This window comes from Coregonus lavaretus, assembly GCF_964263955.1.
Source record: "Coregonus lavaretus genome assembly, chromosome: 34".
NCBI classification, from domain to species: Eukaryota; Metazoa; Chordata; class Actinopteri; order Salmoniformes; family Salmonidae; genus Coregonus; species Coregonus lavaretus.
The window spans coordinates 16,269,090-16,541,786 of record NC_140021.1 but is presented as its reverse complement, the minus strand read 5'-3'; the positions used below and the strand labels follow the sequence as shown (position 1 = coordinate 16,541,786).

Here is a 272,697-nt window from a genome sequence, read left to right as displayed (position 1 = left end):
GAGACTATGTGTTCAGGCCAGGGTCACTGTTAAGCTATCTCCTCTGCCCTCTCCTGTCCCTCTCTCTCTCTCTCTGCCGCTATTTCGGAGGCTTGGCATAGTGGCATACCCCCACTGGGCGGCCAGATGATCAAAGCCCTAAAGCTCAGTCCTCCTGAGCACCCAGGCCCTGTCACATAACCCACATTCCCACAATCCTCTTCTCTCCCTAGCCGGTTATTATGTCTGTAATAAATGCAAACCCTCTCCTCGGCCCTCTCTCACACTGACATTTCATCTGGTGACAATGGATAATATCTTTACACCACATGGCTCCTTTCACTCCACATCCTGAGATGCTGTCGCCGGATTCGTCGGGTGGGCAGGCGGTTTTATTTAAGCTACATCCAGAATGTAACATTAGCCTCTTGCAGGAACAAACACTTCTCATGTTAGAGTTGACCTAGGCCTTGTCCCATAGTATAATCTTATGGTATAACATGATTTAAATGTGTATATACACTGTAGATAAAGTTATTATATGTGTATTATGGTAAGTATATAAATATAGTATTACTGAGCTGAGGTGTATTGTCAAAACACTGTTGGACAGAGAAGATACGGTCTAAATGGATCTGAGAGCTTGTATTATAGCCCCTAAGTGATAGAAGAGGCACCATGGGTTTTGTTCATTGTTTTTGCTCCTTTATTGATCGTCTGAATGATATAACCCTAACACTCTCAGTATGTGGCTGGTCTGAAAGGGCCAGGAGAGACCTGAAGAATCAATGGGCTGGGTGACCCAGGAGAGGGTTAGGATGAGGGGGATCAGATCAGACGGCCAGAGGGCATCAGCTGTGTACAACTGAGGGGCAAAGCAGTGGAATGGAAAGCATACAAACATGGAAATAGAGGGGGGAGGGGGGGGGAGTATCCCACATGAGTATCCCACATGAGTATCCCACATGAGTATCCCACATGAGTATCCTGGGAGCAAACACCATATTAAAAAAAGGTTACCATGGTTTCACTGAGTAACATATTTTATTAAACAGTCCTATCTTAAACCTAATGGCATCCATTCATAAGGTCACTGCCCTGAGCCATGCAATAACTGATCAGACTATATGCCCCCTACCGGTCTCTCTCAGACCTTTAACTCTGGCCTTTTTCATGAGTCATGGTTGCAGTGTTATAACCGTCTCAGTATTTCTGGGCAGTCCTCCAGCGTCAGAAGACAGACAGCGTCAGTCAAGTTTTCAAAACAACATGAGTGTGATGCTGGGGGAGAATAAGAAAACCACGGTAAGGAAATGGTTCATCTTGTGTGCTAATGAACTCATATTGTTTGGAATGTATGACGTACAGTACAGAGGCCGGTATGGTCAACTGTCTGTTACATTTCTTAGTTGATTCATATATTTTGTATTACAGCCATGTTAAATATTGTTATTTTTCTTGCCAGTATAGTACGTAGTACTAATGTTTTCAATTTCAATTATTCAAAATGCAAATTTTGTCATCCAGTACAAGAGAAACTGAGAAAAACTGAAAATATTTCAAGAGAAAAGCATGATAAGCCATTTTAACCGCTAATTCTGTTTCTATTGGACTAAATGACACAGATGGCTTCGACTGTGGCAGAGAGAGCCATTGGGGCTATCATTGGAGCAGCTGTGGCAGACGCAGCAGGTAATTTCATGGGACTGATATATTTTCATTAACAGCAATATCCCAATAAGATACTGCAGCACTGGCTCAAACATAGCTCTGATGTAATGTCTTGGTGTCAATCAGTATGAGACATCTGCACAGCTGCACATCTGCCACTGATGATATGGAGAGTATAAAAGGGTGTTACCCTACACTGACTTCTCAACAAAGTTAAACAACAGTGTTATAAAATCAATAATGTTCTATTAGAATGAAAGTACATATAACCAATGTCATATGGATTGATTAACATTGCACTCTTGCTATATGTAATATTACAAGCCATATACATACAGTATGGCAATTAATGATCTGGACAGTCCACTGGCCGTAAAAACGTTCGAGAATTGGAAAGTGTCCAATATCATTATCTCTAATAACCACAATACATAACGCATACTGAAGACTGAATATTATGACAGGGAAGTGGAGTGGAACCAAGCTGATGAAACACCTATTTATGGTTGTAGATACTTTATAATACATCCACAGGAAATAAGGGTTAAAGACTATAACAATGACTCAATACATACAACTAAGGCTACACTATCAGTCCAGTAACTTTCTATTTTCTATGTACCCCACCCTAACAGCCCAGCCCATGCATTGGATTTACAACCCAGAGCGACTGAAGGAGGTTCTGTCAGATCTGGAACCGTGTCCAGAGTTCCGCCCTCAGTCTGCTAACCCGTTCTACCGCAGAGAGACCGGAGAGCAGAGTTGCTATGGAGACCAGGCCTACGTACTGCTAGAGTCGCTCAGCCAATGTGGAGGTAGCATACTGACCCCCAATAGGACAAATATCCAATGGCCTAATGTCTTGCTAAATAAAGAACATGTCGACTTTGTTTTATCGTGTTCACTCCATGAATGATATAGTATATATTAATATGCTCTATGTGTTTGTTGGTATTCACTAGATGTGAACGTGGAGGACTTGACCAAGCGCATCTACAAGTTCTTTGGCCCAGACACTGTGTATGATCTTCCTCTCAATAACCCATACAGACAAAAGAACGGTAGGCAACCAATCAGCAGTCATTTCCTGTGTGTGTATAAACTGTTGCTTTTCTGTGCCCCATCATCTGACCAAAGACAAGAGAAACAGTATAAAAAAATGATAATAATTTTATAGACATCTGGTCCCATAGAGGGGTAGAGGGGTAGAGTGGTACTGTGTTCTGTCAGTTTTTGATAACACCGAGTTCTGTTTTCCCCTTTGGTAACTTATCCCCTTCTGAAAAAACTGTTCCGGACAATGACACTTTCCTATCATGAAGCCAGGGTTTTTAAACTATTCTCCACAGTATGGTTATTCAGCTGTTTATGAACATGTATATTTTTTTCAGTCAGCTAAAGCTGTTCACTCTCAATTGAAATGTTAAGGTCCTAAAGCTGTCCTCCCCATCGATGGCCCTTGGAGACACGCAAGCCTCAAAGCCTTCATGAGGAACGTGGATGCAGGCAAAGAAGAGACAGGTACAGTAACATACAGATCACCAGCTGAAAGGAAGCACGTCTGTCCTGGGTTAATTTATTATGAGTTACATTTAGACAAAACCTGTTTGAAAAAAGTACAAGCCGTCAAATCGTTGATTCCTTCTGTCCTTGATTCCTCAACTCCTCACCTCCCTCTCAAGGCGCATTGGAGGATGGGCTCTAAGGTCCCTCCCCTTAGACCTCCTCCTCCAATGAGCTTTGAGAGGAAGGTGAGGAATTGAGGGAAGCAAAGATTTTACTTTTTCGCTCTCCATTTCAGGATGTGATGTGGACTGTCAGATGGACGGGGTCACCAAGATGGCTCCCGTTGTGGCGATGTTCGCTGGGAAGCCGGAGATGTTGGAGAAGGTGGAGACGGCCATACGTGTCACCCAGAACAACGATATGTGTGTGGCAATGACACTGGCTGCAGCAAGGTACTGTAGACCTATAGAGCAGAAAATGGCTCTTAATGCATAAAGGCCTCATAAATTGTGTAATTTATCTCATTACTCACACCCATTAACATGCTTCATAACACAATCAATGCTATATTGACTATGGTTATGGTAGGTACAATTTATGAAATTATGCCATATCTACACTGAGCAAAAAATATAAACACAACATGTAAAGAGTTGGTCCCATGTTTCTTGAGCCGAAATAAAATATCCAAGAAATGTTCCATTCGCACAAAAAAGCTTATATCTCTCAAATTTTGAGTACAAATGTGTTTACATCCCTGTTAGTGAGCATTTATCCTTTGCCAAGATAATCCATCCACCTGACAGGTGTGGTATATCAAGAAGCTGATTAAACAGCATGATCATTACACAGGTGCACCTTGTGCAGTAAAAGGCCACTCTAAAATTTGCAGTTTTGTCACACAACACAATGCCACAGATGTCTCAAGTTTTGAGGGAGTGTGCAATTGGCATGCTGACTGCAGGAATGTCCACCAGAGCTGTTGCCAAATAATTTAATGTTAATTTATCTTCCATAAACCGCCTCCAACATCGTTTTAGACAATTTGGCAGTACGTCCAACTGGCCTCACAACCACAGACCACGTGTATGGCGTCGTGTGGGTGAGCGGTTTGCTGATGTCAGCATTGTGAACAGAGTGCCGCATGGTGGCGGTGGGGTTATGGTGTGGGCAGGCATAAGCTATGGACAATGAACACAATTGCATTTTATCAATGTCAATTTGAAAGCACAGAGATACTCTGACGAGATCCTGAGGCCCATTGTCGTGCCATTCATCTGCCATCACCTCATTTTCCGCATGATAATGCATGGCACCATGTCGCAAGGATCTGTACACAATTCCTGGAAGCTGAAATTGTCCCAGTTCTTCCATGGCCTGCATACTCACCAGACATGTCACCCATTGAGCACATTTGGGATGCTCTGGATCGATGTGTACGACAGCGTGTTCCAGTTCCCGCCAATATCCAGCAACTTCGCACAGCCATTTAAGAGGAGTGGGACAGCATTTCACAGGCCACAATCAACAGCCTCATCAACTCTATGCGAACGAGATGTGTCGAGCTGCATGAGGCAAATGGTGGTCACACCAGAGACTGACTGGTTTTCTGATCCACGCCCCTACCTTCTTTTTTTAAGGTATCTGTGACCAACAGATGCATATCTGTATTCCCAGTCATAGATTAGGGCCTAATCAATTTATTTCAATTGTCTGATTTGCTTATATGAACTGTAACTCAGTAAAATCTTTGAAATTGTTGCATGTTGCGTTTATATTTTTGTTCAGTATACATTTCTTGACAGGTTCCTGGAGCATTTCATCCTGAATGGTTCTGACCCCAATGCTCTGGACTCAGTGTTGGCCCAGCTCAACGACCCAAACAGAAACAACCCTCAGGATCTGGACAGGGCTGTTATTGGTACGACTCTAATGCCACTCCCGCTTGTAAACATTCACCATCTTTCTGCTCATGCATTATTAGGGCTTCATCCCAAAAGGCACCCTATTCCATATGTACTGCCCCCCTTTGGACCAGGGCTCATAGAGCTCTGGTCAAAAGTAGTGCACTATTTTGGGAATAGGGTGCCATTTGATGTGCAGCCTTGGTGATAAGGATAGAGATAGGATGTACATCTCAACTGATTTATTTTAATAATTTCCTATGAGCGCAAGATCATACATATTGTATATTATCTATTAATACAATGGTGGGAACAGCCGAATCTCAGCAAGTCAAAACCTAAAAGGTAACACAAGACTGTAAAATGTAAATGTAAATAAAATCTTGAGTGGCAGGTTAATGAAGGAAATATAATTTCCCCCAAGGTATGGTAATAAATAATGCATATTGGAATTGTTAAATGTTGCATTTCACTCTGCCTTTCATCATTGCAGCACATATTTATCAGGTGAAGGACAACTTAGCCAAGCATTCCCCAGAGCTGATACCTGCTGTGTTCACTAACACATGAGGTAGGTCCCACACACACACACTAGGTAGGTGGTGTCGCCAGCACGGCTGTGGCAGCAGCAGGGTCCAGTCTGTCGACTTGGCACCGTAACCACACCATCCCAGTCAGCACATCCGTTAGCTAGTTAGTTAGTTAGCCCTGGTCTAAGAAGGTGCTTTCTTTCTCTGTAGTCTTTGATCATTAATGAACCTGTCCTTTTATTTCCCTCCCGTCTGAAGTGGGAGACGGGACCTCCTGCACCTTTGAAGCTAAAACACATGTTAGGATGTGTGTAACTAATGTTGGTGTATTCCCCCCTTCCCTTCTCAATTCAAAAGGATTTATTGACATGGAAAATATAACCACATACATCGCCCAAGAAAACTTAAGAAATATATTGAATCATTGATGACATGAATAAATAGTATGAAGACAATTACTTCTCTGTATCTCCCTCTTGGTCCTTATCTGTGTCTGTGGTTCCTATCCCCAGCCTTGCCAGGTGCATTCCAGGGAGCGCTACACGGGGTCCTGACACTGAGCCAGCTGGAGGAGGCAGTCAGGGGAACCATGCGCTGCGGGGGATGCACCGCCAGTAGGGCCTCATTCATAGGGGCCTGTTTTGGAGCACAGGTTGGAGCGAAACCCTACATTTACATTTTGGTCATTTAGCAGGCGTTCTTATCCAGAGCAACTTACAGTCAGTTATACTGTATGGCCCATGCAAATATTATCAAAATATAGAACTTTTATTAATCAGAAGTAGCTAGCTAGTATTTCAAGTAGCTCGTATTTACATAGTTGTTACATGGCCATTCGATTGTAAGACATTCCACACAGTCGGATATTCAAATCTAATCATTCAAGTTATTTGTTCTATAAGTAAACCTTCATCCAATTTATAAACGTCGACTATAGGTTGTAGCCTATATAATGAGTAAGCAATAAAAACACTTTTATTGAAATTTGTATTGGTCTATCTGGATCCCCTGTCCATAGTTTCAGCCTGGGTAATGAGTTTGACCTCGGATGGATTGCTTTGTGTCTGCTCTGAAGGCTCAGCATTTTATATACTGTAGTCTTTATCTGTTCCTCCTGCCTTGTCTTTCCAGACTGGTCTTCAGGGAATCCCAGAGTCTTGGAAGAACAGGACCCTCAGATATCCTATGCTGCTGGGACTGGCTAAGAGAGTTGTAGACTCACAGCAAGCCTAAATTTGGCACATCGCTTTAAAGGCAGTTATGCAAATGTATATTACTAAATTAGTGTCTTCCTAAGGCTGATTTAACATAACCAGTCCAACATATTATTAGGGAATATGAATTATGTATTGGTGATGTAATTTATTTTACAACTGCTTTGTAAGGCCATTTTATAAAACAGTTGTACTTTGACAAAGCAGTTTATGAAAGTTACATTCTAAAGCAACATTTGATGGAAGTAACTTGAGCCTTGTTGCTCTGTCAAAGCTGCAGTATGTTGCAAAAGGATGAGTATATGAAATATGGAATATTCTTGTCATGTATACATTAGGATTAAAAGAGGAAGGATAATTGTGAACCATTTTTGAAGTAACTGAGTATGTAAAATGAATAAACACATCATATAAACTAAATGAGGAAAATTGCAAATAGCATTTGTGTGTTGCAGTGTTTGCATGTATAGGAAATTATTAACTTATCACATAATGCAGTTGTTTACTTCACCTTAGCTACAGCTCTGAAATACTGTCTCAACGGTTTTGGGTGGTGTTTGAGTTTAAATAACCTCTGCTCCGGTTAGAGAAACTGAGGGCTTGCAATAATTTGAAGAACAGAAACGTATTTTGCGAAAGAGGAAATGAATTTCAGCAGGTTTCAATACTCTCTCTATCTCTCTCTCTCTCTCTCTGGCACGGGTTCTGTTGAAGTGAAATAACAGAGACACAAAGATTTACCGTGCTGAAACAACTGAAGGGACTGCAACTTATCCCTCCCTCAAAGGAGTTAGTCTGTTTTCTTAAAACTGCTGACTTCCATATTACCATGTTCTCAATTTCTCCTCTGACGATTTTGAATATACTCTATGCAAAAATGAAGCCAATATCTTAATATCTTTGACATGGAGTGCGGTTATGAAAACAGGAATATAAGATGTAATGCAGTGTAAATCCTTTCATTGGTTTCATAGCCTGGCTATAAGATGTGGTGAAAGTTGACTACTAGACGTTATAATTTAGGGCAGTGTGACTGAATTACATTATATGCACTTGTAAAATCATAGATAGTGACTTTGCTAACATCGACTATTACTTATTTATATGGCTGGCATAATTTAAAACAGCAGCATTGCTCTCTCTAACCGGAGGCCATGGTTAGTCAGATCAGCATTCAAAACTACAACCTGTTAATGGCTTATTAAGTTTGCTTAAACTGCGTAGGCCTACATTACAAGAGTTCAGCCTTTAACAATGTTTAAATTGAAATCTGTATAAGAGTTGGATAACCATAGGAGACTCAATACCTATGTGTAATGACAAAATAGTGACAGCACATTCTATTTTTAGGCTACTTCTTCTTTATATTTTTCTCTGGTATTGTTTTGTATGTTCACTAGGTGTGTTATGGTAAACTCACTGCTAGTCATCAGTAAACTGAGGCAACACAACACAGCCCTTCCAACAGGAGGAACATCAGTGTATCAATGTGTGTCTATGAGTAATGAGGGGAAGTAATTTGATCCCTCTCACCTACTTCCCCTTACACAGCAGGCACCACAGCAGGTAACCGGCTGTATCGGAGATAATTGTATCCAGACCTTCAAGGTGTCTTATTTTTTATTTTTATTTTATCTGGTCCGTGCACTGTTTTGCAGCATTTCTACAATGACGTGAGAGAATACAGAAATACACTACGGAAAAAGAAGGAACAGCATGTCAGAAATCAGCTCAATGTAATTGAAGAATCCATAGACTCTAACCACTTCTGGGAAAATTGGAAAACACTAAACAAACAACAACACGAAGAGCTATCTATCCAAAACGGAGATGTATGGGTAAATCACTTCTCCAATCTTTTTGGCCCTATAACAGAGAACAAACAGCAAAAAATATATACATGATCAAATGCAAATCTTCGAATCAACTATTAAAGACTACCAGAACCCACTGGATTCTCCAATTACATTGAATGAACTAAAGGACAAAATACAAACCCTCCAACCCAAAAAGTCCTGTGGTGTTGATGGTATCCTCAATGAAATGATAAAATATACAGACCACAAATTTCAATTAGCTATACTTAAACTCTTTAACATCATCCTTAGCTCTGTCATCTTCCCCAATATTTGGAACCAAGGACTGATCACCCCAATCCACAAAAGTGGAGACAAATTTGACCCCAATAACTACCGTGGGATATGCGTCAACAGCAACCTTGGGAAAATCCTCTGCATTATCATTGACAGCAGACTAGTTCATTTCCTCAGTGAAAACAATGTACTGAGCAAATGTCAAATTGGCTTTTTACCAAATTACCGTACGACAGACCACGTATTCACCCTGCACACCCTAATTGACAAACAAACAAAACAAAACAAAGGCAAAGTCTTCTCATGCTTTGTTGATTTCAAAAAAGTTTTTGACTCAATTTGGCATGAGGGTCTGCTATACAAATTGATGGAAAGTGGGGTTGGGGGAAAAACATACGACATTATAAAATCCATGTACACAAACAACAAGTGTGCGGTTAAAATTGGCAAAAAACACACACATTTCTTTCCACAGGGCCGTGGGGTGAGACAGGGATGCAGTTTAAGCCCCACCCTCTTCAACATATATATCAACGAATTGGCGAGGGCACTAGAACAGTCTGCAGCACCCGGCCTCACCCTACTAGAATCTGAAGTCAAATGTCTTCTGTTTGCTGATGATCTGGTGCTTCTGTCACCAACCAAGGAGGGCCTACAGCAGCACCTAGATCTTCTGCACAGATTCTGTCAGACCTGGGCCCTGACAGTAAATCTCAGTAAGACAAAAATAATGGTGTTCCAAAAAAGGTCCAGTTGCCAGGACCACAAATACAAATTCCATCTAGACACCGTTGCCCTAGAGCACACAAAAAACTATACATACCTCGGCCTAAACATCATCGCATCAGGTAACTTCCACAAAGCTGTGAACGATCTGAGAGACAAGGCAAGAAGGGCCTTCTATGCCATCAAAAGGAACATAAAATTTGACATACCAATTAGGATCTGGCTAAAAATACTTGAATCAGTTATAGAACCCATTGCCCTTTATGGTTCTGAGGTCTGGGGTCCGCTTACCAACCAAGAATTCACAAAATGGGACAAACACCAAATTGAGACTCTGCATGCAGAATTCTGCAAAAACATCCTCCGTGTACAACATAAAACACCAAATAATGCATGCAGAGCAGAATTAGGCCAATACCCGCTAATTATCAAAATCCAGAAAAGAGCCGTTAAATTCTATAACCACTTAAAAGGAAGCGATTCCCAAACCTTCCATAACAAAGCCATCACCTACAGAGAGATGAACTTGGAGAAGAGTCCCCTAAGTAAGCTTGTCCTGGGGCTCTGTTCACAAACACAAACAGACCCCACACAGCCCCAGGACAACAACAACAACAACAACACAATTAGACCCAACCAAATCATGAGAAAACAAAAAGAGAATTACTTGACACATTGGAAAGAACAAACAAAAAAACAGAGCAAACTAGAATGCTTTTTGGCCCTAAACAGAGAGTACACAGTGGCAGAATACCTGACCACTGTGACTGACCCAAACTTAAGGAAAGCTTTGACTATGTACAGACTCAGTGAGCATAGCCTTGCTATTGAGAAAGGCCGCCATAGGCAGACCTGGCTCTCAAGAGAAGACAGGCTATGTGCACACTTCCCACAAAATGAGGTGGAAACTGAGCTGCACTTCCTAACCTCCTGCCAAATGTATGACCATATTAGAGACACATATTTCCCTCAGATTACAGCGATCCACAAAGAATTTGAAAACAAACCCAATTTTGATAAACTCCCTTATCTACTGGGTGAAAAACCACAGTGTGCCATCACAGCTGCAAGATTTGTGACCTGTTGCCACAAGAAAAGGGCAACCAGTGAAGAACAAACACCATTGTAAATACAACCCATATTTATGTTTATTTATTTTCCCATTTGTACTTTAACTATTTGCACATTGTTACAACACTGTATATATACATAATATGACATTTGAAATGTCTTTATTCTTTTGAAACTTCTGAGTGTAATGTTTACTGTTAATATTTATTGTTTATTTCACTTTTGTTTACTATCTACTTCACTTGCTTTGGCAATGTTAACACACGTTTCCCATGCCAATAAAGCCCTTAAATTGAATGAGAGAGAGAGAGATGAGAGAGAGAGAGAGAGATGAGAGAGAGAGAGAGAGAGAGAGAGAGAGAGAAATATATCGTTCATCTGATGCATTGTGTTCAGTCAGTCTACACAAAGTGTTCAGATTACATTTCAAGCTCTGAGTTCCCTACAAAGTCAACTGATCTCAAGTTGTAACATCTGACATGGGGGAGTTTCCCTTTCCTGTCTCCCTGGCGACAGACATACTGTAGTGATGGTCTCCAGGCTTTATCAGCTGTGTGGCAGAAGGCCTCTGCTGTGCCAGCGTGTCAGAGAGAGGAGACCCCGCCCATATATAGAAGAGACTCTGCCCAGAGGTATGTGTGTAGGCTAGGCTTCAGATTCCACCACCAAACACTGTAAAAGATGAAAGGGGAAACAAAACAGCCGACTACAGCCCAGACCAGACTCACACTAATGAGAAACAGATCACACTCTGCATTGCATGGCCACTCTCTGCTTCACAGTGCAGGAGATTGTAGACTGATATCCTATCTACAGTATGTGTCATTTTGAACACTATGACTGAAAGTGACCACTGCAATGGTCTTGAGCAGTAGTTGAAGTAGTGAGCTGGTGCCGACCAACCGGCCTGCCCCCCTAATTGTTTGGTAATGAAGTAGCCTACCATCCAGCAGCTGTAAAATATGAACTAGTAAACAAACCACTGGCACCTTCTACATTTCACTTCAAGCGCTAGTCGTGACAGCACCAGAGAAATAATCTCTGACTGCTCAAATTAGAATGGCTAGGCTATAGCACAATGCATGTCACTGACTGTATATGAAAAAGTATGAAAATATATGCACTCACTACTGTAAGTCGCGCAGGATAAGAGCGTCTCCTAAATGACTAAAATGTAAATGTATACCCCATGCATTGAAAAGTGCCTCCACAACATCAAGACCCTCAGAACAATATTAAGAAGTAAAATCAGTGCAAAAGCTTAGCCCTGAACACATAGCGCTGGTTTCCAAGCGCAAGAATAAGGCTAGTCCTGGACTAAAAAGCGCTTTCAATGGATATGTTCCAATTAAGCATGTTTTTTAGGTTCACATTTAATATGGCCGAAGAGTGAAGGCAACAGCTGAAATCTGAGGCAAGTCTGACCCCTAGTGGTGACAAAAGGTTTTTAATAAACTCTGACAACACTGCCAGCTAGGCAGCCCCGCCTACTCTGTCAACGAACGCCACACATCGACAGTCGGAAAACTCCCTAAAACGAAACAGTCTCAGCTGCTTCTTGACTAAATCAAACCACGGGAAAGAGCTAGCTAGGAAAATATTAATTTGTTTACCATTCCGCTGTATGGATAAGTAATTTGCTAGCTTTTTGAGCACAAAGTGTAATCTACAACTAAACATGGATTTCAACGTCAAAAGGTTAGCAGCTGACGCCGGTACTTTATTCAGTCGTGCGGTTCAAGTAAGTTTACACATTTGTTGTTATTTTCTGACTTCAGATCTGTTGCGATCTTCACATTGTAGCTAGCTAACAATGTTGAGAGCGACGCATCAACTTTGGAAACTCTGCTGCTGTTTCAGGCCTGCTGCTATGGTTATATGCTATTGTTAGCTAGTTTGGAATGTTTCTCATATTTGGCTAAAGAAAGCAAATGATGTGTTTCATGTTAAAGTCTCTACTTCTACATTACTTACTTTATTTGATACACTTTAACAGCCAACTAACAAATACATGTTTTGTTTGACCAAAAGTTTAGAATAGTAAACTCAGCACATCCGGTCTAGCTTGGAATGGAGTAAACTATGCTGTGATTGGGTAAACTCTGGTCCAGGGCGTTACGTGCGGGTTGAGCCCTGCATCTTTCCATTTTGTTCAGTATACTTAGCACATAAAGAGAAAGGCGTATCACTCTAGCAACATTTTTACTTTGGTGACTAACGAAAGTATATTGAAGCCAGTCACTAAACAAAATCGGGGATTCTCGATTATTTTAAACATTAAATGTACTATGCGGGGATGAATGCTTTAGCAACACAGAATAAAACAATTAATACATTGCCCATGATGGTAGTGACTGCCCATTACTGCTTATCACTTAACATAACTTTAATAAAATATTTCAGTTGTTGTGTATATTACATTTGTTTTCTTTGATGACTTTACTATTTCATTCCAAGTCATCATCTCATCTCTATAGAGCCCCACAGTGGAGGTGTCATAATACCCATAAAACCTAGCGGTCAAACAGGGAAATGCTTCCAATTGATTTTCTACCATTCATTTTTCCCATAGGGAATTTTAGAAACACTTAGAATAAGGGCTGTGTTTCGTGTAGGCTTACCCTGGCGTGACGTTTTGATAACCATGTAAATCAATATATTAGGGTCTATTTACTCTCTGATTTGAAAAAGTAGACATCATGCAGGACTACAAATCCCTGCAAGCTCCTGCACATCATCTCTAGCTGACACCTTTGCTAACAGGTATTGTGTCAATTTAAAACTTGCACAAGACAGTTAACAGAATTGTCAATTTAAAGAAATGTAGGCAATTTATTCATTACTGAATTTTGCTAACATTAGATAGTTAATCCAGAGATTTTTACCTTTGCCTCGATTCGGCAGTCTCGTCCAGATCATCATGGCATTTGTAGTTCTTTATAATAGCCACATTAGCAGCTAATTAGCATTTAATTTTGGGTGGGTAAATATATATATATACCTTGTCCTAGAGAGATTTACACGGTTATCAAAACGTCACGCCAGGGTAAGCCTACACGAAAACACAGCCCTTATTTTAAGTGTTTCTAAAATCCCAGATGAATGGTGGGGAAATGATTGGAACCATTTCCTTTTTTGACCGCTAGGTTTTATGGGTATTATGACTCCTACTGTGGTACTCTATAGAGCTACTGCCTATCCTGTCTGACAAAATCACTGTTTTAGTAGTTCATCAAAGTGAATAAGGCATACTTTTATGACAGCATACCAACTTGAATACCAACTATCAATCAGTTAGATCATGTTCTTTCAGGTAGGCTACCTCACAAAGCAACTGCTCTCCTCTCTTCTTGGTTGCGCATTCTTCTGCCTCTTTTATGTAGCAGGCTAAATTAAACACAGATGGACAAGTAGGCGGTCAATGTATTTTGGTCATTCTAGTTAATTACCAGGTTTTCTGCGCTAAACTATGGAGAATATTAGCCTGTTGGAAACTACAACTCCCTACTATATCGCACAGTTCGGGCTTGATCTGATTTATCTCTAGAGAAACTGCAATGTGTGCATTTACATAAGTATTCATACTCTTTACTCAGTACTTTGTTGAAGCACCTTTGGCAGCGATTACAGCCTCAAGTCTTTGGTATGACGCTACAAGCTTGGCACACCTGTATTTGGGGAGTGTCTCCCATTCTTCTCTGCAGATCCTCTCAAGCTCTGTCAAGTTGGATGGGGAGCGTCGCTACACAGCTATTTTCAGGTCTCTCCAGAGATGTTCAAGTCTGGCCTTAGCTGCCACCACCATGCTTCACCGTAGGGATGGTGTCAGGTTTCATTCAGATGTGACGCTTGGCATTCAGGCCAAAGAGTTCAGTCTTGGTTTCATCAGACCAGAGAATCTTGTTTCTCATGGTCTGAGAGTCCTTTAGGTGCCTTTTGGCAAACTCCAAGCGGGCTGTCATGTGCCTTTTATTGAGGAGTGGCTTCTGTCTGGCCACTACCATAAAGGCCTGATTGGTGGAGTGCTGCAGAGATGGTTGTCCTTCTGGAAGGTTCTCCCATCTCCACAGAGGGACTCTGAAGCTCTGTCAGTGACCATTGGGTTCTTGGTCACCTCCCTGACCAAGGCCCTTCTCCCCCGATTGCTCAGTTTGGCCGGGAAGCCAGCTCTAGGAAGAGTCTTGTTGGTTCCAAGCTTCTTCCATTTAAGAGTGATTGAGGCCACTGTGTTCTTGGACCTTTAATGCTGCAGACATTTTTTAGTACCCTTCCCCAGATCTGTGCTTCGACACAATCCTGTCTCGGAGCTCTACGGACAATTCCTTCAACCTCATGGCTTGGTTTTTGTTCTGACATACACTGTCAACTGTGGGACCTGATAGACAGGTGTGTGATTTTCCAAATAAATGTCCAATCAATTGAATTTACCACAGGTGGACTACAATCAAGTTGTAGAAACATGTCAAGGATGATCAATGGAAACAGGATGCTCCTGAGCTCAATTTCGAGTCTCATAGCAAAGGGTCTGAATACTTATGAAAAAAGTTTTTATATTTTATATACATTTGTAAAAATTTCTAAAAACCTGTTTTCGCTTTGTCACTATAGGGTATTGTGTGTAGATTGATGAGGGACATAAACAAATAAAAACATCCATTTTAGAATAAGGCTGTAACATATCAAAATGTGGAAAAAGCGAAGGGGTTTGAATACTTTCCGAATGCACTGTATGTGATGAGTTTAAAAACCGGGTAGCTGTTTGGGTAACTATTTAGCAGTCTTATGGCTTGGGGGTAGAAGCTGTTCAGGGTCCTGTTGGTTCCAGACTTGGTTCATCAGTACCGCAAGAAGGCTTCAGCCTCACATAATGTCCTGGATTAGAGCTATGATTGGGTTAGCTAGTCAGGCAAGCTAAGTCAACTTGGAAGAGGTAAATAGACAGTGCCAAGTACTTATGTCAAATAAAAGCTTCACTTTCATTGAGCTACAGGTAGCCTAGTTTAACAACTGACTTTTGTCAGTTTGTAGCCACTAGAGATTCACCCTTTCATTTCATATTCAGTTTACAGAAGAAAAACTTGGGCAAGCTGAGAAGACTGAGTTGGATGCTCACCTGGAGAACCTTCTGTGCAGAGCAGAATGCACCAAGCAAAACACAGAGAGAATCATGAAGCAGACAGAGGTTCTACTACAACCAAACCCAAGTAAGACTGCACTCACTGATTTGTCACATGCGCCAAATACAACAGGTGCAGACTTTACTGTGAAACCTTTTCCCAACAATTCAAAGTTAAAAAGTACGAAAAAAAAGAAATTGTAACACAATAAAATAACAATAGTCTATATACAAGGAGTACCGGTACCGAGTCAATGTGCAGGGTTACGAGGTAATTGAGGTAATATGTGCATGTAGGTAGGGGTAAAAGTGACTAGGCAATCAGGATAGATAATAAATAGAGTAGCAGCAGCGTATGTGAAAATGTGTGTGTGAGCGTACGTAGTGTGTGTTAGTGTCAGTGTAGTATGTGTGAGTGTGTGGTTAGATTCCAGTGTGCATAGAGCAAGTGCAAGAATGTCAGTGCAAAAAAATAAAAAAGGGGTCTATGCAAATAGTCCAGGTAGCCATTTGATTAACTTCAGCAGTCTTACGGCTTTCCGTGCGGTTCAGGAGCCTTTTGGTCCCAGACTTGGCGCTCCGGTACCGCTTGCTGTGCAGTAAGCAGAGAGAACAGTCAATGACTTGGGTGCCAATTTTTAGGGCCTTCCTCTGACACCACCTGGTATAGATCTCCTGGATGGCAGGGAACTCGGCTCTAGTGATGTACTGGGCAGTACGCACTACCCTCTGTAGCGCCTTGCGGTCAGATGCCAAGCAGTTGCCATACCAAGAGGTGATGCAGCCAGTCAAGATGCTCTCAATGGTGCAGTTGTAGAACTTTTTGAGGATATGAGGGCCCATGCCAAATCTTTTCAGCCTCCTGAAGAGGCATTGCTGTGCCCTCTTCATGACCATGATTGGTCCTTAGTGATGTGGACACAGAGGAACTTGAAACTCTCAACCCGCTCCAATACAGCCGCGTTGATGTGAATGGGGGCGTGCTCAGCCTTCCGTTTCCTGTAGTCCACGATCAGCTCCTTTGTCCTGCTGACGTTGAGGGAGAGGTTGTTGTCTCCCTGTAGACTGTCTCGTTGTTGGCGATCAAGCCTACCACCGTGTTGTCGCAAACTCAATGATGGTGTTGGAGTCCTGCGCGGCCACACAGTCATAAGTGAACAGGGCGTACAGGAGGGTACTAAGCACGCACCCCTAAGGGGCCCCCGTGTTGATTGTCAGCGTTGTGGATGTGTTGTTGCCTACCCTCACCACCTGGGGGCAGCCGTCCGGAAGTCCAGGTTCCAGTTGCAGAGGGAGGTGTTTAATCCCAGGGTCCTTAGTTTAGTGATGAGCTTGGAGGGCACTATGGTGTTGAACGCTGAGCTGTAGTCAATGAACAGCATTCTCACATACGTGTTCCTTTTGTCCAGGTAAAAAAAATTATAATAATGTAATTAACAGCCAATGTTTGCTTTTTTAATTGGGGCTATGGCAGTCAATTGCAAATTAGTCTGACATAATTTCTTATTTCACCACCACTAATGAGATGGGTGTGCTTGATGCATGTCGCATCCGTGCTTCTCAAATTCAGGGGGCGTGTTAGACAGTGCGCACCTCATCTCTCCTGTCACATCCAACCTGGATCGATATTTGTTATTAATGCAGACGAGAGCACTGAATCAGCGTAACATGAGTTTTAATGCTCGGAGGGAGATGGCACAGTATTCCCTTTGTGTCAGGAACCAAAACTCCTCCATAGTGACCTGTGAATGCGTTGTTTGCATGTTCGATTTCACTTACCGGCATGTCAACTGAGCCAGGATCCCAGTCAAACGGATTTCACTAATTCGGTCACTCATCTGAATAATGTTTTTTATTTCCCCTGCATGCTTGTGTTCAGTTTGTTGAGTTTCCTAAATATGTCTGTTACATAGGCAAGGAGTCACATTTTTATTTTCAGTACACAGAAAGTCAACAAAGTCTGTTTTTTACATCCATTGCGAATGACAACCGTTCCTCTCTCAATTCGAAAAATCTTTCCAACACTCCCCCTCGATAACCACCAAGCCTCTGTGTGAAATAGAACATTGTCATGCTCTGATCACGTATCACATAGTTTTGCAAACAGGTGTGCGCGATGTAGTTTACAATCTAAGTTACCTGCTGCGTATCTCCGAGTTCTGCGCTCAGCTCTTTTGTCACCAATGCTCTCAGGTTTCCATTATAGCTCAGTGGGTGTATCATAAATTAAATGGCGCTGACAGAGAGGGCTGCCTTGCTTCTAGGTCTAAGGAAACTTTGCAGCATTTTGTTTTTTTATGTATTATTTCATATGTTATTAGCCCAGGAAATTGTTTGTTATTACATACAGCCGGGAAGAACTATTGGATATCAGAGCGGCGGTAACTCACCAGCACTACCAGCATTACGACCAGGAATACGACTTTCCCGAAGCGGATCCTTTGTTCGCACCCCCCCAGGGCAATTGAACTGATTCCAGAGGCCTACCCAAAACAACGACAGAGGAGAGGTACTCGGAGCTGCCTTCTAGTCCGACTTAGTAAATTACTTGCTAATGTTCAGTCTCTGGATAATAAAGTTGACGAGCTCAGGGAGAGGGTTTCTTTCCAGAGAGACATCAGGGATTGTAACATACTCTGTTTCACGGAAACATGGCTCTCTCGGGATATACTGTCCAAGTCGGTCCAGCTAGTTGGGTTCTCAGTTCATTGCGCAGACAGGAATAAATATCTCTCCGGGAAGCAGAAGGGCAGAGGTGTATGTTTTATGATTAACGACTCATGGTGTAATTGTGATAACATACAGGAACTCAAGTCGTTTTGTTCACCCGACCTAGAATACCTCACAATAAAATACCAACCGTATTATCTCCCAAGATAATTTTCTTCGGTTATAGTCACGGCCGTGTTTATCCCCCCCTCAAGCCGATACCATGACGGCCCTCAAAGAACTTCACTCGATTCTATGCAAACTGGAAACCACATATCCTGAGGCTGCATTTATTGTAGCTGGGGATTTTAACAAAGCAAATTTGAGGAAAAGGTTGCCGAAGTTCTATCAACACATCGAATGTAGTACTTGCGCTGCTAAAACACTCGACCACTGCTACTCCAACTTCCGGGATGCATACAAGGCCCTCCCCCGCCCTTCTTTCTACAAATCTGACCGACTCAATTTTTCTCCTCCCTTCCTATAGGCAAAAACTCAGCACGGGTACTTCCTGTTTTAAGGACTATTCAACACTGGTCTGAACAATCGAAATCCACGCTTCAAGATTGTTTTGATCACGCGGACTGGGATATGTTCCGGGTAGCTTCAGAGAATAATATCAAAGTATATACTGATACGGTGACTGAGTTTATCAGGAAGTGTATAGGAGATGTTGTACCCACTGTGACTATTAAAACCTACCCTAACCAGAAACCGTGGATAGGTGGCAGCATTCGTGCAAAACTGAAAGCGCAAACCACCGCATTTAACCATGGCAAGGTGACTGGGAATATGGCAGAATACAAACAGTGTAGTTATTCCCTCCGCAAGGCAATCAAACAGGCAAAATGTCAGTATGGGGACAAAGTGGAGTCTCAATTCAACGGCTCAGACACAAGACATACAGTGGGGAGAACAAGTATTTGATACACTGCCGATTTTGCATGTTTTCCTACTTACAAAGCATGTAGAGGTCTGTAATTTTTATCATAGGTACACTTCAACTGTGAGAGACGGAATCTAAAACAAAAATCCAGAAAATCCCATTGTATGATTTTTAAGTAATTCATTTGCATTTTATTGCATGACATAAGTATTTGATACATCAGAAAAGAAGAACTTAATATTTGGTACAGAAACCTTTGTTTGCAATTACAGAGATCATACGTTTCCTGTAGGATCATACGTTTCCTGTAGGTCTTGACCAGGTTTGCACACACTGCAGCAGGGATTTTGGCCCACTCCTCCATACAGACCTTCTCCAGATCCTTCAGGTTTCGGGGCTGTCGCTGGAGACTGGCTAGGCCACTCCAGGACCTTGAGATGCTTCTTACGGAGCCACTCCTTAGTTGCCCTGGCTGTGTGTTTCGGGTCTTTGTCATGCTGGAAGACCCAGCCACGACCCATCTTCAATGCTCTTACTGAGGGAAGGAGGTTGTTGGCCAAGATCTCGCGATACATGGCCCCATCCATCCTCCCCTCAATACGGTGCAGTCGTCCTGTCCCCTTTTCAGAAAAGCATCCCCAAAGAATGATGTTTCCACCTCCATGCTTCACGGTTGGGATGGTGTTCTTGGGGTTGTACTCATCCTTCTTCTTCCTCCAAACACGGCGAGTGGAGTTTAGACCAAAAAGCTCTATTTTTGTCTCATCAGACCACATGACCTTCTCCCATTCCTCCTCTGGATCATCCAGATGGTCATTGGCAAACTTCAGACGGGCCTGGACATGCGCTGGCTTGAGCAGGGGGACCTTGCGTGCGCTGCAGGATTTTAATCCATGACGGCATAGTGTGTTACTAATGGTTTTCTTTGAGACTGTGGTCCCAGCTCTCTTCAGGTCATTGAACAGGTCCTGCCGTGTAGTTCTGGGCTGATCCCCCACGAGGTGAGATTGATGCCCCACGAGGTGAGATCTTGCATGGAGCCCCAGACCGAGGGTGATTGACCGTCATCTTGATCTTCTTCCATTTTCTAATAATGGCGCCAACAGTTGTTGCCTTCTCACCAAGCTGCTTGCCTATTGTCCTGTAGCCCATCCCAGCCTTGTGCAGGTCTACAATTTTATCCCTGATGTCCTTACACAGCTCTCTTGTCTTGGCCATTATGGAGAGGTTGGAGTTTTTTGATTGAGTGTGTGGACCGGTGCAGTTAATACAGGTAATGAGTGGAGAACAGGAGGGCTTCTTAAAGAAAAACTAACAGGTCTGTGAGAGCCGGAATTCTTACTGGTTGGTAGGTGATCAAATACTTATGTCATGCAATAAAATGCAAATTAATTACTTAAAAATCATACAATGTGATTTTCTGGATTTTTGTTTTAGATTCCGTCTCTCACAGTTGAAGTGTACCTATGATAAAAATGACAGACATCTACATGCTTTGTAAGTAGGAAAACCTGCAAAATCGGCAGTGTATCAAATACTTGTTCTCCCCACTGTATGTGGCAGGGTCTACAGACAATCACGGACTAGAAAAGGAAAACCAGTCACGTCGCGGACACCGACGTCTTGCTTCCGGACACGCTAAACGCCGCCTTCGCCCGCTTTGAGGATAATACAGTGCCACCGACGCGGCCCGTTACCAAGGACTGTGGGCTCTCCTTCTCTGTGGCCGACATGAGTAAGACATTTAAGGCTGCCGGCCCAGATGGCATCCCTAGCCGCGTCCTCAGAGCATGCGCAGACCAGCTGGCTGGTGTGTTTACGGACGTTTTTTTCCCTTTCCCAGTCTGCTGTCCCCACATGCTTCAAGATGGCCACCATTGTCCCTGTACCCAAGAAAAAAAAAGGTACCTGAACTAAATGACTATCGCCGCGTAGCACTCACTTCTGTCATCATGAAGTGCTTTAAGAGACGAGTCAAGGATCATATCACCTCTACCTTACCTGCCACCCTAGACCCACTTCAATTTTCTTACCGCCCCAATAGATCCACAGACGATGCAATCGCCATCACACTGTACACTGCCCTATCCCATCTGGACAAGAGGTATACCTATGTAAGAATGCTGTTCATTGACTATAGCTCAGCATTCAACACCATAGTACCTTCCAAGCTCATCATTAAGCTCGAGGCCCTGGGTCTGAACCCCGCCCTGAGCAACTTGGTCCTGGACTTCCTGACGGGCCGCCCCCAGGTGGTGTAGGTAGGAAACAACACCTCCACTTCGCTGATCCTCAACACTGGGGCCCCACAAGGGTGCGTACTCAGCCACCTCCTGTACTTCCTTTTCACCCATGACTGCGTGGCCAAGCACGCCTCCAACTCAATCATCAGGTTTGCAGACGACACAACAGTACTAGGCTTGATTACCAACAATGACGAGACAGCCTACAGGGAGGAGGTGAGGGCTCTGGGAGTGTGGTGTCAGGAAAATAACCTCTCACTCAATGTCAACAAAACAAAGGAGATGATCGTGGACTTCAGGAGACAGCAGAGGGAACAACCCCCCTATCCACATCAACAGGACCTCAGTGGAGAAGGTGGAAAGCTTCAAGTGCCTCGGTGTACACATCACTGACGAACTGAAATGGTCCACCCACACTGACAGTGTGGTGAAGAAGGCGCAACAGAGCCTCTTCAACCTCAGGAGGCTGAAGAAATTTGGCTTGGTACCTGAAACCCTCACAAACTTTTACCGATGTACAATTGAGAGCATCCTGTCGGGCTGTCTCACCGCCTGGTACGGCAACTGCACCGCCCGCAACCGCAGGGCTCTCCAGAGGGTGGTGCTGTCTGCCCAACGCATCACCGGGGGCAAACTACCAGCCCTCCAGGACACCTACAGCACCCGATGTCACAGGAAGGCCAAAAAAATTATCAAGGACAACAACCACCCGAGCCACTGCCTGTTCGCCCCGCTATCATCCAGAAGACGAGGTCAGTACAGGTGCATCAAAGCTGGGACCGAGAGACTGAAAAACAGCTTCTATTCTATTAAATAGCCTTCACTAGCACATTAGAGGCTGCTGCCTATATACAGTGAGGGAAAATCCCTTGCTGATTTTGTACGTTTGCCCACTGACAAAGAAATTATCAGTCTATAATTTTAATGGTAGGTTTATTTGAACAGTGAGAGACAGAATAACAACAAAAAAATCCAGAAAAACGCATGTCAAACATTTTATAAATTGATTTGCATTTTAATGAGGGAAATAAGTATTTGTCCCCCTCTCAATCAGAAAGATTTCTGGCTCCCAGGTGTCTTTTTATACAGGTAACGAGCTGAGATTAGGAGCACACTCTTAAAGGGAGTGCTCCTAATCTCAGCTTGTTACCTGTAAAAAAGACACCTGTCCACAGAAGCAATCAATCAATCAGATTCCAAACTCTCCACCATGGCCAAAACCAAAGAGCTCTCCAAGGATGTCAGGGACAAGATTGTAGACCTACACAAGGCTGGAATGGGCCACAAGACCATCGCCAAGTAACTTGGTGAGAAGGTGACAACAGTTGGTGCGATTATTCTCAAATGGAAGAAACGCAAAAGAACTGTCAATCTCCCTCGGCCTGGGGCTCCATGCAAGATCTCACCTCGTGGAGTTGCAATGATCATGAGAACAGTGAGGAATCAGCCCAGAACTACACGGGAGGATCTTGTCAATAATCTCAAGGCAGCTAGGACCATAGTCATCAAGAAAACAATTGGTAACACACTACGCCGTGAAGGACTGAAACCCTGCAGCGCCCGCAAGGTCCCCCTGCTCAAGAAAGCGCATATACACGGCCGTCTGAAGTTTGCCAATGAACATCTGAATGATTCAGAGGAGAACTGGGTGAAAGTGTTGTGGTCAGATGAGACCAAAATCGAGCTCTTTGGCATCAACTCAACTCGCTGTGTATGGAGGAGGAGGAATGCTGCCTATGACCCCAAGAACACCATCCGCACTGTCAAACATGGAGGTGGAAACATTATGCTTTGGGGGTGTTTTTCTGCTAAGGGGACAGGACAACTTCACCGCATCAACGGGACGATGGACGGGGCCATGTACCGTCAAATCTTGGGTGAGAACCTCCTTCCCTCAGCCAGGGCATTGAAAATGGGTCGTGGATGGGTATTCCAGCATGACAATGACCCAAAACAGACGGCCAAGGCAACAAAGGAGTTGCTCAAGAAGAGGTACATTAAGGTCCTGGAGTGGCCTAGCCAGTCTCCAGACCTTAATCCCATAGAATATTTGTGGAGGGAGCTGAAGGTTTGAGTTTCCAAACGTCAGCCTCAACCTTAATGACTTGGAGAAGATCTGCAGAGAGGAGTGGAACAAAATCCCTCCTGAGATGTGTGCAAACCTGGTGGCCAACTACAAGAAACGTCTGACCTCTGTGATTGCCAACAAGGGTTTTGCCACCAAGTACTAAGTCATGTTTTGCAGAGGGGTCAAATACTTATTTCCCTCATTAAAATGCAAATCAATTCATCACATTTTTGACATGCGTTTTTCTGGATTTTTTTTGTCTCTCACTGTTCAAAAAAACCTACCATTAAAATTATAGACTGATCATTTCTTTGTCAGAGGGCAAACGTACAAAATCAGCAGGGGATCAAATACTTTTTTCCCTCACTGTACATAGATTAGAAACCACTGGCCACTTTAAATAATTTTAAATATCTTTCATTACTCTTCTCATATGTATATACTGCAGCCAACCCCAATAAGCGGCCCGCGGGCCAGATCCGGCCCGCAAGAGCCAAATGTCTGGCCCACACTGACAGCATTGGCATTCACTTGTTATAATAAACATGAATTTAATATCCACGGCTCTGCTTTATTTTGAAATTATCCCACACCTTGACCTGTGGCCTTTACCGCGTGCATACGTAAGACGTGCTTCGCGCGCTTTGCGTACTCGTCTCCACTCGACTAGCTACCTAGTGTAGTGTCACACACACACAGTAGCCGCAGCCGCTCGCCAGTTAACCCTCTTTCATCAAAAGGACTGACCACTTCCTCACAAAAAATTATTAAATCCAGTCAAACCATCATGGCATTCGCCAAGATACGCAAGGTAGACCAGGAGAACCGTCAGTTCAAAACTGACTGGACTGAGAGGTATTGCTTTTTTTTACCGGACCACAACAGTGCTAAGCCCACATGCTTAATATGCATGCAGACTGTAGCTGTAATCAAAGCGGACAATCTGAAGCGGCATTTTAACTCTATTCATGCTGCCAGTTTTAATGCAAACTACCTAGAAAAATCTGACCAGCGCAAACAAAAAATTGCAAGCATGTTAACGTCATACAAGCACTCGGTTTTAACTATGTGTAAAACATCGGCACAAGAGAGCGCAACAGCTGCCTCATTACACGTTTCTTGGAAGCTTGCAAGAGCTAAGAAGCCATTCGCCGATGCAGAGTTAATTAAACAATGTGCAATCGACATGGCTAACTAAGTTTTAAACCAAGAGGAACCAATAAAAAAAAAGAAGTTGTTGAGCTGTTGAAGCAAGTGCCGCTGTCGGCTAACACGGCAACCAGAAGAGTCGGAAGTTTTAGCGGAGGAGTGTTTTTCCAGTCTACTCACAGATTTTAGGAAAACCGAAGCATTCTCACTGGCAATAGACTCGTCTTGTGACCGAACCGACATGGAACAGCTGTCTGTGTTCGCAAAATATTTTGATGGGAAGACATTCCGGGAGGAGCTGCTGTGTTTGATTTCTCTACCCGGGCGTACAACCGGGGAAATAATATTCACCGAGCTGACACAGTTCTTCGAAAGGAATGGCTTAGATGTGAGTAAAATTGTCTCTGTTGTTACCGACGGGGCTCTGTCAATGGTGGGACACCGCCAGGGCTTGGTAAGCAGGCTTTCTGCCGTTAACCCAGCACTCCTGGCATTTCACTGCATTATTCACAAGTCAGTTTTGTGCGCAAAAATGTGTGGAAAAATGAAAGAGACCATGGATACTGTGACTCGACTAGTTAACTTTGTCCATGAGAGCTCTAGTCTGCAGCATCGCCTTTTTAGAGCATTACTCGAGGAAATGTCAGCTGAACACAAGGATCTTTTGCTCCACAATGACGTTCGCTGGCTGAGCAAAGGCCGTGTGTTGGAGAGGTGTGTGACCTGCGTGATGAACTTGTGTCATTTTTATCCAGCCGGCAGAGCCAAAAAGCCAGCAACTTTTTGAGCTTTTTAACTGACAACAAGGTGATATCAGATGTTACTTTTTTGTGTGACATCATGTCTCATCTAAATCACCTTAACCTGCGACTACAAGGCAAGAACCACACTGTTGCTGACATGTATGAGGCAATTGAAGCTTTCCGGTCAAAGCTGCACCTCCTGGAGAGAGACATTCACTTTCCACGTCTGCATGAGCATTATGAGAAGAATAAAATGCAGGAAGATCCAGCAATGAAGGATTTTGTGTCCAGGCTGGCAGAAAACTTCAAGGAAAGATTTGAAAGCTCCCCTAAACTCTCAGCTGACATCCTTCTCTTCGTAAGACAGCCATTTTCTGTGTCAGCTGACGGCCAGTGGACTGCAGAGGCCAAAAAGCTGGTGCCTTCCATAGATCTTGGAGATGAGCTTTGAGCAAATCAGATGTTCCCAACACAAGGATGCACTGGTGAGTGACTTTTGGATCAACGTGGTTCCCCAAGCTCGTTTTAAAAACACCAGAGATATTGCAATGCTCTTACTCACGATGTTCCCCTCAACATACATCTGTGAATCAGCATTTTCTTCAATGAATGCTATCAAGAGCCAGGACAGAAACAGACTCTCAGATTCACATCTTGGACAGTGCCTCAGGATTGCCACAACAGAATACAAGCCTGACATCAGAAAGGTTGCCTCATCCCGTCGCTCTCACTGATTGGTGAGTGAACCAGATCCAATTATTTTTTTGCTAATCTTCTTGTGGTATAATAATTATTACAATGAAATAACCATTTCATATTTAATAGCATGTTTCCTACTAAATCTGCTACACAGCTTAAATAAAAGTAAATGGCATCCAACTAGTTAGTAAAATTTAAAACTTAATACACAGCAATAAAAAAAAAAATACACAAATAAAAGCTAATTAATTATATTGTCACATTAATATCAAACACTTTTGGTTGTTAACAGCTTGATATTATTTGGTTCACATATTTTAAAAGTTTAAAAACTAATGTGGCATATTCTGATAACACATTTGAAAAGTACCTAACAAAAAATCTGTCTGTCTGTGTTTGTCCTTCTGTCTCTTCTCTTAGAAAGACCGCCTGAACGCAAATATCCAAAGCATGGGTGTTCCAGACAGAAGTGGGCGCTGTGTGTGTGTGTGTGTGTGTGTGTGTGTGTGAATGTGTTTGCTGACTGTTTGCACAGAATATGCTCCAGGGGCATTTCATAATTAAATAGTTGGTTTTGGACTAATTTAGTATTTTTCATTTTTCTCTTATGTGACTCCTAACACCACTACTAATAATTATAAAATCACAATAGAAGTGAAAACTGATAAAACATAAAACAAACATGTTGGCCCTCGGCTTGGCATGCCTGACCAAATGTGGCCCTTTTGGAAATCTAATTGGGGAACCCTGATATACTGTATTCTATACTATTCTACTGTATCTTAGTCTATGCCGCTCTGACATTGCTCGTCCATATATTTATATATATATATTCTTAATTCCATTGCTTTACTTAAATTTGTATGTATTGGGTATATGTTGTGAAATTGTTAGATATTACTGCACTGTCGGAGCTAGAAACACAAGCATTTCGCTACACCCACAATAATATCTGCTAAACACGTGTATGTGACCAATAACATTTGATTTGATACAGTGCGTCCATATGACAGAGGGAGACACATTCATAACTAGAGTGCAGAGGCCTACCCGCCATCCCGGGATAGATGGAGCCCCATCTGTGCAAAAGCCCACCATTCAGTCCCATGGAATCTGTTTTTCGTCAGTTTAGCCACACAGCACACTGAACATCCCATGTGCTGTTTCATGCTCAGGAATCGTGAAACAGAACATTATGTCCTCGTGAATAGCATCCCCCGACATGTAGCGAACAAAAGTCAACACATGGTCATCTCGGCCCGCACAGCTAATGTCCATTTGGAGAGCATAAGGTGGGGAATTTTTGAGTCATTCAGTCAGTTTCCTCTTGATTGCTAGCAATAGCATAAATCCTTAGTTTCACAGTGTTATCTGACAAAGGTATTGATGTGAGTTTCTGTGCCTTTGCCTCCCCACACATTGTTTTCACCATATCAATTGCGTCCGGTAATATCAGTCTCTGTAATAGTGTGTGGTTTCATAGCATAGCGGGCCTAGCCATTCACCGAATGATTCAAGTGCAACGGTCAAGTGCAGCCTTTTCCCACGATCTAAGGGCGCTCTCTGGTTTAATTCTAACTTTTAGATTAGAATAGTTTTCATTTAGATTAAGGTTAACCACATTACAATGATTTTGAGAGACAAAGACGATATTCTAACATTTAAAAAAACTTTTCCCGCGACCCCATTTTCATATCCCTAGTTTGGGAACCGCTGCTGGAACTGCTGAATCTATGACAGTGTTTCCCATATTCAGCCCAGGGGAGAACGACTGACCCCTTTCATTGACGCCACGGAAGTTCAAGGCCGACCGCGGTACTGCATTGTTAGCAGAAAACAGGATACCCCATTATAGTGAATAGAAAAATGGTAATCTTTGTATTATAATTTAAGACAATCATGGTACCAATAATCCTAATTGCTTCTAATACACCAGATGTATGTCCTTGAACCAATTTATTTTAAAATCTCATACAGAGGATATAATGTATACTAATTATATAATATAAGGATCATTTAGCGCTTCAATGCACTATTGATTCTTCACATAGGAATGAATGGTGTCACGTGGTCGATGGCTTTGTCCATTCATATACAGTCGTTGATTCAGCCCCATTTAAAAAGTAACTGTTAAATGGCCTGAAATAGTATTTAAAAAATGAAGAAGCATTACATGTGGATGCTGTCATGGTCTAGTAAGGTGTCTAATACTGTAGGCTCTGTGGATTATGTGTTGTCTTGGCTTCAGTCAGCTGTAGAAACAGGCTTGCCCTAGATGTTACACAAATCTATTAGGTATGACTGTGCCATAGACACAATGAGAGCCAAGGTATTCATGAAACTTGACCAGCAGCTGCTGCAGTACAAATTCAACTCTTAAAGGGATTCAACTGATGCACAATTAGCCTACTCTGGATGTTAACAAAGCAGAAAAGAGTAGACAGTGCTGTTGTTTACTTTAACATGATAATTTCTCTTTGAATACCAAAACATAAGCTAAATTTTTTCCTACATGGAAGTAAAAATCTAGGCTAATGTAGCCTTTGACAGATTCCCATGAAACCGGTTGTAAGAATAACGGTTGGTTTTTGAGCCTAGTTCCTCCTCAGTAAAGAAGCAGTAACTGGTTAGCCACTTTCCCTTCATAGCCTATAGGCTACATTTTATCCAGATTTTGTGCCACAATTGGACGGTCATAATCCTTTACATTCTAAGCCTAGGCTACATAGGCTACATAGGCTGCATTTACACAGGCAGCCCAATTCCGATCATTTAAAAAAACGAATTGTTATTTTAAAAGATCTGATGTGTGATTGGTCAATAGGCCAATTATTAGAAAGAATATCTGAATTGGGCTGCCTGTGTAAACGCAGCCATATTCTTCAAAGAACCACACCATGTGTACTTATGAGTATTGACTGTTAAACAACAGTTGGGTGTCTATGCGACTGTAAACTCAGCTGTGGACCCTCCTCTGAGTTTACACCATGGTGCTGCATAGCTCAGTCTGCTGCTAGGGCCAGACGCATGCATGCGCACACACACACACACACACACCTTATCTCCAGGCACACTCACAACCAAAGCACACCTGCTTCTGCTTGCTGTTAGGCCTAGTTTATTATGATTGTACTCAACAGCTAGTCCTATAGTTGCTGGTTTAGTAGATAAAGCAGTTGGCTCCATCAAAGGTGGTTGGTTAGCCTAGTGTCAGAATTTACTTGTGTATAGTGTAGTCAGTGTAATGTCTTATGTAGGTCTGTGCTAGCTCAGTTAGCCTACTATAAGGCTCTTTTGAACCCCAGAAATGTTGTTGAAGATTTACTAGACTAGATCGCAAACTGGATATGCCTGTGTGATATCCCTGTTATCTGGCAGTCTGGTTATGCAGCACAAGGTTACTCCTTAGTCCTGCTTCCTCGTGACTCTCCTTTCTCTCTAATTTAATTTATCGTATAATTTTCAGATGTCAGAATAGAGGAATTTCTGTACGAGAAACTGGAGAAGAAAGTCCCCACGCGGATGAACAACCACGAGATGCTTGGCCAGTCCATGATCGAGTCGGGGAGTGAGTTTGGCCCTGGAACGGCCTATGGTGAGTGAGTTGTACCTGGGGTGCATTAATAAGTGCAACGGAAAATCAAAACAAGCATTTCTTATTGGACAAATGCAGGTAGTCCCTCTGTTTTTTTTGTCCCGTTTGGTTCCTAGTGAATACTACCCTTAGGCTGCGTTTCATTCCAGAAATGTGTTCACCTCCCCTGTCAGATCTGTCAAGGGGAGTGAACAAAGGCAGATGGGAGAGAACATCTTCCTGGAATGAAACACTGTCCTAGGATGAAATTTGTAAAAAGTGTTTAAAAAAATATTGTAATAATGCTATTTTTATTTATAGTCTATATAATTGATTTTAAAAATATATGGATTCCCACAGCTGTCCGTTTATGTCGATTATTTATCACATGTGCACTGCACACATACAGTGGGGGAAAAAAGTATTTAGTCAGCCACCAATTGTGCAATTTCTCCCACTTAAAAAGATGAGAGAGGCCTGTAATTTTCATCATAGGTACACGTCAACTATGACAGACAAATTGAGGGAAAAAAATCCAGAAAATCACATTGTAGGATTTTTAATGAATTTATTTGCAAATTATGGTGGAAAATAAGTATTTGGTCACCTACAAACAGGCAAGATTTCTGGCTCTCACAGACCTGTAACTTCTTCTTTAAGAGGCTCCTCTGTCCTCCACTCGTTACCTGTATTAATGGCACCTGTTTGAACTTGTTATCAGTATAAAAGACACCTGTCCACAACCTCAAACAGTCACACTCCAAACTCCACTATAGCCAAGACCAAAGAGCTGTCAAAGGACACCAGAAACAAAATTGTAGACCTGCACCAGGCTGGGAAGACTGAATCTGCAATAGGCAAGCAGCTTGGTTTGAAGAAATCAACTGTGGGAGCAATTATTAGGAAATGGAAGATATACAAGACCACTGATAATCTCCCTCGATCTGGGGCTCCACGCAAGATCTCACCCCGTGGGGTCAAAATGATCACAAGAACGGTGAGCAAAAATCCCAGAACCACACGGGGGGACCTAGTGAATGACCTGCAGAGAGCTGGGACCAAAGTAACAAAGCCTACCATCAGTAACACACTACGCAGCCAGGGACTCAAATCCTGCAGTGCCAGACGTGTCCCCCTGCTTAAGCCAGTACATGTCCAGGCCCGTCTGAAGTTTGCTAGAGTGCATTTGTATGATCCAGAAGAGGATTGGGAGAATGTCATATGGTCAGATGAAACCAAAATATAACTTTTTGGTAAAAACTCAACTCGTCATGTTTGGAGGACAAAGAATGCTGAGTTGCATCCAAAGAACACCATACCTACTGTGAAGCATGGGGGTGGAAACATCATGCTTTGGGGCTGTTTTTCTGCAAAGGGACCAGGACAACTGATCTGTGTAAAGGAAAGAATGAATGGGGCCATGTATCGTGAGATTTTGAGTGAAAACCTCCTTCCATCAGCAAGGGCATTGAAGATGAAACGTGGCTGGGTCTTTCAGCATGACAATGATCCCAAACACACCGCCCAGGCAACGAAGGAGTGGCTTCGTAAGAAGCATTTCAAGGTCCTGGAGTGGCCTAGCCAGTCTCCAGATCTCAAACCCATAGAAAATCTTTGGAGGGAGTTGAAAGTCTGTGTTGCCCAGCGACAGCCCCAAAACATCAATGCTCTAGAGGAGATCTGCATGGAGGAATGGGCCAAAATACCAGCAACAGTGTGTGAAAATCTTGTGAAGACTTACAGAAAACGTTTGACCTGTGTCATTGCCAACAAAGGGTATATAACAAAGTATCGAGAAACTTTTGTTATTGACCAAATACTTAATTTCCACCATAATTTGCAAATAAATTCATTAAAAATCCTACAATGTGATTTTCTGGATTTTTTTTTCTCATTTTGTCTGTCATAGTTGACGTGTACCTATGATGAAAATTACAGGCCTCTCTCATCTTTTTAAGTGGGAGAACTTTTGTCAGCACAATTGGTGGCTGACTAAATACTTTTTTCCCCCACTGTATAACCTAATGGGCTACTTGCTCAGCCCGCAAATGAAAGATAAGATCACCTGCTATTGAAATGATGCACACATCATTCACTTTCCTGTCAGATCTTGACCCGGGACAGTATTTATTTCATTCGGGCCAGTAGCTTTCAGTTTGCCACTGGCAAATTTACTTGACTATTGAGCCCTGTGTGTGCGATGCTAATGGTAGCCTAACCATCTTTGGGTAACTACAAAGTAGCCTATGCCTACCTGGCAGAATCATGATTATTTGCATCAATCCAGTGGCCATTTGTTTTGAAAACCCCATTACAGGTGCGCTACAGAAACACCACTAGCCAAACACAACCTGGCTGGTGCACACCTGAAATAAAGGTAACTACACAAAAAAAAAGAAAATCTCAGATTTTTCCCAGACCTCAAAAGTGATCCACTGATATGGTTTAAGCATTGTTGTAGACTTGGAACATCTCATTTTTTTCTATTGAAAAAGTGTTTTGAGAGCCTGATAATTAATATTGATGTAGCCTGTGAATGAATCAATTTTATTGGACATATTTAAAATACAGCTGAACACAACATTCACATTGGCCAGGTGCCAAGGAATTCCTATGCGTTATCTTTAAAAAAGCAGCTCAAATGTCCAGCATCTGAACAGCATCTGTGTCCTCCTGGACGTCGCTGTAGTCAAACTTTTAATTTCTACTTTCTGGTTAAACCTTATCTACTTCCTGTCCCTACAGGAAACGCACTTATTAAATGTGGCGAGACGGAGAAGCAGATTGGAGGAGCGGAGAGAGAGTTCATCCAGAGCTCAGCCATCAACTTCCTCACGCCGTTCAGGAACTTTCTAGAAGGAGACTTCAAAACCATCCTGGTGAGTATCAACGGGATGATCCGTTCAGCATCCCAAATGTCACCCTATTCCTTAAATAGTGCAGCACTACTTTTGACCAGGGCCCATTCATTCCCCTGAGGGTCATGACCTTTTGGATTGAAACTAGGTGGTTGGAAGTAATTTAATCTAAAAGAGTCAAGGTCCCTTTTCTCTGCCATTGCCCACCATGTGAAAGCTAATTGGTCATATTTATGACATGACGTTATCTTCCTGTTTCTCTGCAAGCCCTCGTACAGTACACTCTAGTCTGGTTTTATTGGCATTACTATATGTAATGACGAGCAGCAGGCAGTCCTATCAAGATCAACTGTTTTGATTCCAAATGTCATAATGCAGCTGATTTGATAGTAATCTGTCATTTTTTGTTTTGTTGTCCATGTTTTTTGTGCAGAAAGAACGGAAGCTTTTGCAGGTGAAGCGTTTGGATCTGGACGCGGCAAAAACCAGGCTAAAGAAAGCCAGAGTCGCCGACGCTAGAGCAGTGGTGAGTGGACTATATACTGTCCCTTTTGTTTCAACACACACATATACACAGACACACACACACACACACACACACACACACACACACACACTCAAGTCTGAAATGGGTGGTAATATAGCACAGTGTTCATTTGTATATAATAAATTACTAATAAGAACAACATCAACAAAGAAACCTTGTCAAGAGAGACCATGTTGGACGGGTGAAAGGTATTTGGGCGTAGTCTGCTAAGTCTCCTGACACACACGTCACTAGACTGATGCACAACGCTGTGGCCTTGGTTACACAACATTGGCTGAACCTTCCCCCCCTCCATGACACACTGTCACATGGCTCGCTATGAGAAGGGCCAGTTCCTAATTTCTATTTCTCTGGAGCTCCTCGCTCTCTCGTCCACCATCCTGTTTTCCTGTAGCTCTCCTCCTCCTGTCCTACTATCTAGCCCTGTAAGTCCTCTCCTCTGTGTACGTCTTCTCTTTCTTGCTACATGTTCAGTCTCCTGCATGTCACATGGGTGGCTGAAGGCTGGTTGCCTTTTCATTAATGTGAATGCATGGCCTGTATCATTGAAACTGTAGTGGAATAGTTTCTAGGCTAATGCTAACTAGTCTCTACCAGGCCAGGTACATGCATACTCTAATTCAGGGATCATCAACTAGATTCAGCCGAGGCCCCATTGAGGGGATGGTCCGTGGGCCGGAACATAATTACAAATCATTTGTCTACTGCAAATGAACCGCTAGAAGCCCAAACAGATATATTAGACTAAAACATAATCATTTCAAACGTTGCTTACATTTCTATACGATCACATATCTCTATTATGCGTGGGAATACTTTGGAACAGATTTCCAAAATTAAAATCACTTGGCACTGATTTGCTGGTGTTTTGTCTTTTGTGTCCAACATTTATTTTCTCAGAAAACAAGTACTTTACTGACAACACTTAGCCTATTATACAATAGAACTGGATGTCAAATACTGTACTACATAACAGCTTGAAACAGGCTTATTACACTACAGTATCTAAGGTAAAAGGCCCATGTAAAGTGGTGTGACCTCATCACATGGTGACTGTGTAGGTCTGCCTTCTCTTGTGATCCACCCTTCATTATCTAGTTAGCACTATACCTTAGCTGTGGCCTTGGTTTCCCTGCAAGCTTTGTTGTTACCAGTCTAACTGATATGATCTGATGTCATCATGACTGACTGAGTGACCATGTCCTTCAGAGGATTGAGCTGTTGACTGTTACAACAGACGCAGCACATTACCAAACTACGAAGTGTGACGTTGTGAAACAACAAGTAGCAGTGATGGTTAAAAAACATATCCTCGTGATCCGCATTAACAGGGCAATCTGGGATTCAAACATCAGCAAAGTGGTCAGTCACCCCGCCAATTTTTTGTAAAAAGATGGGCCTGGAGAAATGTTGTACCAATCCCAGATTGGCTCTTTTTTTTAAGGTAACCAGCTAAACTAAAGCTGCATTTAGCCTAGCATACTGTGTGTATCTAAGTTATGTACTGTAGGAGGCCTGAGTCAATTTGTTGGGACAGCTGTCTGCTGTTTCCCTAAAGGATGTCGACAACAGCAAGAGAAGGCCGCTTGGCGTTTGTTGTGAAACTGTGTCATGTGGTTGTAGTACAGCTTGTGTATCAGTCTGTGGATCTGTGAATGCTAGTGAACTGACATGCACTATTGTGTGGTGTAGTCAGACTATTGTGTGTGGTAGTCAGACTATTGTGCTGTGATGGGATAGTAGGCTATGTTGTGTTGGCTGTTGACAGGCTAGAGATAGTAGGCTATGTTGTGTTGGCTGTTGACAGGCTAGAGATAGTAGGCTATGTTGTGTTGGCTATTGACAGGCTAGAGATAGTAGGCTATGTTGTGTTGGCTGTTGACAGGCTAGAGATAGTAGGCTATGTTGTGTTGGCTGTTGACAGGCTAGAGATAGTAGGCTATGTTGTGTTGGCTGTTGACAGGCTAGAGATAGTAGGCTATGTTGTGTTGGCTGTTGACAGGCTAGAGATAGTAGGCTATGTTGTGTTGGCTGTGGTGTCGCAGCAGCTGTAGCTCTAATAGAATGACTCTGTCACTGTTTCACAACGCGCTAACGAACAGATGTGGCCATAGGAAGTGACCGAGGTGAGTGGAATGTTCAGCAGCCATGTTGGAACTGAGGACCAGAACGCCTCCTGCTGGCGTCATGGTCAGCAGCTGTTTGTGTCAATCAGTCTCTCTCTCTCTCTCTCTCTCTCTCTCTCTCTCTCTCTCTCTCTTTCTCCTCTTCTCTTCTCTTCTCTTCTCTTCTCTTCTCTTCTCTTCTCTTCTCTTCTCTTCTCTTCTCTTCTCTTCTCTTCTCTTCTCTTCTCTTCTCTTCTCTTCTCTTCTCTTCTCTTCTCTTCTCTTCTCTTCTCTTCTCTTCTCTTCTCTTCTCTTCTCTTCTCTTCTCTTCTCTTCTCTTCTCTTCTCTTCTCTTCTCTTCTCTTCTCTTCTCTTCTCTTCTCTTCTCTTCTCTTCTCTTCTCTTCTCTTCTCTTCTCTTCTCTCTCTGCCATCTCTCTCGCTCTCGAATAATAATGTAAAGCTGGAAGGAACAGAGAGGTCCAACACCATTGTCAATGTCCCAGTGGCCATCAGTCAATGTTTATGGGGCTTTTCCTCTGCATGCAACTGCTAGAGTGAAATGAGCCAGAAGAATATGCCAATTGTCCTCTCTCTGCCTGATAACTCCTGTTCCTGAACTACACAGAGGCACCACACAGCATAATGAAAAACAAAGGTTGTCCTGGTTTCACTTGGGGTTGAAATAAATGGCCTAAACTTCCTTTCGCGGTCTTCTTCACAAACGGGTTCATGATGCACAATCAGTTGCTCCAAAACATACTTATATTAAGCTGGTTTACCTTTTTTCATCCCTGAAAGGTGTGTTGTTTTCCTGTGGCAGACAAGTGTTTCTGTGCGTCTGTGATGACAGTGTGTGTTGTTTTCCCCCAGGCAGAGCAGGACCTGAGGATGACCCAGAGTGAGTTTGACAGACAGGCGGAGATCACCAGGCTGCTCCTGGAGGGGGTCAGCAGCACCCATGTACGTACCCTGACCTCTGACACCACGACAACCCCACGACCCTGTGACCCCGCATGACCTCAATCTGAGTTTGTCTGAAATGGCATCCTATTCCCTTTTATTGTGCGCTTCCTAGCGGAATAGGGTACCCTAAAAGGAATAGGGTGCTATTTCAGACAGCCTCTGCCTGTCCCTGCACACAACCCTCCATGACCCTATGACGCCAGCATGACCTAGATTCTGTCTAACCCAAAGGTTCAACTACTGTACCAGCATGCATCTTTGGTTACATTCATAAATACCTGTTTGTAGAGGAGAGTTTTCCTGTTGGAAGACATGCCTCTCTTTCTCCCCTTTCTCTCTGTCTCCTTCTCTATCACGCTTTTTCTCTCTTTACAATAGGCACACCACCTCCGCTGTCTGACTGACTTTGTAGAGGCCCAGACTACATACTATGCCCAGTCTTACCAGTACATGGTAGACCTCCAGAAGCAACTGGGGAGGTATGTTTACCTACTCTTGACAAATCATCTCCATCTAAGTGTGTGTAGTTTATTCTACTACAGTTTTGTTGGCACAGCATTACATATATTTCTAAAGTGTGGTTAGGTTTTTTTTTTTTACCAGTGCTACTCCTCTTCTTTCCCCAGCTTCCCGTCTACGTTCTCCTCCAACAACAACCAGTCGTCTAGTAGTTCTGGTGGGGCAAGTATCTCAGTACCCACCATCCCCTTGTCTGCCTCCATGCCCAGCCCCTCTCCTGGCCGGGGCTTGTCAGGCTTCAGTGAGCTCCGGAGCTCCAGCGGCAGCCGCAAAGCCCGCGTTCTCTACGACTACGATGCTGCCGGCAGCAGTGAACTCTCCCTGCTCGCTGATGAGGTGGGTAACATGGGACTGGGGTTGAGCACTTCTCAAAGCTTTAATGGGCTCTGGTTTTGGGCATGCCTTTCCATCTCTCTGGTTTTTCTTGCTCGCTCTTTGCCTTTTAGCTTTCTCTTCCTCCATCTCTCCTTCTTTCTTTCCGTCCCACCTTATCTCATGCAATTGTTTGTTCCGACTTCAACATCTGAGGTTCTTGCTGATGAGATGTGTTTATTGCATTGCTACTATTGGACTGCCTGACTGAGAGGGAGCGTGTTCTGTCTTGTATACGTCCTGGTCCAGGTCATCATGGTGAGCAGTGTCCCAGGCATGGACTCTGATTGGCTGATGGGTGAGCGGGGTGCCCAGAAGGGTAAAGTGCCCATCACCTATCTGGAGCTGTTGAACTGATCAGAGCGGAGTGCTGTCTGTATGTGGGAGAGACTCCAGAGAGTCCAGACTGCGGGGCCAATATTCATAATGCATCTCAGAGTAGGTCCTAGGATCATTTTTACAGTTTAGATTATAACTATATGGACAGGTGGGATATGATTACCTGATCCTAGATCAGCAGTCATACTCTGAGACGCTTTGTTAATACAGGCACCAGGATCCAGAGGAAAGCAACAAGCAAGCCCAGAGTAGTAGAGCTGGGAGCTCCTATTTATACTGTCGACCACGGGATGGGGTCTGCTCCATGCTCATTCTGTCAATTCAATTAATCAGGAGAATTGTAAGTCAGTTAAAAACATTGTGAATTTAATTTCAGTTCGTCAAAGGAATTGGATGGATTGAATTGGAACTGACCCTATCCCTGCCGTGCCATGTACAGTATGCAACTAACTATGTTTATACAAGCCGCTTCGATGCCTGTTTTTCTCTCAATGCAATCTTAATTCAATATGTGCCAGACTTTCTCCACAACCTTCCATATGTACAACCAAACCTTTTGTTTACAATACAATTCAGATGGTGATCTTAAAGTGCTTTTTGATGTGATTTCTTTCTACTCACTGCCAATTATAGTCCAGTTTGTAATATGGGTGAAATGCTAGGCATGTCTTTTTTAATATTTTTAACAAGACAGAAAAGCACTTAATTTGCATAGGACGACTGAAAGTTAAGATTCTTTTATTTTTAAGTATTATTTTGTAGATCATAATCATATGATCATCTTGAATTGTAGCTACTGGTTGCCTTTTGACAGTTACACAGTGCCTTATGTGAAACTGACAGACTTCCTCAGTGGAACCTTAACCATGACAGAATCAGGGCTATAAAGTTCCAGGAAAATTCCATTAGATTACAGTGTGCAGTTAGAATGGGGAAGGTCTTAAATTTCATTAAGGATTGTCTGGCACGGCTAGGAGAGGCATGTGCCTCTGATACTGTCTCAATCTGACTGAGGTATCTGGAGAGATGTATCGCTCTCTGATGTAGGGGTGGGTTAAACAGTACAGTTAACCCTGTAAGACCCTGTTATAAATGCCATAACTGTAGCTACCCAGTAAAGTATTTGTTAATAAGAAACCATTTCAAACAATCCTATTTCTTAATATTGACCCCTAATCTATATTTTATTTACATTATCTGAGAATTAGGGACCAACATTTTCACTGTCAGCAACATTATTTTAGGAAAGCACATCGACTTTAGGTAAGCCTTTTTATTTCATTCATTCAGTAGTAGCAACTCTCAAGGAGCCTCAGGTATTCTCTTACTGCTTCTGATTTGATTATACAATATGGTTAATTAGTCAGTTTAATATGGGCTGTCCTCAGTGCTCTGCGGCATGTGGCTAGGCTTTATGTTTACTTTGATGGGCAACAGTGCCTTAATGGAAAGCAAGAGGTGGTCTTCATTTTTTCAGTACTTACATGTAGTGTGTAACCAACCAGATGCCCCCCCCACAACTCCTATGCACGCACGCACACACACACCAATGGAGGCTGCTGAGGGGAGAACGGCTCATAATGAGGGACGGAAGGTAGCAAATGGAATGGCCTCAAACACATAGAAACCATGTGTTTGATGTATTTGATACCATTCCACTGATACCGCTCCAGTCATTACCACAAGCCTGTTCTTCCCAATTAAGGTGCCACCAACCTTCTGTGACACACAAACACAAACAAACTAGTTCATTGGGGAGGTTAAATTTTATAATGGCTTATTGCTGCTTATTGTTTTTTGTTTTTTTACTGTAATCATAGAATTGTAAAGAATATATGCAGTATGGTATTAAAGTAATAACATTTTGCTTGACCGTCTCTTGTTTTTATTCATATTAACATGTCACATTAAGGGAGTTAGTCCTTTTTGTAACCACTACAGGACAAGCTTGTTGTGACTGCTCTGTGATGACCCTATGGTGAGGACCAAGGGTCAATCTCAATTATACCCCATGTCCTCTCCTCGCCTCCTCAAAACGCACTAGAGGGGAAGGTTAGAGGTTCCTCCCCTTGGGCCTTCTGCTCCAATGCGTTTGGAGAAGGAAGTGAGGAAAGAGGACATGAGGAGTCAAGGAAATTCAAATGAGACCATAACAAAGCTGCCAAGAACTTGTTCTCCATGGATATTCATTAGCGTTCTGCACAACTTATTACAACACATCCAACTGGGCACAAAATAAATAGGGCCAAATGATCTTTTGTCCCAGCGGCAGTAAGGCTTTCTCAATGTTTAAATCCACATGTAGGACTACAGCTAACATTGTAGTTTATATAGTGTTATGTTGTGTACAGATGAAACATTGATTGCTCACGAATTGCACTTTTTCTACCTGTATTTATTGTCTGTATATGTCCTTAGTCTATCTTCGATTGTGTTATGTATGCACAGAGCTGCAACCTACATTTCCCCATGGGGATAATGAAGTTATCTTAATTTAAGATTATATGCATCTTTAGGCACTATATAAAGGTCAGTACATAATCAAGGTTCATCCTGCTTGGCCTTGGCACATGATTAATTATGAACAAAAAATATAGATACCGGTATATTGTCAGGATTCATTTAATTTGTTTAACTTTAAGGTCCACTTACACCAATACAATGCTTGCGTCTCAAATGGTACCCTACCCCATATAGAGTGCACTACTTTTGACCAGAGCCCTTAGGGCCCTGGACAAAAGTAGTTCACCTAATATGGAATTGGGTTCCATTTGGGATGCAGCCTATTAAACCCCATGGTTGAAGCAAACACTATTGTACACTAGTAGAACTGTTCTCTTTGGTTGCAATCCACCAGCCTGTGATTGAGTTCAGAGAGGAGAAGGTTAAGAGGAAGTGGAGCTCAGAAACCTTTCCACTTCCAGTGTTGCTGCCCATTACTCATGCTCACATGCAGAGGCCCAGAGCAGTGCAGTTCCTTCCCAAAACTATGAATGTGTAACCATGTACGCAAACCAGGGCCCCACGCACACAGTTTCCGCCAGATAGAAACCCACAAAGCAACCCTCCTGGGCTGGGTTTCCCAAAAGCATCACAGCTTTAAGATCAGGGATCATCAACTACACTGAACAAAAAAAAAACGCATCATGTAAAGTGTTGGTCCCATATTTCATGAGCTGAAATAAAAGATCCCATACATTTTCCATATGCACAAAAAGCTTATTTCTCTCAAATGTTGTGCACAAATTTGTTTACATCCCTGTTAGTGAGCATTTCTCATTTGTCAAGATAATCTATCCACCTGACAGATGTGGCATATCAATAAGATGAATAAACAGCATGATCATTACACAGGTGCACCTTGTGCTGGGGACAATAAAAGGCCACTCTAAAATTTGCAGTTTTTGTCCAACTGGTATCACAACTGCAGACCACGTGTAACATTGCCCACCCAGGACCTCCACATCCGGCTTCTTCACCTGCGGGATCGTCTGAGACCAGCCACCTGGACAGCTGATGAAACTGTGGGTTTGCACAACCGAATAATTTCTGCACAAACTCAGGAACCGTCTCAGGGAAGCTCATCTGCATGCTCGTCGTCCTCATCAGGGTCTTGACCTGGCTGCAATTCGGTGTTGTAACCGACTTCAGTGGGCAGATGCTCACCTTCGATGGCCACTGACACGCTGGAGAATCCCGGTTTCAACTGTACCGGGCAGATGGCAGACAGTGTGTATAGTGCTGTGTGGGCGAGCGGTTTGCTGATGTCAATGTTGTGAACAGAGTGTCCCATGGTGGCAGTGGGGTTATGGTATGGGCAGGCATAAGGTACGGACAACGAACACAGTTGCATTTTATCGATGGCAATTTGAATGCACAGAGATACCATGATGAGATCCTGAGGCCCATTGTCGTGCCATTCATCCGCTGCCATCACCTCACGTTTCAAATTGATAATGCACAGCCCCATGTTGCAAGGCTCTGTACACAATTCCTGGAAGCTGAAAATGTCCCAGTTCTTCCATGGCCTGCATACTCACCAGACGTCACCCATTGAGCATGTTTGGGATGCTCTGGATCGACGTGTACGTCACGTTCACGTGTCTCTCTATTCTGCTTGGGAATACTTGGGAACATATTTCCAAAATTAAAGATGGTACACTACATTACCAAATGTATGTGGACACCTGCTCGTCAAACATCTCATTCCAAAATCATTTGCATTAATATGGAGTTGGTCCCCCCTTTGCTGCTATAACAGCCACTAGATGTTGGAACATTGCCGCTGGGACTTGCTTCCATTCAGCCACAAGAGCATTAGCGAGGTTGGGCACTGATGTTGGGCGATTAGGCCTGGCTCGCAGTCGGCGTTCCAATTCATCCCAAAGGTGTTCGATGGGGTTGAGGTCAGGGCTCTGTGCAGGCCAGTCAAGTTCTTCCACACCGATCTCGACAAACCATTTCTGTATGGACCTCGCTTTGTGCACAGGGGCATTGTAATGCTGAAACAGGAAAGGGCCTTCCCCAAACAGTTGCCACAAAGTTGGAAGAACAGAATCGTCCAGAATGTCAGTGTATGCTGTAGCGTTAAGATTTCCCTTCACTGGAACTAAGGGGCCTAGCCCGAACCATGAAAAACAGCCCCAGACAATTATTCCTCCTCCACCAAACTATACAGTTGGCACTATGCATTGGGGCAGGTAGCGTTCTCCTGGCATCCGCCAAACCCAGATCCGTCCGTCGGACTGCCAGATGGTGAAGCGTGATTCATCACTCCAGAGAACTAATTTCAACTGCTCCAGAGTCCAATGGCGGCGAGCTTTACCCCACTCCAGCCGACGCTTGGCATTGTACCCAAGATGGCGTAGCAGTGCGGTCGCTTTTATTCATTGTCCCTGTGTAAATATCCCGTTTCTTGTTTTTTTGTCTATTTTGTATATATTTCTAAATTTTTACTTTTCATTCTTTAACTAAATATACTTTCCTGCAACCCGCCTCACCCAACGTGGAAAGGATTCTATTATTTCTTTATAACTTTCATCAAGAACCGTAAGCTGAAAATAGTGTAGCTGCAACTGAATGGCTACTTACTATTAGTCACCGTTAGCGTCTTCACCACTGTCCGTGGCCTACACTATCCACCAGCCAGCTCTAGCTCTAGCCTGGACAATTCGTCGGCCAGTCTGCACAGCGTGCTATCGACCCAGCGTGCTATCGACCCAGAGCTTATTGGACTTTCTGCCGGAATCACTGGACCCTAGCGCCGGATCATCGCAACCAGCTAGCTAGCTGCAACCTGTTGTTGGCTGATTACCATTGCCCTATAGCAAGCACCAGTTAGCCTTGAGCTAGCCTCAGGCCCATCTCCCGGCTATCTACCTCTCTGTCAACCGGACGGGACCTCCTAGTGTTGACACTGAGCCCCGCCGATCCAACACGACTGGTCTGCCGACGAAATAGTCTGATGTGGTTTCAACAGGCTTCCCGTTGCGACGACCACGAAGATCCATCTGCCAGCCCCGGCCCGCTAGCACACGCAAACTACAACTGTGCTCCCTGCTAGCTGTGCTGAAGCACCAATTTGAACTGCTCTCGGACTCACATATTGCTGTTCACTGGACCTTATGATCACTCAGCTGCACAGCTGATGCCTGCTGGACTGTTCCTTTACACGGTACCCTGTCCTGTTTATTCTGTTTAGCCTTAGCCCAAACGTTATCGCTATTTCCAGTTGTTGTCTTAGCTCTCTCTATTAACACCTGTGACTGCTTTATGCCTCTCTCCCATGTCAATTATGCCTTGCCTATTGCTGTTTGGGTTAGTTCTTATTATACAATTTCACTGTAGAACCCCTAGTCCCTCTCAAACTGCCTCAAATAGTTCCTTTGTTCCACCCCCCATACACGCCGAGACCGGCTCAATCGGTGCCTCCAGTGACGCTATCTCTTTCATTGTTACCCAACGCTTAGGGTTACCTGAACTGTACTCATATCCTTCCATATCATTTTCTGTACATAATGCCCTGAATCTTTTCTACAACGCCCGGAGAACTGCCTCCTTTATTCTATGTACCCAACGCACTAGAAGACCAGTTCTTAAAACCTTTAGTCGTATCCTTATTCTAGTCCTCCTCTGGTGATGTAGAGGCTAACCCAGGCCCTGCAGCCCCCAGTATCACTCCTACTCCCCAGGAGCTATCATTTGTTGACTTCTGTAACCGTAAAAGTCTTGGTTTTCTGCACGTAAATATCAGAAGCCTCCTTCCTAAGTTTGAGTTATTCACTGCGTTAGCACACTCCGCCAACCCTGATGTTCTAGCAGTGTCTGAATCCTGGCTTAGGAAGGCCACCAAAAATTCAGAAATGTCCATCCCCAACTATAACATTTTCCGTCTAGATAGAACTGCCAAAGGGGGTGGAGTTGCAATCTACTGTAGAGATAGCCTGCAGAGCTCTATCATACTATCCAGGTCTGTGCCCAAACAGTTTGAGCTTCTACTTCTAAAAATTCACCTTTCCAGAAATAAATCTCTCACTGTTGCCGCTTGCTACAGACCCCCCTCAGCCCCCAGCTGTGCCCTGGACACCATATGTGAATTAATTGCCCCCCATCTATCCTCAGAGTTCGTACTGCTTGGTGACCTAAACTGGGATATGCTTAACACCCCGGCCATCCTACAATCTAAACTAGATGCCCTCAATCTCACACAAATTATCAACGAACCTACCAGGTACAACCCTAAATCCGTAAACATGGGTACCCTCATAGATATCATCCTGACTAACTTACCCTCTAAATACACCTCCGCTGTCTTCAACCAGGATCTCAGCGATCACTGCCTTATTGCCTGCGTCCGTAACGGGTCCGCGGTCAAACGACCACCCCTCATCACTGTCAAACGCTCCCAAAAACACTTCAGCGAGCAGGCCTTCCCTAATTGACCTGGCCCAGGTATCCTGGATGGATATAGATCTCATTCCGTCAGTAGAGGATGCCTGGTTGTTCTTTAAAAGTAATTTCCTCTCAATCTTAAATAAACATGCCCCATTCAAAAAATACAGAACTAAGAACATATATAGCCCCTGGTTCTCCTCAGACTTGACTGCCCTTGACCAGCACAAAAACATCCTGTGGCGTACTGCATTAGCATCAAATAGCCCCCGCGATATGCAACTTTTCAGGGAAGTTAGGAACCAATATACACAAGCAGTTAGGAAAGCAAAGGCTAACTTTTTCAAACAGAAATTTGCTTCCTGTAGCACTAACTCCAAAAAGTTTTGGGACACTGTAAAGTCCATGGAAAATAAGAGCACTTCCTCCCAGCTGCCCACTGCACTGAGGCTAGGAAACACTATCACCACCGATAAATCTACAATAATCGAGAATTTCAACAAGCATTTTGCTACGGCTGGCCATGCGTTCCACCTGGCTACCACTACCCTGGCCACCAGCTCTGCACCCTCCGCTGCAACTTGCCCATGCCCCCCCCCCGCTTCTCCTTCACACAAATCCAGACAGCTGATGTTCTGAAAGAGCTGCAAAATCTGGACCCCTACAAATCTTCTGGGCTAGACAATCTGGACCCTTTCTTTCTAAAACTAGCCGCCGAAATTGTCGCAACCCCTATTACTAGCCTGTTCAACCTCTCTTTCGTAATGTCTGAGATCCCCAGAGATTGGAAAGCTGCCGCGGTCATCCCCCTCTTCAAAGGGGGTGACACTCTAGATCCAAACTGTTACAGACCCATATCCATCCTGCCCTGCCTTTCAAAAGTTTTTGAAAGCCAAGTCAACAAACAGATCACCGACCATTTCGAATCCCACCGTACCTTCTCCGCTATGCAATCCGGTTTCCGAGCTGGTCATGGGTGCACTTCAGCCATGCTCAAGGTCCTAAACGATATTATAACCGCGATCGATAATAGACAGTACTGTGCAGCCGTTTTCATTGACCTGGCCAAGGCTTTCGACTCTGTCAACCACCGCATTCTTATTGGCAGACTAAATAGCCTTGGTTTCTCAAATGACTGCCTCGCCTGGTTCACCAACTACTTCTCAGATAGAGTTCAATGTGTCAAATCGGAGGGCCTGTTGTCTGGACCTATGGCAGTCTCTATGGGGGTGCCACAGGGTTCAATTCTTGGGCCGACTCTTTTCTCTGTGTATATCAATGACGTCACTCTTGCTGCTGGTGACTCTCAGATCCACCTCTACGCAGACAACACCATTTTGTATACATCTGGCCCTTCATTGGACACTGTGTTAACAAACCTCCAAACGAGCTTCAATGCCATACAACACTCCTTCAATAGCCTCCTACTGCTCTTAAACACTAGTAAAACTAAATGCATGCTCTTCAACCGAACGCTGCTTGCACCCGCCCACCCGACAAGAATCACTACTCTCGACGGGTCTGACCTAGAGTATGTGGACAACTACAAATATCTAGGTGTCTGGTTAGACTGTAAACTCTCCTTCCAGACTCACATTAAGAATCTCCAATCCAAAGTTAAATCTAGAATCGGTTTCCTATTTCACAACAAAGCCTCCTTCACTCATGCTGCCAAACATGCCCTCGTAAAACTGACTATCCTACCGATCCTTGACTTCGGCGATGTCATTTACAAAATAGCCTCCAACACTCTACTCAGCAAATTGGATGTAGTCTATCACAGTGCCATCCGTTTTGTCTCCAAAGCCCCATATAATACCCACCACTGTGACCTGTACGCTCTTGTTGGCTGGTCCTCACTACATATTCGTCGCCAAACCCACTGGCTCCAGGCCATCTATAAATCACTGCTAGGCAAATCCCCGCCTTATCTTAGCTCATTGGTCACCATAGCAACACCCACCCGTAGTCTGCGCTCCAGCAGGTATATCTCACTGGTCATCCCCAAAGCCAACACCTCCTTTGGCCGCAATTCCTTCCAGTTCTCTGCTGCCAATGACTGGAACAATTTGCAAAAATCTCTGAAGCTGGAGACACTTATCTCCCTCACTAACTTTAAGCATCAGTTGTCAGAGCACCTTACCGATCACTGCACCTGTACACAGCCCATCTGAAATTAGCCCGCCCAACTACCTCATCCCTATATTGTTATTTATTTTGCTCATTTGTACCCCAGTATCTCTATTTGCACATCATCTCTTGCACATCTATCATTCCAGTGTTAATACTAATTGTAATTATTTTGCACTATAGCCTATTTATTGCCTTACCTCCATAACTTGCTACATTTGCACACACTGTATATATATATATTTCTGTTGGATTTTTGACTTTGTTTTGTTTTACCCCATATGTAACTCTGTGTTGTTGTTTTTTTTAAAGCTTTGCTTTATCTTGGCCAGGTCGCAGTTGTAAATGAGAACTTGTTCTCAACTGGTTTACCTGGTTAAATAAAGGTGAAATAAAATAAAATAAATAAAATTGTGCATGGTGATCTTAGGCTTATTGTTGGCTGCTCGGCCATGGAAACCCATTTTATGAAGCTCCCGACAAACAGTTATTGCGCTGACATTGCTTCCAGAGGAAGTTTGGAACTCGGTAGTGAGTGTTGAAACCGAGGACAGACAAGTTTTAAGCGCTACGCGCTTCTGCACTCGGCAGTCCCGTTCTGAGAGCATGTGTGGACTACCACTTCACGGATGAGCCGTTGTTGTTCCTAGATGTTTCCACTTCACAATAACAGCACTTACAGTTAACCAGGGAAGCTCTAGCAGGGCAGAAATGTGAGGAACTGACTTGTTGGAAAGGTGGCATCCTATGACGGTGCCACATTGAAAGTCACTGAGCTCTTCAGTAAGGCCATTCTACTACCAATGTTTGTCAATGGAGATTGCATGGCTGTGTGCTCGATTTTATACACCTGAAATAGCCGAATCCACTCATTTGAAGGGTTGTTCACATACTTCTGTATATATAGTGTACTTGTACTGTAGCTTTGTTGGTCTAAGGCAGGGGTGTCAAACTCATTTTAGCTCAGGGGCCACATGGAGGAAAATCTATTCCCAAGTGGGCCGGACCGGAAAAATCATGGTATATATATAACTTAAAAACAACAACTTCAGATTGTTTTCTTTGTTTTAATACGATCAACATACAACATAAAGCTGGAGCCTGAGGACAGTGTGTCCAAAATAGTACAAGCACAACATTACTATTAATCATAAAACACGTCAAGTTTATTTGAAAATTCTAAAGAAAAAGAACACACAAACACACAATGCCTCAGTGATTAACAGAACTGTTTCACAGATCACAGAACTATATCAGGGTGTCATTTCTCAGGCAGAAATGTAGATAAAAATAATGAAATCCTGTTCCCCAAACAAGTGCAAGAACCACAGAGTCAAGAATATGTTAAATATACAAATAAAATAAAAACAATTAAAAACAATAGCACATCAACATAAAAACATATAAACATAAAGCTGGAGCCTGAGGACAGTGTCCAAAAGCACAACATCACTATTAATCATAAAACACCTCAAGTTATTTGAAAGTTCTGAGGACAAAGAACACACAAACACACAATGCCTCAGTGATTAACAGAACTGTTTCACAGATCACAGAACTATATCAGGGTGTCATTTCTCAGGCAGAAATGTAGATACAAATAATGAAATCCTGTTCCCCAAACAAGTGCAAGAACCACAGAGTCAAGAATAGGTTAAATATACAAATAAAATAAAATCAATTAAAAACAATAGCACATCAACATAAAAACATATAAACATAAAGCTGGAGCCTGAGGACAGTGTCCAAAAGCACAACATCACTATTAATCATAAAACACCTCAAGTTATTTGAAAGTTCTGAGGACAAAGAACACACAAACACACAATGCCTCAGTGATTCACATAAGTATGTGATTCACACATGTCTCCTGAGTGGCGCAGTGGTCTAAGGCACTGCATCGCAGTGTAAACTGTGCCACTAGAGATCCTGGTTCGAATCCAGGCTCTGTCGCAGCCGGCCGTGACCGGGAGACTCATGGGCGGCGCACAATTGGCCCAGCGTCGTCCAGGGTAGGGGAGGGAATGGCCGGCAGGGATGTAGCTCAGTTGATAGAGCATGGCATTTGCAATGCCAGGGTTGTGGGTTCGATTCCCACGGGGGGCCAGTATAAAAAAATATGTATTCACTGACTGTAAGTCGCTCTGGATAAGAGCGTCTGCTAAATGACTAAAATGTAAATGTAAGTATATCACAGATCACAGAACTATATCAGGGTGTCATTTCTCAGGCAGAAATGTAATGTCCGTGCTTTCATCAATTGCAACCGAAAACGCAATAAATGACTTTACTTTTTGCTTCAACTGGCTGTCCAAATCCACTGAAAGATCGGAAATCCTGTCTGCAACTGTGTTTCTTGTCAGGCTGATATTTGCAAAAGCCTGCCGCTTTTCAGGGCACACAATCTCCGCTGCCTTCATCATGCATGTTTTTACAAATTCACCCTCACTAAATGGTTTTGAAGCCACTGCGATTTCATTAGCAATGAGGTAGCTAGCTTTCACTGCAGCGTCACTGATGTCTCGGCTGTGAGTAAACACAGACTGCTGTTTCTTCAGACCCGCCAACAGTTCATTCACCTTCTCTCATCTCCGCTGTCCTTGAAAGTTGTCATATTTGTCGGCATGAAGACTCACATAGTGGCGACGAAGGTTATATTCTTTCAGCACTGCAACATGCTCTGAACACACCAAACATACAGCTTTCCCATTCAATTCCGTGAATAAATAGGATGACCATTTTTCTTGGAACACTCTGCACTCTGCGTCCACTTTTCTCTTTTTTGACAGAGACATATTGGGGCAAAGAGGGTGCCAAAGCACATAATGTTAAAAGTAGAAGCCGTAATAAATATCGCGGGCAAAACAAAGTATCTCATTGGCTGCACGTGCTTGACCTACTTGCTCTGCCCCGGTATAAACAGTTTGCTTGCTTAACACAATTGCTATTGCGCCATCCAGTGGACGCAATTGGAACAGCAGTTTATTTTATTGAAAAATTGCAGCGCATTTTTATGCTTTACCAAAACATTTTTATATATATTTTTAATATTATTATTTTTTAATCATCTCGCGGGCCGGATTAAACCCGTTTGCGGGCCTGATCCGGCCCGCGGGCCGGACGTTTGACACCCCTGGTCTAAGGGCAAGGGCCCCTTGTGGCTGGGCTGTTACCCAGTATCTGTATTAGGCCTGCTACTTTTCACAATTTGATTGAATAAAGTGGCATTGAGGAATGTCTAAGCTTCCACATAGGCCTTCTGTTGTTTTGAGTTTGATTTCCGTGGCATTGCATCATTTACATTTACATTTACGTCATTTAGCAGACGCTCTTATCCAGAGCGACTTACATCAATACTTGTTTACAATGAGACTGAGTGCAGTAGAGTATACGTAGAGACTACATCATAGATTACTTTGGAATTCACCCTGTGAGTTGTGAAAGCACACTTCCTCTTTCATCAGGAGATGGCCATTTTATATTTCTTTTTAATGAACAAACCTATGCTCAGTCAGCTCAGTAGATAACCCCCCGGAGTGGAGAGCAGCCCAAAGTGTGCAGAGAGAGTGTGCTCCAGGCTTCTCAAAGGCCTTCCCTCCCTGCCAGCTGGGTTTCTCTTACTCTCTCTGTTCCAACCATAGACTTAGATAGACATTGCATTATTGTATCTGTCCCATTATTGTGTCTGTGTGAGCAGGGGCAGCACACTGAGGTATATATGAACTACAGACAGCATCCAATATGGACGCCCGTTGTTTTCAACATAATCTACTCATGTTCACATACGCCGTTTCATGGTTGCTGACATCTTTCTATATCTGCTTTTACTGGGATTAATACGCCGCAACACTAGCAGGACAGAACTGGACAGCAGTATCGCACGAACATGCTCCATGAACTCTGCCAGAGCGTGCCAAGCACATGGACAGTTAAACAAACAAACCAGCACTTGGCCCCTGGCCAGCTGAGCTCATGACGTCACAGCATGAATACAACATTTTAATATCTTCGGCTGTAAGTGATGGAAAAGAAATCGGCCTCAGCGCCATTATTTGAATAATTCAATGGATGTTTTATAAACAAAGGTCTAATTAGGAATTTTCAAATTTGACTTCTTTATGAGGTTGTCTATGGGAATTGTCTTTCTGGGCCGTACTGCAATACCGATGCTGTCCTCTGGGCACAGTGGAAAGCATGTTTCCAGACCAGAACCCTGGGGCCTTGAGGCAGCGCCATTGAGGCCATCTCCATTTTGAAGTAGTCCATTTTCTTTTTTTACTACTTCTATGAGTTGGCAAACAAACTGAAAGGGTGCATACCGCCACATAGAGTGTGTTTTTTTAACAGGTATAAAGTCCAGGTTGGAGATTTACTACCACCTGCATTTGTGGAATATTTGCTCACAAATATAATTAATTGGCTAATCCCTCTTGGTGACCTGAATGGAATTATGTGATCCTTCCCTAACCCATAAGAAGTACCACACAGTTGACTAAATGGTGAAAGTTCTCAATGGCACTGCCCATGCTAAAATATGATTTTGGGCACTAGAGTCCTCTATCTATCTCTATGGTTCCAACCACCATGACCTACAGCCACAGCATAACCACAGTGGTAATCTGGTTACGCTCTGGTTAAGCCTGTACTCCACATCACGGTTGCTCTGCACTCTACAGCTCCAAACAGCCATCCTGACCGGCACCCAGTACTGCCTGCCTGCCAGTAACCCTGAGGGTCCTGCATTGATACACACACACACAAACACTCTTTAAATACCAGAGCTAAGGTAGCTGACTAAACTCAACTCCATGGTGAAGGGAGTTTCTGATTAACTCCACCAACGGAGTTGAGCAGAGACCAGGCTTTGTGGAATTCAGATCCACCTACATCGATTCGCCCAAGGTCAATACTTTAAAAAATGTAATTTATGAAACACCTGCCTTGTACCTATGTTTGTCCTCTGTAGTTGTGTGCCTTACTTTGTTTGCTGAAATTCATACTTTTTAATGAAATGTTAATCAAATACAACCACTGACACAAAAAGATCCCATCATGTCAAACGAACAAATTGTCTGTCTACATTTATAAAATTGTACCGTCATTTCCTGTTTCCATCAGCCCGGTCGTGTCTTTTTTCATGCGTAGCCAAAATTAAGACATTTTATATAAGATACTTTTAGCTCCCTCAGCACCCCTACTTCCCGCGACTATGGAAATGTTTGCCATTTTTTATATGATATCTGAGTGAGACTGACAAAATCAATGGGGTCCCCCTGGCCAGTAATTGACCATGATAACAAGTTTAGATAGCTGGCCTCTAAACTAATTTAGCAATCTAAACAATTTTAGCTGACATGGGCTAATTGACTGATTATCAGTGACTGACATAACAAAATAAAAACTGCTGATGCACAACCAAATTTCAAAATTGCACCTTGTATATTCTACTATTCTAACTCGCAACAGTAAGTTGAGACCTCGACTTCCTTTTTGGGAAATTGATCCGAGGGCCTCCCTGTTTTATTACATTTTTTTACATTTTAGTCATTTAGCAGACGCTCTTATCCAGAGCGACTTACAGGAGCAATTAGGGTTAAGTGCCTTGCTCAAGGGCACATTTACGTCATTTAGCAGACGCTCTTATCCAGAGCGACTCACCAATTGGTGCGTTCACCCTATAGCCAGTGGGATAATCACTTTACAAATTTTTTTTTTGGGGGGGGGGCGGTAGAAGGATTACTTTATCCTATCCCAGGTATTCCTTAAAGAGGTGGGGTTTCAAATGTCTCCGGAAGGTGGTGAGTGACTCCGCTGTCCTGGCGTCGTGAGGGAGCTTGTTCCACCATTGGGGTGCCAGAGCAGCGAACAGTTTTGACTGGGCTGAGCGGGAACTATGCTTCCGCAGAGGAAGGGGAGCCAGCAGGCCAGAGGTGGATGAACGCAATGCCATCGTTTGGGTGTAGGGACTGATCAGAGCCCGAAGGTACAGAGGTGCCGTTCCCCTCACTGCTCCATAGGCAAGCACCATGGTCTTGTAGCGGATGCGAGCTTCAACTGGAAGCCAGTGGAGTGTGCGGAGGAGGGGGGTGACGTGAGAGAACTTGGGAAGGTTGAACACCAGACGGGCTACGGCATTCTGGATGAGTTGTAGGGGTTTAATGGCACAGGCAGGGAGGCCAGCCAACAGCGAGTTGCAGTAGTCCAGACGGGAGATGACAAGTGCCTGGATTAGGACCTGTGCCGCTTCCTGTGTAAGGCAGGGTCGTACTCTCCGAATGTTGTAGAGCATGAACCTGCAGGAGCGGGTCACCGCCTTGATGTTGGCGGAGAACGACAGGGTGTTGTCCAGGGTCACGCCTAGGCTCTTCGCACTCTTGGAGGAGGACACAGCGGAGTTGTCAACCGTGATGGCGAGATCATGGAACGGGCAGTCCTTCCCCGGGAGGAAGAGCAGCTCCGTCTTGCCAGGGTTCAGCTTGAGGTGGTGATCCGTCATCCATACTGATATGTCTGCCAGACATGCAGAGATGCGATTCGCCACCTGGTTATCAGAAGGGGGAAAGGAGAAGATTAGTTGTGTATCGTCAGCGTAGCAATGATAGGAGAGGCCATGTGAGGATATGACAGAGCCAAGTGACTTGGTGTATAGGGAGAAAAGGAGAGGGCCTAGAACTGAGCCCTGGGGGACACCAGTGGTGAGAGCACGTGGTGCGGAGACAGCTTCTCGCCACGCCACTTGGTAGGAGCGACCGGTCAGGTAGGACGCAATCCAGGAGTGAGCCGCGCCGGAGATGCCCAGCTCGGAGAGGGTGGAGAGGAGGATCTGATGGTTCACAGTATCAAAGGCAGCAGACAGGTCTAGAAGGACAAGAGCAGAGGAGAGAGAGTTAGCTTTAGCAGTGCGGAGAGCCTCCGTGACACAGAGAAGAGCAGTCTCAGTTGAAGGACAAGAGCAGAGGAGAGAGAGTTAGCTTTAGCAGTGCGGAGAGCCTCCGTGACACAGAGAAGAGCATTAAGATTCCCCAAAGACAAAGACAAAACAGCAAATGAAGGGAACTCTTAAGAACTTGAGAAGGATTTTATTGTTTCAAAATGCCATCATTGCAGAGTTAAAGCAAAAGTACCACAGAAGAAAAAATCACTAGATTCTATGAACATGATGACAACAGTAGAGCAACAACAGGGAAAAAGGACACTAACGAGGAACAAGAAGAAAAAGCAGAAGCGCTTCTTAAAAGGAACAATTCAGAACCTTTATCTAAAGTTTAAGAGGGAATATTCAGATATTCAAATGTCCTACTATGAATTCTGCAAAAGACGTCCTTTTTGGGTTGTCAAGCCAACAGTCCAGGATAGGGACACATGCCTCTGCAAAACCCACGCCAACCTCCAGTTCATGGTGGACAAACTACATTGAGAACCTTATTGAGTCTTTGTGCTGTGAGAACATTTTACATTTTAGCCATTTAGCAGACGCTCTTATCCATAGCGACTTACAGTTAGTGAGTGCATACATTTTTCAAAACCTGAAGAAAGAGTGCATGTACAGAGAGTGCTCCCTTTGCCAGGCAAAAGAGCTTAAACATCTGACTTTGATGCTGGTGAGCAGACATGGTGGTTTGAGTGGAAAAACAAAGCTGAAGAGAGAGAGAAACATGGAGAAGTTCACTGTACATTTGACAGTAAAAGAAAAGGTGGGTGGCACACTGCAGATTCTACTGGAGGACTTCTCCAAAGGATTGAAAGAGAAGTTGGGGAAACACGTGTACAACATTCGACACCAATACTCCAAACTGAGAGAATTAAAAGAGAGTCTGCGGAAAGAGGAGATCATCGTGCATTTTGACTTTGCAGAGAACTACCTGTGTAAATACACCAGTGAAATCCAGGCAGTTCACTTTGGTGATTCTCACAAGCAGGTGACCCTCCACACCGGTGTTGGATATACCACAAATGATACAGTTTGACTTTGCTCACTGAGCTCTTCTATGTGGCTTGACCCCTCTGCTATTTGGGCCCATCTCTCATGGCTTGACCCCTCTGCTATTTGGGCCCATCTCTCATGGCATGACCCCTCTGCTATCTGGGCCCATCTCTCATGGCATGACCCCTCTGCTATCTGGGCCCATCTCTCATGGCATGACCCCTCTGCTATCTGGGCCCATCTCTCATGGCATGACCCCTCTGCTATCTGGGCCCATCTCTCATGGCATGACCCCTCTGCTATCTGGGCCCATCTCTCATGGCATGACCCCTCTGCTATCTGGGCCCATCTCTCATGGCATGACCCCTCTGCTATCTGGGCCCATCTCTCATGGCATGACCCCTCTGCTATCTGGGCCCATCTCTCATGGCTTGACCCCTCTGCTATTTGGGCCCATCTCTCATGGCATGACCCCTCTGCTATCTGGGCCCATCTCTCATGGCATGACCCCTCTGCTATCTGGGCCCATCTCTCATGGCTTGACCCCTCTGCTATTTGGGCCCATCTCTCATGGCTTGACCCCTCTGCTATCTGGGCCCATCTCTCATGGCTTGACCCCTCTGCTATCTGGGCCCATCTCTCAAAAACACTGGCCTACTTCCTTGAGCTCTGCCCATCGGCTACTTTTGGAATCTTACTTTGTCTTATATTAATTAAATGTTGAACAATGGTTGTTGTTCAAAAATGTTTGCAATAAAATATTGTTTTCATACGTTTTTTATTTTATTTCCACCACACCTTGTCTTTTCCATCACACCCATATTTTTGAGGTAAATGAGTATACTATGTATAATTTACATTGATTGATTTGTTGTAGACAGGGAAATCATATGGTTGTTATCATAATCTCACAAAACGGTTGGGTGGACATTTTTATTTTTCATGATAAATAAATGTTTTCAGCTGTCACAAAGGCAAGTTTATACATTCAGGGGTCGTGTTGAATTATTAATATTAGGAAAACCTTAAAAATCAATACAAGTTCATGTACAAATGTATAAGAAATGTGTTATAAATAAATTGTATGATATTTCATTTTCAAATAAAATTGATGTTTAATGACATGATGGAAATGACATTTGTCTATGGCTGTCTTGGAAAAATGACAAAAATATATACATTCTTGAATAGCACGATCGCAGCCATTATCAGATATTGTTTCTAGACAAATCAAAGACAATTATAATACTGGTAAAAGTGTGTTTCAATATGCTTTAATTTCTGAAATCTTGCAGGGCCAAAGTGCCCGAAGTTGCAGAATCACCCAGATACACTATTTAGTTGTTACTTTGTGCCCGTGTTACTTTGTGCCCCAGTCTCCCCTAGATCTATAGGTTTCAGGTTTTTTGCCAAGGTTTTCATTCTGTAACTTTGTTTTAAGTAGCTAGGCCTAAGGTCTGTGTGGTGCAGTGATTAAGAAACATAATAATAGGACATTTTCTGTTTTAACTACTTTAGAGGGTTTTTTGGTGAAGTAAAGCATTTTCAGAAAACGTGTGTTGATTCAGCTGTCTAAAGGATGAATTCGCTATTTGACTGTAATTCACTGTTCTGATTTCTGTTTAATTTTATTTGGTCTTTGGTCTCAAGCTATTTAAGCCATTTAATAGTTGTTGCCATTTAAACCACTCTTAGTAGACCTAGGCCTAATTTGGTCCCATTGAGCTGGTTGGTGGCCATTTTGAAAAACTGCTGCCTGTACAGTAGGCCTAATGGGTAAAATCTGCTATGTTTATTTAGACTTTTGCTGGCTTTCTGTAAAGGTTAAGTGGTCTCATCATAAAAGTATTTTGTGAAAATTAGTTTCCCCTCTGCTGGATTCTGCATTTATATATCATTATATGGGTGTCTACTGTCTACATGGCAGGTAGTAAAAATAAGAATAAAAAATACTATTTTTGTACCCCCTTTTTCATGATATCCAATTGCGATCTTGTCTTATCGCTGCAACTCCCAAACGGGCTTGGGAGAGGTGAAGGTCAAGTCATCCGAAACATGACTCGCCAAACCATCTGTAGGCCCCCGGCCCGCCACAAGGAGTTGCTGGAGTGCGATGAGCCAAGTAAATTGTGCCAATGATGGGCCAATTGTGCGCCGCCCTATGGGACTCCCGGTCATAGCCTAGGAACGAACCCGGGTCTGTAGTGACGCCTCAAGCACTGTGATGCAGTGCCTTAGACCGCTGCGCCACTCGGGAGGCCTCAGGTTGTTAATTGTTTTATAAACAAAAAGTCTATGTACTTTTCAATGTAGGCTAGGAGCATGAGGATGATTTTTTTATATTCACTGAAATCAACCGGTTGCAGCTATCACTTCCATTGATTGTTAGCTAGCTGTGGCTAAAGTTTGTAGTGGCTGTGGATTACAGTTTCACCTGGCTCATAGAATACTGAACTTTGGCTTTAAATTTGGACTGAATTAATCAAACTGGTTCATTTAACCAAACCATAATTTAATTCAATTTACATTTAATTCAATCCATTTGTAATCTGTTATTTCCACACTCATAGATTCACTTATGAGGACCAGCACAGGAGGGACACTGGACTGGAGGAGTAGATTCCATCTGCAACTGAGGACAGGCAGCAGCTAAATCGATTTAACATACAGGTTAAATCAACGTCGTCACAAATCTGGGACCAGCGCCATTGCTAACTACTAACCATTGCTAACTGTTGCTAACTAGCATAGCTGGTCCCATTGTTGCAAAGAGCTATGGGATATTAGTATCCCGTTGTCTTAACCTTTGTCATTTTCAACCTAGAGCTATGGAAGACCCACTTTGCATCACATCATGCCCAGATGAGGTTAAAGGTACTGTAAGTGGTGTTACATAGATGCTGTGTTCACGATGCATGATTAATACATAATTCATGGTTTATTTGATGTAGTAAAAAATTAAAAAATTAAATGATTTATTGATGTATAGGTAAGAATTTAAATGTGATGTAACAGGTAAAATTAACGTTAGGCCATTGTTTGTGTGTTTATGTTCCATCCTGCTACGGAATTTTTTAATTGACTGTGTGCAATCTAATTTAAGCAGATCTTAGTCTGAGTTATAATTGTTGATGGCAGAGGCCAAGAAAGACAGTAAAGGGACTTTAAGGATTCAAGAACCTCTTTTCAGGACAAGCAGCCAACGAGGTATTTTGTTCAACCTGTAGAACTTTGTTTATATTGGCGCCAAGTGTCTCCTGGGTGGCACAGTGGTCTAAGGCACTGCATCGCAGTGCTAACTGTGCCACTAGAGATCCTGGTTCGAATCCAGGCTCTGTCGCAGCCGGCCGCGACCGGGAGACTCATGGGCGACGCACAATTGGCCCAGCGTCGTCCAGGGTAGGGGAGGGAATGGCCGGCAGGGATGTAGCTCAGTTGATATCGCATGGCGTTTGCAACGCCAGGGTTGTGGGTTCATTTCCCACGGGGGGGCAGTATGAAAAAAAAAATATATGTATTCACTAACTGTAAGTCGCTCTGGATAAGAGCGTCTGCTAAATGACTAAAATGTAAGTGCCATTTGTATTGTCGCGCCAAGCGCCATTTGTATTGTCGCGCCGAGCGCCATTTGTATTATTTTGTTTCAGTACTGTATAATTTATCAACGTTACTGTGTTCATCAAATATATAGTTCTCACGGTGTGACGTGGATGCATCGAAGAAAAAGACGTGCAAGGCAATAAACGCCCGTTTCAAGGAACCAACCTGTGTCTGTTGTCGTGAAGAGAGCTACAGGTACACTAGCACACAGTAGACTAGAGCTGAAGTGAAGAACATGAAGATAAAGGTGCTGTTTCTTACTTAGAAGTGTTTTTTATTATTATTTTGGCCCGTGTTCCAATCGTGAAATGTGGCCCGTCAGGTGTTGTATGTTGATTGGTGCTTCACTTTAGGCAGAGTTGATTTGTATGGAAAATAGTGATTGTCATTTTTAAACACGGTGAAAGCACAATACTTTTTGGAAATCTATAACCTTTAGCTGCTAATAGTTCAGTACATAGGACTGACCTGACAACATAGAAAATGTGAAGGATAAAGTTGTGCCGTAGTCCAACACACTTTCATACTAACATTTTACCTTTCAAAGCCATATTGGTGGAATACTGGAAATCAACTTAAATGCGGTCCCCGTGGCCAAAGTTGTAGCTGTGCCTCACAAATCCGACTCGAGGCCAACTCCTTTCTGAGACACAACTGGGCAGTTGCTGCACATCTCAACAAAACAGGAAATGTCATGTTTCCTCAGCTGCTTTTAGCAACAGTTTGCATCACAAGACAGTTTGCATCTGCACACACATACAAACACAATAAGCGCACACAACAGGCCCCTAGAGGCAGGGATGGTGTAAACCAAGTACACATAGCACCATCAGATTATAATGATGCAAAAAGGTCCAGCACATTTATGGGAAATCTTGACTCACTCCCGAAAAATGTATAGCACGCAGTTATCAAATAAAATAAAATTGTATTTGTCACATGCGCCAAATACAACAGATGTAGACCTTACAGTGAAATGCTTACTTACAAGCCCTTAACCAACAATGCAGTTTTAAGAAAAATATGTGTTAATTAAAAAATAAAAGAAATAAAAAGAAATAACAAATAATTAAAGAGCAGCAGCAAAATAACAGTAGTGAGGCTATATACAGGGGGTAGCGGTATAGAGTCGTTGTGCGGGGGCACAGGTTAGTTGAGGTAATTGAGGTAATATGTACATGTAGGTAGAGTTAAAGTGACTATGCATAGATAATAAACAGAGTTATTTATCACATCTGGTTTATTTTAACAGGATACAGTATGTTTGTTTTATGTTTTGTCAATGTGAGAAATCACCACATGTAGGGGAGAGAGGGGTAACTTAATCAGAACTCATGTTAACATCACAGCTTTGAAAACATAGCTTGTCCAAAAAAATGTGGGTAAGTTGAGCCGCTGGACAGGGTAAGTTAAGCCACCTACAAATGTCTGTACCTGTCACGTCTCCTCCCATTGCTCCCCTCCGGCGCTCTGATTCGCCGGTCTACTGAGCCACCGGTCTGAGCGCATCACTTCGGCAAACACAGGAATGGAAACCCAACGCACCCTAATCACCTCCAGCGCACCTGCACCTCATCATCTCATCACCACCCCTATTTAGCCCTGGACTGTTTGTTCATTGTTGTGTGTAATTGTTAGAGTCGTGTCGTTTATGTACGTGTTGGTATGCTCGTTGTCATTGTTAAGTAAACCTTTACCTTGTTAATTCCTGCTTCTGCATCCTGCCTTTCGTATCCTCAGTACTCGTCACAGTACCGAACGAAATATTACCACTACCTTTTTAAAACATGTCTATCTTTATTTCCCAAACACAATTCAACACAATCACAATTGCTTTTTTGTCTTTTAATCATTTTAAGCATCTTTTAACACAGGCTTAACATCTAACAAACATTTTGTACTTTTTTTTACACTATAACATAGGCCCTGTTGTTACCTCATAGCCCAGCGATAATGCCTTGCATTATGCCTGGGCAGTGGCGATTTTAGCATGTTTTTTTTAATGCATGCCAGCAAAGCCACTACACAAAAGAACACAACACTAAACAATACATTAATTGCACTATAATGGTGACAAACGGTGCCCACAAACTGTTAGGGCCTACATAAAGCTGTCCCAACAGCAGAGCTTTCTTTTCAGCACCATGGAGTGAATCCTTACCACTGCTACACCTGGCTATCAGCGGAGCCTTGTCTGGCAGCGAAACAGTTAATTCAGCCTCATTTACTGCCTTTAAAAAACATGGCTGATATGACTGACTTGCTTAAACAAATGTGCTTTCTACTGACAATTGAGATGTACAAACTATGGCATAAGGGAACGATGAGCGGATAAGAGGCAATCCGTAATTTCGATTAAGACATTAATGAGCGAGCTAAGACAGACGTAGTCAATATAACTATTTGTTCAGCACTTTGGAAATTTACAGCGACAGAATTCAGAACGTGGGCCGTTCTTACAGTATTCTCCCTGTACATCAAGTCAGAACTGTAGGATAAATAAGGGGGCATATAAGCAGACAATGAAAGCTCTTACAATATTTGTTGATGACATTTCTCTAAAACAGGCTATAGACTACATGTGTCCACCAAGTCAGAACAGTAGGCTAAGTTATGAGGGGGAAAGGGACCAACTTATTTGGGTGAGGCACATGGGCTACTAACAGTTTACTACACAACATACACTTAGTATTACTTTCTTAGCTACAGTATACATATCTCCCTGGCATATTACATAATTTATGCAGCAGCATACAAGACATTTTTGGACTCACCGTTGTGCTGTGCTCACTTGGACCGCCGCGCCACCTTCCTGTTCTTCTTGTGGGCAAATGTTTTCATTAAACTTTGTCATCAAGATATGGGAACTCTGAAAAAAAAAGGTTGAATCATGACTTCAGTGATCTTCAGGTCGGAGCTCTAGAAAGAGGCTTGAGTTCCTGACTTGGAATTCCGAGTTGGATGACCGTTCAAAACGTGTTTTCCCAGTCTGAGCTAGTTTTTTTCAGAGTTTCCAGTTGTCTTGAACTCACTGAAGTCTGCGATTTCCCAGTTCTGAGTTTCCAGTTGTTTTGAACGCGGCAGAAGTCATGCTGGATTGACAGCATGGCCAATATATTCAACCTTTTCTGGCCCATGGTGTTGCGTGTGAATGTTTATCCTTTTAAGCTTGGAAAAGAGACCCTTAAACCCAGACTTGGACCACACACCCTCTCCACCAAATAGCAGGGGAAGCAAAATAGTGATTGCTTTGCAACGCTTGCAGTTAGCCACTGATTCCTTCCAAACCACTCATTGTTGAATTTGCGATTTCCAACTTGTTGTCTAATGTGTATGTCCAATGGCTGATGAGCACCGATACGTTTTATCTATAATTTCTCTTCATATGACAAGGATTGAAAATGATTTGCCAGTAGATTGTTGATGTGATTCATGATGATGACTGCTTGTCTAGCTTGCTAGCTACAATTTTTTAAGTATGATGTTGACATGATCAGTCCAATCAAAGCTACGGTAGATATAACGTGATTTGACGTCCTTTTATCTGTGGCCAATGACCTTGAGCCTTCTTGGATGTGCACTTCTAATGTAAATCTATGGCAGCACCTGTCACGGTTTCGGCCGAGGCTGCCTCTCTCCCTTGTTCGGGCAGGCTTCGGCGTTCGTTGTCTCCGGAATACTAGCTGCCACCGTTGTATGTTTCATGTTCGTTTGCTTTTGTCTGTTTGTTGTCACACCTGTTCTCGTTTAGCGTAATTAGTGTCCTATAAGTTTCTCGTTGTGTTTGTCTAGTGTTGTGTGTTATTGATTTTGGTCTGTCGTGTGTAGGGCTTAATTAGTATTTTCGCTCGGTTGAGCTTCCCTCCACTGCGTTGGAGTGTTACGCACCTGTTTAGTGCGCTTTTGTTTTTGTTCGCCTTCGTGCGTAATTTCGCCTTCGGGCAAGAGTTGTCGTATTTCCTTGTTGGAGATTTACTAAAGTCTGTTGGACTATACTTCGGTGTCCTGCGTTTGATTCCACCACTGCACCCACCTACAGCACGCGTGACAGCACCCAAGGGGGCTTGAACTTTCTAGCTCTCCCTGTAGATTTTGCGGTGACGTAGTGTCCCCGTGAGTGACAGAACACTGAGCCAATCATGGCGCAACTACAGAAGATTACCAACCCCTACGCTCTGTATTTTCAGCTGGCTGCCCCTCCACCACAGAAAGCACTGAGCTAGGCTAAAACACCTGCATTTTGGAAAGCAAAAAGGAGACCATGTTTGTATGCAGCTTTATATGTGACACGCAAACTGATATGTGACACGTATTAATGCCAAAATGACATGCAAAACAGGCAGCAACAAAGAAAATATATTTCTTTATTAAAAAAAAAAAAAATTTGAAAACAGATGGGGCTCAAAACTGGTGGGGCTCTGCCCTGAATGACGGATCACCACTGCGCCTGGGAAGAAAACACTTTTAATTTGGTCAACTTGCCATTGGCTCAACCATTTACTCAACTTACCCCATGGCCATTGGCTCAACTTACCCCAAGGCAAACATTTTGACTATATTATCCCACACAGCTACAGGGATGCACTTTCATGCTAGGTTTTGGACCTAATAATTTTGAAGCTTATAGAGACCAAAACTGATATATAGAACAATCTTAAAATTATCTACTTTGGTTTAGATACAAGCATCATGAAACCTCTAACACAATAAATTCAAAATCTCAGGTTGTTCTGAAATTGTTTCTGTTGTTAGAAACAGATAACATTAGCATTCCTGCAACTTTATGTTGTTTAAATATTATTTGATCTCTGCAAAATTAACTTCATTGACTAATTTATCTGAACAGGAAAACAAAAAACATCACCAAATTACATAGGATGAAGAAACAATACTCGGCGCCGCAGCTCCATACTACCTGTCAAACATTGAGAACTGATACTATATACTCATTGTTGGGGTGGGATTGATGTGAGGATTTCTCATGTCTTACTCATTGTTAGAAAATACTTTGGTACTATAATTATTGAATATTATAATGAATCCTATAAATTAAAGTGGCCAATTTGGGTGCCAACAATTAGCTCAATTTCTCAGAGATCAAATTATATTTCAACAAAATAATGTTTCCGGAATGCTTATCTTATCTGTTTCTAGCTACAGAAACGATTTCAGAACAATCTGAGATGGTGGGTGTCATGGCTTGCTGAAATGACATGGAACGACCCATGTGCAAAACATCACACTTGGACAGAATGTACCACATTGTCTTAATTATTTGACCTTTCTTCCACAACACAGGGAAGGTGACTGAAATGTCAGTATGACGTGGGCCTCCAGCATTTCTTTTTAATGGCCTTGGGAAGCAGTCTGGGCCTGAAAGTGAGCAGGAAGATGACAGAAATCCCAACCAGGCAGAGGACAGGTACGATAAACAACAGGATGTACCAGTACACAGACTCCTCCTCACTCCCACCACATATTACAGGGTCTAAAAGCACCACTCTGTGTGTCCTTTTTGTCAGATCCTGACATGAAATGTCTGAGAGGTCAATGATATTGACTGTTTTCGCCCTCTCAAATGTCCTGTACCAGTCCAACTGGCAGCAGTTGAAAGTGTTTCCATTGAGAAAAACAGTGTGTAGTTTCAAGGCTAATGTGTTAGCCTGATCTAAGGGGAGAGTGTTCAGTTTGTTGTCCCTCAGGTCCAGCAGCCTCAGCTCCAGGTGTAGCAGTGAAGCAGGGAGCTGAGTAAGAGAGTTTCTGGAAATGTTCAAAGACTTCAAGTAGTGGAAAGGAGAGAAGTCAAAGTCTCTCAGGCCTGTGTTTCCCAATCCTAGATGGTGTAAAGTTCTGCTGAGGCCTACTATCGAGCTGTGCCCGATGATGAGTTCTGGGTTATTAGACAGCTCCAGGTGTGTTAGAGGTGTCCCTGCGAACGCTGACGACGGCAGCCTCCCCAGGTTGCACCCTGATAGGTGGAGCTGTCTCAGAGAGATGATGTTTCTCCAAACGACACAGTCTGATTGGTTACCCCCACCCATGTTCCCGCCCCCTTTCTCAAGGGAGCATATGCCAACTCTGTTAAAGCTGATATCCACAGAGCTGATGCTGGTGAGTGAGGAGAACAGTCTAGGAGGTAGACTCTGCAGGCCATTCTGGCTCAGGTTGAGATAGCTCAGGTTGCCTAACTCACTTAAACTACCTTGGTCAGCATGGAGCTCCGTTAATCTATTGTTGCTCAAATCCAACTCGTACAACGTCCCCGGAAGTTTTTCCAGTGTTAGATTTAAAACCTTGAGACAGTTTGTCTGCATCCTGAGTCTGGCCAGGCTAGGCATTTTGCTGATAAACCCTTGGGGGAAGTAGCCCACCTGATTTCCACTGAGATCCAGCAGGTCTAGAGAGGAGATGTCGCCGTGCAGGCTCTCGTCCCACAGCTGGGCCGTGACATTGCTCACGTTGCCCCTCAGGTTGTAGAACTGGACACTGGTGGTCCAGTTTAGGTAGCCAGCTGTGTCTGCCAGGTGTTCGTAGAAGCTCAACATGTTCTGGGACAGATAGAGGTTCCTCAGGCGGCTCTGGGTGGGCAGGAAGGGGAAGAAAAGGAGGTTGTTGTCGGTGAGATCCAGGGTCTCCAGCTGGAAGGTTTCCTGGAGGTCCTGGTTGGCTATGAACCACTCAATGACGTTGTGACTGGCGTTGAGCACAACCAGCTGGGTCATGTTGAAGTCCACAAGGCAGGGCAGGTAGTTGAAGGCCAGGTTTAGTTTCTGGAGCTTGTGCAGGTGATCGAAGGCCCCAACGATCTCAAACAGCATGTTCCTCTGCAGGTCCAGCTCTCTGAGCTGGTGGAGGTCGCTGAAGGAGCTTTCGTCCAGCCTTTGCAGGAGGTTCCTGGAAAGGTTGAGGTACTCCAGGGACGTCATATTCTGGAGGAGGACGGAGGCCATGTCATCCGTAAGCTGGTTTTCTGACAGATCCAGAACTCTGAGTCCAGACAGGGTGAGCAGCGCCATGCTAGTTTGCTGGTATCCAACGTGAAGTTTATTGGCAGCTAGATTGAGGCTCTCTAGATGAGGTGAGTTGTGAAAGAACTTTGACCCCACTGTCTCCAAGCGGTTTTCTGCACAGCTCAGAGTGCGAAGGAAGATGTAGCGGGAGAGGGAGTCATCTTGTAGCGTCTGAATGTGGTTATGTGTCAGGTGGAGTTCCTCTATGTTGTCCGGTAGGTCCCTCGGCACAGATGAGATCTCACTTTTACTACAGAGAGCAGTCTTTTGGGTCTGTAAAAAGAAAGGGAGAGAAATTAAGTGTATGCGAGATCAATACAATTTCAAATACTTCATTTTATATGTTAAAATACTTTAAACAGCAAAGAAAAAAGGTATTATACCACAAATCAGACCAGAGAGTATACGACGGATAAAAGTATTTAATGTATGCATGAACGGAAACCCTGAGAACCAGCAGTAGTAGCTGTTTCCATGATAGAATTACCTTTTCTTATATCTATTGTGGTAACTTATGCTCTCTCTTCCCTTCAGAAACCAGAGTGTATGCTGCATTTCTTATGAAGATGTCATCAGGCACTTTTTCACAGCTTTCAGTGAGAACCACAAGCTCTGAAGTTCATAATTCAAAGGAACTTTTTTACATGGTATTTTATTGTATGTTTTTTGTATTTTTGTATTGAGAGTTACTGTGGGGCCTGAAATTATTGACACCCTTGATAAAGATTAGCAAAAATGTATAAAATAAATATTTCAAATACTGAGCTATGTTGTATGCCCTGAAAAAGTAGAAATTATATTATTTTATACTAATACAATTGCTCAGAGAAAGAGATTTTGTTTAACAAGTAATCATTTGTTTAGTACCTTTCAATAGCTTACCTTGCAAGGATAACGGCACTGAGCCTTTTTCTGAAATGTTTTATGAGTTGGAGAACACATTGTGAGAGAGCATAAAAAAAAGGAATATCGCTAGCATAACAGAATAAACTAATTTTGAATTACATACAGTACCTACAGTAGAAAAGAGGAGAATATCTTATTTCTAATTATGTCAACTTATTTCTTAAAGTACCAATGCAGCCATTTTTATCTCAATATCAAATCACTTGAGAAGGATTTTATTGTTTCAAAATGCCATCATTGCAGAGTTAAAGCAAAAGTATCAAAACATGCGCAGTGCCAAGGACAAACAAGTGGCTTCAAAAATGCTCAGAGGCAACATCCTGAGAAAGTATGGCCTAGTCAAAGCCGCAAACAGAGAATTTTGATTTTCAGCAAAAGCAATGAGGGCAAATGAAAACAGGCCAACAAGTCTTCAATACTCCAGGAAAAAGCAGTGTAACAGAATTAGCACAGCCACAGAAGAGAAAATCACTAGATTCTATGAACATGATGACAACAGTAGAGCAACAACAGGGAAAAGGGACACTAACGAGGAACAAGAAGAAAAAGCAGAAGCGCTTCTTGAATGGAACAATTCATTTTACATTTACATTTTAGTCATTTAGCAGACGCTCTTATCCAGAACTACTTACAGTTAGTGAGTGCATTCATTTTTCATACTCCTTTATCTGAAGTTTAAGATGGAATATTCAGATATTCAAATTTCCTACTATGAATTCTGCAAAAGACATCCTTTTTGGGTTGTCAAGCCAACAGTCCAGGATAGGGACACATGCCTCTGCAAAACCCACGCCAACCTCCAGTTCATGGTGGAAAAACTACATTGAGAACCTTATTGAGTCTTTGTGCTGTGAGAACATTTTACATTTTAGTCATTTAGCAGACGCTCTTATCCATAGCGACTTACAGTTAGTGAGTGCATACATTTTTCAAAACCTGAAGAAAGAGTGCATGTACAGAGAGTGCTCCCTTTGCCAAGCAAAAGAGCTTAAACATCTGACTTTGATGCTGGTGAGCAGACATGGTGGTTTGAGTGGAAAAACAAAGCTGAAGAGAGAGAGAAACATGGAGAAGTTCACTGTACATTTGACAGTAAAAGAAAAGGTGTGTGGCACACTGCAGATTCTACTGGAGGACTTCTCCAAAGGATTGAAAGAGAAGTTGGGAAAACACGTGTACAACATTCAACACCAATACTCCAAACTGAGAGAATTAAAAGAGAATCTGCGGAAAGAGGAGATCATCGTGCATATTGACTTTGCAGAGAACTACCTGTGTAAATACACCAGAGAAATCCAGGCAGTTCACTTTGGTGATTCTCACAAGCAGGTGACCCTCCACACCTGTTTTGGATATACCACAAATGCTTGAGCTCTGCCCATCGGCTACTTTTGGAATCTTACTTTGTCTTATATTAATTATATGTTGAACAATGGTTTTAGTTCAAAATGTTTGCAATAAAATATTGTTTTCATACGTTTTTTATTTTATTTCCACCACACCTTGTCTTTTCCACCACACCCATATTTTTGAGGTAAATGAGTATACTATGTATAATTTACATTGATTGATTTGTTGTAGATAGGGAAATCATATGGTTGTTATCATAATCTCACAAAACGGTTGGGTGGACATTTTAATTTTTCATGATAAATAAATGTTTTCAGCTGTCACAAAGGCAAGTTTATACATTCAGGGGTCGTGTTGAATTATTAATATTAGGAAAACCTTAAAAATCAATACAAGTTAATGTACAAATGTATAAGAAACGTGTTATAAATAAATTGTATGATATTTCATTTTCAAATAAAATTGATGTTTAATGACATGATGGAAATGACATTTGTCTATGGCTGTCTTGGAAAAATGACAAAAATATATACATTCTTGAATAGCACGATCGCAGCCATTATCAGATATTGTTTCTAGACAAATCAAAGACAATTATAATACTGGTAAAAGTGTGTTTCAATATGCTTTAATTTCTGAAATCTTGCAGGGCCAAAGTGCCCGAAGTTGCAGAATCACCCAGATACACTATTTAGTTGTTACTTTGTGCCCGTGTTACTTTGTGCCCCAGTCTCCCCTAGATCTATAGGTTTCAGGTTTTTTGCCAAGGTTTTCATTCTGTAACTTTGTTTTAAGTAGCTAGGCCTAAGGTCTGTGTGGTGCAGTGATTAAGAAACATAATAATAGGACATTTTCTGTTTTAACTACTTTAGAGGCTTTTTTGGTGAAGTAAAACATTTTCAGAAAACGTGTGTTGATTCAGCTGTCTAATGGATGAATTCGCTATTTGACTGTAATTCACTGTTCTGATTTCTGTTTAATTTTATTTGGTCTTTGGTCTCAAGCTATTTAAGCCATTTAATAGTTGTTGCCATTTAAACCACTCTTAGTAGACCTAGGCCTAATTTGGTCCCATTGAGCTGGTTGGTGGCCATTTTGAAAAACTGCTGCCTGTACAGTAGGCCTAATGGGTAAAATCTGCTATGTTTATTTAGACTTTTGCTGGCTTTCTGTAAAGGTTAAGTGGTCTCATCATAAAAGTATTTTGTGAAAATGGGTTTCCCCTCTGCTGGATTCTGCATTTCTATTTCATTATATGTGTGTCTACTGTCTACATGGCAGGTAGTAAAAACAAGAATAAAAAATACTATTTTTTTACCCCCTTTTTCGTGATATCCAATTGCGATCTTGTTTTATCGCTGCAACTCCCCAACGGGCTCGGGAGAGGCGAAGGTCGAGTCATGCGTCCTCCGAAACATGACCCGCCAAACTGCGCTCCTTAACACCCGCCAGCATAACCCGGAAGCCAGCTGCACCAATGTGTCGGAGGAAACACCGTTCAACTGATGACCGAAGTCAGCCTGCAGGCACCCGGCCCACCATAAAGAGTCGCTGGAGCGCAATGAGCCAAGTAAAGCCCCCACGGCCAAACCCTCCCCTAACCCGGATGACGCTGGGCCAATTGTGCACCGCCCTATGGGACTCCCGGTCACGGCCGGTTGTGACATAGCCTAGGAACGAACCCGGGTCTGTAGTGACACCTCAAGCACTGTGATGCAGTGCCTTAGACCGCTGCACCACTCGGGAGGCCCCAGGTTTTTTTTTTTTTTATAAACAAAAAGTCTATGTACTTTCCAATGTAGGCTAGGAGCATGAGGAGGATTTTTTTATATTCACTGAAATCAACCGGTTGCAGCTATCACTTCCATTGATTGTTAGCTAGCTGTGGCTAAAGTTAGCTGAAGTTTGTAGTGGCTGTGGATTACAGTTTCACCTGGCTCATAGAATACTGAACTTTGGCTTTAAATATGGACTGAATTAATCAAACTGGTTCATTTAACCAAACCATAATTTAATTAAATTTAAATTTAATTCAATCCATATCAATATCAAATCATTTCTGGGTCACAATTAAGTACCTTGCTGTGATTGTTTGAAATTAAAATGGTAAAAAATAAACAAACATTTCTTCTTAGCAAGAGCAATTTCTAAAGCAATAATTTTGCTAGGAATGTCTGGGAGTGGTTTGAGTGGGGAGGGGAAAACTGAAAATGTGCTGTTATTGGCAGAGAGGTTTGGAACTCTTTCTTAATAGTCTATGAACTAATTCACCGCATTCACTCCCATCAAAACAGGCAGAAATTTCAGGCGGTCTTTTCAAACAGCTCTTACACTGAAAGCGCATTATCATAATTTTCACAATTTCACAGTATTATTCCAACCTCATAGTGTGGAAATATACACTGAATGTACAAAACATTAGGAACAGCTGCTCTTTCCATAACTAGACTGACCAGGTGAATCCAGGTGAAAGCTATGATCCCTTATTGATGTCACCTGTTAAATCCACTTCAATCAGTGTAGATGAAGGAGAGGAGACAGGTTAAAAAATTATTTTTAAGCCTTGAGACATTTGAGACTTGGATTGTGATATTTTTGCTAACGTATGATGGGGGGTCCCAGGGTCGCCGGTGTTCCTGTGTAGGTACCTACATGTTTTATTGTTGTGGGATTTTTTCCGGATGTATTCTCATTTCGACGTCAAACCCACGACTGATGTGCTTGGCCAAAGAGCTCTATTTTCATGTCATCTGACCAAAGCATCACTTCCAATCCAAGTGCCAACGCTGTTTAGCAAACTCCAGGAGTTTACATTTGTTGGATGACATGAAAATAGAACTCTTTGGCCACTCACAGCAGTTGTGGGTTTGGTGTCGAGATGAGCATGCATGAGCAGAAAATAACCCCATACCTACTGTAAAATATGGTGGTGGTATTTTTGCTTCCACTGGTCCTTGGGCCCTTGTTAAGGTCAACGACATCATGAACTATACCCAGTACCAGGATATTTTAGCCAAAAACCTGGTTGCCTCTGCCAGGAGTGGCTCTTCCAGCAAGACAATAACCCCAAGCACACAAAAAAATGTAATTGGCCACAACATTTACATTTTTGCAAAGACCTGAAACCCATTGAAAACCTGTGGTTTGAATTGAAGAAGGCAGTCCATAAGCGCAGATCGAATTATATCAAGGATCTAGAAAGATTCTGTATGGAGGAATTGTTACGACTTCCGCCGAGGCTGCCTCCCCTCCTTGTTCAGGCAGGCTTCGGCGTTCGTCGTCACCGGCTTACTAGCCACTGCCGCTCCATATATCATCATTCCATTTGTCTTGTCTTGTCAATTACACACACCTGGTTCTTATCCCCTCATTAGTCCGTGTATAAGTGTTCCCTCTGCCCCCTTGTCCTTGTGGGTGATTGTTTATTGTGAGAGTAGTGTAGCTCGGTGGAGCTACTCGCACCTTGTATTGCCGGGGTAGATATTTCCCCTGTGCCTGTATATTGTTGGAGTATCCCGTACCGTGTATTGCCAGGGTAGATATTTCCCCTGTGCCTGTATATTGTTGGAGTATCCCGTACCGTGTATTGCCAGGGTAGATAGTTTCCCCTGTGCCTGTTTTCGTTTGTCGCTATCCAGCGCAATTGTGTACGACAGAATAAACTCTGTATTTGGTGATTTACCCTCCTGCGCCTGACTCCTTCTATCACACTCTTTACAGGAATGGTCTAAGATCCCTCCCAATGTGTTCTCCAACTCATAAAACATTTTAGAAAAAGGCTCAGTGCCCTTATCCTCGCAAGGTGAAGTATTGAAAGGTATTGAAAACAGGGGTGTCAATCATTTTAAACAATCTCTTTCTCTGAGCAATTGTATTAGTATAAAATAATATATAATTTCCCCTTTTTTTGAGCATACAATGTAGCTTAGTATTTGAATTATTTATTTTATAGTCATTTTTGCACATCTTTATCAAGGGTGCCAATAATTTCAGACCCCCACTGTATACAATTTAGAAACCACTTAGAAAAGCTGTTATTCAATGTGCTAATGCTTGGTTAGTGTCTCTACATGCCTATCAGTTTTATTATTGACCTGTGAAATATTCTCCATGTGTCTAAACATATCATTTCTATCAGTAAAATTAGGTATTTTGATTTGTATAGTTGATGACAATAATTATTGTATTTTCTCACAAGATTCAGATTAGTATAGGCTCCTATCTTGCTGTAGATCACATTAAATATGAATGTTTGTCAACGTTTGGCATTGTACTTTATTGATTGCATATTTGGATTTATGTGAATTTCAAGGTCAATCAAATTAATTTGTGACTTTACAAGTGTGCCACTCAATGTTATTTGTATTATTACTATTGTTAATAGTATTATTATTTATATTATTCATAATAGAATGCCGGGACATAAACGGTTCCTACAGTATCCTTAAAACCCTAAAAGGTTCCTCAGGGAAAAGGTTCCTGGAGGCACCTTTATGGGTTTCGCTGGTGTTGCAATCTGAGGAACCCCTGCAGGTGCCTCCAGGAACATTTTCTTTTTAGAGTGTATATTTGCTTCCTCTACACTCTAATAACTTGTTCAAGAAGTTTAGCTCTTACCAGTCTGCAGGGGCTGTGGTGAGGGTGGCAGAGGGCGGGCATCAGCAGGCTCCACAGGGGCCAGAGGGTGAGACAGATCAGGGTAGGGAGGAGGCCGTGGATGGGCATCTTAACATCCTCACTGTGGAGGAGAGAAGGGAGCAGGAGAGGACTGAGACTCAGAAAAGGAGAGGTAGTCTATGGTTTCCCAAACTCGTTGATGAGAAGTCGAAGGAGAATGGCAAGAATTGTGCAAGTTGTCCAGGCAGCCCACAAACAGGCAAATAACGGCGCAGTACAACTTGTCGATCCTTGCCACAGATGGGCTATTGCAGCAGATGACCACACCGGGTTCCACTCCTATCAGCTAAAAACAAGAAGAAGTGGTTCCAGTGGGCACGCGATCACCAACACTGGACAATTGAGGAGTGGAAAAACATTGCCTGGTCCGACGAATCCCGGTTTCTGTTGCGTCATGATGATGGCAGAGTCAGGATTTGGCGTAAACAGCATGAGCTCATGGCCCCATCCTGCCTGGTGTCAACGGTACAGGCTGGTGGCGGTGGTGTAATGGTATGGGGAATGTTTTCCTGGCACACCAATTGATACCAATTGAGCAACGTTTTCAAGCCGCAAAAAATTCAGGCTGTTCTGGAGGCAAAGGGGGGTCCGACCTGATACTAGATGGATGTACCTAATAAACTGGCCACTGAGTGTATGCCAGACAATACAACACCAACGCAGTCTCTCACCCATACGAATAGAATAACAGCTGTATATCTCCGTTATCTTTTAACCTTGATAAGCATTCAATTAATGCTTTTCATACTGTAACCATCAAATCTGAAAAATTCTATCAAATCTATGTGGCACATAGGTCAATTCCACTATTCTCTGTTGGAAATATATGTTACATAATAAGTTGTGTTATCCTATGTGCACTACTGTAGTAATAAGACAGTATGAGGGTTTGCGCTCAGGCTAAAAACAAAGGTGACCGGTGCGTATGAGAAATAATACTGTACAGTGAGGGAAAAAAGTATTTGATCCCCTGCTGATTTTGTACGTTCGCCCACTGACAAAGAAATGATCAGTCTATAATTTTAATGGTAGGTTTATTTGAACAGTGAGAGACAGAATAACAACAAACAAATCCAGAAAAACGCATGTCAAAAATGTTATAAATTGATTTGCATTTTAATGAGGGAAATAAACATTTGACCCCCTCTCAATCAGAAAGATTTCTGGCTCCCATGTGTCTTTTATACAGGTAACGAGCTGAGATCAGGAGCACACTCTTAAAGGAAGTACTCCTAATCTCAGCTTGTTACCTGTATAAAAGACACCTGTCCACAGAAGCAATCAATCAATCAGATTCCAAACTCTCCACCATGGCCAAGACCAAAGAGCTCTCCAAGGATGTCAGGGACAAGATTGTAGACCTACACAAGGCTGGAATGGGCTACAAGACCATCGCCAAGCAGCTTGGTGAGAAGGTGACAACAGTTGGTGCAATTATTCGCAAATGGAAGAAACACTAAATAACTGTCAATCTCCCTCGGCCTGGGGCTCCATGCAAGATCTCACCTCGTGGAGTTGCAATGATCATGAGAACGGTGAGGAATCAGCCCAGAACTACACGGGAGGATCTTGTCAATGATCTCAAGGCAGCTGGGACCATAGTCACCAAGAAAACAATTGGTAACACACTACGCCGTGAAGGACTGAAATCCTGCAGCGCCTGCAAGGTCCCCCTGCTCAAGAAAGCACATATACAGGCCCGTCTGAAGTTTGCCAATGAACATCTGAATGATTCAGAGGAGAACTGGGTGAAAGTGTTGTGGTCAGATGAGACCAAAATTGAGCTCTTTGGCATCAACTCAACTCGCCGTGTTTGGAGGAGGAGGAATGCTGCCTATGACCCCAAGAACACCATCCCCACATCAAACATGGAGGTGGAAACATTATGCTTTGGGGGTGTTTTTCTGCTAAGGGGACAGGACAACTTCGCCGCATCAAAGGGACGATGGACGGGGCCATGTACCGTCAAATCTTGGGTGAGAACCTCCTTCCCTCAGCCAGGGCATTGAAAATGGGTCGTGGATGGGTATTCCAGCATGACAATGACCCAAAACACACGGCCAAGGCAACAAAGGAGTGGCTCAAGAAGAAGCACATTAAGGTCCTGGAGTGGCCTAGCCAGTCTCCAGACCTTAATCCCATAGAAAATCTGTGGAGGGAGCTGAAGGTTCGAGTTGCCAAACGTCAGCCTCGAAACCTTAATGACTTGGAGAATATCTGCAAAGAGAAGGGGGACAAAATCCCTCCTGAGATGTGTGCAAACCTGGTGGCCAACTACAAGAAACGTCTGACCTCTGTGATTGCCAACAAGGGTTTTGCCACCAAGTACTAAATCATGTTTTGCAGAGGGGTCAAATACTTATTTCCCTCATTAAAATGCAAATCAATTTATAACATTTTTGACATGCGTTTTTCTGTTTTTTGTTGTTGTTATTCTGTCTCTCACTGTTCAAATAAACCTATCATTACAATTATAGACTGATAATTTCTTTGTCAGTGGGCAAAATCAGCAGGGGATCAAATACTTTTTTTCCCTCACTGTATATACAGAGAGTTCAAAAGGTACTCGCACTCAAACCATGAAAATGAATAACCCAAGGAGGCTGAGATGCAAAAATAATATACTTAATTGAATACATGCTTGTCTGAAACGTAAATTATTTTATGTTTTATTTTTAACACATTTCACTGTCACCCTTTGTATTCTTTCGAGCATGGATTAAATGAAGTAGGCCTATATCATTTTTGCATCTCGGCCTCCTTGGGTTACTCCTTATTATGGTTTGAGTGCGAGTACCTTTTGAACTCTCCACTACTGTAGTAATCAAATACATTAATTATGAATAATCTATAATCTATTTATAAATCCAAAGTATTGAATTGACATATTAAATATCTGAACAAATAATGCACAGTATAATGCTTTACAAGACGTTTACTAATAGTGAAATAAACAAATAAATAATAGTTTATTAGAAATTTATAAGCAGATTGACAAATACAATGAATTAGCATAGACTAGAAATAAGGATATTAAGCTACAAAGTAACATTCTTTGACCTAAGAGCATGAATGAAAATAAATTCAAAGTTACACTTTCTGTTCTGATATTACAAGTATGTACTGAGAAAAGTGTCATTTGCGCGGATGTTATTCATTCATTACTTTGTTACACGCTGTTGAGTGTAAATAGCTCACACACAGATAGAGCAAGTGCACAGTGCACCATGCATCCACTACTTACGCTGGTGGTTAGGTGTGTGTTCTTCTAGCAACTTGACGGTTGAGCTCCTGACCATATCTCTGGTTTGTGCGACGCAGCGTCCGTCGGTAGATCGGTTCTCATCTATGTGGAGCCGTGTGTGTTCTCAATATAGCGGAGCCGTGCTTTTGTATTTGCGGAAGCAGGCAAGCAACGGAAACCAAAGTCACATGGACAAGCAAGATCATACATATAGGTTCGCATGCCTTGGTCAGAGACATGCATGTCCTGTACTGCATTACACATAATGCATTGGAACTAGAAGATGCAATATATTTTTATGTGATGCATTTCATGCATGCCCATAGTACATCAGTGTCAACTTATGATATTTGCAGATACTTAAGGCTTACATCAAATGCAACTTTCTCACGTATCTGTTTCTATTTGGGAATTCTGGGTTAAAATACCTTTTTCAAAGTATTTTAAAAATACTGTAGTAATGTGAAGCACCTGCCATCCACACCATGATTTGTCTGTGCATGTGTTTGTGTAGGATTCTCTTGTCTACTACGAAAACCTACCGACAAAAACCCTATTCTCACCTCTCACTCCTGTTTCTGAACATCAGATACTACAGAGGAAACCACTCAACACTCACACCCTTCCTGCCTAGCTGACACTTTTGCAACAGCGAAGAGAAAGATTTGATTCTTGGCAATTAGTTCAGCTACTTTGACACATCATACTCAACCATCCCTCTCATTTACCATGAACCATTGGAAGAGAAACAGCTTTTTTTCCGTAGCCTAGTATCTGGTTGTGGTCTTACTGACCATGACATACGTGTTTCCCTCAAAACAAATTAAAATTGGTGCAGCCCATGCGCTCTCTCTATCTCCACTACACACATTGAGAAAGTACAGGTAATCACGTTTCATTCTGTGGCCTACAGCGTAGTTTGTGTCATGTATTTTCCCATAGTTCTGGAATTAGAATCAGGAAGTGATGGAGCTACCATTGCAGTGGTGATTTGTTGGGGCTTCCTTCCTGTTTTCATGCTATGAGTTCTCTCCTCTCACTCTCATTTCTGACTTGATTAAGTGATTGGCAGCTGAAACCAGCTTTACGCTCAGTTGAATTCATGAATTCAGTTGCCATTAATTTTTCATAGGCTTAGCCTCACTTCAAATATTAGGCCTAGATCTCTTTTCTTCCAATATCCCTTTTAATAAGACACATTTATGCCTTGTTTTAAAAACTGTACACAGTACTAACTACACACACAGACATCCCTCATGTTCCCTGTGTGTATGTTGTGTGTGTGTGTAGCATTGAGGTAGAACACCACTGACATGCTAAGCTTTCATGTGGTTAAAACACACACACCCAGGAAGCTTGACAAACTGATATATTGTGGCAAACTACACTGAACAAAAATATAAACGCAACATGCAACAATTACAGTTTGTATAAGGAAATCAGTCAACTGAAATAAATTGACTAGGCCCTAATCGATGGATTTCACATGACTGGGAATACAGATATGCATCTGTTGGTCACAGATACCTTAAAAAAGAAGGTAGGGGTGTGGATAAGAACCAGTCAGTATCTGAGGTGACCACCATTTGCCTCATGCAGCGTGACACATCTCCTTCGTATAGAGTTCATCAGGCTGTTGATTGTGGACTGTTGAATGTTGGCTGTGGAACACGCTGTCGTACACGTCGATCCAGAGCATCCCAAACATGCTCAATGGGTGACATGTCTGGTGAGTATGCAGGCCATGGAAGAACTGGGACATTTTTAGCTTCTATGAATTGTGTACAGATCCTTGCGACATGGGGCCGTGCATTATCATGCTGAAACATGAGGGGATGGTGGTGGATGTATGGCACGACAATGGGCCTCAGGATCTCGTCACGGTGTCTCTGTGCATTCAAATTGCCATCGATAAAATGCAATTGTGTTTGTTGTCCGTAGCTTATGCCTGTCCATACTATAACCCCACCGCCACCATGGGGCACTCTGTTCACAACGCTGACATCAGCAAACCGGTCGCCCACATGATGCCACACACAGTCTGCCATCTGCCCGGTACAGTTGAAATCAAGATTCATCCATGAAGAGCACACTTCTCCAGCGTGTCAGTGGCCATCGAAGGTGAGCATTTGCCCACTGAAGTCGGTTATGACGCAGAACTGCAGTCAGGTCAAGACCCTGGTGAGGACAACGATCACGCAGCTGAGCTTCCCTGAGACGGTTTCTGACAGTTTGTGCAGAAATTCTTCAGTTGTGCAAACCCACAGTTTCATCAGCTGTCCGGGTGACTGGTCTCAGACGATCCAGCAGGGGAAGAAGCCGGATGTGGAGGTCCTGGCCTAGAATGGTTACATGTTGTCTGCGGTTGTGAGGCCAGTTGGACACACTGCCAAATTCTCTAAAACAACGTTGGAGGCTGCCTATGGTAGAGAAAATAACATTCAATTCTCTGGCAACAGTTCTGGTGGATATTCCTGCAGTCAGTTTGCCAATTGCACGCTCCCTGAAAACTTGAGACATCTGTGGCATTGTATTGTGTGACAAAACTGCACATTTTAGAGTGGCCTTTTATTGTCCCCAGCGCAAGGTGCACCTGTGTAATGATCATGCTGTTTAATTAGCTTCTTGATATGCCACATCTGTCAGGTGGATGGATTATCTTGGCAAAGGAGAAATGCTCACTAACAGGGATGTAAACAAATGTGCACAACATTTGAGAAAATTAAGCTTTTTGTGAGTATGGAACATTCATGGGATCTTTTATTTCAGCTCATGAAACATGGGACCAACACTAACATGTTGCATTTATATTGTTGGTCAGTATATATCAGAAACCTGGCACCACTTTTCACCTGCTTTACTTAAGATAACCTGGGGCATCGGAAATGACCTAGAGACCTACACTATGCTGCAGTTAATTCAGCCCACAAACACCAACTGTATGAGAAAGTCAGACAAAACAGAAATCATTTGACTGTAGATAAAAGGAGAGTACAATATGACTAAAGACAATTTGGGAAGTAAGTAAAATAAAGGCATATTAAAATGTCAGTGGGTGGTTCTTATTTTATATAGAAGTCAATGATTGCCCTCTTGTGGAAGCATTATGAAACATCATTCAATCAATTACAGACTGGCACCAGGTAGACTTTATTTTTAAGGTTCCATGACCTCTTCAATAGTACCATGGATTAAAACCTAGAAATAAATATAATGAAATACTATGATGAATACCACCACAATTAAAATGGATTCACAGTAGCATTGAACAGAAAATAGCGTAGTCTCCTCACTTCTGCTCTCCTATACAATGTATCTGGAGAGGAGACGTTTCAGTTATACTGCAATGACTAGCTTTTCTACTGAAGCAGTCTTTTCCAAGTGTCCCATACGGTATATTCCTCTGAAGTGTCCCCCTTGCTGTTCCATCCATGGCAGTTACACGTGTGCTCTAGAAATGTTACAGCTTGCATTGTCACATATACATTATTATCATTATGATGATTTGTGATTTCTGTCTTTATTTGCCACAGTTCATATTTGGTTTTGCCTCATAGGAACAGACATAATAAAACAGGACTCAGTGTTGTTACTTCATAAAATAACATAAAAAAGAAGTCAAGTCCTCCTGTACTGTAAATAAAATGGTCCAGCAGCTGAAGTGGATAGGATCCATGTTGAGACAGAAACACTTTTGAAACAACCCCTGGTCCCCCACCCTCCTCCCCTCTTGTCCATCAATGATCACTTCCCCCACCCTGGTCAAACCCTCTTCCATTCCTGTGGTTGTGGAATGTTCGTTTAGAGTCCTCTCAGTGCCAACCATCAGTCATTATCCTTGGCACACCTGATGTGACATGGCACCGGCTGGTCTTGTGGCGGTGCTACCCATCCAGAGGCTTGCCCAGGTAGACCATGGTCACCTCAGTGTTGCCATAGACAGCTGAGACGGCCGGGAAGAGGCAGGCTTTGGGCAGCCCTCGGAAGGCCACTCCCAGAAACTCAAAGCCTCTCTCGAAGGCCAGGGTCTTGTCATCCATGTCAAGAATCACTCGTATCCTCTCCCCGATCTGTGGACGGACACCATTACACTAGAAAGTAATATAACAATAAGTAACAGCTACAATACAGCAAATGGCTTCACTTTAACCCTACAATTAATACATGATTACTGTTAAGAGAACTTCTAATTTAAGGTAGCGTTCTTCTTGTCATGCGTTCTACTGCACAGGCCTAACATCCCACAAATGTTTATCTAATATTTCAACTAGAATCACTTCATTGGGATGGGTCATCGGCCTAAAACAATGGCTTAGAGCTTCAATAGGACATTTTAGTTCATGCATACAGATATGTTGTCTATTCCTCTGTCTGCAGCCAACCCCATGGTGACGAAGTCCCTGAACTCCGGCACTAAACTAGCTGTTGTTTTCTGTTGCAAAACGTTTTGCTACGATGTGCACTTATGAATACGACCCAGGAGAAACACGTTGTTAACCTACCTGGTATTTGGGTGCATTGTTGCACTGAGGGAAGTTCCCGTTGACCTCCCCGTTGTGGAGCAGGTTGTTATCCACCAGATTCCAGCCCCAGCTCTGGTCGTCACTGCCCAGGAGGGCCACGTAGCCCTGGCATTGCATGGCAGCACGCTTGGTGGCAATGCCAATCACCGCCACGGTCCCCAGGGGCCCCTCCCACCAGATCTCCCAGGCATGGCGGCCCTTAGAGAAGCCGATCTTGCCGCGGGCTCCGTCTGTGCTCTGGGCGATGGGGTTGCGGTGAAGGGTGAAGCCGTTCTTCTTCACGTAGACGTTGCGTGAGCAGTCATGGGAACTCAGAGCGTGCTGGTAGGACTTGAGCTGCAGGACAGGAGAAGCAAACAAAGATGTGTTATGGTTTTGAAGAGGATCAAGACATCAATCCAAGTGATTAAGAGCAGAATCAACATGCATACCAGCAACTAAAAATCATTGCTATTCCATTTTACTTAAAATATCATCTAATTCAAGAAATTATTGCACCATGCTTATGGCTCTTATTTAATGCTGGCGTTGCTGCATAAATAAACAACTGGGCGTGTGTGTATAGACGGCTAGCCACTAGTCTGTGCATGACAGACATGGTAACTCATACCATTGATGAGTATCCTAGGCTATGATTGAATGGCAAGTTAATGTGTGCTGAAAGTGGGTTTGTGAGCTTTTCACAATGTGGTATCTTCTGGATTGAAATCAAAGTCTGTAACAACAGCTATAGGCCTTCACTTTGGTCTTCAAATGGTAAACAAACGTTAGCTACCTTTCCCTTGTATGTTGTCAGATTGCAGAGAATGTCGGAGCGCAGTGCCTCTTCACTAAGAGAGCGAGCGCACAGACTCCGCCACACCTCGCTGTTCTCATCCGCGAGGCAGTTGTTCCAGTGCCAGCACACCAACGAGCACCGCATCAAATCATACAAGTCCAGATAGGAGAACACATGCTCCAGAACCCGACTAGGAAGCCTGCCTGCTATTCCCACTCCTCCGCCCGCTGCAACATAGGACAACCCAGCTGAGTTACAACTGGCAGCGGCTGCGCCAATGCAAGAGGACGCCCCTTCAGCGGCTGCTCCCGACATATCTGCTCAATTGAGTTCACCGATTGATGAACGGTGTTTTTACAGCATAAATTATTAACTAAAATGAATTAAAATGGACCATTTCTAACAACACGATACTAGCTAAATCACGGCGGTGATATTGTTATGCATTTAATTCGATGGACCCAGACCGGGTTGGTAAAGTAGGAAGACAAACGCGAAATCCAGTCAGGTCCCAAAAATATTTGAATGGCAATGATAAATCATGCATTTCTAAATTAATCTAAATTAAATATTTATTCTTATCTGCAATCTTCAATTATAAAGAAGGAGACAGAGATAATCCCATAAACAACGTTTTGTCTTGAAAATTACAACAGGTGTATTTTACTTTGTGTTCCTGTTAGGACCTTTTTCGGACATCCAGCGCCCCTCGCAGCTGATCTACAGTCAGTTTAGATTTTAACCCACTAGAGTCCAAACTCAAATTTGTAGTGTGGTTTACTGATTGATCCTAGATCTGTGCACAGGATCAATTTCCATTCTGTGGATTGCCCTAATAGTGTAATACACATGGTTGGAATTGTCATTAGATGGATGCAAGAATGCTTCTTTCAGATTTGATAGCAGTTTTGTAGGAACAATTTATTGCTGAGCAATGCCAGCACCTAAACAGGTCCAATATGATAACTTGTACAATTTCCTAATGATTTGGTTCCAAACAGACGATGCCTATGCATCAGTGTTTTCTTTACTCTACTTGGGTTATATAAAGGTGTATAAAATGTTTTACATAAATGCTGTCCCAGACCCAGAGAGAAAGCAAAGCGAAAGTCACCTTTTTATACAGTACCACATCATTTTACATGGGCACGATGAGCTTCAAGCAGCGTTCAAAACAACTGGGAATTCGGAACTCGAAATCGCTGAATTCCGATTTCAATGCGTTCAAGACAACTGGGAACTCGGGAAAAAACGAGCTCCGACTGAGGAAATGTGTTTTGAACAGTCATCCAACTCGGAATTCCATGTCGGAAACTTGGGCATCTTTCTAGAGCTCCGACTTTCCAACCTAAAGATCACTGACCAGATCCCAGTTGTCTTGAGAAATGGGAAAGCCTCGTAAATGGCGTCCCTTGAGAAAGCAAGAAACAGATGTATGTCAGGAGAAGTGCAGTATTATCATAAGGAGACGTATACTTGGATGGCGGAGGAGGAATGGAGGGAAAAAGAGAGGCAGAGGAGGTCTAAGAGAGAGAGGGAGGAAGATTGTGAGCTTGAGTCTGTAAAAAATGGTGGGAAAAAGGGAGAAGGTTTGTTAAATAAGAATGGTAGGAAATGTAAGCAAAGTGAGCTGAAGACAGGAGGAGAAATGGAAGTGAATGAGGGTGAAGTACTCAGAGCCCGAGGCTTGCACAGAGGGTCAGGATAAAGATGAGTCTGTGACAGTAAAAGTGAAGTTTTTGGAAAAAGTGGACCCTTGCCTCTTGGCTGATCCATTTGTGGTTTCAGGATGGGTGAAAAAAGCGTTGGGTATAGTGGAATCGGTGAGGGTAACCAGAAGTGGTCTAGTGATAATTGTTTGTGTTTCTGTCAGAGGTAGAAGGCGCTCAGAGTTAAACAAATGGGGGAAAGAATTGTGAATTGTTTCGCTCTCAAGAAAAATGCACCATTGAAAGGAGTGATTTCTTAGGTAGCAGTAAATGTAAAAGTTGCCCAACTGAAGGGGAAGATTCCCGGAGTTTGTGATGCTCTTCGTTTGGTACGACGCAAACAGGGTGGCGTGAGTGGGGAAACAGAATAGTCATTGTCTGTTCTTTTGAGTTTTGAAGTTGAGTCTTTGCCTGACAAAGTTAAGTTAGGATATATACGTTATCCTGTACGAGCTTATGTGCCGAATATATTACGATGTTCAGGTGTCAAACTTATGGGCATGTGGCAGCAGTGTGTTTGAGAGAGGTTCCAAGGTGTGAGAAGTGTGCAGAAGGGCATGAGACAAAGGAATGTGTAGCATTGGGGAAAGTAGTGGTATGTGCTAATTGTAGGAGTGCCCATGGGCCTTGGGATCAGAAATGTCCCGTGCGAGAGAGGCAGGTTGAGGTTTCCAGGGTAAGAAAGAGTAGTGAAGAAGTTGTCATATGCTGAGGCAGTGAAGAAAGTAGAGGAAGATGGGTCAAGGGGGAGGAGTGGTGAGAGTAGTTGATATGTACCAGTACAGAGGGATAGGCCAACAAGTGATACAGTGGGGAAAAAAAGTATTTAGTCAGCCACCAATTGTGCAAGTTCTCCCACTTAAAAAGATGAGAGAGGCCTGTAATTTTCATCATAGGTACACGTCAACTATGACAGACAAATTGAGAGAAAAAAATCCAGAATATCACATTGTAGGATTTTTTATGATTTTATTTGCAAATTGTGGTGGAAAATAAGTATTTGGTCACCTACAAACAAGCAAGATTTCTGGCTCTCACAGACCTGTAACTTCTTCTTTAAGAGGCTCCTCTGTCCTCCACTCGTTACCTGTATTAATGGCACCTGTTTGAACTTGTTATCAGTATAAAAGACACCTGTCCACAACCTCAAACAGTCACACTCCAAACTCCACTATGGCCAAGACCAAAGAGCTGTCAAAGGACACCAGAAACAAAATTGTAGACCTGCACCAGGCTGGGAAGACTGAATCTGCAATAGGTAAGCAGCTTGGTTTGAATAAATCAACTGTGGGAGCAATTATTAGGAAATGGAAGACATACAAGACCACTGATAATCTCCCTCGATCTGGGGCTCCACGCAAGATCTCACCCCATGGGGTCAAAATGATCACAAGAACGGTGAGCAAAAATCCCAGAACCACACGGGGGGACCTAGTGAATGACCTGCAGAGAGCTGGGACCAAAGTAACAAAGCCTACCATCAGTAACACACTACGCCGCCAGGGACTAAAACCCTGCAGTGCCAGACGTGTCCCCCTGCTTAAGCCAGTACATGTCCAGGCCCGTCTGAAGTTTGCTAGAGTGCATTTGGATGATCCAGAAGAGGATTGGGAGAATGTCATATGGTCAGATGAAACCAAAATATAACTTTTTGGTAAAAACTCAACTCGTCGTGTTTGGAGGACAAAGAATGCTGAGTTGCATCCAAAGAACACCATACCTACTGTGAAGCATGGGGGTGGAAACATCATGCTTTGGGGCTGTTTTTCTGCAAAGGGACCAGGACGACTGATCCGTGTAAAGGAAAGAATGAATGGGGCCATGTATCGTGAGATTTTGAGTGAAAACCTCCTTCCATCAGCAAGGGCATTGAAGATGAAACGTGGCTGGGTCTTTCAGCATGACAATGATCCCAAACACACCGCCCGGGCAACGGAGTGGCTTCGTAAGAAGCATTTCAAGGTCCTGGAGTGGCCTAGCCAGTCTCCAGATCTCAACCCCATAGAAAATCTTTGGAGGGAGTTGAAAGTCCGTGTTGCCCAGCGACAGCCCCAAAACATCACTGCTCTAGAGGAGATCTGCATGGAGGAATGGGCCAAAATACCAGCAACAGTGTGTGAAAACCTTGTGAAGACTTACAGAAAACGTTTGACCTGTGTCATTGCCAACAAAGGGTATATAACAAAGTATTGAGAAACTTTTGTTATTGACCAAATACTTATTTTCCACCATAATTTGCAAATAAATTCATTAAAAATCCTACAATGTGATTTTCTGGATTTCTTTTTCTCATTTTGTCTGTCATAGTTGACGTGTACCTATGATGAAAATTACAGGCCTCTCTCATCTTTTTAAGTGGGAGAACTTGCACAATTGGTGGCTGACTAAATACTTTTTTCCCCCACTGTATGTGTTTCAGTGAGATTGGATTTTTAGCATTTATAGTAATGGTTATTAATTGTACTGCAGGGATGGAACGTAAGTCGAAGAAAATTGAGGTTGTGGTGGCAGCTGCAGAGAGGTATTTGGGTGTGCGAGACTTGACATCAGAAGAGTTACAGGGAGTATTAAGTGGTGATGTCCCATCATTTCAGGTTGAGGGAATGAGGTAGGAATGAATATATTTAAATAGTGGAGTAGGGTGGTGTAAATTATTAATAATTTGAATTTGTGAGTGTAGTGTTAGATGGTAGGGTATTTTTTTATTTAATTTTTTCAAGCAAAATATAAGGGAGTACTCCAGTCTAGTAGGTGGGGGTAATGCAACAAATTGGATGCCAACCGCCGTTAAACCTCATCGAAGAAGAAGAAGAAGAAGAAGCAGAAGAAGAAGAAGATGAAGAAGAAGACAGTTGTCTTGAAAGCGCCACAAGCTGTACTCGGAAGTGACGCTGGTTGTTGGATCATTTTTGTGTGTAGTGAGCCAATCAGAAAATAAGTATCAGTGAGAACCAAAATACAATACCCAAAAGTAAAGAGTACAGCCAAAGAACAGCAGTCGTGGGAATTCAGAGCGTGCTGGTAGGACTTGAGCTGCAGGACAGCAGAGGCAGACAAAGATGTGTTATGGTTTTGAAGAGGATCAAGACCAATCCAAGTGATTGAGAGCAGAATCAACATGCATACCAGCAACTAAAAATCATTGCTATTCCATTTTACTTAAAATATCATCCCATTCAGGAAATTATTGCACCATGCTAATGGTTCTTATTTAATGCTGGCGTTGCTGCATAAATAAACAACTGGGCGTGTGTGTATAGACGGCTAGCCACTAGTCTGTGCATGACAGACAGGGTGACTCATACCATTGATGAGTATCCTAGGCTATGATTGAATGGCAAGTTAATGTGTGCTGAAAGTGGGTTTGCGAGCTTTTCACAATGTGGTATCTTCTGGATTGAAATCAAAGTCGGGCATCTTTCTAGTGCTCCGACTTTTCAACCTAAAGATCACTGACGAGATCCCAGTTGTCTTGAAAGCGCCACAAGCTGTACTCGGAAGTGACGCCACTGCATTTTGTGTGCAGTGAGCCAAGCAGAAAATAAGTGTCAATTCAACCAGAACCAGTGAGAACCAAAATACAATACCCAAAAGTAAAGAGTCTAGCCAAAGAACAGCAGTCGGAAACGGAGAAATTACAACTGTGAGTATCATTGATAACTAAAGCTAACATCACAGTTGACATCTATTGTTAAACCTGTTGCCAATATTGGCAAAGACGAAGAGGTAGTTGAAGGGTGACTGGGAGAGCAAGTACAAGAATAGAGATAGATGCTAAAAGCCCGGCCCTTGTGTTTTTGTGGAGTTACTGCAGCGCCTATTGATAAACGCATGTTTGTTAGCTAGCTAAGTTAGTATAGCTACCTGATGGAATTTATCAGCACAGACGGACAATACATTTTTTAAAATCTAGTTTGTTTAAATCTAGCTTGCTAGCTACGCTAGGCATTTTATCTTTCAATAACCAACATACATTTAGCTAGCTAGCCACTGCTGCGATCAAGGCAAGGGTCCCATTACGTGTACCTCCAGGCATCAAGCGAAAGGGCGCAACAGGATAGCTAATTATGAATGACTAAAAATCCTTGATCAGTGTAACGTTAGCTAGTTAGCCAATGAATAAAAGACAAGGCTTTTTACAATCTGCATCAATCTTCTCAACAATGTGTCTTGTCTTTGCAGTATCTGAAAGGAGTGCATTATGAACCCAGTGTACAACCCTGCACCAACAGGGGTCCCGTATGTCAACCCTAAGGGACATTTAGTAGGATACCCAGGTAAGCAGTGTAACCAGTGTGTAATGGATTGGAAATGTAAACCACCCAAACAGACCAGTGGGTAATTAACACACACTGTTTCTCAATGTATGTCTGACTCTTCTGATTTTCCTGACACTTATATGACCTTTGACCCTGCAGCTGGATTTCCTGGGGGGTATTCGGCCGCCCCTGTTTACACTCCCAACATGTACCACCCTGGAGCCAACAACCCATCCTTCCCCACAGGTAAGTTATCAGTCCCTCTCAGAGAGCTGCATGTAGCCTACTCTTGTGCAGTGAGTGCATATATTTTTTGTGATCCCTTAGGAATTGAACCCACAACCTTAGTGTTGCTTACCAACTGAGCTGCACAGAGTCGCATCAGTTTGGACGGGGGGGTAGGAACGTGCTGCCGATCATGGGATCGTTCCAATAGATTACTCAAGGCTAAATCCTGACCTGAATTGAGTCAGTCTAACAAAAATCACAGTCTTAAGCATAGTAAGTAGTGCATCAGAAGCTTTAAGGAGTTCCTGGCACCATGGGGTCATCAACTTTGCTTTAGCTAAACATGGAGAAACAGACAGCTCTCAGGAGAGATGATTATGTTATTCAGGGCTGTAAAAAAGCCAAAAGTTTCTGCCTCAAGTCTTGTTTGCCAGCTGCACATACAGTATTTTACTGTTCACTGAAACTCCCTTCTTTTGTGTTGTTGTCCAGATTCAGAGAGGTGTCGGACAATAGTCAGTCCCGTTACAAGCCCTTAGGACAGGGATCATCAACTAGATTCATCCGCAGGCAGATTTCTGTTCTTGAGCGGATGGTCGGTGGGCGGAACATAATTAAGCCCGAGGGGGTGTGGTATATGGCCAATATACCACGGCTAAGGGCTGTTCTTATGCATGACGCAACTCGGAGTGCCTGGTTACAGCCCTTAGCTGTGGTATATTGGCCATATACCACAAACCCCAGAGGTGCCTTATTGCTATTATAAACTGGTTACCAACGTAATTAGAGCAGTAAAAATTAATGTTTTATCATACCTGTGGTATACTGATATACCACGGCTGTCAGCCAATCAGCATTCAGGGCTTGAACCACCCAGTTTTTAATTACAAATAATTTGTAGACTGCACATTGACTAAAACATAATGATTTAAAACATTGCTTGCATGTATATGATCACATTTTACATTTTAGTCATTTAGCAGATGCTCTTATCCAGAGCGACTTACAGTTAATGAGTGCATAAAACACATTTTTTATACTGGCCCCCCGTGGGAATCGAACCCACAACCCTGGCGTTGCAAGCGCCATGCTCTACCAACTGAGAAACACGGGGCCCATTATTGTATATGTCTCTATTATTCGTGGGGATACTTGGGAACAGATTTCTTAAATGAAAATCACATGGAGCTTATTTCCTGGTGTTTTTACAACCTTTTATGTCCAACAATGGAGGAAAAAAAGTAATAATATTTTATGTGTAGTAAGTGTGAATTGTTTGGTTTTCCCTGTTAAAATGTGTAATACCCTAGACGGTGTGTTAACAACGCCACTCCTCACTGTGTGTTTATATCTCTGAAACCCTCTCTTATAGGTTACGCTCCGGGCACTCCTTTTAAAATGTACTGCTCACCCACCACGGGGGCTGGCCCACCCTACTCCTCGTCACCCAACCACTATCCTGCAGCAGTCTACCCTGTGAGGAGCACCTACCCCCAACAGAACCCCTACACACGGGTCAGTTAGTCAGTCAGTTAGCCAACTGACATCATCTACCTCTACCATCTGAAGTAGTACAATGTAACTGAACCTGTTTATCTTATTTTCTGTACTGCAGAATTGGTATTTATAGCTGCATTGTTACAAGGTCATAACAGTTACATAGGTCAGACGGAATATAATAATATCTGTCTGCCAAAGCCAATTCGGATACACATTAGCTTGCTGCTTATTGCTGCTGTAGTTGTACTTGTCTCACTGTGGCACTGACATTTGTATTTGTATTGGTATTTATTAAGGATCCACTCTTCCTGGGGTCCAGCAACATTAAGGCAGTTATATACAGTTAAAAATATTACATGACATAACACTTTCATAACTCTTTGCCCTCTCTCTCTCTCCTCTCTCTCTCTCTCAGCAGCAAGGCACTTACTACACACAGCCTCTGTATGCAGCCCCACCCCATGTCATTCATCACACTACAGTGGTCCAGTCCAATGGGATGCCAGCAGCCATGTATGCCCCGCCCATGCACCACCAGTCCCGCCCCCACAACGGCATTGCCATGGGGATGATAGCAGGGACCACTATGGCCATGTCAGCTGGTGAGTTCCATTTAGACATTATTTTATGCGTTGACCATTAAAAAAAAGTAATAAATGTAATACATACAATCCGGTCGCAACAGTGTTAAATAAATGGTTTTTGCTTTGTCTAATTTCCTGACTTCACCCACCTCCTTCCTTTCTCCAGGAACTTTGTTAACGCAATCCCCGACCCCCCTCGCCCCCCACCAAGTTACAATGCCCACATACCGACACCCAGGCGTGCCCACCTACAGCTATGTGCCCCCCCAGTGGTAAAGTGATGGCACTGTGAGTACTGAGTACATCCTCCATATCATATCCTTCTTGTTCTCTCTGGTCAATATGGATGGGAGAGAACACTGGGAAACAGCACTGACACTAGAATACATAATGGTTACAATTTATAGTCATGAAATAGATAGTCATTTATTTAAATGAAGGTAGGGTATTTATTAAAACATTTTGGGAAAGGTTAGCAGTAGGCAATAGCTTAATGTCAATTAGGATAATACCCTCTGTTAGTATAAATACATTTATGTGTAGAAAGACCAACAGTTACTGTGTATTAAATCAACTGTTTCTCTGCTTCTCTTCAGGTCAGAAGATGGTAGATATGCATTCACACTCCAGTCCAGTATTCTACAGCTGGTGATGATGCACGCTCTCCGGTGTCTCGTATCAGCTGTTTTTTCCTTCCTTCCTTCCTTCCTTCCTTCCTTCCTTCCTTCCTTCCTTCCTTCCTTCCTTCCTTCCTTCCTTCCTTCCTTCCTTCCTTCCTTCCTTCCTTCCTTCCTTCCTTCCTTCCTTCCTTCCTTCCTTCCTTCCTTCCTTCCTTCCTTCCAAGCATACTGTGAATCTGAAGCCCAACTACACAACAACAATAGGTCTGTTCAGAACAGGATGAAGAGAATATTCCCACTCCTGACTATTCCTGTTTTGAATAACACTGTCCCAGAATCCTTCACTCACTCTGCTGCATATCTTGCGTCTGACAGCTAAGTGTCCATGCAAACTTGTGTTTTGTGTACTGCCCTGTGATTTTTATAGCTAACTTTGTTAAGTGGTGAAAAGGGAGTTTGAATTTGTTTTGATTTTGGCATCCATATCGAGTTGAATGCATGTGTGTATATACACTGAGTGTATAAAACATTAGGAACACCTTTGCCCTCAGAACAGCTTTAATTCATCGGGGCATGGACTCTACAAGGTGTCAAAAGCATTCCACAGGGATGTTGGCCCATGTTGACTCCAATGCTTCCCACAGGTGTGTCAAGTTGGCTGGATGTCCTTTGGGTGGTGGACCATTCTTGATACACACGGGAAACCAATGAGTGTGAAAAACCCAGCAGTGTTGCAGTTCTTGACACAAACCGGTGCACCTGGCACCTACCACCAGACCCCGTTCAAAGGCACTTAAATATTTTGTCTTGCCCATTCACCATCTGAATGGCACACATACACAATCCATGTCTCAAGGCTTGAAAATCCTTCTTTAACCTGTCTCCTCCCTTTCATCTACACTGATTTGAAGTGGATTTAACAGGTGACATCAACAAGGGATCATAGCTTTCACCTGGTCAGTGTCATGGAAAGAGCAGGTGTTCTTAATGTTTTGTACACTCAGTGTATAAGAAGAAATAACGCTAGCTCAATCTACCTTCCGTGACTAATGCAAAATCATCAAAAAGGAAATATCCGAAGGAGCTACAAAAGAAAAACTGCAAATTTGAATCACTGATGCCATTTCTTAATGTGAAACGCTAAAAGAAAGGAAAACGTTTTATTTCATACAAACAGGTAACTTAAGTTTACCCACAAAGCTGTGCAGAACAATTATTTTCATTACTTGTTTTTGGTAATGTTGCTAGGATGCTATTATTTCTCTGGGGGATGCTATGTCAACATTTGTCTTTCGGCCATTTTAGTATTTTGGGAAGGTGGGGCTTTTTGAGTTTTGAGCCTCTGTCTCAGATGTCTGATATCCATTCCAACACTAAATCATTATTCACTCTCTTTGCCCATGGACGATGTGAACACAGACTTGAGTCCCAAAGATAGTTTCCTTTCCCTTGGACCATTAGCCTAAGAGGCCCTAAATAGTGCTTGACTTGGGCAGGAGCGCACCGGACCTGAGTACCGGCACCTCAAATGTTTTACTGCTTGAGCTCCTGTTCCTCTTATAGAATATTAGCTAAAAAGTATTGCAGAGCTCCGGCACCCAAAATGAGTACCGGAACCTATTTAAGTTCAAGTCAAGCACTGGCCCTAAAGAAAGCTAGCAGAATGACACAGACCTGTCATGACATTTGATCTATTACTGGTCGCAAATGAAAGGATTTGAGAAAAGGAAGCTATTTAGAACTATTTGGACTCCATCCTACAGACAGTGAGTGATTGAGCGAGAGCATTTGTATGCATGTGAGCGTGTTTGTGTATAATTCTATTTGTTGAAAGAGGATTAAATACTAAAGCCATTGTACATACAGATGTAATGTATGTATCATACCTGAACATTTCTACAGATTCCTTTCTGTCATTGGTTTGGGTTTAACCACACCAAGAGCTACAGACTTTAGAATCACTGCAAACCGGAGACAATTTAACAGGTTTTAAACTTTTATTTGAATCGATCAAATCGATTATAAGTTGCTTAGCACTACTGGAAGAAAATACACATTTGAAATGCTCTGTTTTAAGGAAGCCAGAACTTGACATTGTTTCATAGTTACCTCAAGGCTCCACCAGAACTCACCGATATATCATTGTCTTTGATTTACTCGTCTATATTGCCTATCCAAGACGTCACCTCAGTTACTGAAGCTGTTTTGCAATGTTTTATGTGTTTTGGTTTTTTATTTTCAAGAAAGACCAACAAATTCAATTATGAGAATTGTCAGTGGTTTTTATTTAATAATTTAATTGAATCATGTCACCTTCACATTTCTGGGGGCCCAGGTGATATGGTGTTTAAGCTGACCACTATAACACATGCTCCAAGCTATGTCCTCTGATGCCTGCATCTAGCTAGCCCATGGTTATGCCTTTGTTTTGAGGTTCACTGCAGTAATCTGGTCAGATAATGCAAGTCATTGTTTAAATGTCCACTAGGTGGACCCTATGTCTCATATCTGCCTTCAGCGTCTACACATTGCATTTAGTCAAAGTGTGTATTGGATGATAATGTTAGTATTTTGTTGGAATATGTGCTAGTCTCTTTAAGATTTCTAGTTATGTAGAATGTGTGTATATACAGTTGAAGTCGAAAGTTTACATACACTTAGGTCGGAGTCATTAAAACTCGTTTTTCAACCACTCCACAAATGTCTTGTTAACAAACTATAGTTTTGGCAAGTCGGTTAGGACATCTACTTTGTGCATGACACAAGTAATATTTCCAACAATTGTTTACAGACAGATTATTTCACTTATAATTCACTGTATCACAATTCCAGTGTGTCAGAAGTTTACATACACTAAGTTGACTGTGCCTTTAAACAGCTTGGAAAATTCCAGAAAATTATGTCATGGCTTTAGAAGCTTCTGATAGGCTAATTGACATAATTTAAGTCAATTGGAGGTGTACCTGTGGATGTATTTCAAGGCCTACCTTCAAACTCAGTGCCTCTTTGCTTGACATCATGGAAAAATCAAAATAAATCAGCGAAGACCTCAGAAAAAGAATTGTAGACCTCCACAAGTCTGGTTCATCCTTGGGACCAATTTCCAAACGCCTGAAGGTACCACGTTCATCTGTACAAACAATAGTACGCAAGTATAAACACCATGGGACCACGCAGCCGTCATACCGCTCAGGAAGGAGACGCGTTCTGTCTCCTAGAGATTAATGTACTTTGATGCGAAATGTGCAAATAAATCCCAGAACAACAGCAAAGGACTTTGTGAAGATGCTGGAGGAAACGGGTACAAAAGTATCTATATCCACAGTAAAACGAGTCCTATATCGACATAACCTGAAAGGCAGCTCAGCAAGGAAGAAGCCACTGCTCCAAAACCGGCATAAAAAAAGCCAGACTACGGTTTGCAACTGCACATGGGGACAAAAATCATACTTTTTGGAGAAATGTCCTCGGGTCTGATGAAACAAAAATAGAACTGTTTGGCCATATTGACTATTGTTACGTTTGGAGGAAAAAGGGGGACCTTGCAAGCAGAAGAACACCATCCCAACCGTGAAGCACGGGGGTGGCAGCATCATGCTGTGGTGTGCTTTGCTGCAGGAGGGACTGGTGCACTTCACAAAATAGATGGTATCATGAGGAAGGAAAATTATGTGGATATATTGAAGCAACATCTCAAGACATCCGTCAGGAAGTTAAAGCTTGGTCGCAAATTGGTCTTCCAAATGGACAACGACCCCAAGCATACTTCCAAAGTTGTGGCAAAATGGTCAAGGTAAATCAAGGTATTGGAGTGGCCATCACAAAGCCCTGACCTCAATCCTATAGGAAATTTGTGGGCAGAACTGAAAAAGCGTGTGTGAGCAAGGAGGCCTACAAACCTGACTCAGTTACACCAGCTCTGTCAGGAGGAATGGGCCAAAATTCACCCAACTTATTGTGGGAAGCTTGTGGAAGGCTACCCGAAACGTTTGACCCAAGTTAAACAATTTAAAGGCAATGCTACCAAATACTAATTGAGTGTATGTAAACTTCTGACCCACTGGGAATGTGATGAAATAAATAAAATATTAAATAAATCATTCTCTCTACTATTATTATACATTTCATATTCTTAAAATAAAGTGGTGATCCTAACTGACCTAAGAAAGGGAATTTTTACTAGGATTAAATGTCAGGAATTGTGAAAAACAGAGTTTAAATGTATTTGGCTAAGGTGTATGTGAACTTCCGACTTCAACTGTACATACACAAAAGTATGTGGACACCCCTTAAATTAGTGGATTCGGCTATTTCAGCGACACCCATTGCTGACAGGTGTATAAAATCGAGCACACAGCCATGCAATCTCAATAGACAAACATTGGCAGTAGAATGGCCTTAACGTGGGACTGTCATATGATGCCACCTTTCCAACAAGTCAGTTCGTAAAATTTCTGTCCTGCTAGAGCTGCCCCGGTCAACTGTGTTGTTATTGTGAACTGGAAATGTCTAGAAGCAACAATTGCTCAGCCGCGAAGTGGTAGGCCACACAAGCTCACAGAACGGGACCACCGAGTGCTGAAGCGTGTAGTGCTTAAAAATCGCCTGTCCTCGGTTGCAACACTCACTACCGAATTCCAAACTGCCTCTGGAAGCAACGTCAGCACAATAACTGTTTGTCTGGAGCTTCATGAAATGGGTTTCCATGGCCGAGCAGCCAACCATAAGCCTAAGATCACCATGCGCAATGCCAAGCGTCAACTGGAGTGGTGTAAAGCTCGCCACCATTGGACTGGAGCAGTGGAAACGCATTCTCTGGAGTGATGAATCACGCTTCACCATCTGGCAGTCTGACGGACAAATCTGGGTTTGGCGGATGCCAGGAGAATGCTACCTGCCCGAATGTATAGTGCCAACTATAAAGTTTTGTGGAGGAGGAATAATGGTCTGAGGATGTTTTTCATGGTTCAGGCTAGGCACCTTAGTTCCAGTGAAGGGAAATCTTGACGCTACAGCATACCATGACATTCCAGACGATTCTGTGCTTCCAAGTTTGTGGCAACAGTTTGGGGAAGGCCCTTTCCTGTTTCAGCATGACAATGCCCTCGTGCACAAAGCAAGGTCCATACAGAAATGGTTTGTCAAGATCGGTGTGGAAGAACTTGACTGGCCTGCACAGAGCCCTGACCTCAACCCCATCAAACACCTTTAGGATGAACTGGAACGCCGACTGCGAGCCAGGCCTAATCGCCCAACATCAGTGCCTGACCTCACTAAAGCTCTTGTGGCTGGATAGAAGCAAGTCCCCGCAGCAATGTTCCAACATCTAATGGAAAGCTTTCCCAGAAGAGTGGAGGCTGTTATAGCAGCAAAGGGGGACCAACTCCATATTAATGTCCATGATTTTGGAATGAGATGTTCGCAAAGCAGTTGTCCACATACTTTTGGTCATGTAGTGTGTGTGTGTGTGTATACAGTGGCTTGCGAAAGTATACACCCCCCTTTGCATTTTTCCTATTTTGTTGCCTTACAACCAGGAATTAAAATGGATTTTTTGGGGGGTTGTATCATTTGATTTACACAACATGCCTACCACTTTGAAGATGCAAAATATTTTTTATTGTGAAACAAACAAGAAATAAGACAAAAAAACATAACATAATACTTTGTAGAGCCACCTTTTGCAGCAATTACAGCTGCAAGTCTCTTGGGGTATGTCTCTATAAGCTTGGCACATCTAGCCACTGGGATGTATGCCCATTCTTCAAGGCAAAACTGCTCCAGCACCTTCAAGTTGGATGGGTTCCGCTGGTGTACAGCAATCTTTAAATCATACCACAGATTCTCAATTGTATTGAGGTCTGGGCTTTGACTAGGCCATTACAAGACATTTAAATGCTTCCCCTTAAACCACTCAAGTGTTGCTTTAGCAGTATGCTTAGGATCATTGTCCTGCTGGAAGGTGAACCTCCGTCCCAGTCTCAAATCTCTGGAAGACTGAAACAGGTTTCCCTCGAGAATTTCCCTGTATTTACCACCATCCATCATTCCTTCAATTCTGACCAGTTTCCCAGTCCCTGCCAATTAAAAACATGTTGTTCTCGGGGTGATGAGAGGTGTTGGGTTTGCGCCAGACATAGCGTTTTCCTTGATGGCCAAAAAGCTACATTTTAGTCTCATCTGACCAGAGTACCTTCTTCCATATCTTTGGGGAGTCTCCCACATGCCTTTTGGCAAACACCAAACGTGTTTGCTTATTTTTTTCTTTAAGCAATGCCTTTTTTTCTGGCCACTCTTCCGTAAAGGCCAGCACTGTGGAGTGTACGGCTTAAAGTGGTCCGATGGACATATACTCCAATCTCCGCTGTGGAGTTTTGCAGCTCCTTCAGGGTTATCTTTGGTCTCTTTGTTGCCTTTCTGATTAATGCCCTCCTTGCCTGGTCCGTGAGTTTTGGTGGGCGGCCCTCTCTTAGCAGGTTTGTTGTGGTTTCATATTCTTTCCATTTTTTAAATAATGGATTTAATGGTGCTCCGTGGGATGTTCAAAGTTTCTGATATTTTTGTATAACCCAACCCTGATCTGTACTTCTCCACAACTTTGTCCCTGACCTGTTTGGAGAGCTCCTTGGTCTTCATGGTGCCGCTTGCTTGGTGGTGCCCCTTGCTTAGTGGTGTTGCAGACTCTGGGGCCTTTCAGAACAGGTGTATATATACTGAGATCATGTGACAGATCATGTGACACTTAGTTTGCACACAGGTGGACTTTATTTAACTAATTATGTGACTTCTGAAGGTAATTGGTTGCACCAGATCTTATTTAGGGGCTTCTTAGCAAAGGGGGTGAATACATATGCACACACCACTTTTCTGTTATTTATTTTTTCGAATGTTTTGAAACAAGTTATTACTTTCATTTTGTGTATGTCCATTACATGAAATCCAAATAAAAATCCATTTAAATTACAGGTTGTAATGCAACAAAATAGGAAAAACGCCAAGGGGGATGAATACTTTTGCAAGGCATTGTACAGTGGGGGAAAAAAAGTATTTAGTCAGCCACCAATTGTGCAAGTTCTCCCACTTAAAAAGATGAGAGAGGCCTGTCATTTTCATAATAGGTGCACGTCAACTATGACAGACAAATTGAGAAAAAAATATCCAGAAAATCACATTGTAGGATTTTTAATGAATTTATTTGCAAATTATGGTGGAAAATAAGTATTTGGTCACCTACAAACAAGCAAGATTTCTGGCTCTCACAGACCTGTAACTAAAAGGTAAGCAGCTTGGTTTGAAGAAATCAACTGTGGGAGCAATTATTAGGGAATGGAAGACATACAAGACCACTGATAATCTCCCTCGATCTGGGGCTCCACGCAAGATCTCACCCCGTGGGGTCAAAATGATCACAAGAACGGTGAGCAAAAATCCCAGAACCACACGGGGGGACCTAGTGAATGACCTGCAGAGAGCTGGGACCAAAGTAACAAAGCCTACCATCAGTAACACACTACGCCGCCAGGGACTCAAATCCTGCAGTGCCAGACGTGTCCCCCTGCTTAAGCCAGTACATGTCCAGGCCCGTCTGAAGTTTGCTAGAGTGCATTTGGATGATCCAGAAGAGGATTGGGAGAATGTCATATGGTCAGATGAAACCAAAATATAACTTTTTGGTAAAAACTCAACTCGTCGTGTTTGGAGGACAAAGAATGCTGAGTTGCATCCAAAGAACACCATACCTACTGTGATGCATGGGGGTGGAAACATCATGCTTTGGGGCTGTTTTTCTGCAAAGGGACCAGGACGATTGATCCGTGTAAAGGAAAGAATGAATGGGGCCATGTATCGTGAGATTTTGAGTGAAAACCTCCTTCCATCAGCAAGGGCATTGAAGATGAAACGTGGCTGGGTCTTTCAGCATGACAATGATCCCAAACACACCGCCCGGGCAACGAAGGAGTGGCTTCGTAAGAAGCATTTCAAGGTCCTGGAGTGGCCTAGCCAGTCTCCAGATCTCAACCCCATAGAAAATCTTTGGAGGGAGTTGAAAGTCCGTGTTGCCCAGTGACAGCCCCAAAACATCACTGCTCTAGAGGAGATCTGCATGGAGGAATGGGCCAAAATACCAGCAACAGTGTGTGAAAACCTTGTGAAGACTTACAGAAAACGTTTGACCTGTGTCATTGCCAACAAAGGGTATATAACAAAGTATTGAGAAACTTTTGTTATTGACCAAATACTTATTTTCCACCATAATTTGCAAATAAATTCATTAAAAATCCTACAATGTGATTTTCTGGATTTCTTTTCCTCATTTTGTCTGTCATAGTTGACGTGTACCTATGATGAAAATTACAGGCCTCTCTCATCTTTTTAAGTGGGAGAACTTGCACAATTGGTGGCTGACTAAATGCTTTTTTCCCCCACTGTATATACAGTCGTGGTCAAAAGTTTTGAGAATGACACAAATATTCATTTTCACAAAGTCTGCTGCCTCAGTTTTTATGATGGCAATTTGCATATACTCCAGAATGTTATGAAGAGTGATCAGATGAATTGCAATTAATTGCAAAGTCCCTCTTTGCCATGAAAATGAATTTAATCCCCCAAAACATTTCCACTGCATTTCAGCCCTGCCACAAAAGGACCAGCTGACATGTCAGTGATTCTCTCGTTAACACAGGTAAGAGTGTTGACGAGGCTGGAGATCACTCTGTCATGCTGATTGAGTTAGAATAACAGACTGGAAGCTTTAAAAGGAGGGTGGTGCTTGAAATCATTGTTCTTCCTCTGTTAACCATGGTTACCTGCAAGGAAACACGTGCCGTCATCATTGCTTTGCAGAAAAAGGGCTTCACAGGCAAGGATATTGCTGCTAGTAAGATTGCACCCAAATCAACCATTTATCGGATCATCAAGAACTTCAAGGAGAGAGGTTAAATTGTTGTGAAGAAGGCTTCAGGGCGCCCAAGAAAGTCCAGCAAGCGCCAGGACCGTCTCCTAAAGTTGATTCAGCTGCGGGATTGGGGCCCCACCAGTGCAGAGCTAGCTCAGGAATGGCAGCAGGCAGGTGTGAGTGCATCTGCACGCACAGTGAGGCAAATACTTTTGGAGGATGGCCTGGTGTCAAGAAGGGCACAGAGGAAGCCACTTCTCTCCAGGAAAAACATCAGGGACAGACTGATATTCTGCAAAAGGTACAGGGATTGGACTGCTGAGGACTGGGGTAAAGTCATTTTCTCTGATGAATCCCTTCCGATTGTTTGGGGCATCCGGAAAAAAGCTTGTCTGGAAAAGACAAGGTGAGCGCTACCATCAGTCCTGTGTCATGCCAACAGTAAACAGCCAACATCAAGAGACCATTCATGTGTGGGGTAGCTCCTCAGCCAGTGGCTCGGGGAACAAAACATCGACATTTTCGGTCCTTGGCCAGGAAACTCCCCAGACCTTAATCCCATTGAGAACTTGTGGTCAATCCTCAAGAAGCGGGTGGACAAACAAAAACCCACAAATTCTGACAAACTCCAAGCATTGATTATGCAAGAATCAGCTGCCATCAGTCCAAATGTATGCACGCATGACTGTAAGTCGCTTTGGATAAAAGCGTCTGCTAAATGGCATATTATTATTATTATTATTATAGGATGAGGCCCAGAAGTTAATTGACAGCATGCCAGGGCGGATTGCAGAGGTCTTGAAAAAGAAGGGTCAACATTGCAAATATTGACTCTTTGCATAAACTTAATGTAATTGTCAATAAAAGCCTTTGACACTTATGGAATGCTTGTAATTATACTTCAGTATACCATAGTAACATCTGACAAAAATATCTAAAGACACTGAAACAGCAAACTTTGTGAAGACCAATACTTGGGTCATTCTCAAAACTTTTGACCACTTTTTTTGGTTACTACATGATTCCATATGTGTTTTTTCATAGTTTTGATGTCTTCACTATTATTCTATAATGTAAAAAATAGTAAAAATAAAGAAAAACCCTTGAATGAGTAGGTGTGTCCAAACCTTTGACTGGTAGTGTATAGATCCTGAAATGGACAATTCAGTCAGTGACACATTTTGAATAGTTTTATTTTCCCATAATTGAGTGCATATGTAAACAACCATACAAACACTGCCTTTTTCATTTCGTAATTTAAACAAACTATAGTTCAACTTTTTTTTTACAAGCACGTAGATATAAATCAACCCATATGGAAGTTTAAACATTGGAACTCTCCCTGGTTCAGTGTTTTAATGTGGTTCTGAAAATAATGAGACTGAAAGCAAGAACTCACTCAAATTAGGAAAATCGAAATGTGTACAGCAATTTATAAGTTAACAATGACTCGTTGGCAAAACCGTTCTCTTGCAGAGGACATTTCATTCTCATTGGACCAGCCCACTTCAAAGGTCAAATAAAAAGTGCTCAGAAATGTTTGGGGTTGTTTTTATAACGCTGAAAGACTGAAGTAGTCTACTGTATCTCTTCCTTCTCACCAGAGGGACATATGAGTTTAAAGATGTCTATTCAGATCCAGGTCATCAACAATCAATCACATTAGTTCAGGTCTAATTACTCTGTCACTACAATGAACTAATGATTGGGGGGGATGGGAATGGTAATCGTTTGCTAATTAGTTTACAGTGGGAAAGTATTGATTGTATGGCGTCTCAATAGATCGAAAATGAGTGTACAAATTGTGGTGAGGCAAACTTTACTACAGTAGCATTGATGTATTCAGTATAATTTTCTGTTGTATACCATCCTGTGCCTTTTGCAGGGGGAGTATATAGTATATTCAACAGCCAATCGTAGCGCTCATAACAGAGTCAGTAAACTCCAGACTGACAGACCTTTTGAAAATGTATTTTTAGGCGTGTTTGGCATGCAGTTCAGTCATGGGCAAAATCGTCTTTGACATTTGAACGACTTTTTGATTGATATTGATATATCAAAGCAGAGAAACTGCCATGTTCTGCAGAGGTTGTAAAAACACTGACTGCATTTTAAAGGCAAAACACAACATTAGCTACAAAACATATGTTTAGGTCTATGCATGCAGTATTCAATTTAGTCAAAACATCATGATTTGAGAAATCTAATGCCAATTTGCCAAACCTTTTCAAATGTCAAAAATAAACAATTTGGGAAGATGTTAGACGAATGCTGCTTTTAAGCCAAGGTTATTCTAGCAATTCATGCTAGGCCATCTCTTCCTAAAGACAGTTGTAAGAGGGATATAGATGCCTGAATGTCCAGCTTCAAGGTCCATTTGGTCTCTGCCTGTTTGAGAATGCTTGTGTGGATCCAAAAGAAGCCCTATCAAAACCCTGGTCACAGGTGAGTTATAGGGATCCATAACCCTCTTGACAGGTGAGTTATAGGGATCCATAACCCTGTTGACAGGTGAGTTATAGGGATCCATAACCCTCTTGACAGGTGAGTTATAGGGATCCATAACCCTCTTGACAGGTGAGTTATAGGGATCCATAACCCTCTTGACAGGTGAGTTATAGGGATCCATAACCCTGGTGACAGGTGAGTTATAGGGATCCATAACCCTCTTGACAGGTGAGTTATAGGGATCCATAACCCTCTTGACAGGTGAGTTATAGGGATCCATAACCCTCTTGACAGGTGAGTTATAGGGATCCATAACCCTGGTGACAGGTGAGTTATAGGGATCCATAACCCTCTTGACAGGTGAGTTATAGGGATCCATAACCCTCTTGACAGGTGAGTTATAGGGATCCATAACCCTGGTGACAGGTGAGTTATAGGGATCCATAACCCTCTTGACAGGTGAGTTATAGGGATCCATAACCCTCTTGACAGGTGAGTTATAGGGATCCATAACCCTCTTGACAGGTGAGTTATAGGGATCCATAACCCTGGTGACAGGTGAGTTATAGGGATCCATAACCCTGGTGACAGGTGAGTTATAGGGATCCATAACCCTCTTGACAGGTGAGTTATAGGGATCCATAACCCTCTTGACAGGTGAGTTATAGGGATCCATAACCCTGGTGACAGGTGAGTTATAGGGCTGCATACTGAATTCTGAGAGGCCATGTTCCATATCTCTACCCCGAGGTGACAAGACACACACTTTGTTTTAGCAGTCATACATACACACACATCCCTCCCTGTTCTCCCTCCCTCTCTCCAGACATCACAGTCGATCCCAGGGGAGAGCAATCCATCACCGAGCTACTTTCTTTTGAAAGAGGAAAACATCTCCAATTGAATGCTGGATTCAGACTTATTTGTGTCAACCCCATCATATTGTAGGCCTCTTGAAACTGATCACAGTCAATATACAGTATCCATGGTCAATTGATTGATTATAAATGTGTTTTATATGTATTGAGCCGCAGATGATCAGTTTGTCTTTTTTGGAAATGGAAAGGCCAAATCAGAATCATAAATAAAAGCCTATGCCAATGGTCTGGCATCATGTTAAGAAGAAGGCATACAAGGTATGGTTCATGACTCGTCTTTAGCATCTTTAAGGGATAATAATACCAAACAATATACCTTTAGTAGATTGAAACCCACAACGTCTGCAGCGCACTAGAAACTCCGTGCTACAGAGCGTCTAAAAAAATAGGTCACCTTTACAAATGTGAATGTGTAGTTGTTTTGGACAGTGTAGCTAGATGAACAGCATCAGTACATCAGTAGTAGGTGTTGTTTCGCTGTCATCTCGCCCAGCTAACCTACTTCCTGGGACTCCAAGCTCCCTGGAATCTCTTCATCAGCAGGAACACAAAGATACATTTTTGTCACAACAGACAACTTTGTCTTGCCAGAAACTCATGAATATTCATCTATAAATGAAGACTTCTGAAAGGTGTCGCAGACAAACAGACAACGTCCTGATGAAGCCTCTGGGGACATGGAGGAAATGGGTAGAACTCTCAGGAGGTGATCCACCCTGTCACTGGGTTTTAACTTGTATGGAAAAGAAGTAGCCCGGATACCAGTCTGTTTCTGTTTCCTTGTGGAACTGTCATGCGAAAGATGTTTGGCTTGACAATGACAGCAATGGAGTTGGCAAAAGCACCAACAGACTTGGGACCAGGCTAGAAAAATAAGACATTATAGTTTCAATATTCAATATTTAAATTCTGTTAAATGTCCAGATTATATGAAATAATGTGGTATTGTGGCATTGCACTTACCAGGGGGACAAAAGTGCAGTTGTACCATTTCAATCTAGCCTCATTTTGCCACAGTAGGAGAATACATCTTGAATTTGAAAATGTTGCTAAATGAATGTAAATGCAGGGGTTGATAAAGGTAAAACATACTATTTCAAAGCATCCAGGACACACTTCAGATGGCACTTCCATAAAGAGGTTAATTACTCATACGCACAGGGTAAGGCTAATGTCAAAGGTCAGGTGTGTGTGTGTGTGTGTGATAGATTTGTGAAGAATTGAGTATCGAATTTGGGTACCATTTGTTTTTCTCAGATTGTTTGTTTCCACAAACATTAAGACCCCACCACACCCAAACCCTTAAGTATCAACTGTTATGAAATGCTCAAAATAAACCAGGAAAACATCTTTGCACAAAGAGAAGTACAATAAACTTTATCCCCCTTTTTCACCTTTTTTTTCAATAACATACACAGCACAAACTTAAATACAAAAGCAAAATTGATCTGGCACTGTGAACAGTTGGCATTTGTCGAAACAAAACAAAAACACTGGGAAAAAATCATTTAGTTGCGTCAGTCAACGTCTTTCAAAAAAGAGGAGCCTCATTGGCAGTCACATGATCACACAGCAGTAGTAATATTAGTACCAATCGGTGCTTGGTTGAAGTTGTAGTAGCAGTAGCAGGTATAATAGTCCTAGTAACATTCTCCCAACGTATACACAATGTCCGGGAGAACCATTCCCAAGTCTGATTGTAACCAACCTATAAAGTGCTTTCTCAAAGAAAAAATATCATCATCGTCATAATCATGTTCATCTTTCACAATAATCAGAATATGAATTAGGATAACATTATGTATAACAAAGAAAAATAGAGGATAAAAAAGTCAGTTCAGGCATTAGCCTTCTCCTCTAAACCGCCTCTCCTCGCCGGCGTTTCACTTCTTGAAAGGTGTCAGTCTGCCGATGTTTTGCCAGAAGGTGGTTGCCTTGCGTTTGGGCTCAGCCAGCATGAAGACCTGCTGCTGGGGTACGGTGCTGGGCAGAGACGGGTGCTTCTGACGCAGCAGGAAGTCATAGTAGGGCCGGGTCACTGCTGGAGGAGAGGAGAACAGAGAGGGGTTAGTAATCATGGCACCCAGAATCAAATCAGCTACTAAATGTTTGACATGTTAATGTTAAGGCTGTGAGAAGAGACTAGGGGTTATAAATGTAGATAGGCAGAATGGGGGGGTGATTACGAGTGCATTTTAATCTAAAGTGTTTTTTATGAATATTAAGCACACATGATAAACAACATTTGTATAAATATTGCCAAACATGTAATCTTAAAAAAAATATATAAAAAAATAAACACGCACAACAATTAATTCATTACCCATCCACACAGCCAAGGAAATTGAGTTTTCTTGCCATGTACCCATATTCAGTCTAACCCCCTAAGGACTACACTACCCAGACATACCTTTGGGCTTCCCAGCTGGATGGCTTTTGCAGGCGTTCAGCATGGCCTGTTTCTTCTGGACCTCAGTGATGGAGAATCCTGGAGGAGGAAACCACATAGGTCACAGGTCAATGTGGATATCACAGATTCATTCTGCCAGTGCCACCCATCAATACCCAGCTTTTCAGAGGGAACAGAATAACAGAAGGCCAGATTGTTGGATGAAGTTTCGGTAATATCCGCATGCTCTGTTACAGCCCAGATAAAACCCAGAGACTATGGCAGAGAAGCGAAGGGGGCAGCTAAAATTGATTTATGGGTCCTTTTATCTGAGGGATTAATGACATTCTGATCCATTAGCTGCTACCTATTACACATACCCTTCTCTTTCCTGATTCTCTGACCGGAGCCACTGTCAGAAACGTTTATCGCAAACTATTAATGCAGCAGTAGTCTGGGGCAGAGAGAGACAGGAGGACACAGCTCATGTTTTACTAATAGGAAAAGAAACACACCCAGTGGCTTCATACAGCTGACTAGTAATACTACAGGTCAGCAGTTCATTATAGTATCCTAGTATCCTATCAGTGTTTCTACTCATTCTGCATGGCTGAGTTGCTTTAGCTAAGTAAGAATGGGTCCTTTTTCAAACTGTGGCGCACAATGATGACATGTCAGATAGAGAGACGGATAACTGTTTCACCTGTTTCGAGGTCATGCTGCACCTGCGTCCTCTCGTCCTGGAAGGCTCGGAGCCAGCGTTGTTTCTGCTCAGGCTTCTTGGCACACAGCAGGTGGACCTCATCCCCCGCCAGCGAGCGCAGCTTCAGAGCGTTCTTCACTGACACGTTGAAGTCCTTCTCCTTACCGTCCTCCACATCCACCACCTCCATCAGGTCCATGTCCATGCGACCCTTATAGTAAAGCATGTCCCTGCGCAGGAGGTCCTGAAAGAACCATAGGGATACGTGATAATACTGTTATATACTACTGTTACTAACCCTAACCCTTATAGTACATCATGGTCCTATAGGGGGGGAGAGAACTGGTACTAACCCACTTCCTAACCTTAACCCTACACTCTATCTAGAACCTAAAAGGGTTATTCAGCTGTCCCCATAGGAGAACCCTTTGAAGAACCCTTTTTGGTTCCGGGTATAACTTTTTGAGGTTCCATGTAAAATCTTTAACACAGAGGGTTCTACATGGAACCCAAAAGCGTTCTACCTGGAAACTAACCGTAACCCTAGCTTAATGTCCACATTCCGATTCAATCACAACCGTAGCCTCAACCCTAACCCTAACTAGCTTCATGACCACATTACAATCGTTTTTAACAGTGCTGCTCACCTTTTTGCAGTAGACCATCTGGTGGTCGAAGAGGAAGAACATGCGCTGCTGGCTCTTGGCCTGAGGCTGGGAGATCTTCGTCAGCTCTCCAGAAAAGATCAGATCTGAACTCATACTGAGGATGTCTTCTCCCTGAGGATGTTCAAACACACAATAAACATTTGTTAGAGCCTGCAGACATATGACAGACAGAGATTGTTCAGCCAACAAAGTTGTATTGTATATCTAGAGCCATGTGTTTGTCCTGGCAACATGACATCAGGCGTTTCTTTTAGATCAAGTCACTTGGTCAGGAAAACCTCCTGGCCTTAGTCATGGATTCTGTTCCATGACCCATGATGCACTGTTACTCACCTCCCAGTCCTCTATGGAGCTCTGCCATTGGGCGATCTTGTCTATGTTCTCCAAGCGCCGCTTCCTCTCATTGATCAGCCTGGCCACGTTCTTCATGGCGTTCAAGGCAGCCTCCACGTCCTTATAGTCCCTGGGTGGCCCAGAACAGACCAACACATCAGGCCCTCTCTGCCTTACATGATTGTTATTGGCTAATGATAGACTTATAATAGCTTTTGAACTAAATACAACTAATATGCTATCAGTGTCAGATTTTTAAAAGACATTTCAGCAATTTCAGAGAGAGTTACATTTGCAGATAAGAAGGAATACGTGCAGCTCCTTGTGTGTGTGCATAGTACACGTGTGTGTGTTTACCTATGCTGGGGGTTGGTGTATTTCAGTAGCTCGGCCAGCTGCAGAGGGTACTTGCAGATCTTCTGGACGGGCGTGAGCAGGAACCCATCCAGCGAGATGTCAATCATCTTCTGGAGCAGACGACAGGCCTCGAAGAAGAACACATACTTGTTGGTCTTCATCAGTCTGGACAACTGCACACAGGCGTTTGGGTGATTGTTACAGTACTCCGAGTAGATCTGGAAGTCTGTTTGCTGAGGAGGAGACAGGAAATGTTAACATGGCAGTTTGAAATGGCGGTTTGAAATAGTGGTTTAAAATGGTGGTTTAAAATGGCGAAATTGATGGTTGCTGGAATGTTACATGAATGTTTGGGCTCTAGAGAGGTTGCTTGACTTGAATCCCCAACAAAAAGTGTGTATAATAATACAGTAATTATCTATTAAGCAGACTTCATTTCCCCTATTACGTCATGTTATGTCATGTTTATGATAGCATTATGTAGCATTATGCAGGCCATATGACAGAAGTCAGGTGAAGAGTCACAGTGGGTTGTGTGCTGTACAATACTCACGTGTTCGAGGAAGCAGGATCCGATCTCGCTGAGGTGCGGCTGCTCCTTGTTGAACTTCTTCTCCAGACCTTTCAGTAACTTCTTCTGGAAGCGGTAGATGTCTTCGATGTTGCCGAAGATACACCGCAGCTGCTCCTCTGTGAACATGTCTATCCTCTTACGGCACTGCTTGATGTAACCCTGAGAGAGGAACAGTAGACTCATGTTACCACATGTAGAACAGACTTATATCTGATTTTACATGTTAAGAATTCCCAGAAATAACCAAGTTAAAACTTAAGAATATGTTTTGTCTTATTGGACAAGTGGTATTGTTCAGAAATACAATGTATTGTGTGCTGGTCTGAATAACTGTGCTCCTAACAAGTTATGATGGCACAAAGGCTGGTGTGATGCATTTTGATGTTATTTAGAGACAAGAGGCGGATTCTTCTGGGTGTTTTTGATGCAAATGGGTTATAAGTCCTATAATGGCCTGTATCAAAGGAAAGGGTCTACAGACAGACAGTGTTGTTGTCTGAACAGAACTTTACTGACCTCACAGATGTCTTTGAGGTGTTTGATGTAGTCTCTCTCTGTACTCATGATTTCATTGATAACGTTAGTCCTCATCTGGTCCTTACATGGCAGGCCTGGTCCCAGGATCAGACCCACCCCTGGCCGGTCCTCTTCCCCAGCACCAGCCTCTTCCAGCTGGGCTAGGTACTCCTCCATGGGCTCATCCTGGTTCACACGCAACTACAGGGACCAAGGAGAAAGGGTCATTGTTATAGAATACCCTCACTAACAGATCACTAAAGTTTAGATGCTACAAACATTTCTTATACTGTCTTATTTTTCAGTTAGGCTACCTATGTGGATCAACTGAGAAAATGTACAAACATTCATTTAGCAAGTAAGGAAATATGTCAGCATTAAAAAAAGAAAAACATCTTTGTATTTTAAAATGAGCTAATGCTTCACAGTTGCCCCAAATAGCTGACAACAGCTCTAGCACCCCTTCCAACCCTATAGCAGCAAAAATAGATATCAAAGATAGGCAAGAGAAAGAGTAGTTCATTTCTGTTGTCTTCAGTTTCCCAGAGAGATGGAGAGAGAAAAAGAGAGAGAGAAAGAGACAGAAGAAGAGAGAGAGGAGATATGGAGAGTTAGTTTCTTACCCGAACAAAGCTAGCTGGGAACCAGCCCTCACTGTCCAGGATGCGTCCCCACCACCACTCCTTGTTGGTGGCATCCACTACCTCGATGACGTCCCCCGCCTTGAAGCCCAGCTCCTGGTCGTCCATGGTGACATGGTCCCACAGGGCCTCGGCGTACACACAGCTGCCATCACTGATCAGCTGGGGAGGGGAAATGGAGAGGGGACAGACAGGGGTCAACACAGGTCAGTATGGGAGGATTTCACAGTGACATAATCAAAAATGGACAACATTTGTAATACAAGGTGAACAAGCTTGAAATACTTCACTAAGGCCCACATTTTTATTCCTGACCAGGGAAAACTCTAGTTATGGGCTAACTAGGGGCCCTGGAGGTTTTTCTGGTAAGGTGGTCCAGAAAAACTGTGGCCGTTCTTCATTCAACATGGATGACTTTGTAAAACAAGGTGAGGCCAGTTTATAAATAACATTACTGGAAGACAGAGTGGCTGATAGAGAGAGTAGAGACATGCATGATTTATAAGGTAGTAGGGCTGTACAGTATCACTCAACTAGAACACGTGACTTTAAGACATGACACAAACAAGCTATAGAATACAATTCATCATACAATGGATGACTTTACATTTACAACACAAGGTGTACACAATGTTGTTTCAACCCAGAAATGATGACAACAACAATGTTTCTACTCTGTAAGCTACATTTTAGGACAGACACAACATACTAATATTGCTGCTACAGCCCTAGATAAGCTAAGTGAGTCAGGTCCTAAAGAATTGATTGCTCTGCTGAGCCAAGTCACTGTGTCTGAGAGGGGATTGACAGAGATCAATGTGGAGATAAGAGAGAGAGGTAGAGAGAGAGAGAGGTATAGAGAGAGAGAGAGAGAGAGAGAGAGAGAGAGAGAGAGAGAGAGAGATAGATAGAGAGAGGGAGAGATAGAGAGGGAGAGAGAGAGAAAGAGAGAGGGAGAGATAGAGAGAGAGAGGGAGAGAGAGATAGAGAGAGATCGAGAAAGCGAGAGAGAGAGAGAGAGAGAGAGAGAGAGAGATAGAGAGGGAGAGAGAGAAAGAGAGAGGTAGGGAGAGATAGAGAGAGAAAGAGAGAGAGAGAGAGAGAGGGAGAGATAGAGAGAGAAAGAGAGAGAGAGAGAGGGAGAGAGATAGAGAGAGAGATCGAGAAAGCGAGAGAGAGAGAGAGAGAGAGAGAGAGAGAGAGAGAGAGGGAGAGATAGAGAGGGAGAGAGAGAAAGAGAGAGAGAGGGAGAGATAGAGAGAGAAAGAGAGAGAGAGAGAGGGAGAGAGAGAGAGAGAGAGAGAAAGCGAGAGAGAGAGAGAGAGATCGAGAAAGCGAGAGAGAGAGAGAGAGAGAGAGAGAGAGAGAGAGAGAGAGAGAGAGATAGAGATCGAGAAAGAGAGAGATCGAGAAAGCGAGAGAGCTAAAAAGCCTGCGTTACTTATAAATGTACTGCAGTGCTCGTATTTCACACTGCCACATACACACATTACTGCGTCAACATCATGCTGGCGTCAGAGGGGCATTTGTGTTGTTCATTCTTTCATAGTAGTAGTAAGCCTTATCCAAGCCAGAATGGCCCATAGGGCAGCAGCCTATCTCCTGTTTCTATTGCATGAGCAAGTACAACACTCTGGACAGGATGCTGGCCATAATTGTATTATTGCTAAAAAAGCCACAAATATCTAACTAACTGTAATGTAACTCCTCAAGTGCAGGCTCCTATATTTATGTTAGGCCTTCATAATGTCAAGCATAGGCTAAATGATACCAGAATACGATCTATGTGTCTATTTCTATGTCGGTTCTATGGGGCTAGGGTAATCTATGTTTCTATTTCTATGTCTATTCTGTTGGTTAGGGTGATCTACTAAGTGTCTATTTCTATGTCTGTCCTGCCATCGATCCATCGTCATGGCGAGGAGGTCTTTGGGCCTGTTGCTAGGCAACACACCCACTCCATCTCGCCTCTTCTCTCCTCTGCTTTTTTCTTCTCTTCTGATCCTGCCATCATTATACAACAAAACACCAGAATATCTCATTTCACAGAGAGTAGAAACCAGGTTGAAGACATAAATAGTGTAGTATTAGCTGTACTGGGACATCAATATGAGTTTGTATAGAGGGGGAACATAGAGGGAGAATCCAAACATAAAAACACACTGTAATGTGAGTGTATCTCTGCCAGGCGGTGGATGTAAACAGTGCACTTCTCCAGCCTCAGTTTCAAAACAGCCTCTCTGTGTCCTGAGCTGCTTCGTCACCCCTCATGGCAACGCTCCAAGCCCCTAATGCTCCACACACACACACACACACCTAACCAGGGCACACATGATCCCCTTCCCTATGAAACACACACACACACAGCTGATCCCCCTCGCTCTGTGCAGCTGAACCCTAGTGAGAGCAGCCGAGCGGTAAACACCCACCTGACCCAACCTCATGGATCATCAACATGCTTACTTCCACTATATGACGATGATATATGGGTTAAACATTGGAACCTACATATATCTCATAGAGCCCTGATGTTGCAACACAGCTGGTGCTAAACAGTAGCCTGTACACAACACATTCTGTAAATTCACACATTACCAATTATCATTCAAGCAATAACTCACATATTCTTAACATACAACACCATATTGTTAAGAATAGACCCAACAACATATAGAAATGGATTATGTTCATACACATAAACAACACAAACAAGTAACAAACACAACCTGTTCCTCTTCTCCCACATTCACAACACAGGCATAGAAAAACACCTAACTACGGACCAAAAATGTACAAAATGTACAACACAGAATATTTGCTGCCGTCCATGGTTTGTCAACATCCCCCATGGTGCAAGCTAGCTAACCCGTCCCACACACTCTGGGGAAAGCAGCAGCATAGTGGTCCTATCCTCTACCCAGCACATCCATCGCTCGGCTTTACCTGTGGTCTCTTCCTCTTATCCTGGACTCCCATCCACAGCTGTACCCCCAACGCTCCACCAGGAAATCCTCCCTCTCTCCTCCTCCTCTCTTCCTCCTTCCTCCTCTCCGTTTTCCTTGATCGACGATATGCGGCGTGCGTGTGTGTGTGTGTGTGTGTGTATGACGTCGGTGTGTGTGTGTGTGTCTCTCAACTAGAAGGCCAGGAGGAACATGAGCACTACGTTGATGATGACGAGCAGCATCATGATCATGAAGACCACCACCTTTTGAGTCTCTGGGTGCAGGTTGCAGCGCAGCAAGGTGTTGAGGTAGCCCAAACGCTGCCGGGCGCGGTGAGCGCCACCGCCGCGAGCCATCACGTAGGCCCCGGCAGGGCCCTCACCCCTCCCCCCCTGTCCGTCTCGCTCCCCCTCTTCTTCTCCTCCTTCACTACCCAGCCGGCCGGTCCTCCGCCTCTCTCTTCCTCTTCTCTCCGCCAGGCTCCCCTCGTTCTGCTTCACCGCGCCGCCTTGCCGCCTGTGTCTGAGCACTCCCCTCTTCTCTCTCCCTCCCTGTTTTCCACGTCCTCGCTCTTTCTCTCTCTCTCTCTTCCTCTCTCCGTCTTCACTATTTCTTCGTCTTGTCAGGATGTGAGGTAGAGATGATGCTGCATCTTTCTTAATACATTCCTCATTTTCCCTCCACCTCCTTTAGTTTTTCTTGTCCTCCGTCCTCTTCTGTCGTTCCTCGTCCCGTATCTGGGTTACGTCCACACAGCTATTTGTGCTCCTCTAACATGGCAGCTCTTTTCCCTTTATCTCCCTCTCTCTTTCTCTCTCTCCCTCCCTCTCTTGCGCTCCCTTTTAAGTGTACTCTGAAGCTAAAATGGTGCTGGGGTCTGCCTGAAGCTGCACTAACACGGCCATCCATCCAACTCCCTGGATCGCAGTTTTTTTTTCCTTTCTTTCCTTTTTTTAACCTTCCTACCGTGAGCAGCCAATCAGGCGGCTGAGTGTGTCTCCGTATCCTGGATACCAGAGTGGATGAGGAGGGCCTTAGCAACCCCAGGGAGGGTGGGGGATGGGGAGAGGGAGGAGGGAAAGGAGGGAGCAGGAGGATGCAGAATAATAGACTGTGTGTGAGGGAAGGGAGGGGGTATGTTGGCTGTGTGTGTGCGCGCGCGCCTAGAATTTATTAGCCTCATCAGCTGACGGCTGGCCCCCGTCACTCACAGACTTAATCAGTCTGATTAAAACAGGAGAGAACGGGATTAAAGGATCAGATTATTATACAGGATTATCATACTGCTATTTTGGCCAATTAATGAACACACAATCACTGACCTGATGAAATTATTGGATTCTCCACCTCTCTCTCTCTCTCTCCCCTCCCCCTTTCTCTTTATTCTCTCTCTCTCTCGCTCTCTCTCTCTCTCTCTCTCTAGCTCTCTCTGACCTGGATACCCAGGTGTAGCCAAACAGACCTACAGTATTTACTGCAGCCACCCGTATCCACTCAACCAAACAGAATATGATGAGCAAGGCCACCTCACTCCGACTCTAATTTAGACAATCTACTACAGGGAAGGCCTTTTATTTTTATTTATTTTTGGAACTCAGTCAGGGTCTCAATTTACTGTTGGAAATTAGAATAGTAGAATACACAAGATGCAATTTTGAAATTTGGTTGTGCATCAGCAGTTTTTCTCTTGTTATGTCAGTCAATAAGCCCATGTCAGCTAACATTTTTTAGATTGCTAAATTAGTGCTGAGCGATTAGTGCTTTTTGAGGTCGGTTTGGTTTCGGTTCGATTATAAAAACTATAATCATGTTTTTTGATTTCGGTTTTGATTATTATATATTTTTTAACATTAAATGCAATATGTGGGTTGAATGCTGTAACAACACAGAATAAAACAATTAATAAAAGTCCCATGATGGTAGTGACTGCCCATTACTGCTTATCACTTATTAACCATCATTTATTCACATTACTTTAATAAAATATTTTAGTTGCTGTGTATATTCTATTTGTTTTATATGATGACTTTATTATTTCATTTCAAGTCATCATCTCATCTTTATAGAGCTGCTGCTTATGCTATCTGAGAAATCACTCTTTTGTAGTTCTTCAAAGTAAATAAGGCATACTTTTATGACTGCTGAATACCAACTATCAATCACTTTGATTATGTATTTTCAGGTAGAGATACCTCACGAAGCAACAGCTGCTCTCTATATCCCCTCAAGATAGCGCAATCTTCTCTCTCTTCCATAGCAGGCGTAAAAGAAACACAGACCGGACAAGTAGATGAGCAATGGATTATGGTCATTGTAGTTAATTACCACGTTTTATGCGTTTATGTAGAATATTGACCCTGTTGGAAACTGCAAATGCAACAATTAATGTGTGATCTCGCTCTCCATGGCCAATGTGAGCAAAACGTTTACAGGTTAACAATCACAAAGCGATCAGGCCAGACGGAATACCAGGGCACGTTCATAAAGAATGCGCAGACCTGCTGGCAGGTGTCTTCACAGACAATTTCAATCTATCCTTGTCCCAGTCTGTAATCCCAACATGTTTCAAACTGACCAAATGACTATCGCCCTGTAGCACTCACATCTGTAATTATAAAGTGTTTTGAAAGGCTGGTCATGACACACATCAACACAATCATCCCAGACACCCTAGACCCACTCTAATTCGGATACCGCCCCAACAGATCCATTTCGGAACTGGTCCAACATTTTGGACCCGTGAAGACCTGTAATACAGTGGCTTGCGAAAGTATTCACCCCCCTTGGCATTTTTCCTATTTTGTTGCCTTACAACCTGGAATTAAAATAGAATAGTTTGTATCATTTGATTTACACAACATGCCTACCACTTTGAAGATGCAAAATATATTTTGTGAAACAAACATGAAATAAGACAAAAGAACAGAAAACTTGAGCGTGCATAACTATTCACCCCCCCAAAGTCAATACTTTGTAGAGCCAGCTTTTGCAGCAATTACAGCTGCAAGTCTCTTGGGGTATGTCTCTATAAACTTGGCACATCTAGCCACTGGGATTATTGCCCATTCTTTAAGGCAAAACTGCTCCAGCTCCTTCAAGTTGGATGGGTTCTGCTGGTGTACAGCAATCTTTAAGTCATACCACAGATTCTCAATTAGATTAAGGTCTGGGCTTTGACTAGGCCATTCAAAGACATTTAAATGCTTCCCCTTAAACCACTCGAGTGTTGCTTTAGCAGTATGCTTAGGGTCATTGTCCTACTGAAAGGTGAACCTCCGTCCCAGTCTCAAATCTCTGGAAGACTGAAACAGGTTTCCCTCAAGAAACCCTGCATTTAGCGCCATCCATCATTCCTTCAATACTGACTAGTTTCCCAGTCCCTGCTGATGAAAAACATCCCCACAGCATGATGCTGCCACCACCATGCTTCACCGTGGGGATGGTGTTCTCGGGGTGATGAGAGGTGTTGGGTTTGCACCAGACATAGCGTTTCCCTTGATGGCCAAAAAGCTAAATTTTAGTCTCATCTGTCTCAAGAGTGCCTTTCTTTAAGCAATGCCTTTTTTTTCTGGCCACTCTTCTGTAAAGCCCAGCTCTGTGGAGTGTACGGCTTAAAGTGGTCCTATGGACAGATACTCCAATCTCCGCTGTGGAGCTTTGCAGCTCCTTCAGGGTTATCTTTGGTCTCTTTGTTGCCTCTCTGATTAATGCCCTCCTTGCCTGGTCCTTGAGTTTTGGTGGGCGGCCCTCTCATGGCAGGTTTGTTGTGGTGTCATATTCTTTCCATTTTTTAATAATGGATTTAATGGTGCTCCGTGGGATGTTCAAAGTTTCTGATATTTTTTTTATAACCCAAATCTGTATTTCTCCACAACTTTGTCCCTGACCTGTTTGGAGAGCTCCTTGGTCTTCATGGTGCTGCTTGCTTGGTGGTGCCCCTTGCTTAGTGGTGTTGCAGACTCTGGGGCCTTTCAGAACAGGTGTATATATACTGAGATCATGTGACAGATCATGTGACACAGATTGCACACAGGTGGACTTTATTTAACTAATTATGCACCAGATCTTATTTAGGGGCTTCATAGCAAAGGGGGTGAATACATACGCACGCACCACTTTTCCGTTATACATTTTTTTCAAACAAGTAATTTTTTTCATTTCACTTCACCAATTTGGACTATTTTGTGTATGTCCATTACATGAAATCCGAATAAAAATCAATTTAAATGACAGGTTGTAATGCAACAAAATAGGAAAAACGCCAAGGGGGATGAATACTTTTGCAAGGCACTGTACATACAGTGCCTTCAGAAAGTAGTCATTCCGTTTGACTTATTCCACATTTTGTTGTGTTACAGCCTGAATTCAAAATGGATTAAATATTTTTTTCTCTTACCCATCTACACACACTATACCCCATAATATCAAAGTGAAAACATGTTTTTAGAAATCTTTGCAAATGTATTGAACATGAAATACAGAAATATCTCATTTACATAAGTATTCACACCCCTGAGTCAATACTTTGTAGAAGCACCTTTGGCAGCGATTACAGCTGTGAGTCTTTCTGGGTAAGTCTCAAAGGGCTTTCCACACCTGGATTGTTCAACATTTACCCATTATTCTTTTCAAAATTCTACAAGCTCTGACAAATTGGTTGTTGATCATTGCTAAACAACCATTTTTATGTCTTGCCATAGATATTCAAGTAGATTTAAGTCAAAACTGTAACTAAGCCACTCAGGAACATTCACCGTCTTCTTGGTAAGCAACTCCAGTGAAGATTTGGCCTTGTGTTTTAGATTATTGTCCTGCTGAAAGGTGAATTCATCTCCCAGTGTCTGGTGGAAAGCAGACTGAACCAGGTTTTCTTCAAGGATTTTGCCTGTGCTTAGCTCCATTCTGTTTCTTTTTTATCCTGAAAAACTCCCCCGTCCTTAACGATTACAAGCACACCCATGACATGATGCAGCTACCACTCAGTAATGTGTTGTATTGGATTTGCCCCAAACATAACACTTTGTATTCAGGACATAAAGTAAATTGCTTTGCCAAATTTTTTGCAGTATTACTTTAGCGCCTTGTTGCAAACAGGATGCATGTTTTGGAATATTTTTTATTCTGTACAGGCTTCCTTCTTTTCACTCTGTCAATTAGGTTAGTATCGTGGAGTAACTACAATGTTATTGATCCATCCTCAGTTTTCTCACAGCCATTAAACTCTAACTGTTTTAAGGTCACCATTGGCATGGTGAAATCCCTGAGTGGTTTCCTTCCTCTCCGGCAACTGAGTTAGGAAGGACACCTGTATCTTTGAAGTGACTGGGTGTATTGATACACCATCCAAAGCGTAATTAATAACTTCACTATGCTCAAAGGGATATTCAATGTCTGCTTTTATCTACCAATAGGTGCCCTTCTTTGCGAGGCATTGGAAAACCTCTCTGGTCTTTGTGGTTTAATCTGTGTTTGAAATTCACTGCTAGGCTTACAGATAATTGTGTGTGTGGGGTACGGAGATGAGGTAGTCATCTAAAAATCATGTTAAACACTATTATTGCACACAGTGAGTCCATGCAACTTATTATTTGACTTGTTAAGGGAATGTTACCTCGTGAACTTATTTAGGCTTGCCATAACAAAGGAGTTGAATACTTATTGACTTAATACATTTCAGCTTTTCATTTTTAATTAATTTGTAAACATTTCTAAAAACATATTTCCACTTTGACATTATGGGGTATTGTGTGTGTAGGCCAGTGAAAAAAATCTAAATGTAATCCATTTTAAATGCAGGCTGTAACACAACAAAAATGTGAAAAAGTCAAGGGGTGTGAATACTTTCTGAAGGCACTGTTGACATTACACACGCATACTTTTACACTTATCATTTGCTGCTGCTGCTACTCTGTTCTTTATTTTACTCTTATTATTATCTATCCTGATACCTAGTCAATTTACCCTTTACCCTTCATGTACACACAGTATCTACCTCAAATACCTTGTACCTCTGCATACTGATCTGTTACTGGTACTCCCTGTATATAGCTCCATTCTTGTGTATTTTATTTTATTCCTTCTGTGTTACTATTTTTCTTATTTTTACTCTGCATTGTTGGGAAGAGCTCGTATGCAAGCATTTCACTGTAAAGTCTAAACCAGTTGTATTCGGCGCATGTGACAAATACAATTGGATTAGATTTTGATCACTCAGATATCATATAAAAAAACTGCAAACATTTCTCTCCACCCTCTGGCAAAATGTGTAGAATTGCATGAAATGAGTTATACAATTGCTAAATATTCTCTCCACCCCATGCCAAAATGTGTAGAATTGCAGAAAACGTGCTTTTCAAACTGCAACATGGGGGGGGGTGGATGTGGGTACGCAGACCCGTGAGCAACTGCGGCCCCTTGTGATGAGTTTTGATTTGTCGCACCCACCCCCATCAAATTTGCCCATCCCTGGTCTAGACAACTGACATAGTTCTCCATCCAACCTGAAAATGTGTGGAGCAGACCTTCCAACATGATGATAAATTATATATTAACGTGCACATACAGTTAGGGAAAAAAGTATTTGATCCCCTGCTGATTTTGTACGTTTTCCCACTGACAAAGAAATGATCAGTCTATAATTTTAATGGTAGGTTTATTTGAACAGTGAGAGACAGAATAACAACAAAAATATCCAGAAAATTGCATGTCAAAAATGTTATAAATTGATTTGCATTTTAATGAGGGAAATAAGTATTTGACCCCCTCTCAATCAGAAAGATTTCTGGCTCCCAGGTGTCTTTTATACAGGTAACGAGCTGAGATTAGGAGCGCACTCTTAAAGGGAGTGCTCCTAATCTCAGTTTGTTACCTGTATAAAAGACACCTGTCCACAGAAGCAATCAATCAATCAGATTCCAAACTCTCCACCATGGCCAAGACCAAAGAGCTCTCCAAGGATGTCAGGGACAAGATTGTAGACCTCCACAAGGCTGGAATGGGCTACAAGACGATCGCCAAGCAGCTTGGTGAGAAGGTGACAACAGTTTATTCGCAAATGGAAGAAACACAAAAAAACTGTCAATCTCCCTCGGCCTGGGGCTCCATGCAAGATCTCACCTCGTGGAGTTGCAATGATCATGAGAACGGTGAGGAATCAGCCCAGAACTACACAGCAAGATCTTGTCAATGATCTCAAGGCAGCTGGGACCATAGTCACCAAGAAAACAATTGGTAACACACTACGCCGTGAAGGACTGAAATCCTGCAGCGCCCGCAAGGTCCCCCTGTTCAAGAAAGCACATATACAGGGCCGTCTGAAGTTTGCCAATGAACATCTGAATGATTCAGAGGAGAACTGGGTGAAAGTGTTGTTGTGGTCAGATGAGACCAAAATGGAGCTCTTTGGCATCAACTCAACTCGCCGTGTTTGGAGGAGGAGGAATGCTGCCTATGACCCCAAGAACACCATCCCCACCGTCAAACATGGAGGTGGAAACATTATGCTTTGGGGGTGTTTTTCTGCTAAGGGGACAGGACAACTTCACCGCATCAAAGGGACGATGGACGGGGCCATGTACCGTCAAATCTTGGGTGAGAACCTCCTTCCCTCAGCCAGGGCATTGAAAATGGGTCGTGATGGGTGTTCCAGCATGACAATGACCCAAAACACACTGCCAAGGCAACAAAGGAGTGGCTCAAGAAGAAGCACATTAAGGTCCTGGAGTGGCCTAGCCAGTCTCCAGACCTTAATCCCATAGAAAATCTGTGGAGGGAGCTGAAGGTTTGAGTTGCCAAACGTCAGCCTCGAAACCTTAATGACTTGGAGAAGATCTGCAAAGACGAGTGGGACAAAATCCCTCCTGAGATGTGTGCAAACCTGGTGGCCAACTACAAGAAACGTCTGACCTCTGATTGCCAACAAGGGTTTTGCCACCAAGTACTAAGTCATGTTTTGCAGAGGGGGTCAAATACTTATTTCCCTCATTAAAATGCAAATCAATTTATAACATTTTTTACATGCGTTTTTCTGTATTTTTTTGTTATTCTGTCTCTCACTGTTCAAATAAACCTACCATTAAAATTATAGACTGATCATGTCTTTGTCAGTGGGCAAACGTACAAAATCAGCAGGGGATCAAATACTTTTTTCCCTCACTGTATCTCTGAACATTATACTCCAGACACAGGTTCATTTTAATCCTGGACTATAAAGCTATTTCCATGGAGGTTCTCATAGTCTTAATCTGTGTGTGGGAAACCGGCCCTTATCCTGAGCTGTTCTAGAGATCGTATTTCTATGGTGTCATACACACGGGTAACCACAGCAACAAGGCACTAACCCAGCATTCCCTGCTCTCTCCTGTGTTTACAGCCACTCTCTCCTCTCTCTCCTGCCACAGAGGCCATTTTCATCACCCATTCCTCATCATACCTTTGTATCTCCATCCATGTTGACTACTGAATGAATGTTTCTAACACATCGTGTAATACCTGTGGGGTGTGTGCACGTCCGTGTGCGTGCGTATGTGTGTTAATTTGTGTGTGCATGTGCTTGTATGAATGTGTGTGTGTGTGTGCGTGCCTGGACTATATTCCATCTTCCAGGTTCATTCGTATTCTGCTCCTGTCAGCCAGTAGAAAGGCGTGGAGGAATTCACAGTGTTTTAACCACAACAATAAATCATTTCAGCTTTGTCCCTCAAGGTGCCAATTTGAACCTTTTCTGCCCCTGTCCCCCGCCTCTAAACGTTAAGGTAATTGTCAAAGCTGAGGTAATTGTTTCCTCACCAGGTGTGTCCTAATACGTCACAATAATTCTGCGTGACAACCAGGAAGGGGGCACGGCTTGGAGGGTGTACCTGACCAATCAGAGGTGGGCCATGTCTTTATCACACCCAAAATCCTATTCTTAAAGATAGAATCCTTAATTGAAACAATAACAAAAGCGGTAGCCCCACCTTATTTGGGGTAAAAAGCTAAGTGACAGGCCTGGGGAAATGTAACCACTCTCACTGACCATCCATGATATCACAATTAGTTTAAACCATGTTTTGAGGATATACAGTGTTTGTTTACATTCTTTATAAAATCGGAGTAAAACAAGCTTGTATTTTTGGTTCTGATGGGGTACGACAGTTGAACTAAGCTCATCGGGCATTTATAAGTCATATTCTTAAAGAATCAGTGGGTATATGTATATCATTAATTTATAAGTCCAAAAATGGATGTAACAACTAAGGATTCCAGGTTTGACCCTTGCACAACATTAGCACCAACACTAGCACCAACACTAGCACCAACACTAGCACAAACCCTAACACAACTGCAAACCATGGATACAACTGAATTTCAGCAAATTACTCTCTTATACATACTCGTGCAAAAACACACACACTGAGTGAGTACTGCAGTGCTGCAGGTGAGGTTTTTAGCCAATGCAGCAAGTCAGACAGCGAGTAGAGGGAGAGATGAAGAGAGAGAGAGAGAGAGAGAGAGAGACTGTCATACAGAGAGAGATAGAGACACAAAACAAAAGGCTACCTCATTTATGGCCAGTTGTTCTCCACCTCCCCCTGGGTGTCCAAAGCGATGTCCGGAGCTGCGGAACTCTTCATACAGGTCTTCGTCACTGCCTAGATCATCACCCAGACTGGCCTTCTCTCCACCTCCGTCTGGTACTATCACCGCTGAGGGAGAGAGAGAAGGAGAGAGAGAAAAAGAGTGAGGGAGAAGAAGAGAGAGAGAATGCAAATCAGATGTGCTGTCTCATCCTATTAGAGATTAGCATAAGAACATATCCTACTTTACTGCAAATACAATGATACAGTCCACAAAACAAAAAAATTATTACCACACAATCAAGAGGTCTGATAAAAGGGTGTGCTATTTCATGTGGTTGAGTTACAGCTGGGCCACAGCTGAGTACCAACCCAGTTGTTGTGGTCTGAATCATCATTACTCGCGGCCTAGTTAGGACATGCACCCAAAGACCACACACTGAGACAAACTGGCATGACAGAGAGAGGAGAAAACCCCAGTGGCAGCATGTCAGTGACTAGCGACCTTTGGGCCTCACCCTACCCTCACCCCAACCTCACCCAAACCCTTACGCCAACTCTACCCCGGTCACAGTCCCTGTCTCTGTACCTAAGCCTCTGATGGAACTCTGCTCTAGTTTCCTGCTCCAGTTCGTGCACTGATTAGAAACATTGCTTTTACAAAGAGAGATTACTAAAAGAGATGTCCATGGGAATAAACTATAAAGACACATTATCTTGATAGCTGATCTTTACATCTTTCATAGTGAGAATAAGTATGGGGTGAGAGTAAGTTCATATGTTTACACAGAGACTTAATATATGGATGGGCCATTATGAAATGATGAAGGTATACTTGCTGTTACACACACAGACACATGCACACACACACACACACACACACACAAACACTCCTTGCCCTCCGAGTGGCATCATCACAGCTCTCTTCCTGACTGTAGGGACCTGCCATGCAGATGCAGCTATAAATATTATCCTGTCTGTTGAACCTCATCAACTCATCCCTGCTCTACAAACAGCTGTTGCCACGCTGAGAGTCTCCGTGGTGACAAATCACCCTGGAGACAGGGAGACAGGCATAATGAGAGAACACAGAGCATTCAGACCCCCTCAGGCGATCAGGAGAAACGGATTCGGCACATCACTTGGCTATTAAAAATGTACATATTCAACGCCTAGAGCTGAGTAGTATTTTAGGACTATATTCTACTGTCTTTTCCACTTCAGCAGTCTGTAAGGATGAAGAACCCTCTAGGGTTGAGATGCTGTATAGGAATCTCTTTATCTGTCTGGAACCATATTAAATTAAATTAATCTACACAATCTACCTTTTCTTCTCTGAGCCTAAAGGGCAACCACCGAAACTCACACAGTGCTATATACTGTCATTTGCATTTTCATTGTTTTACATAAAATACTGTAAAAACAAAAGGAAATCAGCTCCAGAAAATCTGTTCCCAAGTATTCCCATTAGAGAAACACGTGATCGTATACAAAAAAGTTTTGAAATTAGTCAAATATTATATCTGTTTCAGTCTACAAATTATTTGTAATTATGTTCTGGCACCAAGACCATCCTTTCAAGAACAAATCGGCCCACGGCTGAATCTAGTTGATGATCCCTGCCCTTGGATGTCGCTATTATGATGGTGCAGTACCAGTATTGTCCTTTGGGGGTCAGTGTAAACCACAGTGACTGACTGCACTACTATCTGCCGTAGACTCAGACAGTCCATGGCAGACTGGCACTTCTCCAGATATCGAGTGGCCTTTTTTTCTGTGAGCCTGTAAAAGGCTGGGCCAGATTGCTCTTCGTGTCCCGTTTATAAAAGGATGGAGGAGGCAGGCGGTATAGGAAAGATCACACAATATGTTAGTCAAACTGGCATCTGGGGGCCGATAGGAAAGAACTATACCTAGAATATCAATGATAATATCGGAGTACCTTCTTGTTTTCAGACTTACAGAGCTTTTTGAGTAAGTGGTAACCATTGAGGTACATATAAGAGAATGATAGTATTTCTGGTACAACTTCTGTGATCATGGGACAGTAAATGTAGGTAGTGTATACGGGACAGAACTAGGCCTCTGCCAAGATGTTGTTTGATACTGAATGATAAGACATCCAGACAGGCCTTCTCTTCCTGCACTTAGCCAATCATTGTCTGCTCAGCGACAGTGATTGCTTTTGCTGTATTAGCCATTGCTAGAATCCCCCTGAGATTAGAACAAAGGATACCCATCGTGGAACAAATATATCCTTTCAAAGGTTTCAGATTGTCTCTTCACCTGTCAATCACACTGGTTAACTCTCTCTGTGTGAAAGCCCGGTTTACCTTGAACGACACTCTCCTCCCACTCTGTAGCTTCACAAGAACACTTGAAAAGATTGAGTTTGTCCTTGAAACAATTGTGTTTGTGTGTGTGTGTGTGAAAGTGAGAGAGAGGCCAGAAAAGAGAGAAAGTGTGTTAGTGTGTGAGCTGTAAGTATTCCCTGCATAGATAATCATCCTGATCTCTTGTATGTGGGTTAGCATTATTACCGAATCAGATTTGTCAGCATAGAGAACACTCAATACTTACTGGACGCTGGAGAGGGAGAGGAGTGTGTGTGTGTGTGTAGTGGCTACAATTTCATTTGTGGCTTGTGTGTGTGTGGCTGGCAGTAGCGTTGCACATGTACGCCTGGGTCTGCGTGAACAGGGGAGAGCCTGGCTCACATAGCTGCACTGACCAACTTGGCTCGCTAACCGGGAGAGAGTGAGAAATATATATATATATTATCTATAGAGAGAGAGAGAGAGAGAGAGAGAGAGAGAGAGAGAGAGAGAGAGAGAGAGAGAGAGAGAGAGAGAGAGAGAGAGAGAGAGAGAGAGAGAGAGAGAGAGAGAGAGAGAGAGAGAGAGAGAACCCTCAGGGCAGCGCAGCACGAGGCTCCACATCGAACTACTTTAATGAAAAATACTCCCCCCTCCCTATTCAGCGCATAGCTAGCCCTGACTGATGCTTCTCTGAGAGAGGAATAGATGGAGAGCGAGAGAGAGAGAGAGAGAGAGAGAGAGAGAGAGAGAGAGAGAGAGAGAGAGAGAGAGAGTGAGAGAGTGAGAGAGTGAGAGAGTGAGAGAGAGAGAGAGAGAGAGAGAGTGAGAGAGAGAGAGAGAGAGAGAGAGGAGAGTGAGAGAGTGAGAGAGAGAGAGAGAGAGAGAGAGAGTAGAGACGAGAGAGAGAGAGAGTGAGAGAGTGGTGAGAGAGAGAGAGAGAGAGAGAGAGAGAGAGTGAGAGAGAGAGAGAGAGAGAGAGAGAGAGCAGTGCAAATATTCAGAAGAGATTATCACAGTTTACGTTTACCCTACTGAGCAGCTCAGGATATGTGTGTGTGTGATGCAGACAGACAGTGATAGAGCGAGCCCCTGTGTGTTTGGCCCTAGAGGAAGTCCCACACTAACTCCCTCTCCCATGAGTCTCAGCTGCAGATGAACACTGGGACAAACAGAGCAGAAGTACCACCCTGACTACCCTGAGTTCACTCACTACTCTTCCTCCCTCTCTCTTTCTATCACTCCCTCCTTTTCGTTACTTCTTGCTTCTCTACTGTCCATATCCCTGTCTCGTCCTTTCTCTCTTCCTATCACTACATTTCTTCTCTCACACGATTCCTACCTTTTTCTCTCACTCACCTCTCTCTCTCCCTCTCACTCTCTCACACACACACACCTCTCCCTCCATCTCTCTCTCACCTCTTCCTCCATCGCCCTCTCACCTCTCACCCCTCTCCCCCATCCCCACAGAAGCCCCCCAGAGAGGTGAAGGACTGGATGGCTGGTTGCCATGAGAAGCATCATCCCTCTCAGCCCTAAATTATATCCCATCCCTGCTGTCTGTCTCAACCAAACTGCATGACATGAATATTCATCCATGAGTCAATGGATGTGAGCGTGCAGCTACTGTAGAGCAATCCATACTGTGAATTAATATTCATCACAGACAGTGAACTATACAGTGCAGCTGTTCGGAAAACTGTTCGGAAAACTGCTAAACCAATTGATTAAAGATAGTGTACTGTATTAACAGGCATCAGTTATACAGCAATTAAACAGTGTATTGATTTGGAATTATAATAACATTGCTGCCACCACTGTGTGTTGAAACCAACAACTTCTGTGTGTGTGTGGCATGACGTTGCGCCATGTTTCCCTTATAGGACGTGGCAAAATAGGAGTCGGCACTTTGCCATCACTCCTCTGCTTGTCCAAGGTGACAAAGCTTTCGCTGCGTGAAACCACATCTGTCACATCCTTTTCTCTCTCTCACACACACACACACACACACACACACACACACACACACACACATACACACACACACACACACACACACACACACACACACACACTATTTGAAGAGAGTGAGCAAGGACTTCCTCTCCTCTTTGATAGCTGAGGATAATGGATAATGGATAGAGAACAGAGCTCCTCCAGGTCTATGGGTCATGGGTTCTAATCCCTGTTGGGACTCTGTCATGCCCTAAACCCCACCACCATCCATGTGGAATAAACCAATTATAGTAATGGCTTCCCCTAGTCAGGACTGTAAAATTGCAAGTGTCATGGAGTAAGTTGCCACTGGCAAGAGAATCTGCTAAGTTAGCAAATAAAATTGTCTGAAATGTGACGCAGACATGACTGAAACACACAGACACACACAGAAACACACATTTTCGCCCCTAGGGACTGTCTGGGGACTGGTGTCACCCAGGTGACAGGGTGAGGAGGCGGGGGGGTGACAGGGGCACGTGGGGATTTAATTGAAATTGGCGACATCCGTCACTAGGAAGTCAAGGAGATTGGATGGGAATGACAAAGCCGTGTCAATCGTGGAGAGTGATTGTGTGTGAGAGAGAGAGAGAGAGAGACTGAGAGAGAGAGTCTCTTACTCCCCCTCAGTTAGTTGTGACAGAGAGCACACAGAGCGATTTTAAAACACCATTTAATTCTAAACAGAAGTACTGCAGAAATGTCACCATGCAACTAAACATCAGCAGGAGTGAGGGTCAACAAACACAGACAATGTGGGATACAGACAGACAAGCAGACAGAAAAACAAACAGACGGACATGTCATCCACACAGACAGACACATTAGATATGATAGCCCTACTCCAGGCCCAATTTAGAAAGCATCTAATTTTTCCTGAACTCAAACAAACTGCTGGAGTCAGTGTGCCCTTTAATAACTGTCTGCCAGAGAACACATTGTACAATAGGGAGAGAGAGAGAAAATAAGAACAATTTGCCACTTCTCTCTGTGTCTCTCTCTCTCTTCTCTCTCTCTGTCCTCTGGTATTCACAGACATAGCTGAAACATACACACATTGCTGAAACACACATCAAGCCCATAGGGGGCACAGGGGCACATCCCGCGCCTTGAAAGTACGCCTTGGAGAACATAAATCCATTATTAGACGTCAAGATATCATCTCGCCAGTTATAGAACAAAATCATTCTAATAATGAATTGCGTTGCGTCGGGATGGAAAAAGTTCATCCACCACGTAGAGGTGGTGACTATGACAACAAATTACTCCAAAGAGAAGCCATGTTGATATATAAATTAAATTCTGTCTCCACACGGTTTAAACAAATAATTAGATTTCACCTCCTTCTTAAAGGCCAAATTTAGACTGTTATACAAGAACACTGTACATATCAGATTTTGCATATCGTTTATGAGTTAGCCCCTCATATTCATGAACGGCTGAGACTGATGTCCTTTGTGGTAAGCTATCTCATGAATTGAATATAATGTATCCAAGTGAGCAGACACCTAAGGCAATTGACTCATGAATTGCCCTTCGTGCCCGCTCCCATACCCCATAATTCTGTATTTCTTTGTGACCAACTTGTATACAGAAACGCCACATCCCTGATTGGCAGATGAGTGACAACCCTGATTAGAAGCATTTTGCTGCTCATCGGTTGTTCCCTACAAATGCGGTTTTGAATTAAAATAGAATTGCACCTGAAGAAGTCTGTAAAGCTGAAACGTATGTGTACGCTATCCCTGATGCAGTAAAAATAATACAACAATTTAATAATTAAGTAAGCTTTATGTGACATCTTTTTGAGTATGGACCCATTACACCTTTTTGTTGTCTGAATTCGCGGGTTTTACGCACCAGTCAAGCTTTTGGGAGAGCGCGACGGTTCCATTTTTATTGGTAAAAATATATATATATATACACTGAACAAAAATATAAATGCAACATGCAACAATTTCAAAGATTTTACTGAGTTACAGTTCATATAAGGAAATCAGTCAATTGAAATAAATTCATTAGGCCCTCATCTATGGATTTCACATGACTGGGAAGCCAGATATCCATCAGTGGGTCAAAGATACCTTTAAAAAAAAAGAAGGGTCAAGGATCAGAAAACCAGTCAGTATCTGGTGTGACCACCATTTGCCTCATGCAGCGTGACACATCTCCTTCGCATAGAGTTGATCAGGCTGTTGATTGTGGCCTGTGGAATGTTGTCCCACTCCTCTTCAATGGCTGTGCAAAGTTGCTGGATATTGGCGGGAACTGGAGCATGCTATCGTACACGTCGATCCAGAGCATCCCAAACATGCTCAATGGGTGACATGTCTGGTGAGTATACAGGCCATGGAAGAACTGGGACATTTTCAGGGCTGTGCATTATCATGCTGAAACTTGAGGTGATGGAGGCGGATGAATGGCACGACAATGGGCCTCAGGATATAATCATGGTATCTCTGTGCATTCAAATTGCCATCGATAAAATGCAATTGTGTTTGTTGTCCGTAGCTTATGCCTGCCCATACCATAAAACCACCGCCACCATGGGGCACTCGTTGGCATCAGCAAACCACTCGCCCACATGACGCCATACATGCCGTTTGCCATCTGCCCGGTACAGTTGAAACCGGGATTAATCTGTGAAGAGCATACTTCTCCAGCATGCCAGTGGACATTGAAGGTGAGCATTTGCCCACTGAATTCGGTTACGACGCCAAACTGCAGTCAGTTCAAGACCCTGGTGAGGACGACGAGCACGCAGATGAGCTTCCGTGAGACGGTTTCTGACAGTTTGTGCAGAAATTCTTCGATTGTGCAAACCCACAGTTTTCATCAGCTGGTCTCAGACCATCTTGCAGGGGAAGAAGCCAGATGTGGAGGTCCTGGGCTGGTGTGGTTACACGTGGCATGCGGTTGTGAGGCCAGTTGAATGTACTGCCAAATTCTCTAAAACGACGTTGGTGGCAGTTTATGGTAGAGAAATGAACATTCAATTCTCTGGCAACAGCTCTGAAATATTAAAGCTGATCTACTCCCTAATGCATGCCAATTGCACACTCCCTCAAAACTTGAGACATCTGTGGCATTGTGTTGTGTGACAAAACTGCAGATTTTAGAGTAGCCTTTTATTGACCCCAGCACAAGGTGCACCTGTGTAATGATCATGCTGTTAAATCAGCTTTTTGATATGCCTCATCTGTCAGGAGGCTGGATTATCTTGGCAAAGGAGAAATGCTCACTAACAGGGATGTAAACAGATTTGCGCAAAACATTTGAGAGAAATAAGCTTTTTGTGCATATGGAACATTTCTGGGATCGTTTATTTCAGCTCATGAAACATGGGACCAACACTTTACATGTTGCGTTTATATTTTTGCTCATTATATATATATAAAAACTAAACTAATTTTGAATTACAAACCTACAGTAGAAAAGAGGGGAATATCTTATTTCTAATTATGCCAATTTTATTTCTCAACTCCTAATATTGAGCAAATTACACTCATTGGAGCCAATTACACTGGAGTATCTGACAGTAGACTTTGAAAAAGCACCTGCGAATACACTGGCTCAGGGCTCTACAGTGCAACCATTTTAATCGCATATCCGCCTAAATATTTTGCTGTGAGACCTGACATTTTTATTTAGGAGCACCAGTGCGCTAAAATGATAATTGTTGCAATGATTACTTCACTGTACCGCAGCCCCCGAGTGACATGGAGAATACACTGAGCGCAGATTCATGATCGTCATGCTTACTACAAAGAAAACAGCTTGTTACCTCTTTATTGTGCTCCTACATTTCTTTGTGTGCTCCTAAATGTTTCAACTTAGGCGCACACGAGCTTCTTGTAAAAAAGGTCAGCTGCTGGCAAGCTTTCTTGACTTGGACATTAACACATTGCTAACCTTTGTTTAACCAGCAAAACAGCTGCTATTAGAGAACTTGTGTTTGGATTAGGGCTGGCACAATTATCGTATAATAATAATCTTAATGCATTAAGTTTAGGAGAAGAGGGGATTCAACTTTATATTAAAGTACATATATACTACATGACCAAATGTATGTGGATACCTGCTCGTCGAACATCTGATTCCAAAATCATGGGTATTAAATATGGAGTTGGTCCCCCTTTGCTGCTATAACAGCCTCCACTCTTCTGGGAAGGATTTCCACTAGATGTTGGAACATTGCTGCGGGGACTTGCTTCCATTCAGCCACAAAAGCATTAGTGAGGTCGGGCACTGATGTTGGGCGATTAGGCCTGGCTCGTAGTCGGCGTTCCAATTCATCCTAAAGGTGTTCGATGAGGTTGAGGTCAAGGTTCTATGCAGGCCAGTCAAGTTCTTCCACACCAATCTCGACAAACCATTTCTGTTTGGAAGTTGGAAACACATAATCGTGTAGAATGTCATGGTACGCTGTAGCGTTAAGATTTCCCTTCACTATCCCGAACCATGAAAAACTGCCCCAGACCATCATTCCTCCTCCACCAAACTTTACAGTTGGCACTATGCATCCAGGCAGGTAGCGTTCTCCTGGCATCCACCAAACCCAGATTTGTCCGTCGAATGGTGAAGCGTGATTCCACTGCTCCAGAGTCCAATGGTGGCGAGCTTTACACCACTCCAGCCTATGATTGGCATTGCGCATGGTGATCTTAGGCTTGTGTGCGGCTGCTCGGCCATGTAAACCCATTTCATGAAGCTCCAGACTAACAATTCTTGTGCTGACGTTGCTTCCAGAGGCAGTTTGGATCTCGGTAGTGAGTGTTGCAACCGAGGACAGACAATTTTTACGCGCTATGCTTCAGCACTCGTTGGTCCCGTTCTGTGAGCTTGTGTGGCCTATCACTTCGCGGCTGAGCCGTTGTTGTTCCTAGACGTTTCCACTTCACAATAACAGCACAAAACAGGTTGACCGGGGCAGCTGTAGCAGGGCAGAAATTTGACGAACTGACTTGTTGGAAAGGTGGCATCCTCTGACGGTGCCACGTTGAAGGTCACGGAGCTCTTCAGTAAGGTAATTCTACTGCCAGTGTTTGTCTATAGAGATTGCATGGCTGTGTGCTTGATTTTATACACCTGTCAGCAACGGGTGTGGCTGAAATAGCCTAATCCACTAATTTGAAAGGTTGTCCACATACTTTTGTATATATAGTGTAGTTTACCCAATAGCAGTTTTTCATTTCTACATGAAGTGGGTAAAGTTGCTAATCATTTCAATAGCAGAACGGCATGGTTAGGAGAAGCTTCATTTCCAAAGGTTCTAAGCGGTCAAAACCATTCGTTTTTGAGACAGGGGTGTCACCAGAGCTGTGTTGTATTTATTAGGTATGTCGTTGCTATTTTCAAAGATGCATTATGATGCATTACAAGCTCCCAAAAAAAATCAACAAAAATGTCAATTATGACAATAACTGTGGCCATTTGCATGACAATCATTACCCAAAATTCCATAATTGTCAAAGCCCTAGTTTGGAGTACCTTTCTAGCTAATAGTCTCTGTTAGAGTTTACACTTCATCTTCCAATTATAATGTGGGGAGGTCAAAATAATGAAAAAACGATTGACCAAATCTATTCATTTTAAAATGTTGATTACTTCTCCTTGCCATTACCATTCACCGGATGATAAGACAAGACGTGGAAAAAAAACATGTTTTTCTATGATGGAGGTCCCTGGGTTGCCAGTTTGCCTGGGTGGAGGTTCCTGGGCAAGAAAAATACCCCTGTTTTAGAAAAGCAAGCAATAACTAAATATACTGAATAAGACTCACATTCCTTTCAATCTTTTACCCAGATTTTAGCAGAGATGCAGAGAAGCACATTTTGTTTCTTTAAAAAAAGATCCACCAGTCAGGAGGATACAGACAGCTCAAGAGGTATGCTTAGATATGCAGAAAAATATACACTACTGTTCAAAAGTTTGGGGTCACTTAGAAAGACTGCCCATCTTAATCTTTTCTTTTTATTGGACAGACTGAGATATGGCTTTTGCTTTGCAACTCTGCCTAGAAGGTCAGCATCCCGGAGTCACCTCTTCACTGTTGACGTTGAGACTGGTGTTTTGCGGGTACTATTTAATGAAGCTGCCAGTTGAGGACCTGTGAGGCGTCTGTTTCTCAAACTAGACACTCTAATGTATTTGTCCTCTTGCTCAGTTGTGCACCGGGGCCTCCCACTCCTCTTTCTATTCTGGTTAGAGCCAGTTTGCTCTGTTCTGTGAAGGGAGTAGTACACAGTGTTGTACGAGATCTTCAGTTTCTTGGCAATTTATCGCATGGAATAGCCTTCATTTCTCAGAACAAGAATAGACTGAAGAGTTTCAGAAGAAAGTTATTTGTTTCTGGCCATTTTGAGCCAGTAATCGAACCCACAATTGCTGATGCTCCAGATACTCAACTAGTCTCAAGAAGGCCAGTTTTATTGCTTCTTTAATCAGCACAACAGTTTTCAGCTGTGCTAACATAATTGCAAAAGGGTTTTCTAATGATCATTTAACCTTTTAAAATGATAAACTTGGATTAGCAAACACAACGTGCCATTGGAACACAGGACTGATGGTTGCTGATAATGGGCCTCTGTACGCCTATGTAGATATTTCATTAAAAATCAGCCGTTTCCAGCTACAATAGCCATTTACAACCTTAACAATGTCTACACTGTATTTCTGATCAATTTTATGTTATTTTAATGGTCAAGAAATATGCTTTTCTTTTGAAAACAAGGCCATTTCTAAGTGACACCAAACTTTTGAACGGTAGTGTACATATTTTCGACCTAGAATTAAGCATATTAATATGGTTCAAGACTGCAGGAAAAAGCAGTTTCAGGTGTTTGAAAAAAATGCAATATTCCCCGCTCGGGCAACCCTCCATCCACATACTTTGTGCAGTCAGGTCACCTGTGATACAAGTCAGTATTCAACGTTCATCCATGTCTGAAGATGTCGGGAGATGACTTGGAAACCAGCTACTAGGGGCAACAGTGAGCGCTGTTACATTTACATTTTAGTCATTTAGCAGACGCTCTACCTTCAAGTAGGTTTCGGTTTTGCTAGGGCGTTGTGGACAGGGATGGCAGATGGGCGTAAGCATCTGCCTCTGATTCTTGCCCAGGGAATCCAGCGATAGAAAGTTGTTTTTTATATTTTTATTTTAAGCCTAAACCTTTACCCTTACCTTAACCACTCAGAGTTAATGCCTAACCATAAGAATTTGGAGTTAATGCCTGAACTTAACCCTAAACTTAAAAATTCGGAGTTAATGCCTAAACTTAACTTAAATTTGAAGTTTGGAACAACTTTGAATTTGTTTAGAAACATGAATAAATGTCTAATTCTGACGTGAGACTGTGAGCTGGTAGACTTTGTGCCCCCTCAGATTTGTGGACTGCACGATGCCCCTGTTTCCTGGTATATCCCCTCCATTCCCATCAGTCCATCAACCTAGCTGTGTTTCAGACTGTGACTGTGACCTGGCAGAGCAGGGGAGGAGATAGTGATGGAACACATGAAATTAGACTTTAGCCCCTGAACCAATCACGCATTTACATCCCAGAAACAACCTGCAAGCAACCGTGATTCATCAACCCAATTCTTCCTCTGTTCTCACTGATCATTTCCCTTCTGTTTGTTGTTTTGCTTTTTTTAACAGGCTTTTGTCTCAGCCAGCATTATATGGGATGCCTGTGTAGGCAGCAGTATGTTATGGGATTCCTGTGCAGGCAGCAGTATATTATGGGATTCCTGTGCAGGCAGCCAAGACAAGACTGGGCATCAGGAGGAAGAATCTTTGCCATCAGTGATGAATTATACTGTATTATTTCACTATAACCTTTTCGAAATGACAGACAGTGTAAAGACTTCCCAGACAAGCCTGCTTCCATTCCAGTGTTTTATAGATGCATGTGCCCTTGCATACACTAGTTTGAAACCCCTCCTTCCAGGTATCATCATTACAGAGACATTTCATCTCATTCTCATTCACATCAACCCCAGACAACGTAGAAGGATATATTGTCAGACTGTGTATGTTAGCATAAACAGCTGCTCTGATAGTATCCAGGCTGGATGCTTAGCGGCTAAAAGGTTAGTGACTCGAAGCAAAACACATCTTGCTCAGCTGTACATATTGAAATACTTCTTACAGATTTAAGCTTTCATCCCGAGTACACATTTTCCAAAAAATCTGCGTGTGCCATCTAATATAGTTAAGGGATATGAACTGGACAACATGTCAACATTACCATAAACCCTATGAACCCTTTAAACATAGATAATAATCTTACCACATGAAGGGTCGTTCCATATGAATTCAATCACTCTCTGACTGCACCCCTTTTTGATTTTGGTAGAAGTGGTAAGAAAGTGACTTTTTGGACCTGAATGCCAAAACATTCAGGAGATAAAGGTGCTCAACCCACACTTTTGCATACCCCACACTACCATGAGACATCCATGTCTTCATCACTGGAAAAGAGAAATGATTGAGTTTGATATAATTTAAAATCTTACAAACAGGGCTGTCAAACTATTTAATAGTTTCTTAAAGAAAAAATATATAAAGAATTGTCATTTTTTAACCTTTGACATCAATTATCTAAAAACAGATTTGCATCATTTTCGCATATGTTATATCTTAGACCCTAATTGACATCATCTGAGGTGTTTGTGCCATGCCTGCCATCGGTTGAATACATGGCGGGTGTCATTTCACTCATAGAACACAATTCATAGAATGGACCTATCCCTTCAGACTACTTTAGCTATTACACCATTTACATTTTTATTCAATTGACATGTTTACTTCCAATTACAACCAGAAATATGGCCACCGGTACACCTACCGTTGTCACGACTTCCGCCGAGGCTGCCTCTCCTCCTTGTTTGGGCAGGTTTCGGCGTTCGTCGTCACCGGCTTACTAACTGCTGCCGATCCATTTATCATCACTCCACTTGTCTTGTCTAATTAATCACACACACCTGGTCCTTATCCCCAATTAGTCATTGTATAAGTGTTCCCTCTGCTTCCTTGTCTGTGTGGGTGATTGTTTGTTGTGAGCTGTGTGTGTGATTGTTTGTTGTGAGCTGTGTGTAGCTCGGTTGAGCTACCCTTACCTTGCTGTTGCCAGGGTAGATATTTCCCCTGTGCCTGAGTTTTGTTGTCGCATGCTTGCGCAACTGTTTATCGACGGAATAAACTCTTTGGAAGCGTATTACTCTCCTGTGCCTGACTCCTTCTATCACACGCATCACAACTGTCGAATGTCAAATTGAATGGGAATGTCTATTCTATGATCTATATTTCTATGATTTCAATAGGTTTTCTATGGAAGATTGACAGTTTATTTTAAAACAATGGATATTCCCACTGAAGTCAACATTCCCTGATGTGTGAATCTTTGTGGTACCATTTGGAAAATGTAAATGTAATTCACATTCTATCAGCCAAAACATGGCATCCACCCTGTATTCAAGAGCATGCTGAGTCTCAACCGATGGTGGGCACAACACAAACGCCTCAGATTATATATAACAGGGTCTAAGTTAAAACATATATGAACATAAAAATTAAATTAAAAACGTCTCTCTTTTCCAGTGATGCAAAATGGGTCAACTTTAAGCACCTCTATCTCCTGAATGTTTTGGCATTCAGGTAAAAAAAAAGTCTGACCACTTCTTCTACCACGGGCAAACATATATGGAAGGTTTAGTTCAAATCCAAAGGGATGCAGTCAGAAAGTGATTGAAATCATATGGAATGACCCTGAAGCCAAATATGACCATAGACTGACAGAGTGATGAGATGTGGAGAAAGAAACCCTCTGACCTTCTAAAATCCATATCCCATGATAACACCACATCGCCACCCACCCCTGCCCCAACCAATCCCCTTACTCCCATGGCACTAATCCCAGAGATGCTTTTGGATTTCACACACGTTCCAGAATGTTCTGCAACCTGGATGGATTGATAGTAATAATAACTACAAGTGGAGGAATGTTGAATAAATGGTGAGACATAAACGCAGCTCATGATCCGTTGGACATAAACCACCTCTAAAGCAGGGCACACACACACACACACACACACACACACACACACACACACACACACCCCGGCCGTGTTGACCCAGGTGATATACGACCATCCATTGATCTCTGTCTGATTACAGTGCGTTGAGGGGTGGAGTCACGGAGGTCAAACACACCTTATTGGACCATTAGAGCAGCGAGCGGAGCCTGACGAGCACTGGGGGAGCCAAAATGGCTGCCAAGTGTAGCCCTCCCTCTCCCTGGGGAAGTGGAAGGCTGTATGTCTGAGGTAATAGCTGCGACTGTGAGCACCAGCACAGATTAAACCCCCTCCAAGATTAATGTCTCCTCACCCTGAACCTGTTGGGTCTCACAAATACTATACACTGCTGCAATTTGTCACTGTGGTGGGTCTGTGTTCTCTGTGACAACTGTATACAGCCGGAGCACTCAGAGGTCTATGGGAGGCAGCTTTATTTTACGTGTGGCTTGGAGGGTGAATGGAGAGAAATAGGTGGGGTACGTTAGAGTTTAATAGGGCTTGGGATGTGGTTGAGGCTTGATACATCAAACTAGTCTAGCCCTGTATCTGTGGGTGGACCGATGGTCAACCCACTAGTTTCTCTGTATATTGATTTGGACCAAAATGACAGGTGAATGTACATGTGACTATTAAACACTCTGAATCTGAAACGAATGTAGGCTACAATGCCCAGGTCAGCCACATGGACTGTACAGCTGTTTGGTCTCAGTACCACAGTCTGTACACACATATTCACAGTACCAGACCAAACCGTTAATAGCTCAGTAACAACCCCTTTCAGCTATAATAATCCCACCATTGAACCAGGTCTTTTTTTGGCTGATACATTTGCAGGCAAAATGAGAATGGAGTGACTAGACTATTGTGGCCACAGTTCTGTAAACATATGGTGCATTTAAAAAGGCGGGCAGAGTGGAGGCTTCCCTGCCCGCCCGCCTGCTATCCGCATTGAGATTCCAGGCAGACTTTGAACAAATGGTGCTCTAAAACATAACAGGCTGGTAAAGCCTACAGGGGGACCGGAGAGAGGAGTGGTGTGTGTGTGTGTGTGTGTGTGTGTGAGACAGAGAGAGAGAACGAGAGCTATAGAAAGGGAGAGAAGAAAGCGATAGAGAGGGAGAGGGAGAGAGTGTGTGTGTGTGTGTGTGATGGTCTACGTGAGCAGAAGACACATCATTTACACTAGACTAGAGATAAAGCCTAACCCTACACACACTGCTCCCCTCCATCAAAGCCTTATTAAAAAGAACAGGAATACATCAATGTCCCTTCTCCCTCTCAACCCAATGCACCTCGTTCTAGACGGTCGTACTGTATTACAGTGGGGGAGTAAACAACACCGTAGAAATAGAATGACAATCTGTTCTACCGTTGTGTGATAAACAGTAGCAGTGGGGGAAGAAAGTCCCTTGTGGCCAAGTATATGTCACAGAGCCACAGGATATAGCAGGGAGAGTGCCCTTTCAATTCCACCCAGCTATAATAGACAATATGAAGGTAGATAAAAGAGGAAAGAGAGAGGGAGAGAAAGAGAGAAGGAAAGAGAAAGAGAGAGAAAGAGAGGAGAGAGGAAAGAGAGGGAGAGAGAGAGGGAGAGAGAGAGAACGAAAGAGAGAGTGAGGACAGAGAGAGAGAGAGTGAGGAGAGAGATGTGAAAGAGGGTCTCTTACTCCCCTTCAGTTAGTTGTGACAGAGAGCACACAGAGCGATTTTAAAACACCATTTAATTCTAAACAGAAGTACTGCAGAAATGTCACCATGCAACTAAACATCAGCAGGAGTGAGGGTCAACAAACACAGACAATGTGGGATACAGACAGACAAGCAGACAGAAAAACAAACAGACGGACATGTCCTCCACACAGACAGACACATTAGATATGATAGCCCTACTCCAGGCCCACATTTTTTCTGAACTCAAACAAACTGCTGGAGTCAGTGTGCCCTTTAATAACTGTCTGCCAGAGAACACATTGTACAATAGGGATGATTTCAAAACAACATGGGAATGTGGACAGATATACTGTGTACACAACTACTCTAGTATAAATGATGTCCTGACATTCAAACAGAAACATGCTGTTGGACAGTGGGATATATAAGGTTTCACTAATTATCTAATGACAGAAAACTAAACAGGATTTAGGGTCAGAATTCCATGCCAATTGTTGAGAACAACTGAACAAACAAATTGATGATTGTTCAACCTTTTCATTCATTTTCTTTCTTGAATTGTCTAAAATAGGAACGATATTGACCTAAAACCTGGCACTATAACACAGGAAGTCACATGTCCTCTCTTCAGCCACTGTCAGGGAGGCTGTTAATGTGGATCTGATCTGTGAATACTACATCACACAGCCAGCCTCTCAACCAGCCTTCTACAGCTGACCTACAGGGCTAGCAGGATTTCATTAGGAGAGTGTGTGTGCGTGTCCGTGTATGTGCGTGTGTGCGTGCGTTCGTGCGTGTCCAGCCGCGTATGTGTGTGTGTGCTTGCGTGCGTACGTGTGTGCGATGTGTGAGCGCACGTGTGTGTGTGTGTTGTAGTGTAGGGGTAAAGGATAGGAGATCAGGCTGAATGTCTTACTGCTAAGCTGCTAGGCAGCTCAAAATTACCCATCAAGCACCAAGGCACTGGGTTAGGGGGGGGTAGACATCATGTGCAAAGGCCTTTACTGAAATCACTGTTAAACTGAGGACATCATATTCAACTGCTAGTATAATCGGCTGCCACTGTGTAACTTACAAATCAAAGGTGTTGGAACTCATTTTCACCATGTCCCAGCTCCATATCAACCACTATTCCTCAGGCTATGTTGAAGAGAAGACAGACAGAGAGGGAAGAAGAGCTGGGAGATAATCAAGGGATCAACAAATCAATCTTGCAGTATTTCCGGATCCCAGGGTGTACTTCAGTCTCTACCCAGCCACAGACAATACGACTCCATAGATCGAATGATGGGGAGGAATGAAGGAAATAGGATGATATTCAAATAAAACAGAGGATGATGCAGAAAATACTATTCAGACACTGTCTGTTTTCATCCTATGTCGCTTGACTTGGTCTGAAATAGGTGCCGGTACTCATTTTTTGGGTGCCAGTACTGTTTATATTTAGGTGCAGGAACTCTGCAATACTTTTGAGCTAATCATTCTATAAGAGGTGCAGGAACTCAAGCAGTTGAACATTTGAGGTAACGGTACTCAGTTCCAGTGAGCTCCTGCCCAAGTCAAGCCTGAGTCAGGCTCCATCCCAGTGAGAAGAAGAATGGCTGCATATAAGGCTGTGTGAAGAAGCATGGCTGCCTGTAGAGATTAGAGATTAGATTAGAGAGTTTAATAGTCACATGTACAGTGTTGCAGATATAATTACACTGTACAGTGAAATTCTTAAACTCCGAGCTCAATGCAGGGGGGGGGGAGTATTCAGGGGGAGCAGGTAGCTGATTAGTGGTGGCTATTCAGCATGATGATAAATGTCCATTGGAGTGTGGGCAGGGTAAAAAGTCAGTTGAGGTGGGGAGGAGAAGGTAGCAGACTAGTGATGGCTATTCAGCAGCCTGATGGTCTGGGGGGGTAGAAGCTATTGGCCAGTCTTACAGTTTTTGCCATGATGCTCCTACACTGCCCATGTCTGAGTGATGGAAACGGGGAGAACAAGCCATGGCTCAGGTGGCTGGGGTCCCTTGATGATCTTCTTGGCCTTCCTGCGACACCTGGTGTTGTAGGTGTCCTGGAGGGCAGGCAGTGTGCACCTAATGGTGTGTTCGGCTGAGTGCACCACCCTCTGTAGCGCCTTGCGGTTCGCGGCGGTGGAGTTGCCGTACCAGGCTTTGATACAGCCCGACAGCATGCTCTCGATGGTGCTCCTGTAGAACACTGTGAGGCCCTCTGGGACAGGCCAAAATCAGCATCCTGAGGTTGAAGAGTCGCTTACGTGACTTCCTCATCACAGTGTCCGTGTGGTTTGACCATTGCAGCTTCTTGGAGATGTGCACGGCGAGGAACTGTTTTGCTGACTTTGAGGGAGAGGTTGTTTATCTGGCACCACGCCGTCAGAGTGCCTACCTCCTACCTGTTGGCGTCTCGCCGTTTTTGGTAATCAGGCCTACTACTGTCGTGTCGTCAGCGAACTTGATGATAGAGTTTAAACTGTGTGAGGCCACGCAGTTGTGGGTATACAGGGAGTACAGGAGGGGACTGAGGACGCACCCATGTGGGGCCCCCGTGTTGAGAATCAGTGTCGAGGAGGTAACGTTGCCTACCTTCACCACCTGGGGGCGGCCCGTCAGGAAGTCCAGGACGCAATTGCATAGAGAGGAGTTCAGTCCCAGGTGAGCTTTGTGGTGAGCTTAGAGGGAGGGCACTATGGTATTGAAGGCTGAGCTGTAGTCGATGAACAGCATCCTCACATATGCATTCCTTTTGTCCAGGTGGGTGAGGGCAGTGTGCAGTGCAGTGTAAGGCTGTGTGAAGAAGCATGGCTGCCTGTAAGGCTGTGTGAAGAAGTATGGCTGCCTGTAAGGCTGTGTGAAGAAGTATGGCTGCCTGTAAGGCTGTGTGAAGAAGTATGGCTGCCTGTAAGGCTGTGTGAAGAAGCATGGCTGCCTGTAAGGCTGTGTGAAGAAGCATGGCTGCCTGTAAGACTGTGTGAAGAAGCATGGCTGCCTGTAAGACTGTGTGAAGAAGCATGGCTGCCTGTAAGACTGTGTGAAGAAGCATGGCTGCCTGTAAGACTGTGTGAAGAAGCATGGCTGCCTGTAAGACTGTGTGAAGAAGCATGGCTGCCTGTAAGGCTGTGTGAAGAAGCATGGCTGCCTGTAAGACTGTGTGAAGAAGCATGGCTGCCTGTAAGGCTGTGTGAAGAAGCATGGCTGCCTGTAAGGCTGTGTGAAGAAGCATGGCTGCCTGTAAGACTGTGTGAAGAAGCATGGCTGCCTGTAAGACTGTGTGAAGAAGCATGGCTGCCTGTAAGGCTGTGTGAAGAAGCATGGCTGCCTGTAAGACTGTGTGAAGAAGCATGGCTGCCTGTAAGGCTGTGTGAAGAAGCATGGCTGCCTGTAAGGCTGTGTGAAGAAGCATGGCTGCCTGTAAGACTGTGTGAAGAAGCATGGCTGCCTGTAAGGCTGTGTGAAGAAGCATGGCTGCCTGTAAGGCTGTGTGAAGAAGCATGGCTGCCTGTAAGACTGTGTGAAGAAGCATGGCTGCCTGTAAGGCTGTGTGAAGAAGCATGGCTGCCTGTAAGGCTGTGTGAAGAAGCATGGCTGCCTGTAAGGCTGTGTGAAGAAGCATGGCTGCCTGTAAGGCTGTGTGAAGAAGCATGGCTGCCTGTAAGGCTGTGTGAAGAAGCGTGAGTGAAAGTAGGGAGAACGTGCATTTTATGGCTTATAAAAGTGTTGAACAAAATGTTGAATAAATTATACATGAACTTGCTCATAAAAACAGCAGCTCTTTGCTGTATTCGTTGAGTCTCTCTCTAGTCATGGATTTAAACGTTTTGAAATCTCACAGTATCATCTTTGCTGTGCGTTCGAGGCTTCTTTTTACAGTCTGTGGCTCAAGGAAACTGCGCAGACACGGTGATCTGAGCTATCTGATTGGCCAGTGGTAGGCATATACGTGCACTTGATTTGCTCTCTGTGCCTGCCGAGTAGGCGGAGTTCTACCTTCAGACACATGAAATGGTTCAAAATGGAAACACTGTCTTCCCGGCGCTAGGCTGCCGAATCAAGTGCACCTACCACCAACAGCGCGAAACAAATACAAAAAATAGGAACGCAAGGCTTTATCGTTGGATTTTTTACAGAAATGTTTGGTGATCGACTAGGAATACCTTGGAGATCGACCAGTCGATCCAAAACGACCAGTTGGTGACCACTGACATAGTTTATCCTTACTTCTGGGAATTCTTTCTGCAAATCACATACATTTGAAATAGCCCCCTATTCCCTATAGTGCACTACTTCTGACCAGGGCTCTGGTCAAAAGTAGTGCACTATATAAGGAATAGGGTGCTATTTTTGACGCAGCCATAGATCCTTACTTCTGGGAATTGTTTGTGCCTACCAAGCACAGTGGGTGAACCATTGCCTGAATGGTAGAATTCTTTATCACTGTGTTGTGTATAGTTTTCATCCCTCAAACCAGACAGTCGAAGAGCTTCTGTATATTAAACAAAACAGAGAAGTTTACTTTACCCACTGTAACTTTCCGTTAAGTCTGTTATTAGATGATATATATCATCAGTATCATGTGTACAGTATATTGGTTTAGTATTACTTCCAGTTCTTTTGTCTCTATGAGGTTTTTAACTGTTTGTGTTTTTCTTTCCATAATGTCATTTTCTTGTATCCTCGGGGTCAGAACGCAGCCTAACCTTTAGTCCCCAGAGGCTTCTCTACCGGACCATCATGCGTTGCAATGCTGAACGCATCTGCAAAAGGTCCGATCGTAATGGAGGGATGGATAATGAAAGATAACATCTCAATGCATCCCTTCCTGGAGTCACAAACACAGGAGGAGAGGAGAGAGGAGAGGAGCATCATGTAGAAACTGCTGACACCACCCTGGCTTCTGCTGCTATTCTACTAGAGGTGGCCTGGTTTAGAAACATAACCGACAAAATGACAAATGATGAATACAGCGTCGTAAGCATCAGCATTTCTGTCTGATTAGCATTCCGCTAAACTGAGCTACTGCACTCCCTGATGGCCACGTTCACTGGTTGTCAAGCTATGAAACCACAACAAGCCACAGAAATAGGAATAACATTTGGGAGGGAGGGAAGAATTGTGAAATATGTAAACAAGTATAATTCTGTACTTTCCACCAATAAAACTCTACGAAAAAGAGAAATAACTGAATCTGAGGGAGATTCAGTGCTCAATAACAAGCTGTCAGAATGAAGACAAATACTCCCTTCTTTCTTCACACCTCCCCCTCCTCTTCTCCCTTCTCCCCAGTAGCCACTTACCCGCTAGGCCTGTGTGTGTTAGTTTAACAGAGAATCAGAAGGTGTTTTCCTGACATCAGATACCTTGACAGAGAAAGGATGGGTCTAGACAGCTGATGCCTGTACAAGGCCTCCTCTATCAAACAGATAGAGCTACTAGCTACTGATAACCCTCTAGCTGGTTCACATTCAGGTGTTACTGATGTTATTACGGTCTGTCTGTCGTCAGGCTGCTCTCCTCTCCTCTCAACGCTCTCTAGCTACCTTACTTCCTTCTACTCTCCACTCTCATTCTTGAGCGAAACACAAACACGTTAAGAGTAGTTATTCCCTTACATGAAGAGACTTACACTGAGAGTACAAAACATTAAGGACACCTGCTCTTTCCAAGACACACTGACCAGGTGAATCCAGGTGAAAGCTATGATCCCTTATTGATGTCACTTGTTAAATCCACTTCAATCAGTGTAGATGAAGGGGAGGAGACAGGTTAAAGAAGGATTTTTAAGCCTTGAGACTATTGAGACATGGGTTGTGTATGTGTGCCATTCAGAGGGTGAATGGGCAAGACCAAATATTTAAGTGCCTTTGAACGGGGTATGGTAGTAGGTGCCAGGTGCACCGGTTTGTGTCAAGAACTGCAACACTGCTGGGTTTTTCAGCAGTGTGTTTCAAGAATGGCTCACCACCCAAAAGACATCCAGCCAACTTGGCACAACTTTGGGAAGCATTGGAGTCAACATGGGCCAGCATCCCTGTGGAAAGCTTTCAACACCTTGTAGAGTCTATGCCCTGACAAATTGAGACTGTTCTGAGGGCAAAAGGGGGGGGGGGTACAACTCAATATTAGGAAAGTGTTCTTAATGTTTTTTACACTCAGTGTATGCAGTATGTTTATACAGGCCGCACCCTCTCTCCCATCTTTCATAGAGGGATAGAAACACTGTTTGTGGCAGGACATTCTCCCTGTCTGGCTGTTTGTGGCAGGACATTATCCTTGTCTGGCTGTTTGTGGCAGGACATTCTCCCTGTCTGGCTGTTTGTGGCAGGACATTCTCCCTGTCTGGCTGTTTGTGGCAGGACATTCTCCCTGTCTGGCTGTTTGTGGCAGGACATTCTCCCTGTCTGGCTGTTTGTGGCAGGACATTCTCCCTGTCTGGCTGTTTGTGGCAGGACATTCTCCCTGTCTGGCTGTTTGTGGCAGGACATTCTCCCTGTCTGGCTGTTTGTGGCAGGACATTCTCCCTGTCTGGCTGTTTGTGGCAGGACATTCTCCCTGTCTGGCTGTTTGTGGCAGGACATTCTCCCTGTCTGGCTGTTTGTGGCAGGACATTCTCCCTGTCTGGCTGTTTGTGGCAGGACATTCTCCCTGTCTGGCTGTTTGTGCCACCCTCCCTCTGCTGCACCACCACCCTGGCAGGTCTGGCTGTGTCAGCCTGTGCCACCCTCCCTGTGCAGCACCACCGCCACTCCATCAACTCAGCATTCCATTGGCAGTGCCTCCTTCTCATACCACAGTTACAGTCCCACACCTCCTGAGAAATCCTAATTAAGAAGGAAGCAGGGTTTTGTTTTGTTAATGCTACTTCTGGGCAGGCAGGGCACAGACTGGCATAGATATGGAAGAGGGAAGAGAGAGGTACAGACACCCACACATGCCCACACCCACACCCCCACACACACACACACACACACACACACACACACACACTCTACTGGTGCAGTGGTATGCGTCTGTTTTCAGGTAGAGAAACTGTGAAGCAATGACCAGCTAGTCCAATGCATTATGAAATGATAAGCCTGACAAGTGACTGATAATGTCAAGCTTTCCCCCCACACACCACACACTGACAGCCTGAAAGAAACCCAGATGTGCCCTTCCCTTCCACAGCTGAATGTACTGGGGGGCAGTGGAAACCAGTGTGATCCAGTCAGTATGTGGTATATTAGGGTTTATAATTAGAGCAGGACATGCTGTCCTCTATCCTCCAGGACACTACCCCCCCTGGGTCTCCTACTGGAGGGGGGGGGGGTCCTGGTGTGGCCTTATCTGTTTCCTTTACTGGGGGTTCTCCTTCCATCCCTCCATCTTTCAGAGGGACTGTTCACAACCATGGAACCTCTGGAGACGGATAATTCCAGAGTCAACCGCTCTGGAATGTTGAGGTCAATTCTTTAATGTAGCATCCCAAATAAACACGATGATAGCCACAGTATCATTACCAAACAAACAGACAGGGTTGGAAACCAACATGGGGAGGTTTGAGAGAGCCTCCACAGATATAGCACTTCTATTTTCAAATGTCTCAGTAATCTAATGCAGGATTATGTTGTGTGTCTATTATTATTATTTGTTGGATGGATGAGCAGATTACGTGTGTTTCTGAGTGCAGCCTTTAAACCTGGTGGCTACTGTCCTGGTTATCACAGTAGAAAGGATTTCAGCCCTCTCTCCCGCTCTCATTCTCTCTCTCTCTCTATCTATCTCTCCACCTTTTTATCAGTCACTCTTTCTCTTGCCCTCTCTCTTCTTATGCCTCTTTCTCTTCATGTATATCTCTATCTATCTATCTTTCTATCTATCTACAGTGCTGTGAAAAAGTATTTGCCCCCTTTCTAATTTTCTCTACTTTTGCATATTTGTGATACTGAATGTTATCAGATCTTCAACCAAAACCTAATATTAGATAAAGGGAACATAAGTGAACAAATAACACAACAATTACATATTTATTTCATTTATTTCATTAACAAAGTTATACAACACCCAATTCCCCTGTGTGAAAAAGTAATTGCCTCCTTACACTCAATAACTGGTTGTGCCACCTTTAGCTGCAATGACTCCAACCAAATGCTTCCTGTAGTTGTTGATCAGTCTCTCACATCGCTGTGGAGGAATTTTGGCCCACTCTTCCATGCAGAACTGCTTTAACTCAGTGACGTGTGGGTTTTCAAGCATGAACTGCTCGTTTCAAGTCCTCTGTATGAAATAAATATGTAATTGTTGTGTTATTTGTTCACTTATGTTCCCTTTATCTAATATTAGGTTTTGGTTGAAGATCTGATAACATTCAGTATCACAAATATGCAAAAGTAGAGAAAATTAGAAAAGGGGCAAATACTTTTTCACAGCACTGTATCTATCTATCTATCTTCTGAAATATAACAGACAGTGTATAGCCAGTCTCTAGCATCTCTTTAGCCTGGCCCTCTCACTGGAGGAGACACAGAATGGCTCAGCTCTGACCAGCGGCTACTCTACTGTCATCTTGTGCCTCGCTCTCATCCTAACCGCTTCAGACTGCCTGTCTCTGACAAACACGCACGCACACACGCACACATGCATGGGACCAACGTTTACGGGAGATTTTCAAAGCGGGCACACATCTCTGAGCCCAGCAGAGCGATTGATTCATATGCGGGAATGTGACTTCTCTAATTCTGATGAGTATTCCCTTTCCTTCTTTTCCAGGCACTTGAGATGAGGAAACGAGTGGGTGAAGTGAAGAGAGAATGGAGAGAAAGAGAGAGAACGTGTCAGGGTATCGCCGTCCCCCCTAATGTGGCTTTAATACTGGGAGGCGTGAATGTAGGCCTGCAGTACATGCATGCAGATATGTAGGAACACACACTGACAGACATAGACACGTGGGCATAGTGGCACATGCACACTATGCATTTCAGAGGATGCCTCTCACTCAGTCCCCACGTCCTAATGCTGTAATGAGGCTTGACCCACGGGTGCACACACACAGGAACAAGAGAGAGGGAATCAGAGAGAGAGAGAAGAGAGAGAGGTGAAGAGAGAGAGGTGAAGAGAGAGAGAGAGAGAGAGAGAGAGAGGTGAAGAGAGAGAGAGAGAGAGAGAGAGAGAGAGAGAGAGAGAGAGAGAGGAAGAGAAAGGGGGAAAGTGAGAGAGAGGTGAAGAGAGAGAGGGGGAGAGAGAGAGGAGGGAAGAGAGGGGAAGACAGGGGGAGAGAGAGAGTGAGGGGAAGAGAAAGCGGGAATGGGGGAAGAGAGAGAGAAAGGTGAAGAGAGGGCTAGGGAGAGAGAGATAGATTCCTCCATCTTCAGATCCAGTGTAGGAGTGTGTTATGTGAGGCTGACATTCAAAGAGAACAGATATGACTGCAGAATCACATCTCCGCTGGCATTTCACTTCAGACCCAGTTCCCTCTTTCATCTCCCATCTTCTCACCTCTCTCTCTATCACACTCCTACTTTATCTCCCTCTGTGGCCCTATCTTTCACTCTGTTTCCCTCTTCTTCAGACTGTACTGCATGTCTCTCTCTGATCTCTATCTTTCTCATCTCTTTCTCTTCTCTCTCCCTCCTTCCTTCCCTCTCTCCCTCCTTCCTTCCCTCCCTCCCTCTCTCTCTCTCTGTGTGTGTTGTGTACCCAGGGGTAACCTGTGGCACCATGTGCCTCCCTGTCAGAGATAGAGTCGATCTGTAAATGTCAGGTTCCGTGTGTAGACGTGTCAGTCTCTCTTCCTCCACACTGATAAACCAAGTTGGCCTTCTCAACCAGACACACGAACAAAGGAACACCTACACACAGATGCACCAATCCCACACAATAAAGAACACACACACGCAGACGCACAGGTGGACGTGCGCGCACACACACACACACACACACACAGCAAACAATGCAGACATACAAAGGTTCACACAATGACAACTGCTGAAAATAAATAAACTGACTCACAACTCGATCTCCTTCACCTCCTTCAGCACCTCCTTCAGCACCTCCTATCTCCTGTCCCAGGGGTCAGCTCTGAGGTGTGATCCTTTAGAGACTGACATGACCATAGTCTTATCACACATACCACACATTCATATAGCCTTAAAGCTGGCTACAGACTGCTTCAGGGTGCCACTTATGGGGAAAGAATGCCGATAACTCCAGGTCAGGTTGGCTGATATGAGTGGATCGAGAAGGATTATTTCAGATCAGCACATACCTAGGATGTCCAACCAAATACAAGAACACCGAACAAGGTTTTTAATCCTATGCTGGCCCATGTTGATTCCAATGCTTCCCACAGTTGTGTCAAGTTGGCTGGATGTCATTTGGGGGTGGACCATTCTTGATACACATGGGACACTGTTGACACACTCAAACTGGTGTGCCTGGCACCTACTACCATACCCCGCTCAAAGGCACTTAAATATTTTGTCTTGCTCATTCACCCTCTGAATGGCACACATACACAATCCATGTCTCAATTGTCTCAAGGCTTGAAAATCATTATTTTACCTGTCTCCTCCCCTTCATCTACACTGATTGAAGTGGATTTAACAGGTGACATCACATTAAGGGATCATAGCTTTCACCTGGTCAGTCTATGTCATGGAAAGAGCAGGTGTTCTTAATGTTTGTACACAGTATATACAGTGGGGAGAAGAAGTATTTGATACACTGCAGATTTTGTAGGTTTTCCTACTTACAAAACATGTAGAGGTCTGTAATTTTTTATTATAGGTACACTTCATCTGTGAGAGACGGAATCTAAAACAAAAATCCAGAAAATCACATTGTATGATTTTTAAGTAATTAATTTGCATTTTATTGCATGACATAAGTATTTGATCACCTACCAACCAGTAAGAATTCCAGCTCTCACAGACCTGTTAGTTTTTCTTTAAGAAGCCCTCCTGTTCTCCACTCATTACCTGTATTAACTGCACCTGTTTGAACTCGTTACCTGTATAAAAGACACCTGTCCACACACTCAATCAAACAGACTCCAACCTCTCCACAATGGCCAAGACCAGAGAGCTGTGTAAGGACATCAGGGATAAAATTGTAGACCTGCACAAGGCTGGGATGGGCTACAGGACAATAGGCAAGCAGCTTGGTGAGAAGGCAACAACTGTTGGCGCAATTATTAGAAAATGGAAGAAGTTCAAGATGACGGTCAATCATCCTCGGTCTGGGGCTCCATGCAAGATCTCACCTCGTGGGGCATCAATGATCATGAGGAAGGTGAGGGATCAGCCCAGAACTACACGGCAGGACCTGGTCAATGACCTGAAGAGAGCTGGGACCACAGTCTCAAAGAAAACCATTAGTAACACACTACGCCGTCATGGATTAAAATCCTGCAGCGCACGCAAGGTCCCCCTGCTCAAGCCAGCGCATGTCCAGGCCTGTCTGAAGTTTACCAATGACCATCTGGATGATCCAGAGGAGGAATGGGAGAAGGTCATGTGGTCTGATGAGACAAAAATGTAGAGAAGGATGAGTACATCCCCAAGAACACCATCCCAACCGTGAAGCATGGAGTTGGAAACATCATTCTTTGGGGATGCTTTTCTGGAAAGGGGACAGGACGACTGCACCGTATTGAGGGGAGGATGGATGGGGCCATGTAACGCAAGATCTTGGCCAACAACCTCCTTCCCTCAGTAAGAGCATTGAAGATGGGTCGTGGCTGGGTTTTCCAGCATGACAACGACCTGAAACACACAGCCAGGGCAACTAAGGAGTGGCTCTGTAAGAAGCATCTCAAGGTCCTGGAGTGGCCTAGCCAGTCTCCAGACCTGAACCCAATAGAAAATCTTTGGAGGGAGCTGAAAGTCCGTATTGCCCAGCGACAGCCCCGACACCTGAAGGATCTGGAGAAGGTCTGTATGGAGGAGTGGGCCAAAATCCCTGCTGCAGTGTGTGCAAACCTGGTCAAGACCTACAGGAAACGTATGATCTCTGTAATTGCAAACAAAGGTTTCTGTACCAAATATTAAGTTCTGCTTTTCTGATGTATCAAATACTTATGTCATGCAATAAAATGCAAATTCATTACTTAAAAATCATACAATGTGATTTTCTGGATTTTTGATTTAGATTCCGTCTCTCACAGTTGAAGTGTACCTATGATAAGAATTACAGACCTCTACATGCTTTGTAAGTAGGAAAACCTGCAATATCGGCAGTGTATCAAATACTTGTTCTCCCCACTGTATGTACTGCTGTGACAAATAGGACATCACTTGAATCTGATAGATTACATATCCCCTCGACCTTCAATTCCCTATTTTCCTTTAGGAAATGCTCTTTAACTGCAGGTTGCTAACGGCAACACATCTCCACCCTCCTTCTCGAACCCCCACCCTCCCCCGAGACCTGAATGTGAAAATATGTTTTACACCAATTACAGGGGTGTTAAGGGGGTCAGTTGCACCTGCCTGTTACACCCTAACGAACACATGGGAGGATGCCGGGCAGTGGGGTATTCTCAGATGTGCCAACACCACACACACACACACACACACACACACACAGTCTTAAACCAGTCTCCAGAGGAATGCTGATGGAGAAAGACACTACTGATAAGTACTTCCAACATAAGGCCAGGATACCATAATGGATTCATGAAGAAGCAAACATTGCTGAACTTTATGCACATAACACCAAGTAAGTATTCAAGGTTCTACAAATAGGATATCAATTTATCCAAACATAGATTTTCATCTTAAATTTAGAAAGTAATCTTGTTTAGAAAAATGCATCTTGAGTTTACACTGAAATTGTTTTAATAATTCAATAAGCTTGTACGGCGCATGACTACCACGCAACGAAACAAAGCATACACTGTACTGTACAAACTCTAGTCCACAGAGACTAATGAAATGTTCCCAGTTCAGTTCCAACTCAGTGCTTATGAATGCAGGCCGACCACTGAGTCCTGTCTCGTGAGAACCTCGAGAGAGAGAGAGAGAGAGAGAGAGAGAGAGAGAGAGAGAGAGAGAGAGAGAGAGAGAGAGAGAGAGAGAGAGAGAGAGAGAGAGAGAGAGAGAGAGAGAGAGAGAGAGTGTGTTCCACCTGCAGGGGCTGGGAGGGAGGGAGGGAGCATCAAAGACACTAAATATAGAGCAAGAGAATCCAAACTAATGATTGTAAATGCACCAGAGGGAGGGATCTGTGAGTCGTCAACATGAGACACTGAGTGCCATGGCTGACCACACTGATCACTGTGACAAGCCCCAGAGGAGAGGCCTTTGGTCCAGCCTCAGAACCGGAGGAGCTTCACACGCTCTACACTCCACTCTGTGTTTACCCTGGTCAACTAGTGTGGAGGTCAAAGAGGAACATGGGTCACAGAGAGAGGGGGAGAGAAAGAGAGAGAGAGGGGGGGGGGGGAGAGAAAGGAGAGAGAGAGGCTCTTATCTCTCTCTCTCTAAAATTCAAATTCAAAAGGCTTTATTGACCTGGAAAGTGTAACCACATACACTGCCAAAGCAAACATATAGAAACATATGAAATCAATGATGATGGAGATAGATAAAAAGAAAAGCAATACTCAGAGTATCTCTCTCTCTCCAACCCCCCTCTTACATAGCAGGTAAGGAAATAGTCAAGGTTTGAAGGGAGCAATGAAAGAGAAGAACAAGGCCAGTCACTTGTGTCAACCTATAATTACCCACTGACATAGAGCAGCTCCCTTCCCCCTGGTGTGCCTGCCTGTCAGCCTGCCTGCCTGCCTCTCTGTCAGCCTGCCTCTCTGCCTGCCTGCCTCTCTGTCAGCCTGCCTTTCTGTCAGCCTGCCTCTCTGCCTCTCTGTCAGCCTGCCTCTCTGCCTCTCTGTCAGCCTGCCTCTCTGTCAGCCTGCCTCTCTGTCAGCCTGCCTCTCTGTCAGTCTGCCTCTCTGTCAGTCTGCCTCTCTGTCAGCCTGCCTCTCTGTCAGCCTGCCTCTCTGTCAGCCTGCCTCTCTGCCTCTCTGTCAGCCTGCCTCTCTGTCAGCCTGCCTCTCTGCCTCTCTGTCAGCCTGCCTCTCTGTCAGCCTGCCTCTCTGTCAGCCTAACTCTCTACCTGCCTGCCTCTCTGCCAAGCAGCTTGTCAGCTTGTCATGTGAGAGTGACAGTGTGAACGCTGGCCCTATGGTCATACACCCTGCTTCCTATATGACCTCCTATCACAAGCCACCACCTGACCACCTGTCAAACACTGTTACCCCACTCTTCTACTGTTCCTGTGTGGCAGGGGTGGAAAGAGGGATGAGAATGATGAAAGAGGAGAGGAGAGGAGGAGTGGGGTTGGAGATAGAACCAGAGCATTCCTGGTTTGGAACGGAACAGAGAGGAGAAGTGAAGGAGAGAAGGATGGGGCGATGATGTCTATTTAAGGAGAAAGAATCCCAGCTACTCCAGCCAATGAGAGAACAAACATAGGATATTTTTTTCTTTCCTTCATTCCCAAAGACGACAAAGGGAAATAATTTGAGCTTTCTACATAGTTGGGCCGCTGCCAGCCCTGCCAGGGAGGTAGTCTATTACGCATTGTCTGTGAAATTAAACCTCCTAATGCAGCATAGACTGTCTTCAGTATATTTATCCGCTCCCACAGCATGTACACAATCCTGTAGATTCTACACTAAATACGCCAGAGGGGTGTGGCTACAGTACAGTGTGACAGGGGTAATAATGTCATGGATGTTGAAATAATATGCTGACGATGCTTTCTCTCAGCTAACTGTATTCTAATGGGGGACAATTAACCTACTGATGTAGAGGGGAACATTAACCAATACAAATATGGCTAATTAACTAAATCATTACTACAGGCAGTAATGTGGAGTAATGGCATATTATGACCTGCTCGGTACAGATCTGGAGGCAGAGTGAGAGAAAAGGACATTGTCAGAGAGGGGAAATTACTGTGTCATATATTATGGATTTTAATAATCAGATTCAAATTGAGTCAAAGTTTGATCTTATAGCAATGAGGACCATTGCATTGTCACTGGAAGAACAATTTTGACCAAATAAAATCTCCACACTCCGACAGTCTTGAAAGCCAATATTATCGGTAAGGTTTATCTTTTAATCAATCATAATTGCGACAGAACATTGAGAGATGTTGATTCACGGACGTGTTCCACTTCCTGTAGTTAGATGCATGACATCATGTGAGTAGGTTCCCCAAACAACAGCCCTGGTAGTATTAAATCTGTTTTATGGCATGTCCGGTGCTCCATGCAGTGACCTAATGCAGTGCCTTGGGTCCTATTGGCCTATATAACACCATTAGCTAGTTAATTGCCTCCCAGTGCCCTAACACTCTATCCCTGTAATACTTCTAACACCTCTACCCAACACACCAGACAACCATCCATAGATCACTTATATCAGTTATCTCACTCAACCGCACCACAGAACCATATCACTTCCATTTTTACTTTACCATTTTTAGTAATTTAGCAGACGCTCTTATCCTGAGCGACTTACAGGAGCAATTAGGGTTAAGTGCCTTGCTCAAGGGCACATCGACAGATTGTTCACCTACTCAGCTCGGAGATTTGAACCAGCTACCATTCGGTTACTGGCCCAACGCTCTTAAACGCAAGGCTTCCTGCTGCCCTACTTACACTGTACATAACACAGAATGGTGAGACAACACACCAAAAAAGTGTCACAGATGACATGACAACTGTTTGCATTCAGCGTTAAAAGTACAATACATTGAGGCCAGAAATATGTTATCACATATTGGTCAAAATGACTGGAGAAACAGGAAATGACATAGAGTGTGACTACGTAACAAGGCCTACAAAAAAATAATAAGAAGACATTGTTTCTTTCTAGAAAACTGTCACAGCAAATAGGCATGTACAGTGAGGGAAAAAAGTATTTGATCCCCTGCTGATTTTGTACGTTTGCCCACTGACAAAGACATGATCAGTCTATACTTTTAATGGTAGGTTTATTTGAACAGTGAGAGACAGAATAACAACAAAAAGATCCAGAAAAACGCATGTCATAAATGTTATAAATTGATTTGCAATTTAATGAGGGAAATAAGTATTTGACCCCCTCTCAATCAGAGAGATATCTGGCTCCCAGGTGTCTTTTATACAGGTAACGAGCTGAGATTAGGAGCACACTCTTAAAGGGAGTGCTCCTAATCTCAGTTTGTTACCTGTATAAAAGACACCTGTCAACAGAAGCAATCAATCAATCAGATTCCAAACTCTCCACCATGGCCAAGACCAAAGAGCTCTCCAAGGATGTCAGGGACAAGATTGTAGACCTACACAAGGCTGGAATGGGCTACAAGACCATCGCCAAGCAGCTTGGTGAGAAGGTGACAACAGTTGGTGCGATTATTCGCAAATGGAAGAAACACAAAATAACTGTCAATCTCCCTCGGCCTGGGGCTCCATGCAAGATCTCACCTTGTGGAGTTGCAATGATCATGAGAACGGTGAGGAATCAGCCCAGAACTACACGGGAGGATCTTGTCAATGATCTCAAGGCAGCTGGGACCATAGTCACCAAGAAAACAATTGGTAACACACTACGCCGCGAAGGACTGAAATCCTGCAGCGCCCGCAAGGTCCCCCTGCTCAAGAAAGCACATTAACATGCCCGTCTGAAGTTTGCCAATGAACATCTGAATGATTCAGAGGAGAACTGGGTGAAAGTGTTGTGGTCAGATGAGATCAAAATCAAGCTCTTTGGCATCAACTCAACTCGCCGTGTTTGGAGGAGGAGGAATGCTGCCTATGACCCCAAGAACACCATCCCCACTGTCAAACATGGAGGTGGAAACATTATGCTTTGGGGGTGTTTTTCTGCTAAGGGGACAGGACAACTTCACCGCATCAAAGGGACGATGGACGGGGCCATGTACCATAAAATCTTGGGTGAGAACCTCCTTCCCTCAGCCAGGGCATTGAAAATTGGTTGTGGATGGGTATTCCAGCATGACAATGATCCAAAACACACGGCCAAGGCAACAAAGGAGTGGCTCAAGAAGAAGCACATTAAGGTCCTGGAGTGGCCAGCCAGTCTCCAGACCTTAATCCCATAGAAAATCTGTGGAGGGAGCTGAAGGTTCGAGTTGCCAAATGTCAGCTTTGAAACCTTAATGACTTGGAGAAGATCTGCAAAGAGGAGTGGGACAAAAACCCTCCTGAGATGTGTGCAAACCTTGTGGCCAACTACAAGAAACGTCTGACCTCTGTGATTGCCAACAAGGGTTTTGCCGCCAAGTACTAAGTCATGTTTTGCAGAGGGGTCAAATACTTATTTTCCTCATTAAAATGCAAATCAATTTATAACATTTTTGACATGCGTTTTTTTGGATTTTTTTGTTGTTATTCTGTCTCTCACTGTTCAAATAAACCTACCATTAAAAGTATAGACTGATCATGTCTTTGTCAGTGGGCAAACGTTCAAAATCAGCAGGGGATCAAATACTTTTCTCCCTCACTGTAGCTGAATTGTACTAAGGGGAAATTGTCTCTGGTTAGAAGTGATTTGAGATGACAGTAGTGTGATGAAGCGAAGGCCTTTCTTCACTCTGCCCAGCACACACAGAGAGGAGCAGCCAAGCTGCAGTACACAAGTCTGTGTGTGCTGGTGTAAAAGACAACCTATTTTCCAGAGTCCACATCCCTTCTTTTTGGATGGATGCTTTCAGACATCTCTCCATTGTTTCATCCTCCTCCTCCTCCTCCTCCCCCTCCTCCTCCTACTCCTCCTCCTCCTCTCTCTGTGCTAGCTGACAGAGGGTGGAGGTGGAAGGGTTAGTGTGAGGTCACTGGACCCTGACTTCACCTCAGAGTGGCCATCACACATGCACACACACATGCATGCATGCACAGTGCACACACTGGCATTTTACGGAATACACACTGGCATTTTTACTGTTGGATCAAGAAGAAGCTAATATTTCAGTATCAACTGACAGAAAGTTTGAGAGTGGACAATGGCACGGCCGTGACGTGAGTAATCCTGTACTCAGAGCGTGACAAAGCTGTGATGTCTGCTGTGTGTAAATGCCTGCCTGCCTGAGGAACGACATCAAAGCCTGATTCAGTAGCTAGCAGCTACAGCTACAGCATGGACTGAGTGTCATGTTATCATGGCATCTGAATGGGGGTGAATCACCAACCCTGAGAAGAGTGTGCGATAACGTCACCCCGCCTAAGAGCAGCGAGGGGGGGGGGGGGGGGGGGGGGACATTGCCTGTCACTAGGGCTCTGTGTTTCGGGATGGACACTAGATCCCCCCCCCCCCCCCCCCCCGTTCTCCTCTGTCCCCATGTCAACTCTGGAGCACTCACAGTCACCTCGCCTCCCAAAACAACTAGCCGGAATACGATTACGCTTCTCTTTGAATCAATGTCTGGCTGTTTCCTACTTCTTCCTCCTCCGCTTCCTCCTCCTCTTCCGTCTCCTTCGCAAACTCACCCAATACCCTCCTTCTCAAGGGCAAACCTGATGCACATCACTCCTCTTTCTATCCGTTTGTTTCTGGTTTCCTGGCCGTGTTACTTCCTGCCACATCCGTGACCTTTCACCTTCACCCTCTCTGAGGTCAATGTAGCTCAAATCAACGCTGCTATGAAATGCCATTCCCAGCCACCTGGCTCTCTTCCACAAACACACTTCTGTCTTAGGAAGGGCTGTCTTTCGACTGAGGCATATAGCAGGCTGCTAGCCAGGCAGGGTAGAAGAAAGACAGGCTCATACAACATAACAAGCCCATAAAAGCTTCCCGAGGTCCAGTTTACAGTTGTTGTGCTACAGGGCTGTGCTTTCCAGGAGAGGGGGAAACTGGCTGTGTGACTGTACTAGACTCTGGGGAGTGTCTGTTATAACTGTTATGGTGAGAGCAGCCAGGGTTTCTGAATGGACGAGGTGTTTGAGTCTCAAATGTATTTCCCTCCCTCCCCCTCTCACTCTTTCTCTTATTCGTCTTTCTCTTACAGACGTAGGATCATAATTTCACCTATATTGTCACAGCAAAATAATCCTGCAGCAACAGGATTTGAACGTTTAGTCCATAATGCTTGATAGGTGGTTAGGCTATTAGCTGGCCAAAAGTAGGCTACATGAAGATTGCAATAATGTTAATATAACCGTGTGTTAGTGTGGGTTTTCAGGGAATTCATGTAAATCATGAAGCTCATCTGCATTCCCTGCGGCGCAGGATAATTCTCAGCAACAAAAGAGTGGTCAAATTAAGATCCTACATCTGTACCATCTCCTCTCACTCTATCCTCCTCTCTTTCTCTGTCTCTCTTTCTCCTCTCTCTCTCTCTCTCTCTCTCTCTGTTCATCAGTGGCAGTGTGACAGCCTCAATGGAGACTGAGTGCCTCATTACCATGGATCAGGTTTCACCAGGAGAGAGAGGGAGAGAAAGAGAGAGAGGAAGAGAGAGAGATAGAGAGGAAGAGAGAGATAGAGAGAGACAGAGAGAGAGAGCGCAATGTGTGGGTGGGTGTGTGAGAGAGAGAGGGAGAGACAACGCCAGTCTAGATTCTGACCAGGGCCATTCTGAAAACCACAGCTTTCTCCAATAACATTCAGTGTGTGTGTGTGTGTGTGTGAGAGAGGGCACTTGGCAACAAACACCAAGGATTCTCTCCTGCTGTATTCCCCCCCATATAACATGTACAGTACAGTACAGACAGTTCATCAGTGAAGATATTAGCCGTGTATACATAACAAACATCCACCCCACACTCAGATCACTGTTACCATGACGCCGCTGATTGGCACCTGTTTGATAAGAGACTAACCCTTGATGTGGGGTTGATGTGACAAACAGTAGCTAGCCTATTAGTGTCTTTTCTCTTCTACTGCCTTTAATAACAGCTGTGGCCTGACATTTTAGCCTGTAGCTAATGGGGCTGCCGTCTCCTCTCTCCCGAATCAGTACACTCCAAGCCTTGCTGCACCCGCTCAGATGACAACAGCAGAAATAGCAAACAGGTACTGCACAGGCACTTATAGGGTGTGCAAATTCACACACTCACACATGCTAACACACACACACACACACATATGTGCACATGCACACACACAGGCACATGCACACACAAACATACACACAAACACACAGCCCTCTGCCATAATCACAAAATGACACAATCCTCCGACAGCTGTGTATGACCAATACAACATAATATCACACACCGCTATTTCAGTTGAGGCCAACACCCTCAATATCTTCCACCAATAAAAAACGACCTCATAAGCTCTGTGTGAAAATATAAATCTCTTACCTATAGACCTTTATGTTAGATAAACTCTAACCTGATACACCTCATTAAGTGAGCAGTATCATCTGACACACCTCATACTCTGTCTTAGCAGCAAAACAACACAGGCATATGTCTAATATAAGGCAAGAGGGCTCAATGCTAACGCAATGCATCCTTTATCTGAGTCATATCATATCATAGACTGAAGCATGTTTACTAACGCCAAGACAACAATAACATGGCCAGTGCCTTTAAGCCATGATTGACAACTCATCAACAGGTCTAGACAAAACAGACAGACAGACTCCAGCACAACAAAACCATGGCAACCATCACACTCTGAATGACTGACAGGTAACACCCCTCCCTTCTAAACCTGCCAGCCCAAAAACACACAAACCCTTTTACCCTACTCCCACTGAGGAGTGTGTGTGTGGTGTGTGAGGTAGGTACCCTCTTACCAGTGGTGGAGTGCAGGCTCTCCAGGCTCCAATAGTGGGAGAGGACCCCCCTGAGAGTACCTCCTAGGCTCCCTATCCCGCCTCCTCCTGCCCCCCATCTTTCCCCCAGACCGCCCCCTCCTCCTCCTCCTCCTCCGCCTCCTCCGCCTCCTCCACCTCCTCCACCTCCTCCACCTCCCACCCTGGTGGGGGTACCGCTGTCCGAGTCAGAACCAGGAGATCCAGGGGAGAGTCCAGAGCTGGTGCTGCCGCTGCTGCCACAGCTGCCCCCGGGCAGGGGCACGGGCCCCTCAGAGCCCTGCTGGGTCCGCATCTGGACAGGAGGGCCCCCGAACACAGACCTGGAGCTGGGCACTGGAGCCTGGTAGTAGTGGTGGTCAGGTAGGTAACGCTGGGTATGTAGGTAGGTAGGGCGGTAGGTAGGTAGATAACAGTGCTGTAGCCTCTACCTGGCCTCTCTAGCTAGGTAGGTAGGCTGTATGTGTGTCAGTCGGCTCCACAGTCAGTCAGTGAGTGCTTCAGTCTCTGCTGTTGCTCTTCTCTCTGGCTCTGCTCTCGCCGGCTGCTGCGCCTCCCCTCTCGCTCTCTCACTCGTTCTCCGTCGCTCGCTCACTCTCTCTCGCTCTCTCTCCCTCGCTCTTGCTAACTCACATAGCCGAGCGGTCGCACACACTGGCTCCAGCCACACAGCTACAGACAGACATCAGTGGGGCTCCTCTAGGGGGGCTCGGTAGCTCTGTAGTGTTGTTTGCCTGGGAGCTGCCTGGCTGCAGCTGATGGCTGATGACTCTCTAATGTAATGGTGCAGTGCCATTAAGGTGGGACTGAAAACATCCCCCCTCCTCCCCCCCATCTCCCCCCGCCTGCTGTTTCTAAAGCATTGTGGGAGGGAGATTGAGAAAGGAAGAGACAGAGAGAGAGGAAGAGAGGAAAATATATAGAGAGAGGGGGACTAACCTGATCCACTGTTCTATATAACTAAATAAACAGTAAACACACCTAGTTTAATCCTTCTGAGCTACAGTGGGGAAAAAAAGTATTTAGTCAGCCACCAATTGTGCAAGTTCTCCCACTTAAAAAGATGAGAGAGGCCTGTAATTTTCATCATAGGTACACGTCAACTATGACAGACAAATTGAGAAAAAAAATCCAGATAATCACATTGTAGGAATTTTTATGAATTTATTTACAAATTATGGTGGAAAATATGTATTTGGTCACCTACAAACAAGCAAGATTTCTGGCTCTCACAGACCTGTAACTTCTTCTTTAAGAGGCTCCTCTGTCCTCCACTCGTTACCTGTATTAATGGCACCTGTTTGAACTTGTTATCAGTATAAAAGACACCTGTCCACAACCTCAAACAGTCACACTCCAAACTCCACTATGGCCAAGACCAAAGAGCTGTCAAAGGACACCAGAAACAAAATTGTAGACTGAATCTGCAATAGGTAAGCAGCTTGGTTTGAAGAAATCAACTGTGGGAGCAATTATTAGGAAATGGAAGACGTACAAGACCACTAATAATCTCCCTCGATCTGGGGCTCCACGCAAGATCTCACCCCGTAGGGTCAAAATGATCACAAGAACGGTGAGCAAAAATCCCAGAACCACACGGGGGGACCTAGTGAATGACCTGCAGAGAGCTGGGACCAAAGTAACAAAGCCTACCATCAGTAACACACTACGCCGCCAGGGACTCAAATCCTGCAGTGCAAGACGTGTCCCCCTGCTTAAGCCAGTACATGTCCAGGCCCGTCTGAAGTTTGCTAGAGTGCATTTGGATGATCCAGAAGAGGATTGGGAGAATGTCATGTGGTCAGATGAAACCAAAATAGAACTTTTTGGTAAAAACTCAACTCGTCGTGTTTGGAGGACAAAGAATGCTGAGTTGCATCCAAAGAACACCATACCTACTGTGAAGCATGGGGGTGGAAACATCATGCTTTGGGGCTGTTTTTCTGCAAAGGGACCAGGACGACTGATCCGTGTAAAGGAAAGAATGAATGGGGCCATGTATCGTGAGATTTTTAGTGAAAACCTCCTTCCATCAGCAAGGGCATTGAAGATGAAACGTGGCTGGGTCTTTCAGCATGACAATGATCCCAAACACACCGCCCGGGCAATGAAGGAGTGGCTTCGTAAGAAGCATTTCAAGGTCCTGGAGTGGCCTAGCCAGCCTCCAGATCTCAACCCCATAGAAAATCTTTGGAGGGAGTTGAAAGTCCGTGTTGCCCAGCGACAGCCCCAAAACATCACTGCTCTAGAGGAGATCTGCATGGAGGAATGGGCCAAAATACCAGCAACAGTGTGTGAAAACCTTGTGAAGACTTACAGAAAACGTTTGACCTGTGTCATTGCCAACAAAGGGTATATAACAAAGTATTGAGAAACTTTAGTTATTGACCAAATACTTATTTTCCACCATAATTTGCAAATAAATTCATTAAAAATCCTACAATGTGATTTTCTGGATATTTTTTTCTCATTTTGTCTGTCATAGTTGACGTGTACCTATGATGAAAATTACAGGCCTCTCTCATCTTTTAAGTGGGAGAACTTGCACAATTGGTGGCTGACTAAATACTTTTTTTCCTCACTGTATATCCTATCCAATGATCCAACAGTGCTCTGTCATAACTTTGCAAAGATACAAAAAGTGTTATTTCAGGTTCTGCTCTAGGCTCCCATACACAAGTTAGATCAACACATGATCAACACATGAAGAGAAATGGCTGTCTGGCTGGCTAGACAGCATATGTACAAACTCTTCAAAGTAAAACAGATACATGATTTCTTTCCACTGGAATGTGATTCTCTCTGTATGTTCTCTGTATAGAGGAAATATTACACACAGAATACAGGGAACTACACACGAGGGAGAAGGTTCCAGAGCCACACACTTACAGAGAGAGAGAGAGAGAGAGAGAGAGAGAGAGAGAGAGAGAGAGAGAGAGAGAGAGAGAGAGAGAGAGAGAGAGAGAGAAGGAGGGGGGGGGGGGAACAGCCCCCTGCCAGAACTAACAAGAGTTCAGCACTAGAAAAATACTGCAATGGCATTCTCATAGAAACAGTCAGCAACTCTCTCTCTCACACACACACACACACACACACACACACACACACACACACACACACACACACACACACACACACAAACACACACTCCTTCACAATGACTGATTAGAGCTCTTTGAGAATGAGATGGAGAGATCAGGCTATTCAACACCAGCCAGTCAGCCAGTACAGAACAGTAGATGGAAACTCTATTTCCTGTTTCTATCAGAGTTGAAAAGACTGACTGGACAGAAAACCCCATAATATCGATGCAACACTCACCGCACCTACAATGATCTAATATAATATTATGGATGTTTAGTACATAAAGGAATCCTAGAAACGTACCCCCTACATCTTAATCTTTGAATAGCTTATGTCACAAACACTAGTGCCAATGATTGGTATTGAAGAAGTCTTGACCTCAGCATAGCATTTACATAAACCCCAGTAGCAAATGTCAAGAGCATTAAAAACACCGACATTATCAGCTGTTGTGGTGAATAGAAACAGTGAGACTGTGATAGCCTGGTGAGACTAATCAGAGATACACTGTAGTGCTGCTGTCACTGTCTGTCTCATACAACAACACAGGGAAATGGTTGGTCCTACTGTGTCCTGTGGAGGCTAAAATGCCAGAAAGCCACCTGGTGAAGATAAGGCTGGTAGTCCTGATGAGGGTACATGCAGGCAGACACACAGAGAAGGCCATGCAGACAGAGCCACTGAGCTGTGACCTTGGAGCCTTCAAACACAAAGCCAGTAAAGTTCAGATAGGAGGGAAAATGTACCCTCCTTTCTCTCTCTCTCTGTCTCTCTCTCTCTCTTTTTTTTTCTCTCTCTCTGTGTGTCTCTCTCTCTCTCTGTGTCTCTCAATTCAATTTCAATTTAAGGGCTTTATTGGCATGGGAAACGTATGTTAACATTGCCAAAGCAAGTGAAGTAGATAGTAAACAAAAGTGAAATAAACAATAAATATTAACAGTAAACATTACACTCAGAAGTTCCAAAAGAATAAAGACATTTCAAATGTCATATTATGTATATATACAGTGCTGTAACAATGTGTCTATCTCGCTCTGTCTCTCTCTGTCTCTCTCAGTCTCTCTCAGTCTCTCTCAGTCTCTCTCTGTCTCGCTCTGTCTCTCTCAGTCTCTCTCTGTCTCTCTCTGTCTCTCTCTGTCTCTCTCTGTCTCGCTCTGTCTCTCTCTGTCTCTCTCTGTCTCTCTCTGTCTCTCTCTGTCTCTCTCTGTCTCTCTCAGTCTCTCTCAGTCTCTTAGGTATACTGGATAGAAAAAGACTACAGACGGATACGAAGGCTTAAGTTATAACAGTTTTTTAAAAATAAAACCAATATCTAACAGTCTGTAAACTACTTATAAACCCTTTAGTGTGTTGCCGACTTTAATGTCAGTTTGCAATCATCCTTACATGGGCTATAATGAATGCCCCTGTTATATGGAATAGAAATGTAGAGGAGTATGGTGTTAGAAGGTGAAAAGTGGCTTACCTCACTGCACCGTGTATATCATAGAAATAGAATTACATCATCAACATATTGACTTAAATGGGAATTCCCATTCTAGTAATTCTATTTCTATGGTCCACAGCCCTGTGAGTCAGTCAGCTAAAGAGGTTGCCATTACACTTGTCTTTTGATACATCTTTCAACTCAATTAACTCAAATGAATCGAATTACACGGAAGGCATCTGGTGCAAGAGCACTGACCTCACTTTGAGTGGCATGCAATCTGCTGCCTCTGCGTGTGTGTGTGTCTGTGTGTAGTGTGTGTGTGCGTGTGTGTGTGTAGTGTGTGTGTGTCTGTGTGTAGTGTGTGTGTGTAGTGTGTGTGTGTCTGTGTGTAGTGTGTGTGTGTCTGTGTGTAGTGTCTGTGTGTAGTGTGTGTGTGTGTGTGTCTGTGTGTAGTGTGTGTGTGTCTGTGTGTAGTGTGTGTGTGCGTGTGTGTGTGTCTGTGTGTAGTGTGTGTGTGTGTGTGCATGTGTGACTACAGCAGCTTGACCACCCAGAGACATTGAGTCAGGGTAATATCATTTCAGCACTAGCCTGCTGTCCACCCATCATCACCAGTCACCACTTTCATACCCCAGAGATATCAAACTGGTTCAGTGACCCTAACCTTTCCCTCAGTAGTAGGCTAGGCTACTCCAGGCACTCTCACAGTCAGACCTGACTCATAGTGCCCTCTTTTATCAAATTGCCTTGAAAGAAAGCTTAAAATGAATAGATAATGAATCACTGATATTTTCCTAAATCATTCCCTCCCACCATATTCCACCTCCTACATGCCTCTCAGACAGAGAGAATAGCCTGACAGACAGCCTGACACACACACACATTCCAGGAGCACTCTGTGTTCCCACTAAGTGATGGCTGGTTTTAGAAAAGGACTGATAAGATAATGCAAAAGAAGATCTGTCTGGAGACACCAGCTCATGACCAAGCATACCTTACAGAGACTAATCACTGTGGAAAACATAGTGTTTCTATATTGTTCCCAGAGAACCTCATTGCCCGGGATTTAAAACAGATGACAACACTGGCTCAAATCCAGAGGGAAGTCAATACAAATGGATAAAGTGGGGCTGTCAATGCAAATAGTACAATGCCTTTACAAGCTCCAACAAACTGTGGGACCACTGATGTGCAGCGGATGTGGTGCCCCCTGCTGGTGATATACAGAACTACAACAATACTCTGCCCATGCAAAAGCCCATAGTAATTGGCTCAGAGACTAGTCTGAGACCTAGCTCCAAAATAAAGTTGTTGTTTCACAACAGATGTTGCCTGGCATGATATCACCGGGCTAATCCAGGATTTGGTGAGGACATTATTTTAAACACGGAACTCAAATCAAATTGTATTTGTCACATGCACCGAATACAACAAGTGTAGACTTACCTTGAAATTATTACTTACAAGCCCTTTCCAAACAATGCAGAGCTAAAAAGTAAGAAAATGTGCTAATAAAAATAGAAAATAGTAACACTAAAAATAACAATAACGGGGCTATATACAAGGAGTACCGGAACCGTGTCAATGTGCAGGGTATGAGGTAGTTGAGGTAATATCGTGTACATGTAGGTAGGGGTAAAAGTGACTAGGCAATAAGGATAGATAATAAATAGAGTAGCAGCACTAAAACTCAGACTGGGACTGACATTATGCTTGGAGTTGGGAGTCTGAGATTGAGATGGGGGCCAAGCCCACGTAGACTTAGATTCAAGTCACTACAGTGCCGTCAGAAAGTATTCACACCCCTTAAAATGTTCCACATGTTGTTGAGTTACAGCCTGAATTTAAAATTGATTAAATTGAGATTTTTTTGTCACTGGCCTACACACAATACCCCATAATGTAAAAGTGGAATTGTTTTTCGAAGGCTTTTACAAATTCATTAAAAATGAAAAGCTGAAATGTCTTGAGTCAATAAGTATTCAACCCTAAATAAGTTCAGGAGTATAAATGTGCTTAACAAGTCACATAATAAGTTGCATGGACTCACTCTGTGTGCAATAATAGTGTTTAACATGATCTCTGTACCCCACATAAGGTCCCTCAGTCGAGCAGTGAATTTCAAACACAGATTCAACCACAAAGACCAGGGAGGTATTCCAATGCCTCACAAAGAAGGGCACCTATTGGTAGATGGGTAAAACAAAATAAACCAGGCATTGAATATCCCTTTGAGCACGGTGAAGTTATTAATGACACTTTGGATGATGTATCAATACAACCAGTCACAACAAAGATACAGGCATCCTTCCTAACTCAGTTGCCAGAGAGGAAGGAAACCGCTCAGGGATTTCATGAGGCCAATGGTGACTTTAAAACAGTTACAGAGTTTAATGGCAATGATAGGAGAAAACTGAGGATGGATCAACAACATTGTAGTTATTCCACAAAAATAACCTAAATGACAGAGTGAAAAGAAGGAAGCCTTTACAGAATACAAATATTCCAAAACATGCATCTTCGCACTAAAGTAATACTGCAAAAAATGTGGCAAAGCAATTAACATTTTGTCCTGAATACAAAGTGTTATGTTTGGGGCAAATCCAATACAACACATTACTGAGTACCACTCTCCATATTTTCAAGCATAGTGGGTGTTATGGGTATGCTTGTAATCGTTAAGGAAATTTTTTTCAGGATAAAAAAGAAACTATGAATGAAGCTAAGCACCGGCAAAATCCTATAGGAAAACCTGGTTCAGTTTGCTTTCCACCAGACACTGGGAGATGAATTCACATTTCAGCAGGACAATAATCTAAAACACAAGGCCAAAACACAAGGCCAAATCTACACTGGAGTTGCTTACCAAGAAGACAGTGAATGTTCCTGAGTGGCTTAGTTACAGTTTTTTTGACTGTTTGAAAATCTATGGCAAGACTTAAAAATGGTTGTCTAGCAATGATCAACAACCAATTGGACAGAGCTTGGAAAATGTTGAAAATAATAAATGGGCAAATATTGCCAAAGGTGATTGTAACATGTATTGACTCAGGGCTGTGAATACTGATGGAAATGAGACACTATATTTCTGTACAGTGAGGGAAAAAAGTATGATCCCCTGCTGATTTTGTACGTTTGCCCACTGACAAAGAAATTATCAGTCTATAATTTTAATGGTAGGTTTATTTGAACAGTGAGAGACAGAATAACAACAACAAAATCCAGAAAAACGCATGTCAAAAATGTTATAAATTGATTTGCATTTTAATAAGGGAAATAAGTATTTGACCCCCTCTCAATCAGAAAGATTTCTGGCTCCCATGTGTCTTTTATAAAGGTAACGAGCTGAGATTAGGAGCACACTCTTAAAGAGAATGCTCCTAATCTCAGCTTGTTACCTGTATAAAAGATATACGTTATAAATTGATTTGCATTTTAATGAGGGAAATAAGTATTTGACCCCTCTGCAAAACATGACTTAGTACTTGGTGGCAAAACCCTTGTTGGCAATCACAGAGGTCAGACATTTCTTGTAGTTGGCCACCAGGTTTGCACACATCTCAGGAGGGATTTTGTCCCACTCCTCTTTGAAGATCTTCTCCAAGTCATTAAGGTTTCGAGGCTGACGTTTGGCAACTCGAACCTTCAGCTCCCTCCACAGATTTCCTATGGGATTAAGGTCTGGAGACTGGCTAGGCCACTCCAGGACCTTAATGTACCTCTTCTTGAGCCACTCCTTTGTTGCCTTGGCCGTGTGTTTTGGGTCATTGTCATGCTGGAATACCCATCCACGACCCATTTTCAATGCCCTGGCTGAGGGAAGGATGTTCTCACCCAAGATTTGATGGTACATGGCCCCGTCCATCGTCCCTTTGATGCGGTGAAGTTGTCCTGTCCCCTTAGCAGAAAAACACCCCCAAAGCATAATGTTTCCACCTCCATGTTTGACGGTGGGGATGGTGTTCTTGGGGTCATAGGCAGCATTCCTCCTCCTCCAAACACGGCGAGTTGAGTTGATGGCAAAGAGCTCCATTTTGGTCTCATCTCACCACAACACTTTCACCTAGTTCTCCTCTGAATCATTCAGATGTTCATTGGCAAACTTCAGACGGGCCGGTATATGTGCTTTCTTGAGCAGGGGGACCTTGCGGGCGCTGCAGGATTTCAGTCCTTCACGGCGTAGTGTGTTAACAATTGTTTTCTTGGTGACTATGGTCCCAGCTGCCTTGAGATCATTGACAAGATCCTCCCGTGTAGTTCTGGGCTGATTCCTCACCGTTCTCATGATCATTGCAACTCCACGAGGTGAGATCTCGCATGGAGCCCCAGGCCGAGGGAGATTGACAGTTATTTTGTGTTTCTTCCATTTGCAAATAATCATACCAACTGTTGTCACCTTCTCACCAAGCTGCTTGGCGATGGTCTTGTAGCCCATTCCAGCCTTGTGTAGGTCTACAATCTTGTCCCTGACATCCTTGGAGAGCTCTTTGGTCTTGGCCATGGTGGAGAGTTTGGAATCTGATTGATTGATTGCTTCTGTGGACAGGTGTCTTTTATACAGGTAACAAGCTGAGATTAGGAGCACGTTACCTGTATAAAAGACACCTGGGAGCCAGAAATCTTTCTGATTGAGAGAGGGTCAAATACGTATTTCCCTCATTAAAATGCAAATAAATTTATAACATTTTTGACATGCGTTTGTCTGGATTTTTTTGTTGTTATTCTGTCTCGCACTGTTCAAATAAACCTACCATTAAAATTATAGACTGATCATTTCTTTGTCAGTGGGCAAACGTACAAAATCAGCAGGGGATCAAATACTTTTTCCCCTCACTGTATGAATACTTTCTGAAAGCACTGTAAGTGGTCATCATGAGGAAAGGAAGCCATTTTAGAGTATTGGAACCAACCCAGGCAAAGAGAGTGAGAGAGCCAGCAGTATGCAGTAGTATGCAGTACTCTCAGGGGTAGGAGGATGTAGAGGGAGGTAGGAGCTACTCACAGGGGTAGGAGATGCGTCGTCTCCAGCCCAGACAGTCCAGTCCGATGGGGGTGCTCTGGGAGAAGCAGTGGGCCTTCAGGGGCATCCCGGAGAACGCATCCATTGTCGACAGGGACACTCGCGCCCGAGCCTGTGGGGAGGAGGAAAAATCAAGACTGGGGCTCCACCAAGGCATAGGCCTACCTCTTAGAAATCTATCTGTGGATTTAGCATACTGCTCACTTGTTATGTTAAGACCCTGCCTTTCTTTTGTTGAAATAATGAACATATGTGTATTATATGTAATAATACTATAGCAATAGTAATAATATGTTTGTCCGGAACAGATTGATCTGAAGGTGCATGCAGGTTTAGGCTAACAGTAGGAGCTGAGAGAGACTGGCACAGAAACAGGAGCGAGCGAGAAACACATCCATAAAAGACTAAATGGAAACGGAAGAGAAAAAAAATTAAAGAAAGGAGAGATGCCAACACTCCAGGAAGAAGACAGCTGGCGAAGGAGAGAAAAGATGGAGGAGAAAACACTTCCTTGAGACAGTACGTAGATGAAGAGGAGGAGAAGAGGAGGAGAGAGATAGGTTCCCTCTGTGCTAGGCTCTAAGTTGTTTTACAGCGGTAAGCATGGTGGAGTCTTACTTTCTCCAGATTTTCAGGACAGTGTGTGTTGAGTTGTCCCAGGCTGCCCCTCACGACTCGGGCCAGCTTCCGCTTCCGTCTCTTCTCCTCTTCGATCCACAGGTCGTCTGAGGAGCAGCGGTGGCATCTCGGACCCCTGTCCCGCTCCATGTTTGGCCTGTGGCCTGATGGTGTTCTGAGGGCTGAGGCAGTAGTGACCAGTCCAGAACCAGGAGACTTCAGCTCTGCTAGCCTCTTCCCTCCTCCTGCCTGGCTTGTGGGTCTACAGCCACCCTGAGTCTTTAGGTGCATAGTCAATTGGTTAATGGGACTGGCAATGTCACTTTCACTCCAGACTATAGTACCAGGCCTCTATGGAACTAATATGCCATCTATCTGTGTACATGACAGCATATCATTCTTACTGGTACATGATCGTAAACATTTGTTATGGAGGGTTGATAACTATGATGTAACAGGTGAACGAAATTGTCTTATTGGTGTGCTTGATGTAACTGATGCACCTTGACAGGTAGTTCCACTGATTAGAATAGCTCCTTCTATTTCCTGTGTGCATAAATACTGAGCTAAGTCACATGACTTGTAATCATGCTGTAGTTTAGCTTTGTGTCCCTGCTTGGCTGCCTGCTAGGTGCTTCCTGCAGGCTCCACTAGGGGGGGCTAGAACACACAGTCCCCCTCCCAGCTGCCTGCTGTGTAAGGCTGGGATGGCTGGGCTGTTTCAGAGCTGTCAGGTGGGACGGAACGGGAGCAGACTACTAACTCACAAAATGAAATGCACCACGCCACGCCAGTGACAACAGAGCACAGCGCAGGAAAGAAAGAGCTGACTCTGCTGTTTCACTCCTCTTCATCTCTCTTTCAGGAGAGGAGAGAGCGGAGCGGGGGAAGGAGATAAAGAGGGGTTTGTTCTGCATTTCATCTGAACGAACACGCACACACAAACACAAACACACACACACAAACACAAACACAGAATCTCTTACAGGCACGCACGCAGACACACACACACATACACACACACACAGCGAGACGGATAAAGTGCCCTAGGCCCAGGCTGTTATTTACATTCAGTCCGAGGCTGAGGCAGGGCCAGTGAAAGACAGAGTCAACACTTTATCCCATGGTGCACCCTGCCTGGCCTCCACACTACGTCTTGATAGAGTGGTAGACAAGGCTGCTTTATCATGATGTTAAACAGACAAACAGTCAGGCCATTATATCACAATGGGGACAAAACGTTGGATCAGCAGACCCCAGTGAAGACTGTTCTTTCATACAACCTACTCAAAGATGGATCGGCCCCGGGTGAGCGTCATCACCTACAGTATGGATGTCTATCTGAGAATACATTGTTTATTTTTGTTCAATAGATGACATTTTTTGGGCTGTTTAACACATGCAATTCTTCAGACGAATGATAAAAATGAAGCATTATTAGCTTTGTTATCATATAGTTATTTCTTACCTCAAACTGGTTGATTGACATAGGTGTGAGCAGACTGATCTGGGATTGGCTGTCTACTCCGCTGTCCTCCAATGGACTGAGGGAGGAGGAGCCTAGCGGCCCCGCTCTGGGCTTCAGGGTCTTGGGCTTCTCTGGTGGGTCAGACAAGCCCTCTACACTGGCTGACTGAGCCATGAGGAGCAGGGACAGGGCTGAGGCCCGGGCTGAGGCAGAATTGGGGTAGCGGAAGGGCCTGCGTTGGGCAGCCGGTCTGGGGCTGTGGGGCTTGGGACTCATGGGTCTCACTGGGGTGTCTGGTGTAGCTGCCATGCTAGACACTGTGCTCTCATAGGCTCCTCCTGGGGACCTGGAGCTGGACCAAGACAGCTGATTGGCTAGGGCGGCCAGAGAGGCGGGGCTCATGGGCGACAGGGGGCTGGAATCGTTTGTGGGTGGGGCTTCAGAGTCGTCCGAGGAGTGCGGTCCGGAGTCGGTTAAGTTGATTGACAGGCCGTTGGGTGGGACTTTCCCTTTCCTCCTCTGGCCCTCTGACTTGCAGCCCAGTGGGGTGTTCTCCCCGGCCCCGCTGTGACTGTCCTGGAAACCCCTCTTGGTGAGGGGGTCGGTGAGACACAGGGCCCTGAGAGAGGAAGGGGACCCAGGGACACTGAGCACTGAGGCAGAGTCAGAGCAGGACGCATAGTCACTGTGGTTCTGTCTGGGCGTCCTCACACCACCATCCCCCCCGCCCCCGACCGGGACAGACAGGGTCCTCCTCAGCAGCTCTGCCTCCTTGGCCCTCTCTCTCTTTAGCCTCCTCCAAGAATGATTGGCTCGCCCCACCTCCCCTTCTCTCCCCGTCTCAACGCTCCCCTGCTCCTCCTCGTTCTCCTTGTCCATGGAGCGAGACTCGAACAGGCTGGACAGGGACTTGTGGGCCTGGGCGAAGCGCATGCGGAGGTTGAGGCTGTCGGAGCTCTTGCTCCTCTTGTAGCCGTGCAGGCCCTCGGGGGCCCTGGTCTGGTTGTGTCTGAGACCTCCGGGCTGGGAGGTCAGGGTGGTGTCTGGGCTGCTGGGCCCGTCAGGGGTGTCCCCAGGCCCCTCCCTGAAGAGCAGGCGGACGTGGCGGGTGCGAGGTGTGGAGGGTAAGAAGCCATAGTCCTCCTCCTCTGTCTCGTAGCGACCCCCCAGACCGGAGGAGAAGGACTGCTGAACCGTCTGGTTCTGGATGTCCCCCTTCAAGAAAACACTGTCATCGTCCGAGGTGTCTCCCCCCTGTCCACCCCCCAGATCCCTGCTCAGGCCCAGGTCAAGTGAGTCCCGGGGCAAGCCCTCCCCCTTGGCATTCTTCAGACTCTTCCCCTTCCTGAAAGAAGGCATCTTGGCAAAGACAGAAAACTTAGAGCTCTTGGACCTCCCTGCCTGGCCACCTTTAGACTTGCTCTTCATGGGTTTGTGGAGGTTGGCGTTCCCCCCCGAGACAGGCAGGATGGACTCTTCCGTCTCCTCACTGTTAGTGCTGGTGGTGTCAAAGTCGTAGGACACAGAGGTGGGGGTTGGACTGGAGCGTCTCTCGCTGCTCGCATGGTCCCTGTCGTATGGTAAGGCCATGACCCTGGGGTCATCGGGGTCAAAGGTCAACGAGTCCAGCTGGTGCTCTGATGACTCAATACTGGATGAGTCCTCGGGGCAACACAACAACGGGCTCTTAGGGCTGGCGGTGGAGTTGGACATGATGATGTCACTAGACAGGACAACACTGTCCCTGTCTTCCTCAGTGGGCCTCATCCTAACACTCTGTCTTCGCTCCTCCTCCTCCTCCTCCTCCTCTACTCCAGTCTCATCCTCCACAATCCCAGAGTTGTACAGGGAGCGGTCGGGGTCGGCCTCTAGGATGGGCTCGAGGCTGCTGAGGGAGAGCAGGTTGAGACTGACGTCGGAGTAGGGGTACCTCACAATCCTCACCCCACGATCCTGCTGCAGGAGGGCAGGGTGAGAGCTGGTCTGGAGGTAGGAGCTGTACGAGCTGTACTCCTCCTCTGATCCTAAAGCCTCAGGTGATTTGCTACAGTCCTGTCTGTCTCCCTCTGAGGGAGGATTCGGGAATTGGAGGGGGCTGGACTCCTGCACCTCCTCTTTCTCCGCACTGTCCAATAGCAGGCCTCTGGTCTCCAGGTAGGAAGCTAAGTGGTCAGAGAGGTCTGAAGGACTGTTAGCAACACAATTAGAATGAACTACCTCCTCTACAGCCTCCCTACAGCCTGCAGTGTCTGTATGGTTAGAGATATCTCTCCTACAGCCTGTAGTGTCTGTATGGTTAGAGATATCTCTCCTACAGCCTGTAGTGTCTGTATGGTTAGAGATATCTCTCCTACAGCCTGTAGTGTCTGTATGGTTAGAGATATCTCTCCTACAGCCTGCAGTGTCTGTATGGTTAGAGATATCTCTCCTACAGCCTGCAGTGTCTGTATGGTTCTGATAAGGGACGTCCCCGTAGCCCTCTCCCTGGAGCCTCTCTAGCTCCTCCACCTCAGCCAAGCTGAAGTGACACTCATCCACCAACCCGGACACGGCTGAGTCCTCACTGCTCCAGTAGGGCTTGTAGTCCAGGTAGGACAGGAACTCCTCAGAGTCCTCAGAGGGGTATTCTAGGTGTCTCTCTAGGGTCTCTGTCGTCTCCCCCAGGAGGTCAGAGGTAAACGTGGTGGGCTCGGTCAGGGAAGGGGACTCATCATCGGTTTTATCCCCACCCTCCTCTGAGCTGCTCTGGGGGGCTACCTCTACCTTGGAGGACCACTGCTCTGGCCCCTGACCCCTTGTACAGGGCGACCCCGACACCGACCCTTCACTGGCCTTGGTGTTGTTGTTGGAGTCAGAGAGGCAGGACAGAGACAGGATGGAGGGTGGCACGGCGCAGGAAGAGGGTTCAGGCCCAGAGATGCTGTGATGGATCTCTAGCTCATTCAGGTGGCTCTGGACCTGTTCTTTACACACAGTAGAGTCTGTTCCCACGGTAATCTCTATCTTCCTCAGTGGCGTGGCTTCCTGATCTAAGGCAGGGGGTTCTGTGCTGTCTCCCTGAAGAGATTCAGTCTCTGTAGGTAGGGTTGACCCCTGGCCTATGTCACTAGACACACCCTGTGAGCTGAGGTCAACAAGCAGATCACTGGTGATCTCTATGAAGACTCCTGTAGGGCTGAAGGGGTCTATAGCGTCCTCCGTCTCCTCTGTGCTTGGAAGCCCAATATGGTCAGAGTCAGAGAGCTCTGCTATAACAGTGTCTGTATGGCCAGAGAGCTCTGCTGTAACAGTGTCTGTATGGCCAGAGAGCTCTGCTGCTATAACAGTGTCTGTATGGCCAGAGAGCTCTGCTGTAACAGTGTCTGTATGGCCAGAGAGCTCTGCTATAACAGTGTCTGTATGGCCAGAGAGCTCTGCTGTAACAGTGTCTGTATGGCCAGAGAGCTCTGCTATAACAGTGTCTGTATGGCCAGAGAGCTCTGCTGTAACAGTGTCTGTATGGCCAGAGAGCTCTGCTATAACAGTGTCTGTATGGCCAGAGAGCTCTGCTGTAACAGTGTCTGTATGGCCAGAGAGCTCTGCTATAACAGTGTCTGTATGGCCAGAGAGCTCTGCTGTAACAGTGTCTGTATGGCCAGAGAGCTCTGCTATAACAGTGTCTGTATGGCCAGAGAGCTCTGCTATAACAGTGTCTGTATGGCCAGAGAGCTCTGCTGCTATAACAGTGTCTGTATGGCCAGAGAGCTCTGCTGTAACAGTGTCTGTATGGCCAGAGAGCTCTGCTGTAACAGTGTCTGTATGGCCAGAGAGCTCTGCTGCTATAACAGTGTCTGTATGGCCAGAGAGCTCTGCTATAACAGTGTCTGTATGGCCAGAGAGCTCTGCTGTAACAGTGTCTGTATGGCCAGAGAGCTCTGCTGCTATAACAGTGTCTGTATGGCCAGAGAGCTCTGCTGTAACAGTGTCTGTATGGCCAGAGAGCTCTGCTGTAACAGTGTCTGTATGGCCAGAGAGCTCTGCTGCTGTAACAGTGTCTGTATGGCCAGAGAGCTCTGCTATAACAGTGTCTGTATGGCCAAAGAGCTCTGCTGTAACAGTGTCTGTATGGCCAGAGAGCTCTGCTGTAACAGTGTCTGTATGGCCAGAGAGCTCTGCTGTAACAGTGTCTGTATGGCCAGAGAGCTCTGCTGCTATAACAGTGTCTGTATGGCCAGAGAGCTCTGCTATAACAGTGTCTGTATGGCCAGAGAGCTCTGCTGTAACAGTGTCTGTATGGCCAGAGAGCTCTGCTGCTATAACAGTGTCTGTATGGCCAGAGAGCTCTGCTGTAACAGTGTCTGTATGGCCAGAGAGCTCTGCTGTAACAGTGTCTGTATGGCCAGAGAGCTCTGCTGTAACAGTGTCTGTATGGCCAGAGAGCTCTGCTGCTATAACAGTGTCTGTATGGCCAGAGAGCTCTGCTGTAACAGTGTCTGTATGGCCAGAGAGCTCTGCTGTAACAGTGTATGTATGGCCAGAGAGCTCTGCTGCTATAACAGTGTCTGTATGGCCAGAGAGCTCTGCTGTAACAGTGTCTGTATGGCCAGAGAGCTCTGCTGCTATAACAGTGTCTGTATGGCCAGAGAGCTCTGCTGTAACAGTGTCTGTATGGCCAGAGAGCTCTGCTGCTATAACAGTGTTTGACTGTGCTGAATAAGGACAGGATGTGCTTTCTACTGCCTGCTCCTGCTGACTGTAAACATGACTATCTTCCTCCTCCTCTTCCTCCTCCTCCCCCTCCCCCTCCTCCTCCTCTCTATCTACGGACAGGGAATGGGCTGAGCCTGTCCTGTACTCTCTGTCTGAGGTCTTCAACTGGGAGTGTTCTGAGTCTTTTGACCCTAAGCTGTCAGAGCAAAGCTGTCTGTCTACGTGAGGGAGGGAGTAGGGGTGGGGGGGCAGGCATTCCTCAATCCCCCCCTCAGTGTCAGACTGGGGATGAGCAGAACCAGGCTGGAGCTCTACGGAGGTGGAGCCTTCCCTCAGCCGGGCCTCATCCCTCTTATTCTCCCCAGGCGAGTGCTCACTGTCTCTGGGTGTCTCTGTGCTAGAGCCCCCCTGGTCCTGGAGCTCAGGGATTAGGCCCTGTGTTTGAATGGCATCCTTTTCCTGGGGTCGTGAACTGGAGCTCTGTGTTTGTTGTTGTTGTTGTTGTTGTTGTTGTGTCTCTGTAATTCCTCCACTTTCTAGCCCAGTAGGTAGGACAGGTGAGGCTAACTGGGATTCTGTTTGGTTGATCCCCTTCCTGTCTCGCGACGGTGAGAGAGACGGGTCGGGAACAGGTATAGGCACACGGGTGTCTAGCGAGGGAGGAAGTCCCGCCTCTTCAGGAAGTCCCACCTCTACATTAAGTCCCGCCTCTAAAGGAAGTCCAGCCTCCACGGACGATATGATTGGACAGATCCCGTTCACTGTCTCTGACGGTTCAGTCGGCTCTGCTGAGTTCCTGGTGGTGACACACCCCAAGTGCTCTTCCTGCCAGCGGACACCCGATATGCATGCCTCAACGTGGGGCTTTGTAGCACCGAGGCAGGCCTGAGGCTGGGTCTTTGTGACAGGTCCGTTGGGGATACCCACACATGGACTGGCTGAATGAACGTTCCCTGTGGTTTCTAAACTGTGTGGTACTGGGCTGTTTGTCTCTGTGTTGGGTGTGCTCCTCCTCTCTGTCTCTGTGTTGGGTGTGCTCCTCCTCTCTGTCTCTGTGTTGGGTGTGCTCCTCCTCTCTGTCTCTGTGTTGGGTGTGCTCCTCCTCTCTGTCTCTGTGTTGGGTGTGCTCCTCCTCTCTGTCTCTGTGTTGGGTGTGCTCCTCCTCTCTGTCTCTGTGTTGGGTGTGCTCCTCCTCTCTGTCTCTGTGTTGGGTGTGCTCCTCCTCTCTGTCTCTGTGTTGGGTGTGCTACTCCTCTCTGTCTCTGTGTTGGGTGTGCTCCTCCTCTCTGTCTCTGTGTTGGGTGTGCTCCTCCTCTCTGTCTCTGTGTTGGGTGTGCTACTCCTCTCTGTCTCTGTGTTGGGTGTGCTACTCCTCTTTGTTTCTGTGTTGGGTGTGCTCCTCCTCTCTGTCTCTGTGTTGGGTGTGCTCCTCCTCTCTGTTTCTGTGTTGGGTGTGCTCCTCCTCTCTGTCTCTGTGTTGGGTGTGCTACTCCTCTCTGTCTCTGTGTTGGGTGTGCTCCTCCTCTCTGTCTCTGTGTTGGGTGTGCTACTCCTCTCTGTCTCTGTGTTGGGTGTGCTACTCCTCTCTGTCTCTGTGTTGGGTGTGCTACTCCTCTCTGTCTCTGTGTTGGGTGTGCTCCTCCTCTCTGTCTCTGTGTTGGGTGTGCTCCTCCTCTCTGTTTCTGTGTTGGGTGTGCTACTCCTCTCTGTTTCTGTGTTGGGTGTGCTACTCCTCTCTGTTTCTGTGTTGGGTGTGCTACTCCTCTCTGTTTCTGTGTTGGGTGTGCTACTCCTTTCTGTGAGTTGTGTGTCCGTACAGATTGTCTCTGTGGTGTGTGTTTCTGTAGCATGTGTGTCTGTTGCGGGATGTTCCGGAATAAGTTCACTTTGTGTGTCAGATAAGTGTATGTCTGAGCTGTGACTGTTGTGTGTGAGCCTACAGTGTGTCTCTGCTTTGAGTGTGTTGGGTGTATCTGTGCAAAGTGTCACATGTGTGCCAGATATGTCCAAAAACTGTGTGTCTGTTGTGTTGTGTGTGTCTATGCAGTGTGTCTCTGAACAGTGCTGACTGTTTGTCTCCTTTCCATATGCACTAGATGTATTCTGTCTGGCAAGGCTTACCTGCTCTAGGTGACTGTTGTGTATTTGTGAATTATGTTTCTCTACACTGTGTAGAGTGGACAGCAGATCTATACTTTGTATATCTATGTTATGTTGTTTACATATCCCTGTGCATTTAGTGCCTGTGCTCTGTTTCTCTGTTCTAGCTGTGTTTTCTAACCCTGTGCTCTGTTTCTCTGTTCTAGCTGTGTTTTCTAACCCTGTGCTCTGTTTCTCTGTTCTAGCTGTGTTTTCTAACCCTGTGCTCTGTTTCTCTGTGCTGCTCTGCGTCCGTGTCTCTCTACTAGTTTCCTCTGTGCTGTTTCTCTGTGCAAATGTTTCTGTGCTTTGTGCAATGTCGATGTTGTGTCTGTCTGGGTTATTCGGTTTGTTTGACTCTGTGTGGAGTACTAATGTTAGTGCATTCTGATTACCTGTGATTTCAGTGATATGAACCTCTGTGCTGACTTTCCCTGGGTTGTGCTGGGTCGTTACTTCTGTTTTATGTATCTCTGTGCTGGACTGGTTCTGTATCTCTGTACAGTGTATCTCTGTGCTGAGCTGATTGTGCAACTCTGTGCTGTGCTGGGTTTCTGTCCTGTGATTGTGTCGCTTCTTCTCTGTGTTGCAAGGCTGACTCTGTGCTGTCTCTATGCTGGGCTGGTTGTGTTTCTCTATGCTGGGCTGGTTGTGTTTCTCTATGCTGGGCTGGTTGTGTTTCTCTGTGCTGGGCTGGTTGTGTTTCTCTGTGCTGGGTCTGCGTACGTCAGTCTCTGTGTTCTCTGTGCGGTGGCTGTGCTGGCTCCTCTCTGCTGTGCGTCTGGCTCTACAGTTCCCAGCAGTGTGGTAGCTGCTGTTCTCCAGTCTCCATCCCGTGTGTACGTCCTCCACCCCCAGTAAGGCAGACAGAGAGTCCTCGCTGCTGTCCGGGCTTAGGTCCGACAGCGTGTCACACAGAGTGTCACTGTGCCACGACCGCGAGTCAAAGTATTCCTCCGACGTGGTAATGTCACCCCCACCACCCCCTGTCCTCCCCCCTTCCTCGCTCCAGTCCTGGGGGTCACCGGCACCCAAATCCCCGTCCTCCACCTCTAATCCTAATCCCTCTGGGTTCTGGAGACCCTCCGAGTCTTCAAGAGCTTCCTGGGTCTGTCCAGAGAGAAAATAAGAGAGAATGAGATATAAATCAATGAAAGAACGGGAGAGAAGGGGAGATGAATACTGCTAAGAGTCTGACAGTGTCAAAATGATCTTGTAGAGGCTCTGATAACTCTGCCTGCATACCACACAGTACAGTCAGTAAATCAGAGAAAGATGCAGGGTCAGGCCCCAGGAAGAAATAGTTGACTAGATGCCCTGGCATAAAAAGGAGGAACACATGTTTATCTGTAAACAGTTGAGGTTAGCTAATTGCTGAACTTCCCCACTTGGAAATATCTATGTCACAGAGGATAAATAATAGATCTAACTACATTACTATTTCCACTGAAAACTCTCTCTCCCTCTCTCTCTAACATACACTCTCTGCTTCTCTTTCTGTTTCAAAACACCTCTCATTCAATTTACATTCTGCAAACATGCTGTGTAAACACACCGTACGTTCAAAAATCCAGGAATCACGCTCTCAGTATAAAGCTCCAAAAGTCAACAGCACAATAGGCCCCTCCCTATTCCTGTCTCATGGCTCACCTCAGGAGCACCAGGGAAAACACACACACACCCTCAGGAGCACCAGGGAAAACACACACACACCCTCAGGAGCACCAGGGAAAACACACACACACCCTCAGGAGCACCAGGGAAAACACACACACACCCTCAGGAGCACCAGGGAAAACACACACACACCCTCAGGAGCACCAGGGAAAACACACACACACCCTCAGGAGCACCAGGGAAAACACACACACACACACCCTCAGGAGCACCAGGGAAAACACACACACACACACCCTCAGGAGCACCAGGGAAAACACACACACACACACCCTCAGGAGCACCAGGGAAAACACACACACACAGACCCTCAGGAGCACCAGGGAAAACACACACACACACACACCCTCAGGAGCACCAGGGAAAACACACACACACACACACCCTCAGGAGCACCAGGGAAAACACACACACACACACACCCTCAGGAGCACCAGGGAAAACACACACACACGCCCTCAGGAGCACCAGGGAAAACACACACACACACACCCTCAGGAGCACCAGGGAAAACACACACACACACACCCTCAGGAGCACCAGGGAAAACACACACACACACCCTCAGGAGCACCAGGGAAAACACACACACACACCCTCAGGAGCACCAGGGAAAACACACACACACACCCTCAGGAGCACCAGGGAAAACACAAACACCCTCAGGAGCACCAGGGAAAACACACATACACCCTCAGGAGCACCAGGGAAAACACACACACACCCTCAGGAGCACCAGGGAAAACACACACACACCCTCAGGAGCACCAGGGAAAACACAAACACCCTCAGGAGCACCAGGGAAAACACACACACACCCTCAGGAGCACCAGGGAAAACACACACACACACACACCCTCAGGAGCACCAGGGAAAACACACACACACACACACCCTCAGGAGCACCAGGGAAAACACACACACACCCTCAGGAGCACCAGGGAAAACACACACACAGTAAAGATAAGGCAGAAGTTCTACAGTAGAAGATACGGGATGTCCCTATTCCTCTCCACACTCTGACAGACAGCAGATACGCATCCCCTCCTCAGTGACTGACCACCAGGGGGAGAGACCAGGGGTAATCACAGTCCAGCCATTGGCTGAGGGAGTTACTGCCGTCCCATCCATTCACACTGTCCGGTTGGTCTGATTTATTTCTCCTTCTCTAATTAATGAGAGTTGACTGTCTAAGAAGGCTTAAGGGCTTACTGCTCCGGCCCAGCTTTCTCTTCATGCCACAGAGAGTGAAGAGATAGACGCCGTCTAAGGATATCAGACAGTCCTCAGCCATTTATACACAACAACGTCTGAAAGAGCTGAGTGATACGCCAGAGCCATAGACATACTGCAATGCAATGCACATCCTACAGCACAATAGCACAGAGAGAGGGAGGGAGAGGGAGGGAAAGAGAGAGAGAGGCCTGGAGAGAGAGAGAAAGAGGCCTGGAGAGAGAGAGAGAGAGAGAGAGAGAGAGAGAGAGAGAGAGAGAGAGAGAGAGGCCTGGAGAGGGAGAGGGGGAGGGAGAGAGAGAGGGAGGGAGAGAGATAGGGAGAGAGAGAGAGAGAGAGAGAGAGAGAGAGAGAGAGAGAGGCCTGGAGAGGGAGGAAGAGAGAGAGAGAGAGAGAGAGAGAGAGAGAGAGAGAGAGAGAGAGAGAGAGAGGCCTAGAGAGAGAGAGAGAGAGAGAGAGAGAGAGAGAGAGAGAGAGAGAGAGAGAGAGAGAGAGAGAGAGAGAGGCCTAGAGAGAGAGGCCTCCCAGTTTATTTTCCCGACACCCAGACTGTAGGGCCGAGAGCCCCATAATGAGCCATCAGTAGAGGAGTAGAGGATTGAGCCCAACAGGCCTGCGTGTCAACAGAGCCGGCAGTCAACACAGTGTAATCCTCCAGGCTCAGAAAGTGTGAGAGAGGGAGGTCCCAGATCACACAGGTCAATCTCCTCTGTCACCTCACACCAGCCCTCGCACTGACCTGAGAGCGCACCAAGGGCCTTAAACACAGATCTGAAATCAGATTAACTACACACCAGTCATGCCCTTAACCATTATAATGTTTCAATTACAACTTACCTAAGATCAGTGCATAGCAATGCCAATAGAGAAAGAGAGATAGAGATGGAAAGAGAGCGAGAGAAAGAAACACAGAGAGTTGTGAGAATCCTAATCCTGAGAATCCTAACCTCACTCACGGCTCCCAATGGCCCTGAACCAAGGTCATGACCCAAGTGCTGTTGTATGCTGAAGGGTTAAGAGGCGACGTCAGAGAGGACAGCAGACGTCCACGGGTCAGATACTCCCATCTACTGGAGAAGGATGAAGAATCAAGGCTACCTAACTGCAGAATGTGAATAACTTGTCAATCTAGTTCATCATTGATGCAAATTAAACAACTTTAACGCAAATTACATAGCTAAAATGTTGCATTCAAATACAACAGTGCACCTTAGGAGAAAAGCACTCATGTCATGAGGGTTCTTTCTAGTTTCATGATCATCAGACTTTAATATGAAAATGAGGGGAAAAACTGCTGCCTGTATGTTGTAATGGCAGAGTGGGAGGGCATGGGATCTTCCATTGGAACGTAGATAGTTATGTAAACCAGGTGTGGTGCTGGGGCTATGCCAACAATAGGAGAGCTGTTGAGGCATGCAGAAAAAGATGCACTGACACACACTAACCGACAACCACACACATGGGCCCACACAGAAACAGACATTCAGGTGTGCCTTCCTAACTCTACCAGCTCCACAGTGAAACCAAGCCAAGGCACGAACTGCACTGCAGCCCTGAAAACAAAGATATCTGTTGTTCTTAGCACTAAATCTGGGGATGGCACCAAGATCCCATCTCGGCCCAACACAGTACTGCTTCACTGGGTTCTGGGAGGGGAACAGATCTGTACCCTTTCAGTTGTTATAGGTGGGGTCTGGGTTAGGGAGGAGGGGGGAGGGGGGTAGTGATAGAATCTGTAATATACAGTGCAGCTGTCTGTCTGGCTGTGCATGGTTGAATTTGAACAGAACATCTTAATTGGCACGAGAGACTTAAAGACAAAGATATTGCAATAGAACAGGCTTGGTGGGGGCCTGAGAAATCCCCCTGGGATTTTTTTTGTTGCAGAACTAACTCTATTTTGGTGGCTTCTGTTATATTCTAATGCCTTGATTCCATCCAAAATACACAGCAAAATTATTAAATGTACCTCCCAGATTGGTAAAAGGAGTTGTGGTATTGAGTAGAAAGACATGAGATTACAATTAAAATGACAGAAAATGTATGAATTCAGTGTGTTGTTAGTTGTTTTGGATATTGTCTAGGTCTAGACCTATATGATCAGAACCATTTTCTAAGTGAAAGAACATTTTCTTTACATTAAACCTGTCTTCTATTGAGATTAAAGTCACATGTACAGTTTTGCTGCAAGATATTTTTTACATTTTAGTCATTTAGCAGACGCTCTTATCCAGAGCGACTTACAGTTAGTGAGTGCAAAATTATTATTATTTTTATTTTTTTCATACTGAATTGCCACAATGATGTTTGTTCTTTAAATTGTGTATTTTATTGGCTCTGCTGCTATGGACACTTACAGTAAGGAAACCAATGTGTTATTCAAGCAATAAGGCCCGAGGGGGTGTGGTATATGGCCAATATACCACGGCTAAGTGCTGTTCTTAAGCACGACGCAACGCGGAGTGCCTGGATACAGCCCTTAGCCGTGGTATATCGGCCATATACCACAAACTCCCGAGATGCCTTATTGCTACTGTATTGTAAACTGGTTACCAACGTAATTAGAGCAGTAAAAATAAATGTTTTGTCATACCTGTGGTACACGGTCTGATAAATCAAGGCTGTCTGCCAATCAGCATTCAGGGCTCGAACAACACAGTTCATAATTTGTAATTTGGGTGAACTATTCCTTTAACAGTTTGGCCTGTCAATCAATCACTGATGGTGGGATTGTCAGGGGAGGGGGCAGGATGTTTGTGAGTCACAGAGTTGGTAGGGTTTCAGACCTGTCAATCAATCACTGTAGGTGGGATTTTGGGGAAGGCAGTAGATTAGTAATCTAGTCAGAAAAACTATTCTAGTCTATTCTATCAATTTCATCTGTGGCAAAAACTAAATATATTCTACTCTTTCAATGTAGTTTATTGTGGCAAAAACCTAAGAAAAAAGGTTGTGTTCTGTCAAGTAAACATGGATTCCGTGTTGAGAAACAATATCGAAATGCAGGAAAATGGTTATAAAATGTTTAATGTTTTCATAATTTATCTGCAGATAATAACTAAAAAGCAGTAGTAGCCTACCAGTATACAAATTAGGGAGTCAACTGAAAGGCTCTCTCACCGATGCGATTCGGGTTCGTTCACCTAAAAGATCCGTTCAAAAACAGCCGTTCGTTCGCACACAACCCATCACTAAACTACACTAACGAGTTACTATTCCAGTTACTAGCAATTCTCGACATGGGCTTCGACAATATCTTTGGTTTACTTGTCCGGATGCGATACCATGTACATATAACTAAGTTGTATGATTTACGAATAGAAAATGGATATAGGAGATTTACTTTATTTAGTCAGTTCGACATTTTTGACTAGTTTTATACTTAGTCAACACTTGCTGTTCTGTCCTCAATCAAAGCACAGTCAATAGCCTATGCACCTCGACTCCATGGCTGGCTATAGCGTATAGCCCTATGAAACATGAAAAAGAACGTAGTCTAAATAAATGTGCCACAAAATAATAATTAAGTGGATTTAATAAATTCACTCACAGGAGACGATGAAGTAGCATCATGCTCTCACTCCGTGAAAATAAATTTGACTGCAGCCAACCACAGCGCACAAAAATAACACAGGTACCGAGAGGCGGGACAGACAGCAGACTGACAAACCAGCATTCTTTCCCTGTCATCGCTCGCTTTGTGACTGAGAGGCGCCTGTCCTATCAATAGATCGCTAGAAGTTGCATATCGTTCATTCTAGCGGGAGAAGGCTATACAGACTTTTCTGACTAGTTAATTTATGACGTGGAAAAAGTATCCAACTGACAATGAGCCGACAGCCTGCACTTATGGAAAACACTCTCACACGTCTCATGTTACTGACATACATGCATGAATGAATGCACGCAAGCACACACAGACGAGCAAAGAGATGCAGACACATGAGTGGAATAGAAGCTGTGATTGCAGGAATAACTGCTCATGTTTGTGGCAGGGGCGACGGTTGCTATGGAGGCGCAGCAGGCAGGTGTGAAATTCATCAGCTCATGACTCAGTGGCTTTACACAGTACACACACACACACACACACACACAATATACTGTATATATATATACAGTACCAGTCAAAGGTTTGGACACACCTACTCATTCCACGGTTTTTCTTTATTTTTACATTGCACAATAATAGTGAAAACATCAAAACTATGAAATAATATATATGGAATCATGTAGTAACCAAAAAAGTGTTCAACAAATCAAAATATATTTTATATTTGCGATTCTTCAAAGTAACCACCCTTTGCCTTGATGACAGCTTTGCACACTCTTGGCATTGGATGCTGGTCCATGTTGACTCCAATTCTTCTCACAGTTGTGTCAAGTTGGCTGGATGTCCTTTGGGTGGTGGACCATTCTTGATACGGGAAACAGTTGAGCGTGAAAACCCCAGCAGTGTTGAAGTCTTGACACACTCAAACCGGTGCGCCTGGCACCTACTACCTACCATACCCCGTTCAAAGGCACTTCAATATTTTGTCTTGCCCATTCACCCTCTGAATGGGACACATACACAATCCATGTCTCAATTGTTCAAGGCTTAAAAAACCTTATTTAACCAGTCTCCTCCCCTTCATCTAGACAGACTAAAGTGGTCTTAAAAAGTCATATCATTAAGGGATCATAGCTTTCACCTGGATTCACCTGGTAAGTCTATGTCATGGAAAGAGCAGGTATTCGTAATGTTTTGTACACTCATTGCCAATGAGTGCCTTCAGAAAGTATTCACACCCCTCAACTTTTTCCACATTTTGTTGTGTTGTCACTGCCTACACACAATACCCCATAATGTCAAAGTGGAATGATGTTTTCCGAAATATTTACAAATTAATAAAAAATGAATAGCTGAAATGTCTTGAGTCAATAAGTATTCAACCACTTGGTTATGGCAAGCCTAAATAAGTTCAGGAGTAAAAGTAAGTTGCATGGACTCACTCTGTGTGCAATAATAGTGTTTAACATGATTTTTTGAATGAATACCTCATCTCTGTACCCCACACATACAATTATCTGTAAAGTCCCTCAGTCAAGCAGTGAATTTTCAAACACAGATTCAACAACAAAGACCAGGGAGGTTTTCCAATGCCTCGCATAGAAGGGCACCTATTGGTAGATTAAAAAAGCAGACATTGAATATCTCTTTGAGTTTGGTGAAGTTATTAATTACACTTTGGATGCTGTATCAATACACCCAGTCACTACAAAGATACAGGCGTCCTTCCTAACTCAGTTGCCGGAGAGGAAGCAAACCACTCAGCGATTTCACCATGAGGCCAATGGTGACTTTAAAACAGTTAAAACGTTTAATGGCTGTGATAGGAGAAAACTGAGGATGGATCAACAACATTGTAGTTACTCCACAATGCTCACCTAATTCAGAGAGTGGAAAAGGGAAGCCTGTAAAGAATAAAAATATTCCAAAACATGCATCCTGTTTGCAACAAGGCACTAAAGTAATACTGCAAAAAATGTGGCAAAGCAATTAACTTTTTGTCCTGAATACAAAGTGTTATGTTTGGGGCAAATCCAATACACCACATCACTGAGTACAACTCTCCATATTTTCAAACATAGAGGTGGCTGCATCATGTTTTGGGTATGCTTGTAATCGTTAAAGACTGGAAAGCTTAGCACAGGTAAAATCCTAGAGGAAAACCTGGTTCAGTCTGCTTTCCACCAGACACTGGGAGAGAATTTCACCTTTCAGCAGGACAATAACCTAAAACACAAGCCTAAATCTACACTGGAGTCGCTTACCAAGAAACCAGTGAATGTTCCTAAGTGGCCAAGTTAGAGTTGTGACTTAAATCTGATTGAAAATCTATGGCAAAACCTGAAAATGGTTGTCTAGCAATGATTAACAACCAATTTGACAGAGCTTGAAGAATTTTGAAAAGAATAATGGGTAAATGTTGCACAATCCAGGTGTGGAAAGTTCTTAGAGACTTACCCAGAAAGGCTCACAGCTGTAATCGCTGCCAAAAGTTGCTTTTACAAAGTATTGACTCAGTGTTGTGAATACTTATGTAAATTAGATATTTACAGTGCCTTTGGAAAGTATTTAGACCCCTTGACTTTTTCCACATTTTGTTACGTTACAGCCTTATTCTAAAATGGATTAAATAAAACAATTTCCTCAGCAATCTACACACAATACCCCATAATAACAAAGCGAAAACAGGTTTTTATACATTTTTGCAAATGTATTACAAATAAAAAACAGAAATACCTTATTTACATAAGTATTCAGACCCTTTGCTATGAGACTCGAAATTGAGCTCAGGTGCATCCTGTTTCCATTGATCATCCTTGAGATGTTTCTAAAACTTGATTGGAGTCCACCTGTGGTAAATTCAATTGATTGGACATGATTTGGAAAGGCACATACCTGTCTATATAAGGTCCCACAGTTGACAGTGCATGTCAGAGCAAAAACCAAGCCATTAGGTCAAATAAATTGTCCGTAGAGCTCCGAGACAGGATTGCGTCGAGGGACAGATCTGGGGAAGGGTACCAAAACATTTCTGCAGCATTGAAGGTCCCTAAGAACACAGTGGTCTCCATCATTCTTAAATGGAAGAAGTTTGGAACCACCAAGACTCTTCCTAAAGCTGGCCACCATGCCAAACTGAGCAATCGGGGGAGAAGGGCCTTGATCAGTGAGGTGACCAAGAACCCGATGGTCACTCTGACAGAGCTCTAGAGTTCCTCTGTGGAGATAGGAGAACCTTCCAGAAGGACAACCATCTCTGCAGCACTCCACCAATTAGGCCTTTATGGTAGAGTGGCCAGACGGAAGCCACTCCTCAGTAAAAGGCACATGACAGCCCGCTTGGAGTTTGCCAAAAGGCACCTAAAGACTCTCAGACCATGAGAAACAAGATGCTCTGGTCTGATGAAACCAAGATTGAACTCTTTGGCCTGAATGCCAAGCATCACGTCTGGAGGAAACCTGGTACCATCCCTACGGTGAAGCATGGTGGTGGCAGCATCATGCTGTGGGGATGTTTTTCAGCGGCAGGGACTGGGAGACTAGTCAGGATCGAGGCAAAGATGAACGGAGCAAAGTACAGAGAGATCCTTGATGAAAACCTGCTCCAGAGCGCTCAGGACCTCAGACTGGGGCGAAGGTTCACCTTCCAACAGGACAACGACCCTAAGCACACAGACAAGACAATGCAGGAGTGGCTTCGGGACAAGTCTCTGAATGTCCTTGAGTGGCCCAGCCAGAGCCCGGACTTGAACCCGATTGAACATCTCTGGAGAGACCTGAAAATAGCCATCCAACCTGACAGAGCTTGAGAATATCTGCAGAGAAGAATCGGAGAAACTCCCCAAATACAGGTGTGCCAAGCTTGTTGCGTCAAGAAGACTCGAGGCTGTAATCGCTGCCAAAGGTGCTTCAACAAAGTACTGAGTAAAGGGTCTGAATACTTATGTAAATGTGATATTTCCGTTTTTTTTTTTAAATAAATTAGCAAAAATGTTTTAAAAAACAGTTTTTGCTTTGTCATTATGGAGTATTATGTGTAGATTGATGAGGGGAAAAAACAATGTAATCAATTTTAGAATAAGGCTGTAACCTAACAACAACTGGAAAAAGTCAAGGGGTCTGAAAACTTTCCCAAGGCACTATGTATTTGATTTTCAATAAATTTGCAAAAAGGTCAAAAAACATGTTTCCACTTTGTCATTATGGAGTATTGTGTGTAGATGGGTGAGAAAAAAAACATCAATTTAATCAATTTTTAATTTAGCCTGTAACACAACATGTGGAATAAGTCAAGGGGTGTGAAAACTTTCCGAAGGCACTGTAAGTACTGATGTAGGATCTCTGTTGCTGTGAATTTTCCTTCACAGCAGGAATGTAGTGTATTTGTGGTTTAAAGAGGGTTCTAAAGTTTGTAATTTCCACTTTTACATTTCAGACTTGATTTGCCCTAATGAAAAATGTATCAACACAAACCCTCACTATACCAGGGAGTGTCCACGTGTTATGTCCCATTACCTCTTAAACACTTTCATTTCCTTCTCTTGTTTCCATTTTTACATTAAGAGTTCACATTTAGGTCATTTAACAGGCACTCTTATCCATATCAGTGGTCAATGGTCATAGAGGAAACTACAGTATGTTAGACTATTGGAACACTGCTGTAGAATTCCCTATTTACCTGGTGTCATCTGTGGGCAAATCGCCTGTGAATAGAAACACTATGGCCAACCAACTTCAACAATACGGCCAAAACAGATAACCTCAACCCATCTATGGGTGTGATAGTGTCACTTAGACACATATTGTGCATGCATGCACTCACTCATACACACACCTCTTCATCAGCGTCTAAATCCCATTGTACTCATCTTATCTCAGAGCTTAATTAACAGAGAGCCCATTTTTCCTACGTCACGAGGAAAAATGCAAAACACTGTGTGCGTGCGTGCATGCGTATGTGTGTGTGAGTGTTGAGTGTGGAAACAGACCTGGTACAGTGGCTAATGATCTCAGAGCCCTCCTGCCTGCCTCCCTGCCTGCCCACTCACCACCTTCACCAGGCTGTCTAAAGGCCAACCACACAGCACAGTGAGGGGACTGATTACAGTATTACACTACATGTTACAATGATGGTTACAATTTAGTCACACCAGTGACCATATCCAAACTGAGCATATCTTACAAAGCAACATCCAAAATAGCATATATAAACATTAGCATCACTTGTGTTGTGGAAACCAGCAACAGTCGTCAATAATGATGACTAAAACTACAGAGATAGATGGTCTCTCTATCTATCTCTGTCTCACACACACACACACAGAAATTGGCAGATACCCTACAAATTCTTCCCCACATACCTGTCCTTAGACCGGGTGAGTGGTAACTTCTCTGACTTCTCCTCTTTCTTTGTGTTCCCTTCTCTTTCTTTCTTTCTTCCTTCACTCCCTCTCTCTCTCTCCTCCAGCAACAGTGCAGTCCCTGCAGCTCCATTACCAGGTTAATTGTGCAACGTTTCCATTGAAGACTCCACCTACACGTTCTCGTCTCTTCCTGGTGCTGTGAGTATGAAGGGAATGCTGGTGGGTGACGCTCCGCTTGCTAGCTCACTGAGGGCGCTGACTATGAGACAGACCAATTGTGCCGCCCAAGCTGTCCTGGCTAGACCAAGAGGGCTCACACACACACACACACACACACACACACACACACACACACACACACACACACACACACACACACACACACACACTCAAATGAGCTGTGACATCCACAACTCAGCACCTCCATGTGGGGTCCAACCTGTCCCTATTCCTGTCTCATGGCTCACCTCAGGAGTACCAGGGAAAACACACACACACCCTAAGGAGAACCGCTGGGGGCAAACACACACACTGAGTCATCTTTCAGTGTAATTGAGAAACAAGTGACCTGCACAACACACCTTAATACAGGTACAGTACTGTAGAGCTCTGTTCACAGAGAACACACAGCCATGGCAGAAATAGAGCTCTACTATTATAAAAACACATTCAGCTGAATCTATACGGATTCATATCTGTAATAATGACACCTCCTAAAGCCACTGTTAACAATGAAATCATATTTGGAACATTTATTCAAACCAATACCAGTTTCTAAAACACCACAGCCAACAGCTTCCAATACTTTGAGATTAATACACATGTAACAATGATAATTATTGAATAAGTGTTGTTTTACAAACAGAAGCACATTAACAAACTAAAGTAAGATATAAGATACGTACTACTACAATATTCCTTTGTACAGCAGTCTCCATGCGCCTGACCGGACAGACAGAAAGACAGCAGAACAGACAACACACTGTCCTACTGTAGGAGTGACATCTGGCTAGCATCAATTATTAACATAGATAGACTAGTCTACCATCCAACCACCATCTCTCTCATCACTTCTTTCTTTGTTTGGGACAGTGGAAATAGCCAGGAACAGTGGAAAATAAACAATGTGTTAGCTCACCTGTAGTGATGACAAACCAGGAGCGGTTCCTAGGAGTGGCTCGGGTTAGCTAGCAGAGGATTAAGAGGCAGGCTGGATGCAGTTGGCACTGAGGTTCTCTCTCTCTCTGCCTCACTCACACACTCTTTCTCTCTCTCTCGTTCCCTCCCTCCAGTGACTCTGAGGTCACCCCCTGTTCATTCTCTGTTCTTCAGAGATGGAGAGGGTAACCTGATCTGCACTCTGAGGGGGGCGAGGGTGGGGTGCTGGAGGGGGTCTGTATAGGGCGAGTCCTGGGGGTCTGATGTGATACAGTATAGACACATACACTGAGTTTACAAAACATTAAGAACACCTGCTCTTTCCATGACATAGACTGACCAGGTGAATCCAGGTGAACGCTATCATCCCTTAACTCACTTTTTACAGTAGGGAGTTAAAAGTTAGGGTAGGGCAGGGTTTTGGGGATTATTTATCAGACACAAGCAGGCTGGTGTGATGGAGCGTAACACTAAAGGGTGGGAGTGGGGATGGAGGGGTGGCTGGTGAGGGGAGGAGGCTAAAGATCCTTTGTGTACTGTAGTTCACCTACGCAGGGGCTGTAACAGCAGACCATTGAGAGGAGCTCTGTGACTTTAAGAACCGCTCAGTCATGTACAACAGACTGGGACTGACTGCCTGATTTCCCACAACCACCCTGACCCCATTGACACAGACACAGACACACACACTAAGGGGGGAAACAATGGCAGCTTTCTGATCAGTAAGGGACAAAGTAGAGTGACTTGCTGCTAGTTCCTCTGTCTCTCTTTGTGTTTGTGTTAGCTAGATCTCCAATATCATGGTCAGTTGTAGAGAGAGTGGATGGATACTAGGCTTGGGCGATATCCAGATTATCATATCTTACCGTCCTTCTCTCATCCCAGTATTTACGGTATTACCGACATAGCACACAAGGGGGCGCTAAAACGCAAGAAAAGCCCAATGGGCCTCTATTACCACAATGCTAACAAAATTTGCACAAACTAATAGCGAAATCAAATAGATGCTGTTAGCTAAATGCTAACAAGCAAAAATGAACATAAACTAATTGCAAAGACAGGCAAATCCAACTCCTAAAGTTATACAAGCATAGCTAGTATCTACCGAATGTCATTTTCGGTGAGTGTGGACATTTACAAGCTAAAGTGAACGAGAGAAATGGTGCAAATGACCAAAGCTGTGATGCATACTTTTCTGAAGGAAGAGCAGCATGTGTACACGGAGCGGAGGGGAGAAGAATGGAGGAGAAAATAAACGCTAGTAGGAAGCACAGGGAAAAAATAGCCTGTGCAGATAACTCATCCAGAGATCTTTGACTAATCTCATCAAATCAATAGTCACATGCTTCGTAAACAACAGGTGTAGACTAACAGTGAAATGCTTACTTACGGTGAGGCAGAAAGCCATTATAAGACATCTGATGTCAAACATTTAGTAGTGAACTGCGTACAAGTGTAACGTCATCACCTCATGTGAGCCGCACAACAGAGACTCGCCGCTATGGACTCTCGCTTTCTCCCGTTGTGCTATTTACAAACAAACACGTGACTGGCTCAACTGTTCTGGGGAACTACGGTAAGCTTCATAATGTAAAATAATGTGACAGGTGAAATGAAGAACGCAATCTGCTTGATCTCCTAACGTATTGCACAAGTTGACTGCAGGAATTAACTTAAAAAGTAGCTACAATTATTCAAATAAATAGTTTTGACGGTATTGATGGCATTGAAAAACCATCCCGTGGCTTTTTCCAAATACCCCAGTATACGATATATACTGTATACCGCCCAAGCCTAATGGATACAGTCACAGACAGGAACTAGCTGGAACTGTGTCATCATGGAATACTAGCAGTGTGAGATGGCGTAAGGGAACGTATGCAGTTACAACGGCCAGCTCCAGTTACAACGGCCAGCTCCAGTTACAACGGCCAGCTCCATTTCCAGCCCTCAGTAAATTATTAATATGGTGTCTATCGTGATGAACAGAGCGCCAATGACCAGAGCAGTCCCAAACACACGCATGCACGCACACACACATTCATGCACACAAATAAACACACACACACACACACAGTCATCAAAGCATACTGTATCATATACTTTCACATACATGTATTTCCTCAATCCCCACCTCCCTCTCTTTAACAATCAACTCTTACATCCTGATCCACATGCAATGTACTGTACAGCACTGCACTGCTGTATCACACTGTAGGCTCAGTATGTGGGATTTCAATCTGCCTTTCCCTTGGCACAGTAAACCAGCATTTTGAGTTAATCCCTGCTAATTACTCCTAATTGGATTGGATCGCCGCAGCATGCTTGTGGAAACCCACTAGGAAACCTCAAAGGGCTAATGTCATAATTAGGAGAAATGTATCTGTCTCAACTCTCACTAAACTATAGCATTAGCCTATCATAGCTATTCTATTCTTACAGTAGGACATAGTACAAGGAATAAGGGGAAACTTGATTCGAAAGCACTATGTTGAACCTGTGTAACCAATGTGTTATCAGTTTCTCCATCACTCCTACGGTCTGCTTTGATGCTGGGCCAAGTCTGAGTGTGTGACACCATTTGACAGAGCGTGTGAATTTAAACAGGCAGGGACAGACAGGGGCGCCCGCTGAGAAAGGAGTAGCCCACTCCCTTTGTCTGGTCTGGTCCAGTCTGATCTGGTCGTCCCCATGGCTAGAATTAGACATTTACATTTTACATTTAAGTCATTTAGCAGACGCTCTTATCCAGAGCGACTTATAGTTAAGTTAGTTAAAATGTATACTGGCCCCCTCCGTGGGAATCGAACCCACAACCCTGGCGTTGCAAACGCCATGCTCTACCAACTGAGCTACATCCCTGCCGGCCATTCCCTCCCCTACCCTGGACGACGCTGGGCCAATTGTGCGCCGCCCCATGGGTCTCCCGGTCGCGGCCGGCTACGACAGAGCCTGGATGCGAACCAGGATCTCTAGTGGCACAGCTAGCACTGCGATGCAGTGCCTTAGACCACTGCGCCACTCGGGAGACCACTAGACAGATTTCAGATCTCAGAGGATGCATCCCAAATTACACCCTTATCCCTGTATGTAGGGAATAGTGTGACATTTGGGATGCACCTATAGTCTGGTAGGGAGTTCACAGTGAGATATTAACACTGGCAGTCCCACATGGAGAGGACGAGAGATGCAACTGAAATAACTGTATTATCCATTACCTGTATATTACTGTTTTAGAGTAGAGGGACCAGAGAGTGGTAGGAAGGGGATTGGTGTATACAGTAAACACTGAATTGTTGAACTGTCCACACAAATGCAGTAGCCTACGTGCATTTGCATGACACACACACACACACGGACGCACTGCTTTACTCATTTCATATGTACTGTATATACTGTATTCTATTCTACTGTATTTTAGTCAATGCCACTCCGACATTGCTCATCCTAATATTTATATATTTCTTAATTCCATTATTTTACTTTAGATTTGTGTGTATTGTTGTGAATTGTTAGATACTACTGCACTGTTGGAACGCTAGGAACACAAGCATTTCGCTACACCCGCAATAACATCTGCTAAATATGTGTATGTGACCAATAAAATGTGATTTGATTTGATTTGACACACACAAATGAATAAAGCCATTTATTTGAATGATAATCTGCTGGTTCCATTGTATGCATGCCCAGTGGTTCCTCCTCTCCCTCACTGTTGTTCCACTGGTAAGCCAGCTAACACCTCGAGCCCCTATGCACTCACAGTTTCCTTGTCCCAATGGAGTGGGAGGTTACTGGCAATGCAATGGAAACCCAAAATGTCTCCCCCTACACCAACGGAGGTTAGCGACAATGCTAACAAGTTTACAGCTGTGCCTTGTCCTCGCACATCACCTCCACCAGGCCTTGAACAATAGAGCCAGTAAGAACAGTTCTGATTGGCCCGTGGGCGGGCATGATGTCAGTCAACGCGCCAGTGTTACTCAGAGGACTCAGTGTCAGTGCAAAGGTCAACATTTACCATTTAATCCACCCCGGTTCATATGCTACGCTAACTTTCCACAGATCCCAATGGAAACAGAGTTAGCCTGTCTATGGAAAGCTAGCAAAGCAGCTAACAGTGGAAATAGAGCTAGCCGCTAACAAAGGCAGTCCTTCATTCCTCCGTAGCACACTGCCCGGGCAGCTAGCCAAAACGGCTAACAAAGCAAATGAATTTTTCCCACAGAGGAACCAACTCAGTAAATATGATTACAGTCAGAAGATGGCCCATGTCTGATACCCTATCTGAGCTGTAATACCATGATAATTGACTGATTCCTTCAGCTCAACGTCTCCATGGAGAATACTGGCTTTTTACTTTGGCTATCAGTTGGATCCTGAGAAGCTAACTGGTCAGAGCCCCAGAGCCAACCTCTGTTTATTATCTCATGTTTACATCGCCTAACTGTTCGACAGAAAGCATACTGTTAGAGAGGATGTGTCCCATTGCAGCATCTCTCTCCACTGTCCTCATTTCAGTAATGCTCTTTCTAGATGGAGGGAGGACTAGAGAGAGAAACCACCACTACTGCATGATAGATGACTGTATGACAGTAACAGGAGAAATGTGAGTCTTCTCCAGTTTTCATGTAGTCTGACAACATGCAGGTTTCCACATAATACAACCTAAACCTGTGATCTAGTCTAGTAGAACAGAGCAGAGAACTCTGGGAAAGAGTGTGTCAGGTTCTAAAGGTCATGTTGAGTAATGGAACCAACCAACCCTTAAAGTGTGAATAATGAGAGAAGTTAATAAAGGTTACATAGCAACGCTGCCTTTGATTGTGCTGTTGTCCTCTGAATAACATGAAAAGAACAAAAACAAGAGCACAGTGATTTTAAAAAGGAATCCCCTTATCACACATAAGACAGAGTGAAGAAATCATTCATTGGCCTTTTGTGTCCTGAACAAGCAGCAGGCTCAGGTCAATGGCACCGACGGAGAACAGAGGCCATTCGATAGTGACACCCAAACCCTGGGATAGATCACGGTAGTCCCAGGGGTGTCATGTGGGTTCCCAGGCTGACAGCAGCCTCAAGAGGAGCTTCAGAGGATGAGGCAGGGCTGGTTATGTAAGTGGCCCCCCATGGTGAAGCCTAGGCTGGGTACCCTGTCCTCCTGGTGCCCCTCCTGGACCCTCATCCCACCCAGACACCCAGAGAGGAGAGGAGGAGTAACACAGGGTGATAGACAGGTCACAGAGGACTGGGTTGTATAAGGGCACATTCCATTGTGTCAACATGTGAACGGACTGAATGCATACAGATTGTGCACATACAGGTAATCGTGCATGACACAACAATGATACACACACACAAGACATACACGCACATACACATATGTATGCACACACATGGCAGCAACCCCCCCACCACCCACACTCAGTTCTTTATGTAAAACCAACTGTTCTCCCCTACAGTTGGGAATACCATGGTAACGCAGCACAAAGACAGGAAATAAAATGGTTCCCAGAGAGCCTGGTTCAGAATACTAATCGCCATTCCGTTGTGTGGAAAAAGGAACCGGGAATAATGACATAGTGATTCCCTGTAGACTTCATTATCTGTGTTTCCTCGTAAGACCACTTTATGAAGATCCACAGAGGAGTTATCCATTTCCCACATCACATGAGACAGTTCAACTGAACAAGCCAGAAACATCCCCCAGACTCCGGGTCCCGGTACCACAACAATGCTTCAAGTAGATTCCTCTTCCTAATTACAATCAGTTGAATGTTTAGCCAGTTGGTACTATTACATGGGAGACATCTCCTGGTGCCAAACTTCCCTGTCCCTGAGGATGTTTGAGGGATGTTTGTGTAGTGAAGTAAAGAAGTGTATGTCCCATACACCTCAGTCAGTAAGATGAAAACCCAGTTAGAGCTCAGATCAGCTCAGGCATAGGCACCAACACAGAAGGTGCTGGTATCAGTGTCTGTTTTTTAGGCATTCTCCTCAGAGACAGACGGAGAAGGGGAGGGAGACATCTGGTGCCCGTCTCAGATACCAAAAACACATTCCTCCGTCTGCCTAATCAATAACAAATGAACCCTTCCTAGTTATGGCTGCGGTCAACACGTCCGATACGCTCTCTCATCACTGAATGTAAACGTTCATGTTATCAGTTAGGAACTATTAAGCACAGTCACAGTCGTTCTCACAGCTAATAGGTCACAAACATAGCTGACATTTCCAACATGAGTGTTGTTTTGATTGTGTGTGCCACATCTAGTCTATGCCCCCATATCAGTACCGTGTGTGTGTGCCAAGAACACACCATGTAGATGACCTGAAAACACAGGCACAGAGACATAGCCCCATAGCTCCAAGCCCTTAAAGAGATATTCCGGAGGATTGAAAAATATATTGTTTTGGACTCGACGTGTCAATGTATGACTCATACATGCATAATAAACTATCTACAGTCCTCTCTCAGCAAAAAAAGGCACAGAATCCTTACATTCTAACCTGCCATCATTCAGTGCATGAGTACTCGTTCCTGTCATGTGGTGAATGTGTGCTCTGAAGCAAGAGGGATGAGTGGCCGCATGCACTTATGATGAGTTATTTTGATAACAGAGAAAATACATTGAATACATCAATCAAATCCATGCATCAGAAGTTAGAAAACATCTGAAATTAGAAGTTAAATCTATTAGACCTTGGTAGTAGGGTAATTTCTCTCTTTCAATGCATTTCTCTGCAAACCAGAAAATGTTGTGCGCTAAAGATGGCATTGTAGCCACACAAATACATTTACAACATAATTGTCAACCCCGATCAATTGTCCAACATTTTCTGGGACCCGTTTTGGCTCTTGAGCGCTACTTTCAAAACTACTGGCTAAATTGTACAAAACTTCCGGAAAATCTCTTTAACACTCCCTAGAGGGCTAAAACCAACCCACTTACTCACTATGCCTGCAATCCTGCACTGTATATAACACTTCTGTCCAGAGACCACACAATAAACCCCCACTCTAACTACATCTCCAGTCTTTTAAATGTATTAACAGTGGTCCTGAAAGCACTGTTGGTCCATTAGGGGGAACTTGGAGAGGATGTGTACTTACTTTAAAGTAAACAGATAAAGAAACTGTGAAACACTAGATGAAAAGCTGTATATGTTCAGATTGGAGATGCTGGTTTACGGTGTCTCAGAAGTACAGAGTTGTGGAGTAGTGTTCATTGCCTCCACCCAGCTAGGCCCAAGCCACTGGCCTTTGGGAAGATGTAGATAGACATGAAGTGTGCATCCGAAATTGCACCCTATTCCCTATGTAGTGAACTACTTTTGACCAGAGCCATATGGCCCCTGGTTAAAAGTAGTGCACTACTGTATATAGGGAATAGGGTGCCATTTGAGACAGAGACATAATATCTCTATGAGTAGACATCCCAGACCCAGACTCCCACAGGTCCCAGAACAGCGTCCAAGCGTAGAGAGGTCAACCCAGGTCAGCTCAGAGCCATGGAGGGGGTCACACGGAGACACCCTGCCTGGGGCCGAGGGAGATTCTCTCACACCACAGCCATCTTAATTAACTTTCTCTTGGTTAACAATAGGCCCAGAGTAGATCTAGACTCCATAGCCTGTTTCATTAATAATAACACAACCTTGACAAAGAAGGAAGGAACTCCCTTGTTTAATAAAGCTGCATTACATTGTGTCATTGAGTGACATGCTGTGTTTAATGGATGTCATGACAACCAAGCTGTCTATCAGGCCAGTGTGAGTCTGGGGGAGCCCTGCCCTGTAGCCCCGTGACTGGTTTAATGCACTCACACACGAATAGACGCACACACACACACACAAAGAAAACCACACACACACACACACACACACACACACAGTATAGTCTGTCAGTTCGTGTAATACTAACATCCTGCTTTGTAGCATAGCTGTAGGGAAACACAAACCCTCACTATACCAGGGAGTGTCCACTTGTTATGTCCCATTACCTCTTAAACACTTTCATTTCCTTCTCTTGTTTCCATTTTTACATTGAGAGCCCTGCCCTCTAGCTCTGCATGGTCTCATGGCTGCCTGATTTCTTTTTTCAAAGCCATTTCTCACACATAGACACCAACTGGGCTTAGTGACACAGACAGACACAGGCTGTAGCTAGACATACCACACTACTGACACCAGCACACGGCTCATATGATCCATCCCACACCAACATGTCATTCAGTATCACCATCACTCCAGCCCTGACTGACAAACACTGGGATATTCTCTCTAGGCCGAGGGCTTTGCTCATGACAATGGCTCAGGATCACACACTCACATGCCAGGTTCAATTCTTTATATTTACACCAGTGCAATTTGGGTTGACCAAAGAGTGTTCTGCATTTCAAAATAATTCCCAGCGTTCTTTCAATAGTGTATGGAGGTTAGGGTCAGGTTCCAAAGGTCAGGGGTCAGAGGTTATAAGGTCATACCCAGCTGGTAAATGTTCCTTCTACAGACAGACCAGAGGAAGCATGACTCCCTAAAGACAACCTAGCGTGAGAGTGGACAGTCCCAATCCATTATCTGGGTGTGATGTGAGGAGGGAGGACAGTGCCAACAGTAATGCCAGGGTCAGTCAGCTTCCAACCTGGCCAGTCACAGTGCACTCCTTTAGCTGCCAGACAGCATGCCCAATGCAGCACCCGGTGCCCATGTCACACCTATATGACATTCTCGACACACACCTCCTTCTCACTCTCTATCACACACACACACACACACACACACACACACACACACACACACACACACACACACACACACACACACACACACACACACACACACACACACACACACACACACACACACACACACACACACACACAGATAGAACTTCAAGGACAAGGTCATGCAAGCCAGGCCTTGCTGGGTCTTGACTAAGACTGCAACTCCAGTCTAGTGAGATTAAACTGTGTGAATTCCTCCCCGACAGAAACAGGAACCAGTTGGAACTCATCCTATACCTCATTATCATTCACTCTGATACCTATGATACCGGTGTTGTGTCTAGATCAATACCCCACCACTCTCTGTACCGGTGTTGTGTCTAGATCAATACCCCCACCACTCTCTGTACCGGTGTTGTGTCTAGATCAATACCCCACCACTCTCTGTACCGGTCCTGTGTCTAGATCAATACCCCACCACTCTCTGATACCGGTGTTGTGTCTAGATCAATACCCCACCACTCTCTGATACCGGTGTTGTGTCTAGATCAATACCCCACCACTCTCTGTACCGGTGTTGTGTCTAGATCAATACCCCACCACTCTCTGTGACCAGACAGGGGTTCATCATTTACTGCTACGCAGACAGAGTAAACACCCAGTCAGTACACAGTGTGCTCCATAGGACAACACTGGCAGGACCAGTGGGGCCCAAGCTAAGTCAATGTTATATCAATAGTATATAATGTTCAGAGGGCAGTGAACAAACACAAAGTGTCCCTGTTTCAGGGACAGCCCGAGTCTCCTTACAACAGCTGCAGAAATGACATATCCTGCTTAACTTATTGCTGTCTTATACAGGGTTAGTGTGGAACAACTACCCACATCCTCATCAAGAACCTGCAGTACCCAATGGATACTGGTGTCTGATTCAATGTTCACAGACGGGCTGATGAAAACAACATTCTTCCTAGCAGCTAGAAAAAACATCTTATGCAATAATTGGTCAAGTTTCCCTTTGGTTGGCAACGTCTGTAGACACATCGTATTATGACCAAAAGGAATCCAAATGCATTCTCTCACACAACAACTATTCTAGTTGCAACACAATAATCACTCTGTTGTTTATTCACTCTAGTAGCAGCAGTAGTAGTAGTAGCAGTATGGATGAGGACAGAGCTAGTAGCAGCAGCAGTAGTAGTAGCAGTATGGATGAGGACAGAGCTAGTAGCAGCAGCAGTAGTAGTAGCAGTATGGATGAGGACAGAGCTAGTAGCAGCAGCAGTAGTAGTAGCAGTATGGATGAGGACAGAGCTAGTAGCAGCAGCAGTAGTAGTAGCAGTATGGATGAGGACAGAGCTAGTAGCAGCAGTAGTAGTAGTAGCAGTATGGATGAGGACAGAGCTAGTAGCAGCAGCAGTAGTAGTAGCAGTATGGATGAGGACAGAGCTAGTAGCAGCAGCAGTAGTAGTAGCAGTATGGATGAGGACAGAGCTAGTAGCAGCAGCAGTATTAGTAGCAGTATGGATGAGGACAGAGCTAGTAGCAGCAGCAGTAGTAGTAGCAGTATGGATGAGGACAGAGCTAGTAGCAGCAGCAGTAGTAGTAGCAGTATGGATGAGGACATAGCTAGTAGCAGCAGCAGTATTAGTAGCAGTATGGATGAGGACAGAGCTAGTAGCAGCAGCAGTAGTAGTAGCAGTATGGATGAGGACAGAGCTAGTAGCAGCAGCAGTAGTAGTAGCAGTATGGATGAGGACAGAGCTAGTAGCAGCAGCAGTAGTAGTAGCAGTATGGATGAGGACAGAGCTAGTAGCAGCAGCAGTATTAGTAGCAGTATGGATGAGGACAGAGCTAGTAGCAGCAGCAGTAGTAGTAGCAGTATGGATGAGGACAGAGCTAGTAGCAGCAGCAGTATTAGTAGCAGTATGGATGAGGACAGAGCTAGTAGCAGCAGGACAGACAGACAGACAGATAGATAGAGAGATAGAGAGAGAGAGAGAGGACCCAGTCAGAGGGTGGGGATCACACACTGGAATCCAACTCTGGGGTCCACTCACATACCTCTGGACTGAATCACTACTAAAACACGTGTTTCTACTGTACTGTGTAAGCTAGGCCTCCTCTTTACGAGCAACCAGGACATTTGAATGTCTCTATGTCTCTGTTTACCTCTTAGAGTGATTTATTGTACCGTAAATAATGAAGCTTGTGTGTTAAGATCATATTGGAGTAAACTACCAGGGTATTTGTCAAGGTTTCACCAACGGTACTAGAACATTAAACATCAACGAGACATCAGTATGGGTTAGGGGTGTGAACGTTTAAATGAGATTGGGATCCTTAACATTAAGAAAAATCCCTAAACATATTATTTCCTGTGTTATAGCCCTACTAGATGATAGGCTATAAAGTTGTGTCATTTATATAAAACCTAAGAGGAAGAGATGAACTTTAGGCTACTTTGGTGATTTTTTCGAGTCATGCAAGACACAACATTGCGAGATTCAGATTACCAAGACATATGCGTACCACAGTTCTATTCCAATAGTGTAGCCTGCAGCCTGCAGAAAAATGGCTTGTCCTGCAATTTGTAAAAACTCAGAGTGCATTGAGTGAATGTTGGAAAAATATCTTGGTTCCTTTCTAAATATAGCAATGTGAATGCAAAGAGGACTTGGACCACAAAATAGGTTAAATGAACTGGAAAAAGAGTTGAGTCCTCATTCAAAGGCAAGGGCAGTGTGAATACTCAATCTTAAATAAACATGCCCCATTCAAAAAATACAGAACTAAGAACCGATATAGCCCCTGGTTCTCCTCAGACTTGACTGCCCTTGACCAGCACAAAAACATCCTGTGGCGTACTGCATTAGCATCAAATAGCCCCCGCGATATGCAACTTTTCAGGGAAGTTAGGAACCAATATACACAAGCAGTCAGGAAAGCAAAGGCTAACTTTTTCAAACAGAAATTTGCATCCTGTAGCACTAACTCCAAAAAGTTTTGGGACACTGTAAAGTCCATGGAGAATAAGAGCACTTCCTCCCAGTTGCCCACTGCACTGAGGCTAGGAAACACTATCACCACCGATAAATCTACAATAATCGAGAATTTCAACAAGCATTTTGCTACGGCTGGCCATGCTTTCCATCTGGCTACCACTACCCCGGCCACCAACTCTGCACCCTCCGCTGCAACTTGCCCATGCCCCCCCCCGCTTCTCCTTCACCCAAATTCAGATAGCTGATGTCCTGAAAGAGCTGCAAAATCTGGACCCCTACAAATCAGCTGGGCTAGACAATCTGGACCCTTTCTTTCTAAAACTAGCCGCCGAAATTGTCGCAACCCCTATTACTAGTCTGTTCAACCTCTCTTTCATAACGTCTGAGATCCCCAGAGATTGGAAAGCTGCCGCGGTCATCCCCCTCTTCAAAGGGGGTGACACTCTAGATCCAAACTGCTACAGACCTATATCCATCCTGCCCTGCCTTTCGAAAGTATTTGAAAGCCAAGTTAACAAACAGATCACCGACCATTTCGAATACCACCGTACCTTCTCCGCTATGCAATCCGGTTTCCGAGCTGGTCATGGGTGCACTTCAGCCACGCTCAAGGTCCTAAACGATATTATAACCGCGATTGATAATAGACAGTACTGTGCAGCCGTCTTCATCTACCTGGCCAAGGCTTTCGACTCTGTCAACCACCGCATTCTTATTGGCAGACTAAATAGCCTTGGTTTCTCAAATGACTGCCTCGCCTGGTTCACCAACTACTTCTCAGATAGAGTTCAGTGTGTCAAATCGGAGGGCCTGTTGTCTGGACCTATGGCAGTCTCTATGGGGGTGCCACAGGGTTCAATTCTTGGGCCGACACTTTTCTCAGTGTATATCAATGATGTCGCTCTTGCTGCTGGTGACTCTCAGATCCACCTCTACGCAGACGACACCATTTTGTATACACCTGGCCCTTCATTGGACACTGTGTTAACAAACCTCCAAACGAGCTTCAATGCCATACAACACTCCTTCAGTAGCCTCCAACTGCTCTTAAACACTAGTAAAACTAAATGCATGCTTTTCAATCGAACGCTGCTGGCACCCGCCCACCCGACTAGAATCACCACTCTCGACGGGTCTGAACTAGAGTGTGTGGACAACTACAAATACCTAGGTGTCTGGTTAGACTGTAAACTCTCCTTCCAGACTCACATAAAGAATCTCCAATCCAAAGTTAAATCTAGAATCGGCTTCCTATTTCGCAACAAAGCCTCCTTCACTCATGCTGCCAAACATGCCCTCGTAAAACTGACTATCCTACCGATCCTTGACTTCGGCGATGTCATTTACAAAATAGCCTCCAACACTCTACTCAGCAAATTGGATGTAGTCTATCACAGTGCCATCCGTTTTGTCTCCAAAGCCCCATAAACTACCCACCACTGTGACCTGTACGCTCTTGTTGGCTGGTCCTCACTACATGTTCGTCGTCAAACCCACTGGCTCCAGGCCATCTATAAATCACTGCTAGGCAAATCCCCGCCTTATCTTAGCTCATTGGTCACCATAGCAGCACCCACCTGTAGTCTGCGCTCCAGCAGGTATATCTCACTGGTCATTCCCAAAGCCAACACCTCCTTTGGCCGCCATTCCTTCCAGTTCTCTGCTGCCAATGACTGGAACGAATTGCAAAAATCTCAGAAGCTGGAGACTCTTATCTCCCTCACTAACTTTAAGCATCAGTTGTCAGAGCACCTTACCGATCACTGCACCTGTACACAGCCCATCTGAAATTAGCCCACCCAACTACCTCATCCCTATATTGTTATTTATTTTGCTCTTTTGCACCCCAGTATCTCTATTTGCACATAATCTCTTGCACATCTAGCATTCCAGTGTTAATACTATTGTAATTATTTTGCACTATAGCCTATTTATTGCCTTACCTCCATAACTTGCTACATTTGCACACACTGTATATATATTTTCTGTTGTATTTTTGACTTTATGTTTTTTTTTACCCCATATGTAACTCTGTGTTGTTTTTATTGCACTGCTTTGCTTTATCTTGGCCAGGTCGCAGTTGTAAATGAGAACTTGTTCTCAACTGGCTTACCTGGTTAAATAAAGGTGGAAAAAAAATAACAAAAAAAAATAAAAAATACAAAGAGAACAGCTTTAAAGAGTTCACTTTAAAGAGGACTGACATTGGTTCTTTCAATTAGGACACCCTGACTTTGTCTGCCTGGTGGCTGACCTGCCTATACTGTGCCCCTCCCCTCTCTCTCCGTCCCTCACTAGCTCGCTATGAAAGATGCAAGTGTTTGTGTTCTCAGAAGTATGGCAACTACCGGTAATCAGTCTCCTCATTCCAAAAATACTGAATCTCAGAAATTATTTTGGAGTCGACTCTCCACAACTACATCATTGTCGTTAACAGTTGGAAAAATGGCAGAGAAAGGCAAGAGACAGCAGCCAAGTCCTGTATGGCAATACTTTATGAAGTTAAATGAGAAGGAAATGCAAACTTTGTGAGGTGGAATTGAGGTACAGTATTGGCAGTACATGTGCCATGCTTCACCATCTGAAAGTGAGACCCAAACCATTCCTGGCAGCAGTGCAGCTGCATTGTGAATTCACATGGATCTTAATACATGTTTCTTATCATTTTAACAGAACCCCCCCCCTCAAAAATCATGTTTAAATGTTAAGAAATGTGTTCCATTTGTCACATCCCTATAGTATGGTTAGTGTTCTCCAGTCTGTCACCACTAAGGAATGTGAGGGTTGGATATGAGTGGTTTCTACTGCTTGCCACACATTTACAATTACATTTGAGTCATTTAGCCAACTGAGCCACACAGGATTACGATGATCAAAGTGAGCCCCCCTCGCCACTCAACCAATTAGACAAACTTCAAATTCCTGCTTCCTGCTTTGTGCTTCCTGTTTCCTGCATAAGGACCTGCCCCTGACATTTGATCGGCCAGTTGCCATGTCAAGAGATGCATCCCAGGCACAGTGGGCTAAATCCCATAATTATCTAAACAACAGACCAGTTCAGTGTCTCCATGGAGGAGATATAACAGGACAAATGTTGTAATCAGCAACAGGTGAAACCGGGCCGCGTCGCGCCAGCCGGCCTCAAAGCCTCCTGGTAAAGCTGATAATACCCTGGTCTTTACCGCCGGCCTCATGCAGAGGCATGAGCTACTGGAGGAACATCAGTCTCTCTCTCTCTCTCTCTCTCACCTTCTTTCCTTCTCTCTCTTTTCCTGTGCTTGTTTTCACTCCTGAATAAAGCAGGACACCCCACTGCCAGTGTTCTTGTTTGTGTGTGTGTGTGTGTGTGCGTGCGTGCGTGCGTGCGTGCGTGTGTGTGTGTGTGTGTGTGAGAATAGGGACAGTATCCAACAGGCATCATGCTCCGGGTCCAACCATCCATCAACATCTGAGCAGTTAGATCACATAAACTTTTTTTTTTAACCTAGAAGAACAAAGGAGCACTAACACGATAAGAAAAACATTTACAAATCAAACCCAAGTGCTCATTTCAATCTGAATGGCAGGTAAAAACTGCCCTCACCTCATCAAGACATGACTATCAATAATAACTTTTTCACACAGAAGAGGCAACGTTTACTATGCTGAGAAATGAGGATACAGTGTAGTTCAACCTTGGCAATGACCCTGTCAACTGACACTCCAAACAACCAAAGACAATAAGAGGACAACTGACATCTTGTTCTGGCTTACTGACAGTAAACAGCAGAGGTAAGGGTTTCTGTCTGCCGTTGAGTTCTGCATGAGAGAGAACCACCATGACAACATACATGAAATTAGAACTCTGTAAATCTAGCTAGTCTACTCCCTCTCTCTCTCCCAGTGTGGGAACAAACTAAGAGACAAAAACAGAAGTTCCTGTAGGAGAAAGAAACGGGGAGAGAGATAGAGATAGGAATAGAGAGAGGGAGGAAGAGAAGGAAAACAGTACTCCCTTTACCTCAGAGAGTGAAAGAAAGAACCTGAAGATCCCTTACCTCGAAGAAAGAGCGGAGGAAGTACATAACACTCAGCATTTTGAGAGTGTGCTGGTGGAGGAGAGAGACCCTCCGTCTCTCCCCCTCTACTCTTCCCTTCTTCCTCTACTCCCAGGCCGTGCTCCGGCGCGGGGTTTGTAGTACTGGCAGCTCTCCTAGCCTCATGCTCACTCAACCTGTTGCTATTTTAAACAGACTTAGCGCCGGACAGGGAGGCAGCGGAGAGAGGGAGAGAGAGAGAGAGAGAGAGAGAAAAAGACAGGGAGGGAGGGAGGGAGCCATGCCAGAAGCTTATGCTGCTAAGGAGTTGCATAACAATGAGAGCTTATCACCACAGGGCAACATAGGAGGCCTTCTGCCTGCAATAAGCAATAAACAGCACAACCTCCAGTCTAGTTACACACTCTAGTGTTACTCTAGGAGTGTTTAACATAGGAGTTATTGTGTTGCAATAAGCAAGCAGCCTGTAGTTCACACTCATAAGTAACACTAAAGTGTGGACACTAAAGTGTTTAAGAGAAAACGGAATACCTCCCCCACATTCACTAAATGTTTCCGTACATGGCTCGTACACCCTAAAGAGAGAGAGAGATCGTTTCAGGCAAGCCGTTTTTAATTTTTTTCTGAGAGCCCACAAAAGTGGCCAAGTGTACTTTACGAGTGTTACAAGTGGTTTACACTAGAGGAGGCGCTCAGCACTTGAAGGATCTACAGTAAGTCTAAGAGTTCTGGGAGGTCTGGTTCTAACACGTGTCATGAACTGCTTCAGCAACAGATCCAGCTGTACAAATGGACAGCAAAGGTGTACAGTGTCACTACTGGTACAGTAAATCAACAGATGAATGATATCTTTACCATTACTCATAGCTTAATCAACCACATGCAACTCCCTCACTTTTTCAGCATGATTAAGGCAGACAAAGTTGGTCAGAACACTATTTGAACACGCTTTATTTACACATCTAACATGTCATCTTTACACAGTCCCAGCTGTGGCGAGCCATGCACTCTGGACGGGGATAGGGGATACCAGACATAGTGCAGAGACTGGCCATGTAAACACTGTATCTCAACAGAAAGGAACGGAACAGGCAGAACAGAACGGAACTATGCAAAACAGCACAGGGGGAATGCTGTTATTAAGAGGAGTGAGAGAGGAGAGTGATACAAACTTGGGAGAATCTTTTAAATGTGAAAGATGCATCTTCAGGTATTTGTGTGTTATTACAGGTCATGTTGTAGGTATACTTTGGGACTGTGGTAAAGAGCAAATCTAAACGCTGGCTTTGATTTTCATGAAATGGTGCTCATTTCGTACATTGACAGACTTCTCATACTGTCCCTACATTGGCATATTGCTTTAATTTGTTCTCAATGCAGCCAGATCATAAGATAATACCTGTATTATCGTGGCTAATCTCAAATGACTGCCTCGCCTGGTTCACCAACTACTTCTCAGATAGAGTTCAATGTGTCAAATCGGAGGGCCTGTTGTCTGGACCTCTGGCAGTCTCTATGGAGGTGCCACAAGGTTCAATTCTCGGGCCGACTCTATTCTCTGTGTATATCAATTATGTTGCTCTTGCTGCTGGTGACACTCGGATCCACCTCTATGCGGACGACACCATTTTGTAGACATCTGGCCCTTCATTGGACACTGTGTTAACAAACCTCCAAACGAGCTTCAATGCCATACAACACTCCTTCCGTAGCCTCCAACTGCTCTTAAACACTAGTAAAACTAAATGCATGCTCTTCAACCGAACGCTGTTTGCACCCGCCCACCCGACTAGAATCACTACTCTCGGCGGGTCTGACCTAGAGTATGTGGACAACTACAAATACCTAGGTGTCTGGTTAGACTGTAAACTCTCCTTCCAGACTCACATTAAGCATCTCCAATCAAAAGTTAGATCTAGAATCGGCTTCCTATTTCGCAACAAAGCCTCCTTCACTCATGCTGCCAAACATGCCCTTGTAAAACTGACTATCCTACCGATCCATGACTTCGGCGATGTCATTTACAAAATAGCCTCCAACACTCTACTCAGCAAATTGGATGTAGTCTATCACAGTGCCATCCGTTTTGTCACCAAAGCCCCATATACTACCCACCATTGTGACCTGTACTCTCTTGTTGGCTGGCCCTCACTACATATTCGTCGCCAAACCCACTGGCTCCAGGAAATTGTAACTATTTTTCACTATGGCCTATTTATTGCCTTACCTCCATAATTTACTACATTCGCACACACTGTATATATATTTTCTGTTGTATTTTTGACTTTATGTTTTGTTTACCCCATATGTAACTCTGTGTTGTTGTTTTTATCGCACTGCTTTGCTTTATCTTGGCCAGGTCGCAGTTGTAAATGAGAACTTGTTCTCAACTGGCTTACCTGGTTAAATAAAGGTGAAATAAATAAAAAATAAATAAAATAAATGCCCGCCAAAATGACAGAACATAGATACACATCGCCCTCTGCTGTGTCAACATGTCATTACACCATGTCAATTCATCCTCATTCTCTCTCCCCTCCTCCCTCCCTCCCTCCCTCCCACCTCCTCCCTCCCTCCCTCCCTCCCTCCCTCCCTCCCTCCCTCCCTCCCCCACTCTCTGTCTCTCTCTCTCTCTCTTACTCACTCCCTCCCTACCACCCTTCATCTCTCCCTCCCTCCCTCCCCCCTCCCTCCACACCTCATGCGTCTCTGCACACTCTGAATTGAACCTATCATCCATGTCAAATAAAAGCATATTTAATGGGTTCTGCAGCCGTGCTGCTCTGCTCTGTAATTCAGATAGAGCTGAGAGCCAGCAGTAACAGAAGAAAATGGTACATTTCCTCCCAGAGCTGGAGCTGTAGGCCATGATGACTCAGCCTTTTCTCTCAGGCAGCTCTGGCTCTGGCCTGCTCCTCTTCCCAGAAGGACTGAAATAAAATGGACATGTGCTGGCTACACAGCTTCCCTGGCTACACAGCTCACCCCTTAGAACTGAGGTAATGGGCTGACCCTTTTTCTATGCTGCTGTGGGTTGTAACTTCTAGCCAATTGACTGATCTGGATGGATGGATCATTCCTCCATAATGACACATCAGAAGAGGTAGAAATAACAGGAAGTGATTTTCACTGGTTGGTTGAACAGTTGCCCTGTTATAGTGGAATATAAAAGGTCACACTGTGTCATGACTGTAACCGAACTGAGTTGGGACACGAACACCATATGGTGTCCTTAATGTGATCACTTCACTTGACCACACAGAATGGGACCAACAAGCAAACCAAAATTGGTTCTGTGAATGTTCCAGAATCCAGAATCACTGAGGGCTGCCGACTCGCCTCCTTCGGAGCCCATGCAACTGGGCAGGGCTAGATTGTCTCCAGCTGAGCGCTTACGCAGACTTAACACCCAGAGCTGTCTATATTGTGGAGTTACAGGACAATTCTTAGCTACCTGCCCATTAAAGACCCAGGCTCATCAAGTAGGTACGAGTACGCTGGTAAGCCGTACGGTGAGTTTCCCACCTTCCATTGCTTGTACCCATCTCCATGCTACCCTGTTGTGGTGTGACCGGTCCAAATCTCTCCAGGTGCCCATTGACTCTGGGGCCGACGAGAGCTTTATGGACGCTACCCTGGTGTCGGAGCTGGGAATCCCCACACAACCCTTCTCCATTCCCATGGACGTCAGAGCCATTCATATGGTCTCCAGCAGCTGACCGGGCGTTCTCTGACCTCAAGCAGCGATTCACTACAGCCCCCCATCTTAATTTGGGCCCCCGAGTGGCGCAGCGGCCTAAGGCACTGCATCTCAGTGCTTGAGGCGTCACTACAGTGTTCCCAGCTGGACCCCGGTGGGGGCCCAGCTAACCAGATGTTTGTCCCGGACTCTGCCCATGGTCCTGTTCTGGAATGAGCTGATTCCTCGAGACTCACCTGTCATCCTCGCACCCGTCGGACCTTGGATTTCGTCCGACAACGTTTTTGGAGGCCCACCATGGTTCCTGATGTCTTTGCATTCGTTGCCGCCTGTACTGTGGTGCGCAGAACAAGACTCCACGGCAAGCTCAGCCTGGCCTCCTTCAACCACTTCCTGTCCCTCACCGCGCCTGGTCCCATATATCCTTGGACTTCGTCACGGGCCTCCCGCCGTCTGATGGCAACACCACCATCCTTACAGTGGTGGACCGGTTTTCCAAAGCCACCCATTTTATTCCCCTTCCTAAGTTGCCCTCAGCTAAGGAGACGGCCCAGCTCATGGTGCAGCACGTCTTCTGGATCCATGGACTGCCGGTCGACATGGTCTCTGATCGCGGTCCTCAGTTCTCGTCCCGGTTCTGGAAGGCGTTCTGCACCCTTATTGGGTCGTCGGCCAGCCGGTCCTCTGGTTTTCATCCCCAGTCCAACGGCCAGTCGGAAAAGAGCCAATCAGGACCTGGAGACGACTCTTCACTGCCTCGTCTCCACCAATTCCACCGCCTGGAGCCAGCAACTCATGTGGGTGGAATATGCTTGCAACACCCTTCCCTGTTCTGCTACGGGTCTCACGCCTTTTTAAATGTTCCCTAGGATATCAGCCCTAGGGTATGGCTGTCCTCTCGGGATCTGCCCCTCCGGATGGAGTCCCACAAACTTTACCCCCATTTTATTGGTCCTTTCCCCATCTCTAAAATCCTTAGCCCCTCTGCTGTTCATCTTCTGTTGCCCCGTACCCTCCGTATACATCCCACTTTTCATGTGTCCAGAATTAAACCTATGTCTCACAGCCCTTTGTCTCCTGTTTCCAGGCCCACCCCTCTCCCCCGTATCATCGAAGGTCAACCAGCGTACACGGTGAGGCGCCTCCTGAGGGTTCGCTGAGTTCCACCGCCGGCACACCAGTCAACCAGGTATGCGCCCAGGTTGGACGCCAGGTGGGGCCACTGGGGTGGGGGGTGGGGGGTACTGTCACACCCTGATCTGTTTCACCTGTCTTTGTGCTTGTCTCCACCCCCCTCCAGGTGTCGCCTATCTTCCCCATTATCCCCAGTGCATTTATACCTGTGTTCTCTCTTTGTCTGTTGTGAGTCTTGTCTTGTCAGGTCTTACCAGCGTGCTTTCCCGTTTTCCTGTTTCTCTAGTGTATGTTTCTTAGTTTTCCCGGTTCTGACCATTCTGCCAGCCCTGACCCCGAGCCTGCCTGCCGTCCTGTACCTGCCTGACTCTGACCTGAGTACGAACCTCTGCCTGTCCTGACCCCGAGCCTGCCTGCCGTCCTGCACCTGCCTGACTCTGACCTGATTACGAACCTCCGCCTGTCCTTGACCTGCCCTTTTCCTGCCCCGTGTTCTAATAAATTATTATTGAGAACTGTACTATCCGCCTCCTGTGTCTGCATCTGGGTCATATCCTGAGTCATGATAGTTTCCTCCGGTTCTCTTATGGAGTTTCTGCCAGTTCTCTTATGGAGTTTCCTCCGGTTCTCATAAACTTGTTTTGCAATTCCATGTTAATTCCCCGCATCACACTCACACCCAGCAGCATCCACCAGTCACACACAAAATAAGAATACACTTCAATAAAATGTTGCTAACCTCAGTAAACTGACCAGACTATCATATCATATGGAGCATTTTTTTTTACATTTTAGTCATTTAGCAGACGCTCTTATCCAGAGCGACTTACAGTTTTTAGTGAGAGCAGTACGTCCTTACTCTACTGAGGTTTTGCTTACAATTGCTTTCTCTGAGCAGGCCCTGATATCCGTATGCCAAGGGCACATCTTATCTTTAACTTTAACCCAAACACCAGATGTGCTGAGAGGGAGATGCTACAACTATTTAGGTCAGAGAACTTCATGGGAATGTTAACTAATGTCCTGGGAATGTTCCTGGTTTGCTGGGTAGTCAGTCAGAGGCAGAAACAAACCACACAAACTGCTTATAGATAGACTTCAGTAAGGCCCCAAGCATTACTGTACTGAGATTTTCCTGACGATGTGACCAGTCTAGGGAAACTTTGGGCCCTTGTTATAAGCTATAACTTTACTTCAAAATCTCCTTAAGCCTAAAGAAATGATTAGGAATAAAAAAATAACTAGAGAAAATATCTGAGGCATGTAGTCACATCAATCCAATTAGAGCTAAAAATACATAAATACTTCTGTACAGTTTGCCATTAACTATGCAGAAAACAGCTGTAAATGTTGACTGATATCAGAAAAATCCCCCCAAATTCCCCTTGGCTCTGCGGTGGCATGTTTACTGGTTTAATAGCAGTTGATGAACAGTTTTACGCATTGAATCATCAGTGGTCCATTTATAGATGGCATGACACCATGGCCGTGTGTGTGTGTCTGTCTAGTAGGGGGCTTCCAGTCTATTCTGAGCAGAGCAGATGGGGTCCAGTTAGCAGTATGTCCATCTAAACAGGATTCACTCCACTATCCTACATATACATCCATGTCTGTCCCTGTTCACCCTTCAGCTATCAACCTATCACCAGTCCACACAGTGACACATCCTTAGGTTTGTCAGTCCAATGCCAGCAGCTGCCTCTGTCTCTGGTCCCTATAAAACCCCTATATAACATTATTTAACCTCACAGAGGAGAGACCTGCTTGTCATCCCAAATGGCACCCTATTCCCTATATAGTGCACTACTTTTGATATAGCGCACTACTTTTGACCAGGACCCCAAGGGCCATATTAACAAGCCAAGCCTTTGTTGTAAGGAACAGGTCGAAGTGTGAATGTCCTCTCATGAGAGCAGAGCTAGAAGATTATATCAATTCATGTGAAAGTGGTTGGAAACATGCCTGGCTCTATTGTGTCTGCTATTCAGGTTTACAGGTTTGCCTTGGGTACCCAGACAACAAAAGAGAGACTCTGGGTTCCATGCCATGGCCAGGGCCAGCCTCTATTCTACCGATGGCAGTGACTCTATAGTGACTGGCTGGTACTGTACTGGCAGGTTCAGACAGCGTTCTTTCTGCATTTGGCTTTTGTTTAGTTTCCTGTGGGAAAGAGGAAGAGAGGAAAAGAAGAAGAGAAGGAGAGAAGAAGAGAAAAGAAGAAGAGAAGGAGAGAAAAGAAGAAGAGAAGGAGAGAAGAAGAGAAAAGAAGAAGAGAAGGAGAGAAGAAGAGAAAAGAAGAAGAGGAAAGAAGAAGAGAAAAGAAGAAGAAGGAGAGAAGAAGAGAAAAGAAGAAGAGAAGAAGAGAAAATAAGAAGAGAAGGAGAGAAGAAGAGAAAAGAAGAAGAGGAAAGAAGAAGAGAAAAGAAGAAGAGAAGGAGAGAAGAAGAGAAAAGAAGAATGAGATGGGGAACAGGAATGCTTGTGAGAAGGAATGTTGATTGGTTGAATTAATACCAGAGGAGAACGTATGGCAGAGGCCTCTGCTTCAGAGTGAGGACAAGGAGAGAGAAATGTAAATGAGGAAGCAGAAGCCCTATAGCCTGGTCCTAGAGCCATTATTGTATGGATCTCCCTTCCATTTCATATTGCTCAAATAAACAGCAGACCTGGTTTAAAAAAACAGATAAATCAACGTCTCACGGCACAATGCCTCGCCCTTATTTGACCTAGATATTGTGTGTGTATGTATTGATATGTAGGCTATGTATGCAGTTTTTAAATGTATGTAGTTCTGTCCTTGAGCTGTTCTTGTTTATTAATGTTCTGTATTATGTCATGTTCTATGTTTTGTGTGGAACCCAGGAAGTGTAGCTGATGCTTTCACAACAGCTAATGGGGATCCTAATAAAATAACAAAGATACCACGTTTGGTGTTTGGCAAGACAGTACAAACAGATATGAGACCAGGCTAGGGAAACCCAACTCACAAGGCTAAACAGAGAGTATGGCTTTACACGTGGCTGACTGCTGTAGCTAGCAGCGACATTCTCAACTGTATCATCAACTCACCACAGACAACAACAACATACCCAAGTTTGAGGCAATACCCTACATCACTATAAAGTTCGGTCTTAAAATGAGTTGTTCCCTTTCCTCTAACGGTATTTAGATTCATTCGAGAGATTTGAACCACATAAGAAAACACTTCAGCTGCTGTGTTCTCAGTGTGTCCAGTCAGTCAGTGCCTCTCCTCTCCCTCCCACCACTCCCCTCTGTTCCAGTCTCTTCCCAGGGACAGTACAATGCCTCTGGGTTATTATGGAAGCCCAGTAGAGTGCCTTGTCTTGGGACCAGCACTGTCATGAGTGGCTAGGTCCTTCTCTTTTACTCTCCGCTCCTCTTTTCTCCATTCTGTCCTCCCCACTCCTTTCCTCTCCCCTTTTCTTATTCTTTCCCCATCTCACCTCCCCCTCTGCTCTCCTCCTCTCCTTTCTACTCTCCTCTCCTCCTTAAGGTCAGGCTGTGTGTGGCTTCATCTGCTCATTCTCAGAGCATTGTGGTTGCCCTTGAGTGTGTCTGAGGTCCCCTCTCCTCTGAACCGGCTCAGCAAGATGACAGCTCCTGTGGTGACTAGTGTGTGTGGTGACAGGTGACTTGCCAGTGAGTGTGTGGGTTACTGCAGCGTGACTGGTGACTGTGTGGGCTTAGTGGAGCAGGGGTGGTTTGGGGTCCTCACTGTGTGTCATTACCCGTACCAACAGACATTGTGTGCAGGGATAACCAGGCAATAGGATGTGCTCACATACTTTCACATTCCTCCTATGAGCTCTGACAAAGAACTGTTAGTCAAACCAAATCAATACCTGTGGTCTGAGTCTCCAAAAACAGAACTGTAGGAAATTCAGGACTGTAGGAACACAAGCTAACACTGGGTTTAGGGTTAGGTTATAGCCATACTCTTTTACATCATTAAACTAATGATGTACTTAACTGTAATGGCTGCCATCACAGTCTAGTTCTTCCAGGTACAATACACACTCCTGTGAAGTGACACTCTTGTGAGGCTTAAACACACACACACACACACACACACACACACACACACACACACACACACACACACACACACACACACACACACACAGAGGTCTATCCCAGGACATTTGGGGACGTTAAGGATTATAAAGTATCAGAGAAAGTAATTCCTCTCTTTCACCCTGCAGACTGACAGATGGTTTCTCATGAGAATGTGCTTTACTGGAATACCAAGGTGTGACTGTGGAGGCCTAGTGTAACAGACTATTGACAAGTGTTACCTACTCATGGTAGCTACAGTAGTATGATGTCCAACAATCTTAGATGTAGGCCTAGCTGTTTCCCACCCCTGAACACAGACAAACAAACATTATGAGAGACAGTACCTCACAATAGCACAAATTCCCATTTGTGAAACAACAAACAATCTACACTCAGTTTGTTGCCTTACCTGCTCTCTATGGACTAATCCTGTTTTCAAATCTAGGGTTTGGCAGTTGGAACAGTATTGCAATGTTTTTTTTAGGACACCAGACAGTTAGACATCCAGCTTTACCAGTCTCCCTCTAGTAACTTTCTCTCTCTCTAGCAGCCCAACAGGACCTGCCTGCCCAGACAAATCTACCAATAGGGAAACACAAGGCTGCAGCCTGGTAATACAGCTCCAGCCTGGTCCCAGATCAGTTTGTGCTGTCTTGCCAATTACCAAAGATGTTAGCAATACAGCACAAACTGATCTGGGACCAGGCTAATCCAGCTCAGCCTAGTCCTGAACAGAAGCGTCTGCTCTAAGTAGGCTAGCTAGCTCCCCCTCTTTCCTCATAGCCCGGAACCCAAACATAACAAGGTGTCATATGAAACACAATACAGACAGAGGTCAAAGTTTAAACCCCTGGTACAAAGACTGGAGCCCTTAAACAGATTTATTCGTTTCAGCACTACTGAAATGTAGCCGCGAGGCCGCTAGCTTGCTGAAAGGCTGTTTGCTGCAGCTCTCTCTTTCATGGTCTTGAGGGCCGCTGTCAATGAAAGGGGCACCATGGGCTATTCTAGAAGCTGTTCGACTGCCACTCCTACTCACGCAGGATAGAAACCTTGCACGGAACACACAACACACACAACAATGTATTGTTATGCTAATGCTACATGCTAAGCACACGTGACGGACAGGCCCTGCGAGGACCACAGAGCTTGACTAGCTGTTAGCAGTGTCTTATAAGCCATCAAAGCAGAAGGATTAAGTGTGGACTTAGAGGGTCATGTGATGTGTGTGTGGAAGGCTAAAGACAGGACTCCATCTCTGTGTTGCTCTCTCGTGAGAAACGAGACCTGCTCGGACCTCAGAGCGTGAGAAAACCACTCCATAACCCTCCACCTTCGTCCTTCCCCCTCATTGATAAACAAAGCCATGGACTGTTCTCTCTCTGTTGAGGAGAGGAGCCTATTCAGTCCTCAATGGAAGAGAGGAGAGGAGAGGAGAGGAGAGGAGAGGAGAGGAGAGGAGAGGAGAGGAGAGGAGAGGAGAGGAGAGGAGAGGAGAGGAGAGGAGAGGAGAGGAGAGGAGAGGAGCCTCTTCAGTCCTCAATCGAGCAAAGGAAGGATGTAGCTCAGCTGGTAGAGCACGGCGCTTGTAACGCCAAGGTAGTGGGTTCGATCCCCGGGACCACCCATACACAAAAAAAAAAAAATGTATGCACGCATGACTGTAAGTCGCTTTGGATAAAAGCGTCTGCTAAATGGCATATTATATTATTATATTATATGGATGGGTTCACTGAGGATGTTTTTCCTCTCCAGGTCTTAGAGCCAATCATCAACCATTATAGACACTAGCGGTGTCCACCAGGTCTGGATCCAGTCACAGCACACATGGCATGCATACAACTGAAGTTTTTCCACTATCCCCTTAGCTACTGATCATGGCTGATGTTAGAGCACATGGACTTATTTAGTTGACATACTTCCAAACACATATAAACACCCACGTACACATGCATACGCACACACACATACACACACGTACACACACATACACACACATACGCACACACATTTACACACGTGCATACATATGTTCATGAGCCATGTGTTGGTCCGGCGCGTCGTGTTACCACCCACTAAAACTTTACACTGTGTTTATACTACAGACGTTACACACTGAACAACATGTAGCTCTCTCAAATGTGGAAACACTGCTGCTTTTATGTACAGTTAACACTTTGTTTTACAGGCAAGAGGAGCTCCACACAGACTAACTCCAACTAATTACAGCGAGGGAATGCTGAACCTTGTTCTGACAGAATCTTTTCTTAACTTTTCCAGAAAGAACAGTCACTTTCCAAACATACAAGGGAACAGAGAGAGAAGCAGCCACTCCCAAGTGATCTTGTTATGACCAAATGAAGCAAAGAAGGTCAAAGTTGTGCAGAACCTGAAGTTCAATGCTAATGCAGCATCGTACATGCCACAAACACACTGCGAGGGGCACAAGGGGCACCTCTTGGGTACAGGAGTAGAGAAAACGAACATCTCACTCACAACTGTTCTAGAGAACACAGAGAATGTTGCCTCTCTCTCTCGACCTCGACCTCGCTCATCCCTCGCTCTCTACTCCTTGAAAGGTCCCGGCCCTCTGAATCTCCACGGTAACCCATTCTAATGGGTGAAATAATCATGCATCCGCTCCTTCATTTGCATCACAAATGCTTAGTCTCCCAACCTCCTAAAGACACGAGCGCTTATGCAAAAAAGTAAAAAAATACATGCCCCCCCCATCGCCCCCCCACACACCCATCCTTCCCTTGCCATCCAGTCTCCAGGCACCCACTTAACACTGGACTGTGTCTCCCTAGGGGAATATTTGATTAGGAAGACATTCTATTCAGTGGGGAGGTTAGGGACGTGTCCTGGGTTTGATAAGGACAGGGTCATGTTCATTAGGGCACCAAACGGAAGAGAACAGACCAATAAGAAACATTAATTTTCCTTAGCAATATTTGTAGCTACGGTGTGCCCTAATAAATACAACCTAGGTCTTCAAGTCTTTATCCATGTACAAGCCTCCTTCATAAGGACATGTAAAGGCCTCTCCACTTTGGGTCCAGAGAGGCAGGATGAGGAAGAAGAGGAAGTAGTGCTAGTAGACTCATTGAGACAGCTTGTTCAATGTAGCAGAAGGACGTGCATGGAGATAGAACCAGGTAGAATGCTAATGCTGTTCTGTGTTTAACGTTGTGTCTGTGTGGTCTTACATGGAAAGCACTGATGACTGGGAAGGAATGCTCTCGGGCTGGTTGTTCATTAGCCCTGTAGTGTTAGATGGAGAGGTCCCAAAACGGCATGACAACTTACAAACACACTGACACACATGCACACATGCACCCCCTAACACACGCACACACTATTTTACCATGTACTCTGGAAGGCAGTGTTAGAAGTCAGTGGAGCACAGCTCCTTACAACGGCATATAGCACCATGTCTTCCCAAGACAATGAGAAATGAGTTACATTCCTCTCTTTCACTGGACTGAAAGGACATGAGGCGTCTGAAAGAGGCATGTCAGTCCTAAAATAGGTGTTTGTGCATTGTACAGGGTGGGGACACCGCTGAACTGTGTCAAACAGACTCTTTCATTCTTACTCTCTTTGTCTTTCTCTGACGCACGCACACACACACACACACACACACACACACAAAGCCACATGTCCGTAGCAGGGGAGGCCAGAGAAACTTAATGACCAGTCAGAGAAACAGAGAAACCACTGGACCAGACAAAGAAAAGAGGAGTCACTCATTACAACCGTCGTTCTGCTTCCCTCTCTCTGTCCGCCTCGGCCTCTATCTCTACCTCTGTATCCCTGCCTCTGCCTCTTCCAGACCTCCAGTCCTCCTTGGTAAAGAATACTTTCCAGAGGAATTTTCTTTGGCTTCCTCCTCAGCCCTTGGCATGGCCACCGAGCCTTCTGACTGGAACATCAAGGATGTGGAGAACCTGGAATGTTTTCCTGCCTGTCTCACTACCTCTCTACCACTCTCTATTTCACCTCAGAGCAGAGAGATGGAAGGGGGAGCCCGAGTGAGGAGTGGGGAGGGTACACAGAGGTAGAGATAGAGGCCAGTCCCATGTAGCTCAGTTGGTAGAGCATGGCGTTTGCAACGCCAGGGTTGTGGGTTCGTTTCCCACGGGGGACCAGTATGAAAAAAAAAAAATTATGCACTCACTAACTGTAAGTCGCTCTGGATAAGAGCGTCTGCTAAATTACTAAAATGTACAAAATGTACACCCTGTTCCCACCCACCGCATAAACACGCACGCACACACACCCTTTCCACTTCCTCTACTAATCTTCAACCTTTGACCAACATACTACAGTTTCAAAAGTTCCCTTCCACCTAAAAAAGGTATCTTGTGCTGTAGTAAAAGGCTCAGTGTTAGCCAGTGTCGGCTGGGAACTGAGGGAGAAGGAGCCAGTCTCAAACGCCACCAAGCGTTTCCATGGTGAGAAAATAATCAACACCCTGGCTCAGCTGAAGTACCAGGTTCACCGTACTCGCTTCTCTCTTCAGACTAAACTGGTTCCACTTAACTCACTGCTTTCTACCATACATAACCCCAAATAATCAAACCCCATCAAAGGGAATTGGGGCAATCAAACAACCACCATCTGTCCTGCATGCCCTGTTTCAGACCGCTGAGGTACATCACCGGTTGGGAGGTGTATTGTGACCTGGGGCTGTGTTTGAAGCAGCGTAAGGAGAGCTAGTTTATACAAGTCTGATATCTCATTATCTGCACAGGAGATATGGGCGTAGACACGGTGGGCCTGTGTGGTCCCACTGGGGAACCAGGCCCACCCAATCAGATTCAGCGTTAAAATGTAAAGAAAAAAAATGCTCAGTGTTCCGAACGGGACATTATTTGTCTTTTTACCTAAACATGCAAACAAATAATTCATAGCAAACAGTGCACTGGGTTATTCCGATTTGATGAAATATAACAGAACAGATTAACTGGAATGACATTCACTCTAACAAGATATTCTTTATGTTTTTTTTTGCCCACCCAAATTTCTGCAGGCCCACCCACCAACACATTTCTGCCACAGACAGGATATGTTTTAAATGGGCTAGCTAGATTACAATAATGCCTGTTGGATGGCTAGGTGCAGCTTCCATCTATCTGCCTCCCTAGCTAGAATCTGTGAGAACAAGACCATGGGAAGAGGCAGCCCACTGGGCAGAAACTAGTTGAACCAACGTTGTTTCCACATCATTTCCATGTAGAAGCGAGAGATTTATTGTCAGTCAGGAGTTAACTGTAGAAAATAACTCCACACTGTGGTACTTCCTGGACAGGCTCCATTAACATACAATCATACAGCCATACACAGGCCTGAAATAGCAGGGAGGCAAAATAAAACAAAGGGTAGTGAGGGCAGCCCAGTGACTGTAGGGTTAGTGTGGTCACAGTCTACCCTAACCTCTGACCCCTGGGGATGCTTTAATTGAAGCTGGAGAGGCTTGGGGAGGCCTGGTAGAGAGCAGGTCTGCTATTAGTGGTTCGGTAGAGGGTAGAGGGAGGAAGCAGAGGAGACCAGACCATTGCTACTGTTATGTAGGCTCACACTGACCTGTGGGAACCAGTTAGTCTGTGTACAAACACATACACACACACACACACAAACATACACACAGACGCAGAGCACATATGCATGAAGATACACACACAAACACACGCTATCCGACAGACATAGCCAAGGATGGGTGTCTCCCAACGTTCCTCTATTTAATCCATTAGTTTAACACAAGGGGTGTCTAGCAGGTCATATATCTTAGCTAACAACCAAGTCACTTAAATGCAAGGAATTCTCCAGTCAGCAGCCTTTCTGTAACAACTCAGGCGTGAGGGCTACTATGTAAGTATGTAGGTAAGTATGTGACTATGTGTGGCCAGGTACATGTTTTGGGTAGGGTAGGGCCTTGGCTCTGTCTGTATGTGTCTCCTATTCCTGCAGTGCTTGTGCCATTCTCAACATGTCCTGCAGTGTTACTGTCATTCCCCTGCTAGAGCCATGACAGAGGTGAGGTCACACTGTGGGAGATGAACCCCACACAGGACAGCAGTCATCCATACAACAAGCTGTCTACTGGGCCTCCACTTCTTAACCCAGACCCTTCTGAGTTACCAGACAACACAATACGAGGCCATCTGACCTGACACTGCATTACAGAACACTACAGCCCTCCCTACGGACACAACGTTGACAGACATTGTGTGTGTGTGTGTGCCTCATGCAGTGATGTCACTGGTCTACTTTGAGCCTTGTCACCTTTGACCCCCGCCCTCAGAACCTGACATCTGACCCCTAACCCTGACCAACTACATAGAGAGAAATGTATGTAAATTGTAAAATATTTTGTCTGTAATGTATTTTTCGTTATGTGTCGGACCCCAGTAAGACTAGCTGTCGCCATTGGCTTCGTCTAATGGGGATCCTAATAAATCAAATCAAGACAGACAGGCAATGGAAAGATGAGTACATTCAGATGTTGGGAAGCAGAATGGCCCAATTTCCATGCGTAGTGGGTTCATGAGCACATGCTATCCAACCTGAAAGCCCATAGGTGGAGAGGGAGGGTATCTGCATTATTAGACACCCCAGGTAACTTACTCCACAGCTGGGCCTGGGACAGACCCTACCCTTCACCCCCGGTGCCTCCCTCCCTGTTGACAGCTCAACAGTGCTGGGCTGACCGGTAGTGGACCCCAGTAACCGGTGGGGTGATGTCATACTTGGCCGTCCCTGACCTTGCCAGCTCCATGAGGCCGCTGTGCGCGCCAGTGACCACTGGACCACACCATCACATGGGAGGTGTGTGTGTGTGTGTGTGTGTACAGTCGTGGTCAAAAGTTTTGAGAATGACACAAGTATTGGTCTTCACAAAGTTCGCTGCTTCAGTGTTATGAGATATTTTTGTCAGATGTTACTATGGTATACTGAAGTATAATTACAAGCATTCCATAAGTGTCAAAGGCTTTTATTGACAATTACATTAAGTTTATGCAAAGAGTCAATATTTGCAGTGTTGACCCTTCTTTTTCAAGACCTCTGCAATCCGTCCTGGCATGCTGTCAATTAACTTCTGGGCCACATCCTGACTGATGGCAGCCCATTCTTGCATAATCAATGCTTGGAGTTGCAGAATTTGTGGGGTTTTGTTTATCCACCTGCCTCTTGAGGATTGACCACAAGTTCTCAATGGGATTAAGGTCTGGGGAGTTTCCTGGCCATGGTCCCAAAATGTCGATGTTTTGTTCCCCGAGCCACTTAGTTATCAACCCCACACATGAATGGTCTCAGGATGCTTTACTGTTGGCATAACACAGGACTGATGGTAGCGCTCACCTTGTCTTCTCCGGACAAGGTGTTTTCCGGAAGCCCCAAACAATCGGAAAGGGGATTCATCAGAGAAAATGACTTTACCCCAGTCCTCAGCAGTCCAATCCCTGTACCTTTTGCAGAATATCAGTATGTCCCTGATGTTTTTCCTGGAGAGAAGTGGCTTCTTTGCAGCCCTTCTTGACACCAGGCCATCCTCCAAAAGTCTTCGCCTCACTGTGCGTGCAGATGTACTCACACCTGCCTGCTGCCATTCCTGAGCAAGCTCTGCACTGGCGGTGCCCCGATCCCGCAGCTGAATCAACTTTAGGAGAAGGTCCTGGCGCTTGCTGGACTTTCTTGGGCACCCTGATGCCTTCTTCACAACAATTGAACCTCTCTCCTTGAAGTTCTTGATGATCCGATAAATGGTTGATTTAGGTGCAATCTTACTAGCAGCAATATCCTTGCCTGTGAAGGCCTTTTTGTGCAAAGCAATGATGACGGCACGTGTTTCCTTGCAGGTAACCATGGTTAACAGAGGAAGAACAATGATTTCAAGCACCACCCTCCTTTTAAAGCTTCCAGTCTGTTATTCTAACAGATTTTACCAAACAAGAACAATGCTGCTTTCCACTTTGCTTCTTAATATAAATCATTCCATTTCTATGATTCCAACTATTCACCCAAGAGTTTTGATCTATATCGCAAGTCAAATCGTAATCGCAATATTTGGTTAAAAAAACGCAATTCAATTTTTTTGCCCATATGGTGCAGCCCTAGTGTGTGTGTGTGTGTGTGTGTGTGTGTGTGTGTGTGTGTGTGTGTGTGTGTGTGTGTGTGTGTGTGTGTGTGTGGACCACCACGCCAGCAGAAAGGGGATGAGCCAGCATTTTGCCAAAGTCCATTATGTTAACTCTTACTGGAACTCAAATGTAAATGTTTAATTTAGCTTTGGTATTTTTTCTTGGTATCTACTTTAGTATTAGTATTCTTCGGTTCTCTATTTCACCTATGCTATTCTGTACAGCTATTCTAAAGGAATTTAATACGACATAATGAAGATGGACATTCTAAGCAGATGAAACCAGAATGTTGTAAAACATGAGTATAAAGACAGATAGATATACATTGAGAAAGTGACTTGGATTTGAACCTGGAGCTCTTGACCTTAAATGGCAGTAATGATATGGGCAGAGCAACACACAGCATGCATGTACACAGCTTTACCACCACCCAAATTCTGTTAACATGAACTTCACAACCCTACATTTAGCAGACACTCTTATCAAGAGCCACTTACAGTAGCGGGTCCATGTTTTTTTTGTACTGGTCCCCCATGGGAATCGAACCGACAACGCTGGCGTAGCAAGCACCATGCTCTACCAACTGAGCCACACCATCACACACACACACACACACACACACACACACACACACACACACACACACACACACACACACACACACACACACACACACACACACACACACACACACACACACACACACACACACACACACACACACACACACACACACACACACACACACACACACACACACACACACACGTTATGTTCTACTATCCTCGTGGGGACCTAAAATTAACCCTAACCCTATTTTCCCTCACCCCTAACCCCAACCCTGACCATAACCCTAACCTTAACCCGTAATCCTAACCAAAACCCTAAATCCTAACCCTAAACCTAACCCCTTACCCTAACCCTAATTGTAACCCTAACCCTAAACCTAACCCCTAAGCTTAAAATAGCCTTTGTCCTCATGGGGACAAAGGCCAGAAATGTCTCCCCCCACCCACCCCCAATACACCACCCCCTTGACCCTCTTGTATGAGAGGAATGTGAGGGATTTGCCTCCGGACTGCGATTTAATGATCACAGTGTGTAAGTAAGTGTACACAGAGATCCTCATAAGATTTAATGACAGTAGATGACAGAACCCAAAAGCCTGGCTGACTTAGTGAAGTACTCTGAGCTACGCAGCCACACACAAAGCTCATGTCTCCCTGGACTGCTTTAAACCATCACACTATGACAACACTGATCAACTGGAACTAACAAGATACTACATAACTTCAGCAGCTTCCTCTGTTCTCAGAAGAACAGGGTTCACTAAATCCCCAACTAAACCTGCTTTCCACAACTCTAAACCTTCCCTCCATTTTCCTGAGTTGAGTGAAGCCAGCTGTTCTGTGAAAGTGTTCTCACCTGAGCCATAGTAGCGCTGCTGTGACATCCTCTGACAGCCAGCGAGACACAGGGAAACGTGAGGCTAGGTGGCTACTAGCAAGGTCGCTAGGCTAGCTCTGGAATTCCAACACACCCAAGCAGAGCATTAATTCCAGCAGACAGACAGACAGTCCCTCTCACGGCACGGAGGCAGCTCAAACTCACACAAACAGACAGCAGCACTACCGCTACAGCCTGTGTCGTCTCTGGAGGCAGCGAGCCCAACCCCAGAGAAACACAAGAGAGAAAAAATAGAGGGAGGGAGGGAGTGAGTGAGGGTTGGTGGTGGAGGCTAGGTTGGCCAGCAATTAAGTCTCTGAGAAAAGCAGTTTGTAGGATAGAAGAGGACCAGCTGGTTGTGTGGGTGATACTATGTGGGTCAGTGTGTGTGTGTGTGTGTGTTTGTGTGTCACTTCCCTTTCTCACACTGGAAGCAGGTCCAGGTGAGAGACTGTTAGCGCCTGTAAGATATAGCAGCAGGTGGGTGACTCTCCAGAGACTACTTTCCTCTTGAAGACTAAAAGGGAAAGTGCAAACTCAGCCTGTCTACTAGGAAGCATGTGGAAATATCTGTCCTCATGAACCTTAACATAAAGGACGGAATAGTAGTATAGTACATTACCATGACACATTTACACAGTTTCCCGACAAAAGACATTCAAAGACCAAGACCTGCACCTGTTTCACCAATCAGGGCCATTGAATGTAAGGGCACCTCCAGTAAACTCGCTCTCTATTTGTCAAATCAGTGTCCATTCAAGGTTAGTTGGCTCTGTAGAATAAGGGACTTGATGTGGCTGGCTGACACAGAGGGTCAGTTCTGTGCCCCTGTAAACGGCTTAGACTGTAGCAGCTAACCAAATGCATAGAGCTCAAACTTGATCCGATTCCCTTGAGAAAAACAGTGGGGGTACTGCTGACTGCTGGCACTGGCAGGAATGGCCTAGCTTGGACAATGTGTCTGGGATGGACACTGATTGAAGCCCCACTATAAACCCCCCAGCAGAGTCCAGAGAGAGAAAGGAGAGAGAGAGAGAGAGAGGGGGGGGGGTGGGGGGGGCATACCAGTCTGGAAAAGTAAAGTGTCATTCTACTGGGTAGAAAGGGAAGCTCTTGGCAGCAGACAGTGAAGACTGGCCCAGTTGGTCAGCCTTCAGATGGCTGTGGTCTTTCAGTTTCCCCCCTCTATTAATCCTGATGCCAACTCAAACCCAGTGAATACAGCCATGTGAACAACAACTACTGTTCAAGCAAAGATGTGTGGCAAACATTAGCGAAGTAAACAAGTCACCTTCTTCAATTCTGAAGGCAGTCTAGCTAGAAAGTTTTGAAAGCAACATAGGAGTTGCCTGGCTAAGGTTAGGACTGTAAATAGATTCTAAGAATTAACAGCCATTGAAAGCCAGTGTTTGATCTGGTTTTAAAAGCTAGGCTAATTGGCTCAGAGAAAAGAGACCTCAGTGAGAAATATTTATACAGAACCAAAGCACCCAGAGCCTAACAGCCTACTGATGAATCGCAAACATCATTGTGTACAATGAGTGACCATTGGTGCTCTGAGAAGTTTTATTATAGCTGTGGTGTGGTTTCAGAAAGCATCTGAGAGCATTATGGTGGAATTTATTTAACCCCTAGTTGTCTCCCCAGCAGCAGCTCCCTCACTGGGCCATGACAGTGTAAATTACACAGGCTCCACGTTCCACCCAGAACGGTCCTTTGAAAGCATTGCCCGGGCTTTGGTTTGCGTTGGCACGGTAAATCCATGTCCCCAGAAGACTGGTAGCAAGCGGAGCGGTTGCTGACAGATCTCAGAGTTTTAGGTTCAGCTCTGGGTCATGGTTACTGGAGCCGACTTCACCCCCTCGTTCAGCTCAGCGCGCACACACACGCACACACTTTGATTGTACTGCTCTGCTCAGCAAAGGCGCCTCAGCAACAAAGAGAAAGGGCAATAGGATTTTCCTTTTCAGAGAGCTTATAAAAGCCAATTTCACTGACTTCTCTCCACTTTGTACCTTGTATTATGAAACAAGAGTTTAATTTTTTAGATTTCCACAAGGGCTAAGCCCCTGTGAACATTACTGGGAGCTCATTATACAAACCCCTTGCTTCAGTATTTATTAAGGGGTAAAATACTGTAAACGCCTCAGCGTGAAAATCTCAGACCGGCATAATACTGTAAGCAGATGGTTCTAACTATGCTGTGGCTATTTGAAGCCACGTGAGTCTTTGAAGTCAGCATTTAGAAGGCATTAGCCAAAGATCCAGCAAACATTAGACAGGTAGAGAGAAAACACAAGTACTTCCAGTGTATCCGAACAGCTGAACAATCATTACGAAGCTGGCTGTTATGAAAGGTTCTGGTGTCTGCTGACAATATGTGAAATCAAATCCCTTCAATTCAATGTTCTCTCAGACGGGTGATTGTTGTTTTTGTAAAGAGAGAGAACAGAGAGCAGTTAGAAACAAACGTCTGAAGAAACCTGTTCCTTCCTGGGTTGAGGTGAAAAGGTGCGTGAAAAAGCCATATGTGTGTGTGTGTTCGCCATGATTCCTTCCTTCCAGTTCAGTCGATACCATACTTAGTTTAACATAGATATTTAATGACACAAGCTCAAGACAAAAAACAAGCTAGAACTTGAAGTTGTAGATTTCCCATCCAAGATAGCTAGAGTGTAGTTGACTAGAAGTCATCTATAAGTAACCCAGCCCTTCCTTTTAGACGTATTACATTAACTATCCAGACACACCTCTGGTCTCTGTGTGCTGTACTCTGAAGCAAAACATTCACCAGTATCTCAATGTTCCAATACTTACAATACCAGAGCTGTTCATACAGAAGATACAGACCTTAGTAGACACCTTTCCTGCAGTGGAATGATCAATGCGCCCTCTAGTGGCCTCATGGGTGGAATGCAATGTTCCCTCTAAGCTGTGTGCGTGCGCGGGCATGCAGCTCCCCCAGGACTGCCCCGCAGAATAAATATCAGCCCACGCAGAGAAGCACGAGATTGAACTTCACTCAACTTTCTAGAGTTTTCCCCCTTAGTTAACACTATAAATGTTTCCCTTTAATGTTAGAATTGTGATTGAATCAAAGTAATATTAGCCACTTTCAATGCAACACACCGAAACAAAACAAACTATGCAAGACTTAATATACGAAACTAACTATACAAGAGATTTTGTAGTAGGCAGAACGCATCGGAGTAGGATTCTGTTGCAATGACACGCACGACTCAGCCCGTACTCTACACAGACCTGTGCTGCATACCCAATCAGAGCTGCAGTAAGCCTATATGCAAATAGACCATTGCCATATATGGATCTTTGCCATTCACTTTGAACTGGACTGTGTTTACAGCATGAGTGGTCGTGAGTAGATGCACTTGTTTTGAGATCAAAGCGAGAGCTGCATGAAGCCACGTGTGCACATTTGTTCATATCCTTTGCTAGTTAGTGAGTTATTAGCCCAGTTATAGATCATTTGTAGTCAGCAATGGGGGAGTGATTGCTTCCTACAATAGCACAAAATGTGTACATTTCTAGACATCTTTGAAAAGCGAGTCAGTTGAAGAGCTTTTTTTTGTCTTAAAGGGGCAGTGTTGTATTTTGAGACAGGCTTGAATAAGCTAAGTAGCCAATAGGCAGAGGGTAGCATAATTTGTCTGATACTCTGTAATAATAATGCATTTTATTTTGTAAAGTTGTTTTTTGCATCAAACAACACAACAACATTTTCAGTCACCTCCTAGTTTGAAGGACAAGTGGATAAACAGGTTAACGCATGTTGTTGTTTTTAAGTCTCATGGAATGTAGGCCTACATTGAATACCACACATTGGCTGCTACTGTAGGCTGAATGATAGAACAGCTATTTCCATGTTAGAAGGTTATGGGATGCATTTTCTCCATTGTTTTTGATGGTAGGCCACTCTGGTAGGCCTACATTATGATCAAATAGCCACAGTAGCTTACTTGACCACTCTTAAAACTGTAACTCAATGTTCACAGTAAACGCATGCTGGAAGTTGCACAGAATTTTCACAACATTTAAGTTTGCGCTCAGCAGACCTGAAATTTGCTCAGTCACGAATTTAGTTTGAGGGAACATTGGTGGTATGGTATTCATATTTTTCATAATTTCATAATTAATAAACTTTTCTTTTTTTAAAGCCGAATATCTGGTGTTTCTATGTCAAACCGTTTTGCTATTTTTCAGTCTTCTGTGATGTATATAAAGTGTAATATTGGGATAAAAACTCAAAATAGAATACATTTCAACTCTACATCTGACATGGTGCAGGTGTCTTCTTTTTTTAAGACCATAACCATGTGTGTGAGGTGTATACTTTTGCTTCAAAGTAGATTTGTTTAAGACTACCAAGAAATACTCTGTGTGACCCTGATTTAGCCCACTGCCGTAAAAGGTTAATCAAAAAGTGTTTAAATTGAGCGCATCCCAAATGACACCCTATTCTCTGTATAGTGCACTACTTTTCACCAGAACCCTATGGGCCCTGTGAAAAGTAGTGCAATATATAGGGAATAGGGTACCTTTTGAAACGCATACATTATGTGGGGGAACAGGAAGATGTCCATTGAAATGGATGTTAATGTCTATAAAATGGTATTCCTTACCTGTTTCACCTGTTGAGTAGCAGGAGTGCATCGTAGTCTCTATGAAGAGGAGAAGAGAACAAAACATTAGAGGTTGTGCACTGCCCAGTGATCCTTAGGTTTAGTCATCTGTCTACAACAGCAACATGAAAATCAAGTCTTTGAGTATGAAATTGATACACTGACAGGCCAAGTACCAGGCCAGGTACTTATGGTGTCAAAAAACGATTTAAAATACAGCAGGCTAGGTCTGTTCTTTCAGTTAGCATCCCTGACCTTTCAGAAGTGCTAGAAGCAGAAGTGGGTAGCCTCATAAAATGTACTTTATGAGGAAACCCACAAACTGCACATAAACCTCATTATCTCACTTCAGAAGACAAGCTAAACTAACTGTAGCATATGTTGCGTTTACTGCCACTTTGATGCTGAGGGAAGTAAAATAGGCCTGAGGTATCCTTCCTCACACAATGTGTATGTCCCAAATGGCTCCATATTCACTTTATAGTGCACTACTTTTGACCAGGCTCCATACGGCTCTGGTCAAAAGTAGTGCACTATGTAGGGAATAGGGTGCCATACAATGAAGCAGCTGAGTAGGGCTACACACAGTGAATCATAAAATGACAGACAGAGCCCAACAAAAAGATCTTTCAGTCTGCTTAATAAAGATTAACTTAATATACATCCGGAGTGTATAGGCATTAATTTAATTCTGATGTGATGTTTTGCATTTTCATGATGCTGCAGTGAGAACTGGTTATTTCCCTGCTGGGCTTTCCCATGATGCACCAGAGAGGCAGACTTCTACTGCAGCTGCTACTGCACATCAAACCTGCATTGAACTTCTGTGGTAGGGGGCCGGCGTGCATGTGTGTGTGTAGCAGGGTTTCCATTAGCCGGCAATTGCCGGCTTTTGGTCAATAAAAAAAATGAAAAGCCGATAAATAAAACTGTTGCCGGCCAAAATGACCGGGAGAAGAAAAATCCAAATTGCAAAATAATGCTTTTTATTAATTGATGGAAATACCAGTCGATGTAAATACATTTCACCGTCAAGCTTATCGGTCTATAGGTTCATTTGCATAATTTAGTGGAATTAAATTGGCCTGTGTGTATTTTCGTTGCATCTTATTTATCCATCACCCATGCACAGCATACAGAGCCTATTTTGAGCGGGATTTCTCCTGCTGCTCCTCAGCTGGTTACTGCTGGAGTAAAACCTGTGCTTTTATAAGCCCATTCATTACGTAACAATTCTAAATGAAATCGCATGTTCAAAACAGTTTTGGTGCATGATTAAAAAGAGCTACTATTTTTCATTCTCAACTGGTAATTGAAGCGCGCCTCCCACTCACCATTCAAGTGCAGACAACAGGCTATCAGTGCGTTACCCAACACTTTACAATGTGAGCTGTAGGCAGTATGCATTTTGAAAACATACTTAATTGTTTGAATCCTGAATGTTTTATTTCACATTATGAGGCATGTCTTACCTTGATTCAAAGTAGCCTATAGGCTAAATCTGACCATGGAAACGTGGAGGCAATTCTTTTTTAAAGACTTCATAGGCAGTGCGTGAGTTTCAAGTTTGGGGAAGCTTACAATTTAACCTACCATTTCTACCATTCTGCGTGCCAGTTACAGTGGTGGAAAAAGTACTCAATCGTCATACTTGAGTAAAGATACCTTGATAGAAAATGACTCAAGTAAAAGTGGAAGTGGGAGATGGCGCCGGAGGAGAAGGCTGACGTTTTATGGGCTCCTAACCAATTGTGCTATAGTGTGTGTTTTTTCGCATTATTTGTAATTTATTTCGTACATAATGTTTCTGCCACCGTCTCTTATGACCGAAAATAGTTTCTGGATATCAGGACAGCGATTACTCACCTCGTGCGTACTGGATGAAGATTATTTATTTAACGAGTCGGACGCGAAGGATTTTCTTCAGACACCTGACAAGGCCCAAATCCCCGTCATTCACATGAGAAAGAGACAGAGATATCGGGGACGTAGGCTGGGGTGCCTTGTAAGGATCCGACGGCAAGTGCGTAATCTGCCTCTACCATCAGTCCTACTAGCCAACATACAATCATTGGATAACAAAATAGACTAACTAAGATCACAGATATCCTACCAACAGGACATTAAAAACTGTAATATTTTATGTTTCACCGAGTCGTACCAGAACGACTACATGGATAACATACAGCTGGCGGGATATACGCTGCATCTGCAAGATAGAACAGCTGCCTCCGGTAAGACAAGGGGTGGCGGTCTGTGCATATTTGTAAACAACAGCTGGTGCACAAAATCTAATATTAAGGAAGTCTCTAGGTTTTCCTCGCCTGAGGTAGAGTATCTCATGATAAGCTGTAGACCACACTATTTACCAAGAGAGTTTTAATCTATATTTTTCGTAGCTGTCTATTTACCACCACAAACCGACGCTGGCACTAAGACCTCACTCAATGTGCTGTATAAGGCCATAAGCAAACAAAAAATGCTCATCCAGAGGCGACGCTCCTAGTGGCAGGGGACTTTAATGCAGGGAAACTTAAATCTGTTTTACCTAATTTCTACCAGCATGTTAAATGTGCAACCAGAGGAAAAAAAACTCTAGACCACCTTTACTCCACACACAGAGACGCGTACAAAGCTCTCTCTAACCCTCCATTTGGCAAATCTGACCATAACTCTATCCTCCTGATTCCTGCTTACAAGCAAAAACTAAAGCAGGAAGCACCAGTGACTTGGTCAATAAAGAAGTGGTCAGATGACGCAGATGCTAAACTACAGGACTGCTTTGCTAGCACAGACTCAAATATGTTCCGGGATTCTTCCGATGGCATTGAGGAGTACACCACATCAGTCACTGCCTTCATCAATAAGTGCATCGATGAAGTCGTCCCCACAGTGACCATACGTACATACCCCAACCAGAAGCCATGGATTACTGGCAACATCCGCACTGAACTAAAGGGTAGAGCTGCCGCTTTCAAGGAGAGGGACTCTAACCCGGACGCTTATAAGAAATCCCGCTATGCCCTCCGACGAACCATCAAACAGGCAAAGCGTCAATACAGGACTAAGATTGAATCGTACTACACCGGCTCCGACGCTCGTCGGATGTGGCAGGGCTTACAAACTATTACAGACTACAAAAGGAAGCACAGCCACGAGCTGCCCAGTGACACGAGCCTACCAGATGAGCTAAACTACTTCTATACTCGCTTCGAGGCAAGCACCACTGAAGCAAGCATGAGAGCATCAGCTGTTTCAGATGACTGTGTGATCACGCTCTCCGTAGCCGATGTGAGTAAGACCTTTAAACAGGTCAACATTCACAAGGCTGCAGGGCCAGACGGATTACCAGGATGTGTACTCCGAGCATGCGCTGACCAACTGGCAAGTGTCTTCACTGACATTTTCAACCTGTCCCTGACTGAGTCTGTAATACCAAAACAAAACAAAAAAACAAAAAAATATATAAGTTTCAAGCAGACCACCATAGTCCCTGAGCCCAAGAACACTAAGGTAACCTGCCTAAATGACTACCGTAGCACTCACATCTAAAGCCATGAAGTGCTTTGAAAGCTGGTCATGGCTCACATCAACACCATTATCCCACAAATCCTAGACCCACTCCAATTTGCATACCATCCCAACAGATCCACAGATGATGCAATCTCTATTGCACTCCACACTGCGCTTTCCCACCTGGACAAAAGGAACACCTACAGCTGAAGTCGGAAGTTTACATACACGTAGGTTGGAGTCATTAAAACTCGGTTTTCAATCACTCCACAAATGTCTTGTTAACAAACTATAGTTTTGCCACGTCGGTTATTTTGTGCATGAGACAAGTACTTTTTCCAACAATTGTTTACAGACAGATTATTTCACTTATAATTCACTGTATCACAATTCCAGTGGGTCAGAAGTTTACATACATTTACATTTTAGTCATTTAGCAGACGCTCTTATCCAGAGCGACTTACATGAGCAATTAGGGTTAAGTGCCTTGCTCAAGGGCACATCGACAGATTTTTCACCTAGTCGGCTCGGGGATTAGAACCAGCGACCTTTCGGTTACTGGCACAACGCTCTTACCCACTAAGCTACCTGCCGCCCCAACATACACTAAGTTGACTGTGCCTTTAAACAGCTTGGAAAATTACAGAAAATGATGTCATGGCTTTAGAAGCTTCTGATAGGCTAATTGACATCATTTGAGTCAATTGGAGGTGTACCTGTGGATGTATTCAAAGGAATACCTTCAAACTCAGTGCCTCTTTGCTTGACATCATGGGAAAATCAAAAGAAATCAGCCAAGACCTCAGAATAAAAATGGTAGACCTCCACAAGTCTGGTTCATCCTTGGGAGCAATTTCCAAATGCCTGAAGGTACCAAGTTCATCTGTACAAACAATAGTACGCAAGTATAAACACCATGGGACCACGCAGCCGTCATACCGCTAAGGAAGGAGACACGTTCTGTCTCCTAGAGATGAACGTACCTTGGTGCGAAAAGTGCAAATCAATCCCAGAACAACAGCAAAGGACCTTGTGAAGATGCTGGAGGAAACAGGTAAAAAAGTATCTATATCCACAGTAAAACGAGTCCTATATCGACATAACATGAAAGGCCGCTCAGCAAGGAAGAAGCCACTGCTCCAAAACCGCCATAAAAAAGCCAGACTATGGTTTGCAACTGCACATTGGGAACAAATATCGTACTTTTGGAGAAATGTCCTCTTGTCTGATGAAACAAAAATAGAACTGTTTTGCCATAATGACCATCGTTATGTCTGGAAGAAAAAGGGGGTTGCTTGCAAGCCGAAGAACACCACCCCAGTGTGAAGCACAGGGGTGGCAGCATCATGCTGTGGGGGTGCTTTGCTGTCGGAGGGACTGGTGCACTTCACAAAATAGATGGGATCATGAGGAAGGACGATTATGTGGATATATTGAAGCAACATCTCAAGACATCAGTCAGGAAGTTAAAGCTTGGTTGAAAATGGGTCTTCCAAATGGACAATGACCCCAAGCATACTTCCAAAGTTGTGGCAAAATGGCTTAAGGACAACAAAGTCAAGGTATTGGAGTGGCCATCACAAAGCCCTGACCTCAATCCTATAAAAAATGTGTGGGCAGAACTGAAAAAGCATATGCGAGCAAGGAGGCCTACAAACCTGACTCAGTTACACCAGCTCTATCAGGAGGAATGGGCCAAAATTCACCCAACTTATTGTGGGAAGCTTGTGGAAGGCTACCCGAAACGTTTGACCCAAGTTAAACTATTTAAAGGCAATGCTACTAAATACTAATTGCGTGTATGTAAACTTCTGACCCACTGGGAATGTGATGAAAGAAATAAAAGGTGAAATAAATCATTCTCTCTACTATTATTCTGACATTTCACATTCTTAAAATAAAGTGGTGATCCTAACTGACCTAAGACAGGGAATTTTTACTAGGATTAAATGTCAGGAATTGTGAAAAACTGAGTTGAAATGTATTTGGCTAAGGTGTATGTAAACTTCCGACTTCAACTGTATGTGAGAATGCTATTCATTGACTACAGCTCAGCGTTCAACACCATAGTGCCCTCAAAGCTCATCACTAAGCTAAGGACTCTGGGACTAAACAAGGGTAGGTAACAACACACTGGGGCCCCTCAGGGTTGATCCTCAACACTGGGGCCCCTCAGGGGTGCGTGCTCAGTCCCCTCCTGTACTCCTTGTTCACCCATGACTGCATGGCCAGGCACGACTCCAACACGATCATTAAGTTTGCAGACGACACAACAGTGGTAGGCCTGATCACCGACAACGATGAGACAGCCTATAGGGAGGAGGTCAGAGACCTGGCCGTGTGGTGCCAGGATAACAACCTCTCCCTCAACGTGATCAAGACAAAGGAGATGATTGTGGACTACAGGAAAAAGAGGACCGAGCACGCCCCCATTCTCATCGACGGAGCTGTAGTGGAGCAGGTTGAGAGCTTTAAGTTCCTTGGTGTCCACATCACCAACAAACTATTATGATCCAAACACACCAAGACAGTCGTGAAGAGGGCATGACAAAGCCTATTCCCCCTCAGGAGACTGAAAAGATTTGGCATGGGTCCACAAATCCTCAAAAAGTTATACAGCTGCACCATCGAGAGCATCCTGACTGGTTGCATCACTGCCTGGTATGGCAACTGCTCGGCCTCCGAGCACAAGGCACTACAGAGGGTAGTGTGTACGGCCCAGTACATCACTGGGGCCAAGCTTCCTGCCATCCAGGACCTCTATACCAGGCGGCGTCAGAGGAAGGCCCTAAAAATTGTCAAAGACTCCAGCCACCCTAGTCATAGACTGTTCTCTCTACTACCGCACGGCAAGGGGTACCGGAGCGCCAAGTCTAGATCCACAAGCCTTCTTAACAGCTTCTACCCCCAAGCCATAAGAAGACTCCTGAACAGCTAATCAAATGGCTACCTGGACTATTTGCATTGTCCCCCCCCCCCACCCCCTCTTTTACACTACTGCTACTCTCTGTTTATTATCTATGCATAGTCACTTTAACTCTACCGACATGTCCATATTACCTCAATTACCTCAACTAACCTGTGCCCCCGCACATTGACTCTGTACCGGTACCCCCTGTATATAGCCTCGCTACTGTTATTTTACTGCTGCTCTATTTTTTACTTAACACTTATTTTTCTTAAAACTGCATTGTTGGTGAAGGGCTTGTAAGTAAGCATTTCACTGTAAGGTCTACTACACCTGTTGTATTCGGCGCATGTGACAAATACATTTGATTTGAAGTCACCCAGTAAAACAATACTTGAGTAAAAGTCTAAAAGTATTTGGTTTTAAGTATACTTTAGTATCAAAAGTAAATGGAATTGCTAAAATGTACTTAAGTATCAAAAGTAAAAATAAAAGTATAAATCATTTTAAATTCCTTATATCAAGCAAGCCTGACGGCACAATTTTATTTTCCTCTTTTATTGACGGATAGCCAGGGGCCCACTCCAACACTTAGACATCTTTTACAAACAAAGTATTTGTGTTTAATGAGTCCGCCAGATCAGAGGCAGTAGGGGTGACCAGGGATGTTCTCTTGATAAGTGTGTGAACTGGACCATTTTCCTGTCAAAATGTAACGAGTACTTTTGGGTGTAATAATAATAATATGCCATTTAGCAGATGCTTTTATCCAAAGCGACTTACAGTCATGCGTGCATGCATTTTTGTGTATGGGTGGTCCCGGGGATCGAACCCACTACCTTGGCGTTACAAGCGCCGTGCTCTACCAGCTGAGCTACAGAGGACCATCAGGGATCAGGGAAAATGTATGGAGTAAGAAGTACATTATTTTCTTTAGGAATGTAGTGAAGTAAAATTAAAAGTTGGCAAAAATATAAATAGTAATGTAAAGTACAGATACCCCAAAAAACTACTTAAGTAGTACTTTAAAGTATTTTTACTTAAGTACTTTACACCACTGGCCAGTTATGATTTTCATATGCACATTTTCGTGGAACAGTTTAATTTCAATTCTCTGTCACATATGGAACCGCTATCAGGTACACTGTTTAGAATGGTGTTTTCCCAGGTGCGCTGTTTAGAATGGTGTTTTCCCACAAATTGCATTTTGGCAAATGTTTGAAAATTACGTTTTATTGGCTGCTTAATTAGTTGCATGTTCTGTTAAAATGCATTACCATAATCTAAATGTGATTTGTCATTCTGAGCACCGTTGGTGGACGCTCTTATGGGTTATGCACCCAATGCATATGTGTCCGGTAAATTTCTCAAATGGCTGATAAATTAAAATCACGTTGTCCATCGCCACAACCATGGTATGTAGGAGGAAGTGCCTGCCTGAAGTACCTCCTTATGACACATATGACTTCCAGAAGGATGACATCAATACCATTGTTGCCACTGAACAAACCCAAATCATCAAAGGTCATTATCAAGTCTTCGTTTCCCGACTGGTTGCTAACTCGTTAAGTCTAAAGGTCAAAGGCCAAACTAATGAAAAACTGACCAGGAAACCAATTCCGTTGAACTATACCTGTAATGACCATTGTTTTATGGGCTACTACATGTTATGTCACATGACTATAAAATATGTACATGTGTGTGTTTTTTTATCTACCTGGCCACCCTGTGTGTGTGTGTGTGTGTGTGTGTCCTTAACTGACAGAGTTTATGAGAACAGCAGACCTGAGACAAGGTCACAACACTCTTGTGACCGCTGACCTCTCCCAGCTTGTTATGTCACAGAGGGCATGTTGTGGCACTCAGATGTGTGACCCGGGACCCACCACCTCTCCTCTCAGACGGGACCTATAGTGGCTCTTTAAAACTTAATCCTACCTTCTACTCAAACCAACACATTCCAGAACCATCTGGACTTGCCGGGTTAACAGCCCTGACTACAGCAGGGGGGAGGGGCTTTAACCTCAGTAGTTTGGGCAAGAAGGTAGGTCATCACCATAGCAAGAAGGTACAAACACTTAATATATGTACATTATAAATATACAGTTAACTGCCAAAATAAAGGAAACACCAACATAAAAGTGTTTTAATAGGGCGTTGGGCCACCACGAGCCGCCAGAACAGCTTCAATGTGCCTTGGCATAGATTTTTAAAGTGTCTGGAACTCTATTGGAGGGATGTGACACCATTCTTCCATAAAAAATTCCATCATTTGGTGTTTTGTTGATAGTAATGGAAAATGCTGTCTCAGGCGCCGCTACAGAATCTCCCATAAGTGTTCAATTGGGTTGAGATCTGGGGACTGAGACACACACACACATCTTTTAAACTCCCTATGCTCCTTTCAGACCCCTCTTTCAAAGTCACTGAGATCTCTTCTTCTAGCCATGGTAGCCATAATAATGGGCGACTGGGCATTTTTATACATGACCCTAAGCATGATGGGATGTTAATTGCTTAATCAACTCAGGAACTAAGCCTGTGTGGAAGCACCTGCTTTCAATATACTTTGTATCCATCATTTCCTCAAGTGTTTCTTTTATTTTGGCAGTGACCTGTATTATTACAGAATTACAATTACCTGTCCTGTATATATACAGTACCAGTCAAAAGTTTGGACACACCTACTCATTCAAGGGTTTTTCTTTATTTGTACTATTTTCTACATTGTAGAATAATAGTGAAGACATCAAAACTATGAAATAACACATATGGAATCATGTAGTAACCCAAAAAAATTTAAACACTAGATTCTTCAAAGTAGCCACCCTTTGCCTTGATGACAGCTTTGCACACTCTTGGCATTCTCTCAACCAGCTTCATGGGGAATGATTTTCCAACAGTCTTGAAGGAGTTCCCACATATGCTGAGCACTTGTTGGCTGCTTTTCCTTCACTCTGCAGTCCAACTCATTCCAAACCATCTCAATTGGGTTGAAGTCGGTTGATTGTGGAGGTCAGGTCATCTGATGCAGAATTCCATCACTAAAATAGCCCTTACACAGCCTGGAAGTGTGTTTTTGGGTCATTGTCCTGTTGAAAAACAAACAATAGTCCCACTAAGTGTAAACCAGATGGGATGGCGTATCGCTGCAGAATGCTGTGGTAGCCATGCTGGTTAACCCTAGAATGAGTAGGTGTGTCCAAACTTTTGACTGGTACTGTACCTTTGATATTGACAGATCATACCAGTGAATTAAGCGATGTGCAGTGCACACCTGCCCGATTACCATATCTCATATCTCATAGCCATAATAACCTTAGGTATTCAGGGAGGAGCCAGTTCAAAGTGAACTAAGGAGTTTGATGTGATAAGAAAAGCTGAATCTGTGCATGAGTTGAGATGAGACTGGCTCTGGGGCTGGGCTTTGTGTGTGTGTGTGTGTGTGTGTGTGTGTGTGTGTGTGTGTGTGTGTGTGTGTGTGTGTGTGTGTGTGTGTGTGTGTGGTGTGGTGTGGTGTGGTGTGGTGTGTTTGGCTGGGCTTGGTGTCCGTGGTTACTCCTTGCACCGTGAGGAATGGTAGCGGGAGCCCTAGGGAGACTTCTGGGACAAGACTTTACTTGCCCTGACATACAGTCAGTGCTATACAGGGGGAATCTGTGGGCGAAGCCACAGTGACGTTAGTTACACCCAAGGGAGAGAAGTGAACAGGCCCCCATCACTTCCTGACACTGACCACCCTTTGATTGTCATGTGTTATTATAACACTAACTGCTGTGTCAACCTGATGTGCAGTGGATCTGTTAGACTCATTTCCATAGCATTCCTCTCTGATACGCGTTAGTAACCATTACAGGGCTGATCACACAGCAAAAGTCAGAAGGTGAAGGCTGCTGACAACGTTTTAATAAACTAGGAGTCACTGTGAGAGTATTTGAGAGGGGTAATGGACCGATGCAAATGTCAAGAACCTGACAAACTAGATCCAGGCCACTCCCTGTCCCTGCAATCTTCAAATGACAGTTTATTATAGGGGAAAACAAGAGGAAATGGATGTTCCAGACCAACATTATGCATGCGTCCCAAATGGCAACGTATTCCCTTTATATTGCATTACTTTTGACCAGGTCCATGGGGCTCTGGCCAGAAGTAGTGCACTTTATAGGGAATAGGGTGTCATTTGGGAAACAACCTATACAGTAAGTACATATCCCTATTGTCATACTGATAACACTGACAAACACACACAGACATCAAAACAGAGCAAAATGGAAAATAGTTAGAAGCATCATACTTTTCCATAACACCCAACCATGATTACATTTATGGAAACATTTGACTTTATTTGGATGAACCTAGCTACTGCATGACTAAAAATACAGCTGTAATCTACTGGGGGTGGGGAGGAGGGGTCCAACACATGGCATCTAATCAACGTGGTGTGTGTTAACTCTGCATCTAATATGGGTTGTGTTTTCTATGTTGTGTTTTCTATGTCTGACTCCCAAATGGCACCCTATTCCATATATAGTACATTACTCTGTGGTTCAAAAGTAGTGCACTAAGTAGGGAAATAGGATGCCACGTCGAATGCACCCTAATATCTTTACCCCTGGGTGAATGGGATTGTGTGCTTGAGAGGGCCTATATGCTGCTGCTAAGCACTGCAACCATGACAACTGGTATCCTGTCTAAAGAGCCAGTTAAGCTGAGGGGGTTGGCAGGCAGGGCAGGACCGAGAACCCAACCACATGAGACACTTTAGTTCACTTCCACAGCTGTCTGCTCTGGCAGCCCCGTAATCCAACTGCACTTCCAGCCAACACAAATAGGATTCTCTCTCTATCCAGTGATGGGGCAAACATGACAGAGACTAGAACATTAGGTATCTCTTAATCAATCAACGACTCAACTATCAATATATCACAACTTTGTCAAAGCAGGATTTTATATAGCTCTCTGTTGCTCCTCCTCTGGTTTTAATTGGTTTCTATTGAAATCTTTTGGCAGCCTGGAATGGTACTTTGAATGACTTTTCACCAACCTTTTAAGATTTAAGAGAGATAACACTGTAATGTGCCATGTATAAACTCTAACCAAACATGTTGACATTTTATACTCTTGCCCTTCACTGTGGTAAGTGTGGGGGTTTCAGTGGGTTGGCTTGGCTTGGTTAAGGGTGAAACGATCCCATGCATTGATCATTGGGAAACGTTCCCATGCATTGATAATTGGGGCCCATGTTAAAATAACAGAATGCAGGAGCCCAGCAAAAACAACCAAAGGGAGTTTCCATAGCGACCCATTTTATGAGTGTGAATGCATGGCACTTTAGAGAAAAGAGTGAGAATTCATGGAAAACACAAGACAACATCACTTGCAGGAGATTCTAACACTCTTGAGCAAGATTTTAGCTTGATATCTGGTTTAGGAATAGGCTTGTTGTTTTTCTTCAGCATTATTGGTATGAATAGTGAATGGAAGTATCCATACACCAGCAGGCTTTTCTCACACGGCAATTGGACCTGTTTGAACAGTACAAACGTAGGCCTCCAGGAAAAATATACAGTGCCACATATTTGAGAACATGAAACAGGATACATTTTGCATAACACTTTGAAGAGGTTTGTATAAGCAAACACTAGGATAATTTCATTCCAGTGGCTCAATATATTTCTGAAGTACAGTATAATATTCAGAGGGTGTGGGCAATAATAACGTGACCATATATGCTATCCTTTCAAAATGATTTGATTTGCATAAACTAAAAGGGCAACAGAGTGCATAGGTCATCAACACTGTATAGTGATTTAGAATGCTTCAGTGAGACCATCTTACCTGGTAGAGTTTCAGCGACGCCCAGCAGAGCATATAGGCTGATAAAGTGAACTTGGCCATCATGTACCGCTCCGGTAGGCACGTGAGATGCATCTGTACTTCTTCTAGACCTCCTCCAGTTCCAACATCGCCTGCTGCCCCGCTACCAGCTGGCGAGTCACCGTGGTTATCCTCAGACGACTTGCAGCGAGCGTTGTCATTATCATCCATTTTCCTCGCCTGTAGTATTCTATTGAGTTTTCAACTGTCTCGGGATAGCCGCAGCCTTCGATTTCCCCGTTCCACGAAGACTCACCTTGCGCCCGCACATGTAGACAAGCTTCTAAACTGTCAACATGATGATTATTGTAGCCAACATACCGATAAAAAGTTGTATTATAATGAACTACGAAAAACTTTCAGCAAATCATGTCATACTTTCCTCCTTGTATGCAAACCTCCAAGCAGTTACAAAACAGCCCTAGGTCGCGAGGCCAAACCGAGACCGTGGCGCACTGTTCAGTAAACAGCGCATTGGGAAACCACGACACCGGTCTGCCGCGTTCACATTCTTGTCGGAACTAGGAAATGTTCAACTTGCTTACTCGTTGTAGAAAAATGATCCCATTCTCGAGTTTCCCACTTGTGAAGTAGGTAATCAGAACCAACCAATAGGAAGCTCCACCCAAATAAGTTACGTTCATTTTAGCACGAAGGTTCCGAGTTTCCAAAAGCACGTGAACGCGGTTTCCAATAGCACGTGAACGCGGCATAATAGCCTACTAGTCAAAGACCTTCAACCGCCTTTACTGGGAGCAGAGCCGACTAGATCTCTGATCGCGAGACGGAGAGGGGCTGTTGTAGAAATCCCAACTTCCAAGGTCGAGCTTTATGTTTTAACTGAACTAATTCTTGAGACATACACATTATCACTAGTGGGGAATTTGCGAAAATAAAGATAGGCTACTTGGGTAAATTAGTTTTGCGCTTTGTTTTGTTTCTGCGTTCAATTGTTATTGGAATCTACATTGAGCGCACGTGTTCTTTCGATCAGAGTGGGAATGCGTAGAGGCGGGAGAGAGGGGTAGATGGATGCCAAGGTACAGTATTTACAGCTTCTTTATAAATAGGAATAAGTTAGGTGACTTATGCAAACTAGCCTATTACTTATATAAGTAAGAACATAACGATAACTCCATCAATGTGTCTTATATCAGGTGCTTTATGGTCTAGCCCAGGGATACTCAACTCTTACCCTACTGGTTTTCTGTTCTACCTGATAATACATTGCACACACCTGGTGTCACAGGTCTAAATCAGTCCCAGACTAGAGGGGAACAATGAAAAAATGCAGTGGCACAGGCTTCGAGGTCCAGAGTTGAGTTTGAGGGGTGTAGCCTATGGATCTATAGATCATAACAAGGTATCAATATAACAGTAACTAATTGTTTTTCCAAGGGGTCTATATACTTCCATAAACCTCAAGACACCAGAGGCTTTAAATGGTCTCCTTTGTAGTTTACTATTCCTCCCAAACCAATTAGTTGTATGAATCAGTCATTTGTCCCCATGTTTTTATCCAAGGGGCCACACAGACAAGCACACACAGTCTCTTCCCATGTCTTTATGGGGCCATCCTCTATAGATCATCACATCTGTGCTTTTGATTCTCACTTCCTGAGAGGAGACTCGTCCAAGCCTTCTGTCAAAAGACCGCATTAATGGCCAATGTCTCAGCAGGACACACTCTCCTCTCTCCCTCTGTATTGTATATATGGATGGGACCCAACACATCCGACATCATGGAGACAGTTTCCCATTGTATCCTGGTCTAAACCCCACTGAGGATCTGTGAGGACAGATGCTGGGCTCTAAACAAGCAATGACTCTATTCCAGATAGAAAGATAGAGGCCAGGGGAAACAGACAGCACATCATTCATTCAGCATGGGGCTCCCCCTGTGGGACGGTTACACAGCAAACACCCCATATCCTATCCTGGCAAAGACCACTGTTCGATCTCACAGAGGCTCGTTGCAAATAGTGAGCGATATGTAAGATGAATTACAGTGTTAGGAACCCCCAGAGTGTGTGTGTAAGCGATCATTTTATAACACATTAATACATCTATTCTTTCCCAGGAACACGTCAGAGGGACTGAGGATTGATGGCTTGCCATCTGTGCTCAAAACATTGATGTAGGCAAACTTTAAAGATAAACATACAGATGAATAACAAAATACAGTATATTAAGAAGTCTCTAGATGTATGAACCGTAAAGCTTCTTACCGCCATCTAGTGGATATGTAGTATAATATAAAGTAGATGTTTTAGTGACTGTAGCAATACTCAAATATCCCTGTTTGCTCAAGTTTAAGCAGGGTAGATAATATTTATACAATTTACTTGTTGGCCATGGCAACTTATCAAGACATCTAACCCCTCAGAGTTCAACGTGATTGAGTGTCCATATGTCCACCATAGTCTAACCACTGACAGGTCTAGGGTCTCTACACCCAGCAGGGAGTGAACTCAATGCACTGTGATCATAATTTCAAATGGTTGTTATTGCTTTAAAGATTTGTGTAGTCTAAGTTACAACACACATCATATTATACTTTTATTTCTACAAAGGATGATCTCACCCTGACACATTTGAAGCAGTTGGGGTTCTATATTTTCAGTATTGTCATGTACAGTTCAGAGCCCCAAATGTTCTCTCATTTCCCTCAGTCTCCACCACAGCTTGACAACTGTGAAAACGTAGGACTCTCACTACCATTACAGCCATGTGTTTTAAATAAATACCAATGCTCAACAAATCTGGGCTGCGTTCATTAGGCACCAAATGGAGGAAAATGGACTGAAACAGCAGGGGGAGAACTTCCAGTGCTTGTCCTCAGCTTTCATTTTCGATTTACAATGCAAAAAGTTTAACAAGATATTATATTATTATGAATCCTTTTAATTAATTGTGAACTACAAAAAAGAAAACTACAGCATGGTAATAAGACTAGTCATCTTCACACTTGGTACAGGAGGTGTGGTCTACCACGAGGATGAACCCCATTGGGCGGTGGGGGGAGTGGGCAGGACACACATCCAGATCATTATCTTATTTAATTTTTTTACAATATAAAACAGCATCGGCTTGATCCATTTAGACCCAACATGGCAACCCGGCTGGATCCATTTAGACCCTACATGGCAACATTGCTCGATCCATTGAATCTCAACCTGTGCATGACCATTTCTCCTGTTAATCATCCTCTTCTTCACAGGAACATTCAGGCAGGGAGCTGAGCTGCCACTCCAGTTCTTTATTTTATTTATACATCACAGCAGAGGGATGGAGAGGGGAGAACGAGGGGTGGGTGATTCGTCAGTGTTTACTCTTCTTTGATTTCTTGTGGGACCGGTGTGGGGACCGTGATTTTGAACGTGATTTCTTGGCAGATTTCTTGGGTGTTCTGGAGCGTGTCCTCCGGGAACGTTTGGGCGTGCGGGGTAACGAGGGAGACCTGGGGGAGAGAACAAACAGACTGTCCAGTCAGAGGGCCACCAGGAGAACCAAGCTGCAATGGTCTTGGGGAAGTTACTGGAAGTTAGCCCACCTCAAAGACTATGTCAATCAAATACAAATACAATTAACAGTTTATTTTCCTCTCCAATGTCAAGAGAAGATCAACACTATTCTCAAAACAGTAGAGCCAGAAAGACCAGGATAAGTACAATAAAGATAAACGTGGTACTTTTAGAAGAATGTTTTAAAGACATTAGATTATTTAGTACCTTTTGGAGGACTTCTTGGTGATGGTGGTTCGAGGGGAGTCTTTGTGGGAGGAGCGGGATCGTGATGACACTACGTCCTTGGAGTAGAGGCGCTCGGAGCGTTCTGACCTCTCCGAGCGGGGGGATGGGGAGCGCACCCGTCTACTGCTGCTCCGTGGGGGGCTGCAGGGCGAGCCACTGTGGCGCCGTTTCCTAGCAACCACAGGAGACATGCCACGCCTGTCAGAGACGACGACATCGGCGGATGAAAGATTCTTTAGTCAGCACTGATCATACACCGACTTGGTATAAGTTAGTTTTTATTAGGTGAATCCCATTGATATATGAATCTATTTTTCAAGGAACCCTAAACTGCCCCTGTATTTCAAGGGTGCATTTGAATGAACTTTAACCCTGATCATGAGTTGGGTCCTTTGTTTAAGTCATTTCCTAGGATCTATTCTGATTATAATAGGAACCCATTACACAGCTCTACCACATAGTTTCCCCCTGCTATCCAACCACATACAGCCACTAATGTCATCATGTCTCTAATGAATGCATCACAATGTACGAGGGACTAACCTGTCTTTCCTGGTCGGAGTAGACTCCTCCTTCTCCTTCTTGATGTCTTTAGAGCGAGCTTCGCTTTTCTCCTTGTCCTTTTTCTCCCTCTCTTTCTCTCCTTCCACTTTCTCCTTTTCTTTTTCCTGCAAAACAAAGAGACAAGGTGTCAACTTTATATTATTGAATGTAAACCAACATTATCCAAATTCACTTCCTTTTTAATTATTTCGCTAGAATAGTCCACGCATTAACAACTGCCACTGTTTTCCAGGGAGTCCAGGGATATCAAATACCTTGATATAAACTGAAGTTCGTAGCTTAGAAACATTTTCAAGAGGATACTTCAGATAGAGGTAAACAGCAATGACAGTACTTCATCAGATAACAGATGGCATGGTGCCACATACCGTCTGTAATAGCTGGATATAAAAGGTCAATAGCAATGACCTTAATGAATCTAATAGAGGGTCCCCATAACATTGGGAAACAATAGAACAGGAACCAAGAGGATGAGGTTAGTAAGTACGTAATACCTTCTGTAACAGTTTGTCTCTGTAGTGTTCCACATGCTCTTGTAGAGTCTGGCCAGGCTTCTTGGGCCTTTTCCCAGACTCCAACTCATCCTGGAACTTCATCACTTTGACCTGGAAGAAAATAACAAACAATATAATAAAACAAATATGTTAACATTTAGATATAAATACAACAGGGTCAACTTTCAGGGTGTGGCCATTGAACAAGTGAAGGAAACCAAACTTCTTTGAATCAATTTAGCCCAAAGAAATTAAAAATACAAATATACAAACAACTCAGAGCTGTGGTTGTTTATTTTCAGCTATCTAAATAACCTGTTGTGTACTCTGTGATTCCAGTAAAATGCTGACTAGTTTACCTCTATCTCCCGGAGCTTGGTGCGTCTGTCTTCATTCATCTCAGAGTGCTTGGTCTTGGAGTCTAAGTCGTCTCTGATGGGGTTGGGGTAACTCTGAGGCTCTTCTGACCGGGAACTCTTGGTATCCTCATCATCACTGTCACCCTCGTCCTTCTTCTCCTCTGGCTGCTCAAAGATCTCCCATTTAGAGGTGGTCACGGCTGAGGAGGAGACAGATAGAGAAGTAGGACAGAATCATAGCTTGGTAGAAACTAGCCATAGAAACATGATTAGGACACTTTGAAGTGGAATCATAGCTTGGTAGAAAGTTGCCATAGAAACATGATTAGGACACTTTGAAGTGGAATCATAGCTTGGTAGAAAGTTGCCATAGAAACATGATTAGGACACTTTGAAGTGGAATCATAGCTTGGTAGAAAGTAGCCTGTAGTTGTGGACTCACTCACCCTGTGCTTCTAGCTCAGACTCGTCCACTGCTTCCCATTTTGAAGGTGCTACTTTAAAGGATGCTGCTTTGGCCGCAGCATGATCCACTAAAAGACAAGGAGAACAAGGTTAGAAAAATGGCCTCCAGTCCCGAGGTCAGGGTTAGTTCATAGACTGCTGACAAGGTAAGGAAACAAATATGTAATTGTGTTCTTTGGGGAAAGAAGTATCCCTTAATAATCCCTATGTGGATGTGGTAGTATAGAGGTCATAAGGCCACTCACAGGGCACTCCGTCTATGTCCTCCTCCAGGGCCTTGATGGGCACTCCATCCAGATCATCCATCCCCAGCGGGGCTCCGTCAAGGGGGGCTCCGCCTAGGGGGGCTCCGTCCACCATGGTCCCTCCATCCAGCCCTATAGGGACCCCATCCACGTCCTCCAGAGAGGCCCCGTCCATATCCTCCCCGATGGGGGCCCCGTCAATGTCCTCCGCTGGCTCAGGCTGGGCCAGTAGACCAGGGTGTTCAACTGATGGTTTCTGTTGGAAGGAGAAGTGGAGTGGTTTACGAATATATTTACAAAATAAGCTTCTAACAGTTATTAGCGCAGTAGTGCTGCGTGGGCAACGTTACACTTTGTCAACATGATCAAATCATAACATTCTCACACCTTCAGACAACATTTTCAATCCACCACACATTTTCAAATGATGAAAACATTCTCCAACCATCACACACCATTTACAAACCATCACACAATTTCAACTCGTCTAACAACAAGGTTAGAAAGCATTAGGTAGCAGCATCAGGAGAAAGAACAGAAAAGAAGAGTATGCTAGCTGACCTCTACTGTGATGGGAGTGGGAGTCTCCTTATCAGCTGCCAGGTTGACTAGACCCAGGAAGATGTTCTGCAGCTTGATGAGGAAGGGATCTGGGTACACTGCCCAGTCCTCCCACGCACGGAAACACGACATCACTCGTTGCTGTTGGCCAAGAGGATATACAACATTATATAGGTGAAACGGTAATAACCTGTCCAGAAGCAATTCCTAGCACCTAAACCCTAGGCACAAAGCATCTCAGAGTAGGCGTGCTGATTTAGAATCAGTTTTTCCTTTTAGACCATAATGACTACGATTGTATGGACAGATCCTAGATCAGGACTGAGATGCTTTGTGGATAGGGGCCCTGAAAGAATTGTGCAGTTCTTAAAGATAGGTGTAGGTAACATGATTCAAATTTTGATCTGAAAATATATACAATGGAACATACCTTAAAGTTCTCAGACTGGAGGTGACCCTGTATCGTCTTGTACGTTGCATTGAGGTCAGAGAAGACCTGGCAGAGCTTGGTCTCAAAGCTGTGTCAGGGACAAGTTTAACATTAACTTACGCAGGAAAACATCTTTAATAATGCCAATAATGTATACTGCAAAGTTACGCAATCCATAAACAAGCAGGGTCCTCATCACCCAGTCAGTCAGTCACAAGCAACCATCACAACCCCTGAACCCAAACTCAACTACTTACTATTTTCTGTAGTAAGATGCGTTGGCTACTTTAGCAGATGAGTTGTACAGCACATCAGAGACAAGATATAACCGTGCAATCTGAAAAACAAGGAAGGAATTATTATAAGACATTTAGACAAACTGGCCAGTCCTCCCTAACAGAACGGAATAATTATAACACTCATTTATTTTACACGTGCCACTCAAACCTCTTTCCAAACCAAATAACAAGGCAAAACTGTAGCTACAAAAGCAACAAACTCGAGGGACGGCAAAACATAAGTAGCAGTTTTTGTTAAGGTTGTGACTGAGTAAATAAATGTTCTTGTCCATTTACATGGAAATTCATTTTGTGAGGTCAGCATACAAAACACACAAAATCTACACTATATACATGCAATACAAAATCGAAGAAGAAAGTTCCCGATATAACATAGTATGGCACTTGTTTTCATTTAGTTTACCTTCTTGGGGAGTGGTGTCTTCAGGATGGAGAGGGACTCTGTGACGCACTCTACGATCTCCTCAGCAGCCTCGGCATGCATCAGACAGAACAGCATGGCTTCGGCTATGTCCCCCTTCCTAGGAGTCAGAGCCCTCAACATCTCCTCCAGCTGATCACGCTCTCTGGAGGGAGGGATAAGAAAGAAGAGGAGTTCAGCATAGATAATGTTAAAAGTAAAAGTTAGTAGCCTTGTCCGAGCCAGACTGGCCCAACAGGAGCCCATCTGTTTCTGTAGCGTGAGGCAGCTCTATGTACAAATACAACCCTCTGGACAGGATGCTAGTCTATCGCAGGGTCTTGAGCGTTTGGGTGACAGTACCATAAGATAATACCGGTATGGTAATGAAATTATAAACAGGTAACCTACTCTTCTTTTAAGCAGCCTTTCTTCCCAGGCTCCTCCTCTTCCTCCTCAGGCCCCTCCCCCTCCTCAAAGTTGCCGTGCAGGTAGGGGTTGAGGGGAGGAGGGCGCCACATCGAGCCGTTCTTGAACATGCAGAATTCTTCCGTCCGCCATTTTGTTGGTGCTTCTCCCTGTGGGGACAGGTTTGGACATCATTCACATTAGATTAGACAACTTTCTTATTCTCTAACACGGACAGTGTTATGTGTTCAGGCTATCAAATAGTAGCATGTCAACAGCCCCCCCTTCTTCCTCCTTTCTAAAAGTGACAATATTAAAGAGGACAGACATGTTTGACCTATACTGCGTTCAACCTAACCAGTCATGAGAGAGGACAGATAACAGAGGTGGTAAAGAAGAAGGAAAAAAAGGGAGGATGCAATTGGTCTAAGAATATGATGCAGCAGAAGATGCCTGACAATGACTGGTCCATACTGACCTGTAGGATGGAGTAGAGTTTCCAGCGGTAGTACACGTGTGCTGGGCTCTGGTTCTCAAACAGAAACCTGACCAACAGAGGCAACATAATGACAGTCAACCTGTTGTACTACAATACATTACATTACCAACTGAAAAAGTGATCACACAAACACGTGCACCGACAGACAGACACGTACCTGTACATGGGGTTGCTGAGCTCTCGATTCATGATCATGGCTTCGAACATGGGGCCCTCACGCACCACAAACTCGATCATTCGGTGGATGAGAGAGAGCAAATTCCTAGAAGAAAAACACAGTTAAAACAAACGGATTCAGAGCAGGTGACCCTTCTTCACCCCAAGGCAAAGCATGTCTGTCTGCTGCCCTGACCTAGTACAGCCTCTGGGCCTACATACAGTGTAAGTAACACATGAAGGTGTAAGACATGGAACTATGCATGTACTAGACTTAATTAAACTTGAACTATTTCTTACATTGTGTTTGATTAGCTTAACTAATCGAATGTGTTAAAATGTTTAATTTGTACGAATGATGGAAGAAACATATTCCTAAATGTTTCAGACCTTATAATTTCAGAAATGCTAAGAGCACCTAACAGCAATTTTAAGAGCCATTAGCTGCCTAAAACTAACATTAGTTAGTACTTCCACTAGTTATAAAATTGTGCATGGATCTTTCTAAGTCAAGATAATAGGCAACGCTAACTACCATCTCCCCACAGTAAAGACTATAAGGAAGGGAGGACAGTGAAGCTGGATAAGATAAATAATGTTTGAGAGAGGTTTGAGTGACTCTGTATTGAGTGACCCATCAGCCCATACAGAGCCTGTCAAAGCCAGCCTAACAACTCTTCTTGACTGACTCGCATGAAGAACCAAAGCAGTATAGGATTGTTGGCCTAAACAGGCTAAATAACAAAAGGCCCTCTACTGGTCATATGATCTTACTACATAATGATGTATGAATAAATACAAAATGTGCAAATGAGGTGAATTAGGCCTAAGATCCTTAGGACATTTTAAGAGCGACCTAATAATGGAGCATGTTGGACAAATTAGCCTAAAGTGGCCAACAAAACAACAAAGGATGTCTTTCATTTATTTGTAGACAACGCAAATCACATTTACCATATAGTATTGGAGCCGATCGTACCAATGCATGGTGGGTAAAATGCTGTATACTTTCCCAATCCATCCCATGATGCTTTCAGGTCCCTCGCTGCCGCAGACAGTTCAACTTGTGCTGCTCACCAAGGCCAATGTCAAAGGTCACTGAGACTAATGGGAGGTTTGGATTGGAGAGCTGGGGCCAGGTGTTGCTGAGCCCGTGACTGGGTGACAGAGGCCAAGGGGGCGTGTCGGTGGGAGTGAGCAATAGTCAGAGGGCAAGACCTGTCACTCAGTCTAAACAACCTAACCACAGCCAGCATGGTATGTATGGCATGTGACTGTATTATGTAGCTAGCATCATAACATGGATATAATTAGCCTACATGTGACTACTGACAAGTGGTGATATGGTGGTAAAAATTCCTTTGATGACCTCTATACCGTCAGACAAGTAATGGCATGGTGGTCCATGGACTGTATTGCTGTTTGGCGGGAGTGTTGGATGAATGTGTGAAAGGAAGAACATATGGACACTGTGTGGTGGCAGAAAGCTGGGCTGTGGGAGTGAGTATCTTGTAGTCTACTAACATGAACCTGATGGGGTTATAAGCCTAAGTCTGCTAGTCTCAACCATTGCTCACCCATACTGAACGACCCCCCGTAGCATGCAGTGATTCAATTGATCAAACTTGAAATTTGGGTTTATTTATTATGGGATGTTTTTCTACGTTTTACACCAATTTAAAAAAGAAAAACATGTACCTTTCTGTTGGGATAACCACTTTGACTATGGCTTGCGACAGAGTCTGTATATGAAGTCACATCAGATAATAAACATAGAATATGTGAGTATTGTTAAAAGGCAACAGGTGAAAAATATTAAATGCATTAAAAACTGCATCATATGAAAAACTACTTTCCTCTACTGCTGTCAGTTTTACTAAAGGTCAAATGTATACAGTTCTTAAATTCCCACACAACTTACCATTGATTCTTTATTTCTTTATATACACTAAACACACCTCTCAAAATGATAAATCTAGCCTAGTTTGGTCAATAAAATGTAGAAATTTTTTAAAGGAATAAACCCATGACTAGCAGAAGATATTAGCAAAATCTTCACTACATGACCAATAGCCTAACTAGGACTATGCCTAACAAATACACATTAAAAGACTGGTACAACTGACAGGCCTAATACAGCAACATCCCAAACATGACATGGTGAGTTACCTTGTCGAATTCCTCCTTGTTCTTGGGCGGAGGGAGCAGGGCGGCATTGGGGTTCTTCAGCCTCTCGCAGGGCTGTGCGTTGAAGGGCAGGCCGGAGGGGGGCGGGGGGAGGGTGTGCTCCACCATAGATGGGGGGATGTAGATGGGGTGAGGTGGGATGGGCACGCCTTTACCCCAGCCCAGCTTCATCTCAAAGTTCATGATCATCTTCGCTGGAAACAGTGAAGAAACACTCTTTAAAAAACGTACTACCAATTATACTGTATCAGTTGCTATTTTGAATACACTAAGAATGCCAATACGTCATGTTGATGTTGCAAATAAAATAAAACATTGACGTCCTGTTTGGCCGCCTATAACCATTATAACCAGTTTGTGTTGCTAAATACATTGCTGATGAATAAGCAGTCCCTTTCATTACATATACATGTGATACCTGCTGGTGAACTCTACAAGTCCCATGTCCCACAGACAGAGCAAAAGGAAAGACCAGGCAGCAGAACAGCTAGACAAAAAACACTCAAATCTTTTGACATTAAAACGTTATTTGATGCAATGTGAGTAAAGTTGCATTGTGCTGGGTCAGTGGTGTGATGATAACTAAGGCTCTAATACCGTTGAGGTTCTTCAGAGCTCTCTCCGCATCCCTCCGGTTCATGAAGGCCACAAAGCCACAGTTCCTCTCCCTGGCCCTCTCCTCGTCTGTCCGCGGCCACATGATCTTCACGCTGGCCAGAGGACCATAGCGCCCAAACTCCTGACACAGCATCTCCTCGTTCATCTACACAGCAACAACAGAGGCCGAGGGAGAGGGGCATGTGGACTTGTTGTTATTGGTGTCATTTTACATTGTAATGCAATATATTAGTAGGATTTCAGTTACTAATATAGGCAATTAGGCATGTAACATATTGCATAAATAAGCATATAAAACATTAATGAGCCATTTATGAACCATAAAAAGGTTTACCTGTGGGTTGATGTTTCCGAGATATAAGTTAGTTGTAGAGGGGTCTCCGACGTCATGGGAACCAGGTGCAGCGTCATCCAGAACTGCAGAGAGAGCAGAGTGGAGAAGCCTTTTATAGAATATATAATCTTAGTGAGATGTTAGATATTAAAAGCAAGCCACTGTATAAATTTATCAAATTACCACTGGACGGACGGTTTCTTCTTGAAGAACCATCCACTAAAAAAAGCAGAAAAGCAGTATATAAATGTTGTTTCCAGGCAAAGGAAATGGAGTGGGTAGAGGTTTGAAGCAGTCAGTATGAGAGCTGTAGGAAGGAGGCATGTCCAAGAGCCAACGGGTCTTCATGTATTTTAGATAGTCTTAACGGTTTCCTGGCCTGAAATCTTAACTGATATGCTCTGTTTGACCATTGAAACAGAGCAAATGAGTTTGGATTCCAGGCTAGCCTTGCCCTGTCAGTAGTTATAGAGCAGACCTGGGTTCCTACAGACAGTGGCAAGTCAGATTCAAGGACTTTCAAGGACTTTTTCAATATTATTTATTTTGAAGGACCATCAATTTGTAATAGTTCTTATGCCATTGTTTCTAGTTGCCACCAGATGGCAGTATATCATCACAACCTCATGAAAAAAAAAAAAAAAAAGTAGTATTCATCAGTACCTTACAAGTTCTACTCAATAATACGTTGTTTCGCTACTTATTTACTACATAAATGAGTCGTAAGTCAGTAACGATGATTTTGTAATTTGAGTAGTGATGAGCAAAGTTGAGACATGCCTACTGGTGAACACACATTTCCTATTCGCATTACTATGCAACTCCAGCTTAATTACTGTTTTTATTGGGCATTTGGGAATAGACTACTTAATAGCTACGAAAAAGCATCTTGCTTCTGACTGGCAGCTTTAGTGTCGACGGTCGGGAGAAGGGCGGGTGAGCTGTGTGAGGAAAACGGCACGTGAACTGCAACCAGAACGGCAGGAGCACGGCTGCCGCTTGATAAAGCAGAATATTGCAGGCGCCCGTGAATGAGGCGATTGGCAAAAAAGCTCTGGAGGTTGTTGTAGAAGAAAAGTGACAATGTAGAACTGGCGCCAGCGCAGGATGCAGCGTTGTGTCTTTCCCCCTTCATGGGTCTCTTCAGGGCTGATTCACCCATGCTCGCAATGTCAAAGTCGCATTTTTTGCACCTTACACAGTATGGGTTGGTTGGGTCCAGCGATGTAGTGGTGAAAAAAAGTGAGTAAACTATACTGACCAATAATATAAAACGTAACATGTAAACTGTTGGTCCCATGTTTCATGAGCTGAAATAAAAGATCCCAAAATGTGTCCATTCGCACTTAATCAGTCAGTTCTGTACCTGCCTGGCTGAGTGGGAGTGTGGGTAGAATGAGCGAGCTCGCCTGGCAACCACAGCGCGAAACACGTGAGGAAATAAAACTTGGTAGTCTGCCTGGAAATTAATTTGCAAGACCAATACATTTTTCATAAACATATTTGATCATGTTCCCTACTCATTTTAATTCAAGTACCAACTTCAGAAAATGTCTGATTTTCAAGGTATACCAGTACTTGAATTTCAGAGTGCCAAATTCAAGTACTTTAAGCGCCTTAAGCACCTTGTGCGAACCCTGGCAGACACTTACATGAGGAGCGTTTTCCCTCCATCCCGGAGAGAGGTTCGAATCGACTGACTCTGCCTTTCATCTTGTGTCTTTCATCCCTCTCTTCCTGTATTCTGGGAGAGACAGAGAATATTAGATTATGCAATCCAGTGCAATGCTAAGTACATCAGCCTGGTCTCAGACTAGACGTAACATAGTACATGTAAATCCGGGACACTCAAATGAGTATGATATGTTACGTTTGGTATGGTTACATAAGACAGAAGGCTGCTTAAGGCAAAAGTGGATGGGTGGGCGTATAACGAGAATGTCTAGCAACCCAAAGGTTGTGTGTTCGAATACCATCACCGGCAACTTTAGCAACTTTGCAACTACTTAGCATGTTAGCTAACCCTTCCCCTAACCTTAACCCTAACACAACAAATGTTAGCATTAGCCACGTTGCCACCTAACTAACATTAGCCACAACAAATTGGAATTGGTAACATATCATACGTTTTGCAATTCGTAACATATCATACAATTTGTAATTTGTAAGATATCATACTATTCTGAGTGTCTCGGATTTTCTATTTACTATGTTACGTCTACCCCTGAGTCCAGGTTGAGTACATGGAGCAAAAGGTGAGGGATGTGAAATTTCTTACTGTTTAAGTTCTTCCTTGAAGAGCTCTAGGTTACTCTTCTTCTTTTCCTTTTCATTTGCTTTCTTAAGTGTCTGAAAGGAAGATAAACAACAAAACAAGTATTAATTTTTGTAGAGGCCGGTAAAAGGACTAGCTATTTGGTTAGTTTAACAACAGTAAAATAAATGTTGATTACGATGATACATACATGTCTTTTATCTAATGTTAAAAACTGTGGAGGGGTTTCCAAAGGCAGGAAGTTGCTTTTCGGTGCTGCTGCTGTTTCGAAGCGTGACTTGGGTTTATACAGCTTTCCCTTCTTGTCATCAGAAGCAGCCTCCTCTGTAGGAAGAAACATACAGTACATCAACACAAGTTAGTGTAGTTTCTTACTAGAATATACAATACAATAGATTACAACTGTATTTATACACAGAGACAACGGACGGAAATTGGTCATTTGACTGCCCAACCCTACTACACAACATATCTAAACATTTAATATTTAGCTAAACATATCCCAGATAATATTGTGCAGTTTATGAAGGTTGACATGGTTCTATTTACCTTTCGTTGCATTAGCAATGCCCCCCCGGACGAAGGCCTTGACCTTGCCCTCCCCTCCCTCGAACGCGGCCAGGAACTCTTCATAGATCTCTGCAGCTGCCCGCTCATCCTCCTGCCAAGGACCAGACCAAGACCATCATCATCTCTCATAGGCCATGACACAACATCAGGGTCATGTTTATTAGACAACAAAAAAATTTAAATAGGAATAAAAAACTAATTTTATTTTCCTTTGCAAAACATTTTGTTACTGCGTGCCCTAATGAGCACGACGTTCATATCAAAGGCAAGGTGCATTTGCCACTGTAGTGTAACTTGAAATATGCTTATATTTAGTCTTACCTTCTTTTTGATATCCTCTTGTTCCTTCTTGCTTAGGGTCCTCTTACTCACGGCCATTTTGCCAATACTGAAGGACTTCAACTTGCTCTCCAGCAGCGCCTACAAATGTAAACAAAACAAAACTTAAATACACTCATGTCACAGTAGCTAGTTAGTTACAATATAAAAAAAATTAAAAAAAAGATAACTTGTGTATTTCCCTTGAGGTTGCTAGCGCGATCTCATTCATAAATGCATTAGTTTTACTAGCACACTTGACCACCTGACCCGTCAGGCAAAGCTTTAAAGCAGCCAAGTTAGCTAGCTAATGTAATTGGGCTATATTCATTAGTCGAATTCCGTTGCAAAACTCCAAAGCGAAAATGTTTTGCAACGAAAACGACCGTTTCTATTGGACAAATACAGGTAGGTCCCGCCCGTTTCGTATGCTTTGTTTGCTTCCGTTTGGTTCTTGAGTAAACGGTTTCCATTTCAAAACGTTTTGCAACATACCAACGGTTTTGCAAAGGAATTTCACTAATTAATACACACTGGAGTAGCGGCGACAGCTTGTTGCAATAGTGAGTTAGCTAGCCTATAGCGAACTATTGCTAATTAATGATGTGTTGTTGAATTGGATATGAGTTTGCCAGTAGCTGTTCGCAGTGAGATAGTTGGCTACCTAGCTAGCAGTCAGTAAGCCTACGGTGGGTCCGACTGTTTTTCACCACTACTTCACAAGGCGGCAAAGCCAAAGGACTCGTGCAGGGTGGAGTTTGCTAACCGTAGCTTGCTAGTAGCGACTATTTATACTCCACGTTGCGACAACCAAAATCACACATCAACTCAAACATACTAGTTAGTTATGTAAACAATTGCCATCGCAGTTACCAGTATCTAGCTGCTAGATTAGCTAACTATGCAAACACATTGCGAAATCAGTGCAATGTTTGGAACAGGAAAAATACCGGTGATTCGGGCCTTTAGCTAGCGTTAGCTACGTGGTCTGTTCGTAGTTTGTCCTTATAAATGGGAACATATATGGCAACAGCTGTACAACGTTCATAACCACAACGTTTATAACTACAACAAACAGTTCTTATAGCATTTAATAGCCAATGCATCAAGTAAATATCGATTTAATAAATTCACCTTTGCGCTGTCTTTCTGCGAACCACCAGGCGTTCTGTCCGCCATTTTGGTTGTGCTAACTCTAATCGATTACCGATTGTTGGATACGTTTTTTTCACCTACTTCAAAATAGTCGAATACAGAAATATGGATGCCTATCGATACGTTTTATTTACAAAGAAAACATAAACCCATTATGCTTCAATGGTGTCCGTGTAATAATAAATGTATGGATAAAAATAACTACAACAACCTACTGTAAATCCCATTCGTAATTTTTTTTTTGTACTATTGATGACCTGTAGATGTATGGCTTTTAATCGGATTTTTCAAGCCAATATTACATATTCAGAATTAGACAACCTGAAAACATTTATTTGAAAAGCGATGCTTAATTTGGTCCACTAGATGGTGCCATTTATAGCCTACTCTCTGTGTGATCTGTCTCATTACGTGTGTTTCAATATTTTTATTAGTCGTATACTGGATACGTATGGTATACATCGTCCAACGAAATGTTTACCTGCAGGTTCCTTCTCGACAATGCAATACCAATAAGAACTATTAAAGGATAAGAATACGAACATAAAGTAAATGGCTCAGTATAATAAGATAAACATTTTAGAAAAGCAAACAAAGTAATAATTAACGCAAAAAGATCCATAAAAAAGGAAAGTTTAAGCAGGAACCGGCAAGACGAGTGCCGTCCATAGCGGCGCCATCTGTGTGTGTGTGTGTGTGTGTGTCTCTGTCTCTCTGTCTGTCTGTCTGTCTGTCTGTCTGTCTGTCAGTCAGTCACTAGGTGTAAGTAGGCTAATAGATAGCACATAGCACATATTAGTGCATAAGGGCACATTCTGGAATCTGTACTGTAAATATTGTAATATATATGAATGTACTGTAATAGTCTATTTTTGTCGTTTAGGCCTATTTTGCATTTATTTATTCATTAGGCTATTCACTTGTTTTTAAAATGTATTTTATTCTGAAGAGCACATACAAACAGCCTATGTGCAAAGTGCATACAGTTTGTACATATGACCATATATTCCTTATGATCACCTGAACTCTGTGCCTTGAATAAATCTTTCACAAAGGATATTCACATTATTTTACCCAAGGTAGGTTTTGCCAGGTGTGGTAATAGACTAAAGCAAGAGTCCCCCACTCCCCCCATACTCCCTCCACCCCAATATTTATAATGCGTCTTTGATCCCAGGTTTTGGAAAAAGGCAGCTGCCTGTCGACTGCTCCCTCCTACCACGCAGAACAAACGCTATATTCATCTCCGTGCTACAGCTTGCAGCCTGCGAAACTCCCTCCAGGAACTTCTGGGTACTTTTCCCCACCGCTCGAGCGACTGAATACAATGTCCTTCATGCCACGGGTCGAAAACAGGCGAAGTGGTGCCTGGTCAGTTCACCCGACAATGTTGAGAATATGCAGTATTTTTTGCGCATGGAGTGTACTGTTTTTGACAGAAGTCTGCGCGCAGTCACAACGGAGGTACCTCTTCACTTTTATTTAACAATCGATTATTTTTGGCTCTGCGTTAGGCTATTTGTTAGAATAAACACGTGTGTACAATAGCCTACAAAGCCTTATCATGAGGTGCCAAGGATCCGTTAGCCTACGGCACAATGAATGAAGGAACTGCATCAATGATGTTCAATTGTTCATAATAACTGAGGAGTTGTTATTTTGGTGGAATCTGCAGTCTGCGCTGTAAGCATGAGGACGCACATTGGCGCATTGCCGAGACAACCCAAGAATGAACACCAACCATTAACGCCAAGGCTTCTGCTCCTTTCCAGATTCCATGATAGCACAGGTTACATATTTGTGTTAGAATGAGAAGTGTCTAAAATATTTTTTCTCGATGTTTCCAGACCAACGTTTACATGCGGAGGGAATATAACGGGGGATTCTGGGGTCATTGGTAGCCCGGGGTATCCAGGGGTGTACCCCCCAAATACCAAATGTGTTTGGAGAATCACGGTGAGTCAAACATACTTGTAGCCTACTGTAAATACATGATCCATGTTTAACAGTTAACAACACCCATATCAGAGAACTGAAATGACGCAATGTTTCTGTAATAAACTGCAATGAGATACTAATTCACCAACCCTAACTGTGTAGGCCTAATTGGTAGTCTGGTATTTGACTACTGGCCACACAGCACCCCTCAGGCACTTTGAGCTGCCTGCTTGGCATTTTTATTAACACACAACATGGTCACATGGCTGCAACGAATTAAAGGTAAGTCAAGGAAATAATCACCAACAGTGAAGTCCTGTATGTTTGTTACTTGTTAATAATATATGTATCATTGCTAGATTTAGACTTGGAATGCTTTGACTTGTACTGTTAATTGAAGATGGTGATGTTGATTTGAAAAGAGGGGAATGAGTTTCATATAGTTTCATTCATTTATTTCATTCCATATCAGAGGAAGATTTGTTTCCTCTTACATGAGTTGTCACATATGCCCCTTATGTGATTGTATAGATTGAACTGTATATTGTATATGATTGAATGTTGTCCCCAGGTCCCTGAGGGTAAAGTGGTGGTCCTGTCCTTCCGCTTCATTGACCTGGAGAGTGACAACCTGTGTCGCTATGACTACGTGGATGTTTACAGTGGCCATGTGAGTGGCCAGAGGCTGGGCCGCTTCTGTGGGACATTCAGGCCAGGTGCCCTGGTCTCCACCGGCAACAAGATGCTCATTCAGATGGTGTCTGATGCCAACACGGCCGGGAGTGGCTTCCTGGCAGTGTACTCTTCTGGCCAGCCGCATGAGAGAGGTAAGCAGAAGAAGAATAGAAGAAGAATGTAGCAGTTTTTAAGGGTTACGTGCCTTGCTCAATGGCACAGTGGCAGGCGATGGCATCTATGATCTAGGATTCTACTAGATTTTTTCTGTTGAACTTGAGAGTCAAACCGGTTACCCGCCGGTTGCAGGCCTGCCTCTCTAACCTCTAGGCTACCTGCCGGGCCACGAACCACTGTGTGGGTTGAAGAGGGGTTGTGTCATCTCTAAGTTGTTGTACCCCTGGATGTAGTTATGTAGGGAAAATTTCAGTCATCATTATCCAGCCTCTACCCAAGCATGTTCAACAGAGCATTAGGGACTGAGCCCTAGCCATGACTCTGCTCTGACTCCACATTGTAAAGACATCAGAAATGTGTGTGCGTGTTTAGGGCCAAGGGTCACACTTTAACGAGCTAATTAACAAGCCTCTTAATCGCTAGCTGCCCCAGCAAGGTCATTGCATCGTGTCACTGTAATAATACTAATACCCAGATGAAGAGATCTGAGAGGGCAATTATTTACATCTGAGACTAAAAGGCAGTTCTAGCTAAATAAATGACTCCCAACGGATAGCAGGTCAAGGAAACGTTTGACTTCTGCTTGGTAAGATAAAGTACCACTGCTCTTTCAGTTCAGACCTCTTGCGCAGTTAAGACGAGACCTGTTGACTTAAAGCTTGCTCGAGGAGGTGAATCTCTACACATTTCACAGCATGACGAGGAATTCTTCACGGCTCGTTTTCTGGATGGAGCGCTCTAGGGCCAGACAGGTCAGCGTTAAGCCGTCCCTTCCTCTTCTGACCCGGTGACGTTACTTTTCCCCGAATGAGTTAGTGGAATTTTTTTGGTCTGGTGCCTCCCTATATACAGTGAGGGGAAAAAAGTATTTGATCCCCTGCTGATTTTGTACGTTTGCCCACTGACAAAGACATGATCAGTCTGTAATTTTAATGGTAGGTTTATTTGAACAGTGAGAGACAGAATAACAACAAAAAAATCCAGAAAAACGCATGTCAAAAATGTTATAAATTGATTTGCATTTTAATGAGGGAAATAAGTATTTGACCCCTCTGCAAAACATGACTTAGTACTTGGTGGCAAAACCCTTGTTGGCAATCACAGAGGTCAGACGTTTCTTGTAGTTGGCCACCAGGTTTGCACACATCTCAGGAGGGATTTTGTCCCACTCCTCTTTGTAGAACTTCTCCAAGTCATTAAGGTTTCGAGGCTGACGTTTGGCAACTCAAACCTTCAGCTCCCTCCACAGATATTCTATGGGATTAAGGTCTGGAGACTGGCTAGGCCACTCCAGGACCTTAATGTGCTTCTTCTTGAGCCACTCCTTTGTTGCCTTGGCTGTGTGTTTTGGGTCATTGTCATGCTGGAATACCCATCCACAACCCATTTTCAATGCCCTGGCTGAGGGAAGGAGGTTCTCACCCAAGATTTGACGGTACATGGCCCCGTCCATCGTCCCTTTGATGCGGTGAAGTTGTCCTGTCCCCTTAGCAGAAAAACACCCCCAAAGCATAATGTTTCCACCTCCATGTTTGTCGGTGGGGATGGTGTTCTTGGGGTCATAGGCAGCATTCCTCCTCCTCCAAACACGGCGATTTGAGTTGATGCCAAAGAGCTCGATTTTGGTCTCATCTGACCACAACACTTTCACCCAGTTCTCCTCTGAATCATTCAGATGTTCATTGGCAAACTTCAGACTATGCTTTCTTGAGCAGGGGGACCTTGCGGGCGCTGCAGGATTTCAGTCCTTCACGGCGTAGTGTGTTACCAATTGTTTTCTTGGTGACTATGGTCCCAGCTGCCTTGAGATCATTGACAAGATCCTCCCGTGTAGTTCTGGGCTGATTCCTCACCGTTCTCATGATCATTGCAACTCCACGAGGTGAGATCTTGCATGGAGCCCCAGGCCGAGGGAGATTGACAGTTATTTTGTGTTTCTTCCATTTGCGAATAATCGCACCAACTGTTGTCACCTTCTCACCAAGCTGCTTGGCGATGGTCTTGTAGCCCATTCCAGCCTTGTGTAGGTCTACAATCTTGTCCCTGACATCCTTGGAGAGCTCTATGGTATTGGCCATGGTGGAGAGTTTGGAATCTGATTGATTGATTGCTTCTGTGGACAGGTGTCTTTTATACAGGTAACAAGCTGAGTTGAGGAGCACTCCCTTTAAGAGTGTGCTCCTAATCTCAGCTCATTACCTGTATAAAAGACACCTGGGAGCCAGAAATCTTTCTGATTGAGAGGGGGTCAAATACTTATTTCCCTAATTAAAATGCCAATCAATTTATAACATTTTTGACATGCGTTTTTCTGGATTTTTTTGTTGTTATTCTGTCTCTCACTGTTCAAATAAACCTACCATTAAAATTATAGACTGATCATGTCTTTGTCAGTGGGCAAACGTACAAAATCAGCAGGGGATCAAATACTATTTTCCCTCACTGTACCTTCTCTTTGTCACCGTACCTCTACAGTAGCTGAAAGCTAGAATGCCGCTGGGTCTGTAAGTTTAGATAGACTGGTGTTCTTCACACACCAGATGCTAGAGCAGATAGACTGGTTTCTCCATCTCTCCCTGTTCCTGGGAGTGGCTGGTTGAAACTGAAAAGCACCACACAGCACTCCTCCATATGTTTATTTTAGTTACAGAGTCAAATTGGACTTGTCCGTCTGCCAGTCATGAGGCTGGGAGCTCAGCTGTAGCGACTAACTACATGTTACAGGAGATCCAGCCATGGTTTTTAAAGATCCACAGATCCCTTGCCAGTCAAGCAGCTTGTGTGGTTGCAGCAGGGGACCAAGGCAGAGAGACAGACAGATGTCTTCTTTAGTTACTCATAATAAAGGAAGCATGAGATAAGAGCCTACATTCAAAAATGTTAGTGCCATTATGGAATTATGTCATGCACGTGCACAACATTCCGTCCTTCAACATTAAAATGGAAAATATATATCTTGCACATAAACACAGTCACAGGAGGATGTCCAGTGGTGCTTCAAATGAATAGCATGTGAAGCAGTACTATCTGGGTAGTATAACTAAATGTTGGGGTTTGACTTTGCACCCACCAGGGGATCAGTACTGTGGCGGTCGTCTGGATAAACCCTCTGGGTCCTTTAAGACGCCTAACTGGCCCGAGAAGGACTACCCCGCTGGGGTCACCTGCTCATGGCACATAGTGGCTCCTAAGAACCAGGTGAGTGTTAGTCTACAACCACAGGGTCTTACTTTACTCACAGTTCAACTTGACACAATTGAGAGTGATTGAGATCGCCTAAGTGGTTTGCTCTTGGTTAGTGATGCACAATGAAATGCACCTTCAGAATGTGGGCTGAAACTAATGTGTTCAATGTAACATGTGTTCAATGTAACATGTGTTCTTTGTAACCTGTGTTCTATGTAACCTGTGTTCTGTGTGACCTGTGTTCTATGTAACCTGTCCACCAACACAGATCATTGAGGTGAAATTTGAGAAGTTCGATGTGGAAAGAGACAACTACTGCCGCTATGACTATGTGGCCATTTTTAATGGGGCAGAGATTAATGATGCCAAGAGGATCGGGAAATTCTGTGGCGATAGCCCTCCAGCGTACGTCACACACCTATTTCTACTCTGCATTCATCTAGCTAATGTACCGCTTGGCTTATGACCTTGATCATAAACCTACTAATGCCTGATTTACTGTTTTACCTAAGCACAAGATATCCATGAGCATATTCGATATATCAACTACTTACCAGGTAATCTAACATTCTCTCTCTCTCTCTCTCTCTCTCTCTCTCTCTCTCTCTCTCTCTCTCTCTCTCTCTTCTCTTCTCTTCTCTTCTCTTCTCTCTCTCTCTCTCTCTCTCTCTCTCTCTCTCTCTCTCTCTCTCTCTCTCTCTCTCTCTCTCTCTCTCTCTCTCTCTCTCTCTCTCTCTCTCTCTCTCTCTCTCTCTCTCTCTCTCTCTCTCTCTCTCTCTCTCTCTCTCTCTCTCTCTCTCTCTCTCTCTCTCTCTCTCTCTCTCTCTCTCTCTCTCTCTCTCTCTCTCTGTGTGTGTGTGTAGTCCAGTATTCTCTGAAGGTAACCAGCTCCTGATCCAGTTCCTCTCAGACCTCAGTTTAACAGCAGACGGGTTCATTGGTCACTACAAGTTTAGACCCAAGAAGTTCCCCACCACCACGGTACCACCGACCACCACCATCCCAGCAGCCACCACCAGACCCATACGTAGGTAGCTCCTTTTTCTCTGTTTAATCCAAGCAGAACATATGTGTATCTCTTCCCTTGTCTTGACACATCTCTTCAGTCTTGTTGTTACAATGTAAAGTGCTTTTAGCACAATATGAATCCAATTCATCGTCATCATTGTCAAAATGATGATGATGATGATGATCATCATCATCTCCAGGCCACACGTGTGTTTGGCCCATTTGATCTGCTACTAGGAGTTATGGATTTAGAGACAGCATGGATTGCCTTGTCCCAGTGATCTTTGATGCTGATGCCAACATGTGGTGTAGCTGCTGTAGCTCCCTCCCTCCCACCAGGAGAGTGGCTTCCAGGCATCTGCATTAGCCTGGTCCCAGATCAGATCTATCGTGGTAGTGGCTGTTGCCCCCAGGATGAAAGGCAATGGAGCAGACACCAATGCTGGATGGCTGTTAATCTCGTCCCTAGCCGGCTGTCTCTGTAGCAGTTGGTGACGAGGTTAGATGCCAGTCAAAACATCAGTCCACTCTAACTTATCACTTCCGTGTATTATTTTCCTGTCTTTTCTAGTCTTTTTAAATCTGTGATTTGTCTACTATGTCAGAGCTAAGGTGAAGGGAGGCGAGTAGACCCCCCAAAGAGACACCTTGTTCCTTCTTATTCAGACAAACTAATATGCAGAACAACCTAAAGTCACACATGTATGGTTGTTTGTGGCCACCAACTTTCTCTGGCAAGGCACACACACACACACACTGTCATCAGGATCCTTTGATGACTGCCTCTGATTGGCTTATAAAATAAAATAAAATAAATATATACCATTTAGCAGACGCTTTTAACCAAAGCGACTTACAGTCATGCGTGCATACATTTTTTGTTTTTGTTTTTTGTTTTTTGTGTATGGGTGGTCCCGGGGATCGAACCCACTACCTTGGCGTTACAAGCGCCGTGCTCTACCAGCTGAGCTACAGAGGACCACATCTTTTAGGCTTTTTGTTCTCCACCAGTAAGAATAATATTTGGATAGTGGTTGGACAGTCTTTTCCCTATACCACTACCATAGCAGCCTTGAGACGTCTTTTTTAATAACTTGATGTTCCTAAACAGGCTTCCCACAGTCACTGACACCGTTTATTCAAAGGGTATCACACATAATGAGTCCAAACCTTTCACAGAAGCTGGAAAATATATTCCAATATACAGAAAAAAGGTTAACGTCTGTTAACTGTTAAGGTGATATTTGAGTAAAACATTGATGAAATGCCACTGATTAGGCTACTGTGAGCCTCCGCTGGCAAAATGAATGCCATAACCAACATGCGTTACTGCTAAGACCAGTTTATCTCCAGTTGCTCTGACCGAAATTGGCAGTTTGGCGCTCGTTTTTAAGGACACACCTCAAATAGTTTCACCCCTCCCATCTCAGCGCAAGTGAGCTGATGTTAGACAGGTAAATGACCAACCCTGGCACAAGGGTTGGAAAATAGCAGAGCGCCGGTTTTTAGAAGTCTAAATTGCCAAGAAGTGTGCGTTAGACACTTGCATTTTTACATTTTAGTCATTTAGCAGACGCTCTTATCCAGAGCGACTTACAGTTAGTGAGTATACTGGAATCGAACCCACAACCCTGGCGTTGCAAATGCCATGCTCTACCAACTGAGCTACATCCCTGCCGGCCATTCCCTCCCCTACCCTGGACGACGCTGGGCCAATTGTGCGCCGCCCCTTGGGTCTCCCTGTCGCGGCCGGCTACGACAGAGCCTGGATTCGAACCAGGATCTCTAGTGGCACAGCTAGCACTGCGATGCAGAGCCTTAGACCACTTGCGCCGCCTTAACGCCAGCCGAAAAAGAGCCCTATACCTTAAGTGTGATGTGAACTCTTATGTAGGATTCTAAGTTGCCTACAGTTTTCAATGGGAAGTGTTCATACTAATTTATTAGCCTACAATTGATTTCAATTCATTCCCTGAATTGACTCAAGGTGAAACAAAATCAACCCAAACCCTACTCGCTAGCGTCAATTGAATGTGTAAGATGGAATGTGAACTAAGTAACTATATTTTATTTTTCTCTGTGTCTCCCCAGCCCTGAAGTACTCTGTAGCGCTGTGCCAGCAGAAATGCAAAAGAAGTGGAACTGTTGAGAGCAACTACTGTACCAGTGACTTCGGTAAGAGAGAGACTATTCTCCTACAGCTAATGCTACATCTATTACTATGGCTGCCCCACCTAAAGCCGCCCCTACTGCCGTCACGGATACTAAGCTACAGCAACAAACAACAACAGGTCAACAGTGTGTGCCGTGTGTGTCTGTGTGTTTCAGTCAGGGGGTTGGGGGTGAGAGAAAATCCTCCAACATTTACCACAGTGTCAACCCAGTCCATATGAGCTGTCCCTCCCGCAACAAACCCATGTTGTCATGGTCCCCTCCGTCATGGCACACTATCTTTGGCCTTCTGCGTTGTTTCATCGTGTCTCATAAGCTTCCTTGAGGGTTTTCTGACAGGGCAGCCCAGTGAATTTGTGTATGGGACAGACACAGTTCTCTTCTTCTCATAGAGTAAACACGCATGCCAGAGAAGAGCCTAACTGTAGGTAAACTGTTGCTAAATGAAAGTGTTGATTCAGCCAATGTACTCCATGGCCTCAGTTTGCTACCCCGTTATTTAGACTAGCTCTGTGATGTTTTGATGGAATGAGGCAGGTATTATAATAATTGCTTTTCCTCAGGGAGGTTGGGTCAGATTTGTATAGAAAATGGCTCTGGCTGTCAGTGAAGCCCAGTAATGTGGTGTTAGTGGAAAAATGTATTGTATAATACAGTGGCAGACAGTCTGCAGTCATATCAAGCCAAGGGTGTTACATCACATGTTTTTAATGACTGGGCTAGACACAAAAGGACCTTAACAGAAGACTCAACTGATCCGGCCTTTCCTTCCTGTTTACACATTGATCTGATTATCTTATTCAAAGATATTCATCCAGTACATTTTGAAAGCCAAGCATCAGAGTATTTGTATCGAAAGGTATTCGATCTCGATCATACAATATTTGGTCAAGGCACTTACAGAGCTTACAGGCTGTTGAAAGTTATACACCACCATTTCATAATGATGACACAGTTGTCAGACTTCAAATCTAAGTAGATGTTGTTGACTGCTTGTTGTTCAGCCATCTAAACTCCCTATGTTTTTTGTGACAGTGATAACAGGAACTGTCATCACAGCGGTGGTGCGAGGAGGCAGCATGTACGCCACCATCTCCATCATCAACGTCTACAAAGAAGGCAACCTGGCCATTCAGCAGGCCGGCAAGACCATGAGCACCAAGATCATCATCCTCTGCAAGAAGTGTCCGTTCATCAGACGAGGTGAGTAGTAGTACAATGGACCACTGCCAAAGGACTCTGGGTCTCACTCTCCCCTAGCCTGGTCCCAGATCGGTTTGTGCTCTTGCCAACTCCATTGCTCATTGTCAAGACAATGTGGTTTGGCATGACAATGAGTGACAAGGAGTTGGCATGATAGCACAAACAGACTGGCACTCAGGCTAACTCTCCCCTGGATATAGTCATCCGTTTCTCTTGCTTTAGTTTCAGACATTCACCATGACACTATAGCATAGGTATTAGTCCATGATTGTACCAAATGTTTTTCTTTCATTTCAAATTCTATGTTTGAGTAATACTTACACAGTTTCAAGTGTGGCACTGAGTAAGCACTTGTAACAGCGGTATTGTTCAAAATATACAAGATACATAAGAAAGAGGTGGTTCGACATACTACTTGGTGTATGGCTCTGAGTTTGCCTCCATTGCTGTAGCCTATCTTCAATCTCACCTAAAGGAGCTTGACCAAGGTCTGAGGTAAGCGGCAAAACTCGCTGTGCAATCAGATCTATACCTTCCCCCTCAGCCGTTGATCCATACTGTGAATATATACAAACATACTGTCCAGTACTGTATATGTTTATAGATGTGCCTATAAACATATATGGAACACAGAGGGGAGTTGATGCTGATGTGCTACCTTCCTGAATGTCTCTGCCGTTCCGCCACTGCATTCAGGCTCTTTCTGTGTGATCTCACTAGGCCTCAACTACATCTTCATGGGCTCAGCAGACGAGGATGGGAAGGGGAAGATCGCCCCCCATCACTTCGTCATGGCCTTCAAGGCCAAGAACCAGAGGGCCCTCAACGTACTGAAAACCAAACGCTGCTGAGATCAGCTACATGCTGCCTGAGTCTCCACCCAACCACCATGCCCCACCCACAAGGGTGTGGCTGTTCTTGTTAGTCTCTCCGCCCAGCATGCCCTGGCTCCACCCATCATTACCTCTCATCCGTCACCACAGGACTAGTCTACAGAGCTCAGGCTGTTATTGTCTGGAGGTGTCTGGCTGTGTCTTTCCTTCGTTTTGTTTTTCTATGCTGTTTTTTCTGGACCTGTTTTGAGTGCAATGTGAAGAATGAGTGTGATAATTGAAGAGAGGGAGGAGAGGAAGAGAGACAGATAGTAGGGCGGAACTCACCTGGGTCACGTTCAATTAGAACGAAACAGGAGAAGATGTTTTGAAACGAAATACTACCTAAATATGTCCAATGAGAGCGCTCATTTACCTTTTCTGTTTCAAAAACATTTTCTCACGTTTCAAGCCCACTGAACACAAACCGGATATCATGATGAGTGTTGGCTTGGATCAAACATCAGACAGGAAAGAGTTTGTTAGAGGAAGTACATTATTGAGGACGGGGTGTTATAGTTTTATGGACAGTGTTTACAAACTGCTCTTTATTTCATATGTTCACATTGGATGGACAAGTTATGGGAGGTATTTTATGTGGTGTCGATAAGTGCAATAGTTTAATATATAGCATTCCTTTTGAAATGATTTGTTGTCATGCTGTTATTACGTTTAGTACTGTCACTTATTAGCCAAAGCTTTTACAATGAATGGATACAACAAAGCACTCCTTATCATTATGTCAGCTTGGTTTGTCAGCTTACATTCAAATGTAATGTTTGTAATAAAAAGCGATATGAAATTAAGTACAATATCAAGTATTTTCATATGATTCAATTGGTAAATGTTATTTATATTTTATTGTTTTCATCTGACCAAATAAAAAATACAAAATGACGTTTATTGTAACGAGATGGTTCTTTATATGGAGTGTCATCATTAATTAATTTACAGATCAGTAGTACGTTGTAATATGTTAAGAGTGCATATAAGGGCCTCCCGAGTGGTGCAGCGGTCTAAGGCACTGCATCTCAGTGCTAGAGGCGTCACCTCAGATCCGGATTTGATCCCGGTCTGTGTCGCAGCCGGCTGTGACTGGGAGACCCATGAGGCGGCGCACAATTGGCCCAGCATCGTCCGGGTTAGGGGAGGGTTTGGTCGGCCGGGATGGCCTTGTCCCATTGCACTCTAGCGACTCCTGTGGCGGGCCGGGCGCATGCACGCTGACACAGTCGCCAGTTGGACGGTGTTTCCTCCGACACATTGGTGCGGCTGGCTTCCGGGTTAAGCGAGCAGTGCGGCTTGGCAGGGTAGTGTTTTGGAGGACGCATGGCTCTCGACCTTCGCCTCTCCCAAGTCTGTACGGGAGTTGCAGCGATGGGACAAGACTGTAACTACCAACAGGGGAGAAAAACAGTGCATATAATAACATAAATAACAACATTATATCTGGCCTACATAGAGTATGTGGTAACTATGGCCAGGTGTGGAGGCAGCTTTTAGAAGGGCAGTCGTGAACGCTCTACTGAGCACTGGGAATGGTCAGGTGTGTGTGTGTGTGTTTTGACCAGGGATGTGCTGGCTCTGAACAGTGAGTAACACTCACAGATATTTCACTATTAAAACCTACTTGCTCCGTCCTCGTGCCATCTCTCAGTGAGAAAATAGGTTTCTGTTTCAAGTATTTTTCTGAGCATGTGATGCAACTCAATATTTATCCTCTAATCGTTTCTCACTGCCACGACAAAAAAGTCACAACCAGTCTGTATTTTCCAATACATTTTATTAAGTCCTTTGTTGAAGACATTTTTAGAAAACAAGGAGGATGACTGAATATTATTACATAAGGGATCTGGATGAATCTGGAGACTTTGGTGCAGAATATATATATTTCCAGTTGAGTTCCAGGTTTAAATGTCTCTCCTCTGTGACTGGACACAAGGTCATTTCTGAGCATGCTAGGGTCAGAGATAGGACCACCTGGGTGAAGAAGCTGACAGGGGTGGCTGGGGTTGTGGTTGGGGTTGAGAACAGTCTTAGCTGGTTGGTTGAGGTTGGGTGGAGGTTGAGATCAGATCAGTCCTAGCTCCAAGGGTAGAACATGGTTGGGTTGAGGTTCAGACCAGGTCAGTCTTAGCTCCGGGGGTAGAACATGGCGTACTTGGAGGTTCTGAATCCCAGCAGGTCTCTCATCTCGTTGCGGAACTTGGAGAGGTCCTGCCGCAGGTCGTTGAGGTTCTCCACGGTGGCCTGGTCGGTGCTCTGCATCTTCTGCCTGGTGGACGTCAGGTAGCGATGGACCAGACAACACATGATCTTCTGGTAGTTCTCATCACGCTTCCGCTTCAGGTTCCTCCACTCCTGGATGGATGGGACAACAACAACATGGGAGTTTAGGGTTTGAGACTGAATACAGTGCCTACTTATCTGGATATCATGGGAGGATAAGATGGGAAACGGTCATTATTTAAAGTATACAGAGGTATCACTTCTTGATTGTTTCACATCTCTCTTACCTTGAGGCTGTTCTGTCTCTTGACCTTCCCCGTGGAGGTGTGGGAGCAGATCCATTTACTCATACTGGTCAGAAGGTAACACACCGTCTTGGGGGAGGGTAGGATGTTGAAGGGCGGCGGCAGGGTACACTTGTCGTCAAAGTAGCTCAGCCACAGCTTGGCGCGGGCAAACTTCCACTCCTTATCCTCGTGGTTCTAGGGGATTCGGGGGTTTAGAGGGAAATTGAATTAAATGGGAGATTAAGGAATTCACTGAGAAAATAGGGGAATGTGTTAATCGACAGAGAAATGTTAAGAAATCACTACCATGTGTTAGTCTGAAGTGTTCTTGGAGTATATTTGTGTTTTTCATTCAGAATGATGATTGTAGAGTTGATGAAGGGTAAGTGTAATTTATGAAGCTGTCAGAGCGGTAGGCAAAGTCAAACGCAGGACACAGAGCTTACTGGAAACGTACTTTACTCAAAAGTAACCAGAGTATAAACAACCTCCTCACAGGGAGGAAAACAACCCGCACACAAACTACTGCCGATGACGAATACAATCACACACAACACACAATGAAAGACAGAGGGTTCTATAGGTAAGACAATACAACATAATGGGAAACAGGTGTACACAATAAAGACCAAACAAGTCAAACACAGAAACATAAATCGGTAGCAGCTAGTACTCCGGGGATGACGAACGCCGAAGCCTGCCCGAGCAAGGAGGAGGGGCAGCCTCGGCTGAATCCGTGAATCCGTGACAGAAGCATTAAAGTTGAGTAATTGATGTGAATTATACGGCTGATCTTTGCCTGAACTTCAAACACTGAATCGAAAATAAAGCACTCCAAATTAACACTTAGATACAGTGTTATAGCTAGACTAATCAAGTCCTATTGTTTTTGTTGTTATTGTAACTTGATGGACAATGTCACTTTCTGTAACTTGGCCTGTGCAGTCACTTCAGGCCGGGTTACTGAAAAGCACTTTGTGACAACTGCTGATGCAAAACAGGTTTGATAAATAAATTGGATTGATTTAATTTAATAAATTGGATTGACCACATTGATTGATCGCTTGATTGACTTACAGCGATCTGCCTGAAGCTCTTGTGCAGCATGGCAACCAGCAGCTTGGTGAGAACGATGACCACCACGATGTTGTAGGTGCCCACGATGAGGGCTCCCACAAACGACCTCAGCTCCTCCGTGTAGTTGATCCGGGTCACGAAGAGAGCCACGTGGGCCAGAGAGAAGATGTACCAGAACAGCGCGTAGCACGTCCCCATGAACCTGTCAACAGGAAAGCCAGAGGTTAGAGGTCGGAACAGGGAGTAACAGGTACAGTACCCATGAACCTGTCGACAGGGAGGTCATGGAAAATAGAATGACATATACAGTAGAACAGCGAATTATTGGATCTCTATGGGTCAGAGGTTGACAGTCAGAACAGGTACCCATGAACCTGTGAAATAGGGAAAGGGGAGAGAGAGAGAATTTAGGTAGACTGTACGTACGTGTGGAAGGCGTCGTTGCTCTGCTGCTGACAGAAGATGCCCTCACAGTCTTTGGCGGGGCTCTTGGCCGGGTCCTTCTGGTCCTTCCCGTAGAGCTGCGTCAGGCCGATGGTGAAGGAGATGAGCACTAGCAGGAACAGACCCAGGAACTTCCCAAACTCCTGCAGCATCTGGCCCATGGAGATCTGGGAACACAAGAGCACTCATGAGCTAAAATTACCATCTTCTGACTGGGAGGTAACTACTACCTGAGCTTGTCCAATAATAAAACACACATTTTTGTTTTCCGTTGCAAAACATTTTTGCTACGGTGTGTGACTCCTAATGAACACAACCCTGGATGAAAACAGACTAGCTAACACACAACCAACCACCCAGGTGCAAACAAGTCCAGGGATAGTAATGTGTACTTATGCCTAGTAAATCAATGTCCAAAAGAGCTACATTGGAAAGCCAACCCCATTCATTAGGATGTCTATCTTTAGAGTGAGCAAATAAACATGGTCAAATAGTTATTCTCTGTAGCACCTACTGAAGAGAACTGTTCTGTTAAAAACAACCTTGACAAGCAGGTACCCTAGCTAGTTGAGGTAGCACACAGATAAACATTGACAAAGCTGAAGGACATTGAAACTGTTCTGAGAGCAGGGTTTAAGTCTCTATATATAGCCCTGAGAGCATGGCTGGTGGTGTATCTGTTTACGCAGACCTGTAGCTCCCTGACCCAGGCCTAACCATCCCAAACACCCCTGTTCCACATACACACAGATGGTCCAGTGTGAGAGGGACGTCAGTGAGAAGACTCATTCCCTAACCAGGAGCCAACAGGAGCTGAGAGGGATGACCACAAGGTGCAATTCGCCAGGTTGTTTTGGGACAGAGAGAGAAAGAGAGAGAGCAGCTCCTCCATTAGTATGATTTATTATCTTGTCACATGTGAATCTCCCCAGTGTTTCCCCTATCATCTGATCCGGTCAGTCCCTCTACTTCCCGTTCCCGTCCCTCCCTAGCGGCTCTTTGTAGATGGCTGATTTAGTAGCTTTGGGTGTTCCCTGGTCTCAGCATGGTCTGCATGGCTAGGGGGTACTGACGCAGGAGGGGAGGGGTGGACACACACACCTTTCAAACACACCTACACTTGCACACACACACCTACATACACCTACACACACAACCCCCTGAAATGTAATCAGAGTTAGACACAGGCCCTGAGGGACCTCACTCTGAAAAAGTGGTGATTCAGCTGTACCGTTCCAACTAGTTCTCTCTCTCTCTCTCTCTCTCTCTCTCTCTCTCTCTCTCTCTCTCTCTCTCTCTCTCGCTCTCTCTCTCTCTCTCTCTCTCTCTCTCTCTCTCTCTCTCTCTCTCTCTCTCTCTCTCTCTCTCTCTCTCTCTCTCTCTCTCTCTCTCTCTCTCTCTCTCTCTCTCTCTCTCTCTCTCTCTCTCTCTCTCTCTCTCTCAAACACACACACA

General features: G+C 44.1%; 9 protein-coding genes, 1 long non-coding RNA gene and 1 pseudogene across 20 annotated transcripts in view; 5 read left to right on the top strand and 6 right to left on the bottom strand.

Annotated features, from left to right (window-relative positions):
* The first annotated feature begins 1,194 nt into the window (after positions 1 to 1,194).
* Positions 1,195 to 7,221, top strand: LOC311108897 (crystallin J1B-like; annotated as a pseudogene). The gene is made up of 10 exons: positions 1,195 to 1,284; positions 1,605 to 1,671; positions 2,286 to 2,465; positions 2,613 to 2,711; positions 3,079 to 3,171; positions 3,452 to 3,608; positions 4,962 to 5,077; positions 5,554 to 5,631; positions 6,103 to 6,242; positions 6,722 to 7,221. The product of its transcript is annotated as a crystallin J1B-like (transcript).
* Positions 7,222 to 12,201: 4,980 nt separating this feature from the next.
* On the top strand, positions 12,202 to 39,453 carry LOC311108868 (endophilin-B1-like). 2 transcript variants are annotated; one of them, XM_084151645.1, is made up of 9 exons: positions 12,202 to 12,435; positions 15,757 to 15,898; positions 29,774 to 29,902; positions 32,627 to 32,760; positions 33,173 to 33,265; positions 36,264 to 36,353; positions 36,735 to 36,835; positions 36,983 to 37,211; positions 37,497 to 39,453. In XM_084151645.1, exons 1-9 carry the CDS (start codon positions 12,373 to 12,375, stop codon positions 37,602 to 37,604), a joined length of 1,089 nt encoding a protein of 362 aa, XP_084007771.1. In that variant the 5' UTR covers positions 12,202 to 12,372; the 3' UTR covers positions 37,605 to 39,453. The 2 variants fall into 2 exon arrangements, with proteins under 2 accessions (XP_084007771.1, XP_084007772.1); XM_084151646.1 differs by lacking the exons at positions 12,202 to 12,435; positions 15,757 to 15,898 and adding an exon at positions 27,915 to 28,176.
* Positions 39,454 to 62,533: 23,080 nt separating this feature from the next.
* On the bottom strand, positions 62,534 to 75,386 carry LOC311109155 (transforming growth factor beta activator LRRC33-like). The gene is made up of 3 exons (XM_084151978.1): positions 75,319 to 75,386; positions 72,015 to 72,135; positions 62,534 to 65,414 (listed from the first exon to the last, which is right to left on the bottom strand). The coding sequence occupies exons 2-3, from the start codon at positions 72,120 to 72,122 to the stop codon at positions 63,447 to 63,449; spliced, it is 2,076 nt and encodes a 691-aa protein (XP_084008104.1). The 5' UTR covers positions 72,123 to 72,135; positions 75,319 to 75,386; the 3' UTR covers positions 62,534 to 63,446.
* A 2,665-nt stretch (positions 75,387 to 78,051) lies between these two features.
* On the bottom strand, positions 78,052 to 81,007 carry LOC311109031 (F-box/SPRY domain-containing protein 1). 2 transcript variants are annotated; one of them, XM_084151815.1, is made up of 3 exons: positions 80,617 to 81,007; positions 79,821 to 80,177; positions 78,052 to 79,409 (listed from the first exon to the last, which is right to left on the bottom strand). In XM_084151815.1, exons 1-3 carry the CDS (start codon positions 80,932 to 80,934, stop codon positions 79,203 to 79,205), a joined length of 882 nt encoding a protein of 293 aa, XP_084007941.1. In that variant the 5' UTR covers positions 80,935 to 81,007; the 3' UTR covers positions 78,052 to 79,202. The 2 variants fall into 2 exon arrangements, with proteins under 2 accessions (XP_084007941.1, XP_084007942.1); XM_084151816.1 differs by having other exon boundaries at positions 78,061 to 79,388.
* A 4,894-nt stretch (positions 81,008 to 85,901) lies between these two features.
* LOC311108896 (myelin-associated neurite-outgrowth inhibitor-like) lies at positions 85,902 to 92,253 on the top strand. Its single transcript, XM_084151689.1, has 7 exons — positions 85,902 to 85,971; positions 86,511 to 86,605; positions 86,747 to 86,833; positions 88,188 to 88,330; positions 88,734 to 88,917; positions 89,066 to 89,187; positions 89,496 to 92,253. Exons 2-6 carry the CDS (start codon positions 86,530 to 86,532, stop codon positions 89,173 to 89,175), a joined length of 600 nt encoding a protein of 199 aa, XP_084007815.1. The 5' UTR covers positions 85,902 to 85,971; positions 86,511 to 86,529; the 3' UTR covers positions 89,176 to 89,187; positions 89,496 to 92,253.
* A 10,846-nt stretch (positions 92,254 to 103,099) lies between these two features.
* LOC311109393 (rho guanine nucleotide exchange factor 4-like) lies at positions 103,100 to 172,179 on the bottom strand. 3 transcript variants are annotated; one of them, XM_084152250.1, is made up of 13 exons: positions 168,870 to 172,179; positions 167,402 to 167,680; positions 166,766 to 166,895; positions 120,408 to 120,553; positions 107,905 to 108,084; positions 107,282 to 107,482; positions 106,745 to 106,924; positions 106,192 to 106,424; positions 105,835 to 105,964; positions 105,481 to 105,612; positions 104,834 to 105,077; positions 104,152 to 104,229; positions 103,100 to 103,779 (listed from the first exon to the last, which is right to left on the bottom strand). In XM_084152250.1, the coding sequence occupies exons 1-13, from the start codon at positions 170,634 to 170,636 to the stop codon at positions 103,625 to 103,627; spliced, it is 3,855 nt and encodes a 1,284-aa protein (XP_084008376.1). In that variant the 5' UTR covers positions 170,637 to 172,179; the 3' UTR covers positions 103,100 to 103,624. The 3 variants fall into 3 exon arrangements, with proteins under 3 accessions (XP_084008376.1, XP_084008375.1, XP_084008377.1); XM_084152249.1 differs by having other exon boundaries at positions 103,100 to 103,782; positions 168,870 to 172,177; XM_084152251.1 differs by lacking the exons at positions 166,766 to 166,895; positions 167,402 to 167,680; positions 168,870 to 172,179 and adding an exon at positions 157,233 to 157,560 and having other exon boundaries at positions 103,103 to 103,782.
* On the bottom strand, positions 170,689 to 223,105 carry LOC311109298 (uncharacterized protein; the record flags this gene model as incomplete). The annotated part of the gene is made up of 4 exons (XM_084152129.1): positions 222,927 to 223,105; positions 171,302 to 176,807; positions 170,814 to 171,031; positions 170,689 to 170,754 (listed from the first exon to the last, which is right to left on the bottom strand). Exons 1-4 carry the CDS (start codon positions 222,933 to 222,935, stop codon positions 170,689 to 170,691), a joined length of 5,799 nt encoding a protein of 1,932 aa, XP_084008255.1. The 5' UTR covers positions 222,936 to 223,105.
* Positions 205,477 to 209,800, top strand: LOC311109440. 3 transcript variants are annotated; one of them, XR_014610597.1, is made up of 3 exons: positions 205,477 to 205,656; positions 209,234 to 209,335; positions 209,567 to 209,800. It is a non-coding gene; the product is annotated as an uncharacterized lncRNA (long non-coding RNA). The 3 variants fall into 3 exon arrangements; XR_014610598.1 differs by having other exon boundaries at positions 209,528 to 209,800; XR_014610599.1 differs by having other exon boundaries at positions 209,514 to 209,800.
* A 19,326-nt stretch (positions 223,106 to 242,431) lies between the features above and the next one.
* LOC311109163 (U2 snRNP-associated SURP motif-containing protein-like) lies at positions 242,432 to 256,004 on the bottom strand. 3 transcript variants are annotated; one of them, XM_084151988.1, is made up of 25 exons: positions 255,954 to 256,004; positions 254,823 to 254,921; positions 254,481 to 254,592; positions 254,122 to 254,255; positions 253,935 to 254,005; positions 253,309 to 253,400; positions 251,840 to 251,875; positions 251,657 to 251,739; positions 251,302 to 251,467; positions 250,687 to 250,898; positions 250,216 to 250,259; positions 248,519 to 248,623; positions 248,341 to 248,407; positions 247,866 to 248,032; positions 247,458 to 247,620; positions 247,013 to 247,092; positions 246,756 to 246,843; positions 246,326 to 246,466; positions 245,765 to 246,020; positions 245,501 to 245,587; positions 245,055 to 245,254; positions 244,696 to 244,806; positions 244,181 to 244,305; positions 243,617 to 243,835; positions 242,432 to 243,345 (listed from the first exon to the last, which is right to left on the bottom strand). In XM_084151988.1, exons 1-25 carry the CDS (start codon positions 255,996 to 255,998, stop codon positions 243,207 to 243,209), a joined length of 3,042 nt encoding a protein of 1,013 aa, XP_084008114.1. In that variant the 5' UTR covers positions 255,999 to 256,004; the 3' UTR covers positions 242,432 to 243,206. The 3 variants fall into 3 exon arrangements, with proteins under 3 accessions (XP_084008114.1, XP_084008115.1, XP_084008116.1); XM_084151989.1 differs by having other exon boundaries at positions 243,617 to 243,808; XM_084151990.1 differs by lacking the exon at positions 251,840 to 251,875.
* A 1,131-nt stretch (positions 256,005 to 257,135) lies between these two features.
* LOC311108940 (procollagen C-endopeptidase enhancer 2-like) lies at positions 257,136 to 268,082 on the top strand. Its single transcript, XM_084151717.1, has 9 exons — positions 257,136 to 257,438; positions 257,822 to 257,930; positions 258,484 to 258,739; positions 261,838 to 261,962; positions 262,219 to 262,355; positions 262,814 to 262,977; positions 265,050 to 265,133; positions 266,166 to 266,333; positions 267,054 to 268,082. Exons 1-9 carry the CDS (start codon positions 257,302 to 257,304, stop codon positions 267,182 to 267,184), a joined length of 1,311 nt encoding a protein of 436 aa, XP_084007843.1. The 5' UTR covers positions 257,136 to 257,301; the 3' UTR covers positions 267,185 to 268,082.
* Positions 268,083 to 268,971: 889 nt separating this feature from the next.
* LOC311108894 (short transient receptor potential channel 1-like) overlaps positions 268,972 to 272,697 on the bottom strand; it is a 37,530-nt gene continuing 33,804 nt past the window's right edge. For both annotated transcript variants that reach the window (XM_084151685.1, XM_084151686.1), the window contains 4 exons: positions 271,225 to 271,409; positions 270,799 to 271,000; positions 269,722 to 269,916; positions 268,972 to 269,566 (listed from right to left, as the gene is read on the bottom strand). In XM_084151685.1, coding sequence (XP_084007811.1) covers positions 269,339 to 269,566; positions 269,722 to 269,916; positions 270,799 to 271,000; positions 271,225 to 271,409 — 810 coding nt within the window. In that variant the 3' untranslated portion in view covers positions 268,972 to 269,338. The remainder of the gene's footprint in view (positions 269,567 to 269,721; positions 269,917 to 270,798; positions 271,001 to 271,224; positions 271,410 to 272,697) is intronic.

What these genes read in the sequence shown, in the direction of transcription:
- LOC311108896 (XM_084151689.1), top strand. Translation starts at nt 86,530, where the DNA reads ATGAACCCAGTGTACAACCCTGCACCAACAGGGGTCCCGTATGTCAAC. An exon ending in AACAGAACCCCTACACACGG is followed by an intron (nt 88,331 to 88,733) that starts GTCAGTTAGTCA and finishes CTCTCTCAGCAG; the next exon opens with CAAGGCACTTACTACACACA. An exon ending in CACTATGGCCATGTCAGCTG is followed by an intron (nt 88,918 to 89,065) that starts GTGAGTTCCATT and finishes TCCTTTCTCCAG; the next exon opens with GAACTTTGTTAACGCAATCC.
- LOC311108868 (XM_084151645.1), top strand. Translation starts at nt 12,373, where the DNA reads ATGGATTTCAACGTCAAAAGGTTAGCAGCTGACGCCGGTACTTTATTC. An exon ending in GAGACTTCAAAACCATCCTG is followed by an intron (nt 32,761 to 33,172) that starts GTGAGTATCAAC and finishes TTTTTTGTGCAG; the next exon opens with AAAGAACGGAAGCTTTTGCA. An exon ending in CTCCAGAAGCAACTGGGGAG is followed by an intron (nt 36,836 to 36,982) that starts GTATGTTTACCT and finishes TTCTTTCCCCAG; the next exon opens with CTTCCCGTCTACGTTCTCCT.
- LOC311109163 (XM_084151988.1), bottom strand. Translation starts at nt 255,998, where the DNA reads ATGGCGGACAGAACGCCTGGTGGTTCGCAGAAAGACAGCGCAAAG. An exon ending in CCACTCCCATCACAGTAGAG is followed by an intron (nt 246,021 to 246,325) that starts GTCAGCTAGCAT and finishes TCCTTCCAACAG; the next exon opens with AAACCATCAGTTGAACACCC. An exon ending in CCAAGCTCCGGGAGATAGAG is followed by an intron (nt 244,807 to 245,054) that starts GTAAACTAGTCA and finishes ATTTTCTTCCAG; the next exon opens with GTCAAAGTGATGAAGTTCCA.
- LOC311109031 (XM_084151815.1), bottom strand. Translation starts at nt 80,934, where the DNA reads ATGTCGGGAGCAGCCGCTGAAGGGGCGTCCTCTTGCATTGGCGCAGCC. An exon ending in TGACAACATACAAGGGAAAG is followed by an intron (nt 80,178 to 80,616) that starts GTAGCTAACGTT and finishes CCTGTCCTGCAG; the next exon opens with CTCAAGTCCTACCAGCACGC. An exon ending in ACAATGCACCCAAATACCAG is followed by an intron (nt 79,410 to 79,820) that starts GTAGGTTAACAA and finishes ATTACTTTCTAG; the next exon opens with TGTAATGGTGTCCGTCCACA.
- LOC311108940 (XM_084151717.1), top strand. Translation starts at nt 257,302, where the DNA reads ATGTCCTTCATGCCACGGGTCGAAAACAGGCGAAGTGGTGCCTGGTCA. An exon ending in AGCCACCACCAGACCCATAC is followed by an intron (nt 262,978 to 265,049) that starts GTAGGTAGCTCC and finishes GTGTCTCCCCAG; the next exon opens with CCCTGAAGTACTCTGTAGCG. An exon ending in GTGTCCGTTCATCAGACGAG is followed by an intron (nt 266,334 to 267,053) that starts GTGAGTAGTAGT and finishes TGATCTCACTAG; the next exon opens with GCCTCAACTACATCTTCATG.
- LOC311109155 (XM_084151978.1), bottom strand. Translation starts at nt 72,122, where the DNA reads ATGCCCATCCACGGCCTCCTCCCTACCCTGATCTGTCTCACCCTCTGG. An exon ending in ACCACAGCCCCTGCAGACTG is followed by an intron (nt 65,415 to 72,014) that starts GTAAGAGCTAAA and finishes TTCTTTTTACAG; the next exon opens with ACCCAAAAGACTGCTCTCTG.
- LOC311109393 (XM_084152249.1), bottom strand. Translation starts at nt 170,636, where the DNA reads ATGAGGCCCACTGAGGAAGACAGGGACAGTGTTGTCCTGTCTAGTGAC. An exon ending in TGTCAATCAACCAGTTTGAG is followed by an intron (nt 167,681 to 168,869) that starts GTAAGAAATAAC and finishes ATGCACCTAAAG; the next exon opens with ACTCAGGGTGGCTGTAGACC. An exon ending in TACACCAACCCCCAGCATAG is followed by an intron (nt 105,965 to 106,191) that starts GTAAACACACAC and finishes TGGGCCACCCAG; the next exon opens with GGACTATAAGGACGTGGAGG.